This window comes from Idiotropiscis lumnitzeri, chromosome 13 (genome assembly GCF_059441095.1).
Source record: "Idiotropiscis lumnitzeri isolate Australia: NSW breed Sydney's pygmy pipehorse chromosome 13, RoL_Ilum_1.0, whole genome shotgun sequence".
In the NCBI taxonomy this organism is placed as follows: domain Eukaryota; kingdom Metazoa; phylum Chordata; class Actinopteri; order Syngnathiformes; family Syngnathidae; genus Idiotropiscis; species Idiotropiscis lumnitzeri.
Genome location: NC_142403.1, coordinates 6,091,958 through 6,380,315, shown reverse-complemented (window position 1 = coordinate 6,380,315; position 288,358 = coordinate 6,091,958). Strand labels below are relative to the sequence as shown.

Here is a 288,358-nt window from a genome sequence, read left to right as displayed (position 1 = left end):
TTGTGTCTCTTAGTCACGAGATATACTTTTAGTGGCGCCAGACATTAAAATGACCAAGAAATTGAAGAGAACACGACGGTCTCCATATTTTTTCCATGGCTATCAGACGCATAACAAAGGGGCCACACAGCTAGAGTGTCAGGGGAAATGGTAAACCACGACCAGATTATGAGAGTTAGCACTACCAATGGCACTTTGTGTTAAAACAATAGTCACTGTCTCAGAGGATGACACTAACATGCCACTCATACAGTATACGTTATACGTGTAAATTCTCAAAGCAGTGTGAAGGCGCACTGTGGACATGGGAATTCCCAGCTTTGGGGAGTTCTGTCTGAAAGACACGTGCAGACAAATGCTGGCTGTACTCTAATTCCTCTGGTGTACCAATATTGAGGAAAGGCATTGTGAGAGGTGTTGAGAGGGGCTGTTACCTGAGCAGTCTCCTCCTCCTGTCGTCTCTTCTCCTCTTCCGTCTCTACCAGACGCTGCTTTGTGCTAAGCAACTCTTTGTTCAAAACATCGGCCTTGTCTTCTGCCTGATTGCAAACAAACATACAGCCAAGGTGAGATGAGAAGCTTATTCAGCCACATTGCACAGACATCTTTTCAAAGCCAAAATTGAGGTATATTAAATCGTGCGGACCGTGATAGTTTGTTCATGCTCATGCACAGTTAGATAACGCTGTATGTTTTTCAGATTCAAATTGAATACAAGATAACCCCTCCATGAGCCGTTATCATGGTGGAGGGGTTTCAGTAATCCTAGGAGCTAAATTGACTTGGGCTTTATGCCCCTGGCAGTCTCACCCACGGTGAAACAGGGACCAGTTGAGGGGGTGTGAGCTGGGCGGTGGTGAAAGGCAGGGACCTCGGGGGTCTGATCCTTGGCTACAGTAGCTGGCTGTAGTGCTGTGGAATGTCACCTCGCTGGCAGGGAAGGAGCTGAGCTGGTGTGCGAGTTTGAGGAATTCCGACGAGATATTGCCGGGCTCGCTCCACACACGGCTTGGTCTCTCTTGCTAGACCTCTCAAGAAGGGTTAGACTCTCTTCCAATCTGGAACTGCCAATAGTGAGATGCACTGAGTAGGTGTGGACGTACTTATTTCCCGCGAATTGGCTGTGCCTCCAATGTTGAGGCGGCCGAGCAGAGCTGTGACCGTGAAGTGGTTGGTGGACACCAGCAGTAAGAGACGGCATCAAGTTGAACAAGGAGTCCTTGAGGGTGACGCAGTGGACCATCAACATTGTGTATAGTGGGGATGGGACCCTGCTAACCTTGACTCAAGAAGTCAGTTGGTGTGGAAAATACTTTCTCCGTAATTCCACTGACACACCTTCCCATGAGGAAGCACAGTCTGGGAACTCTGTGGCTGGCTCTCCTATATCTGGGCTTGAAATAACCAAGATGGTTAAAAGTTTCTTGTTTCCATCCCGGGGGTAGAAGAGATCTGCCCAGAGTTGCTAGAGGCACTGGATGTTGCAGGGCTTAGTTGGAATGCCTCTGATACGTTGCATAAACATGAGGAACAGTGCCTCTGGCTTGGCAGACCAGAGTGGTGGTGCCCTCTTTATTAGAAGGCGGACGGTGTGTTCCGACTACTCACCTCAGCCTACCTGCTAAAGTCTATTCAGGGGTGTCGGTGAGGAAATTTAGTCGGGAAGGAGGAGCAGTGTGTTTTTTTTTCCTGGCCATGGAAGAGCTCTACGACCTCGGCAGGATCCTCAGAGTGTGTTTTGTAGACAAAAAAGGCGTTGATACGGGCTGTTCGGTCTCTGCACGACCGGCGTCAAAATTTGTTCCGCATATGATTCCGGGTGTGAGTTGGACTCCGCCAAGGCTACCCTATGTGTCACAGATTCTGTCAATAACCTTAATGGACAGACTTTCTAGACACAAGCGAGGTGTTGAGGGCGTCCAGTTTGGCGAACAATATTAGATTTCTGTTTTTGCAGATAATGTGGTACTGTTGGCTTCATCAAGCCGCATCTACAACACTCAGTGAAGTGGTTTTGAAGTGGGTGGGAGGAAAATCAGCACCTCCAAATATGAGAGCATGGTCTTCAGTCAAAAAAGGGTGGAGCGCCCTCGCCAGGTCAGGGATGAGATTCTGCCCCAAGAGTTGTAGTTCAAGTATCTTGGGGTCTTGTTCACACGTGAGGGAAAAATGTAACGGGAGATTAACAGGCGGACTGTAGTGATGTGGACTTTCTATCGGTACATCATTGAAACACGAGAAAAAGGTGCTGAGTCAAAGAGGTTAATCTACGTTTCTACCCTCACTTGTGGTGATCACAAGCAGTTGGTCATGACTGACAGAACAAGATACAAGGGGCCGAAATGAGTTTTCTCCGCAGCCTGTCCGGGCTCTTCCTTTCAGAGGAAGAAGGAGAGAAGCTTGCTCATCTGGGAGGGCTCAGAGTAGAGGCTCTGCTCCTCCACGTTGAGGGGGGTTCCTCGGGCATGTGATTAGGATGCCTCCTTGATGAGGTGATTTGCGAACGTCCCACCAGAAGGAGGCCCTGGAAAAGGCCCAGGACACGTGGGAGAGACAACGTCTCCCGTCTTGGCATCCCCTGTAAGTGATGGATGAAGTGGCTGGGGAGAGGGAGGTCTGGGCCACACTGCTAAAGCTGCTGCCCCCACGACGTGACCCCGGATAAGCGGAGGTAAATGGATGGATGGATATATGATCAACTCAGAACAGTTCTTGTGAAAGAATACGTCTTAGAATTATAATTACCTGGTCCAGGTCATTCCTTAATGCAATCTTGCTGGTCACCAGTTCATGGGCCAAGTCGTCATTTTCCTGTTCTAGACGCATACTGGCCTCTTGAAGACGGCGGTTCTCCCTCTATAAAGACAAACATACTCAATGATACATGACAGATGATAAGAGATCCCTGGAGATATTGACAACAATCTCAAATTTCCCCATTGTGGGACTAATAAAGGACATCTTTATCTTTATACATGTCTTATAGTCCTCAATTTCTCTTTCATTGTGCCTTTTGCTTGTTGGCATTTTTTTCCACATCCCAACCAGTAAATTTCACATGACAAACAAAACCCAAAAACCAACAAATAAAACCAGTGGCAACAACATTGTGTGCCAGCGTGCCTATCACTGGAATCTCATAACTGCCTTAGAAAGTCATTCACATGACACTGTTGACTTAATAATGACAGCCATGTGACACAGAAAACTTTTATACAACAACCAATCTCTTTTGCCTCTAGTTTAGAATTTAGTTCCTGAAATACAAACTGCACATATGTACAAATAATGAGCTTGGATGAAGTGCATTCCTTGCTTACATTTATCTAACGAGAAAATCATTTTAAGGAAGTAACAGAAATAGTTTGAATGTCACTCTTGTGATCCAATTTGGTGCTTCCTGCCAGTAACAAGTCTCATTAGAATAATTACAGTGATGTCCTGTCCGAAGATTCGACTGCTGCAAATGCCCATACATTATGTTTTTATCTCTTGAAATACAGCCGGACGTTTACAATCCCTTTGACTTTTTACAATTCCACTGGAGAAATGAACACAATAACCTCATATCATGTTAGAATCCCAACAAACATAAGCAATAGTTTGCGATATCTAGCCTCTAAATCCTTCGAGGCAGCAGAAAGATCTTACCACGATCTGCAATCCAGAGTCTTGCTATCAAGGCTGCAGCACCACAAACTAAACTTTAACACATGATCCTTATAGGAGTTTCCCTTCTCGAGGCAGCAAGTTCCAGCCTCCCTCCCTCTCTCTCCCTACTCTGGCTTTTGTCACTCTTATGAACCAAGATAAGCAAATTAAAATCGCATGAGCCAACAACAAGACAGAAAATGAAGAGTTACTAAACCGCAGAACCACGGTGATAAGGTATGCCTCCTCAAAAACACCGACAGTCAACAAAAAGGAACTTGCTGCTTGGCCTTATACCGCCTCTCGTTTGGCGGAAGAGGAAACAACTGGAGTTCAACATCTTATCAAAAGTAAACGTTTCCTTCCTTCTTTTCAAATGCAGCAGCTTATAGTTTCTACTGCAACTCTTTTACGTCCTCCACTCATGTCTTCAACAATTCTCAATGGATTTGATATTTTATCCAAGCAAGCACGTTCTACTTGAACAGAAAATAATAGTGGCATGAGAAAATAACCTACTTTTATCAAGAGTCACAATGAATTGAATGGAATTGCCGCTTACAATTACTGATTTAAAACAACATTACAAAACAGTGCAATAAAACTGAACAACCAAGTGGCATACTTGCGCAGCAGTTTCAGTGTCTGAATCTTCAAAAAACATTTTTAACTCATTCAATCCATTAGACGTATATTTACATTTTCAAAATTGTAGTCCCTGCCTCCCAAAGACGTATTTATACGTCATAGCCTTTTTTTTTTTTTTTATTGTTTTTTTTTTTTTTTTTTTGGCATCACAGCTCCATGTTTTTATCTTTAGAACACAATATTGTGCAGGCGTTACAAAATCAGTCAAAAAAGAGAAAAAAAACCCTGCTGTGATTGAGATGTTTCCTTTCGTGAAAACGGCTGGGAATAAATTAGTTAAGTGCAGAGCTTTTGACAGTACCAAGAATAGATATGATAGATGTTTAACAGTGATAGAAGTCACATTTTAAGCCTGAATAATGCAAAATAGAAAGCGGGACTTCAGGAAGACACGCTCACAAAATTCTAATCTCAGCAACGATGCTAAATATAACTTGAAACGTAATGGTTGGGAAGGTTTTGATAATGAATAAAAAATATTTCTATACAACAAGCAGCAATGTAGGCAAGATATCCACCACATACCATGAATTTTATTTCTATAGCACATCTCGAACAGTTTTTCACGGAAAATGTCTGACTCAAGAAAAACAAGAAATACATGATATACTGAGCCTTAAGGGGTGTGTGTGTGTGTGTGTGTGTTTGTACCTGGTATCGGTCAATGGGGTCCTCTTGTTGTAGCTGGCTCTCTCTCACCGTCTGATATTCTTTCTCAAACTTCTTTAGCTTCTTGGTTGGAACCTAAAAACACCAAATGCACAATAATGCACTTTACACAATGTGAGTGTCAGCGCATTGTTAGACACAGCAGGCGTTATTTAAATTGGAAGTCAATGGCCAGAGTTTATTAGTCAAAAGGGAATTCCAGATTTATTTAGATTGAAAACACAATATTTGATCTTTGAAGAATGCGAGGCATATGCATTGTTTTGGTGTACAACTTCAGCACCCCGGTGTCTCTGTTGTCATATTTTGTGTTTCATTAAGTGCCACTCATTTCCATTGGCACACAGGTCTGAATTGCTGGCACGCCATTTTAATCCTTGCACTCTTTTAATAAGAAGCCACACAGTTGTAACGTGCAGAATGTGGCTTGGCGTTGTCTTGCTGAAATAAGCAGAGACATCCATGAAAAAGATGTTGCTTGGATTGCAGAAACGGAATCTCCAAAGCCAGTATGCACCTCTCAGGATTAATAGTGACTTTACAGATGTGCAAGTCATCTGTGCCATGGGCTTTGCGTGTATGACAATCCCGATTTTATTTCCTTCTCTTCAATTTTCGAAAACAGTTTGAAATGTGGACTCGTCAGACCACAGCACACTTTTGCACTTTGCGTCCATTTCAGACGAGCTTGGGCCGAGACAAGTTGGTGGTGTTTTTTTTTTTGTGTCAGTGATATATTACCTTTGTTTTGCATAGTAGAGTTTTAACTTGAATGAGTAGATGTAGAGAAAAATTCATGTCAATTGACAATGGCATTCTGAAGTCTTTCCGAGCCCATGTAACAATATCCTCTGCACAATGATGCTCATTTAAAATGCAGTGCCGCCTTGAGAATCAAAGGTCACGGACATTCAATGTTGGTTTTCGGCCTTGCTGTTTACATTCAGAGATTTCTCCAGATTCTCTGAATAGTTTAATGATATTATGGGACCTCAGATGCTGAAATCCCTCAATTTCTTGCAATTTTACCATGCTGTGAAACTGGCGGACTATTTGCTCATGCGGTTGTTTTCAAAGTGGTGAACTTCACTCCATTCTTGTTTATGAACAGCTGCACCAATCACGACACTCACCAACCAACCAGGTCATCTGTGTGACGCTCCAAACATTTTTTTTTTTTAGCTCAACGTTCAGACTTTTGTCGGCCTTGTCCCAGCTTTTTTGCAATGCATCACATTGGAAACAAGAAAATATTTGAAAAAAAAAACCCAATAACATTCATCAGTTAGAATATTCAACATTTTTTCTTTGTAGTGAGTGTGACTGTAGGCTAAAAAACATTTGCTAATCATTGTATTCTGTTTTTATTAATGTTTTACATAATGTGAAAATTTCAGAATTGTGATTTGAAAATTGACATCTCTCACATTGTCAATTAAAACATCATTATATATTTGATAATGTGAGTCGATTAGATGCTTTTTCAGTAACAGAATCTTCAGTCTGACCGTTACAAGACGTAATAAAGTGTCACAGCTTGTGATAATAATATTCTTAAACAAACTAACTGTCACTCCTAACATGGACTGTTTGTTGCTTGTGACAACATTGTGGTATTGTGGTTTGTGTTGCACAGCTTCGAGTTTTCACTTTTGCAAAATCAACGGAAACCATTCAAGATAATGTTTGAATAGAGCATGCACATAAAGTTAAATACAAAATGACCTGCATTTTTCTAGCTGTTTAATGTTACTATTGGAAACATTTTTATGAGCTGAAGTCGCTACAATCATTTGTCTAAAAATCAGGAACGGAAACCCTCAAAGTAAGAACTTTGTAGTTAGAAGAATACGTTGTAGTTTGTGTTTGGCTAAAATAACTTTGACCTAAAAAGCAAACGTTTCATTTTGCACATATAAAACCAAAATCATCTACATCAAATACACATCTAGTTTGCTGATGTTAAGATTTCATTCTTCACACTGTAGCACATTTCTGGAAATAAAAAAATAAAAATAAAACAAATACATGACTACATGACTTTCCTTCCAAGTAATCCAAAGAAAATAAAAAGAATACACGAATGGACCTATTTCAACTAAATCAGCTGGGAAAACAAAACAAATAAAAAGAAACAAAATGAGACAATACTAAAGACTCACACGTGTGTGTGTGTGTGTGTGTCTTATCGAAGCGACGGTAATTTGATCTCCCCTGCGTGGAAACAACATCGCCACAGTGCCAACTGTAACTTCTGGGGATTGTGCTCATGTGTCCTTCCTCCGTGATGCCGAATTGTATCTTGTTTGTGTTATCAAGTCAAGCACCTAACTCATTGAGAGCTGCAATTCAATATCCTTGCAAACGACAACGTCAATAATAATATAATGAGCTCTTTGCTATCAATCGTGAATCTTATTTGAATTTACAGGTGGACCGAATGTCGCGATCAGTCAAGATATAAACTGTGTTTTATCAAAGGTATTCAACCGGGTTGTGATGGTAAGAAAAGGGATTCTGCTCTCTTTATTATACTCCAGTATCATTTCCAAATAATTACAAGTCACACTTACCACATACCCAATTGTTCCTCACGCCCTGAACTGAGGATTGGATTGACTGTGACATCCATTTTTCTCACAGATAAGCGAATATGTTTACCCATTATGTTCTCAACTTTCTGAGAAGAAAAGGCAGCTTGATTTGAATGTACAACTTGGAGAAAAAAGTTGACCATATCAAAAGAATGAGGACTGATTAAACAATGTGTTCCCCTCTGTTGTTGACACTTAAACATGTCGCAAAGTAAACCACATCCATAAGTTCCTAAAAATTAGATTTACTGGTTCATGGTTTATTTAACACTTCTAGTTGGAACAAAATCCTCTATAATTTAAGCAGCTTTTACAGCCATCACGAGGCTTTTCAACGAATACCTTCAACACACACACACCAACCAACAATTACCGACAGATTTCCCAAGCCGCTTATATATAATGGAATAAGTTGCCAAAACCCAAACATAACACTTTCACCTGGAAATTACTATTGTATCATAAAAGTGCGTAAACCGTTTTCAACACTTCAGATTGGACAGTTATTAGTAAAAATGACAGACTCACATGGGGTCTGACCAATTGTATCCATTTGTGAAAATGTAATTTGTTGACAAATCAGTTTTGAAGACTGCATTGACTCATTGGAGAGTTGCTCGCCGCATATTGTGCAGATCAGGCTTCGTTCATTCGTGCGTGGGAATCACATGTCGCTATAAATTCATATTTCAAGTAGATCTTCTGGTATTGTCTGTGAAATACATCTTTCATTTTCTTCTTGTTCATAAGCTCTTGTGTTGAATTCTCACTGGTTCTTTTCCCCACTCCAAATTCGGTCGTTTAGTTTACTCATTTTGCACGCTTGCGCCACGTGACCGAGATAACTTCAAATGCTTTAAGAGTCAGTCCTAGACGGACGTAATGGAGAGAATTAGGTCCCTCCTTAAATTAAAGTTTTTTTCAGCCTCGAATAATAAATAAACCGAAAGTATGGACCAGGTGGTTGGGGACGACTGATATATAGGATGTAAACCCTTGCTCATCAATTGAACCGATTTGAAATTATGGTGAAGACAGACTGCAAGAAATTACACAAATAACACACACGCTAATGTCAGCCGACTGTAGTTAAGTTGCCGTCTAATCTCCATTGCGTGGCCAACAGCCACATGCAAAGAATTAAAGGGAGATTCTTGTTTGCCTTCATTCTTGTTGTTAGGGTGTCTTCTTCTGACTGGTTCAGTGTGGTGTGTTTTTCGTAGTTTCTCATGACTACTGAAGCGGTACCACTTTGAAGTGGGGAACGGGCCAACAAAAACAAAGCAAGTGGAGCCGAGTATAGCCGTGCTGTGGAAAAGGGGTACTGGTAATAATGATGAATCTTATGTCGAATAAATTGTAGTACTTATAACTGTGAACACAGAAATGATCTAAAAAATACTTTAATTATTCAAAATCAAGCATAATCACATATTGGATCTCTTAAAAGTGTACTTATGAATGTATAAAGTGTAGGAAGTCTTTGTTTGAATATTTTCCGTGTTAAAATTCCAGATGCGTCCATCTTTTTTTCATGCTTTAATTGCATGATAATTGTTACATGACTCCTCATTTAAATAATATTGATGTTACAATGTTTTGCTTACTTTAATTGCTGATTATGCGCAGGGTTCACAATTCTCGTTCAGAAAACAGCTGAGCCGTAATTGGTCGTTACCTGAGCCTATAAAAAACTGTGATGTCATTTTCAATCGACAGGAATTTGCAGCCTCTTGAGGTGGCAAAAAAAGAGGTGGATTATGTTTCTTAACCCATATTCCTCGAATGCAATATTAATCAGAATGTCCTGTTTAGACTACTGAAAGCACATGGAATGTATTATTGCAAAGATTTTTTTTGGGGGGGGGGTGACTTCCCCTTTAAGAAACACGTATGGCTACACTATTTGTATGAACAAACACATTGGAGTTTACTTGCTAGACACTTCTAAATTACCGTAGAATTGTTGCAACATTTAAAATAAACTATTTCAACAGAACACTCACATTTATATATATATATATATATATATATATATATATATATATATATATATATATATACACACACACATGTATATACACAGTGTGCTGAGTAATCGAATTTCGATTAATTGCACAGCCCGAGGCGACACATTGCTCAAATCAGCCTCTCACATCACTTTACAAAATAAATATTCAGTATGACTGCGACTTATGAAAAGTGTCTTAAGTTTTTGTGCTGCAGGAGATGGTACCAAGCTGAGTTGGAGATTTCAAGATCTGAATCCTAGCAACTGAAAGTGGAGTTGGTCCCCAGGTTGAGATCACATGCTGTAGCGCGAGTGCCGTACTGGGTATTATCTTGCTAAGCGCATGCGTGCTAGCATGTGTGTGTGTATGTGATGATGAGGCCTCGGCCCCAATGGCAGTCCAGAAGAGTTTGAATATTGAAATAAAGACAAAGGCAAGTGGCCATCCCAGGAAAAACTAGGCCATGGAATTCAATTAGCCACGTGAGGCAAACAAACCAGCACCCACATACACACCCATGCACACACAAGGTCTCTATTGATTCCAAATTCATATGTAATGAATTGTAATTGAAACAAACCTCACTTTGGAGCACAACTGACTGACAAAGCTTTGTCACCACAAATATCCAACACGCTACCAGTAGAAAAACAACATGTCCTTACACATAAACAGGAGCCGGTAACAGTGTTGTAGTTCTCACCTCTTATTAAATATGTAAGTCTTAACGAGTACAACAAGTGAACAGCGAGCCAGCAAGTTTCCATTCTATATCCATTTTAGTCTTCAATTCTTATTCATAGTGAAAATTAAATCCAAACACAATTAAAAATGCATGAAGCCAAATGTTCCCAGTACAGAACAGACATACCACAGGTCGAGGAGCTCTGAGAGGTCTGGAGTGGGCAACCAAACGGGCCAAAGTGTCTTCACCCGGCCGCTCAACAACATGAGCATCGTATGCCACCACGATAGACACCTCCTGCATCATCTTGACTGCAGCTCGCTTGCACCCAGCGGCGAGGAGGAAGCGGAAGAGAAGAAAGGAACCAAGAACACGTCGGAGACCCAACAGAGAAGAGTGCGGCTGACAGCTCTTGCTTCTCTCTGTAGCAGAGGAGGCGAGTGGCTGTTTTCAAGAGTCTCTCACTCAGGAGTTGAGCCCCTCCCACTGAGCGGAGGGTGCTGGGGGAAGTGAGCGATCAGTACAACACACCTGTTTGTTTCTCACTCCCCTCCCAATCCCCTACCTGACAACTAGCAGTGCATGACAAAGAAGGATGATGACTTTGCTTTTTCTTCTTTTCCGCTGACCAATTCCTCATTTCCTCTCCTTTTGTGACAGTCGGGGATATTTCATTAAAACAAACATCACTTGCATTATTTCTAAAGCTCTGTTCACACCTAACGTAGAGGCACAAAAAAGGGAAGTTGTCAAGCAGAATGACTTTTTCCTTACTACATATTATTGCTTTATGATGCCAAAACAAGCTTCCCCTTTAGAAGATGCACAAGATAGATTGAATTGCATTTTATTTTGAACTTCAAATTATTGAAGCTGTCAGATATACGTGTGATAAACGAAGTACTGTAGCTTTCAAAAAAAAAAAAATGAAAGTAATAAGTAAAATAAGTTATAGTTGTTTTACACTACCAACCAGGTGAAACCTGTATCCCATGTACTTTTGTCTGGGTGTTGTAGTGAATTAACTCATTGTTGCTGTAATTATGTAGTAATTATCAGTCATGATTACTTAAAATGTGAAGGAAGGCACACACACACACACACACACACCCCCTTACCCATGCACACACACATATATACGTGTATACATACATACATTTCAAGTTTTCATTGGCTAATGTGAATTTATTCATGTGCCAGGTTAAAAGAGGGTTTCACATCGCAACAGCATTTTTTATTGGGTGTACAGGTTATATTAAAGCGAGAGGAAGAGTTGAAATGATTTCGGTCTCCCTCATGTATCTCAAAAACATGTTTCTTAAAACACACACTCAGAGCTCACTGCTCCTTCGATTCAAACAGACTTGATATTTATTTTTTTAATCTGCACAAATCTGTCTGTATGTAGACATTGATGTTGAGGAAAGGAAATACCAACAGTATGAGCCAAAAATGGAGCATTTAAGACTTTTGAATAAATAAGTCATCGCACTAGCTTCAGTCGAAAGATCCAAAGATCCTGAGAAATTCAAATTCTTCCCGTAATCCTCCAAAAAACTAAGCCACTCTACTACTAGTGCTGATCAAGCCAAGGTGGCAGAGAATATGTTCGCTATTTTAAGCAGCTTACAGAGTTCAGCTGATCCGCTTTCTACGTCGACAGAGAAAAACATGTAAAAAGGAGGGGGAGTGAAGCAAGAATAAACCTGGTTGAGCATCAAACGGTTTTCAGGATTTTTTTGTTAAAAGCACAGTGGAAACTTTAAGGTTTGATAAAAAGAAAACAAAATCAAATTGATTAACTGCAGGCAACTGTGTCTATTTAAAAATGGATTGGTGAGAGATGTGTTGTGTGTGTGAAGTCATTGTTCTATTAGCCTTGTTCTTTCACAGCTTACTTTGGACTAGATGTTGAATTGGCTACATTCACTTGAAGATCTTCAGTCAGGGTGAATATTTTGATTGAAGGACAACAATATTTTGGGGTTGCTTTCTTTGGGAAAAAACACATTGTATGCTGAATATAACAAACTGTTATGTCTAATTTACTGGGTTACCAATTTTTGATTAAAGTTCCATTCTGATTTTAATTACGCTGTGATGTGCAGGAGAATCTTATAATCCATCCATTTCCTTCATTCAAGTTTGTAGTTGTGGCCTTTGACAGTGCAGCAAAGTGATTCTGATTGGCTGAATTGACCTTGTTAGGAATTACAGCAACACCGATTAGTTAAATGCGCTTGACAGCCAGCAAATTTAACTGGAATTTTGGTTTTTAAATTTAATCACTGATTTCATCTCACAGTAGTGCAAATGTTTAGCTTTAAAATACCGGGTTAATCAAAGTGGGCAATCGTTTTTGACTTTATGCTTGGCGAGCTGACATGCATTGTCGTAGTAGTAAAAATAATGTGGAAGAGGAAGGCTGTTTTTTTTTCTGTGATTTTTTTTTTTTTAATCCATCACCTCTCTTCCAGAGTCTCTCATTTTGAACAACTTTCTCATTATAGCATGGCCCACAGGGAACGTTCTATTTCACAAATTGATGAGTGACTTGTCTAAAAGTAGACAGTGGAAGATGTTTCAGTGGATGGAGGCTTGAGACAATGCACCTTGAAGAGTGCAAACAACAGCTTCACCTGCCAAGAACATGTGTTCTTACATAAGGTTCACGGAATATACGAATGTCTCCCACAACATACTCAATGGATGCTTCAATGTGTACAACATTAGCTTGATAAAAAATCAAAACATAAGTACGGATGTCACAAGAGTAGTCGAATGAGCTTGTGTGTGTAAGGACAATATACAGCATCAATTTTGCTTCTAAGGAAATTCATTAGCCTTTTTTTTAATCTGATGACCAATCATCATCATATCGTGTCACACCAGTGGTTTATCCATATTTTTGCCCTGTCTGTGACCTTTTGTAGGTCTGGAGGAGTGATATATACGGGGCTTATTGGACATTCAAGTTGGATATGTTTCATATTTTGGTTTAGGAAACCACAGTCACATACTGAGGATGTGGCAAGGCCCCATTTTGTTAGGTTGTCTTTGGTTTTCCCAACACCAGATCTTGCACGGTTTAGGGTACACCATTTTTTCCTTTCAAGGTTTGTGCCCTTGGGTAGTTTTTCTTTTGGTTTTGGGACACACGGTTGTTCTGGTCCCATGTTTTCTTTTTCTCTCCATTTATTCATTCTGTACCGTCTAGGGGTGATGTTTTCAGGCAGACTTTCAGTTGAAATGAAACTTTTCCTAGATTTCAGCCTGGGAGGGACTGGTACATGGGAGAAGAGTGGATGGCGATTATCATTTTCTTGCTTGCGTTTTCCACTTTGGTGTGTGTTTCTCTTCTCAAGGCAGGAGGTGGAATGCCCGAGAGCCTGTGGAGGATATTGACTGGTGTTGGTCTTAATGCTCCAGTTATCACACGGCAAGCTTCATTAAGGATAGGATCTATTTTGCTGGCATGGGCAGATCGAGACCATACGGGGGCACAATATTCTGCTGTTGAGAAACACAGAGCCAAAGCAGTTGTTCTCAATGTCTTTGGATCTGTGCCCCATTTTGTTCCAGCCAGCTTTTTCAATAAGTTGACTCGAGAGGACACTTTGCTCCTAAGTTTCTCTAGGTGTTGTTTGAAGGAGAGAGTCCTGTCTAGTGTTACACCCAGATAAGTTGGATGGTCATCTGATGACCAATAAATCAATTTAAAACTGTGTTAACTTTCTCTCATTTATTTTTTTCAGTTAACTTGATAAGATATTCTACTGACCCTGGGAACATCCTGCACCATTTATTTTTTTTTAAATCAAAACAGAAAATTGCAATTTTACCAATTGTGTTATTTTCAAATTTTGGAAAACTTTATTTTCTGTGTAAATCTAGTGGAAATTTCATTTAACTTTTTAAGACATGCTGATAACACTGGGAGCGCCTGGAACTTTGTTAGAATTTTACAACAAATATGCCAATTGTCAAAAATAAAATAATAATACTAATATAATTTAAAATAAAATCAACGAATGAGAAATCAACTAAAATGAAAAAAAGGTCAATAAATATATGTTTAAAGGTAGAGTATTAACTAATTTTTGTTTTTTTTTAGATTTTGATGCTAAGATTTCCTTTTTTATTTTTACTGAAAATGAATTTGGGCTCCAAATATTGGTTAACGGCCTCCTTGACTCCTAATAATCGGTATCGGTTTATCTCTAATTCTGATCTTAGGTTTTGGAAAGATGACATACGGGTTTTGCCACCATGTGAATGTCTGATGTTACTCATCGTGTTCCAAAGAAAGCTCAGTGAGTTTGTGTGAATTTTCAGATGCATGGAAAATTAGACGGATGATTGCTCAAGAACTGTACTGCATTAGAGAATAAAAATGCGACTGAAGCACCGGTGATAACCATGACACACTGCAGGATGTCCTGTACCAAGACACCCTAAAACAGCCATGGTGTCAATAACAAGCTTTCAAAGAGATCATTCCATCCAGCCACCTTAAGTCACTCGACTTTAGATAGTAGACCAGAAAAATGCCTGAAATGCAAAATATTAACTGTATGTAAATTCAAGGAGAGCTACATGGGAGTGCCTGGAGGAGGGAGGGGAAAAGGGTGGAGGGAAGGTTATCTATTCCATCTTTCTTTGCCAACTATTTCCTTCCTTTATCATGCTCTCTCTCACGCTCTGACTCGCTCTTTTTCACTCTCTCGCACAAAAACTCATGCGTGTGCATTTGCACAAAATCAAATGTATTACATTATGTACTAGTTTGGGTCGCTGGTGACCTCGCAAATTCCCCTGTTCGAAGTGTCATTGAAGTCAAGTGGAAGATGATAACGTTTGTGTGTGGGCACATAGTGGAATGTCAATGAAAGACACTAAGAAAATTACGATCAGATTCCATGGAATCCACATCGTATCTGATCAAACTGGGATGAAATAAATAACAATGAGCAATACTGCTAAACAAAAAAATATAATAAAAGTGACAAGAAAAAAGGTGATCATTTCACTTGATCATAATGAACAGCAGGATACAAACTCTAAATGCATATAAGATCAAATTGCAGAAGTAAAAAGCAGCTCGGATACTGTATATTGTTATGTGTTTCATTTTGAGTGAATCAGTTTGCACATGGAACATGCTTCTTATAAAGAGGCAAACCTTGATGTTGCAAGCTTGTTCCATCAGCCGTCTGGCGTTCTCTGCAGCTCTGTAGCGTTTGGGGAGCTGGACTCGGAAGAATTTGAGAGCCCCTTCGAAGTCAGCCTGTAAGAGATCCTCTTTGGATGTCTGCAGGTAAAAAGGTCGGGTGAGGTGGAGAAGGAGGGGCAAATATTAGGCATGCTTGCTTTTTCCCCCCTTTAATGTTCAACTTTTCGTTGTTTTTTGTTTCTGCTTCTTTGTTTATTTCACTTCAATGGAAACAAATAGTACACGAATTGATCGCTGCATTACACAAATAGAACAAATGGACATGACGCGGACATCATGGAAAAACGTTCCCACCATTTTAGGTTTTTCATTAAACACATACATAGAGTATAAGGGGGAGGGGGGACTTGGGATGTACAAGAATGAAAATTTGTCACTGAAATTAATGCTGAAAACTAAAACACCAAAAGAAATTTAAATATCGTGATTGTTGAACGAATTTTAAATAAATATATACAAGGTTTGTCAGGAAAGTTCCAGGAATGTGGGTCACAAGATCTCAAATTCAAATAACAAACTAAGAGTTTTCTCTTTCAATGTGGCCTAGAAGAATGCATGACTGCAACAAGATCCTTTGACAATTTCTTCACTCAGTTCGTGAGAAGAGGCGAGAGTTGTAACAAGACTACTTATGACTGCTTCACCATAACAATGTACCTGCTCACAATGCCCTGAACATCTTGAAGTTCCTGGCAGGGAACAACAAAGCCATATTGGAGCCACATTCACTCATTCACCTACTCACTCACCCAACCTGGCTCGGCGTGAATTATTTCTTTTTTTTTTTGTCTTTTTCAAACTCAAGGTAGGTCAACAAGGGGACTTGTTTTGAAGATGTGGATGACATCAAGATATCCGAGACAACAGAACAGCAGAGGATCTTGCAAGAATCATTCTGGGAGTGAATGAAGGCTTTGCAGAGAAAGCTGGGGAAGTGAGTTAGAGTACAAAGAGTTTACTTTGAATGGGAAAACTTGGAGTTTGGCTTTTGTGACACAGGTCCTGGAGACACATCTCATATATACTCACACACAAGTAATTTGACAAAAAAAAAAGAAACTTTTGACAGTGTGTGTTTTGTACAAATCTATTATAATTTACTATTTCATTGTAAATGACGTCACTACTCAATAACCAAAATAGGCTAAAATATGTGGGACTAACTCTCAAAGTTATCATTTTAAACTTAATGAAGGACACAAACACACAATCTGGCAGTGGACAATGTGCGATGCATGCAAAACATGACTAAGTGAACACTGAGATATTCCTGCTGATGACCACTTTACATAAATAATTATGAGAGCAACAACAATTTACTGCAACGATGACATTACCCTCAGAAAAATGATCATGGTATAGTTCATTTTTAAGTATTTACATCAATTTAATCTCATTTGAATGGTTATTTTTCAAATGTATTTGTTTAGCGCTCTTAAATTCAACATAAATCTCTAAATTTTAATGAAAGTGGAAGTATTAAAACTTCAGATTCATTTAGTTGAAATTGATGTTTCCAGAAGGTTGACAAAAATATTTATTATTTATTAAACATATTTATTATCCACATTTCCAAACGGTAGCAGTTATGCAACTCGTTTGTCAACACCATTTTAAAGCATGCCACATCAATACCACCATCTTGTGGGGTAACTCTATTAGTGGGCGTCAATTGTTCCTACCTTGGACGACTAACGAATTCGCAAACATTAAAGTGAAGCAATCGTAAAATCACCTAACCAGAGTTACAAGATGGAAGTAACTTTAGGGAACACACATGTCATCGGGTGGACAGAGAGACAGCTAATTACTTTCAAGCACAAGCCCTTTTCCTTCACTCCTCCAAACTGTGAACATGGAATATTCCCATTCCCCACTCTCACCGCGAGCAGCTTCGGGACAAAGAGTCGATGTCCCATCCCAAGAAGATCCATCACTTTACAGAAGGAATCCGCTGAGGCCTGACTACTTTGGGCCTTTTCTTCTGCTGTTTGCTCTCCATCCTCAACTGCCCTTTGCACCGCTGGAAGTTGCAGAGTAGGTGTCAGGGCCGAAAGAGGAGGCGGAGAGGGCAAAGGGGAGGGTAGAGGAGAGAGTGGCGGGGTTGGAGAGGGCAAGGGAGAAGGGCAGCCCCTCTTTGGGGTTAGGCTGGCGTATGACTCCAGCGTGTCGTCCGAAAAGTCCCACTTGGGCTGTGCAAGTTAGAGGACAGTTGAACTAGTAGCAAAGGTTCGGCTATCCACTGAGGAGGCCAATTGATGGAGTTCTGTTGACTGGCACAGCCGATGTTAAGAAAAATAAGAAGACTGAGTCTTCATCCCACCACCGTCAGAGCCCAGAAGTGACCATTTGTTGTGCCAATATTAGAGAAATAATATTAGGAAGAGATGCTGTTGGTTGCATAACGCTGTCTTCTACCTGCAAGCCCCTCTTAACTTGCTGCAATAACAATCGCAATCTGATGCCGTTGCTGAGCAACAAACCTGCTCAACACGTGGGTTGCTGCTCCAACAAACAACAACAACGGACACGTATTCCGCCTTTTTCTTACTTTGCCGCTGTTAAAAGACTTCAAGGAGGAAGAAAAAAAATCTGAAAATCTTAAACGCTCAAGTGAGATGTCACAAGACTCAATACTTTTTGGAACGTGCTTCCAATATGGAGGCTGCACCTGAAATGAACTTGACAAAATTCCAGAATTTCTTTGTAACGCAAAAAAAATCAATATAAATTATAAATCCGTTAACGAGAGAAGCAGGAGGGAGATCCTGTTGCTGAGGCAGTATGGCACTTGTAGGAGAGGAGGTAGAAAAATATCTAACTGAAATAAGTACAGTCGCTTTGCAGAAAACAGAACGGACTCCAGTGCTCCTAAAGCAGATCTCTATTAGCAGATGCTCTGTAGTGGTTTGCAGATCCTTTAGATGGAAGACAACTCCTTTAAATGGAAAGTCATTTGATTCTTAACAACACAGGCTAAATGGATGCATGTGTGAGTCAGTGAATAGGCTTGTGTCATCAGGAGCGATTGTTCTGGTCAGCAACTGGGGCGAGGCAAAGCAAAAGAAGAAAATAAAAAAGCATGAAGACACAAAGTGTTCCCAGACTACTGTTATCACTGTCTCTTTGTGATGCTAACAGCTAATGGCTAGCAACTAGCACGTCATCTCTGTGGCAATCCATTTGGTGGTCGGAGGTAGAGTGCTGCAAAAATATATATCCAGCAGTTGAATGGAGACGTAGAGGCAGAGGTTGTGGGTCAATGAAAAACGGAAGGCGACGAGAAGTGGCTCCACGCAAGCATTTGTGTTGGCAAGGAAGAACAGAATGTAAATAATAATAAAAAAAAAAGATTTATTCCTCCACGTCCAAATGGCTGATGGTACGCCTTACATTCTGGGAGTGAGGAGTGATGTGGATGATGACGGTAAAGCAGGAAAGGGAGGGAGCTGGACCCAGATAGAGCGAGGGGGGTGACAGTGGAGAGGAGAACGCGATGGAGGGAGGGAGGGAGAAGGGGAAAGAATGCCGTCATGGCTGGCCAATAGGAGGCTGGTAGTGGAATCCTCTTCCGCCCTCCTCATATCCTCATTTGTTCCCAATGCCATGTATTGCATCTCTATCTGTTAAAGAATATAATCTTGCTAAGATATTGAACAGGAATGCATAATTGTTTTATAATGATTACGTAAAATATCAACAGTATCAGAACATTGTAGGCATTGTTTAAATAATAATAATAATAATATTGCCTTTATTAGTCCCACAATGGGGAAATTCGAGATTCGAACCCAGGCCTCCTGGGGAGACTGGGTCCTGAACGCGGCGCCTTAGACCACTCGGCCATCCTGGCCAATCAGCAAAGGCTGATTGCTTTCATTTAGTTTGTTTGTTGTCAACTACACAGCTATTAAGGGAGACAATTTTAATTCAATAATAATAATAATAATAATAATAATAAAAATAATAAAAATAATAATAATAATTTGATATTTTCTGATTTTGTAGTGCAATATATTTCATGTTCATGATAATCAGCACATGCCAGAAATAGAGAATGACAATTTTAAATGCATTACTACTTACTACTACAAATTCAACTATTTAATCGAATCTAGGGACATATTTATTACTTTTATTTATTGAGGGAAAAAAATCCCTTCTACAAGTGTACTATGAATGTGGACAGCACAATTCTCTTAAAAAGTGAGCTTTTGACACCAGCAAAAAATACATTACTGCACAGGACTGATTGTAGGAGAGAACATTATTTTGGACACCATCACTGACAAATGACCAAAAACAAGCCAATGTGTAATACAGCGCACACTGGGCAATTAATTTTACTAGATCACTTATTAATTGTACTCAAAAATGAAAATAAAAAAAAAACTAAAATCAATAAATACTATGTCAAATTGATTAATAGGAACACATGTTGGCAGTACAAACTTATATTTGCAATGTAGGTAAATTAATTTGAGTAGATTGATAATTCTATTTTCGGTGGACGGTCTGGAATTACTTATTGATTGGACCAAATATAAGTTCCAATATTTGTATTTAAAAAAAATGTACATCTTGTTCTTAAATATTATTACTAACACATATTATACAAAAGCATCGTCTTACATTACACCTCACACGATGTATCTCAAGTTCCTCATTACAAGTTAATTTTGCATGCAATGGTTGCAAATTTAACATTTTCCTTTGAAAATGTTCAATCATTAATTAATCAGTTGATCACTGATTCAAAAAAAGTGACTTAAAAGTAATAAGTAACGTATTACTCGTATGAAGATGGCAATATTGTAAAGAAACATTACTTTCAAATGCACTAACTACAAATATGAAACAATACTAAATATATTACATTTTTCTTGTATGATGACTTTTAGATTCCGGAGACTGATGTGAACCTGGTGAGATGTGTTGCTGTGAACGATGGCTGGAACTGAGAGCGGTATGACTAGACTTTTAAGCACAATTCATATTGAGGTCATTATTTTGTTGCTGTTAAGAGTCTAATTTTATTTTCTTATATCCATTATGGAATCCAATGCATACCGGAAACAACAAGCCTACATGACAAGAAGATAGCTTGTTCTCTGTGCGCTTTTAAAAGTTCTGCAATAGATTAATAAAGATGATTGATGATTGGCCACAATGAATCATCCGTACACAACATGACTCTATTGAATGAATCGATACAACCAGCCACAAAAAGATCCGCTAACACAACAAACAGAAATTCCACACCACTCAGACAAAAACAACAAAGTGATAGAGATCACCCTTACAGTCCTTTTATACTGCGGGTTCTTTTGGTGTACTGACATATAAATGCTGACTACCTGCCAGCTGTACATTTAGCTTGTTTAGGATAGTCAAAGCACCAGAAGTAACCCAAAGTGTTGATAGTGACCATATACCACACACATTAAGTATGACACAAGGCAGAGCAGCTTAAGAGTGTGTCCCCATCCCTTGTATCAAATTGTGTAAAGAGCCACTGTACTGTTCAATTTTGCAAAACATCATTAAAGCACTGTACATGAGATAATGGATATCTCAATGATATCTGCTTGATGCTGCTTTGTGTTTTAGTTCAACCTGTATTTGGACAGGGAAGAAAAAATGTCGCTGGCTGTAACAATTCAGTTCTCTTAAATGGAAGGCGTGTCAATGACTGTGTTGGGGATCACTAACCTTGAGCAGAGCCAAGGCAACATTGAAGATGATGTTCAGACCCTGGAACACAACCGATTTGAATATATAAATACATGTGCATAATGATTAGAATATAAAACGAGGTAAAAATGAAACATTTTATTTGCTGGCACATTAAAATGAGGAACACATTAAAAGCGCATTCATATTTGATTTACAGGCTCGCACATTGATCACATGTGATTACGACGAATGAAGAGAATGTAGAGCTGCCAGCTCTGCGGGAACACCCACGTTGCCTTAGTCTCTGTGATGAGTTCACATGGCAACAAAGAGCTAAAAATATCCAGACGGCACTAAAAATAAGGAAAGCAAGGAGGAGCTCTGTCTTTACACACTGAGTTGTAGAGGCCTCAAGATGGCGCTAGAGTCTTCACGATCATGCTACGATGCTGAGTCAAGATCAGAGAGGTTTCTGTTAGAGGAACGTGTGGAAAAATGGAATGGATTGATTGGTACAGGGAGGTTAAATTCGCAGAAAGTGGGGTTGTGGTTACAGACTGGGAACATAACAGACAAATAGTAAAGGAGGAATGCAATTCACCGGAAGATACTCGTTGTGGAAAATGCTAAACGTTTGTGTTTTTAACACATTCACAAATAATAAGCAGTGTTACATCCACATTGAATAAGCTGTTAATTATAAAGTGTCAGTCTGCCATCGATTTTGTGATTTGGTGAAACTTGACAGGGCACTTGAATTGGTGTCATGTCCCTGAAATGGTGCCACAGGAGTTGCAGTGGGAACTGACTGAACTCCAATGTGACATAATGTTAAAGAAGAAGTTCAACTCCCTTAAACTGGAAGAGTTTTATGCTTCATTAAGCGCAGACAAATATCCAAACATTAGAAAGATGGCCCAGAGGATTCTGGTGTTGTTTGGCTCTACTTAAGTGTGCAAACAGACTTTTAGTGTGAGTACCTCACAGTTCCCAGTTTAGTGATGAACATCTCAAATCAGTTCTGAGAATCGCTCAACAGAATTACGACCAAAAGTCTCAAAGGGCTTCACATGTCCACAATTACAAATATTAACGACATCCCCTGATCTTAACATTCAAGAGGGCAAGAAAAGAATTTATATGAACAAAAAAACAAAATAAGAAAAAGACACGGGATCATTTGCCACCCGTGTGTATGTCCAAGCAATTAAGGGACAAAGAGTTGGTTTGCTCTCATGCATACGGGCTATGTGGTCAGACATTTAGAACATGAATATCTGCCCGGTCCAGTCAATAAAATATAGCCAAGTGTACTATAAGTAGGAAAATAATGCTGCAAAGTCATTTGTGTTTACTCTTTATACTAACTGTATAGTCAATAAATATCTCCTGTTCGCAACAATTCGGCCCTGCGCCAAACTATTTCTATTTCCAATGGTGGGTGTTTAACAAGGAAAAAGTGAACACAGACCGGTGATGGGATAGAGAAAATGATACATGAGGAGAACAGCTGTCAGAGTAGCGGGAGATGAGAATGGAGGTTTAACGAACAGATTCTTATCATGCGGTTCAATGGCTGAGAAAAACCTGGTAAGCTTCTTATTGTTCTGCTGGGGGCCAGTAGGAGAGCAGAAAGAGTGGGAGGAATGAATAAAAAAAAATAAAGAAAATAAATAAATAAAAAGGCATGAAAAAAATTACTACAGGTAACAGGATAGTTGTAAGGATTATGATCAAGAAATCAATACAACTACATTATATTTACAGCACTACAAACGTTTCTCTAATTGTATTATGCAATTGCTTATGTTTGTTATGTATCTTTTTGGTCTGTTCAAATTCACGTTTCTTATTCTCATTAGAGCAACGATACGACAACCATATAAAACTGAACCCTCACAAGCGCATATGCCTACGCCCAGGCAGAGCTGTGAGGAAAAAGTGCAAAATAACGTGTGGCATCCTATTTGTGTAGATTTGTCCATCTGTTGGTTGACAGATTGCTTCCTAGTGAATGAAGGATGAAATGTCATTATGAATATGATTCCTGTAGAGTAGAAAACTGCGTCGATGCTATGAAGACTATACATTTACTTTCCATACAGTTTACATAATGCTCACATGGGTCATGGCTGTGCTGTAGCCTATCCTTCGAACACTAGATGTCTCCTTGTTAATAAATTATAGACCCAACTCAAACCTTCCCTTCTTCACCAAGATTGTTGGTAAAGTGGTTTTTAATCAACCCAGTAAATTCCAATCAAGATTAAGACCTCATTACAAAACAGAAAACTCTCTTCTTAAAGTACTAAAGGACATAAGATTGAACACTGACGCAGGGACAGTGTTGGTGCTAGTCAGAATGGATCTCGGTGCACCATTTAAGACAATTGATCACAACATATTGTTGAACAGTTTGGAAACTTGGGTGGGAAACAATTGAACAGTCCTAAATTAGTTCAGGTCCGATTTAGAGAAAAGGAGTACCTTTGTGACCATTGGAAGTTTTGAATGTCAGCGAATGGCCGAGACTGGGGTGTCCCTCAAGGGTCAATCGTCGGACCCTTTCTATTCAGTCTGCATTTGGTACCTTTGGGTCAATTGCTTCAGAGCACCAATGTTAGCTAGAATGGTTATGCAGATGACACACTGCTATATTTATCAAAGTCCCCAAACGACATCAGATCAATTTAAGCATTGTGTCACTCTCTAGAACAAAATTATGAAAGAAAATTCCTTCTGCTAAACCAAAACAAAATGGAGGGAATTGTTTTCAGCAATACAGAAAATAGGATTAATGCCAGAAAACACCTGGAGTCATTGTATTTAGAAACCAAAGGCCAAGTCAGAAATCTTGGGGGGCAATAGACTGACCTAACTTTTAACAGTCATATCAAATCAATCACTAAAACAGCCCTTTAGCACTTGAAAAATGTATCCAGGCGGCTTGCTTTTTACGCATACCTTTTATTAAGGTACACTTAAACAATTTGAAATATTTTCTTTTCTTTAAGTTGATTTAGAATCTTACTTTTGTTTCTTTACTTATAAATACTCGTAATGTTTGTATGCAAACACAGGGAGAACATGCAAACTCCACAAAGGAAGACCGGAACCCGGATTCAAACCCTCAACCTCAGTACTGTGAGGATGTGCCAACACCTCGGCCATCTTCTAGACTAAAAAGCTTGAAATAAATGGATCAATCATTCATTCACATCCTCACCATATTTTTCTTGCTGTATGCTCCACCTCTGTGTAAAGATTGATCGGAATCAATATTCGTCCTTCTATTGACTGTTAAATTAAACAGTCAAAAACGACTGCTATGAAAAAGGTCTTGCTTAATGTGTGAGACGAAACCCTGGATCACAGGACTAGGTGGCATTCCAAATGTAATCAAGGAAGACACTTTGCGATGCTACCTTTAATAAATGGGATGAGGTGATTTGAAAGAAAGAGTAATTCAATCTCTTGTGATGACACTGAATAATTTTAGGCATGAGATGTGATATTAAGGAGCTGCTGAGGGAAGGCTTTGTTTTGATGCTCTCATCTACTTAACCAAGTGCATATGATTGGGTTATGGTGTTGTAAAGGCCTTTAAGTGCTCTGTCAAGACAAATGTTATTAATGCACGCACGCACTTACGTACTATTATACCCATTACTAATAAAGTATGTACTGTAAAAAAGGGGGGAAAAAAGAAAGAAAACAGCTCCAGCATTAAAGAACTTATTTTACAGACAGAATTGTTTCTAAATTTTGACTGTCAGAACCTGGTAAGGATTCCTACTAACTTTGTATTTACAATTGGATCAAACTAAAAGCTTGATAGACACTACTTTATTGATGAGTCCGTGTTGACAGATCAGATCAAAGGACAGGATGCGTACACTATGGATTGGTGCTGATGGTCATATAGCTGTAAGGCCTTCGACTTCGGACCTTGATACTTGCTGTGTATGATTCATATTCCCTTTCTGTTGTCCTTTTTTCCTTCTAGTTGACAACTGCCCCTACTAACTACTAATTAACCTTTGGCCATTCTACGTAATCCTTCCTTTCTTTTTACTTTTATTGAGAAACAAAATAGCCCAAGAAGAATTATAGTGGACTGCTTCCAACTGTACCTCACAAAGTAGAAGATCAGTGATGTGGAAAACCATGCAAAGAGGGAACTTGGCAGTGAAGAGGGTGAGGAACCACTGGGAGGCATACATGTGTGCCTCCAGGTTCAGTTCTTGGAAATGGGACCACAGTTCGGGTATCTGTTCCTAGAAAAGAACAAGGGTAGTGGGGGGAAAGATGAGGGACTTCATAAATAGGAAAACAAAATCAAGTGCAAACAATCAGTGTAAACCGAATTATACAATACAGTGGACCCCGGCTATTCGCAAAGAATAGTGACCAGACCAACCCGTGAATAACAAGAAATCCATATATAATTGACGCACATTATAAATGCGATTGAAGGGGTAAATTATTTATCTAAAAAAAAAAAAAATGGGATAAACCCCCAATAAGCGTTTTTCTGAATTTCGGCTTTGGAAACAAGTTTAGCAAATAACGAAGACAGGACCGGATACCGCCTCGCACGTATTGACTGGATATTAACGTCACACCTACATATTGTAGTCACAAAAAAAATGTGGGCGGACGATAAAGTAAGGTATGTTTTGGGGGACGAAGAAATTCATATTTTGCTAGAATCAATAAAAAAACGAAGCCAGGATCACTTATTGCTGACAGACAGCTGAGTATCTTGTGACAGAGAGATGGTTTGAGATGACATCTCATGGCAGTCTCCCCACCTCTTAATATTAGTAAATGTAAATGATTATAAGTCCCAGGTTTGTTTCACGCATTTTCACAAAATTTGTTTAAACATTTCAAAACATCAGAATTGAAACCCCATATGTGACAGTTTTTGGCTAAAATTCCTCTAGGTTAAAAAAAATTCAAGCACACGTAACCTGTTTTTCCAGAACTGTTGAAATCAGCCTGTTTTAAATTTGACAAACGAGCCAATCCCACGCCTTTCTATTAAGAGGGGGGCCAATTTGAGTACAGCTTTGCATTACCACAATGACCAGGAGTATAACTTCAACGTTAGTGGCTAGTTGTGCTTTTGGCCCCAAGTCTGAAAAAAAACAAAAAACATCTGTATGCAAATCGTATACAGTCATCCCACAATCCTCCATATGGCTAGTGACGCGCATGATTGGTAACAGTACATTCACAACTTCGCTTCAAGCCAGTGACGCATTGTTTGCATCTGCCGCCGGCGGCATGCTAGTGAGAGTTAGCACTTCTGTTACGATCCTATTCAATCCTATAATTAATCAAGACACAAATCCTCAAATCAAGTCTAAGTGCTTTGGTAACCTTTTAAAGAAATACGATTACACCATGTTTTCCTTCAAGTGTGAGAAAAAGAAGGATAATCCATCAAGGATGCTTTCTCTCGTGCAGGTCGGCCAGGGACGCGGAGGAAGGCTGCGAGTACGGAAGACCACACGACAGGTCTGTCTGTTTTCAAACCCATTCCGTTTTATTTTCATGCTTCTGCACATATAAACTCAGGTCACTTCATACCAAAATGCACGTGGGAGTGAGCATGTTGTGTGGTATACTACAGTTGAATGTAGTAACGTAGCAATCATGACATAACGACATTATTATTTTATATATTGTAATAAAACTGCATGAGGCAAATAGTAACTGCCTGTATACATACATTATTTGGTGTTCTATAATACATATTTCTTCAACCTCGCAGTGGTACCACAACTTTTTGCAGCAAGTACCACCTAAAAAAAGTAGTGGGCCCAAGTGTTCTTAAAATCAAGGCAGAGGTTTAATTTCTAAAAAAAAAACACGTATTGTAAGCCTCTGCAACAGTAAGCGCAGTTCAACGCTAACTATGGATGAAGGAAAATGAAAATGTACTAAGTAAATAACTATGTACTGAAAATGTTGAATGAAAATCAGATGCCAATAAATAAATAAAAAAGACCCAGTGAAGTAAGTTGTGTGTTTTTAAATAAGTTGAATATGTTGGAAGGTAAGAGTTGCGAACATCGACAAAGACAGAGGTCATGCATAGTGTAAGCAAAACAGGCGGCACTGCGAGATGTCGTGGCGAACTACAATTACATTTTGCTATGACATTTTTATACACAAGCCTGAGAATGAACATCTTCAGAGACTGGGCATTCCAGAATGTTTGCCAATGCTTGTAAGAGGTCATTTTAAAGTTGCCTGCAAGTCACACATATTAATTTAATATACTATGGTCCAAATTATTATTTACACACAAGACAAGTTTGACAACTAGTTTGATAGGTAAGCCTTATTAAATGAAAATGATTTCAAGAGGTTTTTCCACATAATTAAGCAATTTGGGTTTAGTACATAACAGGAGAAAGGGAGGCTCTTTTTTCTGATGAAAAGTGTTTAATAGTACAATGCTTGATGAAATGAAAGAATGCCGGCCATTTCAAGAAAATCATTGCACTGTTAAATAATTGGTGTGTGACTCAGAGAGCGAAAGAGTTCTTTCCAATATAGGCATAAAAAGGAATGTCTGTCATGCAAATGCATTGGATTAAGAGGGCAGCCGAAAAAAACAAATCCACTGAGGAGTTGCAAGCAGGTATTTGAAGCTAGCGTCTCTGCCGTCCGTAGAACCTTTGCAGACAGGCAGCAATTAACCATGGGCTTACAATTTAAATGCATGTGACGGTTGTCAAGGTCATATTAAAGAGTGACCCTTAAAACATCGGCATGGATGTTTTTGCTCAAATTAGCATTTTTTTTTAAAGAGAAATACAACAGATTTTGTATCGAACTCTTTGCAATCTATTTTCTAGTTCAATTGTTACATATGATAATTGTTTATAGTAAATAATTTTGCACAAACAACACTGCTGTCATTGTGATTATTCAATAAAATCCCACGATTATGAAAGATAATTTACAATAATTGTTGATGATTCCAACATTAACTGTAAATTTTTCATTTAGGAAAACGAAGGAAAACCTAATATAATAATCTGGAACAAATTGTAAATTAAAATGACAAGAAGCTATACTGTATGGTAGCTACAACTGTTCTTGTAGCTAACGACGGGTTATTGAAACATGAAATGTGAAGAAATGACTCACTAATAAACACTATTATTGCAATCGGTGTAGTGCATTGTTTTGCTTTCAGGCACATATTAAAATTCTCTTTTCGTCTCGCTTTTGCCAGGAGGCATTAAATCAACTTACCGTGCGATATGGAAAACTAAATCGTAGTCAACCCCTTTTTACATGCAAATGTATGTCACTCAATCAAGTCAGGCCATAACTATTACCGAGCATCAATTCAGGCGGTAGATTTCAATCATTTAGAAATGATTGTATCACTTTGTACCTGCATGAGCTTTTCAAGCTGATAGAACTTGCAGTGAAGATCTTCAAAGTTGTTTTTGTAGAGAGCTCTGAGGCCATACTCGAACATGATTTTCACCAACACACAAAAGGCCTGTTCCTCAGGCATCTGAAACAACAGTAATAATTCATGGATACTCTTTGAAATGGGGATTTGTATTCGAAATAAAAAATATACCATTTATCACACACGGTTGTCGGACATTGAGAATTTACTGCAAGGTGCAACCCCCTAGGGCACATATCTGGTTTTAAACATTTTGTAGTGTAACATACGGAGAAAAAAATACTTGCTATTAATTTTCTAAAAAGACTTCTAATTTGAAATAATTAAGAACAAATGTGTGAATTAGTGATAGACCGATTATCAGGGCCAATATTTGACATTTTGACGATAATCGGCATCGAACTTCTGTTAACTTTCAAGGCCGATAAATTAAAAGCTGGTTCATCTTGACTCACAGTAGCATCTCACTCTCTCTCTCTCTCTCTCACGCTCTCTCTCTCTCTCTCTCTCTCTCTCACTCACTCTCACTCTCTCACTCTCACTCACTCACTCACTCACTCACTCACTCACTCACTCTCTCTCTCTCTCATTCTCTCTCTCTCATTTCGCTCTCTCTCTCTCTCTCATTCTCTCTCTCTGCTGTGCTTGTGGCCCTGCCCGCAGAAGCAGATTGGCCAGCCCACAGCACCATCTGATTGGTTCCTTGTTAAGTGGCTAGCAGCCAATAGCTGTATCATCTGTTTGTTTTTTTTCACCTCGAGTCACACGCACTACGCGACAGGTCCCGCGAGGAGGGCCAGGTGAGGCAACAGACTTTGCAGAAATTGCAATAAATGTCAGTCTACTACAAAGCACAACTAATAGAAACACTATTTGCCGTAGTCAATTTTAAAGAGGTGTTTGTATTCATTGTACCATAAGACGTGCAGCTGAGCCTGGGAGTGCCGTGCACTTTTTGTTAGACTTTTAAAACTAAGGTGTCTATTTTCGAAGATCTATAAAAGCTTTAACATGTTGTAAATCACTAAAGTTGTTTATTAAACGTGCTTGAAGGCATTTAAACTAAGTCAAGTTTTTTTTTTTTTTTTTTTTTTTACAAAATGTTGACACCATTTTACCCCTTTTTTTAACAAATCAATACTAGCTTCAAATATCAGTTATTGGCCTCCACGACTACTAATAATCAGGATTGGCCCTGAAAAAACGTATCGGTCTATCACTAACATTTATTACCGCGCCTATGTTTTTGGATGAAAATGTGAGTTCTGGTGAGTCTCATGGGAGTGTGCAGTGTTACACAAAGGCATTCGCTCTCGCTCACACACACACACACGCACAGAAGCCATGAGGTGGCATTTTATCTGTGACAGTTTGTGTTTGGGCCTGAATGTGCTGCAGGTGAACCTGAGCGCCTATTAATATTCTTGACATCTTCTCTATAACCTCAGCTTCTTGCTTCTCTTTAACCCGCCTGCCTTCTTCCTCAACACATACTTACATTTTTAGCCACACTGCCTAACTTCTAGAGCTGCACGATACATTGAAAAAAATGGCCAGTGCAATATGCATATCACAAAGATGTGCAACATATATACATTGTAAGTTAATTAATTAGCGAATAATACACTGAGCCACTTATTTTGCTGCATGAAAAATTTCTTTAGGTACATGTTTAATATCGCAATAATATCAATATTGCAATCTCCAACATCACCAATATCGTGCAGCCCTACTAACTTCCCACTCTTGCCCCAATTTTCTAAGTGTATTTGCTGTCTTTCCTTTGAGAGCTAACTCCCATAACTTCATCTCCTCACTTTTTGTCCTAATGTCTCTCCGTATGGTTCCTCCTGCAGACCTCGCCGGTCTCCCACATGCTTTCTCCTCTTTAACCTTGGCTCATGTCATTTGGACTCCAACCAGACGTCCGCCACACGATTTTCATCAATCTACGGGCACTGTCATGTATGCTGGTACTCCTCCTTGATTCTTAAGCACGTTACCTCTGGCAGTCTTTCACCTCCCTGTGTTGGTATTTTGGCTCACACGACGTTGCAGAATTGTTTTAAATCGGATTCAAGTCTGGATTTCAACTTGACCATGTCATAAGCTTAGCGTTTATTTCTTTATTTTATATTTTTCTTTTGCATTTAACATAAAGTGTCTTAAAGGGTGGTTAACGTTGTCATTGGTCAGGATTTGAACACCGGTCACTTCAATGTGGCTGCTGGCATTTTGACAGCCTACCTGAACAGTTTTCTCATCCTTTCATCAATTTTGAAGGTGAAGTCCAGTTTTATTAATGTAAGTTTTATGCTATATTTTTGCCACATGACAATGACTGTCTTCTTTTTGTTCAAACTTATATTTAATAAATTACAAATTCCATGACACCCTTTTCATGATGGACACCTTTAAATGATAAGCTCCCACTAATATTGTGAGAGCACTGTGCTTGACTATGACTATGCTAAGATGTGACTACAAAAATGTCAGGAAAAGCATACTAAAACAGTGCTAGCCTTCTACCACTCGTCCATCGAGAGCCTGCTGACGTACTGTGTCTCCACCTGGTACAGCGGCTGCACTGAGGCGGACAGAGTGAGGCTCCAGAGGACGGTCAAAACAGCGCAAAGGATTATTGGCTGCCCTCTCCCCTCACTATCGGACATCTACACCGCCCGGTGCCTCAGAAGGGCTCTCAACATCGTCAAAGACAATACCCACCCAAACTCACACCTGTTCGACCTGATGCCCTCTGGCAGGCGCTACAGATGCATCAAATCGAGGACCAATAGACTGAGAAACAGTTTCTTCCCGAGAGCCATCTCCATTCTGAACTCTCACACACACACGAGAACACCCTTACCTTGCAGAACAGCATTGTGATGTGTTTTTATATACACTATTCAGTACTGAATTCCATTGCACTGTCTTATTTATTTATCTAATTTATATATTTGTCTGTATTATTGTTGTATTGCACTGGAGAGGGGAGCCCTCTAATCTCGTTGCACACTTGAGTACAATGACAATAAAGGGATTTCTAATCTAATTCTAATCTAGAACTCTAGCTGAGTAGACAATCACAGATAGGTACTGACTACCATTTAATGAGTTTGATTGGTTGATTCAGAATGCATTCATATCCCGAGTCAAAAGAGGGTTTCACATTGTAGTAGATTTTTTTTTTGGTGTACAGGTTATAGGTTATATTAATGGTGGAAAAATAATTTGAGTTGATTTCTCTCTCTCTCTCTCTCTCTCTCTCTCACACACACGCACACACACGCACCCCCACACCCACGCACGCGCACCCCCCCACATGCCCACACACACACCCACACACACACGCACACAAGGACAAACGTGGTTATTATTTGTCAAACATGTAGAAAGGTTTACTTACATGTAGAAGCAGGACAGCTGCAAGGAATGACTGACCCTGGCAGTAACCAATTTCCTCATCGTAGACAGCATAGGCCTTGGACCAAAGAAAATTAATTATTTGAAAAAGGTAAAAGGAATAATGTATCATAACATAAAATAGCTTCATGAGAAATCGGAATGATTTTAGTAACAAGAGCAGTAATATTGATAGAGATATTGTTCGCATTTTTAGTCACTAATGAGGCACACCTTTTATTTATTTTCTTTTTTTTTTACTTTAAAAGATTGTTGTCTTTTGAGTAAGCACTATTGTTGCATATTTCATCACTGTCACTCTTAATGTTTGACTTCAAAGCCAAACAGTTCAGGAAATCTTGAGCGACTATACATTCTAAGTCCTGGCAATGAAGGAGGCCAAATATTATCTAATTTCATTGCATCTGCACCAATGACAACAAAGTTCGGCTTAGTCAGGCTTTCTGTTCTATTGAAGCATATTTGTGTGCGCGTGGGTGCGCGCATGTGTGTGTGTGTGTCTTTTACTGGTGTTTGGTAAATCAGAGAGAAATGATTGAATTCTCATGTTTTTCTGAGGTGTAACATTTTTCAAATTTGTCTTATCAGGAACCAATACTGATGAGTATCACTGTAACTAGACTAAACAATAGGGGGGAAACAAAGGTGGTACACAAGTCAAAATAACTTTTTTTTTCAGAGCAATTTTACTAATCAACTACTTCATTTGAGGAGCAAATTACTAACTTTGTGTCAAATATTTTTTTAGCTTAATCATCGGCAACTGTAGCAAGAGCTTTATTAAAAAATAAAAATATGACAAGCTCATTCACTCCCATTGAAGGCTATAGAAGCCAAAAAGTACACTCATTTTACCTAGGCTGGCAGTGAATGAGTTAAAAGCGAGGTTGGGAAAACTGGTGAGCACAATGGCCTCCCAGTGCAAAGGTCGGGGGTTCGATTCCGGCTCCGGCTTTCCTGTGTGGAGTTTGCATGTTCTACCCGTGCCTGCGTGGGCTTCCTCCGGGTACTCCGGTTTCCTCCCACATTCCAAAAACATGCATCGCAGGTCGATTGAACACTCTAAATTGCCCCGAGGTATGAGTGTGAGCGCGGATGGTTGTTTGTCTCTGTGTGCCCTGTGATTGGCTGCCAACCAGTTCAGGGTGCACCCCGCCTACTGTCCAAAGACAGCTGGGATAGGCTCCAGCACCCCCCACGACCCTTGTGAGAGGAAGCGGTACAGATAATGGATGGATGAATGAATGTAGGACTGCAGTCATCAAATAATTCAGTATTTGAGTAACCTACCGAAAATTCTATAAAACACTGATAATCAATATTTCGACGGAATACATTTCGCTTTATATCGAACAACCAATTTCTTCCGCCATCATTTATGAGGTAGCCGCTCTCTCTCCTCTCTCTCCCTCTCAATCTCCCGAGTGAAGTCAGAGAGCTGATTCTCTCCCCCTTTCTTAAAAATAAGTATGAGTGTCAAACTCCAGCGCTTGACCAATTTGCCAAATTTAAGGTTTCATGTACAGGTAACTGTGATATCTTGTGGAACTGCCAGGACTCTAATCTCAATGCGGATATGCTTGATAGAGTGTGGTATTCACACCTTCCCAACTCAGCAAGGTGACATGTTGGTTGGCAGATGGATGGGGGAGGTCCTGGTGGGACATATACAACAACAATTACAGCAATAGTTTCCATTCCCTCATCTAACAAGTCAACCATTTGATCCAATAGGTAGTCGCTGTGAAAGAAACCGTTTATCAAACTTCAAACATTTTTTAAACTAAAATACCACATGCTGATAGTAACCTCGACTATAAGCTGTATTCTTCCGTTTTAATGGCTTTGTAGAGTATAAAATGTCTGTCATTCTCAAAGGACAAACCTCAGAATAAAATGTGATGCAAAAAATGCTTTTACTATATTTTAATAAAGCAAAAAAGAAGCAGAAGAGTTGCCTGGATATGAACTAGGACCCTGAAGGATTAATATATTCTCATTCATGATCACTTAAGCAGACAGCATCTGCTAAAGGCAAGAAAATATCCGTATTAATATCTTGAAGTCCTGGCGCCATGAAAATGTTATATATATATCAATATCAAAAACAGTCAAGTAGTAGTGACAGGTTTGGCCGTTTTTTCCCTTAAAAACTCACTGTCAAATTTCCCAGGAGAGAGACACTTAATCCTGATTGCTGAGCAACCACTCGTGCTTATACAGGTTAGATGGAAGCAGGACTGAATGGAACATTAACAAAATGAAGTAGACTGTCACCAGAAAAGTTCACACAGCTCAATTGACCTTTCTTGGAGAATAAAGGTTAAAAAAATTAAAGACTCCACACATATTACTGAGTAGATTCGTGTGTAGATGAATTTACAATGGGTCCTGGATCCTCTGTGCTGTAACCCACTCATGCCTCAAGATCCAGCCAACCTTATCAGCAGCAAATCTACATGAATTTGCATACAAATGAAGGCCAGCTCACCACTGACCTAGTTGGGTTCAGACCGGATGTAAAACCATCCTGACAGGTCCTCCCACAGTGCTGATCATACAAAATATAAAAGTGGGACCATTTAGTCATTCATTCATCCACTCATCTATTATCAAAAACTACATTTGACTTTTGGCCCAAACTCAATTGTGATATCCAGAATTGTGTATTTTGGCACCCGATATTCCATCCAGTAAAACTCTTTTGCTTGAGTAGTATGGATGATGAGTGAAAGTCAACGTTTCGATTAAATCAGCAATTATGTTGACGATTATTAAGAGTCAACCTTGCAAGGCATATGGATTTTACACATTTGTGATTCTCAAACAGATTATTACATTTGTATTGTTGCTGTACTTGATTTTTTTATGCAGCTACCCTTTTTGAATAAAGAATATGAAAAGCTTTTTGTTTAATGTGATGATGTACAGAGACAAAGCATTGGTAATTTAACAGGGTACATATTGTAATTTTCTAAAATGAAAACCCGCAATGCGAGAAGTAGATTTGGGCAAAGAGAATTTAAGGGCAATTCAAACGTTAAGATCTTCCTCTTCATATAACTGTGAGGAATAACTGCAAGAAAATGTTGTGGCTGTTGTGATTTCTCTTTAATTCCCCTTGCACACAATAGCAGAGCCCTTCAACTGTCTGTCCATCCTCATATATAATATAACATGGTCTAAACCAGTTTTTACAATTTTACAGATTATTCAAAGATATGTTAACGCATGCATCACGGTAAAGTGCAGAGAAATTTCACAGTTTGAGATCCCTAGCTAGGGTATTGCAGATTATTTTAAATTCATAATTTAAAAACAATAGTTAAAAGGGTGAACACAATCAGGTTTTGACAGTCTTGCTTCAAAATGAAGTTTCACATATTACCCTCACCTTGCATATCTTGTAGAGTGAATCTTGTCCATCTCCGTCAGAGTCCTTGAAGTAGTCATGTGCCGGGAAGGTACGGTGGATGTCTCGAGTGATCACTCCCTCCTGAGCTGAATCCTGAAACGTGTTTACAGAGCAGGATTACACAATGTGTCACTAAGACTGAAAGCAAACCGACAGTTGAATGTATCGAATATGTATTCAACACTAAAACGTTTTCTCTCTCACGCACATGTCTCGCTCCTCAACACAGTAATCTGAACACACCGTTTTCACTCGCTCTGTTTTTCTTGAGACCAATAATCTCTCTGTAGATGCTGATGAACCAACCCTCAGCACGACTAGCCTTGATGTGTGTATCAGAGAGAAAATGAAGATCAAGAATATCACGAGACAAGAGGTATACGACCCAAATGCCATCTGCATTCCTACGTCCAAGAGAAAAAAAAAGAGTGCTTGTATGATCTGACAGGAAGGCATTATCCTGCTTGTGCAGTCAACCAGCCTGATCCTTCTACCTTCAATCGACTTGGATTTTACACCCTTTTTCTTTTGAAACTGAAGCAACGCTCCTTGCTTAAAGTTCAAGGTTCTTGCCACACATTTGCTGGGGATTTTGTCTTCCGACATCTGCCTAATCAGAAAATCACAAACTGACTAGATGATGATGAAGTCGGCCCTCCGTTGCAGCCAGACCATCTGTTGCAGGACTCTGCTCTCCTTGTCACTGGAGATATTTATTTATCACTCTGGCTGTACTGTATGTCTGAGGTCATTGATATGCTGTATCATTAATGTTAAACGCCTCCCTTGTGTTGCGGACCGATGGAAAACAAGCTGCCTGCACTTCTCAGAAACAATCAACAGAATTATAGCTTGTAATTGGAAAGGATCTTTATTTTGAAATACATGGAAGGCAGAAAAGCAGAGAGTTAACGCGGCCACCTCACAGTTGAGAGGTTCCGAGTTCGAATCTCGACTGTCGAATCAGTGTTGTGTTTGCGTGGTTGCGTGAGTTTCCCCCCCAAGTGCGACAGCTTTCTCTTCGATTCACAAAACAATGCATTTTTGCTTCACTAAAAACTCTAAATACTACAGCACATACATGAATTTAACTAAGTTCTTAATTTTGTTTCACTCTACTACATATTGTGGGATTCTGTTCATCTTAACATGTTTGGTACTGTATTGCAGGAATAGTAAGGACTAGAAAAATGCAGAATTTCTAGACAGTCCACATCTTGAATGCCAGAATGTTCATACAAAATTGAAAACTGTTGGTTTCTATGCATACGGGAGACAAGCTTCCCAGCCATGATTTAATAAGATGTACAACAAGGAGGAGGTCCTTATGTGCATTATGTGTTAAAGATAACTATAACAGCTACAAAGTGCATTATGTTCATTAGGCCCAAAAAATTAACTAACAGCTTTGTATGTATGAAGTCAGTGTTGCGTACCACTGTAATGTTATTTTTAACCTCACAGAAAATGTAATTCCATGAATGAGATTCCTAAATAACATTGAAGAAGCAACACAGAAAAACATTATTGTCCAAAAATAATGAATATTTATCTGGTAACACACCAACATGGTGAAGATGGTGCAATTTACCGTAAAGCTAAAGGCAAGTTCTAGAAAGCATGACTCCAGCAAATTTGGAGTACGTCAATTTTCTTCATATGATACTCGTGGGGAGTAAGGGATTACATCTAACGGCATTATGTAATTATGAGTCAAAAATAAAATAATTATTGAGTTACAGAAAAAAAAGTATTCAGATTTCAGTATTATGTTAATGAGGGAAGAAGTTGGACGTAGCTCGGGAAGTGACGTTGGTAACTGGTCATGTCTGGCTTCTTGAAAGCAACCATTTTAAAAGCGACTCAGAGGAAATGGAGTACGCTAAGAGCAACTGTTTGCATCATATTCACGTGAGGACTTCTTCATTTTAAATCCGATTTACAAATAAAAGTGTGAGCGGTCAAAGTCATCCAGGCTGATGGTGGTTTATGGGGGCGAGCCCACATGCCAGCAGCAATAGCTATTCCCTTTGGGAAGTAAGTGTTTCGCTTCCTGTCACAAATCAACCACAATTTACATTATAATATTCCCAATATTAACCTGGTCATCGGGAATAAAAAAAGTTATTTTGTGGGTGATGTTATGTTCTTCTGGAATCTATTGTTTATGTGCTAATTTGTGTTCTAATTTCCCGCTAATTTATATTACACCATATAGAAAGCGCTTTGTTACAGCTCCAGCTGTTGTGAAAAGTGCTATATGAATAAAGTTGTATTGTATTGTATGTATCATCATTACTGTATCATAATTACAAGGGTGGGAGGAATTGCGTGTGATTGATTATGCGTGAGCGTGTGTGTGCACACGAGCGAAGTGCAAATTGCAAAGGTTGCCTTTGTAAGCTAAATCTGTCCTCTTTTTTATATTTAGCTTTTGGACTGGAATCCCAAATGTTCCGGCTTACTCCCGCATAGGGCACCAACCTATCGATTTTTTAATTATTTTATTTTATTTTTTTACTAGGAGAAATTAGGGGTTCATGTAGAAAATCTAGAGGTGTACAGTGTCAATTAATATAAATGGAATTTTATAATCACAATTGCACTAATTTCCACAAACTTCATGACTGATATAACATAAGTTTGCCAGCAACAAAAAAATATTCAAGAAACAGCAAATTTTAATGTGAGAGTAGATGAACAACTTACTTGCATTGTCACAAATTCTACGGGCAAAAATTTGGAGGCAGTCTGGATCCCCGGCCTATTTTAAAAACATGCATATTAAACATGGAAAAAATTATTATTATTAATGCAGATTTTGTTGCTATTGAATTTATTTTGTCGTTATGAACATATTAGAGTAAAAATAACCAAATTGCATTAATAGTATGGTACTCGGATTATGTTACTGATGACATTTTTTTAAAAGGTAACTAGTAGCGTTGTCGTTTGAATGCCGTGCATTTTCGGAACATTTGTGAACCGTTTTTGCCACTAAAAGCTTTATTGAATGTGTTAAACGGTTATTATTAATAAAAGCAGCCTTTCCAATCTCGTGACCTTTTAAATGTGCAGAAGAACAATTGTGCTTGACTGCTTATGTCACTGTCCAAAGATTTTGAAAAATCTATGGAGTTATACAGTTGAATCGCCTATAGAGATGTGCATGACTCAATAAATATGCATGATCCTTTAAATAAACCATTTTAACACAGCTGTGGACAGAGAGTACACTAACCTGAAAGTGTTCCTGCATATTAACTACAGTACTTGCTAACCTCCAACTGTGAGGGTCTAAATGTCACAGAAAATCAAGCTGAAATGGAATTGCAAAAGAAAGGCCGAATGTCATTAAGAGCTGTGAGTGGCAGAGAACGGAGCTTTTAAAACCGCAACTCAAACCTTTAACAAATGCAAATCAACCTATGCATAACACGGATAGAAAGACACACCAACAGCGTGTCTAGTCTGCCCTATTTTATAGAACACAATTGTAGAAATAAACACACATGGGGTTATCAGGTTTAAAACAAAAATGACACATTTTTAATGTCCTTTTTTAGTTAATACGAGAGGTCCCGGGTTCAAATCCCTGAAAAACATCCAACTAATATGATTTAATGTGCCTTTTTAAACATCGCGGCTTTGAAGGCAAGTCGTGATTTAATTAGGAAAGTCAGTCACTTGGTGGGTAGAGTAAAAAAAAAAAGTTGTCAAAACAAGTTGAATATTATAATCAACACAAGATGGTAAGAATTATAAAACAAGCTGTCAACAGGCCAAAAAAAAGAAGTAGCAGTCTGCCTTTTAGGCAAAATTTACACACTACAGAGAAAACGCTAAGCTGTTTCCTAAGCTGTTTGACTGAGGACAAAAAAACAGAACATTGTAGCCCCTTTCAATCATTAACAATAATCCCCACCCCTCCATCGCGGGTCCCGGGTTTGCGGTCCTGCTGTTATGCGTTGCTTGTACAGGTGTGACCACCGTATTTCTTGGACTATAAATCGCACTTTTTTAATAGATTGGCTGGACCTGCGACTAATACACTGGTGCGCCTTAAACATGGGAAAAATATATTATTTCACAGACAGCCACGAGAGGGCATTAGATTTATGCACTAATATCTCCGATTCCTCACAAAGACAACCGAGAAGGACTGAAAACAAATGCCCCTCAAGAGAATCATATTCTGCAGACTACAAAACTGCATGTAGTGAAATTTGCAGCTGAAAACTGTAATCGAGCAACAGAAAGTTAATTTTAAGTTGAAGAGAAACTTTTTAGGGACTGGCAAAAACCTATGGATCAGTATTGCTCCCATTGTACAGTGCAGTATATAAAATATATAAATAGATAAAAGAAATGACACAAAACACGCACACAAACATACACACAAGTCAGTCTGAGAGGGAAACAAATGACCAAGGTCCAGTCCTTGAGGATGTCATAGCTGGCTATAGCTATGATGTCTGACAAGGAGACTTGGGCAGGGAGGGAAAGGAGGAGCGAACTCTGAAATTATTTTTTGATTTTTTTGCCCCATTATGACTTCTATTATTTTAAATTCTATACATTTATTCTCATTTTGAAAAAGTTCAATCCCATGAATATTATGTCTAGGTGATGCCCCACACCCCATTCTCCACAACTATCATGTAGTTCAGTCTTCGGGAGCACATAGTGACCTACTAAGTATTAAGTCTAGAGTGGCTTCTGGGGAAGAGACGGTTTTCCGTGAGAGCATTGTTGACATGCGCTTGAACTAAGCACCCAAGCCTCAACTCACCTGCAATGTGTGCCTTTTTTGTAGAGAGTCGCCTCATAATCATAAAGTATCTCTTCATTAGTGCATGAGTTTATTTTGGACTTTATGCACATGCACAATTGGAAGCATGAAGATCCGCTTGAATTACTATAAATTAAAGTAAATTGAGTAAAGTGGAAATATTTTTTCCAACACTTCATAGAATAATAATTACAGTACTATAATCTCAATGTAGTACACACTAAAACATGTTAGGTTGTTTAGCAAAGTATTACCCAAGTGCAGGGTTATTACATGTTTTGCCCATTTTTGGGTTGGTTGTGAGCTGGGTCAAAATCACTCAATCCAAAATGGTTTATTTAATCGACTCAAGCCGAGGATAGGAAATGTGATACAACCATTGTGGGATATTTATTGGATCTCTAGAATTGACTCAACCGATAGGAGGCTTTGCTTCAAATCACATAGAAAAACTTCCATCCACCCAATCTCCTTGAATCTCCATACCTGGCCAGTCCGAAATTTGAGAGCACAAATTGCCACTGGTAGAACGTATTTTAAGATAAATTAATAATTTTGTGCACACTGCGTATAAAATTCACACTGACATGGTCACACCAGTTTGCTGTTATTATTGTTTAAAATTATCATTTTTTTTTCTTTTTCCAGACATTCCTGAATCATTTTAAGGAAACTGTGCCAGTGTTCATACTTGACCGTGCCAGCTTTCTAGCTAGTTTGGTTCAATAGCTTACTGCAGGGGTGCGCAAGAGAGCCACAATCCAGGCAGTTTTAGATGTCTCTCTCCTCCAACACACCTGATTCAAGCTTTGCAGAAGCCTGATAACAATCCTGATATGATATGTGGCTATGACGAAAACCTTCCTCTGCAAAAACGGAAAAATACCACTCAACGCCATGATGCCATCTGTGCCAAACATTGAAAAAAGAGGACACAGATAGTCAAAAAAAGCGGCATGCTGGTGACGACATTTTCATCCGTTGCCGGGATTGGTGTGCACAAGGAAGCAATGTCCCGCCTTTCCCAAGCAGATCACATTGGAGCATTCTAGACTGACACTGTCATGTTGGTACAGTATTGGAACAAAGTGCACTTAAATGTCCTTACCTTTAATATACAGGAAACAATTAAAATTGTTTACAATGAAAGCTCAACAGTTTGAATCTTTCCTATTACTATTACAATACGTATAAACGGAGCTTCGTTGGTGACAGTCGACATTTAGTCCGAGCCCACATGTATCTCACGACTGCCCTTGTCATGCTAACGCGAGCACACCTAACACATAACGTCCAACCATCCATTTTCAAAACCGCTTAACCTCAATAAAAACTGATTGTCGAGAAATACAACCCAGCAGACCAAACCCGAAAGTCCGGTACAGGCCCAGACAGCGACCGCCGCCCAATTTGAAACTGTTTGAGGTGATCAAAGCATGCAACATTCTCTCAAAGGCAATGCTTGTGTGTTGAAAAGAAGTCAGAACATTTTCATTTCTCAACCGATTTTCATGAGGCTCACTTTCTTGTCAATGCCAAAGCGTGTGCTATCAACACCGAAAAATAATAATTTTAATTGTAATATTTGTTTTTTGTCATGTCTATGAACATGTACACAGCAACACTATGCCTGTACGAGATTTATCAGCAGATCGTCATCTCTTAATGTTCATGACTATAATAATGAAAGCCAATCGGTTCCCAGAATGCATTGCATGGTGCCATATATTTAATTAATGAAGTTCTAAGGACATTAATCCTACTCATGTGTGTTTCTGTTATGAGCAATTGAATGTGTGTCATATTTAAGCGCCACATTTGCTTGATTGAACTGCATAGGTTCTACTGCTTTTATTTTTATTTATTAAACAAACCGTGACTTTAGGTTTTGTATAAAATAGTGACATTCAAGCCAATTATTACTAAGCATGAACATAAATGTCTGGATTTTTGCAGACATTTGATAGACATGTACCTTTAGTTCCTGACCATAAAATGGACAAAATAGGATCGCCCGCCATTGCGAGTAGTGATATTTTGAAGTAAGGCCGCTAATCGGTCTGCTTCCGACACCTGGTAACATTACTCCCCTATCCGTACGATTAACATTATATCTTACCAGTAATTATCTATGCTTTCAATACTGTATCCAAATATCTATACCTGACACCTATAGATTCAATGAATCTGAATAGAACTAAAAAAGAGGGGGGGAAAAGACAAGAATACTTGTTTTTTATTTATACCAACACAGAGGGATACATTTAAAAATGTGCTTTTCATCAATGTAGTGTGGAGTGCTGCGGTATATTACTGCATCATACTTAAAATTGTCACTCATTTTTGGTTGCTTTAATACTCTGAAGCTATGAAGCATACACTTATTCCCTCTAAGTACTGTCCAAACAAGAATTCTGTGCTGCTCATTAAGATGAGTGTCAACGTGAAACATGCAAATGCTGAAGGCAGCAGCTCTTTAATCTCTGCAGGGGGGCCGTGGTGTTCAGCAGGAACTGCAGCCTCATCAGCATCATCAATTTTATGTCACAATACCCCAGTTCCACCTACACAATGTGTACTGTTCTACGAACACAAAACAAATAGAATGACAAAGAGAAGTTTGATGAAAACAAGGCCTTGACAAGACTCTGTTTTATCCTCTCATTCTGGAGTGGAAAATATGAAATGTCTGGTCATAGATGGCCATATTGTATCTCCCCAGGCATGTGTCATCTTCAACACGGCTAATCCTGTACAGGGTTGCAGAAGGGTGCTGTAGCCTATCCCAGCTAACTTTGGGCAAAAGGCGGTACACCCTGAACAGATATTGTCAATGAACAGGAACCGATCCCTCGCTGCTAGTCAGATGAGAGTACCACTACACAATCAGTGCCGCTTTCTCCACAGGCATTATATATATATATATATATATAGAAATATTTATTTTTTTCCTCCTTCCTTGCTTAATTCACCTATTGATGAAATAGACTCAGGATCAAGTGAGTATTTAGTATCTTGCACAAACACACATCATTCGGGCTGGGAGACGTCTCCAGTTGGTCCAAAATGCTGCTGCTCTCCTTTACTGGCTCCTTTTTCATTTTAAAATTCATTTTAAGATTCCTTAATTTGTTTTTAAATCTTTAAGTGGTCTCACCCCACCTTACCTCTCTCTGCTCCTCCCCTCCACTTTCCTGCTCTGTGCCTCAGGTCAGCTGACTATATGTTTTTGGAGGTACCAAGGACTAAGCGGAGGCTCAGAGGGGATGGAACTTTTTCCGTTTCCGGTCCTTCCTTTCGGAATCACCTTACATTAAACGTAAGGCAAACCACCTCTCTGTGTCCATCTATAGGATATTTTGAAGACAGCTGGTGAAAAAGCTGAATGCTGTCACTGTGCAGACAGAAGCTGAAAGCTCAGCATCATTACTGCTATCACTATCATCCGAAGGACCTTCAATGTGACTGATCCATCCACCGCTGCCACAGGTGATTCAGTGGACGGGATGTTCAAGGGGATCTAGAGGGCAGTAGGCAGTGTATTTGTTCCATTTTTGGATTGGAGCAACAGAGTAACAGAGAATCTGGGGCTGTGATAAGGGTAACCAGTAGATGCAGACCCACAAATAAAGCTGATTCAGGCCAATTATCTTTGTTTCTGAATTGCTTAACAAGTAATGTTAAAGAAGTTCGACATGCAAGTTCGATATGTCATTATGATCGTCCCTAATATCGGAGAAAGAAGTTTAAGCTTGCATAGCAAAGAACCTGATTCATATTAATGAGGCCACCTATTTCAGAATACATACATGCAATGTGCACTAAAATATACATGAAACAAGAAAGGTCGGGGCTAAAAGGGCATCTTGCCTGAAAACAGCAACCTTTGGTGCTCAAATGCCAGCAAAGCTGAAAAATAACACAGGGTGCAAAAATGAGCAGGAATACAGTATTAAACACTCGCAGCGATCCTCACCAAAATCTTCGTATGACATAATAAATGATAATTAATAGAAAAATGAGCACTGCAAGGCACCCCAGCGTGGATGCATTATTTCTTCACACGCTATGCACCTTTCAGGCATTCCCTGGTGGCTTTTAAACTGATTGACAGAAGGCAGAAAACAAGACAGATGGAAATAAGGAGGGAATGAAAAGAGGAGAAGAGTGATGGCTTAGAAGAGACGCACAGAGAAAACTGGAGGAGATAACACGAAGACTGAAGTGGCAAAGGCAAGCGCTTCAGAAAAGAGAGAGAGAGAGATGTACATAGAGGGGAATCGGAGGCTTCCTCTAATTGTAGCCTGCAGGCATGTGGGGCAGTCATACTATTACTCAGGCTATTACGACAGTTAACTTATTTTTTCACAACCATTTAAAAAAAAAAAAAGAAAAAAAAAAAAAGAAGAATTGTTGATGTGTCCAAACTTGCAGCCCATCTCAACATCCTTTTACAACATCAATATGGAGTCCTACCAATATGTTTTGCAGAATTCTAGACTCTTCTGTTGCACTTCTTATGCTTCCGGTTCTTACTGGACTGCAAATGTTTTGTTTGTAAAGAAGAATGGTGCTAAATGCATCCCGATCGGTGAGCACGACTGAAATGAAATTACCGGAACTATTTCATTGAGGTTATTGCTTCCAAAGGATATTGAACTACTTATTAATTCCAGGGGTTCACATGTAAGTGTCATTCTGATATTGGGTTACATCAACCACACAACTGTAAAAAGTCACTTTCAGTGAGAGAGTCCCCTACTAGCAGGCTTGATGGATATATGTGTCTAGCACAAATAAAAGAAACAAACCGATAGCTCAGGGCATTCAAAAGAAGAACAAAAAAAAAGAGGATGAAGAAAAGAACAAAGAGATAGTGGTAGATGTATTTGTTGCATTGGAAAAGTAGTTCCGCTAGTTTCTACCGGTTCCAATAAGCATCACAAAGTTGACTGCATGCACGTTACTAGCTAACATTGAACAGCAGATGTGCCACAAAAATGAGACAAAACAATAATTTCAGTATCTGTTTGAATTAGTTTTTTTTTATTGCAAGAAATTAGTTCGGTTCTGCAAAAGGGACGAGTGTAGTCTTCACTGTAGCCTATGTGTCTGTAATATGAGTTGAATATGATGACAAAACGAGATATGTGGCAGCCATATTGGATGGGGCAAGTTCCAATCAAGGGTGGGAGCCCCTCAGATTGGCCTGAAAACGATGTCGGCTTTAAAGTTAACGCCGTTTAAACATTGTTGGCTGTAAGCGTTGGAATTCGCTCAATAATTTTGCATTGCTCGAGGACCGACTGTGCATGCTAAACTTTTAACGTGAGTCTATCAGCATTGTTCTCAGTGCCCAAGCCGTAAGTTACATCATTTTTTGAGATGCCAGAGAAAAGAAACTGATGTGTCTCATCAATAATCATCGGTCCTCTGAAATCAGATATTACATATTAATATTGAATGTTTATTTCATTTTCAAGATCTCCATCATGCTTATTTGACAATATTATATAACTCCCAGGAAGTGAAGCGGCGCCCGGGAGCTGTCTGGTGTGAGATGGCACGCTTTACTAAATCAACAAGATACAACTGATAGACACTGGCTCCATGCAGCTGAACACTCAGCTCTCACTAAGCCCTTCACTGGCAGAAGCACCAATAAGAAAGGATTCTACATGCACTAAAACCATGGCAACCACTATGCGAATTTGTTTCTCTTAGACAGAAAAGGAGACAAAACAAAAATGTTCTAAATCACCTTTACAAGGAAACAAAAGTAATCGCTACTTTACTCGGTATGCATAACTGAGCAATTGAAGCAAGCAAAGATAATAACACGACTCCCACTGGCTTTGGACGGTATGGTAGGTGTTACACATTATGCTACATCACTTGCTGAACTGTTCTAGTTTTTAAATGACACATTTCATTAATATATGAAATCTCTTTTTTTCCCCCCCAAAGACGATGGATAATGAGAAACCAATCGATGTACAAGTTAAAGAATAACTCATTGCTTGCCCGATTACATGAATCAGTTAAAAAATATCCCAAATGTGTTAGACTTTTGGGTGCACTGTAATAATCAAATGAATAAAGGAAAAATGGTTTGGCATTAACATGATTATATATATTCAATACTATATTTTTGGGTGGGAGGATCTTGAAAAAAACTCTAAAACAAAAAAACAAAACAACAAAAAATACAACCCAAAAAAAAAAAACCCTGTCAATAAAGAAAAATAAAATATAAATCTAAATGAAATCAAATCAATAACCCCTCTATGGTTGTGATGGCAAACACCAGAAGAAGGTTAAAGGTGTTTGTAGTCGGCAAGGTTTCCTTTTCTTGATCAGTGACATATTTAGGACATGAAGATGGCTGCTATTTGAATAAACGTGTGCTCAGCAAACCTTGGAAAGTTCAGGTCAACAGAAAGTGCTTCACTGGCAAGTCAAAAGCCATTTGTTTTATGGAGAGGCACCATTTTTCAATACAAGCGTTTGCAGTGTGGATGCTTGAGGACCAGGAGATATTATGAACAGTGTAGCGTGCGTGAGCAATAGGAGAGAAATTCTTTCCACTGATTTGGTTTTCATACAAACGACAACCTTTGAAAGCCTCGCACTGCACATACGATGGTTATAGAAACTATACATACCCCTGTTAAAATACCAAATATGTTTTGAAACGATTTATCTTGATCTTATTTTTATGTCACAAATACTTGGCATTTGAACAAGTGAGTGCCGGCTTTTTATAATCCACTGTATATGACAACAAATATCCCTTCAAATCACTGCTGACACATCTGCCTCTGTCAGCTCGTGACTTTTTACTTCAGGGGACTTTGTGAGATAATCTATTGCTATGATATTCAAAAGGACAGCAGCACTGTAATTAAAAAAGAGCACTCCTGAGACCTTTATCCTTGGTTGTTGGCCAGGAACTTTCGAGCAGCTCCCCTGGAGGCTTTAGGGAGGGTGGCAACATCTGGCCGACTGAGCAGCTTGCTAATTCATCAGCCTGTGTAACTATGGCGTGACATTTTATTGGTCAGGATGATTCTACATTTCATTAAGCTATGTTGGGAACTGAAATGTGAGTTATGATTTTGTTTGCATTTAATAGCTTGCAAGGATGCAATGCAAAAATCTCTTCTTTCCTTCACTTTTTGAAAATGAGTAATGTACAAGGCTGTTTCATGGCATATTTGAAGCTAACGATAATTCAACACAGATGTGAAAAAGCGCTCTACAGTTCTACTCAATTCACAATTTAGCGTAAAAGCCTATATGAATGTAGCTTTATGAATGCCGTGTAAAGCCTTTGTAAACGCGGAGCGAAATGTTACGGGAACGCGACCAATTGTCGACGCCTCTCAGCCAGCATCACAAACAGCAACAAACTTGAATGAATCAAGAGTGGCATCTGCCGTGCAAGATAGTGGGACTGAGACAGACCAAAAACGGTGTTGCTGGATTATTTATGCAAAAACTCAATCAGAAATCTTCTTGTGGTCAAAGAGTTAGTTATTGCGTATTACATGCGTATGTGCGTTTTGTACCCAAATTAGTGCATATTGTGTAAAATTATTCTGTTGAAAGAAGTCGTATATCGCATTCTGTTGAATCGTTAAACTTATCAATATGTGTCGTATCGGTTAAAAAAACATATCGTTACACCCCTGTTTGGTATACTTTAACGGTCAGTATTGTAGTGCATGACCAAACTATAGCATTAGTTGAGACAAGATTGTGGGTGCAACAATGACAACTTGGACAAGGAGCAAATACAACCCCCGAATAATTTGAGCAAATGTGTTCATTAATTTATTCATGAATAACATTAATTTAAGGGAACTCATTAATCATGATTTCTCACAATAACAATATTAATTAGCAACACTTCTTCTACAAATTTTTGGGAGTGTTTACATTTTCAAACGTTCAATATTCCTTGAAAATCACAATGTCCCATCACCAACGAGCTAATCTAAGCACAGGCCCATGGGCTACTCGTGTTTTTTGGGGGAGGGCGTGCACCACATTGGTGACCCCTGACCTAGAACACAGCCAATTCCATGTGCAGAAAACAGCCAACACAATTGCAAAGCAGCTGCATTAATTTTCAATCTGCCTCAGGCATGTCTCCATGTGGTATTATGAATACACTGCAAGTTGCATTTCATAATGGGTATGATAATTAAATTGGCAAAGTGCTGCTGTCTTTTACGAATGTGAACGTGTGTTCAATCCGGAAATATTGCTAATGAGTAGCGTGGGTGGGATCGGGCGTTTCCATCTCACAGAAAACAAATGGCTCATGGACGCAACACTAATATGAGTGACTCAGAAATAAACGGACCAATAAATGACTTTCATGGAACATTCGCTCCACCGAAGAGACATCAGTTCTGGGAGGAACAATTTGCATCTCACACCTGCCTCACCCTGCTTTTCCAGCACTAACTTGCGCTCTGAAATGGAGCCGTGCACACTACTGGGGGTGAAATACATTCCGTTTAATTGTTTCCAGTTTCCAGGCTATCACTACATGTTGAGCCAGGGTTTGATATTATACTCAGTCAGACAAATTTACGAAATTCAAACAATGGTAAATTATACTTTTTTTGTAGAATTAGGCTAAAATACATTTGCAACAATTGGTCAAGTAGTGTCAGATAAGAAATGTTTGAGCAAAACAGTAGAAAGAAAAGTTGCTTTTGCACCAGGCTCTACGGTTTGGGATGTCCAAATCAACAATGGAACTCCTGCTTTTGCTAAGCAGCAAATCTCTAGTCACAAAAACCTGACCTACAAATTCACAGTAACGGTTTGCATGAACAAAAAATTACTAGTGGTGTCCTTCTCTCCAATAAAAGACAATTTGACAAGTGTTGAAGCGGAACAATACAATTTGGTTCAATTCAGCCGGAATACAATTCGATTCAATATAATATTTTATATATTTATATCATCTTACAATTTGAATGAGCTTGACAATACTATAAATATGGCATTTGCTTCAAAGATACATATTTCGCTCGGCTAAAAGGTGATTGTCAAGTAAAATAAGCATTGATCATTTTAATCTATTCTAAAATAATTACAAACACTGAAAACAAATTATTTAAATTATTTAAAGTTGAATTGCTACTTTAAATGATTGGCCCACTTAATTACAAACTAGTCATGTCGTCAGAAGACCGTAGTAGGATGGTTGGAGGAAAGTACACTCAGGGATAACATAAGCTTTGTAACCATCGGAGTTATTGGACTGTTTTGCATTATTTAATGCATCTAAAATTGACTACGAAAAGAAAAGAGCAGCTGTTAGTATAGATAATTAAATTGAAGAGCTTCCTGGGATGACACATTATTATTAGTCTAACTACAACATTTGATGTGTTCGAATTAGTATAGGACAGCAAAGTTTTCAGGTCTGCTGCATTTTGTTGTATCATAACGGAGACCAGCCTATGTTACTTTCGACTCTGTAATAATTTCTAGACTTGCTGCAATGCACACAGCTAGTGCCAAGGACATAAATGAAAGAAGCGGCTTCCCCTCGAATTATGACTTTCCCACCTCAAAGAAGGTCAGGTGGTCTGGCTCCATCAAAAACGGAAAGAGGTGGAAAAGCGGCAGGAAGCAGCGCATGCTGCCAGTTGTGGAAATAAAAGGGAATTCCTTAAATAGTGGAGGTCATGAATACTGAGCATGCCTCATCTTGAAAGCTGCTTTTGGTTTGGCAGACGAGTGAGAGCAAGGAAATGTTTTTTGGAAGGAGCATAATATACAATCTTTCACAGATAAGAGAGAATAATTAAAACAACTTTCATAAATAAATTTGGTCTCTCAAATTGAAGTATTTTATATCTTTATCTATTTTTTTTCACTTTTTTCTAACTACCATTCTATGCGCAGCTGCTCAGTTAAACTGTAGGGCATTTTGTTCAAATGATATTGCTGTCAAAAATTGGCTCGACTAAGCAAGGCCGGAGGTGGATTTTAGGCCGCCCCACCACTAATCAACCCTCGTGCACGTGATGTGGTTCCGAGGGGGCAAAAAATGAATCTCAACCAACCGGCGAAATTGCCAAAAAATTGCGCCACGCACGGATGCTTTTTTTTTTTGTTTGTTTGTTTTTGTTTTGGGCGGTGGACGGAATGGGGTTGGGGGCCGACAATTTTTATGAATAAGGCCGGAGGGTCGAGGCCGTAAGGTTACCCAGGTTGCGGCCAGAGCGCGAAGGACTGATCGGCAAAAAAGGGTCAAGAGCCCAGCTCTGGCCACCGGTAATGTCGTAGTAATTTACATTCATACCTTTTGTGCAGCAACCATCATCTTCCGGTCATCGTGTGACTGATCCCCGTGTGCACTTGTTTACACCATTAGCGATATTGGGAGGTGAATGATTAACAATGGAGAGCAGCGATACACTTAACATTCATTAATTAACATTCATCCAAGTTATTTCACTTCTCACTTTGATGAAAAGGACATAATGAGATACATGAGCACATTGGACAGGATGTAAGACTCTGACTCACACTCCAAATCGGCATTTGCTATTCTTATTGACCGAATGACTGACTAAATTCAAAAGGAATCTTTGTACTTTTGCCAAAAACATGTCGTACTTCAACAAAAGAAAATCCAATTTGATCAAAATGGTAAACGGAGAGCACTTATAGAATGTAGCGATTTATTGTCAGAATACGTTTACAAAGCCATATTCACTCTCATTCAAACATATTGGAGTGTTGCCAAAACTGACACGTTGACGCAATGCATGAATCCACCGAAAAGGTTTCCTTTTTAGTTTAGAATAACGTCTCGGATCCCGTGGCATCCCCTGTTCAACAGCAGACCGGATGTTTGTTTTTTTTCTCTTTTGTTGCCATTTCAAATCCAACTACATTGTGTTGTACTAGCATCCTATCGCGAGCTCATCTCAGGTTCAGCGTAAGTTTGCAAACTCCCTGAGCCAGCCATTAAATTTGGTATGTGCCAAGATAAAACTGGTAACACTGTCAGCTAAAGCGGATAAATGTCAAAACTGCAGCTCTGCTTACCTTTTTGCTTTGACATGGCATTACACCCACATAGCCACACAAAAATATGACTAACTTGTTAATCAATACAATGCTTTTGTGGTGCACGACAAAGGTGATTTTAAAATCTGATTACAAACAAAACACATCATTCAGTGTTATCCTATTGGATGGCGATGCACATTTAAGGTTACGTCTAAGAGCCCAAATATTAGACAAAGATATACAATTCGCACATGTTTGAGGTGTGCATATTGCATGGGCAATTATCCCAATGATAAGATTTTTGCAAAATACTGTGCAACTCTAAGCTGTATTATTCTCGTTTTTAAGTACGTACCTACGTGGATAATAATCACATGTGAAGTCGCTGTTATTGTCACCTTTATTTGGTTGGCAGCAACAGCAAAACCAAGGCCTTTGGCAACATTTCCAAAATAAAAAAATAGATACTGTGCTAACATCACACTGCTTCCTAAAACATTAGAAGCCTATTCATTGAACACAATAGTTAAATATATTTTTTTTACTGTACAACAAGTTTGCAACACGCCCACACATTTTACATTACAGTCATTTACAGTGCAAAGGTTTATACATAGGCCTACAGTATTTGCATTAAATAAATATTTAACATCATCAAATTCAAAATCTTCTTGCACTTGGAATTGTTTTAATTTCCAAAGATTCTTGTTTTTCCTTTTTTTTTTTTTTTTTGAAAAATGGACGCTGACTTAGCTTTAGACTATGAGTTCAATGCCTCCAGTATGTTTCAAATTGTGAGCCGAACACACAAATTCATATAACCCCCAAAAACTCCCAATCAAACAAGAATCATTTGTGAAACTTCTGACTGTAAATCCACTCGGACAATCATGTTTCAAATTTGATCATGTTTGGTAACAACTAAGTCATAAAGGTCTAGCACTATTGTTGCTGTGTTGTTACCATATCTGTATACAAAAAGCTATTCCATAGCACTACCACTGGGGCAAGAGCACATTTTATCGAATAAACACCGGAGCATTTCACACAACTATTCTGTGTCTGGCGTTTCTCATATATGCCATGTAAGCACAAAATCTAGACATGGTTGAGCATTTTAAAAATACAATTCTCACATCCGACAGTTTCACAGCAACCCACTTGAAGGCAAAAGACCAACTGAATTAAAGGAACTACAGTACTTGAAATATCTGGTTTTAAAAACGTTTTTCACGATTGTTTAGCTTGCTATAATGCCGGTTAATTAACAGTTTGGAGCTAACTAGCCACATACTTTCATATTAGTTCATATTTTGAAACGATACTATGCTATTAATAGCAAACTATTCATTAAAAACAGACAGAAGGTGTATAAATCAGCCAGTATGAAGTTAACAGTATTGTCATGGCTTTGGACTAAATGAGTGCCGTGTTAAATTCAGTGGAGTAAACATAATTGGCATACCTCTTCGGTCTCTTGAACACAAAATAATGACGGCCAAGGAGGAGAATTGGGAAACGACAGGGCAGTGTACCTCTTCACTCGACAGCAGTTTTAGGGGCAAGCTGAGCAAAGCCATAATATTAGCAAACTGTTTTACCAAACAGGCAGAAATCTGGGACTTAGTTAAAAAAAAAGATTTCGAGAGGTGGGATTTATGTTTAATTCAATTAAAAGTTAAGATATGGAAAGGAAGGAATTTCAATGCTAATGTTAAATTAAAGGAGAGTAAATCTGGAGTTTCAAACAGGAAAATCTTGCGATACCGTATAGTGTATATGCCCACAACACAAAATGGTGCATATGTACAACTTCTGCACGATGGGAGAAATTGTCACTGTGTTCATATGTTGACAATGTTGTGCTATTGCTCAACAATGATCAAGTGACTGGACTCTACTTGCTACACCACATTTGAAAGTTTGTTTGTGCTTTTGAAAACAACAATGTTTAGGTGTGTATCAGAATCTGTCCACAGTATGCTTTCACCATTCTTTTTTTGCTACAGACATTTGAATGTTTTTCTAGGATGTACCTTACCTTTAACCTAAAGGGAACAGCACAAGTTCACCAGCGACCTTAATGACGAAAAGCGTCCAACCAAATGGATGGATTGAGGTATATATCTTATCGCATTGTTGGCGTACTTCAGGATATCTATTTGCATATACAGATGCATTTGCATGCTGCGAAATATCCTGCAGGTACTGTCCGCCAAATAAAAATGTGTTATATTTTTTTAGTGGTACATGTAAAAATAACGTGTTGGAGAGTCTGTGACTTGAGTGCTGTGGCAGGTGTCGTGACGAGAGTTGAAAGCAGCTCTGCATAATCTCATTGCAAGTCTCAATATTTAATTAGTTGTGTCAAAATAATTTAGCAATAGCCACTTATTGAAACAAAAACATTTTAAAATGTACTATTTCTGATTCCTTTCCCCATAAGACCAAAAAAAGCTCATTACAAATTTCAACTGTACTTGACAATAAATGTCAACATTTCTGTTGGAAGTGCAGACACATTTCAAAATGACTAATAGCCAGATTCACATTCCAGTTAGCACACAAGGGTTGCTCACTTTCTAAAACCGAAAATCAATAGCCATTGTAACAACATCCAAACAAGGCAGTGAGTAGAAGTTTTGGAAAAATGATCTTGCTCGCCCAATTTGCTCAACAAGATAGGATATTGTTGTAATTCTAAACATTTTGAAATTTGCAACAAACATGACAGTGACACATGTACTGTACAGGATCAATGTCAAACAACAATGTTGTGTGGTATAGCGTGAACTCATTCTCAATGTGATTCTCATTAAAATCATTTTATGCAAATAATCAATCCCACTTGATGATCTTAAAGTTCAAAACAGCATCATGGCCATAAAAGTAACATCATGAATTAGTTTTGTTTTGACTATTTCAATTCAATAAGGATGTATGTAGTTGTCAATGTCCATGGCATGTCCTCATACTTTACAAGTCCCGAAATCAGATGGAGCAGGAATTTGCTCTTTTTTGTGGTTTAGGCTTCCCAAAGTCCCTGTCATCTGCAGCACAGTGACTGAAGGAACAAATTGTCTGTGAGAGCCGACGCATGCCCAGGCGAAACACACTATTGGACAAGCTGTAGATGACACAGTTGCAAAAACTGTTGCTAATTGCCAGCCAAGTGGTAATGAAGGAAAGAGCTGGGCTGTCCAGGACATGAGAGCTTTCCAACACAAAGTATATGATGTAGGGTAGCCAGAGCATATAGAACACGCTCGTGATGCGGAAGAGCACCATCGCGTAGCGCCGATCCGGTCCATGTCCTCCTTGATGCCCATCCCTATCTCCATCGACAGTTTCCATCTCTTGGCTTGGAAAACGTGCCCGGCGTTCACTGATCTCCCTGTTGTGCTGCTGGCAAATGCGAAATATGTGATAGTAGGTAAAGCAGACCACAAATGCAGCAGGTGCGTACAGCAAGCACACCACGAAGCCTGTGAAGAGGGCTGAGGTAGGCCAAGACTGTGCACACCACTCAAAAATGTCCCCGTGATAGCCTGGCTTCCCCCACCCAAAGAAAGAGGGCAGGAAGACCAGACTAGAGTAAACCCAAATGAGGGTGATGCAGCCCCGGAGCCGGCACGGCGTCACCAGTTGGTTGTAAGATAGCGGTTTAGTTATAGCCAGATAGCGGTCCACACTGATACATGCCAAACAGGCCATTGAAACACTTTTGAGAACAGAGATGACATAGCTGAAGACCTGACAGGTGATGGGCTCCTGGACACTTGCAGGGTAGTGGAGCAGAGACAAGGTCGGCACGAGGCAGCTGAGACCAACCAGAAGGTCTGCGTAGGCCATGGTCTGGATAAAGTAGCTGGTGTTGTAGTGATGGAGCAGCGGCGCACAGTGGAATACGAAGATCACCGTCAAGTTGCCAACAATTATGAGCACTGTCAAGAGTACAACAACAGCAGTCTCCAGGATGCAAGCCTCTAAGCCTTCTTTTAAGCCCCAGCCTAAGGGACACGAATGGTTTGAAGCACTGCCAGTAATTACGTCTCCACGGCTGCTGTTTGGTGTAAGCATCGGGTCAGTCGCCGTGTCAGACAGATTCATTGTTCTGCGTTGTGTCCAACTGAGGCAGGTTTATGGTGCAACTTCCACAAGGCAACAGCATGAAACAGCCTCTCCCCACTGTTCCAAGTCCCTGTAGCCACCTTCACTTAATAGAGCTCAATACGCTACCCTTGCTCTCTTTCACCTGACTCTCACATTGATGAGTCTCAATCAAGGGAACATGGAGAGGAGAAAAATCATTAGGGCTTTGGGAGGAATAGGACGAGGCCCTTCTTTTCCACTGGCACAGCATGGTTTATGAAAGAGGAAGGTTGCATTTAAGAGTAGTGAGCGGGGAAAAAAGTGTCGAATTATAGCAGAAGTGAGCATCTGCCGTAAAGGTGAGGTTCATGCTGCTTTGCTTGCCAGCATGTGGCCTTTATCACCCATTTTAAAAGAGCTAACACCAAGAGGCTGAGGCCATATGCTGTTTTCACAAAGACGGGTGAAGGAGGTTGCAAGGTAAGACACCTTAAGGAGAGCTTAATGTAGTAAAGAAAATCATCAAGATCAAATTTGCTGAGTGGAATTGCCTTTGAAATGTACACAATATTTACTTTAAATGGAAAAATCCACTCTTGGGAGTCTTGGGGCTCGAAAACAATCGCACTGTCAATAAACTGACAAGTTTCACTGTATTATGGGGTAGCTGTGTTTGTAATTCAGTAGCAAGCTTCCCTTATTTTGGTGGTCCTCTTGTCACTGTCTGGAGCTCATGTATGCCTAGCCATTGTGAGAGTCAAAACACAGACACAGGCTAAAAAAAACAGGAGGATCACCACAGCAGATAATGTCACAATTCTCTCAACACACACGGGCTGTTGAGCGTATCAAGGCATCCATGTGCGGAAATTTAAAAAAAAAATAGCACATCCAAATCATTGTCTTTGCACAAGGGTGCTGCGAAAATGTTTTTCAGTGTATAAATCCAAGAGTGCAAAATTTCCGCTCAAAGTTCCGGATTTTGAGGACAAAAGGTGTATAAAATGGTGTAGGGTCTGATGAAGGCATGAAATGTCAGACTCCTATGCAGGCAGGTGAAGGGACTCTCTAGGAGCTATGAGAGGCCAGCTGAATTACTCAGGGCTCCACTCACTTTGACTCCTCAGCAATCCAGCGGCACACAGAGAGAGCGTCGGGACAATCCACCAAACACTTTTTTCATCTCAAACTCTTCACTTGCGTTCTTGTGTGGTATTCAGAAGTACGTAAAATGGGGGATTTAGCCCATTTTCCTCCAGTTCTTATTGTAACAACAGATTTCTTAACTTGCCTCCGCCTTTTAAAGCATGCATTCTGTTGTAGAGGGATGGGGTCCTGTAGAGCCTTGCCTTTAAATCTTCTCTCAGTATGACTGCCGCGCTAAAAAAAAAAATGCAGCGCAACAAAAGGGAAACTCACTCAAGGAGCATTAAAAAAAAATAAAAAATATTTCAAAGAAAAGGGTCCCAGTCACAGTCCTCGTTTTAAGCACTGTTCCCCTGCAAAATGTTCCATGTAATTCCAGAACAGTACAAGCCATTTTCTTAATATGTAAATCCTTTGTAGTCGGCACAAAGACAAAGACGGTCCTAAATGCAGTATGGAAAAAGCAGTTTCAAAATGATGACTACGCAGATGGTACTGTGCTAAATCTGCAGCAAGCGAAACAATGGGACGAAGAGTCCCTCAGCCCTGGTGCAGTAAGAAGGAGAGATGCTGTGGCAGGCTTACACTTTCCTCCCTCCCGCTCTCTCTCCCTCCCTCTCTCTCTTTCTCCACAGTCTCTCTAGCTCGCACATTCAATCTCTCTCTTTACATGCACACACACACTCACACACGCCCTCCCTCTTCCTTGCACTCTCAGCCTGCTCACTGTTCGACGACTCTACTCCCTGCTTCACCTGAGGCTCCAAGACATTATTCTGTCTGCCACAATAGCTATTCCCAGCGGTACGTTCACATTCTAAATATTAGCAATATCTCACATATTGTATATTATCTAAAAACCTTGGACACTATTTTTCACTTCTCTTGTGAGTTTCCCCACTTAATTTCATTTTTCTCGTCCTTTTCATCCCACATACAGTCTGTCACTCGTCTTGGGATGCAGCTGATTATAATAAACTGTTTTCACACCACTACGTGATATTCAAATGCGCATTCACCTTTTCAAGTACGGAAAAGAGACTGCGTTAAACCTTCATCTTTATGTAAACATTTATGGAATCCTTTTCTGAGAGTCTGATTCTAATGAATAATGTTCTCGTAGTGAGGCATCACTGTCAACAAACATTTACCAATTGTAGCATTATACCATTCAAATCAACTGCTATTATTCACATGGCCATTTTTTCAGTCCAAAGCATTACATGTGAATAAAGTATAGAATATATAGAAGGGAGGGATGAATAAAGGATTCTTAGATGCATTAAATGCATTTTAATAAATTAAGTACTGTAGGACTGAAGGGAAAAAAAGTGCGGAAGTATTTGATTTGGGATTTTTTTTCACATGATAAAAGATTATGTTTATGTTATTTTCAATTTTAGATTTCCCTTGCCACTATTGAGTGAATCTTGTATAGTCTCAGGTAAGTAATATTCTGAAGATGAGCAAGGAGGATCTACCGGCAACCAACTGCTACGGACTGCTTCGGGACATGCTGGTCCACCAGGTGTTGTGCTAGGTGAGTGTGAAGAGACGCTTGGCCCCGGGATGAAACTAGGGCCGCTAGGTATGTTCAAAGTGTCCATTATCAATATGAAGATGGCCTTCAAGTCACATTGTTTCGCGCATCGATGCACAAGTCCAGTGATCCATCGCTAAGAGTTGTCACACTTGGGTTGGGTTGGGCCGGCCGGCGCTGGCTGGGCCACTTATTTTAAATGGTCGGCTTCGGGTTTCTGGTGATTTTATTCATTCGAGGAAAAAAACATATTCATAGCTTTCTGGATGTGTGTTAAAAAGTAATACCTAACTGGTTTACAAGCCTCTGTTCATTTTCATTGACCACACCCAGGCCTTCCAGACCAGTTCAATCAAGATATCATTTCAATAGAATCTGTCTGACAAAATGAAGTAGACCAAAAGATCTCAAAGCTGCAACAAAATGCCACGATTCAAACGAAAGCACTTGACATCTATCAGTCTGGAAAGGGTAACAAAGTCATTTAGGACTCCGGGGAACTGAGTGCCATTATCCACCAATGGAGAAAACATGGAACGGTAATGACTCTTCCCACTACAAAAATTACCCTAGGAGCACAGGAGGTCAAAAAGGAGCCAAAGACAATATCTAAAAAATAAAATGGCAATAAAGGTAAATCAGTTCTCATGACTCCACAGTAAGTAAGTGACTAGGCAAAAATGGTGTCCAAGCTGAAAACCACAGCTGACATAAAAGAAAATAAAGGATCATCTTACTTTGACTGATGAGACAAAATTAAAAAATAACTCAATCTATTTTACCATGGAAATATTTCTTTCTAATTACACTTATAAAAGTAGTATATAGCCACATGGTCAGAAAATTAGAAACAACATATATAAGGAAAAGAAATCGGCATCAATTTAAACTAGCACATTGCTATTATAGACATTATGTTTGAAATCAGCCATCAGTTGTTTTTCTTTTTTAAATTGCACACTAATTAATCATAATGAATTATTCTTCATTTGTCCCTCAGTGATTAACTGGGATGCCATTTTCTACGATCAGTTCAAATGTTTAACTGATTTTGTATATAGTGGTCAGTCGGATAGAAATAAAACAGCTGTCACTCTGTCAGGAGCCAGTCAATGGAGAGCTCAGCACAGTGCTGTTCACCTTTGGAGCTGGACACTGATGAAAAACACGACCAGAAGGCAACTGTTAATTATTCATTCTTCTACCAAAGTGAGCCAGCGTGGCCACTTGGAAACAAAGGTGAAAATGTCCCACAATTCAACCCTTCTCCTACCCAAGATCGAATTTGTATTTAACTGTACTTCGATATAAAGACTGACAGATAAAAACATGACTATATTGTGTATTATGTGCATGGTGTGGATGTTTTCTAGCCTGTTTGTTTCAAGGAAAGATGGCAAAAAGTCACTAGTGTAGAGAAGCAATATATTTGATATAATAAAGTTATGATTATGTTTAGCGCTTGGGACGTGATATTATAGGCATGACTAACAGATAAAGTATGACTCAAATACAGTCACAAGGGAAGGATGTTACATATAAAAACATTCACAAGACATTTAAGCGATACACTTTCAGTATAAGATCAGTTACTGTGTCTTGTGTATATGTTAGGGCTATATCTAATGATAATGATTTTAATACTGCAATTAATAAATCAGATGAAATTTTTTTTGCTTAATCTATGAATTCAATTAATTTTCCCTTTTTTTTAAACACAAAAAACGCAACCAAATTCTGATTTGTTTATATTTATAATTAATTCCACAAAATAGTAATAGTAATAATAATGCAAACAAAGCTTCAGGTGATAAAATGTTACAAAAACATATAATCCTTTGGATTTACATAAAAATAAGTATGGACAGTGGTTGTACATTTTAAATTCATCTTTCAACAACATAAATAGGGCACAAAATAAAATCATATTTATGAGACATGATTTTAACGCGTGCAAACAATATCTATACTTTTATTTTTTTAATCCAACAGACACATCCTGGAATAGATGGCCATTCAAGAGTTGTCCCGAAATTCCCAATTGCCAACACTCGCCCCTGGTTTAAGAGTAAACTACAGCTGGGAGTGACATACAAACAACATGAAATGTTTTTCCTGTTATTTGCAGAATTGTTCGTTAAGTGTTTGAAAAGTGTACAGATCCACCCAAGACACACCATATTTGAAAGCAAGGTATCATTTTACCATGCAATGAATCAATAATGAAATTCATTGCCAACATTTGATTATCGATTTTTATACATATTATCAACTCCTTGTCGCAACCTTAATATACCGTAGATTGGGTGCTGGAATAAAAGTGTTCAAGAAAAGCTTCAGGTCAGGCTACCAGCTGAAATCACCATCGATCATTTTCCATCTCACACCACTCAGTGGTGAAGATCTGTCTGGCCACTCATGTTCAGATATTTATATTCATTATTCTCACTCCTCTTGCCCTTGCTGTATGTAGGTCATGATGCATCTCGTGTTCATATGTAAAGGTTAGATGTAAATATTTCATCCAAGACACGGATGAATAGACTGAATATTTGCTTTTAATACTATACTACTAAAACAATGTCATGTATTGGTCAAGATTTAACATCCTTACCTCCTAATGCATGTTTCAGTCTTTTGAACTCATGGGGAGCAAATTGCATACTTGTAGATGAACTGTATATGCGTTACTTTATGGTATTTAAAATGTGTGTCCTTAATAAAGCTACCAAAACCTTGTTTTGAGAATGTGACACTTATACTGTATACTGTTTGGCTACACCCAGCAGGAAATGTGGCACAGAAATGTGACCGGAGAAGATGCTTTAGGCTGGATCTCCTTAATCCGAGCTGTCATATCAGTGTCAGGATGGCTAGCAGGCTGTGCAAACACACATGCAAACCCACACATGCACTGTAACAGTGCTCGTACAGAACTGAGTAATATTTTACGAACATGGTGAACATTTTCAATGAAAGATATACAGATAAGTGACACAATCTAGTTATACCGAGGTCATAATTTTATTTAATTTCCACTTCCCAAGATACTCCAGTTTGTTTACAAAAATACATAGAGGAGAGATTCTTTCCCTGTAAGTGAAATTCTTAAGGTTGTGAAGGAAGACCAGTGAGTCCTTTTCTGGTGCCTACTGGTCCATGTAATGGACATATGAATAGGAGCTGGAGGGCTACATTATAGAGACATACAGAGATCTGGGCGAGGAGGGGGCTGTGAATAGACCTACGCTGTAAAGAAGGGAGGATGGAGTCCAGTTGGTCCCTACATATGGGGAGGAGTGGAGGGCATGTTCCTTTCATTGAGGCACTGTGATTGATGCGGATTTAGACCTTTAAAGGGTGCATATACCATAGCTATATTTTAGATTTTAACTGTGTCCCAATTGGTTAAAGGAATGTTTCTTTAATGTTACATGTGTGGCTTGATTTTCAACACAGGAGTACGTCCATGATGTGTCCAAGAAGACAATTTGTATAATTTTCCTGGTGGACAATAGGCACACATTGGACAAAGATGAGGACACAAAGAAAAACAATGCCATAATGCATAGCAAATGTTTGCATAGGCTCCACCAGAAACAGCAAACAAGGTGGATACTGGAATGTTAGTCCAAAATTTTGAAAAAAAGTGGACTTAAGCAAGTTCTGTGAACATTTCCGGGACAAGGACTGATTTACAGTTGGATAAGAGACATGCCATCCAGGTGACATTAAAAACAAATACAGTTCTGAGTATGTATTTAATGCACAAAGAGTGGGAGTTGATATATAAATTAAGCTGCAGAGACACAGGACCAAAGAAACACTGAAATTCATAAAGGTTAAGATATTAATTACAGTGATGTCTATGCATGTGTAGCGTGTGAACAAATGGCAGACTTGATGCGGTCTGCCGCACTTCCTGGTCTAATCGTTCTCCAAAGTGTGTTTTGTATCATCAAAAAAAACATCCGGCACTGCATCTTTCACACAAAAAGTGTAATAAAAGGAATGAGTTGTCTCGAGAAATTGGAAATAAAATTATAAACAAGTACATTTAAGTTAAAGACTATCAGACCATCTCCAAGCAACTTAAAGTTCTTGTGATTACAGTTTCACATATTCAGAAATTTAGAAATTTAAGATCTACAGGACTATAACCAACTTCCCTGGAAGTGGCCGCAGGGGGGGAAATTGATGACAAATTGAAGAGACTGATAATACAAATGCTAACAAAAGAGCACAGTGTAACCTATAATAAATTAAAGATGAACTCCAAGGTCAAGATCGATTGTAGCATCCGCAGTCGTTTGAGACATACAGAGATCTTCTTCATGGGAGACTATCAAGGAGGACACCGCTGTTGAAAATAAATTTAAAAAAAAAATAAAGACTGGCACTGCATGTTGACAAGCCTCAAAGCTTCAGGAAGAATGTCCTCTGGCCAGATGACACAAAACTGGAACTTATTGAAAACCTTTACCTTTATTTAACCAGGTTAAAAAACTCATTGAGATTTATGTTTCCTATTGCAAGAGTCACCTGGCCATCAGCTGTAATTTCAGCATCGGCTCTGTGTTAACAGAGAAAAAAATGAAGCATAAAAGGAAAGAAAACTGTCCCTACGGTGAAACATGAAGGAGGCTTTGGGCATGATTTGCTTCATCGGGCACAAGGTGTCTTCAATCTATGCTGGGCATAATGAAATGTTATGAATATCAAGGCATTCTAAAAAGAAATGTGGAACAAAATACCTGCTGAGAGGTTCAGAAGTCTCACGAAAGTCACAAAAATATTGGATAGCAGTAATTGCCTCACAAAGTTGTGCAATAAAATGTCAAGTTAAGGCAAATGCCCAGGCCTGTTTCATGATTTGGTTTTGAAAATAGTTCTGTTAGGCCACAATTCAAATGCAATGTATGGTTTAATTTATTCATTTAAAAAAATATTTATTACTCTTGTGGGTTTCAAGTTATTTCTGTGACAAAAAAATCTTCACAATATGTCGAATGCACATTCACATGTCTATGCACAGCATTTTGAAACTATGTTTGCGAAATATGAGTAAAGAGGCAAAATCCAACCGCTTTATCCATCTCAGGGGCGGCCATTTTCTTACTTGCTGTCGACTGACAACCAATCACAGCTCACTTGTTTTCTGAAGCTGAGTCATGATTGGTTGTTCCCTGAGCCCTGAGCAATTGCGATGTCATTTTTCAGTCGAAAAAAAAAATGGCCGCCATTGAGATGGACGACAACAAGTGGGTTTTGCTGCTTAAAACGTATTTCACAAACAATATTCATCAGAACATCAAGTTTAGACTAATGTGACTGCATAGAACATATTTGAAATGTTTTTTGGGGGCTTACTTCCCCTTTAACAGAGTGGTACCAACCATATCATCCACTTGTATAGTATAGTGTTTTGAAAAAGAATTGTTATGAAAGCCATGGGTTGTTGGTCGATGATGTTGGTCATTGTTGTCACGAAGAGGTGCTGACCTCTTAATAGACTGGCTGCTGTGTTTGTCACTGAGCTTTGGAAAAGCAGACCTCGAAATAGCTGGCCATGCTTTTTAAGATGTAGGTTCAAGCGTAGGAGCACACCTTAGGCTTCAGGGAAACGCAAAGGTTGTTAAAATGTCACCAGCAAACACCAAACCCAACCACAAATATAGTGCTGATCCAGCTGAGAAAGAGTTATTTGTAAATGTCTCAGATGCCCTGAGGCCATACACGGGTTTGTGTGTAAATGTGTGTGCGCATGTAACAAATTGTGCATTTTTGACTGTAAGTTGAACGGAATTGCGAGCAATGCGATACTGAACACGATACTTGCAATCTTATTGGATCACGCTCGCTAGTCACAGGCCACCAGTGTTGTTTTTGGCAGGCATTTTAGATTTAGTCTTAGTCTTTTGGACAAAAATGATTGCCATTCAATTAGCCTAGTTTTATTTGACGAAAACTCAAAAAGGTTTCAGTCCAGTTTTTGTCGACGAAAACTCCCCAAAATTTTAGTCTAGTTTTAGTCGACGGAAACTCCCCCAAAAGGTTTTAGCCTAGGTTTTGTAAATTTATTAAACCAAAACTCAAAAAGGTTTTAGTCCATTTTAGTTAAAAATAGGCATACAAGGTTTCCACCCAATAGCAAAGACTTTCTGATGGACTACTACGGATTATGCTTTACAAACCACAACATTTTATTTGGCGACTGTTGTGGCTTTATTTCACATAAAGCAACATAAATAAACAAAATAAAAACATTTTAACATCATGGACTGTTGATTGTAGTAGATTTGTTCTAATACAGTAGCACAAATACAAACTCTATCAAACATGTCTTCTTTAGTTGCAACTCACTTGTGTCTTAGGAAGAACATATTTGTACGACCCGCAGATACATCCATAAAAAAGGAGACATTTCGAACATGACTTGAAGTCAAAGGCCTATTTTTTAGGGCTAAGCCTCTTTGACATTTTCAACAAAACATGCGGCATGAAAACTGCTTAAAGATTGAGGTTTTTTTGACGTATGCTCATGCCCATCGCCTCAATAGAAATTAATGAGGTGGAGTCTGTGGTGTATCGATGGGTACGCAGCAAAAAAAAGGCTTGTATTGATCTATTGTTCATGTAGCAATAGCTATGGTGGCAGTGAGTTCAGTTGTAAGGGAATGCAAGCCATCCTTGTGAATCTGGGAGGTGATGTGCCCCCCATCCGCCCATCTAACCAGATTCCAAACCCCGTCCCCAGTGCCATCTGCTCCTGTGCCTGGAAGCAAGCTTGATAGCGCTGCCGCCGCGCCTCAATAAACCTACAATGATCTAAAAATACTACAGCTAACTACCATTTCACATAAGTTGTCACACTTGACTGACATATTTGAACATATTAAACAGACTAGAGCAACAACAAATATAATAAGGTTTACCAAACTGTCTGCTGTCCGCCTAGGACGGTCGAGTTAAATGCACTCCACTTTTGCTGGTGCTGGTAGGACACAACCATTTCTTATTGAAACGAAGGGAAGTTCGTAATGCGAGTAAGTAGTGAACACACTTTTCATCCACAATAATGAGACAATATTAGGAACATTCATAATAAAATTTTGAATTTAGTATTGATGGGTTCATTGCCAACACCCAGGGGTGGCAACTGGGGGGGCAAAGTATTTTGTTAGCGTGGCAGCAGCCACACCTTGCCACCCTGTATAACTACTTATACAAATCTGCCTCAAATTGTTAGCGTACATAAATTAAATACAATCAGCAAACATCGGCCATTTGGCCAATTATTTTGGCCGATTTTTGAAGAGGTATAATGGACCGATATAATCAGCCAGCCGATTAAATGGTTGGGCACTAGTTTTTATCCGTGATTGGTTGATATCAAAGCAACTGTAATGACATTATTAGTCAAGGAAGTGGCAAAATGGCCGCCGCCTGAGACCGATAGAAATTAATTCATATTCCACAAACGGAATATTAATCATAAGACCGTGTTCGGCTCCCTTGGTGGGTACTTTTACAAATGGTAGGTCTTGTCACTCAAGCTGACTTTAATGTTCATGCCATTAGAGAGTACCTCTTAAAGTCGTTGCAGAACAGCAGAGGGCTCTGCGTCATTTTGCATGAATAAAATAGGAGACAGCAAAATACATGGTGTTATTACTGAGATACTGTATGTATGAATTTGTGAAAGTGTCGGAACTAGTGCATGTCCAACGTTATTACGATTGTCTCCAGACAAGCGTGTAAATGGCATTAATGAGTAGTTAGGCTCATTTATGCACTTGTATCCGCAGAGTTTGAAAGACAACACTTAAATTGTGCAACTCATAGGATTTATATGAAGCAGCTTTTGTCCTTACCGTTGTGCACTTTTGTCTTTACCGTTATGCAAGATGTGTTTTTCAATGGGCACCAATATTTGCTCTGTCAAATTTTGACTGCATTTTGAATATATTTTAAATCAATAACCTTTTGAAAACAGGCCCATGGTGTCTCTGTTTTAGCATAGGCGACATTTACACATAAAAGGTGACATAAAATTAAAATTAAAAACAAAAAGCAAAATCACTTTGTTTTTGAACAAATTAGGTGAAAATTACCCATAAATATAGATTTATTTCCAACAACATTTTGGTGAAACAAGTTTAGAGACTACACTCAAATCATATCTTAGATGTGTTATTTAAAAAACTACTGGAAATGTGTAGAGGCAAAATCAAACCAAGTCTAACACTGTCATTACTTTTTTCACTCAACATCAGTGTCCCTCAAAAATTAACATTACACTATTGAACGTAATAAATTACATAACTCAAGATTAAATGATTTCTAGAGTAATTGTTGAATCAACAATCGTCTGGTGGCCTAACAATTTAGAAACCAAATGTGATTTAATATTCATCAGGTGTTAAATAACTACAAACAAAACCTCTGTCCACATATCCTACTGATACGAACTGCCATTATTTACACTTAAACCTTTCCAATAAGGGCAACAGTCCAATTACTTGGAACTCAATTAGCATTAATGTTGTCACTGAGCCCAGAGAATAGACATTAATATGCTCCACATCGCGCTCCCCATCACTGTCATTGTTCCCTCTTTGCCGCTCTCCTTTATATTCCCGCAGTTCCATCCATTCATTTTGTGCTGCTATTAATAGCCCTACCACCCGCCTATCAATACCATACCCCAGCAAGACAGGAGGTGGGTGTGCACCAGTCAGTGAATTGAGAATAAATCATCTGAAATAAAAAGGTTTGGCCTTACGTAAGATGGGAGGGACAGAAAACTGTCTCTTGAAACAAAACAAAAATGGTTCTGTCTCTGGAAAAGAATTTGATAGGGGGGGGGGTTAAATAATACTAAGATAATAAACTAAGGTAGAGGTATAGAATGAGAAATATTAAGAAACAGGTAAGACTGACATATCGGCGCAATTATATAGCCTTGCAAAGAGAAACAGGCAGGAGAAAACATATAAAATTTACACAGGTGACTAGCAACTAAAAGGTCTGCCAGGTTGTCCGTTGTTTACACGGATTCCCTCCCTCAAATCCTTTCCTCAGTGATGGGTCCATATTTACCCGCACGTGCCATCTTTCTAACCACACTATCCTGACTTCATCCTTTGTGCCTTTTGATGCTGGTCGGAAGATTTACCCATCGGGCTGCAGTAGAGAGAACGAGTATTGTATTTCCCATAAAAGCAAAGATCTTTGTCTTCTTTGTGTGTTCATATCACCTCCTCACCCAGTTGCTGCTGCCTCTTGTAGTAGGCTTTGTCATTCTGCCCACTGATTAACAAATCTCTCACTCCAAAACCAAAGATAGAAATCAACCTCATACACAGATTCAGAGATTTGAGATGCAATACTAATAAAAGCACAATAATAAGGATATCATGTATAGAGAGACAAAATAGAGTGGAACTTCAATTCAATGGACCCGGAACTAACTGCAGAAAATAGTATCCAGTTCACGCAAAACACCCTCTGTACATTACTTTTCAAAGTCAGCTCATTCCAGTGTTGGCCACAATTTATCACACCAGTAAATGCTGCTGTGCCGCCATCAACAGACACTGGTCACCAGTTTCTGGCTTGCGTGGCTCTCTTGTCATATATAAACACACTAAAATAGAGCAGGCTAAAAAGTGCGTCAATATGGCGGTCATGTTGGCAGTTGCGACTTTCCATTCAAAACAATAGACAGACACGAAGGCCATTTTTAGCAGGTGAATAATCCTTGAACTGCAACGGATCATAGACATTATCTTAGCATGCCGCATAGGCACATATTGGTTGTAAAAACGGAGCATTTTGTATGCAGCGAGTAGTGGGCAAGACTCCTGACCATGCTAGAGTATTTTTGGAACAGTACTGGAACTACGCAATAATTCTATATCAATATGTATCACAATAGACGAGATCAATAAGAACAGAAAATGCCTTAGATGTTCAATAGAAAAAAATCCAGACCGCGGTATAGTGTGTGTTGTAAACAGCGCGCAGCAGCCTCCGAAAGATAAAAAAAGAAAAAAAACAAAGTTAATGCATGCACTTCAAGGAAATATTAGTTCACTACACTTCATTGTATGAACTTTGAACTTTGAATGAAGGCTAACGTAAGTGTATCGACAATACTGCTTTCGGGAAGAATCTATTGCAAATAAGCATTTACAATGCACAGGTGGACGAACAACTTTGGACATTACACGACATTACAATATACATTCTTAATTGGCTGGCAACCAATTTGACGGTGTATCCCTCTTACTGCCCAAAGACGGCTTGGATAGGCTTCAACACGCCCGCAACCCTCGTGAGGAGAAGCGAATTGGATAATGAATAGTGAATACAAATACAATTTTTTTTTTCAGTTTTGTTTTTTGTTTGTTCCTTTTATAATTTTTACATTGACTTAAATGAAATACTTATATTGTAAAACATTTCTACGCCATATCGCTTGCCCCTACTAAGAACATTATGATTACATTTATTTCATTTTTATATTGACCAATTCATTTGACTATTTCATCATTGCATTGACCTCTTATTAAAGATTAAACTATGTGTTTATATAAAATGACCTCAATTTAGCCTTTTTGCTCTGGGTCCTTGTTTGTCAATAGCAAAAACACAACCCAAAAAAATTAAACACGCAGCATATCGATATGATATATTTTCAGTCATATCGCCCCAGTCCTATACAGTACACTTTTTTTGCCCTTATCTATGGCATGTAATCGTAACGGAGGTGAAAAAAGAAAGTGCTAGCATAACACATGCCTCATGAACGCAACCAGAGGCACACCATTTTCCGCCCCCAAGCACCAATGGAGCCTATCCCATGAACTTTGGATGAAAAGCAAAGTACACCGTCGCTAGCCAATTGCAGAAAAATATATTCAGATGTACCCGTCTCCCCCATCCCCACCCATCTTCTGTACCGCTTCTCCTCACTAGGGTCGCGGGGGGTGCTGGAGCCTATCCCAGCTATCTTCGGGCATACGCATAGTGAAATTGTGTTTTGTATGTATTTGACAAAACTGGGGGATACATTTCCGGACTCAATTTGTTTGGCTACAGACCAACAAGACAAATTGAACTTTGTAAAAGGAAATATCCTACACTGGTCTGTCATTCATTTACCTTGGTGATGAGGATGCGATAGTGTTCAAGCAGGTCATGGTTGTCATGGCAACCGGCCAGCAGCTGCCATACTTCAGCTCTCAGTGGCTCAGGAATGCCACTACGGACCAATGGGTGCAAACCTTTTGGACGACTGGACAGGTTCCCATGCCTTAAATGTATGCACCCACACACACACACGTACACAGTATTACTTTAAAAGCACAATGGAAAAGCATTCTTAATTTTTAACCAATTGCAACTATAGTGCAACTGTATATTAGCAGTGATTGGTAACCAATCGTCTTTAGTATATATATTGGTAAAACGTGTACATAAGCGGTAATAATATTGTAACAACAAACTACCGTAATTGTATTAGTGCAATGAGTTTTTGTGCGCATATGATCTTTTTTTTTTTTTGGCATGCATGCATGCATGAAGGTGGACTGGCAAAGACTAGCGTCAATTGTGTCATGAAGATGAAAAACAACCCTTGAAAAAAAATGGCACCCACCTTAATTCATGACTCTTATAAAGTACACGGAGACCAGAAAAAAATACTCCTGTGCAGTTTTAACAGCAAGTAAATGTGTCATGCTATTCTATAACGGTGATGTTTAAAAATAAGATTGCATAACATAGTATTTTCAATAAATTGATGCAGTTTAATTAATATCATACACTATCATGTGACAATGAAAATGGGTGCGAGAACTTTATAACATAAAACATGCACATTTTTAAAAGAAACATGCAAAGCATTATGCCCTTACCATCTATTGAGGATCGCACCCCACAATTCCAGAATTTTCTCAGGACAATCTTTGGAAACATCTCCCGTCCCGCTGGAGATTTCACTGTCACTATCTACATACAACACAAATGGACCACAGAACATTTATTAGACATGTGTCTCCAATAGTGACCTTGATGTCTGTGACGTTTGGCCAAATGAGAATACAAAATTCAATCCAAGTTCTCGTGCTAAGCATTTAAATTGTGCCTTTGTGTTCCAACCACACAATCTAATCGGGGTTGGAGAGTTTCTACAGGGCCTACACATTCCATTATTGTAATGTTCTTCCATCTGGCAGTTTGCAAGGCAAACAAGAGGCAATCAGCGCAGAAAAACACTTGTGCGTAGATGTAGCAGCATCGACTGCCTGTCTAGCCTTCTGTTCTGCTGGTGAAGAGACTCATTCCCACACATAAGCCACCCACTAGTACATAAACACAGTCTCGTCTAGTGTATGTGCAGCATTTACTCGTAGACTTCCACATGCAACCCTGGATATAGATTTAATGCCACATTGGTTTAATGTGTCGAATTTTTAATTCACTCTTACATTCACATACACGCAAGACAAAAAAAGGGCACAATACTGTAAATTGAACTTAGTAATACATTATCATGCATACTTGCATCCAAATAGTTCCTCTAAAGTACTCGTCCAAGGGTGGAATTGAACAACCAAGTATTTTGTTAGCTGCCTGTTTCCAAAATATTTACTAGAGTGTAATGTAAACGTGCAGATAACTTACACAATACTTCCCCCACAACTACTTTCTCCACCATGACTTGGCTGAACGAAGATCCAACATTTTTAAGCGAGGGGGGGGGCGAATTTCAGACACCGGACTACATAGAAGCGCTATCAAGTCAATGGCAACGTTAAGCTGCAGTGATAGCACATAATAACGCTTTTAAAACAATGATCATTTTTCCCTACTGATTAACTCAATCATAATCAATTTACTGTGTGTGTATGTTCTGCAATGTCAATTTGAAATAACGACGTGTATTTGATTAAGGAGATGGCAATTAAAAAAAAATCATTGACAGAAGAATCAATTATTAAAATAAACATGAGATATAGCCCTAGCCAATGACTGCATCGAGACAGTGATTTTTTTTTTTTTTTTTTTATAAATGTGACTGGCATAATAGCTGGATGGATGATTTATACAAAGCATTTAGCTAAAAGCTTGGTAATGAGGAATGGTAATAAAGGCAGCAAATTCATCAAAGCATCGATTGCTTTCCCTGTAGGTAATTACAGCATAATAATAGTCACATACTGTAGGCAGGTTTTTATAATGTATCTTGCATATCTTACTGAAGCAATGGAAATTCTGTGTGTGTCTGCCCCCAGCTAATCAATAAAAAAACACAATAAATAATCTGAAAAAGGCTCTACCATCCCAGTTACCCTCCAGTTAGCAGTGTACAATAGACGATGATGATGATGAATTGACTGGGTGAGTGAATAGAAGGATGAAAGCAAATATGTCTCGATATGTACTCCAATGAATATTTACAGCTAAATGATTGAATTATCCAGCACTTCAGGGAAATTGGGAAGGTGAACAATGGGAACAGATACAGTTTTTTTCTGCGAGTTGACCTGAATATCTTTGGCATGTGCTGGAGAAGACACGGAGAACGGATCAATATAACATTAAATTCTGCGGTGATGATGGTTTTGAAAAAAATGCCAAAGAGAGTTCATCTAAATAATAGAGGAGAATGTCTGTGACTTCAAATGTCTAAAAGGCATTCTGCACTTTGAACAAGAACATTTCCTCTGAATTTGTGACACAATATTCACACACATGGACTTAATTGTTGGTGCACCGCTGTTAATTAAAGAAAAATCCACAATGGTCACAGGAATAACTTGAATCTGACAAAAGCAATAATGAAAAATTCATGATTTTTATCCAATGAAAACCAGATTCTCTTTAGATTGTGGTTCACCAGAACTATTTAAAAAAAATCATGAAACAGGGCTGGGCAAAAATTATGGTACCCTAGGAAAATTCAAGGTGTGTCCTCAAATCAGTATCACAAGTGACAAACTTAAACTTGTAATTAGTTATCCTAACTTGGCAAGTAGTCACTAAGCTGCTTGTTGACGTGGTGTGTACCACACTAAACATGGACCAGGGGAAGCGAATGAGTGAGAGACAACGCCACTAATGAAAATAAATCATGAAAAAAAGCAAGACTGCAATTTGAAAAAACTGGAACTTTTTCGCAAATCACATTTGCTCTTTCAAAGACGTAAAAATGAAGCACACCAAGAGAAGAACACTGTCCCTACAGTGAAACACGGAGGAGACTACTATGTACTGGGGCTGTTTTGTTACATTTGGCACAGGTGGTCTTGAATCTGGGGAGGGTACAAGGACTAGCGAGGTATTTTCTAGAGCGATTTGCTCTCCAATGTCAGAAACCTTCATCTCATTCACATGTCATGGGTCTTGAAACAGGTGAACCAAAAAAAAAAAAAAAAACGCGGCCAAAAACACCTAAGAACGGCTGGGGAAAGGACCTTTCAAACTAAAGTCAACTGGAGCTGTTACAATCGAAATACCTGCTGAGAGTTGGAGAAATCTTATTGAAAGTTACAAACAATTACAGCAATTAATTCAAAATAGTAAGTTAAAGTGTGTTTTATAATAATTTTAATTTAATTTAGTTTTTTTAATTATTATTTTCGTCAGATTCAAGTTGATTCTGTGAGACCACTGTGAGTTTTTCTTTAACAACAATTTTGACAGCAAGTGTCCCCATTTCTTGTAGCCATGATCCGGTGCACACTGTTTCCTCTATACATCCCAACATGAGCTTTACAGGGCTTTGTATGTGCTCAAGGAGGCTTTTCAAATTGTTCAGAGCCAGCACAAAGGTGGTGCTTCTATCTCTCGGCCACGTGGGCTGGAAGCACGCGTCTGCTGTTACTGCAAACATACAAGGACTAAGATGTACATTATTGTGATCTTTGAATCGAAAGAAGGCCATTCGCGACTGGGTTACTTTCATACAAAGTCTCGAAATGAAATTGTGGGTTGAAAATCAGAATATAGAGACCAAAATGATCACAGTCGTCAGTATTCTCATGCTGTAGCTAAAATGAACACATACAAATAGACACACTGAAAGAATTGAAAAACAATTTATTTTGAATACAAAATATACCAAATCGTCAATCCTCGGACCTTTTGCATATTAGAAATTGTTAGCAGCAAACAATATAAATTTGCATGCATGCATGCGTGCAAGACCTCGCAAAATGTAGTTAAAAAGACGCTAGCGATATATTTAAATAACTGTGTTGGTGTACAATTTTGGATGTTGATCACGCCGATAACTCAAAACATTAGACATGTTGAGTCTTCTTTTCTTCTTGTATGGTTTGCATCATCTTCTTTCTTTCTTTCTCGTTGTGGCGCACACTAGATGGGAGAAGCCAAAAAAAATGAATAACTACAGTGGATCCTCGACGTACGAGCGCCCCTTTTTACGCAAAATTAATTTGCCTGAAAAATTACCTCTAGTTTCGATATAGAAACGGTCTTTGCACAGACGAGCAGATGGATCTAGGTTGTAATTCTTCTCGCGCTGCGTGACCATCATTGGCAACGAGCATATCACATTGCTATGATCTGAAAACTAGTGATATGTGGCTTAAGGCGGAAGCTGTTGCATATGTCGGCAGTTCCACCGCCGCATCCTTGATCATCACGATATAAGGTTGTGAAAGCCTTAGTAGAAGATATCCGAAAATCATTGAATTTTCATAAAAATATTAATAAATATATTGTGTACGTTATTTATTTAAATGCAGCGTCTCGTTAATTATGAGTAAGAATGGTTAATGTCGGTGTTATCACGTCAGATGTCGCAAGGTGCAAGCTCCACCTACGTACAATACATTCATCCAATCACTGAAGCCAGAAGCATCAGCGTTGAATGAATGCCCAAACAGGTTCCGTGTTGATAGACACGTTGAGTTTTTGCCAAATACATAAATAAAGCGCTGAACAGTCAGAATGGCTCCACACAAATGGTATATTGTTAAAGAGTTTGATTGGAAACACTTGTCATAAATCTGTGCTCTTCCTCTTGCGTTTTGTAACCAAGCTACGTATGTGTTGTTATTTTGATTTCGATTAGACAAACAAATCACTGAAAGCACTCGCTGGTGAGACCATGTGCAAGGCAATCAAAAAAATAATAATAATAATAATAAAAAAAAGGTTAAATAAAATTAGTAGTGAATTAATGTCTTAAATGACAATGTGACATCCCACTTTTTGATGATTTCTTTTTAAACAGACAAAGACAAGTTTTTCTAAATTGGTACGCCAAAATCCAATGAATGAGAAAAAAACCAAACATAAGAATCACTTGAATCATATTGTTTCCATGAAATTAAGGAAGAAGAAGAACGGATTAATTGCATTGCCATTCATTTCAATGGGAAATATGAGTTTGATTTATTCAAGTGACAAACAGACTCACGGAAACAATTAAGTTCACAACTTGAAGGTCAACTGTACTACTCTCAGAAATGCTGAATAGGGTAGCAAAAATAATTAAAATTAAAAAATGGTAACTGTAATGCAATGTTACCGCAGTTTATCTAACATCCTTAATATCTTTCAAAAATGTATGTTACCAGTATGCATTCAATGTGCAGGGCAGCGCGGGGGACCCCCTGCTAATGTTGCTAGAGCAATTCAATTAATTCAACCTCTTTTTTAAAGTCTCAAAACAAAAGTGATTTATTTTATTTTATTTATTTATTTTTTTTAGATCAAAGCCAACCTCATTGTGTTGCATCACACAGATACCGCAGGGTTCCTTCTTAGCAGAGCAGAGAATGCATTAAACAGTACCATTTTATATATTTCTACAAGTAGAAAAGAGTGACAAAAACATGCTTCAGAATAATGACAATGCTGTAGAGGGAAGCGCAAAGAGGAAAAATATGTCATCTTTGGGCACATTGAAGCCCCTGGGAAGAAAAAAAAAATAATTAAACGTGTGCGCTTCTCTGGAGGCTACTGCACTGTGGGGGTATTCATTTTTGTACACAATAAGCCTGACCTCCAACTCCATGTCCCTGACTGTCTCGATTTTCTCATCTCGAGAGGAGGAGGGGGGAAAAAAGCCCTCTGAATGGCTCCCACAGTGACAGTTGAAAACCATCAGCTATAGCTTGGGAAGCCAAAGAGTGGCTTTGGGTGGGTCAATAATTGCATATGGAGACAATTTTGCTGCCTTCTATTAATACAAGGTGAAATGCATGACACTCCGGGTAATGAAAACAACAAGCTGTACTCTCAACAAAAAAATGCAAATGCCCCTGTAAAAAACAATGCTGTATCATTCATATCTGTGGGAAAAAATGTTTGGTAATGCCAATGCCATTCATTTCAATTTGTATATGTGACAATTTATAATGATCCAACAAATGGGTCAAGCACTGCACAGCACGTACTCCCATTGGAATCAAGTGACACAATCAATGAGGACTGCTCAGCCACACAGTTACTTAAATGACCTCATAAAATGTATCTGACACTCAAAATAAATCTAAATCCAAATGAAGACGTGGGCACAATGTGGGCACGCTACCTAACTTTGACTGTGAATTTTGAAACAATAATAATAATGGATGTAAAGGAATCAAACAGTGCAAATAAAGAGTAAGTAGGAGTAAGTGGCTACTCTTACCGTCATCCACCTCCTCCTCTTCAGTGGGTGAGGCCAGTTGTCCTTTGCCTTCTTTGCTTCTCTCTGACTCCCTCTCAAGACTCACCACCTCATACATAGCATCACTCTGACCTGTCCTCTCTGGTGCATGCTGTATGGACACACATAGTATCATTAGCGCAAATTTAAAATAGAACATTTTAAACGACTGGATATACAACGGTACTTTAAATTGAAAGTTTTATTTGTTTTGTGAAGATTTTCACATTTAGATGATGGAAATATCAATAATCTAACACAGCCATCCCACCCCCATATGCAGCAACACAATTTTGGGGAATGTGTTAATAGAAAACTAGCACTCTACAGTTTAAAAACAGTAATAACAAAAATTAAACAATTTCAGCCCACATTCCAAATGCATTTCATGAATGCACATTGTGCCTCTCCTTCTGTTGTTCCCACATTTGACACCAGGGGGTAGTAGAATACCGACAGACAATCAATTAGATGAAGCAACATGAAGAAAAGCGTCACAAAGTTGCAGCTATATCACTTTTAAATGAGTCTCTTCCTCTCAACTCAACAAAATCAATATTTTTCATTTTAGACAGGGCATTCAAATTTCAAATTGTCTGTTGATATTTGTGCATCTATAAAATAATTTGGTGTGATTTGGTGATGTTTTTTGTATTATTTATATCTACACTCCGCTACAAAAGTACGAGCAAGGCAAGTTCAATAACTTTGTTCTCGTCGTATACTTTTGACATTTGGGTTTCAGCTCAAAAGAAGAATTTGAGACAAAAGTTCAGAACCCCAGCTTTTATTTCATGGCATTTACATCTAGCTGTGTTAAACAACTCAGGAAAGAGAACCTTTAGTTTGAAGCCACCGACTTTTCAATTTCAGCTTTCTAGTTCCCCAGGTGTTGCCTTTTGGATTGATTGCCTAAACATGAGATATTGTTTGCTTTTCAGCTTTGAGTTTGACCTGTGAAAACTGCATTTGCTGTTAAGCAAACATGAGAGAAGAGGGGAAAATCAATCAGAGCTATTGCACAAACATTGCACATAGCCAATACAACAATTTGTAATGTGCTGAAAAAGAAAGAAATCACTGCTGTACTGAGCGAGAAACATTGAACAGGTCAGCCAAGTGAATCAAAAGCAGTTGATGACCAAAACATTGTCAGAGATGTGAAGAAACCCCAAAAAAATAATTGTCAGTGACATCACAGGGGGTGAGGGTGTCATTTTTCTCTCTTTGAAGAAGACTTTGAGAAAAGAAATATACAGGCCATACCACAAGATGAAAACCACTCATCAGCAAGAATAATAAAAACCCAGATCGGATCGTGCAAGTTACATTTATGCCACCAAATATTCAATGTCTCTCATTTTTTAATTTAATAATGTCTGTTCCAATACTTTTGCTCCGTTGAAAACTGTGTGGATTCAAACAAAAAGCGCTCTGTACTGTTGTTGAACACATCTTGAAAATAATACTATGAAATAAACCAAACTTTTGTCTAATATTCATCTATTGATCTGAAACCAAAATGTCTTCAGTATACAATACAAATCAAATTGACCTTGTCGTTCCAATGCGTGCAACATTTTTAGCTCAAGCAGAGAATTCAACACTAACATGGAAGACAGTTGCCGCCTTTGACGGAATGTGCAAATTAAGATCAAAATAATTACCACAAGATCGGGTCAAATAGTAAAAACCATTTGCTGAATTAAAATTTCAGCATACTGTACAGCACAGTGTTTGTCCGCAACAATAAATTGAATAAAGTCCAAGATCAAAGCTGAACAAATGCACCACAAAACAGCAGCCCAAAGGTGTCAAAAGCAGGTGATGTTTATTTCTAGTCTATTCACTAACTGTAGTGCTTTAGCCTCTCGCCTGCAGCTGGTAAAGTGGATCAATGAGCTTTGATGCAGTATTGATCCACCTACCCCCCTGTAACTTCTAATGCCTTTTTCAAGTCATGAATGAGAAGAAAAAGAAACACAATGTAACATATAGCTAGTTTTCCAAGAAATTCAAAGATAAATAGAAATAAAATACATTTGCTTTACAATAACTTCAATAAGTTTAAATGTGAAAAAAGCGTGTTATCAAGGAAAGGCTGGTCGGATGTTAGACTCTTCAACTAATATACGGTAACTCATTTGAGACTTGAGCTGTCCTGTCACTTTGCAAGGAATAAAACAATGGTTCAAAAAATTGACTTGTAATTTCTGTATTTTATGGACAACAATTAAACTAAGAAAAATTCTAAATGTATGCAAGATTAAAATAAAAAAAAAATTCTAGCTCGGTAAAATAAGCTTTATCCATCTATTAATTTTCAGTTGACCTGTATGTCTTATCCCAGCTTCGGACATGCAAGTTCTTGAAATGCGGGACAAAGTCGTAGTAGCCTGAGCAAACGCCCACACAATCGCAGGGACATCAAGGGGATTCCATATACCTCGACCACATCACACACTGTGCTTCCTAATTGATTATTACTTAATCAATACTTGATCAATCAAGTCAATCGCATATCCAAACAAATGAGATAAAAAGCCCTTAATGAAATGGAAAGTCTGTGAGGTGACCTGAAAAAGGTTAGAAGATGCAAAGTCAAATTTAACAAATGTTATCAAGATGTGGCATGAGTGAGTGTTGAAATGAACATAAATATTTGAATATTAGTCGCATGTATTTACAACTATTTTTCGTTGAAATTTCACATTGTTCGCCGTAGAATCCATATACGAGCACCAAAACTGACTGCACTGCGTTACCCAAAAGTAATGTTTGCCCATCAGATTCATGACTCATATAAGTACATTTCAAAAAGGTATTACTCTCTCCCGTAATAGGACAATAAAATTACACATTTTACATGCCAGTGTGTAGTTCCTGATAGACATCTTTCCCCACCCAAAAAAAATTGTAAAACACACACACACACACACACACACGTACACGCACACACACTATTATCTTTTAATTAGCTCTTAACCAGTGCACCAGTCTTCCATTTACTGTGGAGATAACTCCGTAGGCAATCAGGCGTACAAGTCAGACTGCCGCCGTTAATTACCAACACACCAATAATGAGAAAGAGCCACTTATTAGCTTGCTACAAAGGAAAGCCTCCACACACTCCACTGCTTTGCCACCTCTGAATGGCTTACTAAAGAAGCTCTGCATTTTGTTTTTCCTTCTACATAACAAGGCAGATGAAGCACGCTGGTCATCTCTTGTCTCGGAGCACCATTTGATCAAAGAAGTTGTGAGGAAAGCCATGCAACTTGAACATAATATGGTGAGGAAGGAGACATTTCATTTGTGATGTTCCCATCAATTACATTTGATGACCTTGTTGAAATATAGCAGCGCCGCCACTTTAGATTTGCAATTTAACATGTTTGACCTCAATTTAACCTAATAAAAAATAGATACACGGTAAGTCTATAAGCAAGCAAAACATTACGAGGGTATATCCTCCTGCAGACAGACTTGTTCAGATCACCTCACAGACGTTCGATCGGATTCTGGCTGGGCCATTCCAAACCTTAATTTTCCTCCCGTGAAGCCATTCCTTTGTTCAATTGGATGTGTTCTTTGAGTAATTGTCAAACTGAAAGATGAGGTTCCTCTTCACCTTCATATAGAATATATGAACCTAATTTGGGGATAATCAGAGGCATTTGGGCCACTTGGTACTCAGTCGCAGAGAACATTTTTCCTTGAAGTGGAAATCTGGGAAAAAGTGAATCCGTAGCTGCCAAACTATGCTATATGCAGGAGTTGACTGTATTTTTAAGTTGTAATATCGCCGATCACCACTAGAGGGCAGACATGTCTCAGTTCCGCTTATATTGGGTCCTGTTTTTTTTTTCTGCCAAGCATCAGCCTGCCTCAATCCTCCACCCAGACGTTTACCTTCCTAAGGGCGATAAAAGTAGGGCTGGAAATTATGTGATTGAGAATTGTGACCATATTTAATCAACCAGACGCGACAAATGTGCGCGACGGTAGAAATCAGCATTTCCTACTAACTTTGGTTTGCAAGTTGAAGTAAACAGAATCCGCCAACATATAAAAAAATTCATCAGTAAACAGAAATGAAAAGTAGCAATGACCAAACTGAACGCGCAGCATATAGGTAGCCATGATTTAGCGTAATCGTCCAAAGCTGAAGCTATTTTGACAAGAGAGGATCCTTCGCATCGCTTTTGTGGCGGTATCGCCAGAGCTTTGTGGAGGAGGAAGCCATTGTGTTGTATATCATCAAAAACAAGGCAATACAACAAACCAGAGGAATCACTTGAACATGTAGAAGCCAAGTGATGAAGTGCAAAGCATGAAAATCAAAGCAGAGTTTGCACAGCATGTCGACATAAATATTAGCAGTTTAGTCACTAATAACTAGTCGGCAACCACCGGGTAAAAGAAGCAATCAATGATGTCAGCTTTTGATCATGCACATTTGCAAAAAGCTAACGCTGTATATATAGGATCATAATTTAAAAACTATGCCTACATTTTAGATCGTATTCACTATTACTCAGGGGTCCATTTTTAGTAGTTCCCCGTGTTATTTTCTATTGTGCTGAATTTGTTGTACAGTTTAATAACATTTAGGGAATAAATTAAAACAATGTTGCATGTTGATAAAATCTTGAGTTATTCTATATTTACCTCTTGTTGTCAGTGCCAACGCTTTAAAACTGGCAATTGTAACGTAATGTAAAGTCGATTTCGATAACATGACACCCCCCCAACAAAAAACACTTCAATAAAAACAGTTTTATAGGTTGCGTCTCTAATCTGCTAGAATACATGTTCTTTCTGAAAATAACAATAGTTAGACTTTAGAAGTGCGTTTTTAATGTTACTGTATATTGACTAGTTTAATGAGCAAATGTATTGCGTGTGTGAACATACCTGTCCAAGTTTGAGGTAGAAGGTCTCGCTGAAGGTCTTACGGCTGAAGTACCAGAAACGTTCATTTGACGGATAAACCCTGACCAAAGTTTCCAGCAGGAAGCGAACCGGCTCCACCACCTCGGTTACGACCAGGTCCACTGCCACTGTCAAGTACACTTGCTTATCTGCACCAGACAATAGGGGCAAAGCGTTGCTAGGCATTACAGGACAATCAAAAGAAACATTATTAAAAAGCTTACACGACAATATGATTTAAAACTTCAATGTCTTTTTAGATCACACAATAAATTTATGCTTTCATTTGTGTCTTGCCTCCTGTGTTCTCAAATGAGTGTGGATGTGTGTTTGTGTCTATATGTACAAATAGACAGCTGTGACAAATCTGTTTCAAATTCTCAGAGCCTTGCAGTCAGCAAGTTTCCACCTTCTTTAATTTGCTAGCTTTGATGGATTCAGTGAGGCAAGCTTTCAGCCTGGCAGTCTCGCTGTGCCAACCAGCAGATCAAACTGTGTAAATATTTCCCCATTAACTAGAAAATCCAATCACTATAAAATCCAATGCAAAAATTTTATGGTTTTGGCTAAATTTAAATGACTGATTTTAACACAGCAGTACAGCGACTAATCTCAGAGCAAGAAGGTTTTGGATCTGACTTTGTTGCCTAGCTGGTGTCTGGAGACTTCCTGTGTTCTCATGTTGTCCCCGAGCCTGTCTGTGTTGTCTCGACACACCAGCCATGCAAATAAAATTGGTTGGAGACAGCATTGCCTGTGAATAGCTGTCCTGTGTGTGTGCGCCTCCCTAATGTGTGCTTTATTTATTAGGCCTTTGAGGCTGGGGAAGTGTTTTCCTTCATTTAGAAGTAAGCAGCTCATTTGGCCACTGTAAGTTTGATTATTTGGTGTAACTTAGCAGGTGTATGGAATGATGACAATATTTACATTATTATCTATTATCTAATAGGCTCTTGTTGGCTAAATTTAGTATTGCAAATTTTAGTTTTCTCAACTCGTTAAAGAAAGCCCAAAGTATTCTAATATTTTCACATATTTTTGTTCTCATTTTGATTTCATTGAAATACATGTACTACATGTACATAATCCACTCGAGCTATAACGTTTATGTTTTGAATATAAAAAATGCCAGTTTTGTCACATTATGAAGTGAATCTGATTTTTCTTTTTAATCTTCAACTGTTGAGAAATGCGTATTTCTTTTCTTATTGGTCATAGGTTATTTTTCTGTCCCATCTCTCGGCCTTTTCTCGGTTGCAAACAAACGCGTCAGTTTTTTCTTCATTTTTGTAACTTGTGGGTTTAATATTAGCGTTACGTGACAGGGAGTTGACATGCATCAAGAGTCCGCGTATAACACTACACCAGGGGTCCTCAATCCTGTCTCTCAAGGGCCCTGCCTGTTTTCCATGACTCTCTGCTGTAACACACCTGATTCCAAAGATCAGATAATCAGCAAGGTCTGCAGAAGCGGGATAAGGATTCTGATCATTTGAATCAGCTGTGATGTAGCAGGGAGAGATGGAAAAGAGTCACGACACCACCCATCAAGGAACAGGATTGAAGACCCCTGCACTCTCCTATCAGCGCCGGTCACTTTTCAAAATAAAATGTTTTTCAGCCTCAGACAATAAATACACTGAAAGTATTGTAAGTTTTGTATTCTTTCAACTGTGCGGCTCGCTGGTTGGAGACCACAAATCTTATCTACAACAACGTCAAATAATAAGTTCAGCAATGGCGCACCTAATCTTTAAAATTCACCAAGTCCTACAATTTTTGCTTTATATTCATATTCCAAGAACTGTTACAGACCTACACAGCAACATTGTCCAAATAAAACAGTGATGTGTTCTGCGCAGAAAATGTGAGACAATGGGCATGGCAGACAAACGTGGAATATATTAGATTAGATACTACATAAGTAATGAAAGTCAAAATTCAGATAGCATTTAGTGTGAAAAATCTTAAATTAGTGACAGAAATAAAAAGCATCAAAAAGCTAATTAAATTCAAAGTCATTCACACTCTTATGTATCATGAAATTTTGGCTTTAAAAGGGAAAAAAAACAGCATTAAACCTTTTGGCGCGTCTTCATTGAGGGGTTGAAAGGCTGCAATATTGGGGTTCCATATGCCCGCGATCACATAGGCCTTTCCATCAGAAGTCTTCCCCATCGACTCCTGGGCAGGTAACGAAATATGTTTATTTAATATCAACTGTATGTTTACTGAACAGACTGCAAATACACGGTCTAACAAATAAAGAACAGATGTAGGCAGAGTGCAATATTCTATGCAGTTGTACATATAAAAAAACAAATATAATCATTTAATAGTCATTGCATACGGAAATTCACAAACGCAATACATGATTTTCCTGTCCTCACCATGTCGAGTAAATGCATGTCGCTATTGCAAACCTTCTGTCCTGGACTTAGTAGCATTCCAAAGCACCTAGAAAGAAGACACAGGAGCAGACATTTGCTATTAATCTTTTGTTATGCATTCCTAAAGGGGAAGCCAACTCCAACATTTTCTTTTCAAGAATATGTTCTGTGCAGTCCCACAAGTCTAAACATGGCATTCTGGTTAGTGTTGCGTTTGTGGAATATGAGTTAAGCAGTAAAATCCACCTGTTTATGTGCATTTCAAGGAGCGGCCATTTTGTCACTTTTTATCGACTTCACTCTTGCTCAGGGCACAGCTAACGACCAATCATGGCTCAGCTTCGGAGAACAAGTGAGTCGTGATTGATCGTTATTTGAACCCTGAGCAATTGCGATGTCATTTTCATTCAACAGAAAGTGATAAAATGGCCGCGCACTAAGATGGCTAAAATGGTTTGGATTTTGCAACTTAACTCGTATTCCATAAATGCAATATTAATCAGATTGCCGTGATTAGGCTTGTGAAGGCACATAGAACATATTATCACAAATAATTTTTAGGTGTTAACGTCCCCTCTTTTCAACTATTTTAACATTGCTATCTTCACATTATATCAGTTCAAAGAAAGGAAGTGTCGCAAACTTGTCACATTGGCCTTTTTTCGCCATTAATAAAATACAATATATCAATTCCCTCGTCCCTAAACATATTCTAATGACAGCAATGCATTAAATCAATCTGAAAAAGCATTTCATCCTTGTGAGCTGCAATTTCCACAGGGTACGGTATTGGTCTTCAAGTTTGGAGTGCCATCTGGTGGTTAGCATGGGAATATGTCAAACCTATTTGGCAACATCCATTGAATAACATTTAAGAATAGAAAGCATTTGGAACAATGGCTTGCAAGTTGGATTCACAGATAGTGAGTAATATCCATAGATAAGTGTACAGATATTTTTAGGCAAGGCCAAGTAATAACCATAGTGTATACATGACATAAAAAAAAAATAAAAAAAACAAAACAAAAACAAAGGCAAACAAAAATGTCGACTGGGTTAGGAAAAAAAGGGCAGGTGTATGCTGGTGAGGGAAATTGGAGGCAAGTGACTGGGAAGGCAAAGAAGGAGGGTGGGATGACCTAGTTCTTTGGTGCAGGCATGCAGGCTCAGTGTCTGAGTGCAATAAAAGGGGCTGCGGGAAGTTGTGGGAATTGGTTAAAGCACACAGAACAGTATTATGCCGTGGAATTATTTTCGATGATAAGCTTTAAAAAGACTAGCGTTTACATAGTTGTTCACACACAGCTATCCGTGGACAAAGACATGATCAAAAAATAACGAACATGTCACAAACCCAGTTTGCCATCCAATTGAATATTCCTTTCAGTCATTTATGTCGTTCAGTGGGAGGTTTAGGGTTTGTAAAAAAGTGATATACTGTTTGTTTCTATGGCTAAATTTAGCTGTTGCGGCTTTTCTTCAGGTGCGATTTGGAGTCCGGAAATGACAGTACATGAGTAGAAGCAAAATAAAGAAAATTTGTCAAATTGTATACTTCCGCACCTTTGAAGACATCGGACTAAGAGGAGCAAGTTACCAGCTGACTGAGGTGAATCCAGCACTCAGTTCATGCCGCACTCCAGTCGACAGTTGAAGGTACTGCCACAAGGTGACAACCAGCACATCAGAGAAATGTCATATGCGCACGTATATAGAAAACAGTTTTTCAAGAGAATTTTTGAAGGGGAGTAAAACACACGGGAGCGTGTTATGGCCTTCTCAGACAACACAACCTTGTTTGTGGTTCACGACGGTTGCGCCGTCAGACTAGAAGATATATCGTTCTGTTTCTTAGACTGGGCGAGACGTCGCACTTGCAAGTACAGCACCGAGCAAACCCCGCGGAAATAGTCTTGTGCTTCTATCAAAATTCTGCCCATCGGCGTAGATACGTCAGAGGGGCGGGAATAAGCAGCTGTGTAGTCATGTTGACGGAGGCATTATGAGCATGCATGTTTTTTCTTTGCTATGAAAAGGCTGCAAATACTTTCCAATATTTCCCCCCTCCTGTCCGTTCTTTTTTTTCCTGCATTGTCATTGTTTGTATGTGCGTACCACGTCCAGTCTCCCATCATAAAGTGGGAGGATACTGTCTTCCTTTTGGGCAATGCAGAAGAAACTAGCAAAGGACGACGTAGGACATATGACATTATGCGGCAAGACGTACAAAGTTTCTGACATGCCAGACTTTCAGCGTGGTGGTCGTGAAGCTTCCAGATGCCAAACGACCAATCGTTAAGTATGTCACACTACACGGGCGATGAAGCGTCAAGACAACTCCAAATCAGCTACAAGAAACAAAATTGGGCAACATTTGTGCAGTCTGATGTTTATCCTCCAAAAATGATGCTCATTGTCACACCTATTGCCTTTCAGGTGAAGCTGACACATTGGATCATAAGACTGCCTCTCACCTCTCAATGCCGAGCTCTTTGTTGCTAATTTGCTGGACTGTAATCAGGACTTTCTTCTGAACAGTCTGTCGCAGTTTGAAGTACAATTTATCTCTATCCTTGGGGACTGGACTGTGAAAATGAAGAGAGAGACTAAATTAGTTAACATAAACCGACCAGCTCCTGTCATAAAGTATAGTATCTTGAAGTCAGGCTTGGGGAGTAACGGAATACATCTACCAGTGTTACATATTCAAGATAAAACAGTTTTTAACTGCAAAATTGGCAATATTTCACCAGATTACAATTTGAATGCAGACAGAAAACTCATCGGCACATTCGTTTAAGTGCAACAAGTGCATAAATTCTAAGAATACGTCTAGCTCATGAGCTGCCCCGATCTGCTCGCACGGTCGTCCTGAGACGGTGTACAGTCGGGAGACGGCGTAAACTGCTTTGTCGTGTGCTCCGCTTTGAAGACAACCCGAGGAAAGGAGGAAGTGGAAACCGCTATTCACTCTTATGAACGTAGACACTGAACTTGGACCGATTTATCTTTAATAGCATTTACTCAGAAATGTGTGAACTCTCAGAGTCACGTGGCGTCACAAATCATCCACAGATTTACTATTTTAAACCATATTAAAGATAAAAGTGTCAAAATTAGGGCAATTATAGATAATGATTGAATCAAAATTATTTATCAAAGCAACTTTGGTCTCATTAGGTTGTGGGGTGGAAACAAGTACAAGTTTTAATCTGTATTCATTATTCCTGTATGTGTTGCCAAAATACCTGAAATTTCCCTTGCCATCGTCTTCCTTAATCTCCAGAGAGACAGTAAAGATGAAGAGGTCACCGTCAAGAGGACTCAACAGCGGCGTGTCTCTGATATCAGTCGGTCGCGAAGAGCGGCGAAAGGCTGTTGAGAAACTGTACAAGATTCGACTGACCTAAAAAGGTAAGAAAAGATCACAACGAAATTAATAGTATTTGGACAAAAATATAAAAACAATAATTTAACGAGAGTCAGAGTAACAGGTGAGGTAGAAAAAGGGCTTGAGAACAATATGGCCCAAGAAGTGGAGAGCAAAAAGCTTTATCAAGAAGTTGGAGATGACTGGCTTGAGACTCAGTGGGTTTGTCACCAAAAAAAATAAATACAGCTGTTGCTCAAAGCGAACCTCTCCGTGAAGGATGCATGTTTCGTGAAGTGAGAAGAACAGTGCTTGGCTGCAGTGTGCACTTAAAGCTTACCGCCTCTTTGATGTGGCAGGAGAAGACGTGAATTTGGAAGTCTTCAGAGCTCCGATAACTCTCAGTGAAGCAAAAGCAGTCACTTTCTACAGAGCCATCCTGTCCACGAGCACAAAACAAGACCTTGTAAATGGGGAAGGAACAAATCTCCGTACCCGATGCCTGGTCCACAACCCTGCAGAAAGAGAAGAAGAGACATTTTTAGACATTTTTCATTTAAAACGGTTCATTTCTGCTCGTGTTACCATTTTTGAAATGCCAGAAATAAATATTAGCATGTCTATTCAGCAATGTCAGTTTGGAGCTCCTAAAAGCTCGAAAGGATGACGTGGAGTCAGTCACAAGAAGGAGTCATGCCATATAAAAGTCTTTACAGCTTTGTATTTCCTTTTTTCAGCGCGCTGTGACAATTGGTGCCGGCCTCTCTCCAGAAGCAATTTTTCACTTGCACAGCCCTAATTTTGAAATGCAATGCAGAGATGCCAACCCCTATCATCATCTTTCAAAAACATCCAGAATATTTTGTCATCTTAATTAGGAACACTTGCCGATCAGCCGAAACAAACATACACTACCATAAAGACTCCAAGCAGCACGAATATTTTTAATGGTAAGTATTCCATTCGCTTCACACTTCACATTCGTAGCACCCCCTAATTAGGATCTTTGTAGGGTACAATCTTCGTTGGTCACACAGAACACGTTCACTAACAGCATGCGCAATCTTTTAGCATGACCACCAACACTATTTGGGAATAAAGTAAATCAAGCCTTGAGTGTGAAAATTATTTTCTCACGCAGATCCTACGTTTGGAATAAGTAACAGTAACCGACCAACGAAAAAGCAAAACACATGAAAACACAAGACTTCCATGACTCGGGCAATAAGCTAATATCCCTCGTCATCTTTCATTTGAACTTAAAATTGTGGAGGACAGGCCTATTTTCTTGAAAATGGTCAAATTCTCAACTGTATGAACAGAGGGAACGTCAGGCGCACTGGAATTTGGTGAACGGGTAGTTATATAATTAAATAAGTGAAAGCATATAATTACTGGACACGACCACATTCATGACTCCAAAACAGGCTTCGTAATTTGAATCACTATCTAGAATCCTCGTACCTCATCGCTTTTCAGGAGACCTCAAAGACACCATTAATAATGCATCATCAAAGAAAGCAAGCCATTTTCAACACTTTAGATCGGTCAATAATTTTTTACAAAAGGAGCTCCAGCGATATGCTTTTGTAATGAAGATGAATTTATCGGAATATTATTTAATATGTCAAATGTTTCTTAGTGTCAGACTCCTCTCAAAGTGCTGTGGAAATTCATTACCTATTTTTATTTTCATTTGTCTCTGACCAGAAGTCTTACCTCACAGAGCCTTCTGGTCCACAGGGGACATGAAGGGTGATGGGGATCGGGATGGCACTCTCAGCCCGCAAGGTCGCCATTGCCCTCTGTGCTTCGGCTTCATTACGAGGAGCTTTGACCCAAGTGCAGCCCAAGTAGGACAGCTTGTTGAATTGCACACTGTCTTCCTCTTGAGTGGTGGGGCTGGCCGGTGCTGGATCGGGTGATGATACTTCTGACGGCGGACATATAAGCTGTGTTTGATTACCGTTTTGACTGAGATGTCTGCTGTCAGTTTAATCAGTGCACACTCATACCAACTACAAAATGTGGTGCCATCAAATTATGATGGGAACAAGGAGCTACTCTGCAGGTTTTCTCTCTCGACAAAACACTTTCCCATTTATGAAGAAAAAGAGGACAACAGATGAGCCCAAATGATAACAGAATGGCACAGGATGCGAGACGAGCTCTTTAAAACTTTGCAAACAGGAAGCAGAACAATGAGCACAGCGGACGAACTTCCACTGCTGACTGGCGTTTATATGACACGACTCTTACCCTTTCCTCTCAGTTCACTCAGCACTATTGAAGCAGCAGCACTCATGGTGCTGTTGTTTATGTATCAGAAACCACAAAGCTCGTGCAGAAACTGACCACTAGACTGCCGCGAAAGACTACCTGGTGATTGGAGCTCCCGCACTTGAACTTCTGGGTTGCTGTGTTTCTCCATCTTTTCCACACTACTCTTCTCCACCTTCACATCGTCGTCGTCGTCGTCGTCATCATCATCATCCAGTACCTCCTCCATTGCTTTCTCCAGCTGCTCACTACCATTCCAAGACATCTGCGAAGGAAGGGCCATGAACGTTGAATTAGGGGGTAAAGAGAAAAGGACGAGAACCATAAAGGAGAGCAGGGAGCTTCCTGGAACGAGTGAATAATTTATATCGTGTTTACTATGGTCGCGTCAACATAAACGCAAGTGTATTTGTGTTTGCAATGGCTTGTTGATCCCCACAACCTCAATGAGGACAAGCAGTATAGATACTCAGATGGAACCACCGTACATTTATTTAGGTCACTCGAAACGGACAAATATTTGGGAAAATTACACACTTTTATGTATCGCTTCACATTGACGTGTGTTTTGGGGGAATAAAAAATGATTTACTAAAGTGTAATTTCCTCACGCAGCCAATGCAGGATTAATACAGGTTATCTCAAATTTTAACTGCATTCAGTATCATGACTCTTCTTTTTCTCAGTGTTATTGTTATCTGGCATTTTCTAGAAGCTACTTTATGAAGGGTTCTGGTTAGTAGCCCAGAGAGGAAAATAATGTATGTGTGGTGGATGTCAAAATAGAAATTACACTGATAAAAAAATTATCATAGTAAATAAATAAATCAAACACCTTGTTGACTACTTTGCTTGAATACAAAATAAAATTGAAAAGCAAGACAGAATTTTACCTGTTCCATTATTTAACATTTTTGCCAAAGTGAATGTAGTCAGCAGCATCCTGTATGCTTGCCAAACGATTATTTTGAAAAAGCTAATTAATGTGGCCAAGAGAATCATGTATGGATTAGATATTATTTTTTTAATATGTCAGCTGAGATGTGTTGTCTGACCTTGAGCTTGGGTTTTCCCTCGGAGCTTTGAGGTGACCCAGTAGCGCTAGGCTGTACCAGAACAAACTCCTCGCTGGTGACGGTGGCCACAGACTCTGTGGAACTGCTGACTTTGCGCAGAGAGGAGCTGTCATCCATGGCTGACTCTTCTCAGGAAGTGCAGGGGAGACTACAGTTGAATCTCACCCCTTTCCTCCCCAGTTCAGCCAGTTCTGGATACAAAAGAAGCAGGTATTACAACTTCAGAGTTATACACTTTGATGAGTAAAATAGCCTTTTTAACTAGGATAGGCTCCAGCAGTGTAGATGTGAAGTGTAAACAAACAGCTAAACATCCAAACTCAAACAGCCAGAGGAAATATGAAATATCGAACGTCAAACCAACTTTTTCTTGCACCTGAGATATGGAGTAAAGAATGTATTGCTGTATAAGAAATTTACAGCAATCTGCATGAATAGATAGAAATTAGATAGGAGGCAACACATAAAAGGATGCTTTCATTCATTCTACACACGTGATTTCATTTATGCACACCAGGACGATTGCGAATCAGACATTCACACAAACACAAGGACAGCAACCAGATCATGTGCTCCAATCATACTTATTGAATTAAAGCAAGTAGCATGAACAACCCAGGCAAATAATGGGTCACTTACTGGCATGGAGAATCAAACCAGATGAGAAACACAGCAACAGTGAATGGTGGGAAAATGTGCAATATTGTCTTCCTGTCTATCCTGGTCAAGCCACCTGGAGTAGCTTACATTACATATACAGGCTAAAATACATAAGCATGTCACACTTGATATACTTTATGGCACGAATATAGTCCATGTCGACATGTTACACCACTGGTGTAATTGCTATAATGTTTTTTTTTTTCTCGATAAATATATACACACTTGCGCAAATGGTCACACATGTGTCTAAGTGTAATGATCTACTGAGCAGTACAAATCGATTCAGTTTAACACAATTGTTTGCGTTTTCACTGTCATTAATTAAAATTTGTATTCAAAATAATTGCACCACACCTGATCAATCTTTAACACATTCCAGGAAATGAAATCTACTCCACAGTTTCCGTCCGTTCGCCTTTTTGTCTTCCTCTGTTCAAATCATTCATATTTTATCTGTGATGCAATGTGATGATGATGAGGGCGCTCTATTTACAGACCTAATGCAGTCATCATCCTCCCTACACACTGCATTGGAAACAAGCTCGACCGAACTAAACTGAACTCAATTTCCCAGACGAAAAGTGTCTAAATCTCGTTGCACACTTGAGTACAATGACAATAAAGGGATTTCTGATTTCTGATTCTGATTCTGATAAATTAGCAGCCCGTTATTACAAGTCTTGGTCTGCTCTGCCAGCACAGTTGGCAACATTGCAACCAAACCGCCTCTTACTGTAAGTGGAAACACTGTGTAGTAGTCGGTGAATTAGAAGCAAGGTAGCTACGCAACAGCAAAATACACAGATTTAACAAGCCACATTGCATCAGAGAGGCTGTGTGCGTGTGTGTGTGTGTGTGTGTGTGTTTCTGCGGGCAGTATTATCCTGATTTTTTGCAATAGACGGTACGAAAAAGTGACATCCCAACACAGAAGTTCTTAGATGTGGACACCTGATGGAGAAACCTGACATTTATCCATGCATTTTCTATAGGACTTGCCCTCATTAGGTTTGCAGGAGCATATCACAGCTGACTTTGGGCAAGAGGGTGTGGCCTTCTTGCCCAAATTCCAGCTGGTATAGGCGCATGCATACCTGTGACACGAATGAGGACAAGCGTAATAGAAATTGGATGGAGGGAAGAATTTGTGTTTTTTTTGTCATCACCAATCACCACTGATCCATTTTTTCTGTGTAACCCTGTTCAGGGTGATGCAGTCATGAATGGAAAAAAGGGAACATTAAGAAAAAAATGCTATACGTGCTACATGAATAATATTTAAAAACACCGCTCACGCCTGACAGATGACAGTTAAGAATTGTTTGTGAAAATGAATGCGACTTCCGCAGTCGATTCAACAAACATTCTTCACTATAAACATGCAACAATCAAACATTTCTCAGAGTCATCAACTATTGAAGTCAGAAAAAATGTAAAACATGTTTTCAACATTTTTAAGTATGACCAATTATTGTCAGCAGTATGATTTCACACTTCTAAGAAGATGTGCCGGTGAACAAAACATGGAAATATAGACTCCATCCATCCACTGTGTGCTGCTCCTCATCTGAAACTAATTTCAGAACAAGGACACGTAAGAAATGTTCTTTTTAAATGTGTAAGTTAGAACAAAGGTCTCTACCAAGTTAATTAGTATTAGGTTATTGCAACATTCTTTTTGTCGCGACACCTTAACCAAACTTCTCTTAGCATCATCATCATCATCATCATCATCATCGTCGTCGTCGTCGTCGTGGTCGTCATCACCATCATCAACATCAACAGCTTCAGCATCCGCAACACAAGAAGATGCAATCGAAATGGGAAATAAAGCACACTCTGTGCAGACCAATCTGGAGCAGACTTGTGGAGTTAACGATACCGTCAATGCAAAATTTGCGAGCCTGAAGCTACCTTCGCTAAAAGCTTTCCTCGTCGCGAGAGTGTCAGATCTAGATCCGTGTCAGAGGTGCAGATGTGCAGCGGTATGTGAGGACAGGTGAGTGCACGCCAATCAGGAAGTTACTACCAATGCCAGGCTGACTAAAATGCTAGCTTAAGTCGAAGCTAACGTTTCGCTAACGCCAACCAGCTCGAAGTCCAAAACATTGGCTCCTTTTTTGGAGGGGACGCACACAACACAGCAACACCCAAACCGTCCTCCAGAAGATAATAAACAAGGAATTCTAATGTGTCAAAAATACCATGCAGTCAGAGAAATAAGAACTTTTGTTGATAAACAATCTGTCAACTTACTTGCTTGAAGCGATGAGGAGTTGCCTGCTAGCTGTCAAGAGTTCGCCGAAGATCGTATGTGTGAATAGGATGCATCACTCGATGCGCCAACTGCACGCTTTCCGGTTGCGTGGAGAGCAAGTGCTGCCGCGCATGCGCACTCACTTAGGTTCAGCTACTGACGTTAAATTTAAAACTTTGTCTCAAAAACATTAACACATTTTATTGAATTAATTCACATTATTTTTACTTAATGTCACGATGATTTTATTAGACTCATTGTGACCTTTGTCTTACACACACAAATTCTCCATCCCTTATCTGTACCGCTTCTACTCACAAGGGTGGCGGGGGATGCTGGAGCCTATCCCAGCTATCTTCGGGCAGGAGGCAGGGTACACCCTGAACTGGTTGGCAGCCAATCGCAGGGCACACATAAAAGAACAACCATCCGCGCTCACACCCAAGAGCAATTTAGAGTGTCCAATAAACCTGCCAAGCATGTTTTTGGAATGTGGGAGGAAACCGGAGTGTGTATATTATATATATATATATATATATATTATTATTATTTTTTTTTTTCATGGACCTGCAAGAGAAACTTCAATGCAAAAAATAATGGTGGAAAGTGTTCTTGTATCTCTGACTTTTGTAAAAATGTAACATTTTGTTGACCAGGTCATTCTCCTAAAAAATATGACAATTTTTTTGTCAGAATTTTATAATTTAAAATCAATTCTCTGATTAATTAATAAGATACATGATTTAAAAAAACAGACTGTACTCATCAAACAAGTTGATTTATGCAGTTTTGTCCTTTCCAAGCAATTACAAATCTTTATTTGTCAAAATGTATAACTGTCAAATATTACTGATCATGTCAATTTATGTATCAACATTTCAAAATATGTTTTCATTGTTTAACTAGTAGCTACTGAAATAACTTAGTAGGTAATACAAGTTATGAAATGATAGTGACAGATTCTTTGTAACAAATGTTTTCCTCACATATTGTATTGACTTTTATAAACATGACAAGTTTCACATTGATTTGATGAATATATCAGTGTCCTGTACACTTATTTGCCCTTGCTCATACAAAGTAATCAAAACAGTTTTTTAAGCATATAGGGATGAAAAGGTATTCAAAAATAAAGTTGCTGTTATCAATCAATGTCATTTTACGATGAAAACAATGGAAAAGGTTGTGGACTCTGACAAAATTGTGGTAACAACTATTTACTCAGGACACAGAAACATTGTCGTTCACAAAACAAGATGCCTCATGACATCTAAAAAGTGGATGTTATCACAATGTGAAAAGAAGCAACATTATTTATTTCAGTGATTCAACATGAGAGTAATAGCATAAGAGAAAAAAAATAATTCCAATCTCCCCATTAAAATACACACGCCCGTTACAAGCATGCCCATCTAAAACACAAATGATGAGTCATATCTTTGTTGTCAATCTTTTTTGCATCAATGTCAGTTAAGTTTAATGGCAAGCGGGTCAGTGCTGTCCTGCAACAACAGCAGAAAAAGACACCAGACAGTACGGGAAATGTAGCTCACGTGTACTGTATGCTGTCATATAAAAAAAATGATGGATAGATACTTCAATCCTGTTTAAAATACACACATAAGAACATAAAACGGAAGCTCAATATAAGTGACCAAGCAAACCAGAACGCTTTAAACGACCAAGTGATTTACACTTAACTCATTTAATCCATTAGACGTATATTTACGTTTTCAAAATTGTAGTCCCTGCCTCCCAAAGACGTATTTATACGTCATAGTCATAGCCTTTTTTTTTTTTTTGGCGTCATAGCTCCATGTTTTTATCTTTAGAACACAATATTCTGCAGGCCTTACAAAATCAGTCAAAAAACAGGAAAAAAAACGCTGTGATTGAGGTGTTTCCTCTTGTGAAAACGGCTGGGAATAAATGAGTTAACTACTGTACCTCACATACTCATGATGATGTGCCAACAAGATTAAATCTGATAAAGTGAGACTTAAATGGATTTCTAAAACATCTTGCATAGACACAGAACCTCCTTCAAAATTGAGCATGCACTGATAAGATCCAGAACTTCATAGCTAGAATGACATAAGTGCCTCACACTTCATTCACATTTTTAAAATATACATTTTTGAGGGGGGTGGGGGGCAGGTATGTAAACACTGATTTAAGTTAGATAGCCCTCAAAGTCATTTAACAGTCAAATTACAACATTATTTACAAACATACACTGCACATACTGCCACCTCCCGAAACAAAAAGGTTAACTAAGTTAATACAGTAAATGAATCCCCTATGATAAAGCGTCCTTAAAACAAAACCCTAAAACTGCTTCGCCTTCAGCGCTTCTAGCTACAGTGTCACACTTCTGTGCTGATGGCTCCAGTGTTGGTGTAGAAATCGGGTGCTCTGCTCCGTGGAGCCTCCCTCAGCAGGGATTCGTGCACGGCGGGCAGCGGCATGGCCAGCGCCTGGTTCTCGTAGTGCGTGGGCATGTAAGTGATGCGCTCGCCGCCGTTGCGCATCTCATCAGCGGTACGGATGAAGAACGGGGAGTCATACGGGGAGCAGGTGGGGCAGTAACGGCGACGCCCCATTGTGGCTTTCCTGGTTTTGGACGATGCTGGTGGCTCTGGGGGTGAAAGTGACAGCGGAGTGCCAAAGGTCCCGTCCAGGCCGGAGACACTGCAGGTGTTGCATTCAAAGTGTTGTAGAGAGTTGGAGCCACTATCGGAGCCATTCTTCTTACAGCAGTAGTACTAAACAGAAATCAGATATCAAAGCAAAACAAGAAAAGGGTCATTGTGAGTTCTGAAACTTCACAACCATCAGGCGCACTTAAAAGTCTTGAATTTCCGCCAAAATAGACGCGGCACCTTATAATACGGGGTGTCTTATGTGTAAACTCGTGCTTCTCAAATGGTGGGGCGATGCTGAGGGGCGCGCGTGGGACCCTGGGGAACATGCTTCTTTTTTTTCCCGCCGTACTACAATAAGTTCAATTGCACATCCACTCCACTAGTTGGCAGTGACGCTCTCATTGCCCATTGTGAGATGCGACTATTAACTCTATGGTATAGGTTTCTTTTGCAACGAAAATGGTATTATTCATACTTGCGACGGAGAGTGGGGGCGTACGTTTTGTTTTCTTCTTGCTAGGGCGGGCGAAACAAAATAATTGAGAAGCACCGGTGTAAACCAAATTCCAAAATCTGTAAATGTTGTGTGACTTTGATGAGCGCTCCGCTTGACTGATTGGGAGCATTTCTTACCGACACTTAGGTGCAACTGCCTATGTGTACCGAATGGTACTTAGTTATGACACTCCCAACGTCGTGTGTGCTGTTGTACTTAATGTTTGGCCCATGTGTTGTCTTGGCATCCAATATCGCACGTAAACAACGAGGTGTTACCTGGAGTCGACAGTAACAGAGCACAGCTATGATACACAGAAGGATCACTGTGGCCAGTATTCCTCCAGTTATGACAACAGTTCCAGCTGTCATCCGACCAGCTCTCCATCAAACTCTGACAAAGATACAAGAAACGACAACATGAAGTTCACAAGAGATTGTGCAATCATACTTTTTGTATGAAGTAAGTCTCAATATCTTGTTTCAGTCCCTAGTGTGAGTTATGGCGACTCACAGTTCTCAGGCTAAGGTAAAATCTTGGCAGGGACTTCCTTTTTTCTACCCACATTCTCAAAACATGCATGTTTGGATCTAAAATTAACCAAAGATTGTGAAAGTGAATATTAATGTTTGTTTGTCAATATGTGCCCTGTAATTGGCTCGCCTCTCGCCCAATGTCAGCTGGGATAGGCTTCGGTTCACACATGGCTCTAATGAGGACGAGCAATATAGAAAACGGATGCATGGTTCGTTCTATGCATCGTATGGTATCGCGTTTATATATTATTTAATCATGCACCTTTTGCAATTCGCAGCCGCACTTATACTATCCATTATTCAGGTACAGTGGAAGCATACATTCTCTCAGATATAGAGTCCCTTTCAAAAGTATTGGAACAGCAAGGTCAATCCGTTTTTTTTTTTGTATTTGAGGTTTAGATCAAAAGATGAATATGAGACAAAAGAATTCCAGCTTTTATTTCATGGGATTTAAATCCAGCTGTGTTAAACAACACAGGACAGAGCACTTTTTGTTTGAAATCAACCAATTCTCAAGTGAGCAAAAGTATTGGAACAGACGTCATTTAATGAAGTACTGAATAATATTGAATATTTGGTGGCATATCCCTTACTTGCAATAAGTGCTTCAAGCTTGCGAGCCATTGACTTTTCCATACATGTTGCATTCTTCATTCTAAATGCTTTTCCTTTTTCAACCTTTTTCAGTTCTCATTTTTTTCTAGGAGTTTCTCTCTTTATTCTCATTTTCAGAGTGTAAAATGCACGCTCTATAGAGTGAAGGTCCAGTGATTGACTTGGCTAGTCTAATACATTTCACTTTTTCCCTCAGATGAAATCCTTTGTGTGTTTTGTTGATGAAGTTTCTCCCGAATAGTTTGGATGCATTTTTCTGTAAATTGCCAGACAAAATGGTTTTGCATTATCAATAAAGACTATTGAGCCCGTTCTAGAAGCAATCATGCAACTTCAAGCATTGACATTACCGTCACAATGCTTCACAGATGTGTTTTGCAATCTTATACTTTGACCTGCCCATCACTTTGATTAATTTGGGTCTAATCAGTCCATAAAACTTTGTTCCCAAACCTTTGTGGCTCATCTCAGTACTTCTTTGCGAAATCCAAACTGACCTTCAGATTCTTTCTGCTGATGAGTGGTTTACATCTTGTGGCGTAGCATGTGTATTTCTTTGTTTGAAGTCTTTAATGATGATGCAACTCGAGATCGTCGCGGCAGAATGAATTAGACGTCTAAAAAAAACACGATATCTGGCAAATTCTCAAATCATCAAGCATCCAAACTAATCAGGAGACTTTTCATCATGCAACAGGATAATAACCCAAAACACACTGCCAATAGAACAAAAATTTAATCAGGAGGAAAAAGTGAAAGGTTTTAAGACTGGCCAATTCAATCACCGGACCTTAACCCAATAGAGCATGCAATTTACATCCTGAAGAGGAAAATTAAGGGTGAAACCCCCAGAAACAAATGGGAACTGAAAGAGGTTGCAGTTAAGGCCTGAAAAAGCATTTCAAAAGAAAAATGCAACAATCCGATGGAGTATATGTCTGGCAGGCTTGATGCAGTTGTTACAAGTAAGGTTTATGCCACCAATGTTATTCACTTTAAGTTTATTTAATGTCTGTTATATTACTTTTTCTCACTTGAAAAGTGTGTGGCTTGAAACAAAAGGCTTTCGGTCCTGAGTCGTTTAACACATCTAGATATTAATGTGAACTAAAAGCTGGAATTCAAAATTTTTGTCTCTTATTCATGTTTGGATCTGAAACTGAAATGTCTTCAGCATACAACAAAAACAAATGAACTGACTTTGCATTGATAGAGAACACTTTTTACAATCTCTGTATTATTCTTGTGCGCAATTAAATGTATTACTTTTTAATAACATTTTCTAGCAGTATTTTGCATATATATATTTTTATATATATATTTTGCATCTCAATGAAAATGTTTATTAAAAGTAGTCACAGACATTATACTCACTTTTAGGTAAAGCTCTGCTTAACACCTGGAAAACATTCCAAAGAAGTGTTTTTAAAATGACAGCTAGACCGAATATATATAATGTTAAATTCGATGCACTTACATCAGAAGAGTGTCCCTGGATTATTGGAAGGTTAATGGTTAACTGAAGTCACCTCAGAGGTTAGTGTTGTGGTCCCACCCCTGGATGAACACGTTTTATGCACATCTCTGTGAAAAGAACAACGGTTTGAGAGTCGCTTGCGCCGTGATCTGAAACTCATTTCAATAGCCATATCGCCACAAGGTGGCAGTAGGGGACAGAAACTGGCCATTTACACCCATGACAGACTGTATAATGCCTCTGGTAAAGGAGGAGGAGGGGGAGCATAAAGCACCAGAAGGAACAAAAGAACAGGGAAGACAGGCAAAACAAGAAGTAATAATGATGCAAGATTAAGAAGAAAGATGAAAGTTCTCTGCGTGACAAAGTAGATTCACAGCAAAGTTACTACGGTATATATGCAAAGTTAAAATTGCTGAGTGAAAAGTCTGCATACAATGTTATAGTTTCCTCTAAAACAAGAATGACAAAATAACAGACACAATTCTCCTAATTCCAAGTCAGTGTAACTACTTTGGACAGTTGACCCGATGATCAACTTGGATCAAAAGACGAAAGATGGAAAGAGAACAGAATGGAGCAAGAGGAATCACTCATCATCCAAAGCTTACCACATCATTTGAAAATTGATTCTCCTTATTACGAACATGCAATCTGTTCAAATGTCAAACAAGACTTGCATTACTATTCAGCCAACACACACAGCAAGTCTTGAGAAATCTCCGAATGATGATTATTAAAGTGGTTTTTCATCTTAAAACACAAACAGGAAGTGATTCAAATTCCCTGCTGAGGCAAAAAAAAGCATCCACCACTGGCCTTGATCTGCACCACTACACCACAGGCGCTGGGCTAATGTTTCTGTCAGATGGCACTTTTGCCTTCAATTATTTGTGGAGAACAAATAGCAGACTCCCCTCGACATCATCCACCGTCAGAACTTTCTGCAGAGGCTGCAATCACAGAGCCAAGACACCATGCAACCTGTCAGAATTAATGGATGCACTTTGAATTCGGGTTCATAATTTACTTGGAGACCTAAATTTGTTTTTGTGTTTGCATCAGGTTGTGTGTGGTGTGTGTGTAGGGGTGTGTTTGGAAAGGAACCAGCAAGCACATTCACATTTGCACACATAAACTGAGCAAAAGCAGAAAGCGGCTGGATCAGTCACCGCTGGGACCGGATTACAGTGGCCCTTAGTCCCACGTATTGCCTGGATGCTGATAAGACTCTTGACACAAACACATTGTAAAGATTGAGTATTCACAGACATGCATTCGTGTTATATGAGGGAATCACAAAACATACATTTGAACACGGAACAAATGGAAGTTTAAAGATGTCATTGCATTTCATTCCTCTGATTATTAATTGAAGAAAGTCGCTCTCGTAAAGAAGCAGTACCCATGAATTTGTAACATTTTAATCGGGTCAATTTTAATCTCTATTTTGTGAAACAACAGGGATAAGAGAACAAAAATATCTTAAGTGCAAAGTAGTTGGTCTGTTAATGAAAGAAACACGCAATGGTCCAACCAAACAATAACCAAAAAAATAACTAGAAATAAATATAATTTGACATTCCTTTTGATCTTCTGTTGCAATATAATCATTTTTAAAAAGTGACAGTAGCCTCAATTGAATATTTTGTTGTTTTCAGGAAAATATTGCGAGCAAATAATTTCTCAAACTCTCAGTAAGACTTAAGTTGGCCCACTCCATGAAGTCGTCCAATTCGCTCCGGTTTGAAGGTTGCCCTCTTTAGATTGCGTGTTTCAGCTCCTTCCACATAGTGTATGTTCATTAGGATTCATACGTTCGTTTTTGCGGGTGTGACGGGCCAGGAAGCTTCAGCCTGGTCTCCTTTGTCCAAATAATATCTTTGTTCAAATTTCCAAGTCTATTTAAGACCTATATTACATTTCCTTTTCTTCAACAAAAGTGGGCCAACAATTTTCCTCTATGTACAACTACATTCTAGCCGACATGAACACAACTAAAATTTCCCAGCAAACCTTTTGAAAATTATTTGATTACTGGTACGGGTCATTGTGTTCCAAAATAAAAGCAGATGTCTGCAACTGTATTGCTTTGATAAATCACAAAAGTTAATTAGTTTGCTTTGATGAAGGACTACATAAATCTGAAAAATACTGTTGAGAGGTTGAAATCAGAGGATTTGGACACTAAAGGTAAATAACTGCTCTAAATGATTACTTGATTATTAAATAGTTGTCGATTGACTTGATAATCGATTAGTCATGGATTAATCTTGACACCGCCACAATCTATGGGGATAGAAAGACCAGAGCACATCTGCCTCACAGTCAAAGTCTCAAATTAGACTCTGCATGGTCTATTTCTACCTCTGTTGATTTTCTACAGGTACTTGCACATTTCAAAAAGGGAATGCATGGAGAAATTATAATCTATTACTAGGATGGAGGCCGCTGGTTGGCTGGGTACCGAGAATGTCATTTCACAATTGCATCCACTTGTTGTCATGTGCACACTCTAATTATTTTCTGTTGTCCTGAACCATTGTCTGACTTCATGTTACATGCCTAAATTTTGCCCTTTTGTGGCCAATCAAAGTAATGGCGACCAACATGAAAAAAAAAAAAAAATCCCCTCCCTTGGCCATTTGTCTCTCTTATGGAATGTTCCCCACTGAGTCATGGCCATCAGTCTTCAGGAGCACCTGAAAGGCCTGGACTTGTTGGAGACCCTATAAAATGGCCTTATTTTTTTTTTTTATCCTCAGATCAGCATTCAGCTTGTGTGCCACTTTCGCATGTTATGATAAGGTTCCTTTATGCTGGATGTTGATAGAAATACATGAGGTCATTCTTACCTTGAATCACTTAGATAAGTAATCAAGAAATGTGTACAACTTTCCTCCAGTTTTCTGCCTATAGTTGCAAAAGTCTATTTAGTTTTTAAGCCACAGTGGTGAAACTTGGTGACCAAAACAATGACGTTGGAAGCATAAGCAAGTCAAATCAAGTTATTAAGAACCATCCATCCATCTATCATCCACTATTGTTCTCATTAGTGTTGTCGCGGACATGCTGTATCCTATTCTAGCTGTCCTTGGGCAGTAGGCGGGTATATCCTGGAGCGGTTACCAGCCAGGGCACACAATATGTACGTATATATATATATATATATATATATATATATGTATTCTTTTTTTTTTTAATCAAAGCAGACAGAGAAATTTGTTCCAGCAGTATGGCTAGTTAATGGGAATTTCATCCGCATCTTGCAGATTAGGCAAAGATCTAATCTAGCATGCGCCATTAAAATGAACATAATGAGTTGACGCTGTGGTAGGAAACTCAATACAACAGCAACCCAAATTAAATAATAGGATAAATGTTGGAGGTAATCGGATTTTCGGTAATGTGAGCTGACAATAACTGACTGTTATCTTGGTATTGGTTGCAGCGCATGTGTAGCTTTGGTATGGAAAGACTGTAGGAGATGAAACCAAAATGGCTTAAAAGAAATTCATTTGCATTGACGGAATCATTTATAGACATTTTCATCATTGTTGATGTACTTGTCGGTTGGAGCATTTTTAGCATTTGCACAATAATAAGAAATAATGATGTGCAGTTTTCTTTACATGATATTGTCGACTTTATATTGGCAGTCAGAAAGGTAGTGATTTAACATGTTTATTATTGTATAGGCTGAAGTTTAGATCATACGGAATTATTAGTTCCAATTTTTCACACTTATGTAGAGTAGGCAGGGGAGCCAATCATTGGGGGAAGATGGGGGATTTTCTGGAAACCGCCTCCCCGATGCGTTAGTTTCTATGTTTAGTTTTACAGTTAAAAATAAAGCCACAAAAATGTCTTTCCCCTCTTAGACAGAATTGATTATGTGAGCTCATGAGCTCCACAAATATGATCAAATTGTTAGATTTCAAAACATTTCTAATGACAAGTCAAAGCGTAAAATCAAACTCACTGACAAAAATGCAAGCATCCTTCTCTTTATGCGCAATCAAATCAAGATCAATAGGAAGACACTGACTAAACTAAAAATCAATCAAGTTCAATTACCTGATTCTTCTGCAGGTATTTGCGACCAAGTACAAGAACCACTCCCCAGAATCATACTCTTGAACACAAATAAAAGTACATGATCAACAGCGGTGCTTAAACAACTCTATCTTGAGAAGCTAAAGAAAAAGAAGACTTTTCTTTATTGTTTTTTCCATCCACGCGAATGCATGCACTGATGCCATGAATTCAAAATCTATAATTGGAGTGCATTATATTATGCAGCTATTCAGGCTCCCACCAACTAACCGTCCAGCTTCTGATTCAGCTCTTCTATGAAATTGTTGTTACTTTGGATCTTTGTATTTACACGCTGTCCATCACAAACACAAATGTGAATCCCGCCACAACACGTTCAACACATATGGCAGAGAAAAACAGCAGCTTGATTCATGAATAAAAGCACTCAGGAAATTCAGCACACACAACCCACCCACCAGCTCAACCGCCAAGCGCACACACACATGCACACAAATGCACACTGCGTGACAAACACACTTATAAAAACAAAGAAAGAAAGAGGGTCTCCTATATTTACATTTACTTCTTCTTCATGTGGCTGTTGTTCACAGTTACAAGACAAATTACAGGAAAGTGGCAACTATGGAGTAGAATAAAAAAAAAAAGTAGTGTCCTGAGTGCACTTAAGGTGTCATTTCTAACCATGTATCCTCAGATTATGAGTTCCCCAGACATTCATTTTCTTTACAGCAAGGCCAGAACCAATATTTGAAATCAGAACTTCAGACTTTCATTTTACCTTTACAAATGTTGATCCCTTAAGGGAAATTCAATTTACCATCTGCTGCGTTTTTTATGACCGCTACCCACACTACTGCAACGATGAGCAGGGGTTTACACTACCGCTCTTGACTCACGGCGCTTGGCATCATCAAGAAGAACTACAACCAGAAATAGCGACAAATCAAAAGTAGAGCTGTGTCAAGCGAAGTTGGGAAAAAAACAAAAACAAAAGGGGAAAAGTTATATAAATGAGATATAAAAAAAACCATCGGCTGCGCTGTGAGGGGTATGCATATGTGAAGGGCACCTCAAGCAATTGGTCGGCTCATGGCACACTAGCACGAATATTCTTATCTCAAATCTGCACAAGCTAGTTCATCTTATTTAAGATAAAATCATAATAATCATCTTTCTCAAACTGGAGGATTTATACAGGCGATGGCTTTTGTCGCGTCTGTTCCATGGTCATCTCCAATAAAACTCTCTGTGAAGGCGTACATTAATCAAAAACATGCATGAAAGCAGCCCAAGACCAGCGTTTGAGAGCCCTGCTTTACTTTAAGGCTTCAAAGAATCAATCACAAAATAAAATATTTAGCAGGCCCCTGACATTCCAACAATTCACTCTATTGATGCCGCTGTTCCTCGCTATAGATATCCCTAGGCTAGTAGTGATCTGGGTTAGCCTCAATTCATTAGCTTTCGGCTAACATAGGACGTCTGCTAGCTTACACTGCGCCTTACCTGTGCGATTAGCGTATAGTCAAACATATTACAATTATCAACAACACATTTTTGCTTCTTTTCAACCTGATTGAACTATGTGACCCGTGTTTTTTTTTTTTTTTTTTTTAGCTCCTGATGTTGCATCATCATTATGTGATTGTGAAATCAGTCTGAAGCGTTTTGAGTGCCTCAACAACTGGAAAAGCGCGATAAAAGTGAAATACCATATTGTTGTCTCATTTTTAGTTGTCATTGTTTATCCCTTACCCTCTAAAGCGTCCTTGAGTGTCCAAAAAAAAACTAACAAAATAAAAAGCATGATATAAAGCCAATAAATGTATTATTATCGTTGTATTGTCAAAAGTACTCAACCATCTGCCTTGACTCACAACCGAATTTAAATGACACCTCAATCCTAATCGGGAAAATCCAATATGACGTCAGTCCAGCCATAACCGCTTCAACTCTTCAGGGAATCCTGTCCAAAAAGTTTAGGAGTTAGTTTCTGGGAATCTTCGACCATTTTCCCGGATGCATATTTGTAAGATCACATGCCGATGTTGGGCGAATAGGCCTGGCTCTCAGTCTGTGCTCTAATTCACCCAAAGGCTGTTCTATCGAGTTGTGGTTCGGACTCTGTGCAGGCCAGTCAAGTTAATCCACACCAGACTCGTCCTTCTGGATCGTGTCTTGTTGGAAAAGGAAGGGACCAGCTCCAAAGCGTTCCCACAAAGTTGAGAGCAAGAAACTGTCCAAAATCCCTTCAAGCATACATGCTTGAAGTATTGAGCATGTCAAGAGACTTTGGACAATTCCATGCTGCAAAGGTTCCCATCAACACACTCCTAAAACTTGTGGACAGCCTTCACAGAAGATTTGAAGCTCTAATAGTTGAAAAGGGGGGAACAACATCATTTTGCACTCTATGGGACGTCACTTCAATCCATATGTGAGTCAAGGAAGGTGAGTGAATATTTCTGGTAACATAATGAAATAAGCAGAAGGAAGTGATATTCCGCAAAGAGCAGTGAGTCATTCTGCTTTACGAGGTTGTTTCATCAGAGTCTCTTCAACACTTAGCAGCAGTGCTGCATCACTTCACGCACACCCAGAATGGTGACGCTGGCAGCAGGGAAGCGGCGTAATTATTGTTCCCCCTTTCTGCTGGTCAGCACCATAGCCACATAAAAGCAAATGAAATGGTCCAGCGTCTATCTTTGAGGGAGTAATGTACCACTACCTCTATTTCATTAGCATACATTTCTGTGGACATTTGACTAAATGGCAGTGAAGAAGCAGGGTAACAAAGAAATCAGTCGAGAGGACTCAGTTTAAGGAAGATGGTCACGTTTACAAAGGCATTTCAAAGGTCTTTCTCAAAACTTTCCCACACATTTTTGTCTAACAGTAAACATAAACAGTGCAGGTTCGAATGCAAATTCGACAGTTGCGACTCCAAAATTCAATAGCACTAAATAAAATAAGTAATCAAAATAATAATAAGAAGAAGAAGAATATAGGCAGCATGGTGCACTAGTGGTTAGCACATCTGCCTCACAGTCGGGAGGTTTATGGTTTCATGAACGTATTTGTCTTGAGACATGATGCAGATAGCAAAGGAGCCATTATTCAAGGCTATTCTTGTAAGTGGAGCTCTCTGTGTGCTCTCTCAAACAGTCGCTCGGCTATTCCGATGCAACCTCATCTCTTCCAAGCACATGTAAAATGTTTTACAGTAATTAAGTAAATATTAGTCGTATAAGTATTAGATCCAACACAATTGGCTGAAATTAATTAATAATTTTTTTTAGTATACTAATTCATTTTATAAATTCATGGTTCATTTGCCTTTATTTTAGCATAAAACCTAAACATTTGTGTATCATAAATCTGATATTGGATCGTATTAGATATTCATTTGTTTGTTCGTTTGTTTCTTAAAAAAAAAGGTACACTGGAAGAGGACCTTAAAAAAGCAATTGCATATTAAATTGGATTGATGGAGAAGAAATGCAAAAGTATTATTTTTCAAAATACATTCTCCTGTATGTTTCTTCTTCCCACATGTGATTGGTCGCACCGCATGTTGCCGATCAGGGCGCCGACTCACTTTGGTAATTAGCGTCAGAAAAAAAAAAAGTGCTCCCTTGTTTAAGCTTCAAACGAAGCTTGCATAAGACAGCTATTACACAAACTGTGCTGATGAAGTCAAATAAAGTTAAAGAGTTTCTATATACCAACTTGAGTGGCTCTCAGGGGATAAAGAGATTCAATTCCATCTCCAAGTATCAAGTTGTTTCCCTTTCTATTCTCATGAGGTTGAGTTAAGAGTGAGTGGATTTCGTGACTGGGGATCCAAGCGGAAATGTCTCACGTTGTATCCAACGGCAACAAGTAAATATTTGATGCATTTGTTTTATCTATGATATTGCAGGTCTCCGATTCAATTAAGTGAATTCTTTATTTACATTTACATTTAAACAGGAAGTAACTAATATATATGTCATTTGTCTTTATTTTTTAACTCTCACTTCTGTCAAAATGTGAACGAGCAGCTCGAGTGTTGGTTCACTGCCCGAAACTTCGGGAGCGCAAGAATGCCTCATATTTATGTATAAATCTTTAGCAAGGTTAAAGGAGGTTATCTTATGGCCACGTGTCTTTAATGTGTGTAGGTGTCATTCAGGGGCATGCTGGACTTGTGTTACTTTATACTTGCACTCCAATGACCTTGAACAATACCAACAGGCCATGCTTTCACCTCACATCTAACACCTTCACGTTTCTTCAACACACTGACATCTACTGAATCCTCTTAACTACTAAATGCTTTCATCATTGCTCATGCAATCTTTGTCTTAACGGAACCTAGTATACAAGAAATGGCAGGCGTGACTGAAAATGTGATGACAAACATGAGACTGAGTTCAATGTCCTCCAGTTTCATTTATTGTGTGACCAGAGCACAGTTAAATTACAGATGCATAGCAAGAAAGCATCAATCCAGCCATTTTGAAGGCTCCTCAATAATTTACACAGCGCTTCTAAAACTCCTTCTTCTTCTCTAGCGCATTTCCAATGCACTACACAACAACCCGAAACAACCCTGTGCAAACAAATACGCAACACAAGACACTTTGGGTCTGATTTTCTCTCTACGAAGAGAAGTTCAGAGCAGTTTGTCTATGTGGAAAGCATGACTTTTATGTTGTGTTGCTCTAAATATGGAATACTATCATATTATATATTAATATAATTAAATAATACAACGGTAAATAAAATGCTTGTCTTCCACTTTGCATTCCATCAGTTCAAACTTTATTTTGGGCTTGCCGTGCTCTCTCTGCATAAAGCGGAAAACATTCTTATGAGATGTTGTCATTTTTTCCAACAGTGCATGGAATCTAGTGGGTGAACATGCAATGTTGCACCCGCAATTTGGGATTAGAGGTATAAGGATTAATTGACAACTAAATCAATTATCAAATGGTAATAGATTATTATTTTTGAGAATTCATGACTCGTTTAGATACCTTTTTAAAATATTGTCCAAAGCTTCAGATTCTCTGCAATAAAATTTGTCTGATTTATCTAGTCCTTTGCACATTTTCTGACATGTTACAGACCAAACAAGTAATTGAATCATAATTAACTTATGTTAGTGCATTGTCAGCACAATCAATTGGAAATTATATGATTTTGAATAAAGGGATGCAAATCAGAATATTTTTGTGATCTAATTCATTGATTTAGATAATTGACAGATTGATCTATCATTAAAATAATAGTTAGTTACACCCCTATTTGTGATCTATTTTTTTTATTTTATATTTATTCATCATTTAATCTTTAATTAATTTAATTGATACATATAACTAAATTCTTTATTATATTTGCACTAGAGAGGGGAGCTCTCCAATCTCATTGTACAGTGAGTACAATGACAAATAAAATAAATGTATAAATACACAATATAATAGTAATAATAAAAAATTGTAAAAAAAAAAAATAGTAAATAAAAAGTAAATTAAAAAAAGTAAATAAAAAAATCATAATGGTCAACCAAGCAACATGCCCACCAACAGCATGCACAACATGATAACCACAACATTTTGCACCCACTAGTTAGGGTAAATAAGACTCTTTATTACCCAGCAGAGGGTTTTAGTTTTTAACTAATATCTTGTGTTATTTTGTCATTGTGTGCCTTGTTCTTAATGTGTTCCTGCTGCAACATTAATTTCCCTTGAAGGGACAATAAAGAGTTTCTGATTCTGATTCAAGTTAAGCCACACTTTTTGATCGGTGCCGTGGCACGCATATGTACTTGCTTTATCTTCAGTTCCAATTGATTCAACACTCAGTCCAACCCTATCCACAACAGAGGTTTGAACTATCACTTCACTAAATATCCCACAGCCATCAAATAGTTTGGAATAAAAAGTGTATGCATCCTTTTTTGATAAATGTAAGGACTCAAGCTGCCAACAATGTACATTATGTCCAGAAAAGAAAGGACTTTACTGATGTTAGTAGCGACTGAATTATACGTGCACATTTGTAATATAAAAGGGTTGTTGACTTTGTCAAGACACGAATAAATATTTCCCAAAGATTTGTTACAAGAAACATTTTCTGTGGCTGCAGCGTCACATGGAATAGGCTTGACGGCAGACACCTCTGGGAAATCATCCCATTTCCTGTTGCATCACATCCATACAAAAAGCGGAGAATTTAAGATGTAGTGTGTGTGTGGGGGTGCGTGTGCGTGTGTGTGTGTGTGTACATGTGTGGTGAGCGAGTGAGATAGGCTGTTCTATAGTTATTTAGTCTAGCTATGTTTTGCAGCCTCCCTCCGCCAGAAGTGGGTCAAAGCACACAAGACCAAGACCAAGACCTGCTTTTGTCAGGTTGCTGCCATGCGCTCATTCAAAGTAACACAAAGAAAACCCGGTTAGCAGAGGGAAACTACCTGGTGCGCAGCATTTTAATGCTCAACACATTTCTTTATCTTGCAAATATACATTAATAAAGTAATATGAATGAAATAGAAATTACTTTCAGTTTTCACATCCTGATAATCATGCCAAAAATAAGCAATCCCCTGGGGGCTCACCTTTCTGTCAAACACAGCAAAGATTCAATTTTTGAAGGAAAAGATTATCCTGTGGCGGGCTGTGAAAAGAGTTTTTTTTTCTTTTTCCTCCACAATCTACTAGGAAAACTGTTGGAAATGACACTCATAATATTCAATATTTCTGGTAACGTATTCATGTTTCTGGATATTGCAGAGTTTGGCTGATCCAGACTCAGTGATTGTGACATGAAATGCAATGATAGCCAATTAAGAAATGCCCTTAAGCTTGCGCAGTTGCCAGACACAAATCGAGAAGGTATACTGTGTTGCATACAGCGTCACCAAAGTCATTCACTGCTCCTACCCGCTCAAGAAAAAAAAAAAAAAAAAAAAAGCTCAAGGGTGTGGAAACGCAATGTGTTACCAGATAAAATAAATGTTAAAAACGGTATATGTGTAACGTGCTTAACATGTTTGATGCATGAAACCATCAATGTTTGGATGTTTTTGGGCAGTTGTCGCCAATTATTACTTAATATATTATTTTTATACTCTCACTGGTTAGATGTATTTAATCTGTAATTATTTGGCACCGTGAGCGCCCCCAACTCACCCACCCCATTTTATGATACACATTCACTTAGTGTGCGTATAGTGGTGACCTCATTTAAATCAGCATTTCACCCAAAACACAACGACTACTTCCTAAAACTAGACAGAACTACTGAACAATTAGATGCAAAATAAGAAAAAAAAATCCAAAAGTCCCAAGCCACGATGGATATCCACACCACATTTACATACCTGAGATAGTTACATGGCGCGCTGGGTTCTGCTCGCGCTGGTCTCGGTTCGGCTGCTCAGGTCAAGACAGCATCCTCCTTAGCAAACAAGCACTCACCGGCACCCAACTATCGTGTCCAAATGGGCCGTCGACGAAAAGGTCAGATGGGCTGCACACGGCGAACACGGACAGCTGACGCGGAAATATTGAGCATGGTCACGACGGTGAAGGATGAACACGAGGAAGAGCTTTTACGCGCTCTCAAATGAACAACAACAACATCTGACTTGTGAGCACTCCGAGAGGAGGAACAGCTGCCGGTGTCGTGCCAAAGTACTTACCCCCTGAAAAAAATCTGTATCCCCTGTCGCGGGAGCGCGCACGCATTAACTGAAGGCGGCGCGATGTTACTACGTTTGTTTTCATTGAAAGGCACGAAGAATGTATGATTTTGTGTTTTTGATTTGCTGTAATTTAAACTAGGGTTTCCATAAAAGTGGTAGCCTTCGTCGGTGTGGTTTTCAGCACACCATTCGCTACAATTTAACACGTAAAGTAAGCGTTTGACTGCTCCGAAATCGGGCTGGGGGGGATTAGCTGCATTTGCATTAGTTAGACCAAAGAAATTTCGCAATCAATGAAGCTACCATAAGGGAATATCAGTGATCAGAACACGATGAAAAGGGGAGAGGATTAGTGAAGTGGGCTATATCGTTTCCAGCGTGATCAAATTAAGTGGCAAAATACAGATAGGTGGTATCCTGTTAGAGAACACGTAATTGTATTCCAATTGACTGATTTGTTTATTTTTTTTTTATAACCACCGATAGCCGCGTCAAGAGTAGCAAAAGAATAAAAAAAGTAAAATAAAGTCACTCGCGTTCTGCGTCGGACTCGAGGTGCATTCACTGACCACTTACGCAGTAGGAAAGTTACCAGGGGATACTGATTCTGGCAGCACCTGCCATAATAGGTACCCCAACCATCAAGTGACTTATTCTGTGTATTTCTGAGATCATTTTGAGTATGTGTGGCAAATTTGGGCAGGATCCCTTCTTCCTAGGCAAAGTTACCAGAAGCGACTGATTCTGGCAGCCCCTGCCACAATAAGTACCCCCCCCCCCTCTAAGCACCTGCTTTGATAAATGCAGTAATCAAATTAATGCATTTGCAAACAATCACAAACACACATTTACATATTTAAGTGCTAATACTATAACAAATAAATTTCACAAAGTAATACTACTGTATCATAGAACTTTACATACTGTAATAGTGCAGTCCTTATGTAATATTTATGCTGTCCTCAGTAAATTGTGTCAGTTGTTTTATAATTGGAATTCTATTTCTATGTGTAATTTTGTTTATTGTTTGATCCTCAGTCGGTTACTTTGTGGCTTTTTGACTTTCTTTGCATGTAAGCTTAATATCATTACTGCGACACCTGGACCGAATTGAGTGTGTGGACACACTTGGACTGAAGAACTTCAGCCAGTTAAGTGTTGTAAACTGGCCAGATTTGCCAGTTGCAAATGAAGAAAGCACTCCTCGATTTCCTTCAAAAGTACAACAGGCAGACTGGATGGGAGGGTTGCTGAGGCTGTGACGTGTCGGAAGCTGTTGGATGACCATCTGATATGCCTCTCCTCACTAGGGTCGCAGGCATCCTGGAGGCTATTCAAACTGTCTTTGGCAGTAGGCGGGGGGGGGGACCCTGAACTGGTTGCCAGACAATCGCAGGGCACACCGAGACGAACAACCATTCACGCTCACATTCATACCTCGGGGCAATTTCGAGTGTCCAATCAACCCACTATGCATGTTTTTGGAATGAGGGAGGAAACTGGAGTACAAGTAGGAAACACACACAGTCATGGGGAGAACATGCATACTTACGTTGTCTTAATTTTTTTCATGGTTTATCATATTTACTTGAGGAACCTATGAATAAATCTTGTTAATCTTTGTGCGATTCATGTATCATGTACTGCCCTCCTGGTAAAATAAACTAGAGGGTGATTGTAAATTTCATTTGGTGTAATCATCACATTATTTGTCAGGTTTACACAAAAAAAAACTAAAATGTTGTATTCAGCACATGAAGGAAGGGCATATACGGTGCTCATAGTAATGAGTTTTTATTAACATGTACATGCCGCACATAAAAATGTCTCCTCTGTCGGAGAAGCCCCAATACACGTGTGGTGGAACCACCTGTCACACTTGATCCGGTAAACGAAGAGATATTATTATTATTATAATATTTCATATTTGTCACATGCATTAGTTAACAAGAACTGATATTATTACCCAAATCTGGTCTGTGTCATGGTCAACTTCCCCGCAAAAATAACATATATTGGATAGGTCGTCTGTGAATACAGATTAAGATAGAGCCAATGCTCTAGTTGTCTATGTAAACCAGAAAGGAAAAGCATGTTTGTAGAACTAGCACTAATGGCACAGTAAAGAAAATTCATTGGAGTTGCATAAACATTGGTTGCATATTACTTGCCAGTCTCTTGTAGGAGAGTGGTTGCAATTTCGAACCTATATCCATTTATGTCTCTCAGCCCTGCTGGGAAAGCCATAGTCTCGTTTCCCAAGAGGCGCTCAGCGAACTGGAGAAGACAACATGAGATGTTTACAGTGCAAAAAGGATGTTTTAAATGTTTACCGTTTTAAGCCTGCATTTTACCTTACAGACAATTCTGATGTCAAACGATGAAAGTCACTGTAGACCCTTGGACTGTGTAAACTGTAATTTTATATTCTTGTTTGGCTTATGTTTTAACATCAAAATCTTTGCATAATGGAGTCATGCAACAGTGATGACATCTATGTTTAGCAAGCACATACTTTTAAGGCAAAGATTCCACAAGACGTTGCGTCTTGCTGCCTGGGACGGGGGACAGTGCCACATGTCCAGCGAGAAACATTCGACCCCTTCTTACGCATGAATGCCCTGAAAAGGAGAGATAGTAAGATGTTTTAGTTATAAATGTAATTTTCACATTTTAGGGGCCCATGCACGCAATACATTTCCATTTTCATTTATAAGAACAAAAATCTAGTCAATTTTCAAATTCACATGAACACCTTCAGTCACATTTTGAAATGTCAATACTGTACTGTATTTTAAAAGCTGTGATTACCTAGTTGTTTCCAGGCATTTTTTTTATGTCCCTTGTAGACTCCCCTAGAGGATCAAGGATCAAGGACCTTTTTTCATTGGGGAGGATTGCCTGTTTTTTTTTGTTGTTGTTTTTTTTTTTAAATGTTAAACATGTTTCATTAAACAAATGCTCTGCATTTCAAATTTACTGATGTTATATGCTAATGCTTTGTATAGTAGTTAAAATTGCTTTTACTGTTTATTTCCAATGATGATGCTCATTAACGATGCCCAGAATGATTTTGTATTCCTCCGGGTGCATCTAAAAATAAACAGAAATTAGCGAGAAAATTCGTCTATAAAACATGAAATAAGATGTGTAAAGCAATTTGAGATTTTTCTAAGTCACATTCAATATACTAAACAAAGACCTTGAGTCTTGGGCTTTTCCCATTCCACATGTTCGTCATTGGGTATGTGTCGATGAACGCAACCTTCTTTCCATTGAGTTTGTTGTGTTTATGAACCAACAGTGAGAGATAAGCATTTATAACCTGGAATAAATTGAAAGACAAAATAATTTTTTTCCCCCAAAAAATACAGTGTTAGCTCTTAAGACTTGGAACACTGCAATAAAACCTAAAAACAAAAATCTCTGCAAATAAGGAATTATTTTACCTCTGATTCCAACTCAGAGTCAGGTCCAACCTGGGAAATGTCCCAGAAGAATAATTTGTACGCCCCTATTTTTGAGAGAAGGACGTGGACATCTTTTCCTGCCCAGGCATCTTGAATGTCTGTCAAAAACAAGTTTGGACAATTATTAAACTAATCGCAGTTGATAGAAGATTAGCAAGGGGGTATTAAAAGCACATCGCCAACTCTATTTAATGAACATACTGACATTATTGCCATCAACATGTCAAATATATATACAAGTACAATAAATATGTAACATATAAGGACCTAATCTACTGTTTATTTAACATGTTTTATGTTACTTTACAAAGTATTCTTACATTTCTCAATATTTTGCAAACCAGAACACTGAGAGCAGAGTTGTTGAACTTACATGTCCGTAGTTGAGGAACCCTTGTTGAATGGCAATTTGTTCTGCTTCCTCCCGACCTTCTGGTATGTGGACAACCCATGTGTTGGTGTAGACCCTCTGATCCGTTGTTGGTTGCAGCCCAGAAACCAGCAAGATCAACAGGTTGTATAAAATCAACTCCACCAGTGTGAGCCTTCGTATGCTCGCAGAGGGAGATGGTGGGCCAGCAACCATGGGGTCTCCAGAAGCAGCACTGCCCCTTTCCGCCAGGCTAGGACTGCCCACGGTACTTGCCAGTGCATGGAGAGACTAAGACAGGAAAGGTCACAGCTTACATGTTGGAAAACACGGGGGAAAGGAGGAAGAATAAATACAAGTGTGCATCGCTGCAAGTTTGAAAAGTAGCACGCAATAAAACGGTCGTTATCAGGCAAGAAAAGGTGCAACAATTAAATGATTAGGTTATAATTAATCTGGAATCAAATATTAAGTATTTTGATAACGGGTTAATCGTTGAGTGACACTACTTTTATTAACCTAACTACATAATATTTCTTAGGCGTATGCTGTTTCTTAGCTGCATGCTATTTATTTTATATATAATATATACTAATATATAATATTATATATATATATTCTAATAATATATAATATAATATTATAATATTATAATATCTAATATTTCTTTGCTTAGCTGTATGAACTACAAACATGGGGGTTGCCTAGCTGCATGCTATTTTCTTCACCTAACCGTATGCTATTTTCTTCGCTGTATGGACTACAAACATGGACTACAAACATGGGGGCTGCTGGAAGTAGGAAGGATGTGACGTACAGGGAAATAGGAGGGTGCTAGGGGCAGGAGGCGGGAGGGGTGGAGACATCAGACTTCATTTATGACCGAAGCGTGATTCTGTAGGGTGGGGAAATATTGGAGGGGTGTGGAAATATTTGATAAAAGCGGGATTCTGTAGGGCGGGGCTAATTTAAAAAAAGCGTGATTCTATTATCTCTCTCTGATCCCCAAAGCTCAAGAAGTGCAGCACTGACGGTATTCTAGTGTGATACGCACACAAAATATTCATTTAAGCAGAGCTGGGCACTTTTTTGCCAGTCAGTCCTGCGCCCTGCGGCCGCTATCTCTGTCCTTTTTTTTTTTTGTCAACCCCTGACCCCGTTCCGCCACCCAAAAAAAGAAACGCCCGTCATGGCGCCGCTGAGGGAGAGATGCAAACGGCAGAGGTTTATTTCAACGTCATGAGCTGGCAAATTTACGATTACATTCCGCTTATCTTATTGTGGTCTTATTCGTCTTCTTATTTTTCATGAACGTGACCAATGCAAGTAAGTACGCACAGTTGGTGTTATAGGAATTGTGGTATATAATTTGAAGACCTTTGACAGGTACAAGCGTATCATTGACACAATGGTAAAGGCAATATGATGCTCATCAATAGCAGAAGACGGGTCAGTGCATGTACGGACCAATCAGCTTCATGGGATTGTCTGGGGAACACACAAGGACACTATTAGGTCTTCGGGGTGATGATTTTGTTCAGGGAGTATCATTTAAAGCAAAGAAGGCGATGTGATTTTAGTGTTACGTGCTACAGTAGGCCAGCCTCAACCCACTGAGCTACAGTAATTGATTTGCCCTCAATCACTGCTCTCTTAATCTACTTACTGTTCCGTGCAGATATCGACATAGTGGACCTGGCTGACCAAAATAAGACCGAGTTGGGTTGATTAGAATAGAACTTGGATTTTATCAATCCATCCATCCATGTTCTGCTCAGCCTTCAAAAAAAAAAAAGAAAAGTCCCAAAGGCGTAAACCCCCCCCCCAAAAAACAATACTCAATCACTGATTCGTCCCCCCCAGAAAATGGAGCAATAAATCTATTTAAACAACTTCTACATTTATTACAGCCAACCCCACCATTGCAAAAATGCATTGGACAAAATAATTGACCCCCCAAATTCTTAAAAAAAAACGCTGATAAAACATTCAGTGTATCTGATGAAGTAGCACATTCTCGAAGCCGTTAGGCTCCGGTGTAGCTGTACATATTCGCTCCTATCTACGCACAATGTATTTTTGTAAATTGAAATTGCTTGAGAGGAATAGCTCAACTCAAGTTCTGTATTACCACACTATCCTCGTTTAGAAAACATCTGTATGTCCGTGTTATTTCAACCAACACGCACCTGTTATTGGTTGAATGTGCATGGCCAGCAGTTCACATCCCTTGTGCTGAGTTATTAAAGTTATTTTGCATTAAAGATATGTTCAAATTGAATAAATAACACAGATACTCTAGCTATATATTTTTTTTTAGATAAAATGTTTTTGGGACTTTTTACCAGTGGGAAAAAAAAAACACTACACAAACTATTAGTTTGTAATTGGATGGTCAGGGATTTCTGTTCACAGGATATCCGACAAGGCTCAAAATAGATTAGCTTTCAAGCTCACATTTACACTATAGGAGCACAGAACGACCACAGAGTGAACAAGGTTGCGTAAGTTGTAATGTTATATTTCGTGGATTAATCAATAACATCATTGTTGGCTGGCGCAAATTATTACACGACAGTTGATCAGAGATTTTGCATAAAAATATGAACTGATAATTCACTCAATCAAATTGGTGTAAAGTCTAATATTATTTAAAACGACACAATTTAACTAACAGTTGCATTCTAGAAAATAGCAGCTAACAAAATATTCACTTGATTGGTTGGCAGGCATTTTCAAGACTGGAGACACTATTGAGTGCTTTTTCTCAAATTAGTTCACAGTTTTATGACATCAACTAAAAGTTATTTCTGTATCAAATGGAAAATCAAATGTTCAAATGCAATCAAAATAGAATAAATAAGAATTTCAGTGCAACACACGTCATTCAGCACAGTAAACCAGCATGTTGAAAGATTGCCGCACAGGATGCGTCCAAGCATCAATTTCAGCACAGCATGCATGCAATACATAGTGGAGAGAGCAACATCACTGGAACCAAATCTCAAAGGCGATAAAGCTGGATGAGTGCTGCCTGCATGCGGCCTCCTTTACACGCGCAATAGTACATTCTGCAAACTGTATATATACAGTATTCAGTGTCTGATATACATTTACATAATTCTTGCTGCAAGGTCGCCATGACAAGTAGTCCGCTGCGGCCCTGTGGACATTGACAACACTGACCAGTGTTTCTGCCGCTTTCCATAAGCATAGCTGCAAGTCTGTTCAAGGCTGATATGATGTATAGCTTCCTTTCGTTGTGCTAATCCTACAGTGTCATGCACCAAAAGCACAAGAGCGGCATGACTACAGTAAAGACTCACAACATGGCCAACTGCATCATTAATACATTCGGGAGCATCTAAAAAGGTCCAAGACAACCGCGATCGTGTCAAATGTGCCTTTGTGAAGATGATTGGGCAATAGTTCAGGCTGTATATTTTTCTAAATATACGATATTATTTAGAGTAATTGTGTAACTGTTTGATTACCCTCAACAGCAAATTTTAATCAGCAATGGCTTCATGTGTCACTGATGGAATTTTTGTCGCGAATTTCAAAAAAAGTCCTATTTATTTTTCGATATTATTTTTATCAATTCATGAATTTTACCATGGGTTGAAATATAGCTGTGAATGTTCAGAAAAAAAATCCTCCAGCTGCTGAACTGAACCCTTAATTCCTAAATCTATTACTATTCTACAAATATCCTTATATTTGGAAAAGCTGATGTGCAGAGGGGAAAAAAATGAGAGCAGAATCAGAATCAGTGCAAGAAAAGTTTACTTGTATCTACGGCTGGGCGACATGGCTATATCAAGCAAGTATTTCATTTCGGTCGATATTGATATATATCAAATTATTTTTTTTTACTATTGAAAATAAGAAAGGGAAAAAGGCTGAATTACGATTTGTTTTATTTTAAAAAATTAACCTTCAAAATGAACTAGAAAAAAAGTCAAAAGCACAATGGCCTCCCTTGTGATACGTGTCCGGGGAGGGTGCTTGTTGGCGGCTTAACTGCTACGTACGCCGGCCTCGCTTCTCCGGAGCTCTTGTGTGATGGAGCTACGGGCCATTTTCTCAAGTCGGCCGGTAAGTCGACGCTTCACCACCCATGTTTTTTTTGTTTGTTTGTTTTGAGTCACGCTAGCTCAGCGGCGCATGTGTAAGCCTCAGGTTGTATTTCCTAAATGGGAGGGAGTTTGTGACGAGTTGGGCCATGACAGGTCGATTCTGCTCCGTTGTTTTGTTTTGTTTTTTATCGATAATTTATCGATACCATTTTCTATTGATATCAATCACCCAACTATCACGATACACAGAATTATTGTAACAGCCCTACTTGAAATATTCTTTGACCAGAGTTATAGACCCCTGCAAATTGTTTGAAAATTTGATCACAACTTGGAAACATATTTTAATACAGAAGAAATATCCAGCCCTATTAGCGGAAGCATGCACACAGTTGTGACGGCACTGTCAGGCATTTGATGTCGGTCGGAGGTAGAATATAATTAAGGCGATACTGCATTTGCAGCAGTAGAGTTAACATTTTGTCAATAATTCCAAAACCTATTATGAAATCAGTATACCGAGTGCGATTCCACTTTATATGCAAAAGATGCCGTGCCGAATGGCTTTTTGATGGCACAAAATACACTTTGGATAACGAACAGACCAGGAAGTGTGAAAGACAGCACCATGTCTGCCATGTTTTGTCTCACGACCCACGCATACTCGATGCTGTAATTAATATGTGCTCCTGTCTTACCTGCATGATGGTCAGAGTGCCACTTTGGTCCGGTGTTTCAGCAGCTTCTTTTATTAGTGCGGACTCCGCTGGCATTATGGACATAATACCGCCTGCGCCTAAGGGAAATCGCTAAGGGTTGAGACAGAACAGATAGAAGTCGTTAAGATACACTTTTGTAAAAATTGGGGGCTAACATAGCAGTGTGCACTTTGTTTGCTATTGCTATGTACATGTGTCGAAAATGTCACGAAAGTGAAATATATTGAGATAGAAGTGTATTTTTCAGCACCTATGTGTTTCTCCAAGCTAAATGTATTCTCTATTTTGAATCACATGTAAAATGATTTAAGAGGGAATGAGTGACAGTGTACACTGTACTTGGTCTCCATTGTGACTGCCCCATTACGCAATGTGGAAAGGCTGTCATATCTGCATATCGATTTTTTTTTTTGCAGCTGCAATAACCACGCTTTAATGGAAGTGTCATGGTGCGCGATTGCATATCAACTGGGGTGGGGGATTCAGCTGCATGTGGAAAGCAACACAGGCCACATAGAATAGAATAGAATAGAATAGAATAGAAATCCCTTTATTGTCATTGTACTCAAGTGTGCAACGAGATTAGAGGGCTCCCCTCTCCAGTGCAATACAACAATAATACAGACAAATATATAAATTAGATAAATAAAGAAGACAGTGCAATGGAATTCAGTACTGAAGTGAGGGGGAGCTGTTAGCCGCCATCTTGGATCACAAACAAAAATCATGCAGAGGAGAGAATATACCCCTACTGCATACTTGATGAAGATGGACAACTATTGTCACCTTTGATACGTCATTCCTCCCTTTCAAACTGTTTAGCTAGGCGGCATCTACTGAATATTTGGTCGATGAATAAAGTGATCTGAGTCATACATAAGCAGACCACCACTCTCTCGCCTATTAAAGGGGTATTATGGAAAGCTGACCTTTTATTATTTCTGCACAAATCGTTGGGTCTCTGGAGTGTGCAACCAACCATCAAGTGTGAAATTAAATAACCAATGTTTTAAATTAGCACCTTTCATTGGCAGTCTGGGTGTGCTGGTTTTAAACGCTACAATCATCAAAGTGATTCATGCTCTTCCGAGGAACTTATTTAGTATGCACTCTCTGCGATTGATGCGCGTCCAAGGTACCTGCTAGTCGTTGGGCATCTTACAGCATGTTGTAATACAATACAATGCAACTTTATTTATAGAGTGCGTTTCACAACAGCTGGAGCTGTAACAAAGAACTTGGAACTATGGAATAATGAACATTTCATTTATCCACTACCATTAGTACATCTTAAAAAAACACAAGAAAGGAACAAACTTTGTACAGTAAAACTACTCACCCTTTGACAATGCAGAGCTACTTTGAGTTCTGTTGGATGCATGGACAGGTGTGTTAATAAGCGACCGACGTTGAAAAATGAATCAATGAAAAGAATCGACATTCCGTTTTATCTTCCAGCTGTGTGCTGCTTTGTGTCAGTAGTTTAGTTATTTACCCCCGGGCATCAGAAAGCGACTTATTTCACAGTAATAAACTGTCACATTTAAAATCCAATGGTGGATTTTGGAGCAGATGGTCAAAAACAATAACAATAAAAGTAGTAAACAATACGGGACAAGGATGGGCTTACAAGAGCAAAATTGAACTGACATTCATTAGATAAATATAGTGGTGCTTTTGGTAGAAAAATGAATAAATAAATCCGGGAGGAAAATAGTTATTTCATCCACGTACATAGAAAAAAATTATAATTTAACTACCACACACTGTTGTTTAAGTAACATAAGTTGATTAAAAATAAGTACATGCTGAATTCCTGGCGTTCGTGTATTTAAGATCCCTCCTTCACATTGCCACCATCTCGTGGCATCTATACACATTAAAAAAAAAATAATACTTTTAGGAATTGTGTCAATATACGCAGATTTTCACCAAAATTTAGCATCATTTCATTTATATAGTACTGTCTGGACTATGATAGAAACTCGCATGAGAGAGCAGGTTTGATTATCTGTTGATTTGTTGTTGGCAAACACCTAGAATAACATAAAAAACATGAGGGAGATTTACCAATGCTCCAAAAACCTTGAGAGGGCTTTCTTCGTGGGTTTATGTTCCTATAAATCAAAGCAATCACATCTCCCTGTTTCATTCAGCACACACGCTAATTGGCCTTCAACTACATTACTCTCCTCCCTGTAATAAGGTTAAGTGTGTGTCTGCCTGACCAGGCCCATCCTCCACATACCACCCACAATGCACAGAATGTTGCACATTGGTGTTCAAATAGCGGCCTGTCACGTTTTAGTACATGCACTACTTTTCATGGCATGGGAAAGCGTGAACAACAAGTGTGTTAGTGTGCATGTGTATTTAGAAGTCATTTAAAAATAATTGATTCCTGGCGCGTTTTGCGCTTTATACAATAGTTCATTTTAGGTTTATATTTCTTTAAACTCATTTGTTTTCTCTTATTTGAGATGAGTGACTGATGCTCCTGACGAGTATCAAGAACCGTTATAATTTTTAATTTCCTATCCTTGATCTAAGACTAAAATTAAATTGAAAAAAAATAAAATAAAAATCACATTTTTTTTGGGGTGTGATAGAATAACCATAACAAATAACCAGTCTTATTTATTTATTTATTTAATGGCAAACTGAACATGGAAAGCATGACTGATACATTTCTCTTGGATAGCCTGTGATTTGGTTACATATAGAGTACGGATTGACAGGATCGAGGGCACTATTGTGGATAGAAAAAGTGAACAACTTTTATACATATGATGGTCACAGCAGAATTAATTTTTACGGCTACAAACAAGTTTTGTCTGGCAATTTACAAAAAAAACAAAAAAACATCCAAACTACGGCAATTGGGAGACGCTTTCATCATGCAACAAGATAATAACCCAAAACACACTGCGAACACAACAAAGGACTTCATCTGGAGGAAAAAGGGAAAGGACTTGGACTGGCCAAATCCATCACCAGACCTTAACGCAATTGAGCATGCATTGTACCTCCTAAAAAGGAGAACGAAGGGTGAAACCCCTAGAAACAAATGAGAACTCCAAGAGGACTCAAAAACCATCTCAAACAGTCTGGTCGAGTCAATGGCTCACAGGCTCGACGCAGTTATTGCAAGTAAGAGTTACGCCACCAATGTTATTCATTAAGTTAATTTAATAATGTCCGTTCCGATACTTTTACTCACTTGAAAAGTGTGTGGCTTTCAACAAAGGATGCTTTGTCCCGAATTGTTTAACACATCTGAATGTAAACAGCTTGAAATAAAAGCTGGAATACCGACTGTGGATGTAGATGGCTCAATCGACAGACTGGCAAAGATATACAAGGGTTGCAACCATCGATTATTTAAATATATTTTTTGATAAATATGTTGATTGTATCAATGAGTCTATGAATGGGGAAAAATTTGATGTTTTAATAGCCATCTATTTTATTCGAAAACATGACTATTTTAAATGTCAGTGCAGGAAAAAAAATAAATTTGGTTACTGATTTGGTCCATAACAGAAAATTGGCAAGAGTGTTGATAATTGGTTTCCAAAGTAAAAGAAAATGCTTTATTTTGATTCAACGCAAAGATAATAGCTTGGCACAATGAAGGCCAACAGAAATTGGATAATATTGACCGTTGAGAAGCTGAATTTTTTTTCACACACACACACACACACACATATATATATACACACATATACACATATCTGATTATCTATCTATCTATACGTGGGTGTGCGTGTGCGTGCGTGTGTCCCTCACTTTTCACATTCTGTAAATTTCCACAAAGTAGAGGTTGAATGCTTTTTTAAAAAATATATTTTATGGGGGGATTTATACCTCTATTAAGCCATTGCAATTACCAATGACTCCACCACCCCACACACACATGGTTCCCACCCTTCTAAACACTTGTTTCAATTAATAAATCTAACTTTTAAAATGCAAAATGTAGAATAAATAATGAGCTGCTGATTGTCGGCAGTAGGTGAGTGATTTAATTTCCTAATAATAATAAAAGGGAGAAAATTTGCCAAGAAAATGTGCCAAAATAATGAAGTAAAACTACTGTTGTCACAAATTAAAATCCGCGATCGAATGAATCCGCAAGAAATGAAATGGCGAAGTAGTGAGGGAACACACACGCACGGATTCACGCAGTACATATAAATAATGCCTCCAATGGTATACTGTAAAAATTTTCAATCAAGTATTAATATCAGGCCATGCACATGCAAATAAATTAGTTCCATTTTCCCCCAAAATGAATATAACTTTGATTTAAGAAGAAATACACAGGTGATGTTTCACACAGCAGGTGTCAAAGTTTAACTATTTACCTTGGCTTCTTTAAGATAAGTTTTGACTTTTTATCCACTGTATAAAGACAATTTAAAGAAGATTCAACGTAAGAGCTGCATAAATGCAAAATCCAAACAGAACAAGGAATGCAGTATTGGACCTCATTGGACAGAAAGTCAGAATTATGTTGTCATATTGCAACAAGCTTCTTGCCGCTCTTCATCTGTTCACAACCTGTTGATGTACATTAATAATGTTTACAGTGTTCAGCCCACGTTATCACAAATTATGCATGTAAGTTTCTTACCTTCCACCCCTACGTTCCACCTTTCCCTTTATTCATTGTCAGCGCAATGGATCGAGATGGAAGGACGCATTCTGGAGTTTCTCATATGTCCTCAGGATTGGGCTACCTGTTAATGATTGTGTGCCATCAAACTCCTGTTGCTCTTCTTGAACTGCAGGTGAATGATTCTAAAGAGAGTAAATACAACTGCTTAGAAAAATGGTTATTTTCGGCCTAAAAACATCCATCCATCCATTTATCTGCCAGGATGGCCGAGTGGTCTAAGGCGCCGCGTTCAGGACCCAGTCTCCCCAGGAGGCCTGGGTTCGAATCTCGAATTTCCCCATTGTGGGACTAATAAAAGGAATATTATTATTATTATTATTATGTAGGCGACAGGCCGGGACATAAGTATGCCCACACCTGATCGGCGCCTCTCACCGTGAGCAACAAATTGAAGGGTTTGCACCACCTCTTGTGCCGGAGCCCAGACTGTGTGTGGAGGTGCGCCAGACTATATCTAGTTGGAACTTTTCTCCTTCGCACACCAGCTAGGGCTCCTTCCCTGCTAGACCAGTGACATCCCATGTACCAAGAGCTATATTCTGTAGCTGGGGATCGAACCGCCAAGCGCCCTGCCTTTTGTCACCACCCAGCTCACAGGGCACCCGACCACTTTGGGACTTCCCACAGGTGATGAGGCCATGAGAGGATGGACCCATGTTGCCTATTTGGGCTGATCCTGACCGGGCCCCATGGTCAACAAGCCCCATCTCCTGGCCTGGCTTCAGAGGGGTGCCTCAGTGACCCAAGCAATCATCATAAGGAGTCACATGAACCATGGTTTGTCTGGTTCGTCATCGAGGACCTGTTTGCCACGAGTGACCCTGCAAGGGTCATAAAGCCCCAAACAACTTAGCTCGTAGGATCATTGGGACAAGTAAAGCCCTCCACAACGGTAAGGAGGGGGAAATTGAAGTTTTACTTTTGCCTAGAGATAAATAAATAAATAAAGCAGTTAAGTAGTACCTGAATATGGGTGCTGAGCTCACTGTCCCCAACAAACTCCAACGCAGGCATCTCTTCAGTTTTAAACTGAAAAAAAAAAAACAACAATATTGAAGTGTCAATGTAATAAACCAAACTAAAGATTACCTTCAGTGTGGCTAACACTGGCGGTGCAAGTGCTTCTGCTGACTGAGTAGTCTCCTCTTCAACATTTGGCAGGTGAAACGTGCCCTTCCCCAGGTACAGGCTTACAGGGCTGACCTGGACACACAACTGAGAAAGACCAAAGATCTGAGTATATGGACAGGAAGATTATTAACATGCATTTCATTTTTAACTCATTCACTCCCAGTTGTGTAAAAAAAACAAATAATAAAATGGATTGACGTTTTTAGCCGTCAATGGCAGTTAATGAGATAAGGACCTCATATAACTTTGGCTGAGGCCAACGCTATTCTTCCTGGAGTTCTCTTCCACTGTTATCTTTACAGTGTAACACACTTTAATAAAAAGACAAGAAAAATCACAACGCTGTATATACTAAGTGCATATGAAAACAGTTCATAAATTGTCAGATCCAAAAAATCCACATAATTGAATCTAACATCCATCCATCCATCCATCTTCTGTACCGCTTGTCCTCACTAGGGTCGCGGGGGGTGCTGGAGCCTATCCCAGCTATCTTCGGGCAGTAGGCGGGGGACACCCTGAACTGGTTGCCTGCCAATTGCAGGGCACACAGAGACAAACAACCATCCACGCTCACACTCATACCTAGGGGCAATTTAGAGTGTCCAATAGACCTCCCAAGCATGTTTTTAGAATGTGGGAGGAAACCGGAGTACCCGGAGGAAACCCACGCAAGCACGGGGAGAACATGCAAACTCCACACAGGATGGCCGGAGCCGGGATCGAACCCACGCCCGATGCTGTCTCTCACTGTGAGGCCATCGTGCTAACCAGTCGGCCACCGTGTCGCCTGGTTAGCATGTCTAACATTTGTGTAAAAAAATAAATAAATAAATCACTACAACTATATTAAACACACACACTATTTATAAATGCCAATAGCGCAAATGCATATGATCCAAAGTTATTTAAAGGACTCACTGCTGTACTGGCTGAAGGGCTGCAGGTCTCCCCATGGCCCTCGCTGAGGAGGACACAGTGGATGTAGATATCCTCGTCAGTGTGCGTATCACAAAGGTAGAGCTGGAGCACATCTCCAGTGTGGCAAAGGAGAGCAGCCACTAGGGAACGATTACAGCAAAGATTGACAAATGAAGTAATGGCCTGGGAGGTCCAGGTACCCTGCAATGACAAATCCAAATAAAAGGTGAGCCACCTGCAGTTTGACACCCTCTATTTATTCTCACATGCAATGTGGTTTGTGTATTTTTCAATTTATCTAACAACAAAATAGCACCGAAGATGGATTCAGTCCAATTCAATCAACTGAATCGTCAAGAAAGTGAATCATAATTTTTATGAAAGGTTTGAATTAAAATGTTTTCCTAAGAAAGTATGTGAGAGTGCATGAGGAAACAATTTGAGTCAAACATCTCAATATTCATTACAGACATATGAATCACAATACAATGTGACTCGGGGTTTATCGAAAAAAAACGACTTTTTTTTTTGAAGAAACATCAAAATATCAATCCAAAAGGATGTGGAAAGTGCAGATGCTTGATTCTAACTCACTGATAGTAATAACAGTCAGCAATATAGAATTAAATTAACACTGACCTGCAAGAGTGGTTTTGTTTTTAACCACAAAAAGATAATGTCAGCCGAGGAACACACAGTTTGCAACAGAATTAGAATGTGGGCAATAATTATGAGGAAAGTGATTTTGAGATTTTGAGAGCTGAGGCTCGCTCCCATTCTTTGGCCAATGAGAGCCGCACTGCTCCTTCATTCTTACAACAAACTTCGCTAACTATAACTATAGTTAAGTATTGTGGGAATTCTAGGGCCTGGCGGCACACGACTGTATCGCTTGCTTGTGAAAGAAATGGATTTCTAACCCGTGTACAGTGGGCCGAGCATCTTCATTCCTGAGTGTCTCTCTTGCTCTCTACCTCTCATTTCCAGATGATTGCCTTGTTTTAACTATCAATCAATTCCAAACATGAAATGAAGTATGTGGTTGGTTGGTCTGAGCTGCAGCATGAGCATGGAATGTCCACACCACTGATATCGCCTTCATTTTCGACATGTTAAATGTTCATATCGAGATATCAATGGAATAACAATATTGCCCAGCGCTAATAATCACAATGCAGAACTTTATTTCAAGGTAGAGTTTTACAGATAGAACGCTTACAGTGATTGGTTTAATTCCAGCAAGTGATGATGGGACAGCTTGTGCTGGAAGAATGGAGAAGCATGACCTAGGACAATAAAGGCAAAACATTCAGCTCAGGACAATTGGAGTTGTTATTGTCGGCGGCAGTAGTAGCAGTTGAAATAGTAGAAGTAAAAGTAACATTGCCTACTTGAGGAACATCAGATCATCAGTGTGCACAGTGGTCATCATGCCAAAGTCAACATGGTACACTTCAACGCTGGTGGGGTTGATGACTTTGTGAATCACCCCCCGGGTGAACCACATGTCCTTGGATGATGCACAGCAGACTTGCCCTCTTCGGAAAAATCGCTTGGGGAGGCGGTAACGCTCTGACACATCAGGGGAGGAGTAACATTGGCTGGAAGGAGACAAAACTGTTGGACATATCTTACATGATGTTAATAAGACCATGTAATTTGTCGCTAATGTGTCCTCACATCATCTCTATTTGCATGTACTCAAACATTTGGGCCTCCTCACTACTGGTAAAGCAGATGTAGAAGAGTCCTGGAGACACCACTTGTTTTACCCTAACTTCAACCAAATCAAAAGCAGAATGCAGCGTCGGCCGTTCAAGATGTTGATTCTGCAGGGCGTCGAGGGGCACAACGGTGCTGCAAAACACCTCAATGGGAGGACACAGCTCAATCATCTGAAGATGACAGACATGTATTTGTAGCAAATTGGACAAAGTAGAGAAGTAATATTTTTCTCTATAATGATGTATTACCGATATTCTCTACTCACTCAACTTGTATTACAGTCTACAGTTTAACATCACCTTTGGTTACCAGTTCATGATATAAAGCAACTCAACTAAACTTAATTTATAGAGCACTTTGAAATAATAATTGTTACCCTTCCTTGTTTCACAAAATGGTCCCTTGTCAATAATTCTTCAACAACATCCGCTGAGATCACATTGCCTTCCCAAAGAGACTCTCTGGGGAAACAGCTTGTCTGTGGCAGCTTTACACCAGAATCATCTTCAAAAAACAAATGTAAAAGTCACGTATTCTTCCCCCACATGATACATAAAATACTTCAGAACAGGGGTCACCAACACGGTGCCCGTGGCCACCAGGACCGTATCAGTAGCCCACAGGACTCTTCTAAAACTGTGATGGAACATTGTGGATTTCTAGGAATGTTGTAGAAGTCATCATTTAAAGATGTAAACATTGAAGATGTATATAAGAATAAAGTACTGCATATTGATTGACCCATTTCCCAGTTACAGTATGAAATCTTTAACATGATCACTGGTGTTAAATGAATTAATACAATTAATTATTCATAACATTATTACAGGCCATTTGGGCAAATTTTACTTGTTATTGTGCTTTTTAAGAGATGTGTATCAAAGTGATAGCCCTTGAGGTTAATCGGTGCCCAAGTAGTTCTCAAAGATTGGTGACCCCTGCTGTAGAATATTTAAATCTGTATATCCCGGACTACAAGGCGCACATGTATAATAAGCCACAGCAACCCCCTATGTTGAAAAAAAAAAGTTGTTTACTGCTTGTACACAACGATTTTGAACTGTGAATGAACATGAAGGTACATAAACAGATTGTTAAAACAGTGCCTTTTAACATGGCAACAACTTTGCTAATTAAAACAGAACAGACCTAAGAGAATAACAATAAAATTCGAGATCTATTTAGCGTATTTTCTGAACTATAGAGCGGCCGTACCGGTGAAAGAAAAATCCACAGAAAAGCCGCACCCTTGTATTAGCCGTATGGTTCAAAATCTATGAAAAAAGTAGCGGCTTATAGTCCGGACAATACAGTAATCAGCAAGCCATATAAGTAAAGCTGTCATCGTCCAATAGTGATTTATGTACCTACCGGAGTGTATGTTCTTAATGATCCAGTCGTGTCGACCGCCCCTCTCAGCATGTTGTAGGTAGAAGATGTCACTCATGGCGTCAACCAGCTCAGTGACACTGACAAAGCCATTCTCTTTCAGTGGCAAGTCCTCACCCAAAATCCTCTGCAAATATATTTGAATCACATTCCCAAACAGGACAACTAAGCAGAACCTGTCTTATTGGCCACGTTCTACGCCACAGTAGGGCTTTATTTTAGCAGTTCTGGCCCAAATCCCAGTCTCTCAACAACTTTTTGTTGAGAGGCATAGTCTTATACACTGCCAATCTATACTTACCTTGTACTCTTGAGGGAGATTGTGGACTGATATTCCAAAGCTACTTTGACTGACAACCTGAAAAAATGAAATATTGCTGATAAGACAACATAATGGAGACGTATACAGTGAAGGTAAATTAATTATTTCCACTTCATGCGTTTGCAAACCGTTCTGTACTGCAGATGTGAATGCGGATCTAGTTATACTACATTTCAAGGTTCCCATTGGGATGCTTTCCACACATGCATCCCTGTTACACACATGCCCATTTAATGACAATGGCGAGCCCACGAAAGCAAAACGAAACAGAGCTCTTGTATATGGCTGAAAAGGAGGAATAAGTAAAAGAAAATAATGTGTGACCACTGACCAAGAATATGAGACATGAGCTCATTGCTCCAACCCAAGAGGTAACTTAGGTGCCAGACAATTTCTAACTAAAAGTTACTATTGCTATATTAGCTATGCCGACAACATAGACTGGTGAAAAAGGTTATAGCAGACCAAATTATTTGTATAATAACAACTTTTGGATCTTTTAACAGAGTAGAAATGTGATAATACTCTGTGCATAGTATCTGACCTTTTGCAGTTTCTCTTTTAGCTTGTGGCTAATGGTGCCAGCCACTCCATTCTCAGCAATCTGCTGGCGAAGCTCCTCTTGCAGCTAAAATTAGACAGTACAACAAAATATGATAAAAAAATAAATTAATCAATCACAATCTTCATGTACAATCTAACTCCACTTTATTACAGCAACAAACCTTTAAAAAACGCTCCTGAAAAATTTGACTTTTCTGGTCACGCTGAGATTCTTGTTCTTGTTTCTCCTCAGTCACTGGCAGATTACAATTGACATATGTGGGCTCCTTGTGGACAGAACTCCCAGTGGATTCTGGCGGGACATCCATATAGGGAAAATAGATAGTATTTTCCAAGCCTAATATATTACTATTACTATACAATTTTGTAGAATTATCACGCAAACTAAACAATTTTTCCAAGGATACACATTTATACCTTGGGATTTTGCTGGGGTGTGCACTCGGGCTTTGGTTGTGGTCTTTGGTGCTCCAAGGTTCAGTTGTGTGTTAAACGTTCGGGGCAGCATTTGCTCTCTTAGAGTCAATATGGAGCCAAACCTGCTCTGTTGGATCAAAACAAGGTCTTCAGCGGCTTCCAGCATCTCTCCAGTAGAATAGAATCCCATATCATGAACGCGCAGAGTCTGGCCAAAGCATCGCAGAAAGCTGGTCTCCAGTTCAGACAATCTGATAGGACCCTACAAAAAAAATGCAGTAAATGGCTGGACATAGTCTTTATGGCATAAAACAGGCAAAGTTACAAATATATCTAGATCTATATACATTTTAGTGTGTTGTGATTAGACCTGTGAAAGGAGGAGGCGCAGCTGTGCTCGCAGCTGAGGAGGAAGGGCCAGAGGAGCGCCACCTCGTCTGGGAAGAATCAACGGGATTGAATGCTGACAGTTGCGATAGGAAGAGAACTGACGATCTTTTCTTTTTTTGTCTGTACTGGACGTACGCTGTTTAGCTACCAGCTCTTCAATCTTTCGTGTGGACTCATGGCTAACAGCTGTGATGACAGGGAGGAAACTCTTGCATATTCAGATGTATAAGTATGAAATTAAAAGCAAATGCTCTTACCCTTCAAGAATGTTCTACCATCCTCTCCGACGTTAACTGACACCACATCAGGCATCTCCCTTAACATATCCATGATATTTCGGAAGCCCAGGAGTTTCAGAGGCAGAGGATGGCCCACCATAGTTTTGTAGTCCCGTCTGAGTAGCTCAGGGTCCAAATCAACTTTAGAGGAAATGAGTAAAGAGCGCACATCCTTCTTCAGCTTATCTAAAATGGTGTCCGGGTTCATCTTGTCTGGCGACAATTCAGAGAGAACACAAAAAAATGAACAGGATGTTCAAAACAGCAACACCAAGAAGTGCCGCCTTTGGTCCTGGCACACTTTGCCATAGACACCCAAGAAGCCTCATTATGGTCAATGAATAGCTCCGAATCATGCGATCTGTATTTGATTATCCGCTGATTCAAACTATCACGATCATTATCAGGCTTCATAGATCTGTCGAGCTGATCATTTGAATCTGGTGTGTTGGAAGAGGGAGACATCTGCCGTATAATGTTTTTTCACAAGTGCAGACACTTTTAGCCAACTAAAACAGTTTGTAAAAGTGATCTTGAGGACCGGACTTTGGCACCACTGCCATAGGGTCTTGGTGTGCAACCAAATCCAGAGTGTAATGCCCAATGAGCTCAAATCAAATGAAGCATTCCGATTCTCCTAAGGACGCATGTTGTGTCATCATGTGACCTTGACCCGACTTTTCAAGGTCAGTGAGGGCAAACCTTTGCAGCACTTATGGCATTGTATTCTGATAATTTGTAGAAAATGTATTCAGCCGTTCCGTTCCATTGCGTGATCACAAAACTTTCTCTTTTGATTGTAATTGCATTTAAAAAAAAAACTCAACTGACTAGATTACATTTGACAAAGGAGTTATCATTGTTTTGTGTTAAATTGTGGTGCATTTGATAAAACCATTTTAAATGTAATTTAATCAATTATTGGGGGGAAAAAAGTCCAAATCATTTCAATAAAAAACCTCCCAACAAAACGTTGGCATTTTCCTTTCAAGGGCAATACAATACAACTTTATTTATGGAGCGCATTTCATGGCAAAAAGAAGTACTTGAACGTAAACGCCATCATGTTAACAAACCGACATCCTTCTTTCACATTCAATTCGAATGATATCCAGTCTAGTATCTATGAAAACAATAAATGCGCTCGACAGTTGTTAAAATATAAAACCAACACAAACATAGTAGCCTAATGTCCCCTATAGGTACTTTTACCGAACCTTGCGACGACGTTGTGTTGACACCAGAAAACGTGTAAGTAGGAGCAGTGAAGACACAAAGAGTGAATTACCCTCTTTATGTTCAAAGAGTTGTCATTTTAAGCAAAACGTTTTGCTCACCTGTCGGTCCGTGATGGTGTAAGATATAAATGAAGAGCTCAGGGGGGTGGTGGTGGGGGGAATAGCAACTTAGCAGCTGGGTCAGGTGGAAACTGGCAGTTCACGTCGATAATTTAGCTTAGCTGGCCTCATCAAGTGCCTGACTAAAATTATACACTCCATCACCAAAGTATGTATGTATGTACTTATATATATGTATATATATATATATATATATATATATATATATATATATATATATATATATATATATATATATAATAGGACTGTATATAGTTGTATCTTGTAAAATATGCTGAACATATTTCAACCACACTGAGGGCAGCTTCAAATGTGTTGCCTTTCAAATGTAGATCAAGTATTTGGAATAGGTCAGTCTAATGCAGTGCATCTCTTACGCAATGTGAACAATCCCAATGATACATTATTTGAAGAGAATTGCTCAAATCTGCATACGATTGGGTATGATGAGTTGATGATAATATACATAATATAGAGTACTGAAGCTGGAACTGAGTGTGCTACTTACAAATAGGAACCTTTGTGCACAGCTTGGTAATAAAAGCTCTGACAACAGTGCTGCAGATTCTGGTCAAGGCTGTCAGCACACTCATACATACTGTATCTTGCAGCACAGAGGCAGGATAGTCAGCAGATACAAGAAACTGTTGACTCTCTGGCATGCCGCTGTTCGGAGAGAGCTGAACGTGTGTGACTTTTATTTATTTATTCATTTTTTTAGAACCTTCGCTCGAGTCAAACACAGAGAAAGTGACTAAAATGAAAAAGCTCAACCTTAAAGGCCTCTACAAATTCAAAGTTCTCCTCAAAATAGAGCTTGATCCCATTTGATCTGTCAGCAGATGCATGCAGAGATTTGCGGTGCACTTTGAGGGTTCTGCTGACCATTGCTGTGTTGTGCTTGGGTTTGATTTTCTGTCAGAGACCAGCTCAGCTTTCGGGTGGAGTTACAGCAGCGTCTGGCAGCCGGGGCGGAGACACACGACAGCAGTCCAGAGTAACCACATAAACTGGAGAGAATCTTAAGTTGAAGATGTAGTCTTCTTAGACTATAGAATATGTTTAACTTTTATTTAGGTTGATCTGCTTTGGCCGCTTACACTATGAATTCAGCCTTGCACATATTTGGCAAGAAAACGTTTTTGTCCACACATTTTTTTGTACATCTTACCTCAGCCTCAGCATTTACACTGTATGCGGTATAGTTCGTACAAAATAAAACAGTAAGTGAAAAACATACATTAATCGCATGCTTTTTTTCTTCTATATTACTTTTATCTTTGCCAGTTGGTGAACATTTGCACTGATGAGCGAAACAAATAATTTTCCCCTCTTCTTCGCATATGGCGGGAGAGCTACCTTTATAGTCATCACTACGTGTCCTTCACCCAGATTCCGTCTAACTCAGCCTCAGCCTAGAAACAGATTAATCTATGATGTAACAGGCCTTATTTCAAAGTGTTAAATTATATTTTAATAATTACAATAGCTGCTAATTATTCCGGTATACAGTACTGTATTACATTTGCTGCAACATCCATGAAAAAAAAATCATTGTTTATGATATTCACCAGTGACACACAAATGTGGATTTTAAATAGATGCAAATACATTTAAAACAAACACAGAGACAAGAATTTAAAGAAGACTGCAGGAAACAAGTCAAGCAGAAACCACATAACTTAAACCAAACTGGTACAATACGAGTGAAATCTTGATGGGTTCAATCTGTGTTTCTTGCTTACTATATGCTGGTCTGGATTCCATGTTGGCTTGCTTTGGAGAAGCAATTTCAAGCAATGGCAATGGCGTTTGCTTTTCGTCTGCAAGAGAAACAGCAGTCCTTGCGTCTCCTCGTTATTTAGAAACTGACTGAATAAGATGCTTCAATACCTTGACAACATTCGGGCACCCAGCCGAAAGCATCATGTAGTTGCCTTTCCAGGTCTTTAATGTTCTCTAGCGCTGCCTGGAGGGCCTCCTCAGCCTTGAGAGCTCGTCGCTCAGTTGTCTGGATCGACACCTCTGAATCGCTACCAAACACAGTGTAAAGTCAAATATGATTGAGTGTTACAGTAAGTGCAGAGGCAAAGTCGTGAAAACTTTGGGGAAAAGTACAAGAAACAGTGTCCTTCACAAACGTGATGATCCTAAAAGAGTAATATTCACAAAATATTGGTTATGTTACTTGGCAAAAAGTGAGTGACTTAACTGTCGTTCTTGCTGCAGTAGTTCAACTGTGGTCAAATCACTAAAAGTGTTTTCTGTTGTTGGAAACACAACCAGGACGTCAGTCTGACAGGGACATGTGAGAAAGGCAGCTATAAAAAGATTTCAGTTCATTTAAACAAATTAAAACATTTGCATAGTAATAATACTAGTTTAAGGACGTAAAAGACAAAAGGAACAAAATTTAAATTGAGATTAGAGAGGTCCAAAGTATAAATATATTTTCTAACATTCTAATCACTGTCTTTGGCAGGCCAACCGTATCTTTTGACCGAAGAAAAAAAAAAAAACTATAAAGTTGACAAGTACTCGGCATGGGTTGGATCATTGGATGTCGTATAAAATTTTGTTTTATGACTTTTTGATTTCATTTGTTGTGTAGGACATTAACGGTGACAGTGTGAAGGTGAGAATGAATAGTTGTCTGTCTTTGTGTGCCCAGCAAACAGTCCAGGAGGGTGGAGTTTGCATTTCGCCAAGGTCAGCTGGGATCGGCTCCAGCTCTGCGAGACCCTGAACAGAATAAGTGGTATAGAAAAAGGATGGATGGACTTCTATTGTATTCAAAATGCTTTATGTTGGCTCGGTGTTGTTGACGAATCCATTAAGTGATTGTCTCTCTCCCAACTTTCTCTGCACAATGTATCCATCAAAGCAAATCAGCATCATTTTTGTTTTTCCATGAATCGTTAGCTCCCCCTGTTGGACAGCAGCAGAAATAGCTTTGGTACGGAGAAATAGGAGAGCAAAACACTTGAAAGTTAAAAAAACTATTGAATAATTAAATGGGTTTGTCTTGCTCCATCTTTTTTTTTTCGGCACTGCACTTGTACTCAAATAAATCTCATTATAAATGTGCAACCACCACACAAAAGGTGACTATCAGGCATTTTGTTACCAATGAAAATAAAAATCCACCCATTATCTGAGCCGCTTCTCCTCACGAGGGTCACGGGCGTGCTGGAGCCTATCCCAGCCGTCTTTGGACAGTAGGCGGGGTACACCCTGAACTGGTTGGCAGCCAATCGCATGGCACACAAAGATGAACATCCACTCGCACTCACAAGCACACCTATAGGGCCAATTTAGTGTTTAATAAACCTACCATGCATGTTTTTGGAATGTGGGAGGAAACTGCAGTACCCAGAGAAAACCCACGCAGGGGCAAATGGGGAGAACGTGCAAACACAAACAGGACGGCCGGAGCTCAGAATCGAACACTGCATTCTCTGAACTGTGAGGCCAATATTCTAACCAGTCAACCACTATGCCACCCGAATAATAAACATTATTATTATATTCATCAAAAATAATTTAGTTTTTGAGACCTAATAATGAAACAAATATAAAACCATCTGGTTGGTTGGTTGCAGTGCATGCTGATTCCGTTACATTGCATAGTAAATATTACATACTGTCATTATTTGACTTTAAACTAGTTCTTGCATAAAAAATTGTAAACAAGTTAGAAAACGGATGATAGAAATTTCTTCTGAATATTCTAATAATCGTAGGTTTATCCACAGAATGTAGGCAACAATGAAAGTGAAACAGTTTGTTATTTTTCTTGCTGCCCAGATGATTGTGTTAACTGACCTCATCATCGTTGACCTCTACATTGTCCTCTTCAGACTTAGCTGACTCGACTTCACTCAACTTAAACGCATTCATAATACACAGAAACAGACACATCATTAAAAATGGAAACTCTTCCTTGATTTTTACTCAGTTATACTGAAAAATATTTAATATAGCAAGTCCTCACCAAAGACTCAGCATCCTCTGCTGGAGACTCGGCAACATTGCTGTTGGTGAGCGAACGTGTCTGTGTGACTGACAACCCCACAGTGGAGGACGCGCTTAGTCCAGAGATCAGACAAGCACTTATGTAGCATTTTAACTGCACATATTTTGGTCATTTATTGCTGCTCACCTCACCATGTAGTTGTGGCCCACACACTCCGTGATGTTGGACAGGCGCCTTATGAATTTGTGCACCTTCTCAAGCACATTTTCTGTTTCTGTGCTGGAGAGGAAAAATGGTGATCAACCTACAGGTAAAACAAAATCACTCAAAGGCAAAAAAATACATATACATTTGCATTTTGCTAATTACATGCAACGTAACAAAACAGTTACCATTTTCTTACACCACACGCATACATTTTATGAACACAAAATGAAGGAAAATTGTCCTTTAATAATTAATGGGCATTACTCATAACTTAGTTTAGTAGAATAAGAATATGCTTACAATAGCTTGCCAATGCTTTTGTCCTTTTGCTGCTCTGTCTGATCACTTGAGGTGTTTCCAAAAATGTCTCGAACCAAAGTGAGCCAAACAGCCAGTGCCTTTTCTAGTTTCATAAGCAGGCATCATTTTTGGCTGGCTGATAGCTGAGCAGAGCTTGGTGACCCAAAGCTTCAACATCCCTAGCAGTGATATAGTCTGCTCATGAACCCCTAAAAAATTGGAGTTCTGGCATGGGTAGAATTTTTTAATTCTATGCTGGCAAAATATCTATATTGTGTTGGACCTCACCACTCTCTCCATTAATTTGCATGTCCATCTGTTTAGTGTGGTCAGAAAAGAGCCTGCTTAACTTTCTTAGAACGCGATGACCTGGAGGGCGTTCCCGTCAAGTTTTGAGTGTCCTCTGAACAGTTGAAGACTTAAATTGAGCCACTTTTCCTGGACCTCAGCAAGACCAGACAAGATCTGTTGGCAACAAGACAGCTCCTCACACTGCAGTTCCAACATCTGCAAGAGAAAAACTCAACTCAAATCAACTGAATTTATAAAGCACTTTAAGACAACCACGCTGTATATGCAAAGGGCATAACAACAACAGATAAGAAAACAATAAATAACAAAATGCATAATGTGCTATTTATGAGAAATATTTTATTGTCGCAATTTCAGATTACATAATGTAGGTACAATATTTTTCATTCACTATTAAGTCTGTCATTTGACCACTGTGTCATATCAGAATGGATCTCCTCCAGTGAACTTTTCTCATATTTCAGTTCCGTCCACCTTTGAAATAGAGAGCACACACTGAACAACTGATTTAATGTTACAAAGAGCATCCCAAACCCTCCTTAAGATTTATGTCTAGTACTGTATGAAGATCATTTTGAAATATGAGTCTCTAAACCTTACTTATTGAGTCGGATGCAGAATGTGAGCCACTTGGCGATGCCTCGCTTCATGCCACTGAAGTCCTCACATAGACAATACTAGTCTTCCTCCGATGAGACAGCAGACCAGTCAGCAGTTCTTTCCACGAATCTGTAAGCTCCACAATGATGCCCGGGTTAGGGCTGGGCGATTAACCGAAAATTTACCGTTACCGAAATTTATTAGAATGACCGACAACATTTTGCCCTTGTCGGTAAATTCGGTGTCTAAAAAAAAAATGAAAAAGGAAAGTCTTTTCTGTCTGCGGCAATGTTCATGCCTCTTTAAGTCTGCTCCAGCGCATGTAGTCACGTGACTCAGGCGCTGTAGAAGAATGTAAACACAAGACGCGTTCGTAGCTGGCGATTCAAATTCAGAAGCGGCTGACACGGCTAAAGACGAAGTAACGTTAGTTGAAATTGGTCTTGTCGCGCTTGTCCCAAAAATAAATTCGACATCTGTCGTTTGGAAATGTTTTGGGTTCCATAAAGACGATGTTTGCGCAAAAGAACATGAACTACAAAGTGCGTCGTAAGCACCTGAAACAGCGCGTCCAACCTTTTCTTTTTCACCACCCACAACACAACCATGCTGTTGACTTGGAGCTTGTGCTAAAAGTTCAAAGTGAGAAGCAAGGTTGGACAAGTGACAACAGCCCACTAACGGAGGCGAAACCATACGAGAGAACGTCTCAGTGGTGGACGGGATAGCCTAGCACATAGCTAAAGATAGAGCTCCTGAAGTTACAGTGGAGCGCACAGGATTTAAACGCCTCAGGAAAGCAGCCGACAAGAGGTACGAAAATATTTGCCGCAAACCGCACTTCCCGATATGGACAACATCGGGACGGGAGCGGAGACATGTCGAGCATTTTGCATCCACATCCGACTTGTGGTCGAGTCGCAACATGCATCCCTGTTTGAGCCTGAAATGTGCAGTACATAGACGACAAGTGGCGACTGCGCACCGGAGTACTCGAGACGGCACATTTTACTGATGAAGCACACGCGTTTGTTTGGCACTGGCATTCCATTGATTATTTTTTTTTTCATTTTATTTAGCATTTTGTTTACAGGCGACTAGTGCCTTTGCACATGGCATTATTTAGATTGTTTACAAGATACCTTTACACAAATCTAAGCATTTGCAAATGGCATTACACCATCTCGGCACAATCTATTTGCAGGAAAAGATTTTGTGAGAGGTACCCTTTTTTTCCTGTTCTTTGTGACATTGTTCAAGTCATGCAAAGCAAGCTATTTTGAATGTTTATTCAAATGATTTTTGTACTTCTATTTTTCATTGAAAGTAATGTGTACCAGTTGGTCAATAAAAAAAAGCAGTTAATATGCATTTTCTGCATTTATTTTGATTTTGGTCCTCAGGGGGAATTTATCGTGCATTTATCGTTATCGAGGTAAAATTGCCCAATTTATCGCGATATTGATTTTAGGTCATATCGCCCAGCCCTAGCCCGGGTCCTCGATGTCCTGCAGCGGCATGGAAACTCTTAGTGTGTGGGTTCATTTCGCCAAAGGCAATTTTGAATATGTGAATAAAACATTGGATTCACCTTGGAAGTGATAAATATGCTGTAGTGCTCTGCTGTCTTAAACCAGCACTGCTCATTTATATGCAGTTGACTGACTAATTGCAGTTTCTTCACACTGATCACCTATCAGTCATAAAAGCGTTTTATGTTACCAGGTGAAAATATAAATTCTAGAATTTGTAAAATACAATATAAATGTAAAAAATATTATTAATAATATTTCATTTCATTCATTTTGATTACAGCAAGCATTCCTCACGTTGACACGTTTATGCATTTGTAAGTAAGGTTAACATTTGCATTCTGAACCATATGTTGCTTGGTACTTGAGTGAAAATGATGATTAATATTCAGTGAACCAGAAAATAAGAGCGCCAGAAATCCTGGCATTTGTATATTGGTATTTACCTGCATCATTGGGAAATAAAAAAAAAAAAGTCAGCTGACCCCTTTAAATGGACAGATAATAGAACATAGACCTGATGAAAAAAAAAAGGAAGTCCGGATGTTAACATTGGCCCCAAAAGGGTTGCAGGCAAGTCACTTTGCATGAAGGGTAATTCACTTCATCTGCTTCTATTCTTAACTTCAAATAATCAATATTCTACGACTGCCTCCATCAGACCACATGGCCTTTTACAGGGCCAAGATTTACACTCCCGAGTAACTTTAAAGCCTTCTTATATTATTTAGCTGGGAGTCGAAAGTTTAGACAGCGTGCATTTCACTGTAAACCAGACTGTCTGGAGTCTGAGCAGTAGATTGGTGCGTGCAAAGTAACTTTATAACGTACTGCAACTCAATCTTAACGTGCGGATGATTTCAAGTTGACCACTTTGAGACTGCCTTCCACCCCCCCATCGAGTGTCTGTTTGTGACTTCTCACTAAACTCATTAAATGTCACCACTTGGAGTGGGAGATAAGGGTTAATAATATTATTATATCATGATATTTTAAAGAAATTAGCAGCATTATCTTATCAATACTCAACAAAAGGAAACATTGGTTTAAAATATTATATCTTTGGTGTTGGGGGAAACAGACTTATTAAGGATGTGCTGCGATGCTGTTAACCTAATGCAGGCCAATAGTAAGACTTTTCTGGAGGATGTCAAAATGACAAGGTACAAATGTAGTAAGAGTTGAATGCTTTTTGCTAGCAGACATTAGACATCACTGTATATGTTCTTAGATTATATATTCATCATATATTTGGAAAACAACAAAGCATTATTGGTGGATCCCAGGCTGTCAAGGAGCCGAAAAGTACCCGTTCATGACTTTCATGCCATATACATATTGTACATCCTATAATTTATGTACAATTGTATCAAAGCATGGAAGCACAAACAGTATTACTGCAGTTGAGACACCTTCAGGGCAAGTGAGAGTGAGAGTTGACTCCGGAGGTCATTTGGACGAGCTCAGCCTGAAGGCGACCCCTCTGTAGCTCATACAGCTCATGGTAAACTTGAAGCACTCTGACATTCGTGGATTTCATTGTACATTTCATTTGAGTACAAAATTAAATTCAGTTAATACGACGAGCTACACAAAATGCGCACTCACCCAGAGTCAGTGGGAGTGCGATCAAGAGCCTCAGCCAGCTGCTGATGAGCACGTTCCGTCTGCTCTGAAACATGATCATTGTGGTCTCTGATTGTGGATTAAGGCCTGTTGATTGTGTTATTGAGCTGTGCAGTTTTATTTTTCTCGTTAGTAAAAATTACTAATTTAAGGGATTGAAGAAGAACAGTTTGAACATGATCCAAACCTACGTGCTGATCCGCTGGATGGACGTCTTGAGGTGGTGGATTTCCTCAGCCAGTCGGCGTTGGGCCATTGTCTCCGTGTGCAGAGCCTTCAACTGCCTTGGGATGCATTCAAGCAGGGACTGGTTGCGCTGCATGGTGTTTCTGAACATCACTTCTGTAAAATAAACATTTATCTCCATCCTTTCTGTTCAGAATGAATGCTTGCTTTGACTCTGCTTTGGACAACATGACTTTTAAAGATAGAGCTGTTCTAATTCCTTTGCTGTTCTAATCTGAGTTTGGCCTCTTTTAGGTCATCCCACGCCGACCTGCCGTATCAGATCAAGGAAAACAGCGTTGTAGATTTTCTGCTCATTCTGCACCATCTCCAGCAGACCTTCCATCTGAAACACATTTTGACAAATATGAATTCCAAAATGGCACTTTAAAAAAAATTACGAATGAAAATCATTGTTTCTGGCCAAGTAGAGAAAATGGCACTCTGAACTTTCGAGTCCAGTGCTAAAAAGTTAATAAGAGAATACGAAAAGTGAACAAGAAAAGAACATTTCATGAAAAGAAATGTAGTTGACATTTCCATTCATATGCTGGGGGTGACAACTGGAAGCCACGTAGGCGCACCTGGGATGGCTCAGTTTGCTCCTCTCTGGGTTTATCCACTCCAGCCCTTTCCAACATGTCGTCCATGGTCCTCATCAACTGGACAGCTTCTAATCTGTTGCTAGGTCTTCTGAGAAAAATAAAACAGACTGTATTCAAAATATTGTATCCACTAAACAATTTGTGTGTACATTGCTACAGTTGTATTGTTGGCTAAATTGGCCTGTCAGCCCCAGCCAGTGATGTTGGCTGCTCCAGGAAGAATTTATATTTGTTGCGCCCATGCAGCATCTGGCCGTCTCAATCCGAACCCCTTTGAAGTAAATAATGAAAAATAACACATTTTAGGAATCAAGCTTTTTTTATAACAACAATTGGGACTCAAAGGTACCTTGCATTGTCGGCGGTGTGCACTGGGTCCCGGTGTCGTGCTGCAGACTGTCGACGTCAGGCTGATCAGCATCTCATCTGGGATGGTTTGGGTGTGAACAGTCACTTGGCTCTTACACGGGACTGGATGCCACAGATATAAAAATGCGGTTTGAGTTCAGAATCATGATAAATGAAGCGATCTATCACAATACAACAAAGGTAAGGTTCTAGGGTTACCCCTCTTTATTAACCACATGACAAACACAATGTGGTTAATAAAGAGGGGCACATTTGAGGAGGATAGTGACAGGAAGTTTTTGTTGTGACACTTCGAAAAATTTTCTCTGGCATCTTCAATTGAACACAGGATTTACAGTCTCAAATCTCCATCAAAAACTTGTGATGGTCAAAATGCAATGCAAAAATTAAATAAAACTAAATAAAAAATACAGTATTAACATAAACGTACGTATTACAGATGCAGGTGATATATAGGGTTGTTCCATTCGCTTCCCTTGCTAAACTAGCTGCTATACAAGAATACACATCACCTGGGTAAACCAGCGCTGACTTCGACGAATTTGGCCTTGAACTCACATTTTTTGACGCTGACATGATGGACGCTCGGCAGAACCCGTTTACAAAAAGGCGACACTCTATGGCATGAAACAAATCGCATTTACTGCTGCCTTTAGTGGTCAAACTTCCTGGTTACGTCGGGATGGGAACGTCTCGAGCCAATCCACTTTCGCCTGCTCGCGAAGTTCACTATTAATATTAATTACCAATATTAATTATTGATAAGGGCGATTGTACCTCATTTGTCTCATCTGATTAAAAAAACATTTATTTTAAAATATTTTGATAGTTATAGTTGTGACTGCATTGTCATCCGAATCTTAAACTCCAACTATTTTGAATTATTTATAATTAGTATTTTAATTCAAGAGTAATTCACTGAGTGATGCATTACTTACCTGCACTTGTCAAGCATCTTTTATGATTTTAAAAGCGCTGTATTAATAAGATGCTATTAGTAGAAGTAATCATCATGACAGTGGGAGTTTTCATCGTCCTTGATGCTTAGAACCATTGCCTAGTATAAGCCCTCCTCTCCCTGGATGCGGTTGGCCGTCAAGCTCTTTATTTCACGTGTGATGGAGGCTCCTGATGGTGCTCCAATGGGGAGCAGAAGTGCGTGTTGAAGTGGTTCTGGAGTTGGCAACACATGAGACCCTGCAGGCAAATCAGTGACAACACTTTGAGGCTCAAGGCAAGCAGGATGGTTCCCTGTCACGATTATGGATGTAATTTGTTATTCTAGATTGAAATCACTTGCCTGGAAAATTCTTATCGCTTCACTGTTTGTGAACTATGGTAAGTGACTTCTCCTCTATCGTCTAACTGCATACTGTTTGTTGTCCTATTGGATAAGTGTTAACAAATGCTGCATATCAACATAAATTTGCCTAAAGACGGAGTATAAAATGGAGGTAAAGATTCAATTGGATAATGTAGTATGTGTTACTTTCCTGAAAAACTGGACTCTCATATTTGCTGGGTACAACACGACTAACTCTAAACATCTTAGCTTTATGTTTATTATTTTTTTCTTTGTCATTCAATTCATTATCTGGATGCATCTGTCCCAAGTGCATCATTAGAATTTCAATTGCAAGACTGTGAAGTGACCTCACTGCCAACAGTGATGTCTCTAAGAACAGAATTGCTTATGTTGTGACTAAAAAGACTGACAGTGGGGGACCAGCACAGTGACGCAAGAGAGGGCTTGACATGCAAGGACAACACGATGCAGGGACAGAAGGCAGACACACTATACATCTTTGAGACACCGCAATCCCCCTCAAATTGTTATCACGACTGGAGCACACAGACGGGCAAGCAGATATATCAGTGTAATATGCAACAGGCTGAAAGAGATGTCGGGTGTCCTACATGTGCCATCTGAGGCTCTCCAGATAGGGCGAAACAAAGACCGTTAGATACAATTTACATTTGAAAAGACTACATGCTTCGGGAGGGGAACGGGGATGTATGGTTGGTTGGATCTGTCTCTGAATCTCTGAATTCACAGGGGAGTACTGAAAGACCAATAGCATCTCTGGGCCTAGTGCAGTACCACCTGTTTCAAATTTCACTGAAATATATTACGGAATGTTTTAATGTTAGCTTTTTGGGTTACAGACAGTGACTCATTTCCACAGTGTTTATTAGGAGGAACACTATTTATCCAAAGGCACTGTAAGTGGATGATTCAAAATCGTCTCCTTATAAAGTACCTCAGTCATGCGAAGTCAAATTTTGAGTCGAAGTAGTTGCTCCAGAGATGATTGCAAATTGCCTGCGAGTCTAACTGCCCTTCACCAATCATGAAGCGCAAGAGCCCTCTGTAGATTTTGCACTCAGCCTGATTGGACACTTGAAAGGCGATTGCTGTGGCAATACATTTGTACACTGGCGCTTTATTACAATGTTGCAATTTCATCCATGCATATCCATGCAATAACCACTTTGTCATGCTCAAGATTTGAGTGAAGTGGGCAGGAGTGTTTCACATATGTGCATGCAGCTCTTGCTCATCTGATTGTGAGCCTCTATATCCACGCTCTCTGTTTTAATCCCACCCATTCAGTGTTTCTTTCTTTGTGGCCATCTACTTCCTCTTTCACCATGCAATGTTTTTGTGGTTCAGTGCAAACAATACAGTATGTTGAACCCACGTTTTTTCGTTGAAGCACATCAGTAGATGTGTGGTGCTCAGTCACTTGGTGTGCGACAGAGCGTTGTAATTTTTTCCACAATGGTCCGCTTTTTAAGCGAGTTTCAACCACGTGACCCAGTGTTTGGTGGGCCAGACCAAACTTCCTCCATGTCACAGTTGGTACAGTGTGATTTATTTGTATGCTTAATTTTTCTGTCTGTAAACATAGAGCTGAAGTGACTTGCCATAAAGTTTCACTTTTTGTCACAACTTTGTCAAGGGCATAGTCACAGAAGTATTGTAGCTTGTCGTCTATACGCATTTTTGACAATTTCCAGTTCCAAATGATGAAGCCGCTCTTGATCACTTTACATGTGATGAGCACAAACGTGTCAAATCAAGGTCCAGAAAGTAAAAATCCTTCCACAGGCACTTCTACTCAACTGACAGATAGTGAGCTCATCTGAGGAGCAGCACGTGTGGCTAAAGCCAAACTGTGGTAGTTTTTTTTAACTTTCTGGACCAAAGTTAATTCATAAATTCTTGCTCTGACCGATGGGAAAAATTTATAATTCACATGAAGGATATTCTCAAATTATAGAAAAAAAGTGATTCTATCAAACACAAACATCCCTTTTCAATACTTCCTCAGTGTGGATCAAATGCTGATCCTCTGATTTGTATTTCAGGGGTGGGGTGACTTAATTGAAGCGCTCCAAACTCAACACAAGTCTCTAATCACCAGATTACAACAGAAAATTGTGTTGTTTACTATGGAAGCATGAACCTATAGACCTGCTAAGAAACACCAGTGTTTACTGTAAATATTTTGTTTGCTTTTGTAAGATAAAGCACTCATTTTGCCAGATGAGATGAAAGTGAAGGAGCAGCAGAACGCATGACTAGTTATGAGCACGATGTATGGCGAGGGCACGGTTATGAAAATTTACCGTTACCGAGATTTATTACAATAACCGACATCATTTTGCCCCATGTCGGTAAATTCGACGTTTAAAAAAAAGAAAAGAAGTCTTGACTGTCTGCGGCTATGTGCATGCCCCTTTAAGAAGGCTACAACACGTCTAGTCACGTGACTCCACCCACCTGAAGATGAAAGAAAACTGACGACGCTGTAGTGGCTGGCGATTCTAATCAAGAAGCGCCTGACACGGCTGAAGACTAAGTAACGTTAGTTGAACTTGTTCCAGTTCCGCTTGTCCCGAAAAGAAATTTGACAATATTGATTTGAGGTCATATCGCCCAGCCGTATTACCACCACATTCGCGTGATGCCATTTCATTAGGTATACACACGTCATATATAATCCACATGCTAAGCACTACAACACCAATATAAAAATGTATTGTGATGAAAGTGGGTTAGTTTAAAATATTTTGGTTACCTTCTTGAGCATGTCACTGATGGTGTAGTGGTACACTCGCCTGAGTTGTGTGCAGGCAGCGTGGGTTCAGTTCCCACTAAGTGACGGTGTCTGCCCTGTGACTGGCTGGCGACCAGTTCAGGGTGTAGTGCGCCTTTCGCCCGTAGTCAGCTGGGATAGGCTCCAGTACCCTCCCGCGACCCTGTACAGGATAAGCGGTGTGGATCATGACATGACATGACCTTCTTGAGCAACAAAAATAGCATTACTGTATTACCTTTTGGATAATATTAGTAATGACGGTGCAAAAATGTTTCAGAAAACTCATTATCATTATATCTATATCATCATCATCATCATCATGGCAACCTCGTAGAACGAGGATCAGTCCTCCTCATCTGTTCGTTCACTTTCCTTTTTGATATCTCCGTCTGTGTGCCTGTTGGTGACTATAGAGTTCAAGGTGTGAGTGGAAACGTCGAGGACAGTCTGGACACGGAATTGTCGGAGGTGGACGGGGTAACAAGAGGCGTTGGTGTTTCTGTCGTCTTTTCCCTTCAGCTGCTCGTGCCCGGCCTTCTTCAAACTTTATGACACCATTGGCTATTGTGTCTCTCCACTCTGCGCGGTCTGCGGCCAGAGCCTCCCAGTTGTCCACGGGAATCTTGCTCTTTAGGAGCAGCTGTTTGAACTGGTCTTTCAGCCGTCTCTTTGGGCCCCCTACCAGTCTAGAGCCATGAGCCAGGGTACAAAATAACATCTGTTTGGGTAGGGAGGAGTCTTTCCTGCGACATAAATGCCCAAAGAAGCGCAGCTGGTTCTTTGAGATGATCGCTTCTACGCTTGGGAGGCCGGCACGGGTTAGTACGTCGTTGTTGGTGATGCATGCTTTCCAGTCAATTCCCAGGATTGCCCGCAGCTTTTGCTGATGAAATCTCTCCAAGGTCCTGATGTTTTTCCGATAGAGAGTCCAGCTCTCCGACCCGTAGGTGAGGGTTGGAATCACAACAGCTCTGTCGACATTAATCTTGGTCTGTGCAGACAAACCATGTTGTGAGAACACACGGTTATAGAGCTTACCAAAGGCTTGATGGGCAAGGCGAATCCTGTTGTTTATGTCTTGCGCCAGGACTTTTGTTTTTCCAACATTGACTTCCAGGCCTGCACTCTCATATGCTTCCACAAAGGCGTTAGTAGACTCCTGTAGGTCAGCAGGGGAGGAGGCTGGGACACAACAGTCGTCAGCATACTGGAGTTCTGAGACACACACTTCCGATGTCTTCGACCGTGCTTTCAGACGTCGCAGGTTAAAAAGACCACCATCCATCCGGTATCTAATACGCACTCCAAGGTGAGGGTTAGACGTTTTGACACGTAGCAAAACAGCTGTCAGGTAGAGAGAGAAAAGGGTCGGTGCGAGCACACATCCCTGCTTGACCCCGGTGGCAATGGGAAATGATGATGAAAGAGAACCACCATGTCTGACAGAGCCCATCATTCCATCATGTAAGCCCCGCACTAGTTGGACAAAGTTATGGGGGCAGCCAAACTTCTCAAGCAGTCTCCAAAGGGTAGTACGAGGGACGGAGTCAAAGGCCTTATGCAGGTCAAAGAAAATCATTGACATGGTTTGCTGTTGTTCCCTGGCTTTTTCGAGCAGCTGGCGAGCGCAGAAAGTCATCTCAGTGGTTCCACGGCCTGGTCGAAAACCGTACTGGGACTCTGGGAGAACAGACTCACTCAGGACAAGAAGGCGTTTGTGGAGGAGCCTGGCGAAAATCTTCCCAGTGGTGGAGAGCAGGGAGATGCCACGGTAATTTCCACAGGTAGAGCGGTCGCCTTTCTTGAAGATGGTCACGATGGTTGCATCCCGTAGGTCTTGGGGATATACCCAGATTCCCAAATCGACAGGAACAGGAGATGGATTCGTCTCAGAAGACACCCCCCACCATGCTGTATGAGCTTAGCTGGGATGCTATCAGGACCAGAAGCTTTATTGGGCTTCATCTGTTTGATCGCTTCCCGTGTCTCCTCGAGAGTGGGTGGGACACTCATGCATGATTTGATTGGATACTGAGGAATATCGCGGAGGAAGTCTTCAGAAGCTTGGGCGGGCCGGTTCAGTAGGTCTTCAAAGTGCTCTTTCCACCGCGCAAGAATAGCAACTTCCTCCTTTAGGAGTACCCCATCATCAGCTTATAGGATGAGTGGGGGTGTGTATTGGTCCGTAGATAGTACGGACAGCTTGGAAAAAATTCCTTGTATCGTGGCGGTCGGCATAGCCTTGGATTTCTTTGGCTTTCTCGGTCCACCATTTATTCTGCAGCTTCCTGATGGACTGTTGGTTGGCTTTCCCATGCCAGCTGAGCTCTCCGTTTCTGGTCAATGAGGTCACAAATTTCAGCGTTGTTTTCATCGAACCAGTCCTGATGGCGTCGTTTCACAAAGCCTATGGTTTCATGAGCAGTTGAAAATATCTATATATATCATTATCATCACTCATTATCTCATTATCATGTGTTTGCAGGTGCAACTCCTTTGGGCCGCCCTGCGGGTGTGGATCTGTGCTCACCAAATCCCTGCCAAAATCAAGCCTTGTGTCAAAGCCGCGAGGATGGCTACGCATGCTTCTGTGTGCCTGGCTTCCAGGGTGCTCACTGTCAGATTGATGTCAATGAATGTGTCTCCCAACCCTGCATGAACCGGGGCACCTGTGTGGACAGGGTGGGCCGCTACTCCTGTCTGTGTGCCACCGGGTTCACTGGTGAGTGAACAGAAAACAGGACGAGATCACACGTGATCTTCTTGAGGACAGCATTAAATGAAGTGATTAGAAAAATATTGGATTATATGTGAGACACACATTTTTGTTTCGTAAAATGTCTGCTCAATTGTCAGGTCTTTGTATATTTAAAAAAATGAGGCCAAGATAATTAATTTTGAAATTTGTTTATGTATCAGACAGAAGAAGGGTACAAAACAATTTCCAAGGCATTAAATATATGGATGGAAGAATAAATCAAGTGGAGAAAATATGACACAACACAATAGATGTTCCCACTGGCGGAGCTTGGATTTTTTTTCTTTCTGGGCTGGTGCATGGGGGAGGGCAAGGATATCTCAGGCGGTCCATAATAGAAAAAAAATACAAATGCCCCAAAACATTCTGAAAACACTGGAAACATTAGCTATATGTTCCCTGTGGGTGATGATGGGGAAATGTGAAAAAAAAATCCCAGAAAATTAAAAAAGAAATACCCACCACCCCTGGTAGCTCTGTTAGTGGATGTCCCTCCAAAATTAATGAAAATATGAGAAGAAAAGTGGTCAGGGAGTCTTCGAAGAGGCAAACAGAAACTTTGAAGGACTTTTATACCTGTTTTCTTCATTATGTTTCTTCTCTGGGGTAGGGTGGTAATACAGAAATAAAAAAAAAAATGCATGTGAAAAAATGTTTTAAAGTCAGATGAGTGCAACCTCAACAATGATTATCACCACAAGTACATCATACCTGTGGTGAAGCATGGTGATGGCAGTATCACAAATTGAAGTTTTGTCAAGGTGGTGGGAATTATAAACAGTTCCAAATCAGGCTTCTACTTGAAAGCAAAAACAAAAAAGAAGCAGGAAAAGCTTAATACAACATTTGAACTTTATTTGGGAATAATCAGAGACACTTTAAATGATGGCAATTGTGTGCTTATTCCCATTTAACAATTTGAATTACACCTATTTATGTAATTGTCATGTAATGTGTTTTTTTTATTATTATTATTTTTCTGTATTTTGAGCTAAGATCTGATTGCTCTTGGCATCATTTTCTAGATCGCAAAAATCTGGCATTGAAACAGGGGTGTGTAGACTTCTTATAACAACAGTGCATTAGTGAAGTGACACTGTAACACGCAATAGAGTGTGTTTTTGTCGCAGACTGCAAAAGCTTCCGTGGCATAAAAGCAGTTATGATCACAGCCAGTCCACATAATAGCCTCTGTCATTTTGCACTCTGACATCTGTGTTGCTTTCATTGTCTCAGGGGTCACTTGTGAGGTCTCGATTGATGAGTGTCAATTACAGCCGTGTCTCAATGGCGGCAGTTGCCACGACAACACTAGTGGCTTCATTTGCACCTGCCTGCCGGGTTTCCAAGGACACCGGTGTGAAATCAACATCGATGAATGCCAAGACAAGCCATGCCAAAATGGGGATCTGTGTCTAGATGGAGAGAATGGGTGAGCTATCCGAGGAATTGACGTCTATTGCCCAGTAGAAAAATCAGGTTTTTTTGTTTTTGTTTTTTTTTCGCACACTTGGTTATACAAAGGTTGGTTTAATGCGTTCAGTGTGACTGTGTCCTAGATACAGCTGTGACTGCTCACAACCAACCTTTACTGGTAGACACTGTGAGGGCCTGAGACGACAATGCTACTCTCAACCCTGTTTCAACAGTGCCACCTGTATGGAGAGTCAGGATCATTACACCTGTCAATGCTTGCCAGGTAAATGACACTATTAACCTTATATGGAGGTTGTCATAATTGCATGGATAAATATAGCACATGAAATTATACTTAGCAACTCATAACTTTCATCACCATTGGCTCCTCATTGAGTTTTTACTCTATTTCAGTGCATGTATGTATGTATGTATATGTATATTTTTTACATTTTGATTTGATATTTATGTTGTTAATTACATCTTTGTTTTGTATCTTTATTTCAGGGTTTGAGGGTACACTATGTGAAATAGACATCAATGAGTGTGGCAGTAACCCATGTTTAAATGGCGGCCGCTGCATTGAAAGGTCATGGCAGGTCCTTTTTGGTATTGAACCACTGTTACCTGAACGCTACGACCCTCAGCACGCTGCAGGCTACATTTGCAGCTGTCCTCCAGGAACAACAGGTAGTCAGTCTATTCTAGTGTAGCCACTGCAGTTATTTCAGCATGTTTGGTTTTGCTGATGCTGTGGTATATGTATAGTTATCTGAGCTTTTTGCAGCCTATGCTGACACATACAGTACCTAAGAGCTGTGTTGTAACAATAAACAGTACGTACATTGGATAAGGAATGAGATCAACATTGGCTTATGGAACACTAGATTGGATGCATAGTGCTTTAGAAAGGTAGAAAAAGAATTTAAAAAATTAAATATTGTGTATCACAATTTTACTCGGCGGTCGATAATAGTACATGCAATGGTTTGATAAATACCAACAGGATATTGTTGGTGTGCTGTTTACAGAATTGCTTTGCGCCTTGTGCGTTGGGTATTATTTTTGGGTTGCAAAAGCAGATTATTTTTTTTATTCCGCTTTATTCAAGACTTGATTTTGCAATGACAGTAAGGTAGTCTGAACTGCCATGGATAGTGTTACTGTATGTTCTAAAATGGACTCCATGCCACTGGCACTGACTCAGGAAGGTGGCCAAATAGCATTAGTGTAATCCCCAGGATCTGGCTTTGCTGCTCCCCATCTATTCAGCCCTGCATAGACGCAGACAAGGAGCAGTTCTCCTTTGCGACGGCCTGTGCCTACTCACACTAATATGGTGCACTTAGACAATTTTGGGGCATCTCTGGGGAAAAGCGTGACGGCATGATGCGGATACACACACCATGGATATGGGCAATTCTGTTGCTTGGCTCAGGTAACAATAAAAGTTGGGTGAAGTGTATTGTAGCATCTGTTCACCATTTTTTGTCTTTTCTATAGTAAGATTGATGGCTGCAAAGAAATGACTATTTTTTTAAAAATATAATTGTAAGTCTATAAACACGTGTAAGAGAAACAATGTTTAGATGATAATTGTGGTCATAAGAGCATTAAGTAACATCATGGGTTGGTTAAGTGGCTATTCTTGGTCATGTGAAAAAATCGACATCAACATGGGGAACTGGCTGATACACGAGGGCATTGTTTTTGGTACTTTTATATTGTTTGGACCCATAAAATTACTTCCAGAGGATTCTGCGTGAAGTCAAACAAAGAGTGTGAGTAAACAAAAGCCCAAATTAATGTTTCTACTTATTTACTGTAACCTTTACTAGATATATGACTTACTGTTTATCATGAGGGGAATATTTAAATTTCATTTAGATTGCAGTATTTTGCGTCTCAAAATGACCCTTTTAAAAATTTACCATTCCAAAATATGTGTGTGTTTGAAAAAGTGACATTGAACTGTCTGTTGGTGTGTTTCCAGTCAACAGACAATCTTTCCTGCGTTTCAACTGGTCTGACCTATTTAGTAGAATTTTGTACAAAATGTGCTAAATTAAGTAGAAAGGTAATTTTTTAAAATGTATTTTCACAAAAGCTATATTGTCGCACTCTAACAAGAATAGCTTAAGTTATATCTGGAAAAATGTATTTTTCACCGTTAACTTCTCAGTTAAAGATCTGCTAAGAATCAGCTACATCTTTTGGTAAACGGATCATTCATTACTATCCCTGAAATGAAGTTATTACGAACTATAATATAGTCCGTGTTCGGAAAAAAAAAATTGATTAGGCCATTATTTACGAACGTGACTAGTTTTCCATTGACACTTTGCGCTTCACACGTTGCGACTTTAGTGCTTTGCGAATCATATCAGCATCTATATTGCAGAAAAACACGTTTCAAAGATAGCAGATGACTGGGAGGCTTTGGTTGGCGGCGCAAGATCGACCAATGAGCGCACGAGTGGATTTATCCCGTGAGCTGATTGGCTGTGATGACAAAGCATCTTCTCTTGTTCTATCTCGCCCGTCACGTCCACATGAATAAACAAATTGCACTTTCGAACGATGTTCTGTTCGGAAACTCATAATGTTATTCAAATGTTCCGTTCAGTTAGTCAGAGTCGAGCCGTATAAGGAGATAGTAGACAGCTGTGCTCAGAAGCTGTGAGCGGACCACGCTCAGCCATCCGACAAGCAGCAAGACAAGGATGATGAAACATCTCCAAATTAAATTAAAAATAATTAAAGTGTTTGATAAAAACAGCTTACCTTAACTAGAATCTCGTGTTGAATTTTATCCAAACCTTTTTTGATAGGTGCCGCGGGATTCTAGTAAAGGAAAGACAATTTTAGGGTAAAAATGAAAACGTTAATGTGGTTATTAGCCAATGTTCCGTCGTAATCGTCTGGCCATAGATAATTATGATGAAATGCAGTCTTGTTTTTATTTATTTTTTTTTAAAAGGTTGGGAACCATGTCGCGGGGTTGCAACGGCATAAAAGAGGCGTAAATTCCATCCATCCATCCATCATCTGATCCGCTTATCCTCACGGGGGCAGCCAATCCGAGCTGTCTACAGGCAGTAGGCGGGGTACACCCTGAACTGGTTGCCAGCCAATTGCTGGGCACGAAAAGACAAAGAACCACTCGCGCTCACAATCGCACCTAGGGACAATTTAGAGCATCCGATAAACCTACTATGTATGTTTTTGGAATGTGAGAGGAAACCGGAATACCTGGAGGAAACCCACTCAGGTATGGAGAGAAGATGCAAACTCCACAAAGGAAGGCCGGAGCCGGAATCGAACTGTGCACCGCTGTACTGTGAGGCGGTCGTGCTAACCAGTCACTCACCGTGCCTCCCCGGCATAAATTCCCCCTAAATAAAAATTTCAAGTAATAATAATAATAAAAAAGTCAAGCTCTACTTTGCGCTTATTCATTTTTTGCATTGAGTTCCAGTTCCTATTAACTGCAAAAAACGAGCTATTACTGTATATTGGACATAACACCCTGGCTCTAAATTCTTTACCCCTTTGAAATGATCAAAAAATACCATGTTGTGGGAAAATAGTGTTACTTGCTTACTTTTGGCAACACTGTAGAGATGCACATTTTTCCTGCTAAATTGCTGTGATTTAATTCATTCCACAGGTTCCCTCTGCCAGGAGCTAATAGACCACTGCGATCCCAGCCCGTGCCAGAATGGGGGGAGGTGTGAGAACCATGAAGGGGGCTTCATGTGTCACTGCAGCAAACAGCGGAGCAAAGGCTACCTTTATGGAGGTGCAAACTGCAATACGAGGTTGGTGGGCTGTGACGGTCACGGGTGCCAGAACCAAGGGTCCTGCAATCCCTTCCTGCTGGATGGAACTCACGGCTACACATGTTCCTGCTCGCCTGGATTCACCGGCCCTCTCTGCAAGACCCCCACCACCTTCTCATTTGAACGTAGTGGTTACCTTCTGCTACAAAGCCCCTTTGTGGATGCTGAGATCTCTTGCAATGTCACCCTCAGCTTCAAGACCGTTCTGCCCCGAGCTATATTGTTCCAGCGCAGCATCGGGGGTCTGCTGCTTTGCCTGGAGCTGCAAGAGGGGCAGCTTCACCTCACACTGAGAAGGCAAGCTGCCGCCGGGCTCCAAGTACACAGTCGAATCGGGGCTTTGGAGCTGTCCCAAACAGTCACTGACGGAGAGTGGCATACTGTCGAGGCGGTGCTCACAAACCGGGTGCTCAGTCTGAGACTCTTGAATGATGCGGCCAAATGTGAGTGGCAGCTATGCTACAAGGTGGCTCCGGTCCAAAATAACATGGATGGCCTGGTGTCGCCCCCTCAGAACACCTTCATTGGTGGGGTGCGAAAGGACTTGAGCCAGGACTCCTCAATTCCGCCATTCATTGGCTGCATGCGAGATGTCTTGGTGGACTGGCAACTGATTGTCCCCGAAGAGTGGCTGAGTGACTCTGCTCTGAATGTGTCCCCCGGCTGCAGCCACCACGACCGCTGCTTGGATGTGCCTTGCCAAAATAATGGCCTGTGTGTCAACTTGTGGCAGAGCTACCAGTGCCAGTGTCCAAGGCCTTACGAGGGCCAAGACTGTGAAGAGGGTATGATTTTTTTATTTTTGAGGCGTTCCCCTCACACACATTACTGAAAGGCACCACTAAACCACTTACACTATTAAATCTCACCAATGCTACTTGAATCACTCGTAGATGCTGATTTTCAAGTGTACATGAGAACAATTCAGTAGTCGCTGTGTGTATGAGAGGTAATCTTGAATTATGTCCCTGTGGGTACCTCATATGTTTCGAAGCAACAACGCTTTCCCCGCCCATCACAACTCAGTTTTGAACAATACGGTCAGAGAGGTGCAGTATTCATATATCAGGATGTTTATTATTCTAATTCTGTGTAGAAAAGGCTCTCATTTGGTTTTATAAGCAAGATGCTATATAGTTCTACACCACTAAACACTATTCTACATGCTTCTACAATAAGCAAAATTGTCTTCGTCAACACACAAGTTTTGGTCTACCACTGAATTTGCTGAAGTTTAAAGCTTGTTTGTGCAAAGTTTGCTAACCTAATTAGCTTTTAGTTTGGGGTTGCATTGTTTCGTGGATAAGAGGAGAGTAACAATCAGGCCAATCAAAAGCCACAGTGAAAGCTCATGGAAGAAATATTCTATTAAGACTCTCGTGTTAAAATAGTTTGTACTTTGCACATCATACAAGCCAGCGACACATTAGTCAGCTGACAATGAAGAGCTGCAATCCAAACATCAAGGGGTTAATGAGGTGAAACATGTGGTTTAATAGTTTGATGCCTTAAATGTTAATCTTTTGTAGTACTTAGGTCTATTGAATGGTCAAGTTGTTCCTAAAAAGGATATCTAAAGTCCCTTGAGTCTAGAAAAGCAGATTAGTGATCACGCTGTCTGATGGAAACACCAATTCACATGCTCACCTCAACATCTAGGAAGTGTTTTATGCAAGTTGCATGTGTTATGATTGTCCCAGAGTTCATTATACATATATATATATATATATATATACATATACATATATATATATATATATATATATATATATATTACACATATATATATTACACATATATATATATATATATATATATATATATATATATTACATATATATATATATATATATATATATATATATATATATATTACACTGATATATATATATATATATATATATATATATATATATACATATATACACATATATATATATATATATATGTATAGGTATATGTATATATATATATATATATATTTGTATATATATATATGTATATGTGTATATATATATATGTATATATATGTGTGTATATATATATAAGTGTAGAAATATATATATATATATATGTGTGTGTATATATATATATATATATATATATATATATATATATTTATATACACATACATATACATATATATACATATATACACGCACGTGTAAGAGGAGCGGCCCGTATGGGGAAAGCGCTGACATTGTGCAGACATGCATTATGGAGGCTGCTGGTTGCAAGGTTCTCTTTTCCTGTTACTTTTCAGTATGGCTTCTTTTGTGAGAAAAGTAAGTAAATTTAATAGATCGACACTGTCCTCCATCCATCTATCCACTTCCACAGCATTTGTCTCATTAGGGGCGTAGTTGAGATGGACACTTGCCCAGCTGAGGCGAGAGGCAGGGTACAACTTGAACTGGTTGCCAGCCAATCACAGGGCACATGTAGACAAACATTTATCCACATTCAGATATCCACCCATTCAAGTTTGTGGAATGTGGGAAGACACCTCCAGAAATTCCACATGTGGAGAGCATGCAAACCCCACAATTCATCCTGAGATTTGTGAGAGAGACGTGCCAACCACTGGCCTTACTGACTGTTACAAATGTAGCTCCTTTAACTACCTAATTTGGCAACCAAAATATTAGAAATAAGTGTAGCTCTCATCTGCACAATGATAAACAATATTGCATTTTTATGTCTCGTCGTTGTTTTGTTTTTTTCACGTTCTTTCAGTCCGAAAACCAATATTACTCAACTGCATTACGAGGTATCACCGGTGCAGGCGGCACTATGCAAGTGTCCATTACATTACATTCTGTTACAAGCAAATTGCTCTATTGTAGTATCATTGCATGTAGAAAAACAGGTTTGTGAATTGTGACTCTCCATCATCACCACCTCATTGGAAAAAAAAAAATAAACATAAACGCACAGGTAGCAATGCACCCAAGAGAACATAACAAAATCAAGAGAATACACTGTTGGAAATGTATTCATTTAATCTACTGTAATTTAAAAAATATTAGAATTTAGGTTACAAATGTGTTACAATTTTGGTTCGCCACTACTAAGGTATAATTTGTCTCGTGTTTTTCCTCCCCTTCAGAACACGTGACCGCACGCTTTGGGAGCGAGGACTCATTCAGTTACGCTGCCTTCAACGTCACAGATGACCTGGGTCAAGGCCTCTCAATCTCTCTCTTCCTGCGTACACGGAATCCCGGCGGCCTCCTGCTTGCTGTGGGCAACAGCAGCACGCAGTACCTGCACGTGTGGCTGGAGGACGGCCTGGTCACGACTCAGCTCGGTGACGTGGAGAGCCTGAGGGGAGAGAGCGCGGTCAATGATGGTGAAGTTCACTTTGTGAATGTGGATGTGGCAAAGGGGAAAATGTCGCTGCAGGTGGAAAGTCACAAACAAGTTGAGGTGGAGGTCAGGACTGATGGCGTTCAAGCAGGAGACACGATCTATGTTGGAGGTCTGCTGGCGAGCGATGCTCCTGCAGTTTGGGGGGGACATTTTAAAGGATGCATCCAAGACTTGCGGATAAATGAGAAGAGGTTGCAGTTTTTTGATTTGGATACTTCAGTAACAACGTTCCCCTTGCAACTCATGGAGAATGTGACTGCCGGCTGCTCCGGAGACAACATTTGTAGTGTAAGTGGACCACCTGAACTTATTTATTTCCTTTCAGTACCTTTTTTTTTACCTTTAGACTTGTTGCAAAACAGATGTACAGTGCTGTTGGATTTTGACTTACTTGTCATTTTTTTTAGTTACGAGCAGAGTTTGAGTTAATTTCAGATATGGTACAGATAACCATATAAATACAAAATGAGAACAGAGGCTAACCGGCAATGTAAGTGATATCACACACACTAGGCCACGCCCCTGAAAGGCACATAACACACGCGCACCGTAGTTGTGACTTGCATGAATAGAAAGGTTTCCAAATGAGCTGACTTTCATCATTGTCTCTTCTCTAGAGGAACCCTTGTCTAAATGGCGGGATGTGTTACAACATGTGGGACGATTTCACCTGCACGTGCCCACCCAGCACAGCGGGGCGGCACTGTGAAGAGGTCAGATGGTGCGAATTGTCTCCATGTCCTGCAGACGCTGAGTGCAAGATACTCAACCAAGGATATGAATGTAAGTGAAGCCATCAATTGGATGCTAGGATTTTTTTCAATTCCATGCAAAAAAAAAACAAAAAACAGTTGAGTGCCACAAGAGACTCAAAAGCCAGAGCTGGGGAAACAGTTTTCAGTGTAATGTGCAGTTGTTAGAACTGTTAAGTTCAATTTCAATAAACATATTGCTAATACCATTATTACACTAATATTATTATGGTCAGAGTTTGCAATACATTAGGATGTTCAGGTGTAACTAATTAATAATCTGATGAGTCACTAATTTCGCAGTTCGGATCTGATTTTCTATTTTTGGCTGTATTTGCTGCATATGTTATGAAAATTAAGTTAGAATGATCCTGTGTTTTACTCCTTGTGGGAAAAGCCACATTCAGCATCTGCAGATTTGCATATGCATTTTTTTTTTACATTTTCAATGTTTTTTTGGGGGGTTTTGGTGGTGTTTTGAGGTTTTGGCCCCGCCCACTCCCATTTCACCCTGTCGTGGAAAATGCATATTAAATGTTTATCAGCATTTTTGGCAGAATGTTTTTATTTTCCAATGCATATCAATAAATGTCACTTGTACGAGGATTTCCACTATTCTGGCCTGGTCTCTTTCCCCAATGACTAGTGGGGGGCCACTGTATTAGGGGCAAATGTGTAGTTAATATCTTCAAACAGTCATTTTATTATTGTGAGATGGTCCTGCCACCTCTCAGCACAGGATCATTTCCTCGAAAAATTAAATGAGAATTCCAACACTCTATAATACGCTACATCTTACGACAAAGTATAAAGCCTTTGACTTGTCTCCGGGGTCCGACCATATAACATGTTTTGTTTCAATCCATCTACACATTACTCAAAGAAGTACAAAAGAAGGATTGGCTTGAAGCCATATTATTAATCCTTTGGCCTATAAGCAAACCCCATGATACTATAAGTGATTAATTCACTTCAGTAACTAATTACGACTAACACAACTAATTACTACCACTTCACAGGGGAATGACACGTACTTTGCTTGAAATGAATCATTTGAATTGCAAATATTGCTCCAATCTATTGTCAAGGAGCCTGACACGCAACAAACATGAAAAAACAACTGTGTTGTGACAGTCTGGGATTTTTTTTTTCTTCTCAATTTTGTTGACAGCTCAACCTTTACAGAAGTTGTTGCTCTACTGAGTAGTAGGCAAATACATTTGCATGTTAATGTATATCTTATGTTGTAAAATGTATTGTATTTTGTTACTGTATATCTCATTATACCAAATCTTCATCACTGATTGCCTGGGGGAAATAATGTAGTTCTACTGCCTGTCACGGTTCATGCGGGAAAGTCATAAGTACAGTGAACCCAAATGCAAGGAAACAAGGCTGGAACACAACCACAAATGCCGTAGTATTATTTATCGTCTCAAACAAAGGAAGGAAATGAATGACAGTAAGGAACTCAGGAGCTCACAGAAGAACACATGCAGATGAAGACTTCTCAGAAAGCTAAAAATGTCTTAAAGTAAAGCGAGGTAAACCCAGACCAAATTTATCCGATTTTTAAATACGAGATACCTCATGCATGACAATGCTGTAACACTGCAAATTTCCCTATTGAAGGGTCATGGGCCTGTTGTAAGATGAATTTGCAACCTGGTGCGTCAAACATTATCGCAAATTTATTCTGTCAGCATCCCAGGACATGGTTATTGATTCGAGAAAGTCAACCCATATTTCACCCACCACTTTTATTAAAGGTCAGAGGGTAGAGAAATACAAATATCTGGACGTGGTCCTTGATAATAAACTGCATTTTCAACTTCACGTTGATGTCACCTCCAAAAAAGGGAAATCAACGGTCAGACTTTTTAAGGATAATGACAAGCTTTCATGTTTCACTTGAGATGATGACTCTCTTTAAACTGAATCAGTTTTATCCTTCTGTATTGTTGCTTGGTTTGGAAACAATAATGCTTCCAAAAATAGTTTTCCTCTTGTAGTCATGTCCAAATTGCTGGAACGATATAAGCAAGTTCAGCAAGCCAGGTTCTTATTGATCGAGAATATAATAGACACGTCCTGAGGAAGGCTAAAGCTATTTTGAAGAGTTCTTAACCTCCAATCCAAAATGAAAAAACATGCTGGCCTATTTATTTATTTTTTTAAAGCAGGAATTGTGCCATTTTCTGTCACAATCTTGTGGTCGATAGATCGGCGAAATTTGGTGTTGACCACACACATTGAAAATACGGAGTTGTATATTTATAAGTTTAATATTCGCGATTGTTGGCCCAGAGCATTTTCCAAGCAGATCTGAAAGGAAAATCACTCCAAACATGCGGGTTAACCACACAGGATAGTCTTTCAGAATCACATCTGATAATCAGGGCTTTGCTAACTTTGATTTGAAGAGAGGAAAACGCTCCATTTTGACCCAATCATTGCTATTTGTCTTTAAACTAAATGCAAATAGACTGGATAAGACTTGAACGGAACAAAAGAGCTGATTGGTGGGGATGAGAGTGGGCGGGACAGATGTGCTTATAACAAAACACGTGAGTATGAAAACAAAAGTTATCCAACTAATGATGAACTCAAATAAGATTTGTTTGATTTTAAATGATGTGTTTTTTGCAGCGCATGTCACAGCTCACATGTATTTTTCATGCCTCCCTAGGTTACTCCGATGCCACTTTCCTGAACGACAGCACAGTGCTGGTCTACAGAGGAAATGGACACGTATTGCGCAACCTAACCAACCTCTCTGTGACCTTGCGCACTCGGAAACGTAGCGCAGCCATCCTCCATGCGGAGAAGGACTCTGCCTTTGTCACCCTCTCGGTCCAGGATGGCTTCCTCTTTATGGAGCTTCAGAGCTCCTCCAGAGACGCAGGAGGCATGGAGGAAGACAAGCGAGAAGAGTCCGCAGTCAGCTTGAACAGCATGAGATCTGTCAGTGATGGCGAGTGGCACAATATCCACTTGTTCATGACTGCACCGTGGGCAAATATGTCTCAGTGGACTTTGGTTCTGGATGACGAAGTCGATGAAGCCATCACCTCCAGTGGTCAAGGGGGCAACCTGGACTTCCTCAGGAACGGAGTTGACATCTTCGTGGGAGGTTTGGCCCCTGACGTTGGGTGGTCACTGGCAGGGTGCCTGGGCACGGTGGAGCTGGGCGGGATTGCGCTGCCGTACTTCAGCTCGTCTCAGGTGAACCTTCCACGTTTGCAGGAGGAGAAATTCATCCAGACGTCACTCAATCCTCCGCTGGTCGGTTGCAGCGGGGCGTCCGTGTGTACGCCCGATCCGTGCTTGAATGGAGGGGAATGCCGGGACTTGTTTAACTATTACAACTGCAGCTGCGCCGAGGGCTGGGCAGGGAGGCACTGTGGCTTCTTCACCGACACCTGTGCCTCCAGTCCTTGTATCCATGGCAACTGCAGCATCAACGGGCTGACCTACGAGTGCTCTTGCGAACTCGGATACACAGGAGTGGACTGTGAGGAAGAGGTCGACATCTGCGAAAACCACCTGTGTGCACATGGAGGGACCTGCCTGCATGGACCTGACACGTATGCCTGTCTTTGCCCTGAGAACTACACTGGACCTCTCTGCAAGTAAGTTCAGCCTGGACGGCACATCAATACAGTTTTTTTATTCTATTATATTATACACAATTGTGTAAGATGCAAAACAAGAGCAATTTTATTAGATGAAGATGACAAGCACAGTAGCATCCATCCATCCATTATCTGTACCGCTTGTCCTCACGAGGGGGGTTGCTGGAACCTATCCCAGCTATCTTCGGGCAGTAGGCGGGGTACACCCTGAACTGGTTGCCATCCTCGCTCACACTCATACCGAGGGGCCATTTTGTGTGTCCAATCAACCTACCGTGCATGTTTTTGGAATGTGGGAGAAAACCGGCGTAAACCCACGCAGGCACGGGGAGAACATGCAAACTCCACACAGGATGGTCGGAGAAGGAATCGAACCCACGACACTGGGAGGCCGTTTTGCTAACAGGTCGCCTGCCCTGCCGCCCAGCACAGCAGCAGATAACTCAAAATTGTTTTCTGCTAGCTTAAATTGAAACCAAAGTAGAAACCGCAGCGTGCATGTTAGACATCCATTTAGTTTGTAAACTTGCTCTGGAGGTAAAAATAAATAAATAAATAAAATAAGTCTCAATATCAAAACAGATGCTGTTGCACTGTGACAGCAAAGAACATTACCGAGCGTGAAAAGGAAACAAGGAGAAAAGACATTGCCGATGTTTTTTGTACGCCACCGCTCGCTCAATGTGAGCTGCGATAGGCTGCAGCTCACCTGCGATCTCAATCAGGAAAATGGAAAAAAGATTTCATGGACCATGTTTAGCCGTGATGCACAACAGTTTCTTCAAAATTGTTATTTGTTTCTGAGTTGCTAAGTCAGAGTTAGTGGAACTTAACTAATCATACTGAGAGCTGCCCCTACTTTTTTTGCTCACCTTATTTAGTTACATGACAATTCGAAACATTTTTAACGCAGGCCTCCTCTAAGGCCGTCCAATGCTAATTTTGGACGGGATCATTATGCTGTACTTCCTGAATACACCTAAAAAATGTACCAAATATTCTATTCTTCATGAATGAAGTAACACTTTGACTATTTTTTTCTTTTTGAACAAGTTAACATAAGAAACACACACTCCACCCTTCCAAAGAATGCAACCTTTTTCTACAATAAACCTTAAAAGAAGACAGTAAACATATTGTCAAATGAACACATTGGTGACTATGTCAATCAAAATAAACATTTTTAAAGCAGATTTGTACATTTTTAAATAACAGCTCTTATACTGGATTTCATTCAATTGTGTCCCCCTAGTACGGCATCATTGTTGATGTGACGCAAAGCACCAAAGTGGAAACCTTTCATCCTGGAAAGACGACTTTTGTCACTTTCAGAACAGTTTCAGGAGCGTGGTTAGTTAGCAAACACAAATAAATGATGCTAAATTGCTGAGACGAGGGACGGCACCAGAAGACAGACAAGATGCCAACACTTGCTAATGTTCCTCCATCGCTGTCTACGCCTGCAGCAAACTCATCTGAAGATGAATTTCTATTCTAGTGTCAGCCAGAAAAGGCCTCCGTCTGCTGCGGTGTCTCACTGGTGCAGCGGCACTTTCTTTCCCTCTCATCTCCTGTTTGCCTCGGAGAACAGGCAGGGGAACGCCGCCAACCATTTATCCCATAAACACGCAGCTCCTTGCATTTTTTTTTTCCTGTGCGCTAGAACCTTTGCAAGCAAGCCACCCGACAAGTGAAGCCGCACGTCTCCCTTCACTGGGAACATCGGCGCTGTAAAGTTTTCATCAAAATGACTTTGTTTTGTTTGTGTCGCTTTCCACCTCCTTCCCCCATCTCTCCTTGTGTTCCTCTCCAGTGAACGGGTTGAAGAAATTCCTTGGTACATTGTTGTCAGAAATATGTAAGTATTTTTTTTTCCTTTTTACCTTTTTCTCAGGTGCTCCCTGTTTGTTTCCTCCTTTGTTTCACAAATGTCATGCACATCTCTTTTTTTTTTTAGGGCAACAAAATGCCAAGCAAAGCTAATATTAACACTGCCTCCACCGGTGTTTGTTTAAAAACACATACCCGCAGTCTCGAATGAGTGACAGCTGTGGTTGGAAAATGATTGTTGTTGTCCCAAAGTTGTATGTTTGTCAAAAGAAGGCAGAAAAAAAGCTTGCATTCTGTTATTTAGGGATGTATTCCACATTACCAAAAGATATTTTGTCTGCTCCATGAAGAAAATGTTTGGCCTATTCTTTCCCACGCCTGAGATTTCCTGTCATTACTCGAGGTAGATAATCTGATTACACTGGTCGGGTTGTAAGCTTCTTTGGCCTCTTCGGTGTGTTACAACACGGAATCAAATAATACAAGTAGTCCCACATGACTGTTTTGTTGGCTGATCCGTTTGACAACCGAGTGTTTGATATGAGTTTGTGTTTTTAATCCGCGTGTCCTTTCCTAGGCGGCCCAAGCTTCCTGTGTCTGTGTGTGGAGATGACATCAAAAACTACACGTGCTTCAACGGTGGCAACTGCACTGAGCGCGAGTTGTCATGTGACTGCCCGCCTGGCTTCGCTGGACACCGGTATGACGGACACCAACTTGGAATTTGTCGTCAGTTACAATAAGGTTGCAACAATACAGGGTGCATAGGAAGTTCAGAAGTTTAAGATGTCATTATAAAACGATCTGTCAACCATCAACACACAGTTGTTACTCACAACAGGTTAACAGTCTGTGTTTTTAATGCCGACCCTTTCCATTACATTGAGCCACAAAAGTAGGATTTTTTTTTTTCCTAGCCAAAGGCCTGTCTTGCAAATATCATTCAAGAAAACAAAACTGCTGAACAGCAAACCAACTCCTTTAGTCACTCCGAATTGTAATATAATTGGTTTTCCTGCATATCATTCACTCACAACTAAGCCTGCCATTTAGTGGTGACTGGTGATATTACAACTCAAAACTCGCATTTTAGCACCCGCTGATTTGCATACTTGCAGATTTGTTATCAATATATATTTTCTTTTTATATTTGGGGTATTTTCCAGGTTTTCTGGGATTTTACTCCCTATTTCCTTCTTGCGTTTGTGGAAAAATGTGTGGCAACAGTGAACAATTACAGCACATGTGTGAATGCAAACGACAGCACTGTATGTAGAAATAGAAACTATAAAAGTGTAATGGAACCAAAATTTAACGGACCCGGAACCAACGGACCTTGGAATCAATAGACAGAAAATAATGTCCAGTCTAAACAAAATATTCCTTTCTGAAGGAGCTGTTTTCGTCACAGTGCCAGTAAACGGCCATCACCAGTGCTGCTCTCTTTTCATTGATAAATAAAGAGTAGACGAGACGAGCGTAAAAAAACAAAAACACGCCAACATGGAGTCCATGCTGGCAGGAGCGACTTTCCCATCAAAAGTTATGCATGGACATATGCGACGGCCAAGTTAGCGGGGTCAAATGTAATCATGCACGTTAGCTTAACATCGTCATTGACTCACTGCTCAAAATGAGCTGTTGTATCAATCTATTCATATCTAAGGCTGTTATTTTTATCCGTTGTTTTTTAACCATGCAGTAGATTACATAACAATCGTGGTAGTGGAGTGCTTTCATGATATTATTCATTATGTCTGAATGGTTTCTCCATCGCTATGTGTGGCTGCAGGTGTGAGCAGGAGGTGGACGAGTGTAAGTCCAACCCGTGTTTGAACGGGGGCTACTGCCGCAACCTGATCAACAAGTTCCTGTGCGTATGCGACATGAGCTACGCCGGCGACATATGCCAGACGGACGTAAGCGACATTTACTTTTACGTGGCCGTGCTGCTGTGGCAGAACCTCTTTCAGCTGCTCTCCTACCTCATCCTCAGGCTGGACGATGAGCCTGAGGTGGAATGGGGGGACAACAACTGAGGGGGCACCCGTTTATCTATGACAAAGTGTCATTTGTTGATGTTTCTGTGCCTTCATATCAAGCACCTTATTTAATATAATAATCAGAGCTGGGCAGTCCGTCCCAAGGATGGAACGGTCCGGTGGTGACAACTTTTGAAAAAGGGTTCAATTAACAGGGTCATTTTTTTATGAATAAGGCCAGAGGGTCAAAGCTGCAACCGTACAGAGATAGCGGCTGGAGGGCGAGGGACTGACTGGCAAAAAAGGGTCGAGTGTCCAGCTCTGATAATAATCATTACTATCACTTGCACACGGTAGACAAAAGTGCTTAGCAAATTTGGTAGACCACCGCGTAATGCAGTTACGTATTCTCACAACCCCATCTTGGGTGGTTCACGGGAGCTTGTGTGAAGTTGTTGTTTTTGTATTCTGTCTATTAAGGGGTACAATATGGAACTTATTAGATAAGTAACGGAGAACAAGAAATGTGATTCACCTGCGCTCTAGTCACTATACAATGCAGCTCGGTGTTTGACTAGCAATATGCTTTTGGTGGAGTAGTCAAATTCATTCAAAAATAGAACATAGTGAATCATTCCTGTTCAACATGATGAGAGCACTGAAAATGAAACGGTGCCCGTATTAAGTATATTGGATGATCTCTTCTCATTTCTATGGCAAGCGGTCTAATAAATTTGTTAAGCACTATTCATAACCAAAATAATGCTCCACACTTCTGGAGCTTTTAATGCAACATTTACTTTTTTCTTCTATCACATGTTGCCAGCGCCCAGAGAGACTTGCGTTCTCATACTTTATATCAAAACTCCTTCGAGCCTAAGTGGTCGACACAATATTTGTCGCAGTGAATGTAAGTGAGTGTGATCTTGTTGAAGGGAGAGCCAAAATGTCATGATGCAGTTTCAGACAATTCTACATAATCGACTAAACTATTAACATCCTGCTTGAGATTGACAAACGACACCCTTGCCTGAGCTTTTGGGGTTACAACATTCCAGGAAGATTAAAAGTTGGTAAATGTCCCATCTAAACTTTCCATTTAGAGTTTCTGGAATTTTGGCTTATTTAAAAGAAAAAAATTAAACAACAACCCAAAAGAAAACGTTGACTAAGGTATCAAAAAAAAAAAATGTCGACATGTCACCCAACAAAATGATCCAAACCAAACCTCACCTCCTTTCTGGAGGTTAGAGTGTATTGTTGGAATGTGTCTCCATTTAGGATTTCCTGTCAGGCTTTTGTATCGGAATTTTGGGGAGCTCCGAGCAGCGTAGGTGTAAAGACATGTTTTAGTTCTAAAGCACTGACAAGTGTGAGGAGACAACATGACGTCTCACTTTGTTGTTGATTTTTTTGAATTCGCATCAGTGAATGATTGACTGACATCCGCGCAATGTGTTGTTTTGCTCCTCTTTTTTTTTTTTTTTTTGTCTGCAAACGTTTCTGTTTGAGGTATTTTAAACCCAAATTCTCTGCAGCTCTGCTTAGACAGAACTTTGGTATGTTGGCTGGGCCACAGTGGTCAACATTTCATAGTCTCATTCATCACTCTTCTCACTCACATTTGTGTTTTTGTCCATTTGATAACTTTACTACAATGCTCAGCTGTGTTTTCTTTTGTCTGTCTTCTCTGCCATAATCTGTCCTTACATCACTCTACTATCTGTGTTGACTACGAATAAAAAAAATAATCTTTCTTATTAGTTTGCTTTGTTGTCTGTCCTCTTTTAATCATTCTTTTTCCATCTTCACCTTATGATCAGCTGTGCCTGTGTGTGTGTGTTAGTGCCGGTGGGGTGCGTGTGTGTGTGTGTGTGTGTTCTGTAATCAGACAAGTCTATCGCACCATAAACAGACATATAATCTTCTTTAACAAGATGTAGTGATTGTATCCCAAAATAATTACAGTAAAGCTGCTACTCCAACATGCTGAGCGCGAATATAGCGACACGTTTTTTTTTCCATGTTCTAAATGTCATAATGTGTTTATTATGGTAGTTTTATTAGTAGCAGTACTAGTAGTAGTTGTTGTTGTCACCTGAGTGCATGAGTAAGGTAATATCATACAGTGGTGCCTTGAGATATGATTGCCCAGATTCATGAGTTTTTTGAAATACGAGTTGTCGTTCAGACGATTATTTGCAAGTCAAATTTTTAGATATGAGCACTGTATGGTGGCAGTAAACGTAACATAAAACAAAGTAAATTATATATTTTAAATTTTAAAAAAGCAATTAGAAAGGTTTGCTCAGCTTAACGCTAACAAACAATGCAAAATGCCATAGACGGACAAACGAATATCAACTTTGTGCCGATATAATAACACATCAAGCAACTGATATTTGAACACAAACATGTCCTTCGACATGTACATTAACATGTGTCGACAGACAATATAACACTACTCATGGGCATATATTCTTTGTCTGTGCAAAAAATGATTAATATTATTGTTGATCAGGGGTTCTCAAACTTTTTTCAGTGATGTACCCCCTGTAAAATATTTTTCAGCCAAGTACCCCTGAACCCCTTCTTGGCTGCTTTCATTAGTAAGTCAGACACCATCCACATATCATTTAAAGAAGAAATCAAGACAAAAGAAATCTTTACAATGTTATGTTCTGTGCACCCCCCGCTAGTTGGAGCACGGCATTTAGATTTCTATTGCATTTCTAAAATGAATTAAGCGCAAAGAACATATTAGTGTCAAGAAAAGTTTTGACTTGACTTCCCCTTTACAGACCAGGAGGGCAAACAATTGCGTTCAGTTCAAGGACCACATCAATAGGTCTCGTTAATTTAAATTTAAAATGAAGTTGATTACTATTAACTGAAAAGTTATTAAATACATATTCTTTACTTTGGGTAAATCAAGCTGCCAATTATTTCATGAAATAAATCAGTGAAAATAAAATAAATTGTGCGGTTGCTGTGTAGACACGGTTAGGAAGGATTCGGGGGGGTTGCACAAATGGGGCCACCTTTTGAGAGAAGGCAGAAATGTGCTTTGCCTGCGAAAAAGCAGCATCTGGTACTGAAGTGCAGCTTCAGCAGCGAGCTGGTGGCTTTCACAGAAGTTTGGTCGACTTCACGGAAACATATGAGGGCACCTTATCTGGCGTGCACGCGCACACGCACGCACACACACAAAGCCGGTTGATAGTGCTGACAGCAGGGAGGCATTGCCGCTGCCTCTGCTTCCAGGCTTCAGGGTGGCCTTGCCACGTACCTCTGAGACTGGTTAGTTAGACATCTCTGTGGCGTGTGTGTGTGGCAGCGGGTGACTGATGGCGGGTACTGGCTGCCGGCTGTTGCGGCGGCTTGCTTGTTTCACACTCGCTCTGACAGCAAACTGTGCCGCAGTAACAGGTAAGCACTTTCCCAAAGAACCTGTATCGAGAGGAGAGAAAGTGTCATAGCTTGCCGGAGCTAACTGTTGTGTTTTCTAATTGTGTTTCCTTGGTGATTGCTGAGTGTAAAGTGACCGGTTGATAAAAGCTTTTATGATCGTTGCTGCTGCCACTCCGAGTGTTACGAGCATAAGACCAACAGCAACTTCTCATGTAAGCAAATGCGCCGCTTTCTGTCACACAGCGAGTGTTGACAATCAGCCTCTTACTGCATGGCGGGCTTTGATTTCTCCTGATTGATAAGTGGAGCTGAAATCTGGTGTTTTGGGTGGTGGCAAAGTTGGCAAAAGTGCTCAGTACAAGTATAGCAGATTCTACGTACAGAAGAAGTACTATTTAAACTCCTGCAGTCAAACAAAAAAGTACGGGCTTTGAAATAGTATAATCCATCCATCCATCTTCTGTACCGCTTCTCCTCACGAGGGTCGCAGTGGTGCTGGAGTCTATCCCAGCTGTCATCGGGCAGCAGGCAGGGCACATCCTGATCTGGTTGCCAGCCAATCGCAGGGCACACAAAGACAAACAACCATCCACACTCACACTCACACCAAGGGGCAATTTTAGTGTCTCTACTCAACCTACCATGCATGTTTTGAAATGTGGGAGGAAACCCACTCAGGCATGGGGAGAACATGCAAAATCCACAAAGGAAGGCCGCAGTCAGAAACATTGCAAAATGCCATAGACTGGCTAACAAATAGCATTGGTGTTGCGAACCGAACTTTGAACACTAACGGTGGAACACCAAGTAGATAATCTGCAATATCAATACTCACAGCAGGCACATTTTCTTCACCTTCAATTGCTGTGACCTCCTCCATGTACATCTGTATGTCTGGTGTGTACTGAACCCAAGTGGCCAAAGCATGCACATCAGAAGGAGCAGCACAATGAATTAAAGCAAAAGAAATGTGGCAAAAAGTGTTTAATTTTCTACATTCAATTTAGTTATGTAATTAATTGTCTTGATCAAGAACAACATTAAAGAGTGCCATAGACTGCTTATTTATTTATTTTTTTTAGTGAGAAGCTGGATTGGATTGGACTACTTTGTGTGAGCTAAGTCACTGGATGGATTCCGCTTTTTTCTTAAGGCACCACTGTATACATTTATCTATTTGGATAACTTGGCTCCAGAAAACTATTTTACACTTTAAATACCTTCCTGTATTTTGTGCTCTTTGAAGAAAAATCTCGTTACACGTTGCCACTGGCGGAGCTAGAGGGGGCCCAAAATATGCTTGGACCCCCTCCCCAGGTGCCAGGCCAGATAATTGACTTTTAGGTATTTTGCATTTTTTTTTCCGCAGGACTTCAGAATCTTGCGAAGAAAAAAAATCGTATATCCATCAGTGCATGTTGCATGTGTTAAAAAAAAACAAACAATTTCCCTTAAATGCAGTAACATATTTGTACTTCTTTACTGTACTTTATTACTGTTACTAAAGTAGTTAAGTATGAGAGTATTTGTACTTTGTTACTTCTCACCACCGGCCAATGGTGAAGCTGTTTATGTGTTGTGTTCTGTAAGGAGCAATTTTGCAAGCTGTTGAAAAGTGACACAGCTTTTCCGTCCAAGCAAGGCCCGTGTGAGCTATTTTGTGCCGTACCCTGCCGAGCGACCGCTGATGGGTTTATCAGGCATCCTCTTGTGTGTGATCCTCCACAGACGGCTCGCGCTCCTTACGGCTCTCGGGTGGCCGCCGTACTGGCGCCGTGTCTGGTCGGCCTGGCGATAGCCTTGGCGTTGGCGCTGGCTCTGGCCGTTGCCAAACTGCGAGAGAGGCGGCAGACTCGGGGAGGTTTGAGTCTGAGGCGACTGGAAGCTTCCGTGGGTTGCTGCCCTCCCGCCGAGGCGGGGAACGTATCCATCAGCACTTTGGCTGCACGCGTGGAACGCCTGGTGTAGCCAAGAGGGGGGAAGTCGGCGTCAGATTTTGTTTGTGTGTGTGTGTGAGTGGGGAAAAACACAAACAATTATTTGAACAGCGAACCCTTGTTTATCATCTCACTCTCTCACTGTCAAGAAATGGGAGACTGTCGTAGAAGAACAAAAAGACTTTCACTAGCACAGTTCTCTCAGTTGGTGTTCTCTAAAACCGTTGCTTTCTTTGAGATGTTTGTCACTCCCGGTTGACACTTACTGTAAATTTGTCACAAAAAAACAAAAGACTAAACGTATATTTAAAGAACAAAATGTTCAACCAAATGCTAAATAAATAACACGTAACACCAGAGCTGGGCAGTCTGTCCGGGGTGGAATGGGGCTGACAAATTCTTATAAAGGGTTTGATTAACAAAGGCCGCAGGTTGATTTTAGTCCAGTCCAACCTTGTGCGTGGGATGAACCTACTCGTGAAATGTGCAAACGGCAAAAATTGCTTCAGAACGCGTCAAAAGCGCCGCAACCAACTGTTTCTGTATGAAGAGTCGTGAGAGAGCAGTGTGTGTTCACGCGTGCCTGTATTTCCTTATTCTGACATCACGTAACCCGCGCCTCCCGCCTGCTACAGGGGCATACCATCACAAGAAGGGGGGGGGGCAATACCATAATTCCTATAACACCAACAGTGCATACTTACTTGCATTGGGCACGTTCATGGAGAAGAAGAACGAAGAAGATGGAGACGAATTATAAGAAAGAGACAAGAACGGGTCAACAATTTATATAAATAAGGCCGGTGGGTTGAGGCCGGAATGTTACCGAGATCTTGGCCAGAGGCCGGGGGACTGACTGGCAAAAAAGGGTCAAGTGCCCAGCTCTGCTAAACACCAAAGACAGGCTAACTTTAATAATGCTGCTTTGCTGGAACGCGACAAAATGTTTTCCTATCTAAGACCAGAAAACATCGCAAAGTCCGGGAAAAAATATCTACCCTGAGTTCCTTCAATCTGATGTCATTCGACAATGACGACCTCGATGGAGACAGACCGTGAATAGCGAAGCATAATTCATCAGATCCTAAAAACATATTTTGACATCGTTATTTATTACAATAATTTAGTTATTTGGCATAACTTCATAAAACATGATTTGTACTGACCGCGTGAATCTATGCTGCTATCTCACTGCATGAAGTTATTTGATGAAATGTATGAAATGCTTATAAGAGACCATATGAATAAAGAAAATGAAATAAATCCAACTTCCCACTTTTCTGGAATGTAGATATATTTAGAAATATTGCTACTTTATACACAAAGCAGCAACACATACAATCATAGTACACTATACTCACGAGGATATATTGTCTATTTTGTGGGGAATAATACACAAACGATGAACCGCAATATAGCGCGGAACCCTGTCCTGCAAAGACACTAACTAGCTGACATCTCATTCCTAGTTGACTTCTGAGGGCGTAACCTCTGACCTGCTACTGGCCATCAGTCTGGTGTCTGTCGTCCTGCTGTTGGTTCTCATTCTGACTTCCGCCGGACTGGTGGTCGCGCTGAACCGCCGCGCCAGCCACGGCACATACAGCCCGAGCCGGCAGGAGAAGGACGGGTCTCGGCTGGAGATGTGGAGCATCACCCAGCCTCCACCCATGGAGAGGCTCATCTGAACAGTGGAAAAAAATTGAAGATGACCTGGGAACCTCCTACGTGCTGGAATGTGGCCTTCACATTTGTATATGCACATGCTGCAAAACCATAAGCTATTTGGTGACAGCCTTCATCCATCTTGCTTGGATGCGCTGCACCTGCCACGCTAGGCGGCCTTCATCCTAGATAGATTTCAGCTCACAATGGATGGAGTTGGTGTGCCTAATCTATATTTGCAGGACAGATGGAGAAATGTGTGCCCAATTTGTTGTACATATTGAATAGAACTGTGGCTAGACTCAAACACTGTGGAAGTGCTCTACTGACAATGTTTTATTTTATCTGAAAGTTATGTGTTAAATTAAAAAAATGTTTTTTTGGGGGGGGGGGGCAAGTGGTTTCTGCATCATTTAGAGTAACATTTGGATTCAGTTTATCCACATGCACTATCCATCCGTCCATCACTAATCTTATCTTGTTAAGGGTCATTAGGCTGTTGTCATCAGGTGACACAGGGCAACACGCGCGTCTATATGTTGAACTGGAATTTGTCACTCTTGAAAGGCATAACACATAATAGGAATGAATGACAGTAATAGTCGTTAGGGTAACTTACATATTTCAATTTGTCTGAACCGTTTCCACATTACGTACGGATTGTCATTTTGTGCATGTAAATGGAATTTGCTGTTGATTAAATTAAATAAGGTGCCAATATTTTTGATGATTTTCTGTGCTTGCCTTTTGTGTCTCTCTTAATAAAACAAAACTGATATTGAAAAAACAAAGCAATTGGCTACATTTTATACAACATAAGGAATTTGGTAAAAAAAAAAAAAAAAGTTCTTAACCATGGTATCAGAGACTTCTGTAAAAAGGTGAGACTCCATCCAGAGCATATGGTCAACCCTCTGCTGCATCTAGACTGCAAATGAATCGCTCTTGCAAACACATCACAGCGATTGTGTTTAAAAATAAGTCCAGACATGCATGTTGCATTAAAGAGCATTTATTTTCAGTTCACAGTGCATACAAGATGCGCAGTTGTACCAGGTTTGTCATCAACACCTCATCAAACTGACCTCAGTTTTCTCCACGACGAGAACATGCAAGTGTGCACGGAATCATAACGTACCAGAAAACTTAATTGTTACAATACCCAAACAAGGCTTGATTCATGTCTATACTGCTACTACACCGATGTTGCATTTTAGAATATTTTTTGCCGTATGGAAAGTGATGTTAAAATACAGTATGAAATGTGTCTGTCTGCAATCATCAATGCTACATTAGCACAATCGGCCACTGGCAGAATCGCGACAAGCACCAAGAGGTTGCCTTCTGCCACATATTGAAATGTGAACTCCCCCACACTACTGTCGTCATCGTTGTACAGCATTAGTGTAAACAGTCACCATCATTTTTCATGTTACTTACAGCAGTTATTCGCTCATGTATTTCTTATCTATGGTTTATTTACAGCAGCCAATAAATGTAAAAAATAGACTCTCCTACAAGGCAGATGATGTTAAATACTACAATGCAATCCAATGCAAGGCAGAACCAACATAGTTCATTCTTTTTTCTTTTGGATGAAAGCTAAATATTGAGATAAATACCGTGATCATGAATGAAGCACATCTGTCAAACGATTAAGTGCCAAGTCCAAATGGACATTACATCCAAATACTGAACATGCGGGCGGAAACAAGAGGGAGTACCGGATTGTGGGTGATCATTTAATATTATTGCCTCTGCTTTTTAATTTTAAAAATAAGATCTAAAACATTCATATTGGGTGTCATTTACAACATACAACACCAATTATATATTATTTATGTAAAATATACTCAAGAAAAATACATGTCAGCTGAAAATATTTGATATTTTTCAGTTTTTTGTTATGAAATGAAGACCTCTGAGAAAACGTTTTAAATGCCTTTTTTTGTTGTTTTGACCTAAGTTTGAAACAAAAAAGAAATAATTAATTTAAACAAGTCATAAACTAATGGAATAATAAAAAAAGTGTCTATCTAGCAAAAGAAAAAAAAAAAAACAGCACACAAAAGCAACTAAAATGCCAGGAGGTTCCTCCTGTCTGAAAAACATCACCTGAGTTCACTTCAGGTCATTTGGTCACAACCACTCTTAAGTTATTTTCACTCATGAAACAATCAGAGGATCATTATGACAATCTCCACATTGCATACTCCTACCGTTGTCGTTAATACTGGACCAGGTATACTCTCATCTTATAAGGCACACCACACATTACCGTTGAGCACACAAATACACAAACGCTCGACATGTGGCTTATTCCCATTAGAAACTAACTTGATTGTTATTTTTTTTTTAGTAGTCAAAGTATTAAATTTTTAGTTGGAAACGTTTGCATAGTCTCTAAGTGTGTCAATGAGAAGGGCCGCTGCAGAGTTGCTTCTGGACTTTTTTGGAGTTACGACGACCGATGTCTGCTCGTTTAGATGCTTGCCATCCACTTTACAAGCAAAGCACGAATGGGGCGGCGGTGGCAATCTAAGAGATGGCCGCTGTTTAAGTGCCCGGCTGACTGGCGTCAGGGCGAAATCACAACAACGGGAATAGCATCAAACCGAGCACACGGAAACGCTTTTCTTTCCTCTTTTTTTGTAGTTTGGGCCTCAACCCTGCACATGCAGCGTTTCTCTCCACGGGAGAGTCAAACTGCACACATCACATGTATGTAGCGCAGTCTGAGCTGCAGTACAATCAAACACGCTATCATCAGTGTGGGACTGGAAACTGGGAGAAGAAGAAGCCGTTGGAGACTCATCCGTATCTCTCATGCACTCGTACGCTCTTTGTCCTCACATGAAGACAATTCATCACACTAGTGGTACAAATGTCTTGCTAGTAATGTTATTTTTTTCACCTGTAATGCAATTAAACATCACTAGTAAACTACTGTGCTACACTAGGAACACAACTAGGCTAAATGTGTTGTGCAATAGTAGCCTCCTGGACCCTACTGATGACTAACATGCAGTTGTTCTACAAATATGCCAAAGTTGTTCTACTAGTGTGCAGAAAAGTCACTCAAAATTGGAAGTGATGTTGCAAGTAAGACATTTATAGTTTGCACTTGTTGTTCTACTAGCGCACTGAATTGTCTTGCACACTGTCAGGACAACTATTTTATACTAAAGAGGGAAAACTGGGCACTAGTTGACAACCGTGCAGCTAGTAGTATGAGTGAAATCTACCAGTTAACATCTAGCGCTTCACAAGTAGAATTAGAAGCATGCAGATATCAACTAGTGCACACTAGTAACATGTAGTTGCCCAACAAGATTAAAAACAATTGTCCTACTAGTTTGCAGACGGCAGGAGAGGGGTAAAAACTGTCAGTACTAAGACTCAGTCATTCTACTAGTGCACTAAATTGTCTTTGGCATAAGAGTGGGACAGTTGCCTATTACCAGTGAGGCAAAATTGCACAAGTAGACCAATGTGTACTATAATTGATATTAGAGTTTCTATTAGTAAATATAACAACTAGTTCTTCACTAGTTCAATTGGTGCACTTTTGCCTCACGAGTAACATGCAGTTGTCGTACTAGTATACCACATTTCTTCTACTAGTGTGCACAAATGTCACAAAAACATTTACTAGTGAGTCCAAGTCATTCTACTAGTGCGGTGACTTGTCTTGCTAGTGAAATCAAAGAGCGTACTTGCACATGTATAGCAAATAAATTCTCAAACGCCTTTGAGTGGGGAGAGAAGAAAAGGAGACAACACAAGATAGAAGAAACGATAATAAGCAGAGCGCAAGCGACATCATTTGGGGAGAGGAGAAAATGCGCATCTGGACTTCCACGGTGAGTGTCTACATGTACAGTTGATTATCTGGAATGCAACTTTGACGAGCAGCTTAAAGCACGATATCCAGGATACACAAAGTATTGGGTCCATCCACAGAAAGACGCCTGAAGTACCGTTCACGCCTCCAATGTGAGAAATGTCACGCTTGACTGCCTACGGGGCTCTCCAAAGAACAAATCACATGTCCACTTAAGGCATGGTGATCAAAATGGTTGCACACAGTGTTGAAATGTTTCCAAAGGCTCATGAGGACTGGAGATTTTCATTTTGTCGATATGACTTGAAATATTTGACAGCGACACTCGATTGGCTCTTCTGAAAGTGCAAACGTCCTTTGCTCCAGTGAAATGTGACGACCTTTGACATGACGATGGGATGTGACGACGATGATACAGACAAAAGTCTTGGGACACGCCTCCTTATCGTGAATCAATCAGCGATTTCTAGGACAATCGAGTGCTTCCTAATTTGCATAAACAGTCTGGGAAGGTCCTTTTCTGGTCCAGCATGACTGGGTGGAGTTTGATGTGACACAACTTGACTGAAAGCACGTTTGGGATGTTCGAATGGGATGGATGAACGAACAGCAATTCGCACGGACCCCTTCAACATCTTGTAGGAAGTTTTCCCAGAAGTTAGATGGTGTCCCAATACTTTTGTCCAAATACAGGTGCATCTGAATGAATTAGAATATGGTAGAATTTTTTTTTTTTTTCAGTAGGTCAATTCATGAAGTGATACAGGTATTATAATGATTACTTAAACACGCCACCGAATTTCAATATTTTCAAAATCATTTGGAGTGTTAATTTGGACTAGATCACACGTCAATCAGCACGTGAGTAAGGGTGCTTCAAAAAAAGGTGTGAAATTGCTCATGAATGCCACAAGATGGTGGTTAAGCAACAGTTCAGTCAAAACGGAACTCCTCACCTCACTTCAACGTAGTTCCTTAGCGCCAAGACGTCGCTAGGTGGTGCCAAACAAATGATTTGATTGCTTTGGCGAAAGCATAATTGCGGTGTTCAGGTGAGCTTTGTGGAAGCTAAATAGGGGAATTGTTGATAAATAAATCAAATAAAAAATTCTGCCACTCGGCAAATTCGTGAAATGTCAAACAAAAAATCAGCAGGTGTTCACAGCATTTAAATTTCTTTAAATTTGGTTCTTGGTTAACTGTAATCTCTAACTATTAACATGATTAAAAAAAAAACAACTCATGAAATACTTTTCTGTGTGTTGTTAATCAAAATATGTCAAACTAGTGTTTTCTACCATCTCATATTTGATTGCGATGCACCTGTAAAATGTATTGCTAATACTTTTATACGTCTTGCATCAGTTGTAGAAATCAGTCCCTGGATAAGATCGTGTTACTGTCCACCAGTTTTTCCTGTTTTGTTCCCACAGGCTTCGTCTGCACATTTCTCAGCAAGTCTTCCCGCTGTTGTCATGGATGGCCTCCGAGGCGAGTTGTCCGCTCCAAAGTTACGGGTGCTCTGCGGCTTTGCTGTGGTGACTGTTGTTGCAGTGAACCTGCGAGCGCGGCAAGCTGCTGTGGAGGACGGGTCCGGCGCAGCACATCGACTCGATCTCCTCCAGGAGGCCTCGATCCTGCATCGTGGCCCCCAGGCCTTTCGCGTGATCCAGACCCGGCAGTGCCTCCATGTAGTCCTTCTCCCAGGGGACCAGCACTGAATGGCTGTTCCTGGCCCTGCTCTCCTTGCTTCCTTGCCTCTGTAGAGACTTCTCCTTGTAGTGCCTCACCGTCTCCTTGGAGAGCACTTTCCTCCTCAAGATGCCGGTGGAGCCCGTCGGGTTCTGGGCGGGAGGGGGGTCGGTGCTCGCTTGGGGCTCTGAAATGGTCCGCGGGCGGGCCGCCGGCAATGGAGAATAGCTGGGAAGTGAAGCTGCGTGAGACAAAGTTGGCGATGGAGTTGTGGTTGTAATTCGGTGAGATGTTGACGGAGAATAGGAGACGCGCTCTCCTGCTTGTCTCCCTGGAGGTAGAGGACGTGGACCGGACTGCTCATGTGTTACAGGCACAGGAGGCACCGGGGGTTTCTTCAGGCTGCTCTTGGTGGGCTGTCTGCGTGGGGACGGTGGGAGGTGCTTCCCGTGGACTACGCTATCATCCTGGCCCATGTTCCAGCCCCCCTGATCGCCCCCTCCATCACAAGCCCTTTCCTCTGACGGTTGACAGTTGTCGGCGGTGTTAAACTTAGACTGAAAATTAACGGACAAAGAGGAATTAGGAAAGATTAAGACAACAATGCATTAAAACAAGTCCTTTGCTGTGATGAGTGAAATAGTTCTGAAATTTATCTGCAGTAGATATAAAATCTACACACCCCTGTTCAAAAACTTTTTGGGGTTGTAACAAATAAAATGAAAAACTACCTAACACACCTGATCAGCATGTGTACAATGTATCTCGCGTACCGGAACGGAGTAGTCCAGATCCTCCATGGACCTGAAGAAGTCCAGGCTCTTGGCTGCACTGAGCTTGCCTTGCTCCATCGTGGTGGTGTTCAGAGAGTCCAGAATCTCCTCCAGCAGGTTCATCTTGCCTGACTGCGAGGAGTCCATGTCCAGCTCCAAAGAGTCATCGCTGTCCTCCGTGTAAGACGGCACGTCGCCACTGTCCTCTGAGGAGATCCTATGTTGGCAACATGTGACATTCTTGAGAAAAACCGCAGACGTATGATGCAACCAAAGTGCATAGAACGTTGGAGAAACCTCCATTTATTTCAGTAATTTTAGTCAAAAAGTGAAATTGATGTTTAAATTCCTTACTCAAACACATAGCATATTTTTTTTTCTTCCAGGATGTTTTTTTTCATTTATCAATGGATGTTTTTGTCTAACACGGATTACATACAAAATACAAAAAAAATATTTTTTAATGTGGAAATTATGTAGAATGAAATTTTTGTCCTAGGAGTTCAATAAATCGGTCAAATATGAGAACTTCTGAGATAAATGAACTTGTGTAAGGATATTAAAATTCACTGAGATGAAATTTTAACAGATGTATACACAAATACACATCCAGGCTGTAAATATAGTTCATAAGAGTCTGGTCAAACGACAGTTTTTTCCACTAACGTCCACTTGGGGGCAGTACAAGCATGACTTTAAAAATAACTCCTTGAGCATCTTTTTCCCTTTTCACATTTTGTTCTTTTAAACGTCGTCGATACGTTACTCAACAATATGATACAGCTGGTGTAAAACAAGCACTTACTTGCTAGCATTGTCCAGCTCGTCATCATCGAGTCCGTAGCCAAGCTCTCGAGGGCCCATGCTCATGGGAGACTTGTTGAAGTTTTGCTGTGAATGAGAAAAGTACACAAAAATATGCAAAAAGGGGAAAATAATAATAAAAAAAAAAAACCTAAATAGAAGATGATTAGAGGAAGAGCGAGTCCTCGAGGGATAACGCTTGTTTTATTGGACCAGAACCTAAAGAGTTGAGCCTATGTTAGTCAAATAGGGGCCTGGGGATGCGAATGTTTAGAAGCGTTTTATCAAATTAAGCATTAAGTCGGTTGTGAGAGCAGGCCTGTGTAAGAGCATTAACGATTGGCGTCGGAACATCTCTGCACATGGTGTTTGTCAGCGCAATGTGCTGAATGATCAGTATGCGGTGCCGTTTAGTGACACAGCGGGTTTAATAAGCCACCTGTGTAACATGTTTAATGTGCAGGTTGAAGAAGAGACGGCAGCTTTACACAGCAAGGCGGGACGCTCCCCATCTGCCGCAGGCCACTTATTAACATGGCCTCCACCGCCACGCACATGTTCCTCCATCACCTCCAGTGCATGCGCCCGTCTTCCGACACCATCGCTCGCCTTCTAATTGACAATCCCCCCCCCCGAACAGAGCGGTCATTTGTTTATATTGTGGGCAACAAACCTAAATGAGGAGTTGTATGGATATTCTTCCTATTCAGCTTATGAATGACAGTGACTTGCGAGTAATGCTTTTATTCTCCCACTGCTTTGACATTTCTGCAGACCAGTATAACATATTTGACATACCGGTGGCACAAATATGTGTTAGTAGTGTGGCAAATCAGTTGACAACTGTATGCTACTAGTGCAGTGTGTCTCAAAGTGCGCGAGGATACGAAGGATCCTTCTTGTAATCTTTAAGAAAACCTAAAAAAAAAAAAATTTATAAAGGTGCAATTATTATTTTTTTTTATCTCATTAATTGAGTATTTCTTTTTATTTAATATTGTTGCTATGTTGAAGTATAATGGTAATGTTCAAACTGTGCATTTTGTTGCAGTGGCTTATGATATTAAAATTACTTTTTGGGAATAAAATCCTTGATGACCACTCGGCCGTATTAAGCTACTGTATTTAATTCATGATCAAGGATGATGATTTTTTTTAAAGGTGGTATTTCCGAGCAAAGATTTGACAATGATTGTACTAGTGGATTGCTAGATGCTAACTGGTAGAATGTTGATGTCACCAGTATTACAAGTAAAACGGTCCATTGTGCAGAAATGTCATACAATAGAGGAAAGAAATCCTGATTAAACTAGCATGGCAAATTGTCTTAATAGAGATGACAAAGCGTGTACAAGTACATAGACCTTAAACTGGAAATCAAATAAATGCGCTAACAGTTTACCATATTTTGTCAACTATCAACCACACAATCAAAGGCCAGAACAGGAATAAACGCTTTCTGAGAAGCGAGAAGCACAGGGGGTGCTTTAGAGTGTTTGTGTGTTTGCTACACAGAAACCGAAGACGCAGCGATAAAAGGTAAACACTAAAAGGAACGATGCAAAGAAATAAGATGCAAAATCATAGGAAGTGAGTGAATGTGCCCTGAAGGGAAAGGGGAAAGGGGGCGGAGCCAATAGGTGTGGCGGTGCAAAGAGGTGAAGGACGGCAATGCATCCGTGTACCGAGACGGTCTTCATTAGTGGACACGGTGCCAGCCAGATGGGCGGAATGTAGCGTGTGGCTGGCATGGCCTCATTTGGGACACACACACACACACACACGCGCGCACACACACATGCGCGAGTTAAGATGTGTGCAGTAGTCACTTAAGCCTCTCAAGTCGTGGACCTAAGCAGGAACACATGTGGTGGCAGCGCTGATTGGCCAACTCGCTGCCCTTCCATGGTAGCTTGGAGCTATAATGAAAGAGATTTGAGAGGGGCTCTGGTCCGGGATCCCTAAACAGCTTTTAATGGATTCCTGTGTCAGGGCAGTAAATCTGGGGCCAAGCTGACGTGGCAGCCAACCAGAGAACCGGCAGCGCGGCGATGCACCTGTGATACACACGCACACATCCATGTGTGTACGAGGCTGTTCATTTGAGCATGCTTGGCAAAGCAGGGCCTCTCTGTGCAGCGAGGTGTTTATTAAAACAAGGTGAAGCCAAACGCAAGCAGAACACAGGTCACGAGGCCCGCGGGCCGCTGTGATCTCGGTTACAGCTTCGGTCCCGTCTGCCGGAGAAGCAAGTTCCACAGGGAGCCGTAAACGGACGGTCGCCTCACGACACGGCCTCATCAACTTGTCATTGCTTCTCTTCGCGGTGAACCCCGAGCGCGGCGGTTACATTGACGCAGTTTCTAACAACTTTGGTTTTCACACTTTTCTGCAAAGGGTTCCTCAACAGCAGCTATTTGTCTGACTCGTGAACTCTGATGCACAGTGCACCAATGTAAAGAACAAAAGCATGTTTAAGAGTGGAGGCACCCGCAGTCAAATATAGTCAAGCCCCGGGCCTGACAGCACAGAGGAGAACTTGACAAAGAAGAACAACAGACTATCATACCGCTGCTCCATTAGCTTCTCGCTGTGGGCTAATAGGAAGCTGAAAAGTGCAAATGAAAATGTGAGCCGCCCTCCATCGGCTCCTTGTCTCACATTTTCTGCCTCTCCCTGTCACTCTGCCGTCACTTTCGCCTTTGACTGCGCAGCGCCGCCAGTCAGCAGCTTGTGGGGGTGAACATGAACGCAAACGTGAAATCATTTACGCAAAATGACCTCCAGCCTGCGACTCGAGAGGGAGTCGATTCTCCATCAAGGAGCATGTTTAATAGCTCAGCTTTTGGTTTTTTTTTTTTATCTCGGACGGGAACATTTATTTCTTTCGTTATCATTTTTATCATTTCAGCGCTTTGATCTGAGCTCCAGAGTGCTTGGCAAAAGAGCAAAAGGATTGGGAACACCTTGAGTACTGCTTTTGGACATAAATCCCAACATGTTCGCCGCTACTACCTTCACAGGCCAGCCTGTGAGTAAATTATGAACTAAACGCTCTGACCTCATCCTTACCACCTTAACAGTCCCAATGCAAGATGTCTCCAAACATTTCCCACTTCTGATGCAACACATTATGCTTCATTTCTGGTTATAAGAGGAGAAATCAAATCATCAGCATCCATTTAGGCAAATGCTTTCGCCTGCATGACCACTTATGCAGAACAACTCTCTCTCTCTGTGGCGGGGCCAAACTCTCGCGGTTCTTAAAAGGCTGCCTTACATTATGCATTTCATAGGGTATTTTCTGAGTGGCCACTGATCTCACAGCTTGGCAGTATATGTAAAGAGATGCCGGTAAAATGCAAACAAACCTTGGGGAAAGGCAGCGACTCTGCAGAAGTACGGCCAAGTCTGCCTGTTTAAGAGCAACGCACTCCAAAGAGATGGAGGAAAATACCGTTTGAGAAAAGATCCAGTGCTCGTCCATCCAACTGGCCTTCACTGAAAGCACACTTTTAAAGCACGAGCCATGTATAAAAGAAGGAAAAAGTGCTGCATGCTTATTTTCTTCAACGTTAAGTGTCATCCAGGTGTCTGAATGAAAAGCGCGGCGGTGCAGTACACACTCACTGCCTGTAGATGGCACTTTGGTTTCAGAAAGGAAGCCCAACCAGCAACAGAGCTGTACTCTGGGCCACCCGTTTCATGACAGACCTTTGCTTCAAACTAAAAAGTAGATGCTTGATTTTGGTCTGGGCAATCTGAGAACTCGGCAGCAACATAACACCTGATATCCTATGAATTTGTTATGATTTATCAGAAGCCAGTTCATGGTGCATATTGATGTATATGTGGACAATTTTCAGTTAAAAAAGAAAAAGGAGAGACGCCATAGTCCCATGCAGGTCACTCAGATTTGGGGTGTGGAAAATAAATGAGCAAGTCCAACATTGTAATATTTTTCTAGTGAGATCATCATTGATTAAAATGTATACCTTTGAGCTAAAACAAACTACTTTTGGCCCTTTTTTTCCTTTTCAGGAGCTGGTAGAGGTTGTTGGTCATACATTTGAAAGAATGATTTGAGAAGATTTATCAATGTCTTTATTTATTCTATTTTTAAGTAAAACTATGTTTTCTTCACACGGCAATGAACATTTCAGAATTTCTTTGCCTCTTTTCCAAAAAACATGACTTATAAAACTTATTGGCACATATACAAAAACAAAACAAAACAAAAAAAGCAATAAGGATCAATGGCAACAAAAACTGCACATTAATAGTGTATGAAGGAACAGTCATTTAAATTTCAACAACCAATTATACTACTTCAATCTATTTTGGTGATTACCTTTATGTATATAAATGAAAGCATTAACTCAGGATATTAATTGACGTTATTTTTAACCCAGTTATATCGGTTTGATTTACTTAAAAAAAATGCGCATACTTTGCAAATATTGTACCATATTCGCTGAACATCTTTAGCACATCATCTCAGAACAAGACACCATGCTCAAGTTACCACTGGGCCTTGCAAACCAACACTGCAGGAGTGTGGTGCTTGTGGGATGTTTTGAGAAATGTTTCTACAGATGTCTCCATTTAGATCATAGTCAACAACCACAGACAGCTATTAGAATATTATTTCAATTAAATGTACTTCATATTTGATGATTTTGCATCAGTTCCATGATATTATTCAATTAAATAAATGTTAAGCTTCCCAAAAAATATTAGTTAAAAAATGTGGTTAATCGCAATTAATCCCCCAAAAATGTATGTATCCACACACATTTTTTGAGGAGGAGGAATTTGTTTGGCAAAAACTGAGACATTAGGGTCGCGTTCGGAAATTCATTTCTGACACCCGTGCATTACTCTGAGAGTGTGTGTTTGGCGAGACAGAGCGTGCTCCTCTCTCATTAATTTCCAAACGTAGACTTTGTTCTAAACCAATCAGCAGCTTGCACTTGAACTATTTCCATCTCGACCGCCTAACACACTGGTGCACCGTGTCCCCGGTTGGCGCGCCAAGAGCACGCACCGGCACTCACTTTTTGGTGCACTCTGAATAACCGAACGGCACATTTCAACAATGCTCTGAGTTGGAGTAAAGCGTGCGCACTCGGAGTATATTTTCAAACCCTCCCTTTGAGTCCACCCCCCCTCCCCTAAAAAAAAATAAAAATAAAAAAAATACCAGAGGTAAGTCACTTATGTGCAAGTCACAAGCAAGTCTTGGGTCGTCATCTTCAAGTCTCAAGTTACTGTGGGAAAAAAAATCAAATCAAGTCGAGTCCACCGCCAAATTTCAAGCCAGTTGAGTCAAGTCAAGAAATTGCTCCGTCACAACAAATATTGGAGTGTTTTCGTTTGAATTCACTAATCATAACACTAACTAGTATATTTACAACATAAAAGGTAAAATAAACAACAAAGATTCTGACTGAATTTATTTCACTGAATTGTTGTTGATAACGCTTCATTTTAAACTCAATTCAACTTAAATTAAAGCAAACTGCGCCATTTGAAATGTTCCCCTCCACACCAAGAATGTGACATAACTGATCCAACGCAATTGGAAAACAAATTGAAACCTTTTCGAGAAGGAAAGCAAAGATATCAACTGAATCAATGTGGTTGAGCGATCGTGAAATACCCTTTCATAACTAGTGAGGTGGCTGTGCGAAGAATTAAACTCATGCAAAATGGGAGTCAGCACACACCTGCCACCATTTAACATGCCACTGTTTAAACCCAAATTTAAATGATCTGACTTCTTTCTCTCCAAAATTGACTTGTTAGCAACATGCCATTTCTTTGGCATTCAGTAGTTGGTGTCTATGTTTTTGGCGCATAGCAGCTATTTTAAAGCGCACTTCGCTTCACATCGTGGGGGTGGGGATCCGCGTGGGGTGTGATTCGTATTACGACGCAAACTGAACCGCAGCAGTGGAAACAAACCGCTCGGACAGATTACATGTTCACAATTCAAAATCCGTCTGTGTTGCTAGCAAAATTGTGTTACTCTTTCTGTTTTGTAGTGACAAATGAGGTATGATGTGGTTTATGTGTCTTCATGTTTGAGCCACAAACTAAGCATTTTGCCAAACCTTTTTTGCAAACTGCATCGACAAAATAATCCATGAATCCAAATGTAATCATCCTCGGTGCTCCTTCAAACACTGTGGGAGTTGGGAGTAGCCGCTTCAGACGAGCAAGGGCGGTGCGACGCTGACTGGGTTACCCCATTTTGATTTGTTTTGTTCTTCCCTCCCTAAGAAGGAAAATTGTGTTAAAATGAAGATGCCCAACTACAAAACAAGATGACTTCAAATCATGTAGTTCAAGTCTAAGTCAAGTCGAGTAAGGTACAAAGTCCCAAGTCAAGTCAGGTCAAGTCAAGTCATTCCCAAAGTCTTGGCAAGCAAGTCGCAAGTCCTAAAAATAGCAACTTGAGTGAGACTGGCGTCAAGTCACATGACTCAAGTCCCCCTTCTGTGGCAAATATGCTTTAAGCACGCTGCTTCACTCAGAAAGTTCAAATGTGCTGTTTGGATATTCAGAGTGCCCCAAACAACGGAGCCCAATCTAGCCAGTACAAGCTGGATAGTCAACAGCTCTGCTCAAAAATAGTGGGAGGAGCGCACTTTGCCTCTGACAGCTGATGAAGACAAAGAAAAGTGGGCAAATAATGTTCACTTTGTCTTAAAACAACTAGCCTCAACTAGGATCCCGCATTGAATTATAGCCATAGCCATTAGTTCTGGTGTTGTCGGGCAAAGTTGCCATGACCATTTCCGACGGACATGGTTGTTCTGCCATCTCTTTAAAAGAAGAGAGAATTGGGAAGACGACAATGAAGAAGAAGAAGCAACTGAGTCACAGCAACTAACTTTCACTTTACATAAGAATTTAAAAGAAACATTCATCCACAAAGATTGTACCTTTGGCGACACGGTTGAGATAAGCTATTATAAGATAAAAAGAAAAGCTTTTATGTCGTTATTAGTTAATGTTCCATCGTCCTCGCCCGCTGCCGGGGTGCAGGGCAAGCTCCACTCATGTTAATTCATGAAGGCAGCCTGCAGCTAGGCATTTATTCTTCATTTTGCATTTTAAAAGTTATATCTATTAAATGTAACAAGTGTTTGTGAGGATGGGAACCATGTGTGCGGTTTTGTAATGATATAGCGGAAAAATATCAATATTGCGATATTGGCCTTTGTGATATGCATATCTCAAAATCATGACATTGTTTTATGGAATTGTATGCATTTGTGGGGATTTGAAAAAATGTAATCTCTTTATGTACATGTCAAACATTGCAATAATATCGATAGCGCTGTAGTCAACATCCACACTGCATATCATATGTTGTTCAAGTATCGTGCTGCCCTAGGAGATACACACACACACACCCCCACACGCACCCCCACACCCACACACACACACACACCCCCACACGCACCCCCACACCCACACACACACACACACCCCCACACGCACCCCCACACCCACACACACACACACACCCCCACACACACCCCCACACCATTTTCCACATTAAAACACATGTCAAGAAATGTGTCCACTTATGTGTCCACATTATATCACCCGGCATGAATATATGAGCTGTCTCCCATTGATGGACGCCACAAACATCTGCAACGATGCATTTATTCAATTCACGCGCATACACACGAACACACAGACACATTCTGAGGTACCTCTCTGGCTGGGCAAATTTTGTAACACTGAACGTCCTGTGTGAGGAGACCTGAGCTCAGTCAGAATGTTGTTGGTTGATTGTCCATTAGTTGTTCACAACCACCTCTGCCTTTTTTTACAGCTGTTACTTTGTTCCCGATGACAGGCCTGAGAGTGTACAACATATGCACACACTGCTAGATAGCCTGACGCAACATCCACCAAGGCAGAATTATTTCAAGAACAATATCAACATTCAACACTCTCAATGGACCTTCAAAAAGAGATGCTCACAAACAGAAGAGCCAAAACAGTGGCCGTTGTTTGAAGCCTTGTTTTTTTTTTCCTAACCAAAGGCTTCCTCCTACATCCCTAATCAACATGCTCTCCCAAAAAAAAAAGAAAAGAAACATCACCCACACCCTGCACATGGCTTGAATGTGCACATACAAGACAGCAAGTGAGTGTTGGTGGTTCTAAAAATCAATCTTTGAGGAGACTGGAATGTTTTTCATCACATCGTACTGTTGAAGGTTGTGTTGCTAACGGATGCTTCTCGGGTCACACAACAGGTGAATGCAGCAGAGCAACGTTAATAATTTGGGCCGTGTACTAGAGCTGGGTGATACGGATGTAAAATGTATCACAATATAAGTATTTCATATCAGTTAGCATCAATAATTGACTGTTTTGGTAACTATTCAAGACATGAAAAAGTATTAAATGGATTAAGGATAAAATAAAGTCAAACAACTATACAGAGGAAAAAAAATACCATATCAAAAATACCAAAATATCTGGTAGCAAAAGTAGTTTTCTACACACTTGTCGATGACAAAGTCATGTATTGTAATTGGCTACATAAATGATCCTCAAGTAAATGTTGTATTTTTTTTTCAGAGAGTGTCAAGATGCACAGTTTCAGTAATCTTCATTTCTTGTTCATACAATGTAAATATAGCGAAGCACATCTATTTCAGTTGAACCACCGTCCTAGGTCCAATTAAACACGTTAGCAGGCTCATTACCGGCACATTTTATTGTTTGAGCTGATTTTGACTTCAGTTCAGGCTAATGTCGGAGTTAACACGTCATAGACAGGGAAGTCCTTTATTTCTACACTCGCAACACTCGTGAGGATAAGCGGCTCAGATAATGGATGGATATTGATACTGATCACCGAGTCCTACCGTGTACCTGGAATGCAATTTTTGTTGCATCAAATATATCAGATAGCTCTTCCATTCTATAATAAGTAGATTAATGAACTTGACAACTAATTGTTCCTACTGTAGTATACCGATTTAGGGAAATTCCAAGCAGAGTTATTTTCTTATTTATTTTTTTTCCCCTGGAAAACTATTTGTATTTGCACCAAAAATGATGATGAGCAAGCAGTATATGCTTAGGCAAGGCGACAAGGGGTCAGGTGTATGAAAAGGTATGTCTATATTTTTAACCTCTCTATTTAAATTCATTCCCAATGAGGTCAATTTCTGGTGCAATGGACACCTGGTTCAGACCAAACAATGCTATCACAATTTCACAGGGAGGAATGTGGAGGGAAAGAACACAGTAAGGGGAGAGAGACACACAGATAAGATGGATGAGCTACAAAGGCTCAGCCCCCCCACTAAACTATAACACTTAGGTTTAGGCAATGGGAACAGCATACAGACTTAACTTATAGTACCTTATATTAACTTTATATATATATATATATATATATATATATATATATATATATATATATATATATATATATATATATATATATATATATGTGTGGCTGAAGACTGCTGGACAATGATAAATACATACAGCTGTGGGACATGCAACATAGAGTCCTATGTGACCCTCCTACCGTGGTCTCCAGGGGCCCGTTACCGTGGCAAGCTCTTAATGGCACGGACACGACTGTGAGCAAGTGTGTATACTTAAATCCTTCATGTGTGTATTGACAAGTGCGTGCACACATACATTGCATGTTAACTGTTAATCTGTGAGCATCCTTTGTATGCACCCGGAGAAGGTCTTTGGGAAAAAAGCCCTAATTGCCCTTCCTCTGCTTCCCCCCCCTCAGGCCTTCGCACCTTCTTGTGTGCTAAGAATTTCCAGCTTGGTTACACACACTGGACACACAATGCTAATTAGAGACCCCACAATCGGTACTAATCACAGTCTTGCATGAGCAGAACCAAAATGTCACCTTTATGTGCATACAGGCATTAAGTTGAAAATTAAAATTGGCATGTTTTAACATCGCAATGAGGAAGTAAACGTATGGATCCCTGAGGATGCGTAAACGTGTTAAGTACTGTCTAGACATTTTAACACAAAATTCCCTTCAAGCTGACAGGCGAATATTTACATTAAATGCAATATAATCCAAGTTTATCTCATCAGATGTGTGTTGACAAAGACAAAAACACGATACTCAGTCTCAGTGGACAAGCAAGTTTTTTTTAGAGGAAATGCTGACCAACATATTTGTTTTTCTTGTCCGCACTTTTCTAGTAGAGATACTACCTGTACAACTGCAGCATGTCGAAATAAAATTACATTTGGCACGCTGACAAAATGATGTACTTCCAAGAGCGGTGACACAGCAAGATGAGGGAAGAGGAATGTTGGGATGGAGGAAAGGTAGCAAGAGGAAAACGAAGGTGAAAGGTGGCATCCATATCAGTCAAGCTCTGGTATGATCATTGCAGAGGTAGTTAACTCATTTACTGCCATCTGTGTGCGCATGTGCCGGTGTGTGTGTGTGTATGTGTCATACCTGTCTCATCCTTTGCAGTCGCCTTGGAGACAGGCTCTTGGTACTAGTGGGGGACCCTGCACAGACTGTCATCCCTTCCTCCTCTTCCTCCTGTGAGGCAAAGATAGCAAACATAAATCTCTGGTCCAAAACCTCACATATATGCAAACTGTTTTATATGTATGTAGTAGTCCATTTTTCAAATGCATAATTTCTGAAATTGTTTCGATTCAAATGTTAAATATAAATGAAAGCAATGTTGAGGGCTTCGCCACACCAGAATGGTAATGTGGTAGTTAAAAAGACATGTAGAAAAAGAAAAGACAGCGAGATCAAGTTTGTAGCCAGCATAATTCAAGTTAATTTTATTTATTAATTTTTAGATCACATTTTATGTGAGAAATGGGTGCAGTCAGCTGCTGGACAGAGTCACTAGACTGCTTTGAGGTATCACCATTCAACAAGTTAACATAATGCTCAACAGGAATTGATGGGCTGAGGTTTTTTACTTCAATTTGTGACAGGTGGCTTGTGCATTTGAATGTAAATTGGCTTTGAGCTCTGAGCACCAGGCTGTCAGCGCTGCTTGGATTTTTAAAACCCGTTCAGAGGTTAAAAAAATATTTCACTGTGGAACTACACTGCATTCTTTTTATAGTTTTAATATATTGTCTGATATGGTCAATTAATATGGGGGTTAACACAGAAATAGTATAAATACAAATACAAAAATAAAATAAAATAATAATTAATACATCAATAATTGTAAAAGTATTTTAAAAAATGACAGCAATCATTTTCCCATTAGCTAAATGTCATAAATGATATTCTTCATCATGTTAGTTGCTTTCAGTCCATTTTAGTGCAGTTTATTATGTTAATGCCTAGTAGGGGATAAATCGCTACTAAATACGACTAAATTTAATTACATTCAAGCCGCCGGCCTGTTCTGCGCTCACATTATTCAGAATGTGGCTACACAGTTTAAACTTCAGTAAGTCTATGTCCTTTATTGTCCATTAGCAGCCCAAAGAAATGTAAAAAAAATAAATAAATAAATAAAAAAAATTAAACTGAATTCATGTTTATGACTTCTAAAAACACAGGAAAAATACTCTTTGCAAATCTTTGAAGAGATTTTCAGAGTTTTTATTAGCCGCTCGGACAGCGCGAGCGTGTTTGTGTGTACGCGTGTTTCGCAGAGGGCTGCATCTTGCTCATGTTGCGCATAATCAGTGCCCCACTGACAGATGAAACTGCATTTGCCTCATCAAATCCAGCAGGCTTATGGAAACATACACCTCGTTACATTAGCTTTGAGGGAATCACAGGCTCGCTGATGAAATATGCAGACAATAAAGGGGAAAGAGGGGTTGGGGTGACATGACAGACCATAGCCAGAGGGGCGTTGGTTAAAAATGTACAGGCATGAACAAAGCGCTGAAAGGGCTTCGGCAGTCATTAAAGAGTCCTGCATGGGAATCGCACGCTCCATGTAAAGCAGCCTTTCCCGCCTCTTGCTATGAGGGGCGTGCGTGTCCGGCTGTCTCACAGCAGCCTTGTGTGTATGAGTGTGTGTGCATGGGAGGTGTGAAGGTCCTGTGCTGCTGCTCACCCGTGCTTTAAGTCGTCCCTTAATGTCCCGGATGCCCTTCTTGGCATGACTTTTGGCCTGTGAGGAAACGTACATGTGTTAAGGTAACGCAACGTACCGTACCGTAGCATACCGTAATGCAACATATCATACATTTTATTTATATATATATATATATATATATATATATATATATATATATATATATATATATATATATATATATATATATATATATATATATATATATATATATATACATATATATATATATATATATATATATATATATATATACATATATATATATATATATATATATATATATATATTATGAGAGATTGTAAGTTTTGGTTTAACCTAAAATATCTCACATGAAGGGCACCTTGACCATCATAAACCGCCTTAACTATCACTTATCACTTATGGTTTTTGCTTATTAAATATGTACAGACTTTTTGATCCCTCACGTCAAATACCTTGTGCGTTCTTTTTCTGTCCAAAATGTAGTCCTTTGACCTTCATGTTAATTCACTATTGAAGATATAAATTTGTATGTGCGCCGACTAAACAAGGATATGCATCAAGCTGCGATTGTGCAAAAGCTTTACCTTCGTCACTGCTGTATTGATGAGTGCCCCTCCTCTCTGTGAACAACAAGTTAAATTCATCAGAATTCATGTACATAAACAACCAAATATAATGAAATTGCGATGCACACATAGCATTGTACTCTAAAAATAAAAGCTGCAAAATCATACTGCAGGCACACCGGCTTGCAATAAGCACAAAAACATTCTCTGGTGTTGCCATGGGGATAGCAGATCACCTGATTTAATGTTCTATAACAATGGCTGACCAGACAGGACACCTGCCCTCATGTGTATCGACAGATGTATTTCTTATGTGTTACAACTCAATGGTACATTAGATTTCAGTATAGTTCTCGTCTAAATGGCGCTACATACATTTATTCCCTTATTGACCCTCAGCAATCTTGTCATTTAAAACAGTACTGTGATTTTCAATATCACAGTCGTCAGCGAGTAGCCGTAAATAGCAACGCAATACAACTTCAGAGTAGCATTGCAGAAACCTGGCAAAGTATCAATCACTGCATAAAGCTCACGTTTCAAGGCATTATGGTGGTTTTTATTTAGAAGCGGAGGATGGAAGGGACACCATTCGATTGATATCCACTTTGAGGCCAGCTGACCGACATTCTGGAAGGCAATGTCTTTCTTAGAGCGTCTTCTACTGCATCTTTCCTAATTCCTTTGCCGTCTCACTCGTGCTCCCTTTAGGTCTCCAGTAAAAGCACAAAGCGTTGGCTAAACAGCTAAATAGAGAAAATGGCAGGCAGCGTTTCTGAAGTTGGCAGAAGAGAGAGAGGGAGAGGAGTGGGGGGCCCGAGGTGAAGGCCCCTCTTATAGATCCCTGTCAGTCAGGAAATGTGAACTTTAACAAACCTTTGAAGAGCACTCTAGAGAACTAATTCAGCCGCAGCTGACAGCGGGGGGAGAGTTAGAGACAGTCAGTGTAGTGAGTGAGAGGAAGAGACAGAGATTGGATTGGGAGATGGGTCGGCGGAGAGGGGGGGGGGTGTTCGGTGACAGAGATGAAACGAGGGAGGGAGATAAAGAGAGACAGACAGTGAGAAAAAGCGATGAAGGAGGAAGGAGATCTATGTTCCCGGCTTGGTTTAACGCCGTAACATCAATGTTTGCGGCCAGATCAACACGTCATGTCCGTAGACGTCTTGTCATGTCAAATCACTTCTGTCTCCACTGTCCGGCTGGCTACACGCGCCACTTCACACACCCTAAATGCTCTGCAGCTGTACCCGGACATCCGGGCTGCCCGTTCTCTCAGTCCAGAGTTGTGTCAGTCACGCTTTTAATTAACTTTAAAGGAAATGGTGTGAAAGGTGAAATGGAGTTAGTATATAAGCAGTTATGGGATGCAGGGCCTCGTCATTACCTTTACAGTGTGCATCCACTGCTGATAAGACTTTGCGTTACCTGAGGAGAAAATAAAAACAAATATGAATGACTCATTGTGGTCTTCACAGCACTGTTAAATATGGACTGCATGGTGTCACATTCAGTCACAGTTGCAATGACTCAATTCATTCAATTATTGTTTTTTTAGTTTAAGTGTAAAATATGGAGGAACTAAAGTAAAGGATGGAACAAATGAATACATCACAATTTCAATATTGACTATCAATGTCATTTGTTGTGTTGTTTGCCCTTCTACATAGCCACGAGTTAAAAGGAAAATGAAAAGGAGATTTGTGACTTTGTAACTTAAATGTTGATCAACATTGATTAGACACGTCCTGCATATTCTGCACAGGATTGCTTAAATACTTAATGAACATTAGTAAACGCAGTCTAATAAAAGTCGTTTATAGTGTGTGTGTGTGTTTCAAAGACACATTTTACTGTATATTTATGTTTATTGCTCAGGAAGAAAAACAATAACATTGCTCACATAGATGTTATCAGATGATATGGGTGTTCATTTGTGTTAACAAATAATAACAGAATCATACACATCATTGTTTTAAAGCAGCAATTTTCACAGCACCAATACAGAAAACGGGTGGGCAAAATTTGACTGCTTTTTTTGCTTTTTGATGGCGCCAAAAGTCAAAATAAGTGATGAAGTGAATAATGACAAATGTTTATTGCAGTTTATGCTTCTATGTAAATACAAATAAAACCTGAGGTGTTTGCATCTGAATTTCATTTCCTCTCAGGTGTCTGTTGTGTCTGCATTGTCATTGCTGAGAAACCAAATTTAATATTTTCCATCAATTGTCTTTTGCCATATTCAAGCAAAAGTAAGATAAGCTTTTTAGCGTGTAAGTGCATATCCAACACGAATAGAACTAATTCAGCTTGAAAAGGTGCTGCTTTGCTTCTAACTTGTGAGTGTCACTTCAAAGCTGGATGTTGCCTTTTATGTCAATAATAATTAGAATCCAATAGTCTAAGTCAGCTCATCAATGCAACTCATGTAATCACGATGGGATATCAGAGGAAAACCAGCAGCGTTTAAAGTTTTCATGTCAGAACACACCCCTGAATCATTTTTAAGACGCATTGTTTCATTCATCACCTTTTCACTTGAGCACAATAACTTTCATGTCGAACCTGAAATATGGCAAGTTAATCTAAAGTGACTAATTGATGGACAGCTCTGCCACAACTCACTTCCGCAAAAGCCCCCTTCTGTGATCTCTTCTTCAAACACGTCGGTGAAGCCGCGGCCTGCGTTCAATTTGGCCAGCCGCCCGTCGATGAACTGCAAACATAAATTACAACTGCTTTATTAAGGTGAGGAGGAGGGGCAAGCAAACACTTAAAGTGATATACAGACACATGCGCACAGAGTCAATCATTGGGGCGACACTTGGGTGTTATTAATCCTGGCGGACGGAACCACAAGACAAAGATTAGGTGGTTTGCAGGTAATAGGGACTTGCTAATGTGCAGCAGGTGAGGGAGTAGTGCGACAGCGGCCAAGACATGAGGAAGTTTCATTTCCTTTCTTTGGAACACATAAATCACCATCTCATAAACACGAAAGTAACAGCCAAGACTGTACACATTTCAGGAAACCCCACAAGTGCATGTAACATGCAAGTCAAAGAGATATAGGGTGCACACATCAAAGTGGGATAAATGTCTAACATAAACGCAAATAAAGCCAGATGGAACCATCATTTCTATTACATGAACTGAGCTTGTGCACTGAATCAATGGATGAATGATGAGAAAATGGCAAAAAATAAATAATACATTTCTGGGGAGTATTTAAATGGCTTTTAAAACCGTAATAACTAAGTCAGAGGATGACCTGTGAAGTTTATTTCAGCAAGGCGAGGGCCTATGTGGCAAAATACAGACGATATAAAGCAGTTGGGATGGGATGTAGGCCTGTACAAGACAAGTAATACACGTTTGTTTATTTTACATCAAATTAGATGCAACATGCCTTATTATTTCGCTAAGTAAAAGAATGCGTGGCCAAAAAAGGGTTGGGGGGTGTTAAAATATATTTTTTTTGTATCTGTGTTTAATTAAAAGAATAAATGTCCATGTGTCTTGCCCCTTAAAATAACTTGTCATGCTCGTGCTCTTCGGTTGCACAGTTCAAATAAATAAAAAATATTCGGAAATGCATGCTTTTCAATGGGGTTACATATTTATATTCTTAAAAACACACAAAAGTAAAAATGTTTCACTTCAGAACATTTTCTTGCTAGTTGTGCAGCCTACAGCTGTGCACTTTACAATTTAATTGCTAAATAGTTTTTAGGTGGCAAGAGGTCACAGTGATTTAAAAAACAAAAAATGGAATAAAATCCATCTATCCCTCTTAGCAGCTTCGGTAGCCTGTTTACAGTGACGACATGGCGGTGAACAGAGGAAAGCTAGTTGATGAAAGGGGCACAATTTTGTTGGTCATTTGGAATTGGTCCATGTTTGCAGCGTCAGACAATGAGCAACAAAGAGGCCGGCTTACTTTCCTTGCCAAAACATTTTTATTATAACGAGGGAACCCGCATGGAACGTACTGTATTTGAAATGCTTCAAAGTCATCAGCAAAAACACTGGCACCCCTGTGCTTCTCTCGGTTAAATCGTCACTTACACCAGAAAATTCGGGCAATTACAAATTCTTCGGTATGCATGTTTATTTCTTGTCTTTGCATCTGCACAACAAAAAGAAATGATCCTTTCATTTGTAATCAAACCCACCTGTGCTGGCAATCTAGAAATCATACTTGCAGGTAGTTAAAAAGGGTAAATGGTGACGTGTGTGTGCTCCACACTAAACATATTGTAAAGAGAGAGCCAAGAATTGTTCGAGGATTTGAAAACCAAAATGGCGGAAAAGCCACGACAATCTCAAGGCTACAAATCCATCTCCAGGGATGAACATAACGTTGTAGCCATTCTCCCTGGTTGTGGATGGAAGAGAAACATTCTTAAAAGAGTGCAATGAAGGATTGTTTGAATCATCACTTCCAATTCAAGTTCACCTGCAGACACGGCGTACAACATTGTCGCCATTTGAATGAAAAGGAACACCGCGGTTGAAGATCCAGAAGAACCCCATTGCTGACACAGACACATAAAGCCAGGTAGGAGTTTGCCCAGATTTACCTGGAGAAGCAAAAATCCTTCTGGCTTACACAAGCACAGCTTGGGGTGAAGCACATCAATGAACTGTTTATCAAAAGGAAAATCAGGCCTTGAAAGAAAAAAACACAGTCCCTACAGTCAAACACGGTGGAGGACGTTCACTGATATTTTTTTTTTAGGTTGCTTTGTTGCTTCTGATACTAGATGTCTGGACTGTTTGCATGGCATTATGAAATCTGAAGACTACCGAATAATTTTGAGAAGCAACGTAGGGCCCAGTAGGGTGTTCGTCAGAAGTCTTACAGGACAATGGCAAAGCGCACTTATAAGAGTACCCAAAATGACTTAAGACAAAACACTGGAGAGTTCTGAAGTGGCCAGCAATGCGTCCGGACCTAAATTCCAGAAAGGCGAGATCTGAAAACAGCAGCTGGGAAGAAGCTCTCTTCAAATCTGAGGGACCTGGAGCAGTTGGCAAAAATTCCATTCAACCATGTTTTATTAAACATTAAGGTTGGTATATAAAGGGAACCATTCTCCAGGTATTGAATAATGTCATTTGCTTTCTCTTTTTTTCTGAAAGGGGAACAAAACAAATTGATTGCTTTAAATAGGAAATTGTTTAATTTCCGCTTTTCAGGGGATTTGCAGGGGAGGGGAGTCCAATATTATATTTCCGGGCCATTTCACCCAGCCCTGGTACAGCTCTAACGTGTTCCTCTTTGCAAATGTGCCCAACATGCAACAAGACCTGAGGTTGTTTTGGACCACGTTGTCCTCAGGGACTGCCTGCTAACTAACAAGCCACACAGCCACCTTCTCCTCTGGTCAGGAGACTGGAAGCTCATCATTAGATTATTTTAATGAGAGGTGAGAAACTACTCGGCAACGTGGCTGCTCCAATTAGCGCACATAATCAACCCAAATCAACACCGTGCCAAAGTTGATACTTATCTCACTCAGGCTGATTACCTGACTCGTTGTAGGCATTAATTAGACAAACTGGTCAGCACAAACCAATAATTTCCTACTTAGCTAACAAGAAAGTGAGAAAAATGACCAGTATGTTAAAATATTTTCAATCTTGATGTTCATCAACAAGCTGCACAAGTTAAAAATCAGATCAGAACTACCGGCAGATTAAATCCTCCTCTTCATTTCACCGTTTTAGATGCAAATCGTGCAGGAGACAAATTAATTACATACCACCACCAGGGAAGTGGTACTTTTACTGTCATTGAGTCAAATAAATTGTTAAATGAATAAAACAAACTGCAGTCTTGATCTGGCTTCATAGCATTCATTCATTTTCCCAGGTGGTAAAAATGATATTTGGTTATGAGAGGTGACAAAACTAACCTATGGTGCTATTATCACAATTTAAAGAACAGCCAATAAACTTCCAACAATATCTTGAAAAGAATCTGCACAAAATTAACACTTTTAATGGAAAAAAAAGAATTGTAACTATTTTTTTCCTTAGTATTTGAGAGCTAGCATGCGAATATATGTTGCACATATGCCACACGCATTTTGCAGGCATCATCCCTCCAAAATCATCACTTTTCAGGAAACACCAAATATGGCATGTTTTCTCAGCCAGTAACATTATATCATCCAAAAGAGAAGGCTACTTGCATCATTTTAGATTGGTCAATAATTTTAACAATGCCACCTACACACGTGGACTGACCAATATTACGGTATAGTTGTGAATACAAATTGGACAAAGGAAGTTTTGTCCTGATGTCAGCGATTTGATTTTACGTCAGTTGGCATTTTAATTTCATTGGTTGATTTATTCAAGTGCATTCAAAATGTTCACAACTAGTGAAGTGACTCTGGATGATAGATTATTAATGGGTCATAAGTTGTGTGAATAGGAGCTCTTGGCAATTGTCCCCCTATACACAAGTGTGTGCAGCTTAGAGTTATCATGCTCAGGAAGAGTTCATTGACTCAGACTCTGCTAGCAGAATCTCAGTGTGTGTGCACGCGTGTGTGTGTAGGAGCTGTGAATGGCTGATAGGAAGCAGGTTGATGGCATCAACCTTTCCCCCCGCATTTTTTGACTGCCTTGAAAATTGATGACCTGTTGGAGTGAGAAGAGTGCCAACATTTGGGTAATAGAAAAAAGAAAAGTTGCGACTTAAGCCAAAAGACAAATGCAATTTAATTTGTTCTTTGTCGGGTATATGGAGGACCATTTGACAGCATTTTCTTGCTCGAAAATGGTCACAATTAACAACCATTCTGTCCTGGAACTACAATTTGATTTGTTTCAGGACACTGTAAATCAGGTCTACAGTAGCAGCATGGCTCTTCAAACTTTTCAACATTCATCATCAGTTACAATTAGATTTGGATGTGTGGTTTGTATGCACTTGGACACATACCGCACATAATCCAACTAAAGATATATCGTTATCGCATTTCCCTTGCATCCATTAAACTCTAAATCATTTGGTTATTTGTACTCATGACTAACATATATGAAACCGATTCCAAGTTTCCTTATTACTGGACATAATGACTTTATTTTTAGAACTCAACACCAAGTCGTTCCCTCTCATGAAATTACAATTAATGGAAAAGACATCTCATTTGTGTGGATAAGCTTTAAAATCACACAAAAAATAAAAACAGGTAGGGGGTTAAAGGATACGGGCTTAAACGTTAATCAATTTGTGTGTTTCAGGTGGAATATGACGTAAAGGAAATTTCCTACAGAAATCAAGCACAATATATCGCAATATTGAATTAACCTGAAGCTATTATTTCAAAACTACAGAGCAGCCAAGCCACACAAAGTGTGAGTTCCATTCTTACACGCATTGGATGTTTGTGTGTTGCTGGAGCGGATATGGGTCAAGGCCAGTGCAGAGCTTGCGCACGCCACTGGCATCTCGGTCGAAAGAGGAGTGGGGGAGATAAGACCATCCCATCCCCCGTGCTAGAGTGCAGATAAGGGCCTGTTTCCCAACGTTAGAGCGGAGGCAGGAGCCGGTCGGGAGGAGGCTTTGAACTGTTGCTCACTATCTGCTCTGCTCTGGGAAAATTATAGATGGAGCGGAGTGTCCAAAGAAACAAAAGGCTGATTGTACTCTCGGGGGTAAATCACACAACTATCACGGGTCAGAGATCACAAAGAAAAGTTCAAGGGGTGAAGAAAAATGTTCTTCATAGCAGGGGTGTCTTTCCACTTGGCTCAGACACGGTTACGTTTTGTATGGCAGAAGGCATTTGGAGGGACAAACCATAAAGTATACATGAGTGATTGGAAGGAAAGCTCCTGCAGCCTCACGTGAATAAAGGATAACACACAAGGTGTATGCTCATGAACGCAGTCAAAGCCACAGTGGAATACAATGTGTCAGTGGTCAATGTTCTTAATTAAAATTCTTGCAACATGCTTGCGCTGGCCGGAGTGTATGCTGAGATAAGCACTGTAAACATTTTCATGAGGTCAGTAACCATCTATGAATCCGGTCCGGGCTTCTGTCTTGACTGCTTCTCATCGCTCGGGGAAAAAAAATGTAAAAATTCTACAAGCCAACTGGAATTACACCAACTCAGCACATCGTTTGCTGAGCACACAGCATAAAATTTGATCTTCTATAAAATGATGACTTGACTTGATTTTGCGAGGCAGTGTGAGTCTCATGAATGTTGCAAACTGCTTGAAAGGGAGCCCTTTAGTTTTTTTTAAGCTTCCTTCCAACTTTTACACTTGTTGGTGGCTTTGACGGACAGAACTTTCAGCCCATCACCTTCCATGTGGCTCCCCTTACCAAACCATTTCTAGCAGGTCTCTTTGCCAGTGATCTCAACACCATTAGGCAGCAAACAAGACAGACCGCAGTTTTATCCGGGAAAGCCAATGACTGTAGGACAGACACACTTGAACACAAAATCTAGTAGCGTGGTGGCAATCAGCTGGATGGACCCATTAAATTTTGGAGAGGCTCGCGATCAAGGGTTCTCAACCTTTTTTCAGTGATGAACCCCAGTGATATATTTTTTTCCAGCCAAGTACCCCTTAACCAGAGCAAAGCATTTTTGGGTAAAAATAAATAAGTACATAATAATAATGATAATAATGAGAAAAATAAGAAGAAGACTTAAAAGATGCCACACTGTCTGAGTTATTAAACTTCAGAACCTTTTAAACTTCATTTGTATTTGTCCACAAAAATAATCAACATAAAGTGTCCGCTTTTGGATCATAGAAGAGATCTGCAACTTGTGGGCAGAAATCCAAATAAAATAATCTTCAACATGCGACCAGAATTTTGCTGACTCTGGCTTGGCTTTCTTTGCACTTGCATCTGATAGCATGTGACAAGTTGGGTCGAACAATTATAATATGGGGAGAATTTGGGTTTTTGAAACAATTAAATTGAATAACCTGCTTAATGAAAAATGTGTTTCATGAACTTCTATTATCCTGAAACATTTAATTAACAAAATAATTACTTTTAAAACTCTCACCTACCCCCTGGAGTTACTTAAAGTACTCCCATTTGAGAAGCACTGATCTAGATTAATTACTCATTTCAATTCTAGTCCATCTGCCTAAAATCATAATGCGACACCCTGCATGTTCAGAATCCTTCACTTTTGGGAACCCAAAAAGTTCTCACTTGAAATGAGCACATTTTACAAAATAAATGATCGTTAGTGAACGGAAATGAAGGCATAGTAGAAAGCACACAAAGACACCCACGCACACAAAGAGAAGTTGTTTGTACCTGTTTGAAGAGCTGCAGGTTGACAGCCATGGACAAAAAGTTTCTCATCGTGCTGGAACGATGGCTCACAAAGCTCTCCTCGCAGAACGTTATTGGCTCCCCCTTGAAGAGTCCACACAGACAATATTCAATGTTGTTTTGATAAACAGAAATTAATAATTTTAACAAACTACTCTTTCATATTAATCTAACCGATTGAGTTAAAAAAAAAATATGAGCAAACGGAGGGTGTGTCAGGCCACTTTAGTAGCTGGAGGTTATAAACAATTGGTTATATCAGTGGTTCTCCAACTTTTTTACACCAAGAACTACCTTAAAAAAATCACCATCATGTTATTTAATTGTAAGTCACTGTCACAATATGCGCAGTTTGAACATCAACACCACGCTTAAATAGAATAAATTGTTAACCAGGATGAGTAAAAAGTTGAAAGGAAAACGTACCACTTTCTTTGCAAACAGTTCTAAAATATTCCATTCAAATGTATTGTATGTGAAAGTTAAATACAACTGACTGAATAAAATTATTTTCAACAAATGTATTTTATTGGTATAAAAAAAAAGCAATTTGAACATTTTTTTTGCGTACCACTAGAGGAAGCCTGCGTACCACACTTTGAGAATCAGCGGTTGATATGATAAATAGCACAAGGTCATTCACACGGTGTCTGCTCTAAGCTTTAAAACTCTTCCAAAATAAGTAAGTATTTCAACAAATTTCTTCATTAGTGGGTCAAAAAATGTCTGAGAGGGGACATGACGGCTAGAGGAAGGAAGAAAAAAAAAACTAAAAAAGAGGTCCCTTGGCAGGCTGTACGCAGTCTCAGTAAATTCCACAGTGCTCCACATGAAGACGTTATTACTGTTCCTTACATCATGTCTGTTGGCCTGTGAGCTGTAGACACAGAGGATGACAACAAATCCACTGCAGGCCAATCATGCGGAGCCCCAAGTCATTTTCAAAACATGCTTTCTGATAATTAACATAATTCTCACATAGTGCAATGATGCTCTAAATTCTTTGGCTGTAAAACAATGCGTGTTGTCTGGTGGTCTGGCTGCGAGCGCAGTGTGACATAAAAAAAAACAAAAAACAAAAAAAAACACAACAACACTTGGAGACTAACCCCATTTTCAGGGATGGGCGGATGATCGCAGTGGCCCAAATTACATCACAGGAATAATGCTCCACTTACATCAGAAAAAAAAAAAGTTTTCAAGGCTCATTCTCTCATAAAGGAGAGTTGAATCATTTTTCCAGGCCCCATTTGGCTGCTGCTGCCTACGGCCTAACTAGCAAAACAAAACTGAACAGCATGCTGGGAAATTCTTATTAGTTCTGTGTACACTTAACCAGTGAAGCTAAGTCTCTATTTAGAAAAGTCATTTTAAGAAGGTTCAGTGATGATATAGCCTTGGCAAGATCACGCCTCACCTGGGAAAAATTCCTGCCATTTCAGTTGTTTACGTTAACGATATAAGCTCCTTAATGGTAACTCGTGCCCATACCTTGCCAGGCAACCTTCGTCAAAGTTGAAAGTGAAATACCATTTCAGGTGGCTCTTTAGCTCGTGTGACGGTCCAAAGGGGTGAAGGACACCAGTAGAAATATGATTGACCTATGAAATGCTTATCAAATCATCGGATGGCTTTTGGACTCATTAGCATTTCCCAGTGCTGTTTCATTTACAACTCAGCAAGACTTCCACCAAGTTTCCACACCCTTCCTTCTGTCAAGACATATGGGCCCGTGAATCATAGCCATGGGCTCACTCATGTCTGGAAAAAAGTTATTCCACAAATATCACAAGTCGGTGCAAGACAAGGTTGAACCGTGTGTACGCGTGTGTGTGCGGGCATACAGTATGTTCACACAGAGGCATTTGCAAAAATGCCGTCTGTAAGAAACCAGTGAGAAATGATTGCATGTATACAAACACACAACATTGAGTGTGAGTGCTTGTGTCAGAGAGGAGGCAGTTTGTTCGTGTACCGTCTGTATTCGCAGAAAAGCAAGACAGCATCAATAATGTAGCATCTTGGCGAGTGGGAGTCCACAAAGTCCAATTAGTTTCAAAGCTAAAGGAACAAAGGCTTCGCTATTTGTCAAACAGGACATGCTGTAGTATACCCAGCTCCAACTCAGACCTGATCTGCAGAAAAGATCCAGTAAAGTGATGTTAGCGGGGCTTAGCACAGGAAAGTCCAACACCAAAGGCGGCTAAAAGTGATCTTCAAAAGAAACGTCCTGAGTCTCCTCAGATCTGTTGACATTTCATCGCCGCAGACAGGCCCACCTTAAACTTGCATTCCAACTGCAAACTCACCTTTTACACACAATCTAAACGGCCTCAGTCCAACAACTGACATTCTACTCAATTCACCATAACTGGGATTGGTAGAGCGTGAGATACATTCCTACAAGACAAGAGGAGCTCGGGTGCATTAACACACGTAATTCAACTTCTGTTCTCCAAATATGTTTATAGGTTTCTAAATTTAGTCACTTTATTCAATAGTTCGCTTCCTTTTCAGATACTAAATTAACATGACACCACCATCTTAAATACATGAAGAAGGCTAGTCGGTGTATGGTGTAGTGAGTCAAACAGGCCTCGTTGATAGCGTTAATCATATGGGCCATGTGCAACCGATACATTACATTAGCAAACAGCAGAGTGCAATTTGAAGTCACAGTAATGTGAAACCATTCATTTAATTATAAATTAGGGATGTTCGAGACCACGTTCTTTCAGACTGATACTAGTACAACAACTCAAGCATAGACACTTAAATCATATATCAAGCAGTACCGATAACAAGTACCTATATCACCAGTACTTCAGATAGTGAAAATTCACAGAAAAAAAACAATGACAGATCATTTAAAAAAAAAAAAGAGCCAAATAGCATTTTCCTAAGAATTACACGAGACTATTGGCAAATTTCTATGATCTCTTTGTTTATAATATATATATTGTGTAAATAAATAAATAAATACATAAATACCATTTGAAAAATAATGCATTAGCCAGAAAAAGTTTGTACAACTTCTTTCCAAGAAAAACAGCCAAGTGCAAAGAATTAAACTGAATATAACAGTCCTTCATGTCACATTTCGGTATACCTCCTACTTCACCAGAGTTATGACAATACAAGTTTGTCACCATTTAATTAAGCTCAGTCTGAGCAGTGGTGACAGCCACGTATTGACTTAGAAGACGAAGAAGAAATCTGATGTCATGTCATAGCACTCTCGTAAGCGGGAAATAACATCAATAAAAAAAGAAATACGAGACTGATGGTTGAGAATTACAATACAGACCAAACGTGAATGTCCGGTACAAGCCAAGAACGCAACCCCAGCGATCCAAGGCTTACGACTGCACTGTTCAAAACTTAGAGGCTAATACCATCCAATGTCTACCACATCAATGATCGGCAAACTTTTAACTTGTTACAAATAAACATGAAAAGTAAAACAGAAAAAAAGTGTCACGCCACACTATCACATCTCAGAAATTCAGTTCACCATTTTTGTATTCATAATTCAGTCTTCAGTTCACTTGCACACTTATTGAGGATTTACCATAAGTTCCACACTACAAAACACACTTGATTAAACAGAAATAAACACATTTTACATAGATTGGCTGCTTCTTCGTATGAGTGGTCGCTGGTCTCCACATCATGAGGAATTTGCAAAGAAAGACCTCACAGACAAGTATTTACCTTAAGCACGAGTAGACATTTTTTCCTCCCCAAACTACTTTTTTCCAAATGAAGCCAGATACACAGAAACATCCCGGAAGCTTTCGCAGACTCATGTTGTCAAAACGAGGCAATTTCGCTGACAAGCTTATACCGGGGTCACGCTGAAGAGACGGCTGCATTTATGGCACTTGCTCCCTATGCTCAACAAACTCAACTCAAAATATTTGCATATTACATTCGAATTGGCAAGCCAATATGCAGCTGGGGTGATCCTCTTTTGAGAACAATCAGCTGACGAGACTTGCTAATCATCGTGTGGCATGTTCTGCAGAACATCTCAACTTTGAAGCTAATGAAGCCATTTGCATGTTTAGGACGCTTTCAGAAGAACACAAGTACATGTACAGCTGGTTGTGTATCCATGGTGATCGACACTTACAGGTTTATATCGGAGGGCATCTCGGTAGGAGCCAAACAGAGCGGCCTGCGCTCTCAGGAAGGCCCGCGCCACGCCACTTCCTGTTGCTGTTGACTGCTTCTTGAGCTTGCTCTTCAGAGAGGACACCTGGTGGAAAACATGACGAGAGAAATGCAGTCAGAGAGGTACGGATACGGGGGGTAAAAGTTAAATTATCACCTCTGAAATTGGCGGGAGGGAAGCAGCTAGCCCATTCTGAGTGTGAAATATCACATTTGCAGGTCATCACAAAAAAAGAAAAATAGACATGAGAAAAGGAAAAAGGAACCCCCGTGCGTATGCGTTGCGCTGCTGCGAGCACCTGCTGTTTTGCTAATTGAGCATAGGATGTGGGGTGGCAAGAGGGGAAATGGAAACTCACAATCTTGCTTTTACTCACACAGCCACTCTCCTCCCCATCACCTTTTTGCTTTTGACTTATCCTTCCATTTTTTATTCCCCGACTTCTTCCCACCTCCACTGTGTTCCCCTCCCCCTCATGGTTCTTCCAGCTCCCTCTAGAAAGGGCCTCTTGACATAAAATGTCTTTAATTATTTTCCCCTCTCCTCGCCGCGGCTCCAAGACTTCAGGCGAGAGGAGAGGAGCAGCAGGCCTGAGCTTGTTTTAGGATGACAAAAGATTCACCCTGGCCATGGTCCCCGGGGAGTCTGGGAAAGAAGTTGTCAAGAGTCTCTCCTCACCTGCTCGGCAGCAGTCTGACTGAGCGAGGAGGAGAAGGAGGAGTGGGGGAGGATGAGGAGGAGGCAGAGAGGGACTGCTGTTCTCTGTGTGGGATGTGCCAGCTTTGCTGATTGCGCATCCTTTCAGTGGCCTCGACATTTGATCAGGTTCTAATTCCGCTGACAGAAATACAAGGAATCATGATGTCCTGGTTTATACATTAAACAATAAAAATTATTTTAAATAATTCTCCGACTACATTTCGTTGCCATGTAATATCTTGGAGATAATATGACAAATATGGATCTTGTCATATAGTCCAATAAATAATGTTGTACAGTGCAAATAATATTTTTTTATGAGAAATACACACGTACAATTAAGTTTTGCTGTGCTGAAAATAACGTTTTTATTTTATCCAAATATTTCACTTAGCATCAAATATGCCAATTTGATACTAATTAAAATGCATTAGCTTTTTAAGAAAAAAACGATACATTTTTATGGAACAAGTTTGACATGTATGTGAGATGTTCCTCTTATTACACTATATTAGTAGTTGATTAAAACAAAACAACTACATCTGTAAATTATATATTCAATGTCTGAATGTGGACGTCATTTCATATTTAAAGACTTGGACTTCTTGCGGGTACTTCAACAGGGTATTCCTCTAAATGTGGAGAGAGAAAACAGATTGTACAATGCGAAAAGAAAATATTGCACGGTAAGGAGTGAGATAATATTTATCTGATTTAATGAGAAATTCAGCAACGAATACAGCGTTGCAATAACGTAAATGATGCTGTTGTGTTACAATGTAACCCAGAAACTCAGACTCTCTGGATTTGGATTGCTACATATAAAATTGGTTATTGGTTGCAATGTCATTTACCATCATCTATCGACATTACACCAAACACAATCTCAGTCACTCTGTGCAGCCATTGTAATTATACACGGTTTCTCAAGCATATACAGTCTCAAATTTTTCCCTAATATTATTTATGTATTTATGTATTTATTTATTTTTAGTTGGGGGGGAACCCATCGTCTGTGTACGGAATGTTTATCAGCGTTTTTTAGGAGACGTTTTAGGGTTTAATTGAGGTTGTTATTATTTTTTTCCCCCCAATACATTTCAACAGCCGTCAATTATCGGATGGTCCCGTGAATAGGGAGAGTCAACTGTACAGTAAATAATCAAGTTGTTAAGATAGACTGGATGAATTGGTCATCTTCTGATCGAATCAGTGATCAGTTATCTTTTTTTTTTTTTATCTCCAAAATCCTGATCGCTTAAAGCCTAGTACATATGCCACTCAGAGTATGCATATAATTAATATTAATATCTTATATCCATGGCTTATCGAACCAGAAACATCCCTCACTATGCCAAAAATTGCAATTTAATATAAGTGATGCTGACTGTGTGTGAATCCATCACCAAATGACACCATGTTGCTTGGCATTACAGGACAATTGTGATTACAAACGGCCAAATAATCACGCTGTGAAGCGGCAGCGATCCTGAGACATTTCTGTCTGAGTATCCGCAATTAGCCGATCGGGAAAACTTCAGGGAGGAGAAGCAAAGTGTTCAGAGAGCTCAGGCGGAGGACAGGCGGAAAGGAACAGAGAGTGCGAGCAGAAGAAAGAAGGCAACAGAGAGATGGAGAGAGTGTCAGTCTTAAACTGGGACAGAGACAAAATGAGCAGCGTCTTTTCATTTCTCCTGGGCTTTCTCACTCTCCACAGCGTCCCCGTGCTGCCATCGCAAATGCTCCCAGGCATCAAACGGAAAGTTTATCACGGTTAAATTAACAAGTGTCATCTCCATATTCACTCATTGTGCTAAATGCTTTTATGTTTGTGTAAAGCTCTTTCTAGAATTAATATTTCATGTTTATGTGCATTTTCATTTTTTCCCAATCCTTGCAATTCATTAAAATGTCTTTTTATTTCTCCCGTATTTGGTGGTGGGGGTGTGCGAATCAAAGTGAACACAATGTCAGTCTAAGTGGGGGAGGCATACCCCAAAGACTGTCAGACAAGACGGGCTAGCGGAGTTTACTCTGCACACAGAGTTAGTTGTGTGCAGCAGCTTTGAACGGCTGAGAGCATTGCGCTGGCAAACACTTTTTAATGAGGTGGGGACACAATCAGTTGGGTTCTCTTCCTCAGTGTTAGGGGTGAAAAAGTTGTGTTCAAAAGTCGAAGGGTGATTAAAATTCCTCCTATGTCACATGTGGGCGATCAATCAGCAGTCACAAATCAGCGCGTGAAACATACTTGAATATTGGTTTTGTCAAGAGAGACAAAAGCATAGCCCCACTATCGGTATGTACCTTTTGCATATCACATGAAAATAAGTGTGTTTTGGTAATTGGAGTTTGACTGCGCAGCCTACGCCGCAATCATCAGGTACGTCTCTACGGTAATGGCTCTGTCAAACTAATTAACTTCTCCAGTTTGAGTGAAACTAACGAGACACGTACAGGCATCAGAGGAAGGCCAGGCTCTACAGGTGATAACCCTATTTGGCAGTGACATTTTTTAGTGTAAAGTCACAGTGGCGGTGATGAGATCAAAGCCAGAGAGTCCCCCATTGGGTCCAATTAGAACTATTGCATTGTGCGGGGAAAGGATGGCGGCCGGGGAGGGGGAGTGGGTGGCTGGGGGGTGCGGCGGCAGAGGGAAAGAAAACTGTTGAGTTATGATATTCATAATCTATGCAGAGAGGCCTTTCCAGCCCAGGTCTTCTCCCCATAGCTGTGATCTTTTCAATTTACATCAAGGGAGGACGGTCGCGGATGAAAGCGGGGCATCCGAGGCGCGCAGCCCACAGAGGGCAGACACGGGGCCTCATTAAGGCCCGGCCCAGCCAGCCCCAAACAGGGTTTGAAGTGCGTCACATAAAGAGCACGGGGTCAAAGGTCAGACAACGAACAGATCTCCATTTAACTCTCCAGCTGGAGACGGTAATTAGCAGGTGCAATGATGATCACTGCTTGACTATAAGGGATGATACCACACTATCAAGACATCTGTGCGCGCGTGTGCTGCGATGCATTAATATGTATACAAAACAAGGAGAAATAAAGTACGCCTATTCCGGTGAGATGCTGACATTCAGCCAAATCTTTTCAACAAATCCTTAGAAAAGCCTTGCTGAAATATTGATCTTTACTTGTTGAAATAAAAGCACCACTGCGCTGGGAATGTTACACATTTGATGCATGATGAAAATGTACTTCATACACTCTATAACACTGTGTATATGCGGGTAATATGTATGCGCATTTTAAATAAATCAAGCATCTGAATGCTCTAATAACACATTTAAAAAGAAAACAAAAAAAAAACAGTTCACCATTTCCACTCTTAATGTATGTTGTATTGAAACATGATTTAAATTTGACCAGTTTGATTATTAACAAATGTTCATAAATTTAAGATCAACACACCATCACCCGTTTACCTTATTTGGACGTCACTGGCCTGAATTAACGGTTTTGGTAATTAGCAAACCTGTTCTATTTCTGTCCTAATACATTATTAGCCTTCATTCAGATCAGAAATTCACTTTTGATTTCTTATTACTGGTCAAATTGGTAAAATGTGGAAAGCTTACTGAAACTGAGTGTCTGAATTGAATTGAAGTCGTTCATGAAGCTGGGTTGTGTATGAGAAACGGAACACGTTTTCTCATACATTTGATACGGTCAGAGACCCTGTTAATATCATAGTAGATATTGAAAATTATAGTACAATCAATTAAAGCAAAGATAAGTTGCACACAAAACCACACTAAAATTCAGCTCAAGCATCAGCCTTCAACCCTGACACTTGCCTGTTGTGCAAAAAAAAAAAAAGAATAAAGTTAGGATTTCTTCTTCCCCCCAAAAAATCTCGACCAAAAAAAAACCTCTGAATGTTTTGTTTAAGATTCTGTCCATGGAAAGAAAGCCATGGGGACGCAATTAAAGAACTACAAAGAAAAAAAATCGCTATGAAAATCTCCCACTTTCTTTTGATGTGCTGCAGTTTGAACTGTATGCGCACACACAAAATGAACAAAGACACACTGAACAGGCATGTCCTTTCACATATGAGCACAAATAAAATATGCTCTTTTCAACTCTCATATTCATGCATTTACTGTATTTAAAGTCGGAGAAATTGAAGGATTTAACGATTTAAAATAATGAGGAAAATAGTCTTCTGTTTTTAATCGGGCCTTTGGTCGTATTTGATCGAGGGATGAGTTAAAATACAGACGCGATTAGTTGCAATTAAGGTGTGGTGAGACATGTAATTCTTAGTTTCACAGCGTGTTTTACAGGCGACATGATGCACGAGTCAGGTGAAATAAATCAGGGAGGAAAAGACTGTTTAATAGGCATTGCCATGAGATTTTCCCTCGTGTGGGGCTATTTTGTCAAGCTGACCTCTTAAAGCAGCTGAGCAGCTGAGTTTTGCATACATAATTAACTACAGTTAAATGTCATCTCGAGCATCGCCGAACCAACGCAGTGGGTGATGGCGCTCTCCCCTTTTTTTTTTTCTTCTAAACTTCTGATCCACGGAACCGCAATTTGAAAATGAAGGCCACGTGAGTAAACGAGTGTGTCACAGCATGAGTGTGCGTGCGTGAGTGTATATGCTCCATGCCCATTTAAAATCTCAAACGGCAAATTTATAATGTAAAAATGAAAAGCATTTAAAATACAAAAGCCAAAAAATAATAATAATAATAATAATTTAGCAGCATGACTTTACCGTATATCTGTTTGGACATTTGCAGGCCTCATATTTGCGAGCGAATGCAAATGTTTGAGTTTGCCCGCTGCCGCCGACTGCATGATGATGTAGATGTTGTTTTCGGGGAGCGAATACCAAATTAAAGGCGCAATGTTTGATTAAGTGTGCCAGGTGATCTCAGGAGAGGTGTGCAGACACAACCTCAGCCCCCTCATTCATTTGTAAACCTCCAAAGAGAGGCTTGAAATACAGGAAGTGGGAGTGTACGCTGTATATTTACCCCTTGATTGGGAATACAAATGATCAAATGCGCGACGGCTCTGAGTGTATGAGTACACGGTGTCAGCAAAGTAGCGAGAGGCAGAGAGGAGGAGAAAAGAAGGAATTAGGCTGTGATGTGAGAGAGCATCAGAAAAATAAGGATGTAAAGCTGCATTGTAGCACCTCACCTTGAATACGTGGCACAGAAAGAATAATACATGAAAAATTGGTTGCAGATCAGTTGCGGGGATCAAATAAAAATATTATTCAGTCACACACTGTTTGTTTTCAGAATTAACAGAATCCTAATTTGCTATTCTTGGATACTTTTAATGACTAGCGAGGTAAACAGCCCAACCAACCAAAAGCCAATTATAAAAGTTATCAGCACAATGTCTATGCAGAGGAGAAGCGGTGTGTCTCAAAAGAAAAAGAAACCAAAATACCTTGATCTTCCAGCTGAAATTTACTATTTTTCTCTTCAGGATGCTTGTCAACACATTGATTTTACTGACACGAGCAGTGTCTCTGTGCAATTAATATTGTTTATTCACGCATATAAACTACTCAAAGAATTCAATTCTTTGCAAACTCTAACAATATGATTTTTCCAGAGATAATCAAAACAAAAGAAAATGTAAATAAGCAAAAGCAAAGCCATAAAAAGCAACGCCAAAAAATTGCCCGGTTTAGTTAAAAATGGAAACGTAGATCCTTTTGAGTCCCATTACGCGATCATTCTTTCAGGTTTTTTTTTTTTTTTTAAGCAACCGGAACTGCTACTGGCGTGGTAGCATTTGTGGAAGTCAATAAATCTAAAATATTATGTGTGAAATTGTGGGGAAAGACCATTAAGGGGGCGGGCAGTTGTGGAGCCAGTGTAGGGGTCCCGTCTGAGGAAGGACGGCTAATTCGGGACAACTGTGAACTCTGAACCCGCTAAAAGCACGACCACTGGTCAGTCGGCCGGCGTAATAGGGTCCACATGTGCTCACAGCCTGCGTCGCCTTAATTAGCAGGATCTCATAAGGTTTGCTTAAATCAACATCAGAGCGCTTCGCTTTTGCTCTTACACTTGAAATAGACATAAAAATCCTGCCTGTGGCCTGAAGCTTTGAATCTATTTCACTTTATTTATACATTCACACAAAGTGACACTGGGCTTTTAAAGTGAGAATAATACAGCAGGCTTTGGAGAGAAATGAAGGGCGGCTTCAGTGGCTCGCAAACAATGTGTGGCTGCTAAGCTCAGGCAGAGAATCACTCAGTATTAATCAAGACTGTAGGCCTGTGTTTGACTACACAATGCCTCAAACATCCCCCCGTGTGTAAACACAAACATCAAATGCCACGTGGCATGTCCTCATCGCTAACAAGCTGACTAACAAGAGACCTGGAATTCCACTTAATTAGTACCTGCTCGCTTGCTTATTAATCCAGCAGCCCGGGTGAAAAGATGAGAGCAGGCAGCAAAAAGCAAAGAATAGGACTGAAAACAACAAGTCATTTGCCGTGTTAAATATATTAATGCTGGTGTACTTTCCGTTTCAGGTGGTGTAATTTGACATGACGTGTGGGCTATGTTCTGTCATTAGTCAGGAAAACCGGGGAGGACCTGATCAAAGCTAAAAAGGCTCAGTCTGCCACTTAATTTATCACAAGGCAAAGACAAAAGCTTCCCTCTTGGCTTCTGTCGCTGAAAAAAAATCCTGACTTGGTTATATGACAAAGTCACTTCGCGAATAATTTGGGCTCGACTCCCTGGGTGCAGAACACCGATGAGCCGAAAGAAAGGATTAAGTTTAAATTTTCCTTATCATTTTGGACAAATCTATGCTTCGAATTAGTGTTGCACCAAGTAACTTGTCACCAGTGGCATACCGTGAATTTTGCCTCACAAAAATAACGTGACAGCATCAATTCCAAGACGCAGTAGTTTGCGGTATGGAGCGAAAGCGCTCCAACCGCTCATATCAGAGGCGGCGTGCATACAAGGTGGATGACGGGCATCAGGTTACATCCTACCCGTAAGGAACGGCTTGAACACAATATTTAAAAATCAGAGCCTGGATGTGTACTTTGTCATGTTCAGAGTCTAACTTTCAACACGATTTGCTTTTCAAGCAGACATTTTGAGCTGGCGTCCTGGGATAGACTCCATTCACCGAGCGAATGGTTATTAATGTTTAATCATTTTAAATGCTGTTCCATCAATTTTTCCAAAGTATTTAAAATTTTATTTTTTATTTCATCAAAAGTATTAGAATAAAAATTCTCATAGTAGTTGTTTGAATTAATACAACCCAAACAAACAATGGCAAGTTGTTCAGTTAGCTATTATTCCACCGTTTTAAGTTTTTGCTGAGGTATCGTTTCAGTATTACGGCACTTCATGCCGTAAAAACACAACTTCAAATCCTGTGTGAATAGTTTGGGGAAGGCCCTCTTCACTTCCACAGTGCACAAAGCAATGTCCTTTATGGCATCAGCGAATAAACAGAACAGAGATTGTGTTCAAGGTCTCCCTTCTCAGGTCTGAAAAGCAACCTCAAATTATTCTTCATAATCAATAATAAAAAAAAAAGAAAGAAGGTTTCATAGGTTTAAGGTTTCAAGATGATGACTGCATTACAAAAGCAGGTAGTAGGGGAAAGTTCTGGGGGAGTTGCATGGTTTGTTATCTGCTGGATAGTCGATTGAAATATATACAGTCGTTCTGACCAGAGGTCGGCATGCAGAGGAATCAGAGTCTATAGTGTTAGCACTGTGGGTAATAACGTGTATGTGTGTGCAACCTCGGCGGGGGGGCTCCCACGCCTGGCAGAGGCGCTTTAATACACACCGTCTGAAAACTGATAAACAAACAATCCCGCTTCGACAGAGACAAGGGAAGACAAGTTGTGCATTGTTTGAGCGTGTCTGTCTGCGCGTGTGCGTGTGTGTGTGTGTGTCTGTTGGTGTGCGTGCGTGTGGGGGTGTGTTTGTGCGCGTGTATATACCTGTGTGCGAGTGCAAATGCCGGAGTGACCCTGAAGCTGGTCACCGTTACAGGAAGCATCTCCACAGTATCATTGCGCCATTAATTAAAGAGACGACGCGCTGGCAGGTGGCTTCACAGCCCACACTGGTAATTGGCCCCCTTCTTCCCACTCTCTCCCCCTTGAAAATCAGCCATTGCCTCTTCCCACTGCCTCATTCCCACCTCCTACCCCTCGCTCTCAGAAACGTGCCAGTGGGCAGGCAGCAAGGCAAGACTTGGTAAAATAATGATAAGAAAGGATGGAGATGAAGGGAAGGGAGTTGCAAGTTTTCCCACATGCCTCTGATGGTCAGGGAACGATGTTTGCCTTCAAGCGCTGTACAGAGCAACGGGAGTTTACTTAAGACAGCCGCAATCTGAGGGCCCAGTGCTGCAGACATTAATGATGTGGGGAGGGGGACAGAACAATACAATGACAAGTTTTGGTGCAATGAATAAGTCAGTATACGGGAGGGGTGAAGACTAAGAAAATGTGCATCACGTTTATTCTTGTCCTAAGACAAAAAAGAAATAAAGGCTGCTGATTGTGCAATGGCGTGCGAGTGTCTCACCACATCACTGGGAAGGTTATGCAGATCATCAAACGGACTCTCCAGTGTGTTCGTGTCCACGTTCAGGATGACCACATCCTCCAGCGACCGACTGCGCACTCTCTACAAGAAGACAACATGCCAATTTTCAGCTTTCAATTAATACAGGTGGGAGCACAATTCTTGAGTGATACAAAATAAAAGTAAACAGTATGATGTAGATGCAAACAAGTCATTTTAGTTAAGCATTGGTAGAACAGGAAGTGTTTTGACATGGGATACTTCAACTTTGTGTAACTGTAGCAATGTCTGTCCTTGTGGTAAAACAATGAAAACTTCTACAATTATGGCCTCTCCACAACAGAAAAAAAGGCCATTGTCTATAAAGTAATACTTTTTAGCGCAACATTGAAAAAAAGGGAGTTTTAGTTTCTAGTTGAAAAGTTGTGCATTCACAGTATAACTGTGTTGAGGATGCGGGTTATGGGAATAATTCATCTCCAGTGGACATCATCAACGTACACTTTTGTGAACTGAATAAAAAAATAAAAAAAATAAAGAAGAGGTCAGCATTTTAGAGTTTCAATGAAGGTTTTAGAAGCAGTGGCAGGCTCCTGCCTCAAACAACTACATATTGTATACTCTACTTGCTTGCAACCTTCTCACCTACCAGTGTAAGAGTCAGTAGCAACTCGCACGAGGTCCAGAAAAAAAAAAATACAAATCCCTCAGAAAGTCATGTTTCGTGTATGTGCATAATAATTAAAGTCACCAAGAAATGAGAGACACATTATACGATTTTTGAAAACACAAACTCACAGTAGAACTCTGACATTTTCAATATGGCATTAAGCTGAATACTATGCCTGCTTGACATGGTTTTGGCGTCCAAAAATTTTTGGACTCACTCAAACTTATTCATACATGCACGTCTGTTTAGAGAATAAAGATAATAGTGACGTTTGCAACATTCACTGACTCTCCTGTCCTGTAAATGAACAGCCAGAATAAAGGGTATCAAAGTAACTAATAGAGCAGAATTTATTTCAGGATCACCACTGAGGTGTCATTGATAAAGGCGCTGAACCTTCAACTGTGCACGTTGGTGCCCACGTTGCATGAACCACCAAGGAAATTTCACTTTCACAATAAATTCAATTTAAGTGATACAATAAAAAATGAATATTAATGTAGAAAAAATATTTATGGCCTGAATATTTTAAATCGACAGCTACACATACTGAAAATTACAAAAATTGCATTTCTGTAACTGTCTGAATTGACATTTTATAACTTGCCATTTATTAACTGGTCGGATGTGAACGGAAAAAGTCTGCACTCTACAAACCTCAATGAGATTTTTTGTTTTGGGATTGATATGGCATACACAATATGAATTCTCTGTATTTGATTGTTTTTTTCCCCTCCATTTTACTGTGCACAACTTTTCATGGAACACCGTTTCTCAGGCTTAGTGAGAATATATAAGACCTACAATAAAACAGTGTCTTTACGCGGCTTTACAATTGACAATGAATATGTGCAATCAGAACATCTTCATTGTAACACACAACTCGTCGCATGAAAAATGGCACTGAAAGAGGATATTTGAATGGTACATTTTCCTCAGCACAAGAATCTCATGCATCAATAACACAGTGATTCGGTGCTGCACGCACTGCATGCATCCTGATGGCAACAAACTCAACAATTATTTCATTTTGTTGTGATGCAGGAAGCAGGCAGGTGTGTGTGTGTGTTGGGGGAGCATAGTGTGTGAATTTTCTAGTTTGTCACTTTTGTGACAGCCTGTGCAGTGGAGGCTCACTTGCTGATCTGGACTAATTATGGAGTGGCAAGAAAGGGGGTCTGTCATGGATGCAGAGTGTGATAAATACTGCCACTGCCACAACTGTCAGACAACTATCACACACACACACACACACACACACAGACACCCCCGCACGCATGAGCTTGCAACATGCGCGCACAGACAATGGCAGTGGTGATGGCTTGCCCCACCAAATAATACAAAGGTTTATAACAATGGAGTTTGTTTGTGTTTCCTGCCTTTTTTTCCTCTCCTTCTCTTGTGTACCTAAGATTAAGAAAGAAAGTGGAGACGCTAGAGAGACAAAGAGGAAAACCATTGTGTGCAGTATTCCTTAAGTCAGGCTGCTGCTGTTTTTTTGTTGTTATATTACTTTTTAAAAACAAAAAATAGCAGGGCCCAAAATGGGAAAGGTAGTTACATCCTGACTTCATTAACAGTAAATTAATGCAGCAAAGTAACTAAATCATGGAACTTATTGCATATATTTGCTTGCTTTGCAAACTTTATCCAGCTGTACACAATTGGACATATACATAATGATGCATACATATTTGCATGCACTTTTATGTGCATATGCATAATAAAGAATAAAAAAAAAAAACATACCTCCAGCAGACTAAGATGAACTCCTACAAAGTACGGCATGGGGGCACTGCAGATGGAGAGAGGAAAACAATTCATCAGCACTCAAAATCACAGGGTAAAGTTGGTGCAACAAATTTCGCACATCCATCCCAAACTGTTTTAAATCACTGAATTTATTTTATGTACATAAGTGGCGGGGGAAGCTCATTTGAATTCCATGTTTTCAGAGGTCAATTTAATGCAGGGGTTTAAAATTCATCTTACACTACCCTCCATAATTATTGAGGTCTGGGGACTGAGATGACCATGGGAGGAACTTGATTCTGTGACGAGTGAACCATGACTACAATTTTCAATATGAGCGTATACTGTTTCAAATAAAATGGAATTCATTTTGAGGCTTTAAAAAACATTGTAACAAGCGCTGCCAAGAATTATGGAGGCCACTGGAGACAGACTGAGTGTGTCTAGGCCGCATGAATTATTTCACAAAAAGGGGGTTCAAGTATTCCCAAAAAAAAAAAAAAAAAAAAGTACAACTAATCCAGTCTTCTCCATCTTTATTAGCAACATTTCAGAACATAAACAGTTCTTCAGAACGTGAACAAGATTATTGACCCAGTCCTCTCTCTCAACTTCCTGGTACTCTGCATTCTCCTATGCATTCTCCTCAGCATGTCTAATTGAGTAATGACATCATGAGTACTGCAACTTTCTCCGTGCATCCAAAACATGGCGGGGTGCCCTTGTCCTCAACAAAACATACCATCCCCTGTTTTTTCTTGAAATTGGCTGTTGTCATCACCACCTTTCGCTTCATGGCAGCTTTTGAAAAAGACATGACTGGGACTGGATGACACAATATCAGAATATATTTCCTTCCACTTGGTGACACTTCAGAATTACATTTCGCTGAGAGCTGTCATGTGCCTGAGCTATGGTACCCCTAAGTTATGGGGAAAAAAAAAAAACCCCCACACACACACACACACACAGACACACAAAATGCCCAAGGCAACAACACGGCAAAAAATGTGGAGGCCGCTTTAACTTTGATGTTAAGTAGGGGACCGGCAAATTTCATCCTGTGGGCCACAAATAATCCCCGGGATGTGATTTTGAAACCCCAGTTTTAATGCATAATCTGCATTAAAAAGGCATTTGTCATTAAGTTTATGTCTGAAATTGACTTGCAATATTAGAGACCAAAGAGAATTTACAAAGGCAAAATTCTAAATTTATCAAACGTTAAAAATGCAAAGTTCTCGCTTTTTAACCAACAAAACAACAACATTTTTTTCAAATGCAAAAAGTTGATCAAATACACCTTAGCTTAGTTAGGTTACATGTAATCAACCAGAAAAGACAAAGACCGATATGAAAGGATGAAAAAAAAATATAATCGGTTACTATTTAGCACAATGAAATAAGAGCAATTTTATTAATTTTAACAACCCAAAATCGTATTTTTAAAAAAAAAAAAAACAACTGAAAAAATGCCTGTTGGCCTATGAAAATATAATCGCATATATATTTTTTTTTCACAATTTGGTCCTGTGCTATTTGGCCATTGACTTAAAATATATACGTCGCTATGATGACAATATATGTGGACGTACTGTAGATTTTTTAGATTTGTCAACAATGACTAAGTAGTCACAGTACCTCCATTCCACTCCAGTCTGGTGTCCATAAACTTGACTTCCGGCATAACCACAGCATATGTGACAGTTTGACTTGAGACGAACATGTCGAATCACTGAGTAATGTTTGCAATCCAATCCAGCAGTCAAACAGAGACACATTTTAAGACTCATACAGCCTATCTCTTATTAAATAGTGTTGTGTCAGATCATCTGTGCCCACGAGGATTCGGGGGCTGCAGGCCCATAATCAGCCTAATACAACCCAGCAACACACAGCAGGCTTGTAGCTCCGCAGCGTAATAGACTAAGATATGACACTATCGTCCATCAACAAATATGCACATGCACGCAGCGGTATATACCGTACATGCTCTTCATCTAATAACATTTTATTTTCGTAATCAGAGCTCGGAGGACACCCCTGTGATAGAATTAACTGCTGCTGAGTCTTCCCAGAGTGTTGAAAATCACATTTTGTAGTCAGTGATGAAGAGTTCCGAAAGACAGATGTGTTCACAGTGCACGTGATGACATATCACATATGATTCTATAAAAAGCAGTCATTTTTAAAGAGAAGTGAACTCCACGTGGCGTATATGCAGAGGACGTCTCAGTCCATTCAGATGGATGGCGCATGATGAACATGATATCACAGCCGGGAGTAATAAGCATAGTGACCCACACTACGTGGGGTTTGGTGTGTGTGCGTGTGCGTGTGCATGTGTGTGTGTGTGTGGAGGTGACAGGCCTTACCAGCAGTAGTCCAGAAGATGCGGGGGCAGCACAGGGATGAAGATATGCTGCCAGTACATTGGAAAGAGCAAAGCGGCTGCACCGTGCACACATGCAGTTAACTGGAGAGAAAAGGAGAAACTCACGTTAATTGAAGAGGGCAACGTTACACAAGAACAGTAAATATTATGATAGTGCACAGCTTTATGATTCACCAAACAAGGAAAACCAAAACAATAATTGAACAGATCTGCCATTGCAAAGGCAGCACCACTGTTTTAATTGTGATGTCAGAGAGATAATCATTACATTCATTATTGTCATTGTTGGAATCGCTCCACATGATCTCTGAATGCATGTCGATATATTGTGCATGTTGCTACAGGTGAGTGTATGTCAGACTTTTGTGCTGAACGTGTAACCTCAAGCTATTATTAGAGGAAAGAAGAGACGATCAACCGGCTGACAGCAGCCCGTCTCTAACCTTTGTAGCAGAGCCACACAGTGACAAATGATGGGAACAAGATGTAAAGGAAAGGATCACAAACGCTGAAGAAAAAAAGACAATTGATTTACACTAACAATACAGTCTTCTTATGTCCGTATATAGTCCATTGTTGTTACAATGCACATTTGCCACTTTGAACTAAAAACTTCGCTAAATGTAGAATATCATGAGAAAAAAAATTGTATTTTAGTCGTAATGTCAATAGTGAATTTTAACATTTCCACACAAATGTAAACACTCAAGGACTGTGACAGACTTCTTCTCTTAAATTCTAACTTTTATCTGATAATATTATTACATAGTTTAGGACTCTGTGACTTCATGTTGAAAGGATTATTTTTCTTTTTCAGGGAGGCCATAATACTGATTCTTTGTCAGGCAATGATCAGGCAAGTGGTTCACAATTAACTGCTTTTCAACTAAATGCCACAACAACACACATCTGCCATTAGTCATAAAAATCTAAATAAGAAACAAAGATCCTAACATAACAAAAAGAAACCTCTTTTTTTAAGCAAATAATGAGCTGCAATCAAATGAAGATGACATTGCTTTTCAAAGGAGCTCAGCTCACCGCACAGTCAAACCAACACCACACAAAAAAAATTGAATTCATTGTCTGCCATTGTCTTAGAGCCAGGACCCCCGACCCCCCATCCCCTTGCCTCCTCTTGACACTGCGTCTCTTAAAAACCAAGCTAAAAGTAATGACCTGCAACACACACACACACGCGGGCACGGCAGGGGAACGAGGCGTTAGCTCATCCCCCAGATTAAAATAACATGATTAAATATGGAAAGAGAACAGAGGTCTGAGGGGCTCCTGCGGGACTTCATTAGGGCAAATTGCCAAAGAATGAAACATGAGTTAGCCAAGAGAGACTGCGGGCTAGGCCAATACCACCGGGACCCCGGAGCAGCAGCCGCTGTTACACTGCTACAGCTTCACAGTCAATGTGTGAAGCGGACACACGCTGTCACACGCACGCACACGCACGCACAGCCAACTATCAGGAGACCCTCTGCTCACTGACACACAAAGTGTCACAATTGACCGGCCAAGAGCCAAAACCACCACTGCCAGAAAAAACAGCCACCCCCCTAGCACCTCCTCCTCCACCACCTCTTGCAGTGGAACCTCACATCAAGCTGGACATCTGAGGGGCGCTGCGTGCGTGCGGGCGTGCGGGCGGGCCTGCGTGTGTTTGTCTGGAAATGTGCCGCCCTCCTTGCATGTTTGTTTTAACTGCATTCATTTTTTTCCTATTGACTGGGGGAAAAAAAACACTTTATTTGTTGTCTCGGTGCAATCTCTCACCCAGCCAGTCCCACAATAGTTAAGACTTAATCAACATTTAATTGGTGTCTTGCTCTGTGTATCTGAATATGCATATTTCCTCTATGCGCCGTCTTCAGACGCAACACAACGATGCCACGCGCCTGTCAAAATGAATTCCCTCACAAACAGTTTGGCTTCTTTTGTTAATTCTCAGCATAAATCAATCCTATGAATATTTATGTGGGAAAGTGAAACACTTGGTGGAGGAGTTGCTATCAAAATCATCAGATTATTTTTTTTCCCCAGCAAAGTGATGATAAAGGGCCATTAATTTGTGATAAAGAGAGGTCAGCAGTCTGACTGCGGGCTTACACACGCACACACAAAGTGAAGATCCAACAGGCGAGTATATTCCTCCTCAGGGAGTGCGAGACAAGCCCCGGCCATTCACTGGTACCAGGAGGTAATGGCACAGAACACCTCGCTAACCAACTCCAATTATCTCCCCCAAGCCTCAAGGTGAGCCCCCCCAACTGCCGTGATTTACTTGCAGGTTGAAAGGGAAAAGAGGAGTCTCTCACTCCTCTTCTCTTAACACCCTCTGGATGTTTGGGGGGCCTTACTGGAGAATGGAGGAGGTTACTGCCGATGAGATACTCATATTTACTTCATTTGCTATCTCCAAATAGATAGAGATTTTGTCCAAGTTAAGTTAGCTCAAAAGCAACCTCAGGGAAATAAATTAAATTACTAAAAGATGTACTTGTTTGGGCTTAATTGCTTGAGGCACACAACAGTCAATAAACTTGAAAAAATAAAAATAGAACACTTTTCTTCTTCCGTCAAGGAGTTTTTTTTTTTTTTTTTTATTTTAATCGGCGGGGTGGGGTCAAAGGATTGGGACGGGGGTTCACGTGACAGTAGGCCATAAGAGGCTATGGCTGATAAAATATTTGCCAGGCTGATAAATAATAGATGAGTGGAGCCAAATGGCTTACACGCTCCACAAAAGACCTGGGTGCTTAATATTCCATTCAATGGAGAATCACAGATACAGTCCCCAAGAACAAATACAGGATTAGGTGCTGGGTCCAGTCCTCAGGGACCGGGGCTCAGCCCGGTAATGAGGGGCTGCCTGCCTCTCACACTGTGCGCGCGCGCGGGTGTGTGTACGTGTGTGTTGCCCCATCCGCTGTGAGAAGCTAAGCGATTATACAGCGACAGCCTGCTTCAAAAAGCAGTCAAGGTCTTTGGTTGCACCCTGAGAGCTTTTTAGTGCACTTGTAGCCGAAACATAAAGAAGACTGGTACTTGCAGACTCATTCACAATTGGACCACGGAAAGAAAAAGATGGAGACAGACGAGCAGTGAATAGTAGAGGAAAGTGCAACAAAAAAAGATGGGGGAAAAATAAAAACTTTAGAACTGTATTGCAGCTGGGCAAAACGTTATAATCAAAAGACTCCACACGAAAGGCACGGCTCAGCTCTATGTTTTTACAAAAAAGTCTTTACCGAAGGCTAATACCATAGTGAAACAAAAACTAAAGACTTTATGGAGCAAGCATGTGTATTTTTCCTTTAATGGTGAAATAAGATGGGATGTACAGAGGAATTAAAAGAATATTTGTGACAAAGTAAAATATTTAAAACCAATTTCACCGACCACAATAACAGATTTTTTTTTCATAAATCATTTCATAAAATGTATACGGAATTTTCTGAAAAGTTTTGGTATAAAACAGCCCACGCAGTTTATTTTCCAGATTTTATATTTTTATAGAAGAGGAGTTAGGGGTTGTCATGCATTTACTAAGCCGGAATTTCAACATTATTCGATTTCTGGATTTCAGGCCAAATGCTGAGAGACTGAGCTACTCACTGCATCCAAAAATTCAGATTATTTCTTAATTTGACGATAATACGCATATTTAAAGTCTCCCATGTACTCATAATCACTCGGTGTATGATGACGCTAACGTTAACGTGCTTCTGAATGAGACAAGGATTCAGATGTAAGACATTTGTTCAAATAATGTTTAGTTTGGTAATATTGAGACAAATATCTGTGGCCAAAGTTAAAAGTGTTGGTGTTAAACAGGCAAGTTGAATAAACTGACTAACAAGAAAGCGTTTGGTCAGAATAATGCAAGAGTGCAATGACAAATACCTCCTTCCGTTTAAAGTATGACACTGTCATCACGCTCTCATTTTTAGACAAACTCACTTTTGTTATTTTTCCAGCTATTTTTCTGTCCTTGCCCGCCTCCTTTGACGGTTACTTTTTTTTTTGCAATATTTGCCTTTCTTTCTGTGCTGCTCAGCACCAACTAAGTTTCCAATTAGCCAGTCTGCCTTTACGTCTGTCGACATACACGGATGTCAGGCCCATCGCGACACAAGTGTGCCTCACAACAAGGATGTGGCACAGGAAGAGAGAGCGAGGCCAGACGCGTTGCTGTGGGCAACAGCTAACGCCAGGCCACCTACACGTGACTGAGAATCTGTCACCAAGGCATAAGGTGCGTGTTATAAGTACTTGCACATCTAAACAGATGCACACATGCAAAGAAAAGAAGACAAACACCCACTACATGTAAATAGGCACATTTGTGACTGGAGCGGCTGAACATGCAAGGCAACTCGTGGCACATGGCTTGAGAAATCTATTGAGGGAAAACACACACGGGGAGCAGGAGTAAGAGAGGTGTAGCCAGAGAGAACACGAGACAGATGGGTAAAAAATGATATGTCAGAGAGGACCAAGACAGCGTAAGTCGGTAGACGCAGTCAAGTCAGGCAACGAGAGGAGAGGAACAACAGAGGAAAAGGCAGGAAACAGAGAGACAGCTGGCACTCTAGGGCATGCTGGATGGATAGCGCCTTGTTAGCATAGGCCTGACAGGCTGATGAGAGGGCTGCTGTCAGACCATGCTGGGGCTGGGCTCTGCGAGTTTGGGCGAGAGGCAGGGCAGAGAATGGGCTCGCGAGCTGGGGGGGCCTCAGCAGATGAAAGACGAGGAAGGTGGCGGGGCAGCGGTGGGGGGCAGGCGAGGGGGGTCCTCCCAGCTGACTAGTTAGAGGAAGGGCTGATGCAGCCCCATTATACGGCACTATGACAAGGCCGCACGCTCCGCTGGCTCCCGCCCCTTGCGCCAATGCCGACCAGCTTTTACAAAGAGCGGTAGTGTTCACCTCTGGTCACAGAACAGCAAAAAGTCAACTGATGCATTGTTGTACAATAATGATTTATTCCTTTGCTGTTGGCCGCTCGCAAGCCGCACTGGTCATGTACGGACGGGCTGACACGCGGGCTTCACCGGAGGCCTTAACACAGGCATCACCCGGGGCAGCAAGAATAAATGCAGTCCATTTGTTTAAGCGTGTGTGTGTCCAGCTTCTACCCTCGGTTTCGCAATGCAGTGCTGGCCCAATTGGATTGGAATTCACTATAAAGACAAACCTTTGAGCCACTGTATGGTCACTGCACCTACAGTACAGAAAGTGAAAATGAAAGAAAACATAACTGATCAATCCTTAGCCACGAAAAAGATTCCAGTCTTCCGTGAAGATAAGTAACAAGATGTTGGTGCGTGCCTGTGGGAATTCTTTCATTCAACCAAAACATGTGGGAGGAGCAGAGGTCACTGATACAGGACCAAAGAAAGTCAGAATTGCTCGCCATCTCTGTTGGAGTTCATCTTAAAAGTTGTTTGATGGGTTGAAGTCAGGGTTTGTGTTCAAGTGTTTGCTAACTAAACTCATCCAAAGTTGAAAGAATACAATTTTACAAAAAGTCTCAATAAGATGACAAATTAAGATTCAGGAAAAATAAAGGCACTAGTCCAACACATGACTGATTAATTCATTGAAATGTGCCTTTATACTCGTATGCATAATTGCATGTTGTGAAAACCAACTGGATACATTTAATGGATCCATACACTATCTGGAAAAGCCTACTAGAACATCTTAACTTTATTTGGGGTTAATCAGAGGCACTTGAAAGGTCCACTCTAATGGTCAAGACAACTGTCACTTATCGGGATGTTTTTTTGTTATACAATAACGAGTGAAAATAGTGAGGTCAGAAACATTTGAGTAAGTTTTAGTCAAATTGCTCGAATGCTTTGTTGCATTTTAACGTGCTAATTTCGCATTAACTCACTAGTTTATTAACGGCGACAATCATTTTACAGCGCACACTGGAACAGCTGAAAAAAAAAATTTTCATCCCAGTTCGCGGGAGAGCGAACATTTTTTACATCAATAAAGTTTTACAATTAAATCGTTTTCAATGATGTGACCATAGTGAATGTCAAGTAATCAAACATGATATGAAAGGAAGAGAATCGAAGAAGTGAGATGTTTCCAGCGGGATCAAATTAAAGTGGCAAGATACAGATGGTGGTCTCCTTAGAGAACATGTACTGATTGCGCAAAAGAAAAACTAAATAAAATCACTTCCGTTCTGCATTGAACTTAAGATGTGCTCAACGACCACCTGAATAACTCGTATGGATTCAATGTATCAAACAGCAATAAACCACACAACGCTACACAATGTGGGCTTCTCAACACAGTGCGCCATTACTAATAGTAACTGTTCCATCCAAAGAAACAAAGAACACGCACGTTTGTGTTTCATTTACATTTTTATGAACAAAGTTGGGCAAAAAAAAAATATTTATATGCTTGCACTTGGCAGTACTGCATTTCACTCAGCGAATTATTCACCACAATTTAAAACGCTAGTTAGGCAAAATTGCACTTGATGTATGAAAAAAGTTTTGTTAATAAAAAAAGTTTTTTTTAATAACATAGTAGTGAATGCAAAGTGCCGTGAATTTCAGCAGGTATGCTCTTTTCCAGGCAAACGGACAGGATACATGCTCTGGTAGGCAGTAATTAATCTCATGGATGACCCTAACCATCAAGTGACTCTGTATTCCTGAGATCATTTTTAGGAACTGTAGAAAATATGAGCAAGATCCCTTTTTCCTAGGTAAAGTTGCAAGGTGATACAAAAGAGTTACAAAACAAACAAATATTATGGGACTTTCATTTATATGTTAATGCATTTAAAAAAGTGTCCAGAACACTACTACTTCTTTAATCGCTATTAAAAAATTAAATGGTCGCCCAGGTCTCATACGGTATAGATGGATAGATATAAATATGATGAGTTGGGGGAAAAAAACAACAGCTAACCCATCCCTAATGAGCAACACAGTTCATACTTTGAGTTTGAAGTGATGTGCATTGGTGCTGCTATTAAGCAGAAAATATTTTTTTAACGCCAGGTAGCCTTTGTGTGAGTGTGTGCGTGCCTCTCAGCGTTGACAACAACAATCCCTCCACTATGAGTAGAAAATGAGCTTTGAAAATATTACTGTCCATCTAGTGACTGCCAACAGTCACTTTATCAAACATCATGACAAACTGACATCAATTATATATTTTTCACCTATTCAAGTATTTGATCACCAGACAACGGGCTGGATAATGAGCCGGGTTCTTTACAGTTAAGTATGCATTATTGTGGCAAGCTTTTCCTCTTGAACTTGGAGGTCAGTCCTCCCAACAGTGAGAAAAAAAATAATGCATCACAGGAGCAGCAATAATGCAAGGGCCTGCAAGTAATCCCAGCGGGGATGTGAAAATACCTTTGTACTACAGTGCCTGACATATACCGCTACCAAACCAAAACAGCCCTCCCAGAGGAAGATAGATGGATCGACAGATGAGGGGATGATGGATTGCAGAGGATAAAAGGCTGAGTGAGTAAAAGGTCTGGCGAACAATCTCTTAAAATATCGCGCTGATGTATTTTATTAAGAAAAATAAGACGAACATTTGTCTCGGGGCTGCAGAAAATTCAACAACACGTTTAAGCAACCTGCATCCACCTAATCTTTCCACTTGAGAGTATTGTGGTGTGAGAAGAGGTGCTGCTGTTCTTTAGAGGCTGATGGGAGACAGGTGAAAGTCGAGGAGGGCTGGCTGACTGTTACAGTTTTGCCTACGCGGCTCCGACGTGAGACCTTGGGTGCTGCCAGCAACCATCAACAGTGCGGGGCCCTTCGGCTGTTCAGTGTTGGTACCCGAGCGGGATCGGCTACATTAGAGATACAGATAGGACTGGGATGACATCACTTCCCTCTTCCATCTCATCTGTCATAAACATTTTGCTCTGCCTCAGCAAACACAAAGATAAGGCTTGTAGGGTGGAATGGGGAACAGAGGAAGGAAGAAAAGGGGGGGTTGGATTTTGAAAGCTTCCCTCCCTCATAGAGACAGACACAAGTAGCTTTCAATTATGTGAGTTAAGACATCCAATAAGTGATAATTCAAGGCTTTTGGTCCAATATTTTGGAGTTACAAAATAGTCGAGCATAATCCAGCTTTGGAGTGACTATCAGAGCTTGCTACTTGCCGAACTGTTTGACTGCAGGGTGGTGTTCAACTCTGCACAAGCAGCGTTGCATGTCAGAGAAACAGTCTCTTCCTACTTTTTAGGGTTTTCATATCCTACTGGAATATTGATGAGGCGCTTCATATCCAATCAAACAGACATTCTGGCTAAATTAGAATGTGAAATCCATATGAAGAAGACATTGAGTCTTGGAGTCGGTAAATGAATGAATACAGTGTTACCTTGAGTTATGAGTTTAAACCGTTTATGTATTTACTCGTAGAGAGTCACCCATATTTTCCCCATTGAAATTAATTGAAAGGTCATTAATTCATTCATTCCACTACACCCCCACAAAGTTTTTATTTGATTAAAAAAGCTATCACCGTATTGTATAAAAATATAATAAATAGGCGACGAGTCGATACGTAACTCGATACTTTTGGTGCGATACGATTCAAGAATAGGTGGAATGATTCATGGTTTGATTCAGTGGGATGACTACACCATATATTATGGTATAGATCTAGCTTTTGTCTTGTGTATTAGTAGATAACATTTAAAAGTATTACAAAGACCAAAGAAGTCAAGTGAATTAACGGCAAATACGCAACAAATCATTCAGCAACATCAAACTGATTTACTATATACTTTTATGCCTGGTGTATATCTCTAATATTAGAGGAATCAACATGTAAAATAGGCTGGATGGTACATTTCAAAATGTACCGATTCAATTTGGCTTGGATAAATCTAATCCGATTTTCCGATTCAAATCTGCTTTCGTTACACCCGAAAAAGCAAAATAAAGGACAACGAAAGCAATAAATTGATTTTTACTGTTTTTACTGTTGGATGAGTGCCTTTAAGGGGCGTCGGCTAGTGAGTGACATCAGAAGGTCAGATTGAGTGAATTATGGCTACCTTGGCACTTGACAAGTTTTCTAATGTAGAGTTTGTGTGTTAGACTGTATGTTTTGCTCAAACTTGTTCAGCGACTATGGCTCGGGGGCATTACAGTAATTAACTGTTCTCTTATTTTAATTTCATTGCACGGGAGGAGTATTTGACGCAGATTATTAACTCCAATTTCGCTTCAACACAATGCTTTAAAAATGGACCAAGCAAGGGGAAAAAAAATAATCGCATTGGACCAAACGCAAGGAATTTGACCTCAACATTTAACTCATCATCCATAGCATTTATGACAAACTGGGGCATCTGGCAGATTTCCAGAAATGGGGTGCAGTGGGAAGTTGGTTGCTCAAATGCATTTACACCATGACTAGAGTGCGATTCACCGGAGGGGAGTCATCTCTTACTTGCCCAAACAAATCAGGAGTCAGGAGAATAAAAACCGACGCCTACCGGTTAACAACTCCCATTCTCTACTGATGTCGTAGTTCAGTAACGCAGTCGATATGGATCTGACCTTGAACCAGAGAGTCATAATTTCAAAACCCAAATGAATTATGATGTGGAAAAAGCTAAAACTGAGAAGAGAGGTTCGTCCAAAAGCAATGCTTAGGTGACTTTTAGCAAGGCCAACTGTTCATGGCGCAGCTGAACAAGCCGGTCACACTAGTGTCTCTCCTGCCAAACAATATTCCTAATTGGGATTCTCCATCCATACATTCCATACAGTTAATTCTGTTTGGGGAATCCTGGGACCGATTAAAACTGGAATAGTCACTCACAGGACAAATGCAGAGAGAAACAGACAACCATTCACAGTCACCTTCACAGGTAACAAACCTAATGTTTTAGAGAAAGCTCGTGGACCAAGTACAGGAAAGCAAGACATGATCCTCAACCCAAACTGAATTTTCTCTTTACTACTGTGCACCCTGGGGAAGAATTAAATGTCATCTAAAATTAAGTCAAGCCGCATGATGTGATGTTAAGAGACCAACTGATTGTGCCGCGTGATGAGTAACTGACACTATGTGGTACATTGTTTTTCAAAGCTTCCTTCCTGTGGCTGATCCCCGCCAATGGACTCACAGTGCTCAGCTTGCTTGAGGTAATGATGATGCGCCGCTCGTGAAGCATACTGCCGTAGAGTTGCAGCATGTTGTTGACATCCACAGCCACAAAGTATTCTGTCAGGTTTCTCTGGAAAGAGGCAGAAAGGGAGGGGATATATGCAGGCACAAAACAAACTGTCCTTGTAAGACATGTTACAGAAAAGTGTCAAGGCTTCACACGGTTAGAGCGTGTACGCTCATTGCACAGACATACTGTACCTGGCGTACAATTTTGCACCAACTACTTTGTTGTAAAAGCTAACAGCAAAGATTTGTATGCAGAGCTGCCTGACTGAATTTGACTTAAAACACAAAAATCAACAGGGAAAAGGGCGAGTTAAATCTAAAGTATCTAATACCCAAGGAAGTCACTGAACTTCAACATGGAAATGTATGAGCACCGGGAGACAAAACTGAAACAAGAGGATGATGCAATAATTTCAAAAGATGACAAGTGTATCTGGTTAAATACGATTAGAGGCAGAGATGTTTCCAGAAGAGAGGGCTCACTTTATCTCTCTCTCCGTCTGGTTTTTCCACAAATACTTACACTCTCTGGGATAGTTGGCAGTCCATTGATATCCGGGGCGATGAAGTAGGAGTGCTGCGGAAAACACAAACATGCAGGAGAAAGAAGAGAGAAGGTCACAAGTGAAGCACACCACTTACATAGAAGAATATGAGGGAAGGGGGGGCGTGAAGACTTTGTTCTATGATTTATGGCTCATCTTCAGCTCTGTCTATATGAATTGCTGAGCTGGTGTCTGAACTGTGGCGCTGCTTTTATCGGGCTCGCAGAACAGAGAAAGCTCAATGGAAACTCATCTCCCCATAGACACAGACTGGGGTGATGTCTCTGGTGGAAAACTGAGTCTTTATTTGAGCATTAGAAAGGCTTGTGGAGCAGCAACACTTGTGTGTGCCAGTGCGCGCACGCACACAAACACAGGTTGTTTCGAGGATCACAGAGCTGCCTGTCTCACTTTGGGAGAGCAGGGCACTTTCAGTGTTCCGATCAAAGAGGCCGGAGAGGGGTTCTGTCTGGAGACAGGTAGGCAAAACACCAAGTGGAAGCGCGCTCTCCCTCACTCAACCATCTGTTGCTGGCTTGTCCCCTAAACCCATGACAGAGTGGCTCGTGGGACCTTCGCGCTTGTATTTTAAAATAGTGAAACATTTCTCATTTGCCTCCAGAATGTTCATTTGACTGCTGCATGCATGAATTTGCTACCATAAAAACAAAATAGATTTATCACAATACAAAGACAATTAAGAAAATTCTCTGATCGAAGAGAAGAATTCATAGGATGAAACGCAGAGAACCAGAAACCCGATGGAAAGGGGGTGAAATTGGCATGATGTTAGTTTGGAGTGATCTGATTGATTCTAGAAAAATCCATCACCAAATTTGAAGGGATTTAAGACAATGCTGTGGGAATGTCACACCTCAACCAAATAATTTTCATCTGGGGACTGTACGGTGCTTACATACAGCACATGCACTGTATAAAATATTTTATTGCTCATTACCTTCAGTAGAATTGATACCAATGTGGTAATAAATAATCAATTGAGACTGCAACAGGTTATGCAAATCTGCGTAATTACGCAAGAAAATGCTAGGGTAAAAAGTGCAAAACATTCCTCTCATAGTTTCCATATTACGGAGAAAAACTGAGAAAACATCATCATGTTGTTGTTCGAATGACTATTTTTCCCAGGGGGAAGGTCATTGTTGTCGAATGAGGCAATCATGCAACACAACAGTTAAAATGTAGCGAAAATCCAAAACTCATTCTGATTATTTAATTTCTCTTCCGCAATGACAGATATCACTATATTATTAAAAACTGGAATATATATCTATGAGTAATGACTAAATGACATTTTGTTTAATTCTAGTTTAAAAAAGAAAGCAGATAAATATAGCTTGCACCAATACCAGTCAAATTTGTTAAGTCAATTTGTCAATTCCGAGGTGAACATGAAGCGTCGTCGTGGTCACAGAGGTCACTTGCAGGTTGTGCATATTGTGACAGTCTTGGATGAAACTTGAGATATCTGAAAGCTGAGATACATGACAGCCTAGATTTCAAATTCATATTGCAACAAAATTACCTCTCATCATCTCTCCTCTACTTGACAAGTGTTATTTCCTCTTGATAATAAAGGAAATCAACTGAGCCAAACCAAGCAATAACCTCTGCCAGAAAAAAAGAGACACCTACACTAACTGTACTACAAACAAGATTTATAGAGAATAAACGTTTTATTATGCATCCCTGCGTTCTGCCGGTGTGTTCTGTGTGCTAGATTATGATTTCCCATTGGTCTACAAATCCATGGCATTATGGAAATAACAAACCAGGCTGCGTAATTCAATCCAGGCTTTCAAACGGCTGCTTGCTCGCTTGTCTGCTTTCTTCTTCTTTCGAAGTTATGTTTATACAAAAACACCGAAAGTGGGTTAACTGGAAAGGCATCAAGGAGATTTTTTTAGCACAATTGCCTTTGCTTTAAACATAAAATATAAGTTAAAAAAAAAAAACTCTTGATATTCATGGTGAGAGTATGGCAATGTGGAAAGGCATTAATCATTTATAAAGTTTGATTGTTTTCCAGAGAAGAAGCAGCACACACCAAAGCCCAGGATAGTTTGTTTTTGTTATGTTTAAAAAGATAGTGCAGCTTATTTGGCCAGATTGGAAAGCTGTAGCTCCCATGTGGTTAGTACAGCAGCGGTTTCACATTTCACAGCAGCCTCCTTTCCACCTCCTCCCTTTCTGCCATTCACTCACCGGTTCCTTGCTTCGCTGATCTCTCAGTACTTGCCCAGTGGCAATATACAACTGCTCATTCTTGCACAATGAGAGAGGGAGAGAAAAGAGCAAAACAGGGTTCACACATGAAAGGGGACAAGGGTTCCTATTCTTGGCTGGCATGATTAAAAAAAAAAAAAAAAAGAAACACACTTTTAGGGAATAACTCGCGTCGTCAATTAATTATCAAACAAGTGGCTTCTCGTGAAAAAAGATGAAGCTATCACCTCTGGTCCTGCGGCGTCTTTCTCAATGACACCCTGAGATTTCTGACAAAGAAAGACTAAATCATAAAGAATCTTAACTGAACTTGTTAAACTGTATTTTGATATATTGACTGTAACATTATGTAGTAAAGTTATCTTTATAATTAGATGCGTATCCTTTTGGGGACCGGGACTTATTTAATTGGCTGAAAAAAGGAGGCGTGTCCCTAAGAATAAAGCCAAAAAACAATGAAAGTGTTTGAAAAGAGTGGGGGATAAGCAAACCAAACACGGAGATAATAGTGCCTAAAATGCTCACTAAAGATCATCAGACGGCAGGTTAATGCCACCTGTTTAAGAAAGCGTGTTTTATGTATGAGGTGGAAACACAACAGGGGGGAGTTTGCGTCAAAAGTGGACACAAACATTCTTTGACTTTGAGGGGCTCGTTAAGCCATTCCACTTTTTGATAAGCAGGAGACATGACGAGTTGTGAAAGGACCGGTCCATTTTGAAACAGCTCAGGCTTATCTCGCCAAAACCTGTTAGCGGTACTTGTTTCCAAACAGAGTGTCAGTCCAGGGCCTTCCGTGTCTTTTTGCTGCAATAGAGCACATCTTAATCCAGACGGCCATTACAACCTTGTTTTTTTTGCCTGCTCTACCGTTTTTCTCCTCTACCGCCAAAGTTTGCCATTCTCTCCATTTCTTCCTATTTGTCTTGAAGCTATCTTTCCTCCAGACTCTTTTTTCTTTCAATTTCCATTTAGTTCTCATCATCCACTACATTTTTCCTATGATGCATTTTGTTGTTGTTCATCTTTGCTGCTCTTCTTTTTAAGACATAATCGAACCGATATCAGTTTCCTGCCAGCTCCTTTACTCAATATATTTACGCTGCAGATTTAAGTGAACAGTTTAGATTTTGTGCCTATTTATGCAACCCAAAATGCAGCAAAAACTTGTACTAATAACACTAACAACAATATTAATAATAAATTCATATCTGAGATTTGCCCACATTTGAAAGACGTCCGATTTGTGTTGATTCTTTACACTGCCATAACGCACGTTATGCCCTGGAACTGTGACAACAAAAATTTCTTTACGCTTGAGAGGGTAGAATGAGCATATTTGATCAACTTTTTCTTACCACACTCAGGTTGACTGGAGTGAAGGGCTTTGGCACAGGAAGATCGTATAGAGAGTTCAGCATGTCATTCAAGTCATTGTCCTGTGTAGGAAAAAAAAAAGAATACATGGATATCATTTAGTCGTTAGGTTTGCTGTCGCTGGTAATATAACAGGATGAAGACACGATTGTAAATGTCTTATTATGATGATCATTGTTATGTTCAGGGGGGCTGAGGACTCTTGTGCTATCACGGGTTGATGACGAGCGAGCTGCAAAGACAAAACCGACTCTGTATTTTCCGCTATTTTTGTGTTTAGTGTATTAGTGCAGTTTCCCCAATATTTTTTAAAAGAGGCTGACTTTCTGGCTGCAGACGGCCATTATCCAGCAATGTTGATTTTACAGGCGAGCGAGTGCTGTCAATAATTAAGCGAGTCCCCCCCACCCCCAACTCCAAAGACAAGGGCTTTAAGAAACCTTGAGAGAGCTCACTTGACCACAGAACAGGCTCAGAAATGATTCGAGCAGCATTTATGAGCTCCACGACAAGACTGCTATTTACGCTGCTGGGCCTCTTGCTGGAGATCAAAAGGGGACAACACTTTGCCACTTGCAGTTCAACCCACTACTGTGAACACTGGGATTGTTCTTTGTTTGATATGTTTTTCTGTCTCAGTGAACTTTGCTTACATTTTTGGCTGTGAGCCACTGCTTCTTTGGGGATACGTGTAAATGTATGTACTGTACGTGACTACGCGAGCGAGCGAGCGAGGACGGGGCGGCAATATACAGCGAGTGCGGAGGTGGGGTGGGGGCACGGGAAGAGGGGGGTTGGGTGTCGGGGTGTGTGGAATCGAACAGCCTCCTGTCATGAGAAGCTCAATGCTCACACGCATGGTCAACAACACGGCCCGAGGAAACAGTTCATTTAGCCCTCGCCTTAAACCCTCATCGCTCTTCTGTCTTCCCTTGTCTGTCAACATCTCCCTCTCGCCTGGAATGGGCAGCGGGGGGAAATAGAAATCAAATCATGCACACGAACAGATAAGGCATCCAGGATTTCCAGTATCTTCTCTGTTCCCTGCACAAAAGTGCCCTCCGTGGCTTGCCTCACTCCCTATTTATTACATTATGCGGGTGAGTCAGTTTCAATCAGACGGTTTATTTTAAATGCTTATGTAAGGCGCGTGCGTTCCTGATTGTTCTCTCTTAGCAAGACTCTCTCTGAGGGTTTGCCCGAGAAGCACCAACTACATGACAAGCGAAAGCGGTCCCACAGCGTGATATGTCTCTCCCTCCTTCCTCCTTTCACCTCAGCCCTCTCTGCGCTACATGTTGCGCATCTCCCCAGTTTGTTGCATATTTTACATTTCCCCTCCCTTTGCTGCGATATCGCAGCGAATAGTCAGGGGAAAAGACTTTTGCAAGTGGTAAGCATTTGTGTGCGCACGTGTGTTAAAGATTTGTTTTGCAGTAAATCACCAGGAAGAACTTCAATTTTTACAACAGGGTTTCGGTCTGTGAAATGTCAACATAACAGCAGCGCAGCTGAGCTCGAGATGGCAAGCAACACGCCAGTGTGCAGAAGTACTGTGTCGTTTTGATTTTTTTTTTTTTCATTCAAGAGGGCTGTGCTTTCATTACCACCTCTTTGTTTTCCTTGTTTGCACTTGTCAATCACTACGTCGACATCATCCGATAACGGCGAGTGGCTAAATGTGCAAACGAGATGATTACCTGTTGTCTTGTTAGGTAGTCTGCAAGCGTGTTTAACAGCTTGTAGTAGATCTCAAACCATGGAAGATAACTGCAAATACGAAAAAGAAAGGTACATTTTAAAAAAGCAATTTCCGCAGGAATTTGGAAGTTGAAAGGAGAAATTTACAAAAAATGTGTCCCCAAACTTTAACATTTTTTTTTCAGTAAGGTAAGGAAATAAAAATTAGGGTCGGTTATTCTGAAGAAATAAAAAATAATAACTCAGCTAAAAGTAATATTAGATAGTATTAATGACCTTTGATATAAACCAAATTTAAACAGAATTATGAACACACAATAGTGCAGGTAGGAAAACAAAAAAACAACACCATCATCTCCTCATTATGACATTCTTTATACCCATGGGCCTCAACATTCTATGAATTCCTGTCATATCGGCTCTTTCATCCAAAACAAGGAGGCAGTTGAAGGACAAGCTGAATACACAACAGATTGTAATATAAAGAAGAAACAGCAAGCAACCCAAAATGTCATGCGAAGCGGGACGCTATAGTTTACAAGCATGCTGCTCGCAGACGCACAGGCGTAACAAAAATGCAGCCCAAGACGCTTCCTGCCCCCTCGTCTCCTCCAACACGCTCCCTTTTTGCCCTCTTTCCTTTCATGCCCTTCACTTATTACAAAGATGGTACCTTATGCAATTAATAGACAAAAATGAATTCATTAACGAGCATAATACAGCTTTTTGGGTGTTAACGCTTATCACTAAGCGCAGCAAGCATAAGCCAAAAGCATCTGCAGCATGGCTCTCTTTACGAGGCTGACATATTCTTGGCCAAGTTGTTTTCTTGGTGGAAGAAGGCCAACGCTTTCTTTTGGCTGTGAGGGTTGCGCTGATTTAATGTTATGCAAGCAAATTGTAAAAACATGCCGTTCCGTCAAGATATTGAATTTATATTCACTTTTGCTTTTTAACACGGATTTTAGAACACAGCATGAATAATGATCCCAGATAAGGACATCTTAGAATTAAATAAACACAAATTTCCATTCATGCCTTATTAATGTGCCTTGATGCATGAGGTTTTAAAATTAATTTGACAATACAGCAATTGGTGAATTAGGCCAATCAATCAAACGTGCACACTGCAGTGCTTAAGTCCCCTTTAAGTTCATAGATATATGTGAAAATAATTTATACAAGCAAATAATTCATTTGAATCTTTGTGGGTTTTGAGTGTGTGAGTCCTAGTCCTGCTCCGGCAGTTGGCTGGAGACTGAAGAGTTTCCAGGCCATGGGTCACTGGCTGCTCTGTAGACTGGAATTAACAGACAACAAGAAAACAATAAAGTGAACCGAATGCAAATTTTCATATCGCCAAATCCGCGAGGGGCCAATGACAGGCCGGGTTCCCGGGGAAGTGCAGCCAAGCGCACCAATCAGAGGGGCTGAGTGACCATTAGTCTGAAACAATCAGCCTCTTAACATGCCTATATTTTGACATCTGCATGAAGACTTACTGCAATCGGGTCACACTTGCAAGGGGAGACCGAATCAAACACGCTTTAGTTAATTCACATGCTGACTGCATGTCAGCCTATTTCTGCCATGTCAAAAAACATACAGCACAAATGCTTGCAGATGAGGTCAGTTTACGTTTAAGCCATACAGAAGAAAAAAAAAACTTCAGCCTGATGAGACTAAGAACAAAGCATTTTGCATTTTCTGAGAAATCCAGGCTCGCGGACATTAATCCTTCATTTTTCACTGCTGAATGGAGTTTAAAAAAAATAAAAAATACTCTGGCTGCCTGAGCAGCCGTCAAGCCTCACAGAACTCATTATGCTGCACCACACATCCTTTGTTTTAGAAGGAAACATGATTGCTGGTGAAAGAAGCCAGCCACAAATAATCAATACTCCTGTTCTTACAGCTAAAAAAAAAAAAAAAAAGATTTTGATTTGTTCAAAATGATGTTAAATTAATATAAACTCTTAATGCAGTAGTTTGTCCTGTTTATCGTCCAGCTCGGTTCTCTTGTAACTGTTAAATTTACGTTAGGAGTGCTCAGTGATATACTCCTACTCGTCACAGTTCATTGCTCAGAAGTGTTTGTGCAAGGCAAATCCTCTGATAAAATGAGAGACATCCATCACTAAAATGCCCCCTCCGTGTCCCTCCATTCCAGGCTGAAAAAAAGTTGAGAGCAGGCAGCCACTTTAAAAACACAATTAAGCTATTGGGCACTTACAAATACCAGTATGTCAAAAATAAAAACTTTGCATTCTAATTCTATGGAGAATATATTTCTTCCGCATACGCCACCCCCTGATTAATCCTACGTAATCTTTTTAATAGCTTTGGATCACCTGTGGGGTGCTGACTTTTACTGCTGTTCTTTCAGCTGAGTCTTAAATCTCCCTAAGTACCAAATATTATAACTTATCCTACACTTTGGAGACAGCTCAGTGGAAGATTTCATTTCACCTTCACATTTGCAGGTCGAGGGTTACGCGCAGGGGAGGAAGCGGTACTCGCCCCCCTCCCAGGAACCCGTTAAAACATCCACTAACCAGCGCAGTGCCGTCGCTTGAGTGTATCCTACAGGCTGCGCCGTCAAATAAAATGCAGGAAATACTCTTCACACCCCAGCCCCCCATCAATGAACACCCCTTATCTACGACAGAAATTCTTGCAGTTAGGCGCGTCAGGCAATGACAGCGCGTGACGGAATAACATAAAAATAACGAACAATTATTGTTTTGTTTTTCACCTTCCTGAAAGGCTGCTCTGGCCTTTTTTTTTTTATGCCAAAGCTTTCTCAGGCTTAAAGTCCCGTCCACAGAAAACTGTCCCCCTCATTAAGGCATTTCCATGTGTGAGCAGAGGTGACAATTTTATTGTCTCAGCACTTCAACAATCAAAGCAGCAAAAAGACTCGTCAACACTTTCATCTCAAATCTACGGGAGATTATACATTTAAGTAAGTATTCAATTGGGGCCTCAGACTCTGCGTTAGGTTTTAAGAAGTCTTAAAATTCTTAGATTAGACACTGATGGTTAAAATATCAGCATAACTAATTTGGCGAAATCAAACTATTTAAAGACAAATCAAAGATAAAAGACTTGGTGCTCGGCATTTGACAGGAAATTCAGACCCCCATTTTGCTTTAAACGTTCTTTCACATATTTTTTCAGTTTAAAAATAACTGCACAAATAAAAATAAAATGACGATTACATACACACTATTTTGGTAAAAACGAAGCAAGCCATGAAGTTCTCAGAATGCATAATGAATTTTATACATCATATGTCAAATGAATTAGCATGTCTAACTCAGCGAGAGGGACAGGGGAGCCTCTGCTAATTGGCAGCAAAGCTTCATGCATAATTATGGACCGAGAGCGTCGTCGCTGTCGCGCAGTGGCAGTAGCCGAATAACGAGGAGCGAGAGAGGGAGGGAGAGAGAGAGAAAAAGAGAGACAAAAGACATGTAGGGTGTGTGTGTGTGTTGGGAGGTGGGGGCGATTTGGCTGGACATTGTTCTTCAGAGCAGCGACAAACCCACGACTGTCCACCAAACACACACACGCACGCACACCCCCACACACACACACTAACACACGCATGCAAACGCACACATGCAAACGCAAGCACACATGCGCGCGCGCACACAGGCTTTGTGCCATTTAACTGTTTATCTGCTTCATGTTGGAGTTAAAAATGGGCTCATTTTGCATGTTTTCCAGTTTATTCTAAAGTGCACATGCATCTCCACTGAGATTTCCACAAAAGTGCTTTTTCTTTGTAATGGTGGAGTAATTACATCTGCAAAAAAAAAAGAAAACACTGTGTCAACATGCAATTATGCGGGAATTAAATGATAATAACCTTTGTTGGAGCGTAATTATGCAAAGAAACTGCAGTTTTACTGGGTTTGATGTTCTCCTTTAAGGCTTCTGTGATGGGATAAATCCACCTTTACAATATCAAAAACTGCTCAACTTTTGGATAATTATGGGTAAATCACAAACACATTTGTGTGGGCAGGTAAGAATTTAGACTGCTTAATCTGGCAAAGTTCAACTCAGTGTGAAGACTGAGGATGAGAAAGAAACTGTCTCAAAAATACATGCTTACTTCTAAGATTTTTTATAAATTTTTTTTGCAACTTGTGAGGATTTAATAGCGAGAAAAAAAAAACAGGACAACGATGGACCATGGCTTACCAGACTGAAGATGAGGTTTCTTTTTGTATAGTAAAAAGAAACTTGGATATGAATGTCTGCTTTTCAGCTTTATACTAAAGGTATGTTCAACAAGGAATCAAACATACATATGTGCATTAATGATGAATCAAATTATAATCCTGCGCATAAGATTTATGGGGAAACAGTGAAGAGCATGTGAGACAGGTTAGTGAAAGAACAACTTCTTGTGGTCACAACATTAGGTACACCGGTACAATGTTAATGACATTGAATGCAGGAGTTGATTTAAAAAGTCAGCCAAACAAAGATAAAAATGCTACATTTCACTTGACACTGTTAAGGAGAGATATTTACGCAAATCTAGATTTGTCATTGTAGTGGTATCATGTGCGCGTCATACTACAGGTGCTTCTAATATTTGGTTTTCCTTTAGCTAGAGGTCTCAAAATTAATTGATTAATAAACAATTAATTGAGAATTATTTAATTAATTAATCAACAGCTATTTTGACAACTGATTAATCATTTAGGGCGATTAGATTTTAAAATTGTCCAAATCCTTTGACTTAAAAAAAAAGGACATTTGCAAACATCTTTGGAGAATAATGATCAACATATTTTCCTATTTTCTGACATATTACCAAAACAGTAACTGAATAATAATTTCTAGGAAAAAAAAATGTCACTTGAATCTATTACATAAAGAATCGTTATTTGAAATTATTGTAAGAATAACCTGTAATTGACATGTAGGTGACCCTGAAGCCCTTCGTATTAATCAGAAGCCAGAAAGCAGCTGCCAGTTTCAAAAAGGTTAGTGAGTCAACATCACTCCTTCTCATGTGATATTGCTACATTGTTGCACATTTGGTTCAGTTTAAAAATTAAATAATACCAAGTCAGCAACAGAAATTGGTTTAATAAATGGTAGTCTGAAAAATTATTTTGAAATACATTTTAACACTAAAAAACTTTGTATCAGATTATTTTAAATCGTTGATAGAAATAATCAATAGGATAATCAATTCCGGAGTAAGTGTGCGCGTGTGTGCGTGTGCATGCGGGGGTGTGGGTGTGTGTGTGTGTGTGTGTGTGTGAGAATGTCCGCATGTGTGTTACCTGAGAAGACAAATGCAGACTCTGCAACCTTGAGTAAGACGACAGAACCCGAACCTCTGCTTGCCGTTGATATCCGTCAGCACGAAGGTGAAGTTCTGTCCAACATGACTCTGGGACACTCTAAAAGATGACATGGGCAACAGCCGCACATACAAGAGGAATTACCTTAAATGGTTACACTACATCTGTAGAATTTTGCAAACAATAAAACTAAAGTCATCATTTTCTCCAAATCTAACGTCACGAAACATATCTTCAGTTTGGCATCTTGAGAAACTCTATAAAGCATGAGAGAAGACAAAACAAGCTCCACAAGAAGCAAGTACCACTAGATGGCAGCAGCTCAGCTTCAGTGGAAAATAAAGATTCCACACTGTAACACGCAATCTCTTTCTCTCTCTTTGTAATGGGAATGTTCCCAAGCCAAAAATTAAAACCCCACTGGCTTGAGGAGAGATGTTGGCCTGAGTGGTTTCATGTGTCAGAAAAAATAACCCGCCTTTAAATGGTCAACATATTATAACACCAATTGCGTGTTTTCAAGAAAATGTCAACTAAGCTTTTTTTTAATACAAGCTACATATACATACACATTGTGACACTGAGAGAAATGATCACCTGTCAAAATAAAAAGTTTTTTTTGCTTAATTTTAATTTTTTTCATATATAATCCGAGAATAAAAATTTTAAACACAGCTAGAGTCTGTATGAAGCACACACTACTGCAAACTAAACAAATAGTATAAATAGTATCAGTAAAATTAAAATTACTTACATAACGGCTAATAAAATCAAAAATGTGCTCATACAAGCACTGGAGCAACAATTCTGCAACTAATTAATATTAATACTATTAATACTAATTAAACTATTGGTTTAGTTTGAAGTGGTGTGTGCATCAAACAGAAAGCTGGCTAATATTTTGATTTTAAAACTGCAAATGGCAACTACAAAAATGAACCTATTGCTCAGCTAATAATAACAAGTTAGAATGTTATTATCTTTGTGAAGTCCAACTTTTAATACAATTGGATAAAATACATCTATTACTGGACCTCAGTAGTTTGTGTAAGGGATCATAAGATAAATTATGTTTTGTGTGCATTTGTGTGAGTAAAGCAGGTTGAAACTGAGATGTGATGGTGGGGGGAAAGGAAGCGGGGCGTGAGAGAGAGAGGAATCATACCTTTCCATGTCAAAGGGAAAGCAGAACTTTGGTATCGTCTGAAGCACCTCCTGAGAGAGCGAAACCGACACACAGTTTAGAGAAACACATATCAAACAGGAAAATACAAATAATCGCCATGTATTTTATGATAAAACTCTCTTGGGTACTATCAAGTGGCTGAGCAAAATGAGGATTAACGTTAATCACTTCTGATAACAATCTGACAAGTACTAAACAGTGTCTCTTCAATGCACATTAATCCAAATGAATGGGCTGTATCAACGACTTCACGTGGCTGAACAAAGTGGTAATGGTCCCTTTTCTCCACAGACAGGCAGGGATCCTCAGTCCACAGCTTGAATAATTAGCAGTTAATAAGTTCATCGATTATGGGGTGCCAAAGGAGGATGAAAGGATGAAGGGAGAGGAAGAGAGAGAGAGAGAGGGAACACTGTGCTGAAGCTACGGTGGTGGCAGATTGTAGCGACAATGGGCTAAGCAGCTCAGAGGGGTTAAGAGGTAAGGGGGGGGGGGGGGGGAGTACAAGCCTTCGGGGCTTTACCTCCCAACACCTCCCTTGTGGGCTGGAGGGGGAGAAAGGGAGGGTTGCTATGCTCTTCAAGGAAGGTGGGAGGGGATGCAAAGGCTGTGGGGGGTGGGGGGCACCGTTTCTAGCGGCGGCATATGGATTTAGACAGGGAGCAGGAACAGAGCAGAGCACCATATGGGTGAGCCACACCACAACAGCCACGCGGTAGCCCGGCACCGGGTCCACATGCTTGTGTGTCTGACTGCCCCTCGCTCTTGACTCTCCTGGCTCAAAAAAAAGGTGCAGGGTGGTGGGGGGGGGATCCTTCCTACAGTCTGCGTCAGCGCTCGTCTACTTCTCTTTCAGCTGCCGCCAAGCCCCGCACACTAATCCTGGTGGCCGTCTATGCTCTGGCCTCACTCGTCTCGCTTTATCTTGCCACGTCTGCCAAGCTTGGCCACTAAGTCCAAGGCCGAGCCCCTTTTTTTGTTACTGACGGGAGACGTCCGCGCTGAGAGTTGGTCTGCTCCTCTGCCATCTCTCACTCCGTCCGTCTCCCTGAGCCAGCCCACATCAACCGATTTGACTTGATGATGACAAGTTGGGTGTCTGCTGCTTCTGTTGCATACTGTTGCTAAGACCTCACCATGGGGTGCAGCCACTGATCCTCCAACCAAGACCCCACGCAACTCCTCCACCCCCCTTTAACAAACCATAAAGCTGCCACTGCAGCACAACACAAGCATTGTCACAGACAAACAAGCAAAAGCAACAATGAGCTATGACAGAAGGGGGGTGAGAGTGCGTGTGCATTTGAGTGTATGATGTATGTGAATTCCTGCCTGCTTCAAGGTCTTTGCGTTCATGAATGGGGGAAGGGGGCGGGGGGGTTAAGCATGTACATTTGTATCAGTGTACGTGATCTGGTGTGTGGGTGGCTGAGTTTGACTCGCCTATATAGTTTGTGTGCATGTGCCCAAAAATGAAGCACGGGGGGAGGAGAGGTGAGGTGAGGTCGGTGGGAAGTAGCTGTTTTTCAGAATTTGTGATAAAATTGAGAAGTCAACAAAGACAGAGAGCTGGGTGGCACAGGAGGTCTGTATGTGTGTGTTTGAGTGTATGTGTGTGAGTCTTGGCGTGTGCGGCTGTAAAACTGTCACGCACATCAGAGCTGCCATCGCTGTGTGCGTTTGCTACTATTATTAACCACTATGTACAAGCACCAATATGTTCCAGAGAGCCCTCCTTGGCGCACTGCATATGGTACACAAACCCAAACACACACACTGGGACTCGCTTTGCCTGCAAATAAAAACATTTGACTTGCCAGATTTGAGAGTTGTCACAGCCCCGCCCACATCAGGTATCTGTGCTTGAGTGACAGTCGAGGGACTGCCGAGACTCTGATCTCATATAGGACCATCGGGAACGTGTGCGTTTGTACGTGTGAATAATGTGACATAGAAACAGCAGATGTGTGCTATATATATATATCTAAGGGCTACACAACATATAAGATTGCCATCCTCAGGTACATTGGCATCATATATTGTGAAGACATTTGCAGTCTATCGCTATTAAACAAACTGGCATCTTAGATCTTAGAATGAAGCCTTCTTTTCTATCTGGCAATACTTCCTGATCTATTCAAGGATTCAATGTATTTCTATTTTCATTTATTATCTGAACAAGGAATGAACATTTTCAAAAATTAGTCAATCATCAGGATGACTAAAATCCTTCATGTTCCCCGTGAGTGGTTGTTTTGTTTTTGAGTGTAAGCGTTTTGGAGGGAATACCGAAGCAACCATGCGAGTTAGTGAGGACGGTAAAAGTGCGGTGCGACAATCACGGAAGGCTGTCACTACACTAATGAATCTTTTCCGAACCATTATATCATATTGGTAATTCCATCAATGCCTTGAGTAAAAGTCATCAAGTAATTAAGTTACTTTACACTCACACTCCATCACTGCAGAACAATCTGTTGGAAAGTGACGGTGCGTGAAAGCTATAAGATACGCTAAGGTAGGTTAGATTGAAACGCTTCAATTTACACCAAGACAAGTTTAACCAGGCACGGCGATTGAGTGGAAGAAGCTTTAAGCAGCCAGCCGAGTAGTGATGGGCCGAACCGTAACAAGGCTTTAACTTGTCCACGAACATGAAAAGATTATGTGAACTAAAACTTCATTACGTTTTATGTGCCTTCACTAATCTAAACATGGCTTTCTGATTGCTATTTTATTTGCAGAATATGAGTTAAGCAGCAAAATCTGCCTGTTTTTAGCCATTCCAGGCGGTGGCCATTTTGTCACTTCTGTGAAAAGAAAATTACATCACAGTTATCACAGGTAATCACCAATCACAGCGCAGTCGTTTGTGAAGCTGAGCAATGATTGATTGTTAGCTGAGCCCTGAGGAACTCTGATGTCATTTTCAGTCGACAGTAAGTGACCAAATGGCTGCCCCGTGATATTGCTAAAAAAAACAGGTGGCTTTGGCAAAAAACACAACATTAATCAAGAATGCCATGTTTAAACTAATGGACATGCATAGAACACATTCTTGCAAGACCTTTTTTTGGGTTGACTTCCCCTTTAACGTCTGATAACTTTAGGATGTTGTATCACAAGTGTAAAAAAACTCACTGTCTATGCTCATTTGTTTGGAAAGCAATTGTAGCTGCCACGCTGATGTCGCCACCCATTTTATTTTACTAACCTGGCAACCTGCCATCCATAACGTACGTTGGGCACATCAATGTCAGATGTGCCTTTCCTACATCGCACCGACATTCTCGGGAACTATACGGCTTCTGCCGCTCCTTTTTTGCATCATCTCTATCATCCCACCTGACCCCAGTGTGATGCCGATACAATAAATGCACAAAGGAAGGTGTTCCTCAACCGTTTTGTGCAGCACCCTAAGCTCCCCACCACTAACAGCACTCACATATAGTACCTCCCTGTTTGCCATTTTCCCAAGATAATAGAAAAGGAGCCAGATAATATATTTGTAGATTTGCAGGGAGGGTGGCGGGGGCAGCACGGGAGGAATGCGCAGCTAGGTTGGCAGACGTGTGCTGTTTATCGTGAGTGGAGACAGGGGTATCACTCAGTGAGACAGAATGCTCTGGGTTCCCCCAGTGGACCATCCTGCTACCACTGCATCGCAACGCTGCAACAACAGCCCTGTGCAGCTTTGCATCAGACCCCAGCAGAATATAACAGAAAACAATGGGGAGGCGCGACAACATTTCAGCAAATGGAGGCAACCTTATTTCTCTTTAAAAAAAAAAAAAATAAATAAAAAATCACACTCAACCCAATATTATTTCTGGAGTGACTGTGGTTGGTTAAATTAATTGGTATACAGAAAATATTCTGGGGGATTTGATGGATAACACAATTTAAGTTTGGCTGTTTGCAACACACAACGACCCCTGCTTTTGGCCACTCCAAAAAAAAAAAAAATGGAAAAAAAACAGGATTAAAAAGGGGAATACAAAAGTGAGCAAATTTAAAGTTATTATAAATACAAGGCTCAAAATAAGTGCTTTTGCATTGCGGCTTGTGAGTCAAAATTTTTACTTTTGCGGCTCAGCAAAACACACTAAATAGAAAAACGGGGGGAAAAAAATCAGAGGCTTAAGAGATTCACTATAATTATTAATAAAGTTGTTTTCACCCCCACTAGTGTTTTATATACATTTCACATTAATGCTTCAAAGAATAAATCACTCACGAAATTAATTACTTAGCAGTGACATTTCAACAAAGCACATTGCGCACACGCCCCAACACACATTTTAAATAAAGGCGAGACCCCAAACAATTAAATGCTACTGGCCATTTCCTTGTGAAGACAGAGGAACAAAATAAAAACAAATTAAAAATATCACTGACCATAGCTGTGCTTCAACCAGCCATGACCATTTGGTTCCCAACAAATACAGGAGGACACAGTGCAGTGTCAAAGTGTTTGCTGTGTCCAATTTTCTGAACCACTTATCCTCAATATTAGCAATCAGCGTAATCATAGCTCAGCTGAGATGCCCCACTTTTGTTTACAATGCCTCCGCCGCCCGCCAGACCCAAAAACAATTCATGGGGATCCCGCTAGGAAGCTCTCTCGTATAATAAATATTGTTATTAGACTCAAGTTGACTTAGGCCGGTTGTGCATGTACAACCTCATTTTTTTTTTTCGGTTGCCGCATTCGGAAATTTGTGCCCAAATTGGGTGCAGTCAAAAGTCCTTGTTCGAACAAAAATCACGGGGAAGACTAAAGCTGCGTTAACAAATGTCTCACTTTTGCATTTGAAATTGCGTACCACCACATCATGCCAGCAGAGGCCCGCGCTCTTAAAGTGACAGTGAACAGACCGAATATTAGAGTATTTGAGGCGGCTTTCAATAGCGAATCAATACAAGTGAGTCATTTTTTTCTCCAATATCGTTCCGATACTTATCATGTATCCCGAACAAGTTATATATTTTTTTGTTCTTTCACTAATTGAAACCCTAAGATGGTCCTATGTAACCTGGTGCAATGTGCTCCTTCGCGCCGGTCGGGTCGTCTGACATCAGGGCAAGCTCAGCGCTACTTACGCCGCACCAGCTAGCTAATAACAATCTTCAGTTGGCTATCTGAAGTGCTGTTCTCAAAAAGGGTTGACAAGGAAAGATAGAGAAGGCATTCTAATTGCGAAGCGAAATAAAAACTGACATAATTGTTTTTAACAGTGATTGGGTAATCAGAGGACTGGTTGAAAACGCATTCAAGAGGAGTGTATCCAATTTTGAACAGCAAAATAGCAGGCAAAGTCGCTGGAGAGAAAATTACACATAAAAATAAAAATAATAATAATAATAATAATCATCATCATCATCATAACCCGACACTGGACCAAAATGAATTACGCTATGTTACCGCGTGCATCAGCCGTGAGGGGTGGCCTAGAATATTAAAAGCACAAGATATTAATATAGTATAAAATATTTATGATAGAACCAATGATTTTTGTTTGTTTTCACAATAAAGCCCTGAGTTTTGATCTTGATGTTTGAGGTCTGCTCAAAATTAAATTACAGTGGATTGCATCGTTTGTTTTATTTAATCAATGTAGCTTTGCTAAAACAACATTACACCCCATTCTGAAAGTTTTACTGAAATTTCTATAGATAAAAGAAAACACAGTTTGCTGCTATGCATAATGTGAATTTCACAAAAAAATGTTGATTATATTATATATATATTCATTATTTTGCCGTATTTTTATTGTTACTATACTTTGAGTCCCTGGGATTAACCTGCAAAAAGTTGCTCTTTAAAAATGAGTTTCTCTTCTGTATTTTCTAGTTAACCAAACATTAGCCTTGGTGTTTCATTTTGGGTGTGAACTTTATGAGCAATATTCACTTGTGCTTTCAAATACCCTATAGACGAGGGAAGCAGAGGAGTATGGTAAAGAACTGAATGTGTGAAAAAGAAAAGTGAAATGGAACATGCTTAAAATAATCAAGCAAGAGGTGAAAAGAAAGACTGTGAAGAAGGCTGAAAAAGAGAGAAAGAGATGAAGTGAATGTCAGAAGAAAGCATGGAAGTGATGGAAAGTTATTCCGTGTGCGGATACTGCGGCCAAGGGAGGGAGGTGGGAGGAACTCAGTTCATGCCCCTCTCCCCATGCAGCAAGGACTCCTCCCTTGGGGGACTCAGACTTTAAGCCTCTGCCCTGCTTTATATTCCCCTGGCTACTGCAGCCAGATCAATCTAGGCGGCTGCCCGACGTAGCTCAACCTAGTTCAGGGCAGCTCGGCCTCCAGAGTCCTCTACAAAGAAGTTGATTTTTAGCAGGAAGGCGGGAGTAGGGCGACAGGCAAATTTGTAAACATAATTATTATCCCAATATTAGACGCAACAAGCATACATGTGTCAGCGCTCTACTAAAATTGTGTGTCACTTGGTTTGTTGACGAATTCTGAATGTGTCGGAGTGAAGCCGACCTCTGCTTTTATTTTTGCCTTTTATTTTACTGCGTTTCTCCGGCAGTACAACTTTTGGTGGTGTAACTCCTCATCCCTTTTCTATTCTTTTTTTATTGGCTGTTTTACTTTACTTAATAACTTCGAGTGTGTTTTTTTTTAAATATCAGTCTTCTTTGTTATAGGAACTAAATCACCACAACTGATGTTCCTAAAGTCACATTACATAATTAGAACAATGCCTAGAATATTTAATTGTAGTGTATTGACCACAATATACCCTCATTCCAAATAGTAGTTGCATGCTCTACTTGACTCGCCATATGAGTCCTATTCATAAGGTATTAACTGATAATAATATATTGTTGGTGTCAGGCCAAAACCTAAGTGAAATTAAGATTCTTTTAATTTTTTTCAGAAATCAGTCCACCCGCATGGGCGTAATTTGTACACATCTGAAGCGTTGAAAACCGGATGCTGTCTTTCACAATGCAAATTATCGCATAAACGTGCCATTTTTCCTGAAAAGTGACTATTTTGGAGGTACATGGTTTTGGTCCGATGCCAGCAATATGTTCCGTATATATGTAGAAGGTTAAGCTTGATCATTATCTTTTTGAGCTTGGAAACAAGAAAATCTATTTGAAGCAAATGGCTTGATTTTCAGTCTAAACGTCAGCTCAATTAATGAATGAGGCAACATTTGCCAAATCCTGCAATCAACTATAAAATACGGCTCTTCCGTAAACATCAAGCCCACAGTCTTAAGTCACCCTACCTTCACCTCTTCTCTCCCTATCCCCCCCACTCACTGTCCTCTCTCACCTCCCACCTATCTCGGGGTAGTCGTCTTAAGTTCCCCCCTGCCTACATTTTCCTCACCCTTACCAACACTCGTTGTCCCCCCTTTGACCCCCCCTTTCCCAATTAGTCTGTCTGCGCGCAGCTACCCATCCGATGCCTGCCCATCCTGCCGGTGCGGGTCCGCTCATACAGCCCCTCTGGCTAACATGACAAAGAGAGAGCCTCAGTATTCAAAAAGACACTCTGCTTTCAAATGCCGAATGGTAGGGTCGACCTGGGTGCAGCTTTAAGCAAAATATTCAAATTCTCAGCCTTCCTTTTTTAAGAATTTGCATGGATATGCATTCATTTGCAATGTGTAAAGGCACAAGGACAGCTGAGCTTTGGTTTCAGAAAGACTGCAAAAATAAATAATGCAGAGTTAAAATGTATGATGGCATGAAATCTTGATGGGAAAGGCTGGTACAGTAAAACCGCGTTGAGAAAAGAAAGATGAAAACGCAAAAGTCACAAAAAGATGACACATTCACACTAGCGATGTGCAACATAGACAAAACTTTATATTCGGATAACAATATGTCACATTATAGTACATTTCCTTAGAATTACACAAAATGAATGCCAAATTTCTCTTTTATTTGCACCACATTTAATTTGAAAACACACAAAACCGTTGATGTTTCCCAACGATTTAACAAGTAAAAGTTCTTCATAGATTAACTTTTTCAGTGATTGCGTGTAAGTAAGACAAGTTTTATAAATGGTGGTGAAGGCCCTGGTTTATGATAATACAAGTATGAAGTCCATCTTTCATACAGTGGAAGCCATTCATTAAAAGAAATAATACAATTCCAAACAGCAACAGTTTACTGTGAATGAAACTCATAGAATCGTTACACTTAGTATATTTAATTGGTATTTGAATGTTCTTGACATTATTTATTTGGAAATGTCTAGGGCACAAATCCACAATGCAAAACAGCAAAAACAATTCATTTTGGACGTGGCAGCTGAGCAAATTAAAGCCAAATTTGGATTAGGTCTTGAGTTTAGTTAGTTAGGTCTTTATTTGCTGTAACTGATGTGCATTTATTTGTGCTTGTTTGTATTTATTCAGTTATTTTTGTTGTAAATTAAAGTACATGAATTGCTGAGGCCCAACGGGTGGGTTGTAAAAGGTCGAGGTTAACAATAACATAAAGAGGGTGAGGAAGGGAATATGGAATGAACTCAGAACCTTTGATACAAGTGCAATCCCATTACTAAATATATATATAGTAAATGTGCTCATTTCTTTACATGACATTCAGATGAGAGGGAAAGAAAAACAGTACTGAACTCGAGTGGATTTGCAACCAAACCATTAAGATGATGTTTTTCTCTTTTTCATAAAGAATATTTAAGATACTTTTACACATACAAATTTCAGAGGTAAAGTCTGCAAGCATTTAAGACTTTTTTTAAAAAAATAAGACAAGCATTGATGGAAAAAAAGGAGCTGGGAGAATATAAAAGACAAAATAATTCTACCAATTAAAGATAATGGAATGGTAAAGGAAAAAAAACTCATGAGCCAGACTAGTCAAACTGACCACACCGTGCAGACCACTGGCAACACTCGATTTGCATAAAAGTAATAAAATACACAGTTTGCTTTGCGGCCTTATGCTAAATGACGCCACTGCCGTCTGAACCATCCACAACACACTGCTATCCCCTCCACTTCACCTCAGAACTTTCCCCTGCCGAGTGTCGAGTGTGCAGTCCCAAGTCACCTACTAGAAAATATTAAAAGGACTGTTAATTGTTAAAAACATTGTGTATGTTCAGTGACAAATAAATGTTGATTTCGTTTGACAGCGCAGGTGCACCTGGGAACTATTCACAAGGGCTCGTCAGTTTACGAGACAGCCACCATCACGCCTGGCACCAGAAGACACAATTAGTGATAGTCGTGCAGTACTCTCTGTTTTTAATTGTACTGTTTTAAATTCAAAGCCCACACATGTTTAAATGTAATTCTATCTTCACTAATGCATTAACATACTTAAATGCTAAGCTACCACACATTCCGACTTGTGTACAAATTTGAGTTATGTCAACTCTGTAAGAATGGAACACAGAGGAGCCCCGGTTTCTGTATTTGCACTCCTGCATTCACCTGACGCTTTAATGATGCTGAAATAAACGAGATTGAAGTTTAAATGTGCAAGACGGAACAAGACAAAGCCTAACAGTGGCAGCTATAGACAGTGGATATAGCAGAGAATACAGAATAAAAGGAAAGGAGGAGAAGAACAATGGGCAAAGAGGCACAGCCTCCACTGGCCGCTGCAGACCACAGACCCTGTAGAGATTCCTTTCATTAGGCTTTAATATTATGCTGCCGGCTTGCCATTCCGACCTGCACTATGTGCCGGTAATAAGAACGGCCTTCAGAGCTGGACCAAAGCAACAGAGCTGCTTGAGCTGGGGGGAGGAAGGTGTAGGGGGAGATGGAAGATAGATGGAGGGGTGCGTGAGCATGAGCCGATGTGGTGCACTTTCAAATTGACACGAGGCGGGGGTGTTACATTTTCACATTCTCGCTCATTCCAACCAGGCTGCTCTGGGAGGGAAATGGAGGAAGAGGGCATTTTGTCTTCCTAGAATTGATGAAATCCCTCCATCAGTGACCCCCACGGTGCAACGGGTCTGCAGTGACTCAAGTTGTTTTGGTTAACAGCATCCCATGTTGCCACCTCCTTATTCGGAAGGCGTTGAAGGTGGCAGATTGATCTTCTGGCCTCTTCAAACACTTTGCCAACACTTGTCAGGTGTGCATGCACGTCCTCTAGAAAGACCTATGGCTGCACAATCAATTTCAAATCCGTACTTCTGAACCTTTAACAATAGCAGAATTATTTCACCACCCTGAATAACCTTCCTAAGCCAAGCGGTTATTTGTTTAACAAAGCATGAAATGATGAAAATAATATTAGCGTCTAACGCTATTTTCTCTATAAAATGTCGTTTTCAAAACTATTATTAAAGCAGTACTTATTACACAGTTATATAGTAATTTCCACAATCAACCACGACAGACACTGTACTTCCATTATCTTAATTTTAAACTCATTGAAAGCGATGGCTACATTACAATGTAGCAATTGCAAAACAAATGTTTCTCATCATTACGAAAAGCCAGTGGCCATTCTGTTGTTTGTTTTCAAATTACAACAAAACAACAAAAATGAAATTGTTAGTAACTGAAATATGCTCCTCTTATCACAAACAAAATCAATTCAGTTCAATCAATTCAATCACTCACATCAACAACAAAGTGACTGCACACTACAATCTCATGTAGGAATGGGTATCGTTAAGATTTTAAGAATACTAGTACTCTTAACAATACTGTTTATCGATCTGATGCTTTAACGATATTCTTATCTGTACTTTTCTGTTTCGGAAAAAAACAGAACAAAAATATTAGAATTCACTCTGCTTTTTCCCAAAAATAAATGTACTTATTTTGCAACTACAAAGACAATAAATAACCAAAAAAATAATAATTAACAGAAAATGAAATGGTTTGAACAAATAACTTGTTAAATATTCTACAAACAATGATTTAGTGTAAAAGGAATTTGATGGGGAGCAACAAGGCCAGAAAATGCAGTTGGGCTCCAAAAAGCACTTGGAGAATGTGAGGTGAGATGCCCATTTTCTGTTTGTTTAGCTAGCTTGCATTTCCCCCAAACGCAATAAATTGTTAATATTTATTGCACTTTTGTCAACATACACACTAAACAGTAATACTGCAAGGTAATCCCTCCTTTGCTTTCCAGGCATGACCACTCAAACCAAGAATAACCAAACTTTTACGTCAGTTTAATCGATTAGTCATCAACCCAAATGCTACATTCGTAGCAACAGAGCTAACTCAATGTAAGGGACGCACGCCAGCTAGCGCCTCGTCGAAACCAATTGAAAAATTATTTGAGTCATTTCTCGAATACCACTAAGAGAACATCGCAAGAATGAATTATTCCCCCCATTTTGAGTAAACGTCCTGCCATTACATAAGCTCTTAGTAAATTACTCATTTAACACATTTCCACTGGAGTAATAGACATGGCAGCCAATGCATTGCATTCTTTTCATCTCAAATACCTACCCAATGTATGTATTTATATTGTGGGGCGAGGGTGCAAAGCAGCTTAGAGAATAAATACACAGCATCAACAACAACAGTGTGCATTATTCCATCGCTAATACCCTGTCCTGCTGATGTCCTTTATACGCATCACAGATGGGCTCAGACAGAGGAGAGCAGCAATATTATGCCTCTGCTGAGATCGTCTTCTGAATATATTACCAAATGATACGGGGAGATGTCTCACTCTCTAACACACTTGCGTGCACACACATTCGCATACACTTGGGCCAAGAGCATTGCATATGGCCAAACATACAAGCATGAGCTTCATTAATGAAGTGCGAGGAGAAGGGATAGAGAGCAGTCGCGCGAGTGTGTGCGGCTTTGTGTCTGTGTGTGTGCGTGCACGCGCGAAGACACGCACCAAGCGGCCGGGGGAGAATTTCCTTCTTTAAGCTTTTAGCTCCCACTGGGCTTAGCTCGACTGTATCAAGCCTGATGTGGGCCTCCCCCTAACACATGGCGTCAAGACACACATATGCCCCATAACTCCATAACCCAAACTAAACCCTCTACCAAGTGTTGAGGAAATAGTTTTGCAAGTTGGATGTAATTACGCGGACAAACTTCCCGGTTAACTACCTTATCAAACTTACAGGCATGTTTATTAAATCTTTTTTTCTTTGTCCATGATGAACATAGTGGTCAATAACAGTGTCTAAATTGACATAAAAACAGTAATGTGCCACTGCATCACAAGCAGGAATAACTTTTTGACTTTTTTAATAAAATCCTTCTTGGCATAAGAAGGGCAGTAGCGCCAGTATCCCGTTTGCGAGTCAGCTTCAATAGCTTCATCTGGAACTGTAATCACTACTGTTCACTAAAGCAGTTCGACTGCTTCTGACTGCACAGACAAATGTCACCACTTTTTCGCCTTTCCAGTCATTGCACACTGCATATGATATGGAAAGGACAGTTTACTTAAAAACATATTCCGGCTTTCTATACTCTCTACCATGGTTCGTCTCCCAAGAAGCAAGCCCGGAGGTCAGTACGATCAGGACCCATGAGCAACAAAAGGTCCTAGTTAGGCATCCGGCTCAGTGCTGGAGTCAAAGGCCAACTTAGTGGGGCAAGACTGTCCATTAGTCAAGACCCTGGAACACCCCTGGGATCTGGGGGTGATAAGGGTTAGAAAGAAGAATAAAAACCTTATCAGCCCAGACACATACACACATACTCTCAAAGGCATACACAGATCATATGAGGCCTTGTTTGACACCGCTGTCAGGGTGCAGTGAAGAGGAAAGACGAAAACCTCTGACACACTGACATCATACACCTACAAGTACGCAAATGCATGCAGATACACAGTTCGGTTTATGCTAGACAAAGAGGTTGGAAATTCTCTTTTTCATTTCATATTTCATCGTAGATTAGTAAACTATTATAGCTTTGGAAAACCAGTTATGGAAATAATAAGAAATCTGACATAAAACTATTTTGCAATATGCCTGCATGTCATTGAAGCTTGACAAAAACACTCATCGTCTCCCATACCACAACCTTTTTTTTTTTTTTTAGAAGACAGGTGTGAAAGTTGGCTTTGTCCTTGTGAGAAAAAAAAACATTGGTCTGACAGAGGTAACGTACATTGTGAAGTGTCATCTTTTTCCCTGTTGTCAAACATCCCTTGACTGTCAACCAAAATGAGTCCACACAAGCTCCCCGTGGAGCATTGTGGTGACAATCACACAGGCAGCCATATTCCATGACACCTCTGTCCCGAGACGCTCAGTGGAATGTTTAAATGCAGTCGCAGTCTTACGCCATGCAAACAGAGGGTATTTACGTTCAGATAGCTCACACTTTTCAGGAACCAAAAAAAAAAACCTCTTTGGTTTCTTCCACGGATTGCATTGTGTCCATCTGCACTATGAAGTGCCGTCCGATGGTTTCCTTTCTGTTTTTGAGGCTGGTGAAGCTCCTCTTGATTGTGGTCTTTGACAAACATTTGGCCAACTGTTGTTACGCTTTTGGGGGTTTTGTTCTTAACCAGGGAAAGAATTCTTTGCTTACCCACCACAGTTGTTTTCCATGGTTTTCAGGGTCTTTTGGTGTTTCTGAGCTCTCCCGGTAGAGCTTTCTTTTCAAAGCACATCGCTGGCAACGGGACTAATTTTCCGATGGCACAATTTGGTCAATTTAATATTTTTTTCACAAATTTTGACCACTGTTCAGTCCATGCACGTGAATAACATTTTTTACTAATTATTGGCGTGGCTTACTCTCTTTGGTGATGCAATGGTAATGGTTGAACAAAAATGCACTCTGAAAACTGATGAATTTGGAGGATGACAAAACCGCCCAACGCCAGCGATATATTGTTTGTTTAATTTCAAATTCACTGTGGTGGTGTTTAGGGGCAGGCTGTTTCTTATCATCTATGATTGCCTTTGCTCTTTTGAGGCATGGAGACGAAAAGATATCCATAAGGAGGGAGGAGGCAAACAGTGCTTCTATAGATTCTAATGACCACTCTCTCAGGCTTTTTTCGTTCAAACTCAGCACAGTGGGAGAACCACACAGTGATGTCTGTCAGAATGCTCCCGATGATCAGGCAGAAGAAAGCCATAAGCAGCTTCAAGCAGATGTTTTTTTTTCCTGAGCACCATCAGGAAGTGCAGATAATTCTGCACCTCCTTGACGAGAATCGAGGTGTCTCCAAACCAGAAGCGGTCAGAGATCAGAGATTACGGTACAGAGAAAGGTGACGGTGTGGACTAGCTTCAAGTGCTCCCTATTGATAATAAAGGGGGAGAGACTAGCTCTGTTGTTTATCGAGCACAATTTAAACGAGTACAGGATCTCGTCCCTGTAGGTTAGTGCCTCTCAATTATTTTAAATTACACCCCCCTAGGGAGAAGAAAATATTTTGCAACTACAAAGTCTCCGTTGTGACTATCAGAGATGAGAATTTTCAGCCTATTTTTGGATTTCCTTTTTTAGACCAACACGACCACTCGAAATAAGTGCAAATCCTTCGGTAGATTTTCGGGGTTGGCGGCTCTTAAGAGAGAAAGAGGGTAGAGAGCGAGTGACCCACAGAGGAGCAGTTTGATGAGCAATTAAAGAGTGGGGCACTGTTAAGAGATTTATGATCCGTCAAGGTGTTGGTGTTTGAAGAGCGTTTTTTTTGTGCCCTTTCCAGTGTGCATCCATGATAGGTAAGCGAAATTGTCATTTAATGTGTAGTGTTCGGTTATTGGTTAGTCCTACAACTACTGATGGATGTGCGCTAACATTAGTATTTGCTTGCGCTAAATTGGCCTAGTGCATAATTTCATATTATGCGTGTTTACCTCATATAATGTGCCTTATATCTGACTAGTAGATTTGATAAACACAATAATAATAATAATAATAATAATATTAATAATAATAATAAATAAGAGCGGGTGAAAACAGTAACATTAATAACACAAATTAATGAATAATTTTTATCAAATAATTATAAACCAATTAATCAATCAATTGAAAGTACAGCAAAGACCAGAAAAAAAAACTGAACAAGGCCAAGTCTCAAGCTGAGAAAGAATAAAAATGTCTAAACATGAGTTGCTATTACTTAAGTATTGTTTGATTGCATATCAAACAGGGTTCCTCCATTTTTGTTTTGTATTGAAGATGAGCTAACAGAAAACCCCGCAATGCAGACGATCTGAAAGCCAGTATCACAGCAACTTGGTTCTACAATAACACCTGAACTGTGCCAAAGGCTGATTGCCTCCACGCCATGCAACCTTGATGATGGCAAAGGAGGCCCAACAAAGTGCTCACGGCATATTTACTTTAATAAACCTTTCAGGAGTCCAACTTGTTTGTGTCTGAGATCCTTAATATTTAATTTTGTGAAACACTAGATTTTTTTTTTTTTTTTGTGTCTGACATATTCATCAAAATTGAAACTAAAATTTTAAATATTTCACTTTGTGTGTGATGAACTAATTTAACATTTCTCTTAAATAAATTATTCATATCAATGGACTTTCCCTCGAGCTTTAAATTTTTGGCATCCACCTGTATTTCTGATTTCTTCAGTTAGCTGTTGGGCATCCTGAAATTTCTAAGCCCAAATAGGTTGTTTCCAATTGTTGGGAATATTATGAGTTCCCTCCACATGCTACGGTATCCTAAATATTACAAGTTAAGATAACCAGACCATTTGTTTACTGTGTACATGTTGACTGTTTCAACCTAGTGAACAACTGTCCAAGGTGTTCAAGTACATATGACATCTTTGGTCACGCTAGCTACTACATTGCTCTCCATTCCGTACATCAAGCCATCCTTTGGTTATCAGCATGTAAACATAACACCTACCTTGACTCACCCACCAACATTATCCTCTCCTAGGGGTCAGTATTGCCTGTAACGTACACCTTCTGTTTTTCACCCAAGAGCGGCCGACCACTGCACTTTCACCCACTCAAGGTTGTTACACAGATGTGAGCACCAATCACAAGACGGAATGCAGTCAGTACTGACAGAGCACCTTGTCAGAGCAATACGTCCTGCCAAGGTCTAAGACACAGGAAAACTTCTGTCGCTTTCTAGTTTACTGTAAAACCAAACCCACAACTAAAAGGATAGTCAGTGCTGGACAGTACTCTAGGCCGCAATATCTCGAGGGTATCGGAAGTGAAAAACGTATCGGGACACCCTTAATCTTCTTATTTCCCTTCTCACTAATTAATTTTCTCTTTCTGTCCTTTCAAGTCTTGTCAGAGGCTGGAGCCGCTCCACTGCAATATGATTGGCTGCCGCATTGATGGAACGATACAATTCAGATGGGATGATACGCTGCCATAACCATACACGCCGGGGAATAATCGATAGAATAATCGAGTCTAAAAAGACTTGTTTGAGACAGCCCAACATACATACATACACACAATTCCTGGAGAAATCGATGCAAGTTAATGCCCGTGGAAAAGCCTTGGTTTGGTTGATAACAAATTAAGACAGATTAAGCAATTAAAGAATGGAGAAAAATTAAAGTAAAACTTGTTTTGAATAATGTCATTGTCAAGTGCTTTTTGGATGAACATTTTATTTTATCTTACTTTATTTCGATGTTTCTAGGTAAAAAGGGCAAAAAAATTGATTAGAATCTGCAAATCAGACCACTGCGGCAGGAAAAGGTCTTACATTTCGAAGCCATATCGCCTAACTATAGCTCAGCTCTTAAAATAACTTTTGAATCATCTCCATGCTGAACTGATAAGCGTGCCTTCTAAAAGTCACACCACACTGCTAAGTTACAATTAACTTTTTTGTGTCAACGTTTCTTTGACTGCAACTGTATGTTCAGACTGTAGATTTTTTTTCCCCTCCACAACTTTGGGATAACATCAGAGAGGGAATGGACTGATTTCCATCTGTCTGCTTCATTTGGAAAAAATAACTCTTGCAAAACTGATTCAAATATATTTTCAAATATGACACATTTCCTTCTTTTTCCTTTTCGCATTCCCACTGTTTTCTCTCTATAACCACCTAGCATCTGCAGATGACCAAGACATCAAGGGACTTTGAAGCTCAGGGAGGAATAGGAGAGCAGGAGGGGAAAAGAAAAAGGGCAGCTAGCAAGAGAAAGAGGGAGCAAGTGCCTCTCACGTCAGGTTTCCCCAGCACACCCCAGAGTGCCAGCCAGCCTGCAGTCTGTTCTCCTTTGAGCTTTCTATTCTACTACAGAGCAGGAAAAAAAAATCAATCCATATTTCCATAATCCACACTCCTGTCTGTCTGCATGTCTTTGCCTCGCCCCCTCCTACCATCGCTCTCCATCTCTTTCTCCATCTCTTCCCTCTCCCCTGGGGTAGACTAACCCCACCACCCCGATCCTACGGCCTACAAATGTCATTGCGCTGAGCAACAATAACAGCCGAAACAAAAGGAGGCCTTGCTCTGAGCTCTGAGCCCCTCTGCAGAGACTGTTGGCTGCTGCTGCCATATGCTGGCCAGCACGGGCCACAGAAAGAGACCGAGTCTGGCTACAGAGGACTCCAGCCTCCAGCCCCACAAAGGAGGAAAAGAGCCTTAATCCTGGTAATGAGGCCTGTGAATACAGCTTTTATGTATACAGGGGAAAGGGCCAATCTCTCTGTACACAGCACGCTAACTAGCCATCTTAAGGACCATCTTATCCACACAAACGATCTGGTCAACAACAGAATGAAAGAAAAGTAAGGTTGTGGAGGGTGGGGGCTAAGTAAAAGAGACATGTTGAAAGAGGGGATGAGGTCTGGACACATGTCAAGACTCAAACTATCACACTGCGTTGTTTTCTCTCTTTCGTGGTTTCAAATGCTTTTCTATTGGTAATAACCTTGAATACCCAAGCAGTACGACAGACGTCCTGGACAAGTCTTCCGTAAATGTTGGTCAAATCTTTTTTTGCATACAATCTCATGAAAATGCTTAACTATACCTTTGAGTGGCGTTTTATTAAGAGCCAAATCAAGAGGAGCAAACCTTTAAAATCAAGGAATATCTTACAACCCAAGTTTTGCTCTCACTAAGGCACAGGCTTCATGTTTCAAACTTGCATTAAAACTTTTGCACAAAGTTACACTTCAAATTTCATTTGGAAAGGTACAGATGAATCAAAAATGCTGCCTAAAGTTCTGTAAAACAAAAACCTATGAATACATATAAGCGGCAGTGTTACATAAGTGAGTCATGCGTTGCAGGCTATTTTTCTTCCGTTATGGGGTAAAATATTTGTTTGCAATTTTGACTAAGATGTCTTGATTAAGCAAAATGTAAAACGGTCAGCGTGAGGTTTGTGAGTTGTCAGTTGTCAGTGTTTATGATGATCCAAGGCAAATGAGTGTGCTTGATAACGGCAGTCAGAATCGCCAATTCTGGTCCAGTTAGTCCAGCTCAACAATGCTGCTGGCAGCGGCATTGTGATTGGACAGTGCATTTGTATTGCACTGTGTGATTTATATATTACTGTTTTTACAAGAGAAATGACTAAACATTGTTGACTACAAAATAAAGAGAGCCAACAGAACAAGAATAAAGACAATAACAAAAACAACATTATAGAATTAAAGAATAACTAGCTAGAGCTGGTGGGTTTCGAGGGGAGATTTCAAGTCTTCAAGCTACATAAATGATACACGCTCATTTCTCAACTGATTTTCACATACTTTTTGTCATCACCAAAACGTTCGCTATACATACAGAGCATGCATAATTGACTTTTTGAGGGGTATTTTGGTTTTGTGATGTCCACAAACATGGAATGCAGGGTAACACTTTGCCGTATGAGCGTTAAAGTCGTGCCATATCGACTTATTCTGTATATCTGTGGGTACAATGCATTAAATTGAAAAAGTTCGAAATATGTTAAACCTTGTCATTACTGCATTTGTTTCTAGTACTTGAACACATGTCATATTTAACACATTTAGGTCTAATTTATGTTGCACAGTTTTTTCTTAAACCTTGAATGTAGGTTGTGTGTAAAATTATGATAACCAAGTCAATTCCTTGCACAACTCTCAATGCTTGCCTCAGCAATGCTTGTAAAAAAGAAATATGTTGAAAAGCAGCCCTAAAGAATGAACTTATCGATTAAATCATTTATATATAATAAAGGAAACAAGATTATAGTATAGTTTTAAGTGTAGTAAAAAAAAAAATAGGCCCATGTTACTTGTGTTCATCTGCCGTAAATGATTCGAATACCTAAAATTAAATATAATCAGCAAACAACAGCCTTTTGGCCAATTATTTTTATTTGATTTTATTTTGGCCGATGTTTGAATCCATAATCGGCTAAATTAATCGGCCGGTGATTAATCACTCAGGCCCAAGAATTTACCTAATAAAGCTGTAGTCATGAAAAATGTAGCAGACATTGCAAAACAATGAAAGCGAGAAACTGAAAACTTAAGTGCGGATTCCTGTCACGGTTGCATGATAATTAGTGATTCCTCGGTTGTTGAAGAGCCGCTCACTGCTTTTCATTACCAGCAACAGACATGCAATGAGACAGAGTAGGAAAGAGAGAGTGAGATGAGGAGAGAAAGCAAAAGCAGTGATGATGATGAGGAAGAGGAGAGAAGTAGTGATGTGGGGGGTTCCACGGGAGAGCGGGATGAGCAAGGGCAATAGAAAAGGAAGAGAGATGGGAAAGAGGGGAGAGAGACACTTTGAGCGAGAGGTAGGGAGAGAGCAAGAGGGCAAGTGAGTGTGTTTGTGTGTGCGTGTGTGTAAGAGAGAGAGAGAGAGAGAGACAGAGCATGTGTGTGAGAGAGTGCGAGTAAAAGAGAGTGTGTGTGAGAGAGAGAGAGAGAGAGAGAGAGCGAGAGAGACAGAGCGAGAGAGAGTGAGAATGAAAAAGCGGAGTGTGTTCCAACCTGGTCGGTGTAGTCCTGGGGGAAGCTCCACAGCACGGTTGGATCTAGAGGTAATTGACAGACAGCATTAATCAGCGGGTGAGAAACACACCGTCTTCGCTCGCTGCCTCAGAATACATACATATTAATGAGATGGGTGGGGGCAAGGGGTGGCTGCTGCGTATGTGCACGCACACACACACACCTTTTACTCACACACAGCAGCAGAACATTGTGAAAGACAGAATGTGTTGAGGCTGTATGAGCTGTAAATATGCAAATATAGATTCTAAGCGTAGCTATGATAACGTTTAAAAACAACCCAAGCATCACAGGCCCACTCTACTTTAATTAATGCTAAAACGGCGCACTTCTGATAAGCTGCAATATTATTGTATAATCACAAATGTTTTTTGTTTGTATTTTTTTTTGCTGTTTTATTTATTTTTGGAAAACTGCTTAGCAATGATAAACATTTACAGATTAATTGGATTTTGGTGGCAGTCATTTTGAGCTACTAGCTGGAAAAGTGAGGGGATGTCTGGCCACTGATCAAACAGAATCGGCTATTTGTGTGTCATTTGACATTCTTTTTAACAAGCTGTAGAAATGCTGATGTTTGATTGATCAAACTATATTAACTGGATAACCAACAAGTATTAATTAGTTAGAATTAATCAAATGAAATTATGAAATGTGTTTTGAAGAAAACCACACTTAAAATGTAATACTACAGCAAACAACACCAGCGCATGTGAGAAAAACGAATGCCTGAAATTAAGTTAAGTCATTTTCAACAGCTTTCTGTCCTCATATCTGAATGCATGAAGCTTGCGTCTGTCCTGATGTAGCTAATTCTGCATCTAAACCGAAGCTCAAAGCCGTGTCGAACTAAAGCCAAAGCGACTGAAAGGAAGCAGTCATCCCTGAACACAGGGGTCTCTGCTAAACACGGCTTCCACAGCGTCTGGGTCACCATGTGACTTGAGCACCAGCAGCTCAGGTTTGAAGAGACAAACTCACACATGGCAATCGCCAAACTGTGGGCCGTAAATATAGTCTCACTTGCTACACACCACATTGTTTTTTCCAAGTTAAAAGTTCTAGACCTTAAAACATGTCTAACAGTTTTAAGATATGAACTTTACATATTCAACACCTGAGGAGCAGGATGTTTCTTCACATTTCGGCTTCGGGAACAAGGTCATAAAACAATACCCAGTCCAAAGAGGCTTCTCGGCTTCAATACAATGGACAGTGAGGGGCGGCAATACAACAGACAAGTGGGTGACAGGCCAGGGCAAAATCCATAATTCCTTACATAATCCTATTGGACGATTTCATGCACGCCATCTTGAAAAGAGCAGCAGAGGAAAATAGAGAACCCAGTGATGATTCCTTGGATGAGAGGAGAGTATAGGCCCTGCTACCAAAGGGCTGAAACCTAATTGAAAATACAGTGGATTGCCACCGTTTGCGGGAGATAGGGATCGGCGATTCTCCGTGAATAATTGACACCTCCCCCATTCAAAGTTGATATAATTTGTCATAAGGGATTAAGCTATAATTGTCAATATGAATAGTTTAGACCACAAATAAACCACAAAGTATGATCCTTTAGCAATTCACAGTAATCCCCATTTGAAAATAAATATGACTCATCTAAGTAAATGTCAATGGGCAGAAAAAGTTATTATTTTCCACATCTTTATTGCATTCATACAGATCCTACATTTCTGCCTAATTTCTGATCCTCCTTATTGTGTCCCGTTTCCTTACCTTCCTTTCTGGTGTCGCCCCCACCTCTCATTCTCCCCGCATTATTCTCTCACTCTCTTGCTGGGCGTGTAGAGGGCGCAAGAGGGGGCCTGAAGGGGGTTAAGGCTGGAAGTTGAAGGTTACAGAGGTGAAAAGGACCCCTGCTGCTCCGCCCGGGGACACAAATGTCACCATGACAGATCCTGGAACTGTTAATTCATCCTCCCCTCCTCACAAACCACACACTCAAATCTGAATTGATTGCACCGCTCACTACGTGACACAATTCATGGTGTCTCATATTCAGAATTTTCGACTGAATAAATAAAAGGAGGGCCTCGATAATTAAGGAGGTGCAATACTTTATCGTACGCACATAAATATGGAACACATTTTAGTTGAAGGGTGTTGTAGAATAATTGCAAGAAATCTAATAACTGCGTAATTTACTGTTTAGAATCAGTTCATATACTGCCGTAGGTTGACTAAGGTTGCAATTAACTTTAGCAAGATTGCACCTGACAATAAACAGTTGAAAAGAATGTTATGTCTCTAACAGTGAAGTGAAACGTTTTGCTATTACAGCCAAGAAACTACAGTTGTCCCAATCTGATTACATGATCATAAATTAGAACCGTCATTTTCAGTTGATCGATTCAGATGTTCAAAATTTTGTTGTGACGACAAAAACTGTTTACGACCTATAAAACTGTTGACCAACGTCTTTGCAATGATTTCGGACTTAGAACAAACTTTGATGGAAAAACAATAATCGCTACGAGCACATACACTCGCAAACCCCTTAAATGGCTCTTGTGTCCCACGCTCACAGAACAGGTCAAACTAACCAGCAGTGTACTGATTAAATAAATTTTAAAAAAAAGAAAATCGTAAAGTAATTTCTTTCGAGGCTGCTTGAATGCTAGGTGCTAAGCTAGCTGGCGCTGCGTTAGCACGGACTTTATTTGTACTTTCTATATGTAAGTCCTTGCACATAAGAGCAGCAGCAACAACAAGCTGCGTGATGCAGATCATCTCCTCCGTGCTGACAAATGAACCACCCCGCTAACAAGTAGACTTTTAACCGAGGAGGCGAACGAGGAGTTGCTAAGTGTGCTAATCGCGAAAGTGAAATACAGAGTCGGGAAAGACCCAAAATAGGCGCTTGGGTGTACAGTGGCCCTTTTAACAGAAGTCTGGTTAGAACCGCGTTAGGGCGGAGAGACTGCAAGCTATGAATGGAAATTTTGTATTTCAATTAATACGTATCCAGACATAAAATTAGACAACGGCTATATTAGCAATTCAGCAGGCAGACCTCAAACCGGTACACAAAAATGGCTGACGTGATCGTAACCAAGAGGTTTGAAGTCACATGTATGTCAAATATTTAGCATCTCATGGCAATGATGGCAAGTAGCTTTTAAAAACCCGCCCCCCCCTCACAAAACCTCTTTAGTGTCTTCATTATTACAGGAATAGCTTTTATTGTTTTTGATGGTATAATGGCATTTTCAGGTCAGGTTTGTAAACGTCAATGTACTTTCTGAAGAAAATCGCAAATCAAATATAAATCGCAATATCTGTCAGAAAAATCGCAATACAATTTTTTCCTAAAATCGTTCAGCCCTATTATGCAGCCCTAGATAGCACCTAACCAGAAGTGAAGTCCTGAATTCACACCCAATAATTCAGTGGCGGCCAAATGTGGCGACAAGCAAGGCGTGCCCAATGGACCCTGCCAGGTGCACGTGTGGCCATGTAAACAGCCACATGCATGTTTACAGTAAGACAGCAAGCTCATGGCAGATTATTTACTGTAAGGTAACATGTCCATTGTCCCTGGGGCCTTCAAGCATGGCTGACCTCCAACAGTCAGCATGTGGGCAACGTGTAAGCAGCCCCTGAGCAATGGCACATTTACTTGGAGGAGGGGGAAGCAAGGATGCCGAAGAAAAAAGAAAAAGAAAAAAATAAATCAATGCTTTGGCTATTCCTGAGACACATGTCTTTAAAAGTCAGAGGTGGAAAGCGAGTGAGGCGAGAGGAGGGTTAATAGGTGAAGGGCGTTGGGAACGGAGTGCAGGGCATCAGCAAAGACGTAGGAGGCCAAAGAAAATGTGAGAGGAAAGATGAACTGCGTACGTATCGTGGGTGATCCTCGGCCAGGCTCTGATGACAGTTACACTGCCTCATTCCTGCTCACTCAGGTTGATCGTTAGAAAAAATAACAACTGAATAAATTAGCTTAAATTTGATGTGTTATATGTGCATGGAGAAGTGAAAAATATGTTTCATCCCGTTATGACAATTGTCTTCGTAATTCTATGCGTATTGGCACGTCCAAGTAGGCTAAAAATGAAAAGTGCTGGCATCTCCATCTTGGCATACATTTTCGCTTCTTGGGATTTCCAAGCAAGGCAAAAAAAAAAGAAAAAAAAGGCGCTATTGGCAGAGAATGGCATTCCTAATGCTGCTGGCTGGAAGAAAAATTTGGCACAAGATGCCATGTGTCAGAAAGCTCACACTGCCCACTAGGACTGCGTGTGAAGTATTTAACTTTAAGCCATTTTGTCCAAAAATAAATAAATAAATAAATAAATAAATAAATAGAAAATAAAAGTAAGGCTGAAGTTGATTTAAGGTTACATCAAAATGTCCTGTACGTGCTGGGAATAACTGAGAAATGTGCAATGCACCCGCAGTGTGTCCGCAGGATCATCTCATCTGCTCAATGGCCTGAATTTAGGGTTCCGTTGAAAACAAGCAAAAGACCTAACCCCAAATCCGGCGTGAATACGCGTAAAGATGAAAGCCTCTAGTTTAAAATTCCCCATACTGTGGGAATCAAACAGACTTGAAGCCCTTATGGCCATCCATTGCTCTGAAGAGGAAAAAAAAAAAACTTTTTTCACCCCATTCCACAAACGACTGAATATGTGCCATGCGTGAATAGGGGGCCTATTTGTTAAGGGAGGCCAAATCCCATATGGTGAACACCAGCTCCTCTGAATGTGGGACTGCGAAAGCCATCGGCAGCCTCTCTCCTCCATCCGTGCTCCACAGATGAAGGGATGTAGCGCCTGCCTCTTCTTGCTCCTCCTTTCTCTCGCTCCCTTTGCCTGCTCTCCTCCCTTTTTCTTGGCCAGGGGTTAAACTGCTGCACTCTAACCTCCTCGGCGGTGATTTCATTCACTCCGTTTGTCTTGCTTGCTCTCTCATCTGTGAGAGAGACTTATTTCACAGTATGGAGTGGATTAAGCCTCATTCGCATGCCCCCCGTACAAAAGCATTGTTTTAGCAGCAACCAGGACGCTGTAACAGGAGGAAGCTGCCGCTGGTAAGCATCCACAATACGCCCATTGTGGACATAGGACTAGAGGGACCCTGCGCTAGAGGCTGTCTAGACTTTGAGCCTGGGCCGATTGGGGAAACAGAGGGAGAAAATCCCATCAGGCAGTGGAGTGAAAGTTAACTAAGGTACCCTGCTGTGAACCTGATGAAGATGTCAAGCCAACATATGGCAAAAAATGTCCATTGTCAGAAGAAGGAGCTTTCTTGCCTCAGAGGGTGTCTAAAGAAGATCAGGGGGTGGTGCAACCGAAGGAAGGAATAACTGTGGTGGTCATCGCTTTACTTCTGGATCAGCAGACGTATTCTGGCTGGGAGGAGGCCCACCTCCTCCACTTGTAGTTAAAGGAGTAAGCAGATTAACTGGCATCTTTCAAAAGGCCAGCCGAAAGAAAACACACTCGGACATTTACAACATTTTTTTTTTTGGAGGGGGGGGGGCTTTTGCCAATCAACCAGGCCTGCACGCAGTAAATGGCATTACATTTCATGCTGATTTAGTCCGCAGAGGTTTCGAGTAAAGATGACATGGTCCTTAAGTTTATTAAAAACTGATTGGTCACACTAGGTAAATTACAAATGAGGAGCTCAAGGAAGTACAATGTCACCTACCCTCATTCATTTTGTCTTAAAACTAGGTCTGTCAAAATTAAAGCGTTAACTCAAGATTAATTAAATAAATTCATGCGATTCAATATTTTAACTCGGTTAAGTCCGTTTTATTTACTTCAAGAAAAATTTGCATATTCTGCAAAGTCAAATTCAAACACTGTACCATGTTAGCTGTACATGGTTAGCACATCATCTCAGAACAAAACACCGTGCTCCAGTTACCACTGGGCCATGCTAACCAACACTGCTGGAGTGGAATGCTTACAATTGAATGTATTGTATAAGTTTGGACAATTGTATTGAATTGAAAAATTCCTGTAAAGATGATTCCATTTAGATCGTTTTCAGGGATCAAATAAAGCTATTAGAACCATCTTTGATTTAAAGAAAATACCTGTGAACAGTTCCACAAAAATTAGTAGTAGAAAAAAGGTGATTAATTGCAATTAATTATGGATTTTTTTGCGAGTTACAAAATTTAATCGCTTGACAACACTACTTAAAATGAATTAGATCAACTTTTCAGACTGGTAAAATTGGAATCAACTTGCCACAGAAAAAGCAATTAAATACAAATTTTAACCAAAAAAAAAACAATTCAAAAACATTTTCAAACTGATCTTTTTCAAGCTTAAAAATGGACACGAAGGTGTACATTTTTTGAACAATTTAAAACTTAAACTAACAAAAAAAGTGTGGGGGGGCAAACAACTTCGAAGGGTTGCAGTGCTCTTCTTAACTGGAGAAAGAAAAAAAAAATCAACTGGCAAGCTTCACTTGCACAAGATCGTGGCCAGGGGGATTTTTTTTAATCCACTTCTTCACGTACATCTGAAAAGATAAACAACCGCCTCAGCCTCAGCCTCTCTGGCAGAAGACGAAAGACAGCGCTGTATTGAGATGATGTGACCCTAATAATGCCACATTAGTTGTTTCATTTTCCCAGCGATGTGAGAAAAATGCTTCAGTGGGACGAGCTGAGAAAAGGAGAGAGGGAGGGTGGGGGGTGAAGTGGAGCGATGCACATACAGAGATGGAAAGAGAGAAGTGAAAGCGATACTGTCTCCAGGCTAGTTGGGATGCAACCCAATTTCACAGCTTCACGAATGAGTGGCACAGCATATGGACGCAACCTTTGTGACAGCCTCTGTGTATCACAACGTATCAGCGCTGATATTCCCAGTCAGGTTCCATACTGGTCTAACATTACGTCCAACGGAGGCTCTGCATGACTGCGTCTCCAACACAACGCACTCAGCTTTGATTTGGCAAGCTAAGGAGGATGTAACCAGTATATCTCATTGCAACATTTTTACCACTAAATAAAATCTATGAAGCTTGACCAAAATCTGGTATTTAACTCAAACTATGAAAAAGAGCATTAGGGTATAGATGGCATAACAAGTATGGCGCATCTGAAAGTCCGTAAATGATGAAAGATAAAAATACAAGTACACATCTTAATGTTTCCACAAATAATAAGGATGAGGACCTGTAATGACTTTTAAAAAAATGAACAAAGAGGCACGAGGCTGGTTTTTGCCAGTGTTATGTTCAGTTATCAGGTGTGGATCTTCCAAATACACACACACACACACACACAAGGATAGCTTGGATTTTGCATGGACACAAGACGGTAATCTGCAAGCCTTGTAGGAAAAAGGTGAGAATAAAGACAGCCTGAGGACTAAGTTGTTTCACCATCTCAAGAGCTAACATCACAGACATAAAAGCTACACGAGTCAGCTATCCATGGCAAGCCTTACGCAGCCAAAGTAACAGCAGAAAAACACATTCAGCAAAATTGTAAGACACAAGGCAGTCGCTGACTACATCAGAACAACCACAGAATAGAAGAACGGCGGCAAAAAGTAAAGTACTGAAAATCATATTTGAACAATTTAGACCTAAGACATCAACTGTCCGGCTGGAATTATCTAGAAGAATCTGAGTACGGCCTTGTCTGTGGTACACAATCAAAACTGAGGATGCGAATAATTAACCAGATCATTCATTTAAAATAATTGGATGTCAATCGTGCCTTGAATCCTTTCGTTTATCGCTTTTGAAGCATCTACGTTCAAATGGCGTGCGTGACTTGCCGACAACCTGCAGAGGTGCTGTTGGCCATTGGCTACGTTTACGTGGACAAAATTTCTTTAATTGAATCAGAATTCGGATTAAAATTATGATCAGATGACTGTTGGACTCATGACAGTAAAAATATTGATCCGATTAGGACTTGTGTGTTCATGCATCACACATTTGATCTGAACAAATTAATATAATAAAAATAATAAAAATGCGTATACTGACGTCACAGACATGCGTGGTCAAGAAATAGTTTGTTCCGAAAATTTCAAAATACATGTCCCGTATTTTCCGGACTATAAGATGCTACATTTTCCCGAGATTTTGAAGCTTATATACTTATATACAAGTGCGCCTTATAGTCCGGAAAATACAGTAGCTGTTTTCATTCAAGGCAATCTGAATACCAATCGACATAAACCACCCCTCTTGTTCAGAATAAAATCTTGATCAGAATGGGCTTGATCGGGTCAGAATATTCCAATCAGGTTTTTAATCCAAATAAATGTGTCCATATAAACGTAGCCAATAACTTCGGTCCTTCAGTCTGAATTGGACCTAATTTTTTTCTGTAGTGCATCAGGTTTTCGGCATTTTGGAATATTTATGAATTAAAGACTAGGTTGAGCAATGGGTGTTTTTCTTTTCTGAAATGTCATCGCTATATATTACATCACATCTGTGTTGTAAAATCCGTGATATGCAAGCTTTTATACGTCAGACTAAAAAACTAATAATGATATTTCTTTTAAAAAATTGACAATACTCAATTGACAATAATTCTACACAACAATAATGGAAATCTGCACTTGCTCCACAGAACAATTAGGATTTCTGAACAACTGCTCTTGTTTATATTTTAAATTGTTCCATAAATCTTTTACAAAACAATATTTCAAGAAAATTTAATTATGTCCGCGCTTTATAGGATGTTTTTATTGATTTTTGGGGCATGTATATTTCACTTAACTGTCTCCTCTCACTCCAGATTTTAACCATATAGAAATCAAGTTTTTGGATGCAAATAAACTTAAGAAAAGCCAGTGATGGGGTGATTGTCAGTGAGCAGCAGATGCTTAGGGGAGAGTTTCTTTTTACTCTTTGAGATAGTGGGTTGCGGCATCACAGAAAACACTGTGTCGCACGGCAGCTCCTTGAGGTGTGGAGAGGATCGATCTCTGTTAATGTCATATGGCACAGCACCCAGAGGCAGCAGCATGGTGCTGATGACAGTGAAAAGCCTTGCCTTTGGCGGCTACATGCGCGCTGTTGCTGAGCTGTGATTTGAAGTTCACATGCAAAGGCTGACAGAAAGACAGCTCTCAGTCAGGCATTCCAACTTTAAGTCAGTCAGCCAGTCTTTCCACAGGGAACACAAAATATCTGTACACGTTAAAAGCACAGAGTGGAAAATCTCTCTCTCAAAGTTGTGCAGGACTGGTGGGCAGAATGGTGAGACATAATACAAACATGTAATACAAAAATTAACGTGCAGTAAATTAAAGTACTCCCAGTGAATAAAAGTTCAACTGAACAACTATCAAATACTGCTGAGGTTGTACGATGACATCTTATGGCACTTCAGCATATCTCACAGAAGGCTTCTCTCATTGCCACCGTCTGACAAATGTGTCAATAAGTCAAATATAATGATGATAATGGAAAGAACCAGAAAATTATCTGCATTCAATCCTCCTATGAAGTAACTCAGCTCCCAAACACAGCAGCAATCTGTCACTGCACATCCCTTTTGACATCCCTCACTCAACAAGTCTTAATGAGCCTTACATGATCAGAATTTTAGAGCCAATCACCGATCAGCATGTTTAGAAAAAAAAAAAACATTAACGAATCACCAATCCGATCAGAAGACGGAGCAATCTATTTAATCTATTTAAGCAACTTTTTTTAAATTTACTGTACAGTTGACCGCCGCTATTCACAGATTAGAACTGGACTACGAATAGCCAAAATTCTGACCAAATGACAGCCAGTGAAATGCATTGCGAAGAAAACAATTAACCCTAATAATTCTCCCCAAAACACTGATAAACATTCAAAACATGAAAAAAATGACAATTATTATTTAAAAACATTAATCTGATTAATAATGTCATTGATTCATCTACAAATGATGACACTATTATGACAACCATCATTGATTTTGGCAAAAAATGCAAAATATCTGCCGAGCCGATGCAGCTGAGTAAAGTCTAGTTTACAAGTTTGTTCAAATCTTGATCAATTCTATAAACAATGGATTATCCATAGAGACAGATATTTGAATGAATTATAGAAAGCTTTACGAAAAGATGGTTGTATTATTTCTTTTTTTTTTTTTTTTTTTTATTTATGTATTTTTTTTTATTTGAATTTTTTTTGTAAAACAGCCTGTAGACTTTTAATTCTGACTAGAGCTTTGCATGGTTATTCTAATACACATGTTTCATCATTATTTATTTTAGAGCTTGGAGGTCACGAATGCAGAAAAAAACCCTAAAAAAACAAAACTAGAGACATTTTACTCATCAATAGAACAGTTTTGACCTCATGGACGCTTTGGATAACCCTGCTCTTCTCCTGTTAACTTTTTATCCTGTACCATCCCAATCCTGCAATCAAAGGTGAAGTTGACTCCCATCTGGTGGGAATATTTACTGTTGAGACGCTGAAATTCCGAGCATTTGGACAATTTTTAAAATAAAAAAAGACACTTAAAACAATCAATTGATGATCAAAAACAATTATCAATTTGTTTTATAAATGAGTAGTTGTGGATTAATCATTGCATCTCTACCGCGATACGAATTTTGGGCCATATTTACCAGCCGTAAGTGATATATCGAACTGTTAGAGATTTATGGCTTCAAATCCTCTGGTGAGAAAACACTGCAACTCTGTGGCGCCGTTACGCCGGCATTAAAATGTTACCATGGTCAATCGCAATGTCTTGCCACCGTTAATAGAGAACAGTCAGGGAATGCATGAGCATACATCCTAAACTTCAGGTCATCTACGCACATCTGTACCGATAATTTAAAAAAAATCACACCTGCCTCAGTAATATCCCGAGAATGGCAGCGCATAATTCGTAGACATAAACAGTGATTGCCATTTCTTGGTCATAAAACTGTCAATTAATAACCTCGTTACGTTTGAAACAGTAAACTGAAATCATCCAATGACTGACATGTTTGTAAATGTGAGTATCACATGGTCACACAGACTTGTCTGTCTGTAAACAAATTGCAGGATTTCCAGTGATAAATGGTCTAAGACATTCGCAAAAGCATCAAGGTTGACCTATATTTTCTGTCCTGAAAAATAGGCCAAAGCCCAAATTAGGGGCCAATAGGGCTACAACATGCATGTAAACGCCATCATCTTCACAGTAATTGTGGGGTGTAAGGCAACATCGGAGTAGCCTTGAACAGAGAGACATACCCTGGAGGCATAGCTGTTGACATGTAAATAGTGAGGACGGAAGCTGAAATGACAGCACAGACAGCAGGCTTGTACCACTAGTTCTGCTTGACTTGGGTTTGGTCTTGGTGCCTAAATTAAGAGTCTGGATGTCAGAAGACCAGTACTCATATCATGTCAATAAGTAGGTTGATTTTCTTAATTACCAATGGAAGATACATATCTGTCTTTTACATCATGTTGCTAGGAGATCATTTTACATCATTTTACAAGGCAATCAGGGAGGGTGCAAATACAAAGTGATAAATTATCATTCTCAGTCTAACATCTATCCATCTTTTTCCATTGGTCCAAATTTGCTCTGAGTTTTTGTATTTGAATTGTCAAAAGGTACCAAAATAATGGATCTCTACAATCCAATGTTCAGTGTCTTTCCATTGGGACCGAGCTGTGGCCGTGGAGGAGTTTACTTATTCCATTACAATGTGAAAAAAACAAAAAAACTAAACAAGTTCATTGCAGAGGTATTGGATAAGGAATCGGTATCAGCATATACTCAATCAAGTAACTTGGACTCGGAGGCAAAAAAATTTCAATGGGAAATTCGTAGTAAGCTGAAACAGGTCACCCATTTCCTCAAACTTGCCCAGTTATTAAATACAAAATAAAGCCAAAATACAATATGTAAGACAGGAATTAATTCAACATGCTGAATGAACTCATATCTATATTCAATATGAATCCTGGTGCTAATACGCACTGTGCAGTAAGCAATCATATTTTGCAACGTTTCTCACTAGGCTTACAGGACAACACTAAAAGATGTGCGGCAGGTGACATCAACATGTAAACTGAGTCATCATATGTTTAAGAATAATGTACTAAATATTTTATATCTGCTTAAGACGCTGACAAAAGTCAAAAGATATTGTTATATATTTTGAGTACGGCTTGTCATTGAACACACTTTGCAAGGCACGGCAAGATTAGCATCAGGAGCGCAAAATGAAAGCTGGAGTGAACTAATCCAGTTCATTTATGGGTGAAACTAGGCCGACATGAGCTTACATGCAAGAGAACCAGCCAATCAATGTTCTTAAGACTCCAGATAATTGCTTGTGTGTATTTGTAGCCGTTTATGATTGTTTGTATCACTGCCATCTGCTGTGCCGCACATATCTTTTTTTCATTTCCATGTGAAGAAGAGCTTGTTCTTGCAGATGGTTTTGCTTCACCGATTTCATGGTTTAACACTGATAATCTAAGCGCTACCCAGAGAATCGGAGGTTTGGTCACAGGCAAAGATATTCACTCATTTACAAAAAAACACAGTCAGCAAAAACAACTGGAAAGTCTGCAAAGCTGTGAGTGAATGTGACGCAATGAACCACTTCTGCATTCATCAAAATCATCGCATTTTGAATTATTGATCAAGCCCTACATTTCCACAGTTTTCACACCGAAGATGAGATGTCTATAAATAGCCTGTAGTGGGTGCTCCATGCCTAGAAGTATTTCCATGTTTATCCCCGTCCAGATGCTATTGTAAACACAAATGAAAAATGGAAAAATAAACACTGTTGGGTAGGGATAAAACTATTAGATTGGACATCATTTATTGATGCCCAATCCCCAAATAGCTCACTTCTTGCTTTATCGACTACAGCAACAACCTTATCACCATCAAAACCCAACCGCTCTCATTCAGGCCCAGTGCTTCATGTTTTGGCCAATACACACTATTCTGATGAAACAACAAAGCTGTCCAGAGGGTGTTGGATGTTTCAAAGTGAGTGCGCCAAGTACTGCGTGTCACAAGGTCATATGGCACCAATAGAGAAGCCCCCGCTCCCACGTTCCCCATAAGGCTGGTGTAGCCATGCCATACAGTAGAAAAAAACTGTGCCTTGTGTGTGTCGGCAAACTACCCGTGAAAAAGTTGATTTAAATGTAAAACACAAGATCAAACAATGACCCAACACTATAGCAGACATGGGCATTCTGTTGGGGGACAGAACGGTCCCGGGTAGACGGACATTTTTTGGACAGCGCCCGGAGGACGACACATTTTTGAAAAAGGGCGGACTAAGCTTCCGTCTTTGCTTAGTCCGTCCCTATAATCATCCCTAACTGGGTTAAGTACCCACGGACGACCGTCTCACTGACAGAAGCACGGCCACCCTGTCTTTGCGTGTGTAACCCGCTAATATACTACTTCAAACCAAATGTGGTATATCACAATGCGCGGGTCCAAATGAGGGAGAACCCAAGTGGCATGACTTCTGTGTCAGGACTGTTGAAAGGTAAGGAATCAAGTGCTTTAAAAGGCCAAAGGGAATTTGTTTTTTTCATAAGGCTGAAAGTCTAAGGACAGAAGTGTGTCAGGTCGCAGACGAAGGACCCAGGACGGACCGGCAAATTTGGGTAACGTGCCCATCTCTGCACTTTAGCTTACCAAGGGAAGTTAAATGAGCAGAAAAGGGAAAGGCAGTGACAAAAATAAAGCATAAACGCGAAATAAAAACGTGAATTCCATATGGTCCACGTGATTCGAAACAAATCAAGGCACTCCAATCTTTTTAAATAAGACAAGTTGGAAGTGGACCCAGAAGCAGCAGGTTCCGACACAGTGGTGAATGGATGAGTGACTCTGAGTGGGGAGATACAAATGACTCCAGACAAGAACAAAAAAGTGATGCTGGTGAGCATGGGGAGAAGCTGGAACACTGGCTTGCCAAAATCAAGTCTTCCTTTTTGGGCATAACACACACACACAAACGGATCGACATTGAGGACTTCGTACAATGTAAAAATTCATTCCCATCCTTTTGGGACAGGTTAGATTGTGATTAACGGTGAGATGTACATATGAGTCCAGCATTTCCTCAAATGACCCCATTAAGAACATCTACACTATAAAAGAATGTAATAAAGAGAACATTAAATGTTCAGATTCATGAAGCGCTTTATCAAAAGGGCTCGTTTACAATGATGTTTTAATGCATAAAAAGAACAATTTTAGAATTATTATAAGGTGAATTTGTGTATAAAAAGGAAACTAGCTTGTTTTGATAACAAATGGTGAAAATAAGATTCGCACATCTCAAATAAAAAGATCTTTTAAAATAAAAATGAATCATTATTTTTTTTTGTTAATTTGTCAATCGCGGTTGTTTAGTGAAATGCCCATCTAGTCATTACCATATACAACCTAACTTAGACTAATGTCATAGTGGGGAACGCAATCATACCTGCTTAATTTGACTAAGAGGAAACCGAACAAAGACTTGGATGACATCTTGATCTTCTGTAAATGAGCTAATTTAGTAAAGTCACATGGGTGAGCCAAACTAGGAAGGCGTAAGTAAGGGTTTTAAGATAAACAATGTGTGAGACCCAGGGGTCTTCTCAAGAGTGCAAGTGAAGGAGTGTGGCCTCTCTAATGACCAATCAACACCCTCCTTGCTGCCATGGCATCTGTTAGTACTCCAACGGCCTCTGATTTGAGTGTGATTCTGTACTGAACTCAACATGCCGCCGGGATCCAATCACAGCGGAAGAAGTGAGCTTCGGGTTGAGGACCAATTCTGACATTTCACAGAATGCCAACATTCAACCTTTTCTAAAAGTTCTACTACATATGAGTTTTGCAAAATGAATACAAAAGGTGAAAAAAGAAAGGAGAGAAAAAAAATCACATTTCTACTTGAGGGGGCGAGAGCAAAGAAGCAAACGGCGGATATCAAACTAGCGAACAGTAGGTGACCCTTTTGGGACCTCCAGATCTCAGAGGACGTTGTACAAAAGAGACATTTCATAATTGGACAAAGTCAAATTAAAACATCATGTGGATAAAAGGCCTAATAGTGTCTGCTCGATACTTTTTATTTCTAGATTTCCTTGGGCGTGCTACTAGAAGAGTAAAAGTTTGAATAGTTGTTTCGACAAACACAAATGTATTATTTTCAAAACTGAGCTCTAGTATAAGATTTAAAAACTAGAGCAACATTATAATCATCATCAAACAGGAATTAATTCAATGAAAAAAATTGAGATACACACGTTAACTTCATTTAAAGGCCAAATCAACCGATGATTTTCTTAACAAGAAAATGTTGAATGCCGGCCCACTTCTGATTGATATTTGTTTGCGGAGTATGACTTAAACAGCCTGTTTTTAAGTGGAGAATCGTTCGGCAAGGTATTTTTGATTTTGTGGAGGTGATCATGAGCTTGTTTGATGTAAAAAAAAAAATCAAAACTAGTGTGCAGAACGCTTTTATACATATATAAGAGTAGTAATGTGCATTTGCATTTTGGTGGTGATCAGTCGCCATTTTAGACAACAGAAGTGAAAAAGCAAGCAATGTTACCCCGCTTGCCTCCCTGCTGTGACGTAGACCACCGAAATTGGCAAAACACAACAAGCCGAGCTCCAAAGGGGGGTGTGCCACTTGGTCATGAATCTCATCACCTATAAACCTTAAAATCACCACACAGTCTTTTAGGGAAATGCATTTTAGTCCTGATGTTATTTTTACATGCAAACCTATTATAGAAGTGCCAATGTTAACGTCAATCAAGAGTCCCATTAGAAAGTAAAATCCACTCAATTTTAGCAATCTCAGGGGCCGGCCATTTTGTCACTTCTGCCGACTGAAAATAACATTACAATTGCTCAGGGCTCAACTAACGACCAACCATGGCCCAGCTTCAGAAAACATGCGCATCATGATTGGTCATTTCCTGAGTCTTGAGCAACGGTGATGTCATTTTGAGTCGACAGAAGTGACAAAATGGCCACCCCCCACAGATGGCTAAAAATGGGTGAATTTTGCAGCGTAACTCATATTATTCAAATGAAATATTAATCAGAATGTCATGTTAAGACGAGTGAAGCTGCGTAGAACATTTTATTGCAAAACATTTTTGGGAGGTTGACTTCCCCTTTAAGCGAGCTGATGTTATTGTACAATTTGTGCAATATACATGAACGGATGTAAAAGTTATTCAATATTAGCAATGCCTCCTAATGCAAAATGAATTATATGAGTAATAACTTGTCACGTGAGCTCTCTGCGCTCCCTGATCTACACTCTTCAGTTTTTAGAAGGAATAAACCGTCTCCGTAATTGCAGCATGAATGTAGTTGTAAACTGATATGCTGATCTCTTAAGTTTATTGCTTTGTTACTGGAAACAATCTGGCTAGCGGGACAGGGTGAGGACAGGTAGCATCTGTCCCCACCTACTGCCTTGGCAGCTTTTGCATCATCTGCTAGCTTTGGCAGCATCTTGGAAGCACATCAATATGGCTTTATGTAGCCAGGACCGCTAGTCGCTAGCATGCCAGTCACGCTCTCAGGCAACACTCACCCACAGCCTGAGCATCCAAAGAGTTCGGAGCCAACAGAGCTAAGCACAACTGAGCTTGCATTGAACAGGGAGGCCAAGTCTCCCTGGACTTGCATGGGGGGAAAAGGGCCAGTGTCTGTCATCTATTCACACATGCGTGGTTAGAAGTGGAGAGCAAGGTCCACACATGTACACTCCTACCATTGCTTTGAGCTTTATTTTCATGTTTTTCCCCTAACATGATTAATATGGGGGTACATACCATCCAAGGTTCCTTATTCTGGAGAAATATTTTTGAGAATTTCTATGAAATTCTTTCTATTTTTTGAATTACACAAACGAAGACATACTCGTTACAAAAGAAACAGTTGAGGCAAGATTGGAAGAATCAAATATACTCGCAGCAAGAATACAATATCCTAAATATCATGCATGAAGTGTTGAACAGGAAAATGAAAAAAAAAAAAAAAGGTTGGATTGTAAAGGTCATGCATCATTAGGTACAAAAGCCGATAGCATTCAGAGTGGTTCAATAGCCTTGTTGGCAAAACATCAGAGACCCTCAGAAGTCTCATGAGATCCTCCTACACGTTCGTTTGGTCCACTGTAAACAGCAAACAACATATCATTACGGTGGTTTCACATATGGCGTCTGTCTACAGGACAGTGGTTGGAAATCCAACAGAAAATTGCTCATTCACGCTTATCCCTGTCAAAATCTTTTTCAGCAAAGTGTACATAACTGCACTACGCGACCAGTGGCCACTCTTTATTTTGATAGAATATGTTTCGAACCAGTATAAACAATAAAGAAGGGAAAACCCGGAATAGTTAATCAAATAACTTGAAGGATGCCTTATCCAGACTGCATTTTTTTGCTTTTCCTGCAGATGCTCAATTGGCTAGTCGAGATCACACCTTAACAAAGGAGACTTTGGAATATTGCAGTGTATTTTTTCCTTCGTCATTCGCTGGGTGTTTTCAGACACTGCTTGTTGACTTCTGGTTACATTTTCTTGCCTCGTACTTGGAACGTGAAATGACAATAAAGTTGATTGTAATATAATAGTCTTTTAGGAGGGCATCAGATAATATCGGAGGTGTTTTAATTTTGGTTTAAGCATCATGTTTATATACGAATGAAACCCTGCATGTCTCTGGTTTTCATCTCATCGATTTATTTTCATCAATCATCTACATGTGTGTGTGTGTGTGTGTGAGATGCAGGTTTCTACACGTAGACGCACAAACAGGGCAAATATAGATATCTCAAAAAGAATCGTTCAATCACATTAAATTAAATAATAGAGCAATGGAAAGATATGTAGTGAAGACAGTAAACAAATAGAATTGTTCAACAGCAAATATTTCATCAAACTGGCTTTATGTGTCCCTAATATTTTTTTAACGTATAGTAATTGTAATTTAAAGCTGACGTTTCTCAAGAAAGCCTTAATTCGGAAATATTAGTAAATATATATGACAATATTATGTATTATAACTATTATGATTTATCACCATTATTAAAATTTGAACCTGATGTACTGCAGGAAAGAAATTAGGGCAGATTCAGAATCAGCGCAATAAAAAAAAAAGAAAGAAAGGTTACTCATATCGCTGAAATTTTACTAAATGTCTAGGTCAGTGATATCAACAAGTTCCTATAAGAGGGGGGCAATGTCTTGCAGACAGGCCTTCTTGCCTAATGCCTTAGTAACAAAAGGGATTGCAAATGTAAATAAATTGATAAGTCTGAACTTTGAAGTGAGTAATTGGATAACCAGGGAACAAAATATTATCTCAAAAATAAGAGAAATTGAATGCATTCAAAAAGGAACTGAAAATAGGCAACCTGCCAAAAGATAGTCACCCATAATTATGATGTTCAGTATACAATGAATGGTGAGTTAAAACAAAAAAGAACAACCTAAAATAAAAGTAATGTTATAATAATTTATAATATACCATGTTGTGGGGCCGCAGAACAGTTTTCGATGCAATCTGATGACAAGATCAGCATAATTAGTAATAGGCAGAATAAATTCCATCATAATTTTCTTCCTGACATTAAATGAAACAGAGCTACTACACAAAAATTCATCGTTAAAACATATTGACTATGCGGTTTAATGTCAGCGTTGAATCAATCCAAACCAAACATTTCCATTTATCAACATTCTACCATCATTAAATGTTGAAAGCAAGGAAATTAAGGGTGCATTCAGTGTTTGTCTTTGACCAAAGAGCACTGTTTGTTGTAGAAATAAGCAGCTCACAAAACAACACGTGGTTTTTTAATTCCATACTTGATCGCTGGGCAGGCACGCCAAAGACCCATGTAACTATTTGTAGACATTGCAGGCAATTAAAATGACATTTTCCCTTAATATGTACTCTTTAAAGACATTCCTGGATGCATCACTGCATGTATTCTGTAACTTTTAAAGACAAAATAAGGCCATAAAATATCAGATGCTCTTTTCAACCATTTAAGAATTACTCACTCTGTAACATATATTAATTCTGCACACAAAACCATTGTGTGTGTGTTTGTGAACATCAGACTGGTTGTGTGATGGTGGCATACATGAACCTAGTTTCAGGGCCAGCAAGACCAGGATGTGGTGATGAAGGCAAAACAGTGTTTGCAACATCAGCAAAACCACACACGCTTTCCATTGACTCAGGCGTACCTCCTCCCGGTCACTGTTAAACATGTTCGCGTAAACTGGACTTGTAGAGTGCATTTAAAGGGGAAGTTAACACAAAGTTGTTCGTGACAAGAATATGTTCTATGTGATATTACTAGTGGAAACACGGCATGCTAATTAATATTGCGTTTGCGGAGTATAACTTAAGCAGTAAAATCCACTCAATTTCAGCTTTCTCAGGGGGCGGCCATTTTGTCACTGACTGTTGCTCAGGGCTCAGATAACGACCAATCATGGCTCAGATTTAGAAAACAGGTGAGCTGGGAATGGACATAAGCTGAGCCCTGAGCAACTGTGATGTCATTTTCATATTTTTTCATTTTTTTGTCACCCGAAGTGACAAAATGACCACCCCCTGACATGGCTAAGAAGGGGTGGATTTTGCAGCTTACCTTATATTCCACAAAAGCAACATTAATCAGAATGCCATATTTAGACTAGTGAAGGCGCACAGATCATTATATTGCAAAGAATTTTGGGGGGTTGACTTCCCCTTTAAGAAGTAAATTGCTGTCTAAAGCCGAGTGAGATTTCACTTCTGTTTCAGACAAAAAGTCACAGAAGAATACCGCCAATGAAGCCTTCCACCATTATCACCTAAACATCATGTTGTTAAGGTAATATTTGTAGTTCTAGTCATGTCCGAGGTCATGAGGAAATAACAAGTAAAACCAAAAAGCAGCAGTAGAAAGTAGCAGATTGCAGTGAGTGACGAGGTTTCACATCATGTCCAAAGCCTTTCTAGTTATGACTCACAGCTTTAACCCTTTTTGGCCATGACAAAAATGAGTCAAACTGTATCGCTTCGTGTGTATATACGCGACGATCAGCCAGTTAGTCATCTTCCATAAACAGTTAATTACAAATGAAATATTAGTAGACTTTGCCAATTTGAAACCACTTTAAAAAATTTATTATGACAGCCATTGGCACCTGCTTGTTGATAGCAACTAGATTCTAAAATCAGGTTTGAATCCACAGCCTTGAGCCAAATGACTGAACTGAATGCATATGTCTGACCCGCAAAGTGTGAAACATTGCTGTGTAGCTTGTGCTCAAGGGAGCACAAGTCCGGATATGAGCCTGACCCTGAATCATATGTGGAGGAAGTGGGCTATTACAGCTCAGGCTGGTGGTTTATACGAGTTTGCTTTAAAATCCAATATCACAACTAGATCCAAGGACAACTATGAGTTGACTCTCTACTTCAGCAAAGCAGCTGCATAAGTCTCCAGAACACCTCCTTAATGTCAAAACTGAGCGCACTGAATATGATAGCAGGTGTAAGACGCAGTGAAAATGTTTGTGTGTGATATTTGGCTTACGGGTGACAAAGTTCTATTGTATATTATGGCCAATTTTGTTTCCAATATTCACAAATGCTAGGAAATAATTTCGCCAGAAGTCACTTTCCAGGCGTGCCTTGCCACCTTTTGTCTCAGCGGTAACTGCCGGAATGTTTGACCACTCCAAATAGCACAACAGTTAATACAACTTGCTGACTCAAGCGTGCTCTTTCCAAAACAATCTTTGAGGGGTCAGGGTGCAACGAGTAAGGTGGTTATCTCACAAACTTGAACGGCAGCAGCAAAGTGCAGACTGGAAGGTCAGTCGCACACACGGAGAATGCATAGCACTAATATGCTTTCAGCTGACCTTGCTTTCGGAAAAAAAGTCAACCAAGAAGCATATAGAACATAATAATAAGGATAATGTTTGCTTGTGCAAATGGAAATGTTTGCTCACATTCTGACTTGCTGCACACTGCTGCCAACATTACAACAACAATTATGACAACAACCTGTCTGCACAGTAATACAATCCCTATAATTAGACAGTAAACCCTTATCTTTCCCAATCAAAGGCATTCCGGAGACAAACACACCAGTTCAGATTTTCATCAAAAACATAACATTTATTTGCCTGTTTCCAAGAGATTTATTTTCTTACAAAGGAGTAGTAAAATAGCCAGGAATCGTTTTGTTTTAATTTAATTTAAATTTTTCTGGGGTGGAGGGGACCTTAATACAAATATAAAATAGAATTATAGGCAGAACATTTGATTTTTCTTTTCGGCTGGCTTATTCATCAGTCAGGCCTTATTATTCATTAGTACAGTAAATCTCACAGCACATCACCAAACAAAAATGTCACAAAATATATGATTTATAAAATAATGATTTTTCTCAATTGACTCAAAAATTTATTTAGTTATTTATATATGAATTAGTGCTGTTTTAATCACAAAAAAATCTGTAATTAATTGCGATTAATCACATTTTTTCTACTACAATTTTTTGTGAAGCTTTTAACAGCTATTTACTTGAATAATATCTTGTAATTAATGTAAAATCACCAAATATGAAGTGTATTTTAAATCAAAGACTGTTAACTTTCTTTGATCCTTGTATCCGATCTAAATGGAGTCATCATTTAGTTCTTGCCACAAGTAGCACACTCCAGCAGTGTTGGTTTGCAAGGCCAAGAGGTAACTTGAGCTCGGTGTTTCATTCTGAGATGATGTGCTAAAGATGTACAACTAATATGGGGCAGTGTTTGAATTGGGCTTTGCAAGATATGCAAATTATTTTTGAAGTAAATAAAACTGAGTTAACGGAATTTAAATATTTAATAGCGTGAATTTCTTTTTTAATTAATCTCGAGTTAACGCTTTAATTTTGACATCCCCAATAGGAATATAATATATGACCATAATAATTTTATGACAAACGGACAGAAATTTCCGGCACGCTTGATGCCCACTCATGGCATGCTAGTGCTGTCTCAGCACCCTCGTAGAGAATCACTGCTTTAGTTGCCAACAGTTTATTACAAATATTTGTTCCTCCAAAAAGTTAATTCATTAATATACCCTTGTTTGCGTTACAGGAGTGTTATCTTCATGGTCCAAAAGCATTAAATGGACCAGAATTCTAAAAGTATGATTACATTAATACTGTATTAATCTTAATACTTAGCTATCATGTTTGCACACAATATTTCAGTTGGAGCTGCACAGAATGAACAGCTTGTTAAAGTCAAAGGGTCAGGCAAGTTTTAAACACATAAAATGAGGTCAGAGATGACGAAAGGAGATTAGAAGTGATAAAAAAATGACATCTCTTACCACCATTTCTATTTGCTGGAGATTCCACATGCACTACCAGATCAAATGTTCTCTCTGGGTTCTCCCTAAAAACCAGAGAAGGAGTCATACATTTTTAAACATAATGGATACAATCAGTTGACAAAACATTTCAGGTAATCGATTAATTATGCCTTGTAGTAACAAAGTGCAGTGTTACTTATCTTACTAGAGCCACGAACAGAATGTTATTCTTATGCCATAAAGACACACAGTTATGCATGACAGCATATGTGAGCGGACATAGGACACATGTTGTCTTGTCTTGTCTTGTCTTGTCTTTTAAGGAGGTTAGCAGAGCTGCTACAAGCAGTATGACCCAAAAAGCTGTCGAGCCAGCTGGTGTGTCACTTAAATCCACAACCGGAGGAGGCTCATATAACGGCTAGCATTCCCTCTTTTACTTCTTCTTCTTCTTCTTGTTCGACATGCATGGAAACGCAAAAGTCTAATTCATTTGGTAAAATTGTAAAGGCTCACTTGACTCTGCTGTCCATGTTTTAGCTACCGCATCGCGACAGCTCCGTGCTGTCTGTCGGCGGTTCTGCTGCTCGGCTATCCGACAAACGTTCCCCCCTTCGTCCTGGTCCCGGTCCGTCTCTGTGGCTTATCTGGCCCCCGCAGACAGCTGCCACATCTCCACGTGTAAGAGAACGGGGTCTCTTTCGTCCTTGTTCCGCTAACGTGGGCCCAGACCCAGTCGAGCTGCACAGTGCTTATTTCCCACAACAAACATCACTTCAGGAAGTGCTGTCAGACGGACTGTGACGTCATTACGCCGCTTAAGCATTTTCCGCCGTTACTGACAAAAATTCATAATTTGGGATATTTTTTAAATCTGAAATTATATGGCGATTGCACTAAAAGTGATGTTCGTTTTTAATACAAACAAACATATATATATATATATATATATATATATATATATATATATATATATATATATATATAATTTTTTTTTTTTTTTTTTTAATCCAATGACCATTTATTCAATACTACTACTAGTGAATTGCTATTTGTTAAGTAGTCGAATTTTACAACGTCACTAATACTAGCATCACACTTCTCAACTAACTAGTACACAGTTTTGCCTCACTCGTAAATGTAGTTATCCTTTGGGATGTTTTCCTGCCAGTGTCCACAAATGTCATACATGCTACAGAAATGTTAAATTTAGTCGTACATTAATAGTGTATAAGTCGTTAGTGTGTTATGGAAAGCCTTTTGACCATTTTTGTTTTGCTGTAGATATCCTGAAGGTCTATGTACAAGTGGGTACCTCACTGCTCCCACATCATTCTTCTAGTGTGTTGCAACCAACTTATATAATAATAATAAAAGATAAACAGGACTCGTTAAATGGTGGAACCCTATTGCCGCTAGGGACAAGGACAAAGCACCCAGGAACTTGTGTAAATGTCTACAATGTATTTTTTTTTATTTTATTTTTTTTTTACACAAGACGTCTTCAATAGCTACTAAAGATGACAATGTCCCATGTTTAGGCACATTACTGAGATCTGATGACATTCCTCATGAAACAGCCCATTTATTTTTTTTGGTCCATGCTTGGACCAGCCGTGGCCAAAGAACCAAAATGCATTCTTTTTAATTGACAAAACAATAAGGAGAGATTTCAGAGTGATGGGACTGCACTATGGTATATTGCCTGACCAATTGGAAAATTTGGCTTCATGTGCTGGTGCTTCAGAAGCAAACTGAAATATCTCTGGCGACTACTGGTTGTCCCAATTTATGTAATTATACGTCAGGTTCATGAGAGGTCTCAAACTTTTCACCCTTCTTTCCCAACAATCCTAGACTTATCATTCCTTATCATACTGAGCTGCTGCAGGACACAAGGCAATTTGAGGGAAACAATATCTTATCATTTTGGTATCTGGAATATATTGTTCACATACAATGATGGTTCAAATGATTGCCAGTAATACAAAAAAGCAAATCTGTCTCTCAAATGTTTTTTTTTCCTGTGGGGTTGTCCAAGAATGTATTCCCACTTGTCATCCATCCATCCATCCAGCCAGCCACCCATTCATCTTCTGCTTGTTCTCATTAGGGTCGAAGGTTCTCCGGGGCTCTAGCTTCACATTTGTGCGAGAGGCAGGTTACACCCTGGTGACAATCACAGACATATCCACCTTATTCCTGACGGCTCAAATGGAGAACAATTATTTGCACAACTTCCTGAAAGACACGAGATTTACCATCTTGTCAATCGTTAAAGCGGGTTTTGTTTAATGCAGCAGTTTATTTTAATGCACCGCCCCCTTTTTCTAAATTATCATAAACCCGCATTGCATTGATAAATGTCTTGAACAACCTGGGAACTTGTTATTGTTGCCAGTTGTACTAGAAACAGAAGAAGTTGAATCTCTGACTACAACAACAATGTGTTGAACTTTTTCCAGCGCCTACCAAGGGATGAGGAACACAGAAGAATTAGTTTAAGTGTTTTTTTGTCTGAAAAGACCAGCTCTCCTGAACATTATACCTGTACTCCTTTTCAATTTGTGGACAAACAGCACAGCGCAACTTGCACATTGAACTTGTCGCTAATGTGCTTGCATTGCGACAAGCCACCAGAGAAGATTCGCCGAGTGCCATGGCAGCGGATGGTTTTTCATCATTGTGTGCCCTGCGATTGGCTGGCAACCAGTCCAGCAAGTACCCTGCCTACTGCCTGTTGACTGCTGGGATAGGCTCCAGCACCCCCGCGACCCTACTGAGGAGAAGCGGTACAGATAATGGATGGATGGATATAATGTATAGTATTGTATTGTTTGTTTAAAAAAGCAGCATGGTGGCTGACTGGTGAGCATGGCTGCCAGTTGTTGCATATTCAAATCAAAGCTCTGACCTTCCTGTGTAGGTTTATCAGGTGATCTGATTTCCTCCCACATTCCATAAACATGCATGGTAAGTTAATTGAGACAAATTTTAAATTCTCACCAGGTGTGCATGGCTGTTCATCTATGTGTATCCTGTGATTGTTAAGTTTTGGTTACATGAGTAGGAAACGCCATTGAAATGTTTTCTCCTCTAAGATGCAACAACTGCCGTTCTTACATTGTTTACGTCTGTAACTGTGATATGCAGTGGACTTCCACAAACAGTTATAATGTAAACAAAACGTGGAAGTCGCGTACGTAATTCACACAAAGGCTCATGGGGCTTCGGTGTAAGGTGGATAGACAAACAATCATTCTCACACATGTATGCCTCCAGGCAAATTACGGTCTTCAATCAACTTTAGAAGTATGTTTAGGGATTATGGTGGGAGAAAACCTACACCAGCACAGGGTGAACATGCAAATTCCGCACAAGATGCTCTAACAGAGATTCAATCCACGATATTCTGTCTTTGACAGACATTAACCGCTAAGTCCTGACTGAACTGAACCAAAGAAGAAAATACTGTACAGTACGTATATACATGGTACGCACATTTGGCCTTGTGCTTAGGTGAGTAATTGTAGGCAAAAGGTGGATCCTCAGCAAATCAGTCAAGTCGAATCTCTGTTTCTGTTCAACTAAAAG

General features: G+C 40.0%; 6 protein-coding genes and 3 long non-coding RNA genes across 19 annotated transcripts in view; 1 reads left to right on the top strand and 8 right to left on the bottom strand.

Annotated features, from left to right (window-relative positions):
• The window catches only part of rabgap1l (RAB GTPase activating protein 1-like), a 97,172-nt gene extending 4,310 nt beyond the window's left edge, over positions 1-92,862 (bottom strand). Inside the window, exons 1-22 of one of the 3 annotated variants that reach the window (XM_088313025.1) lie at positions 92,741-92,862; positions 89,801-90,012; positions 88,845-89,010; positions 88,185-88,398; positions 86,806-86,980; positions 86,344-86,501; positions 85,570-85,680; positions 83,096-83,162; positions 82,787-82,889; positions 80,688-80,854; positions 75,753-75,882; positions 70,000-70,093; positions 69,245-69,395; positions 35,436-35,549; positions 32,025-32,099; positions 28,592-28,717; positions 25,302-25,445; positions 21,205-21,246; positions 15,442-15,570; positions 4,951-5,043; positions 2,746-2,856; positions 435-539 (exon numbers count right to left, since the gene is read on the bottom strand). In XM_088313025.1, coding sequence (XP_088169151.1) covers positions 435-539; positions 2,746-2,856; positions 4,951-5,043; positions 15,442-15,570; positions 21,205-21,246; positions 25,302-25,445; positions 28,592-28,717; positions 32,025-32,099; positions 35,436-35,549; positions 69,245-69,395; positions 70,000-70,093; positions 75,753-75,882; positions 80,688-80,854; positions 82,787-82,889; positions 83,096-83,162; positions 85,570-85,680; positions 86,344-86,501; positions 86,806-86,980; positions 88,185-88,398; positions 88,845-89,010; positions 89,801-89,938 — 2,613 coding nt within the window. In that variant the 5' untranslated portion in view covers positions 89,939-90,012; positions 92,741-92,862. Of the gene's footprint in view, positions 1-434; positions 540-2,745; positions 2,857-4,950; positions 5,044-10,445; positions 10,675-15,441; positions 15,571-21,204; positions 21,247-25,301; positions 25,446-28,591; positions 28,718-32,024; positions 32,100-35,435; positions 35,550-69,244; positions 69,396-69,999; positions 70,094-75,752; positions 75,883-80,687; positions 80,855-82,786; positions 82,890-83,095; positions 83,163-85,569; positions 85,681-86,343; positions 86,502-86,805; positions 86,981-88,184; positions 88,399-88,844; positions 89,011-89,800; positions 90,013-92,740 lie in introns of those variants that run through there. The other 2 variants (XM_088313026.1, XM_088313027.1) reach the window with 2 other exon arrangements.
• LOC148324148 (G protein-coupled receptor 52-like) lies at positions 52,021-57,252 on the bottom strand. The gene has a single exon (XM_088314071.1). The coding sequence runs from the start codon at positions 55,405-55,407 to the stop codon at positions 54,289-54,291; it is 1,119 nt and encodes a 372-aa protein (XP_088170197.1). The 5' UTR covers positions 55,408-57,252; the 3' UTR covers positions 52,021-54,288.
• A 923-nt stretch (positions 92,863-93,785) lies between the features above and the next one.
• Positions 93,786-110,259, bottom strand: LOC148324146 (protein FAM163A-like). The gene is made up of 5 exons (XM_088312234.1): positions 109,942-110,259; positions 98,514-98,620; positions 98,411-98,435; positions 96,161-96,275; positions 93,786-95,506 (listed from the first exon to the last, which is right to left on the bottom strand). The coding sequence occupies exons 4-5, from the start codon at positions 96,251-96,253 to the stop codon at positions 95,108-95,110; spliced, it is 492 nt and encodes a 163-aa protein (XP_088168360.1). The 5' UTR covers positions 96,254-96,275; positions 98,411-98,435; positions 98,514-98,620; positions 109,942-110,259; the 3' UTR covers positions 93,786-95,107.
• Positions 110,260-122,667: 12,408 nt separating this feature from the next.
• Positions 122,668-132,187, bottom strand: LOC148324145 (tudor domain-containing protein 5-like). 3 transcript variants are annotated; one of them, XM_088314162.1, is made up of 17 exons: positions 132,059-132,187; positions 130,701-130,934; positions 130,424-130,629; positions 130,054-130,315; positions 129,798-129,928; positions 129,617-129,700; positions 129,052-129,108; positions 128,733-128,877; positions 127,738-127,865; positions 127,317-127,531; positions 127,028-127,237; positions 126,856-126,922; positions 125,637-125,837; positions 124,674-124,799; positions 124,548-124,613; positions 123,540-123,706; positions 122,668-123,466 (listed from the first exon to the last, which is right to left on the bottom strand). In XM_088314162.1, the coding sequence occupies exons 2-16, from the start codon at positions 130,927-130,929 to the stop codon at positions 123,578-123,580; spliced, it is 2,256 nt and encodes a 751-aa protein (XP_088170288.1). In that variant the 5' UTR covers positions 130,930-130,934; positions 132,059-132,187; the 3' UTR covers positions 122,668-123,466; positions 123,540-123,577. The 3 variants fall into 3 exon arrangements, 2 of the variants coding, with proteins under 2 accessions (XP_088170288.1, XP_088170291.1); XM_088314165.1 differs by lacking the exon at positions 132,059-132,187 and adding an exon at positions 131,939-132,041; XR_015846397.1 differs by lacking the exons at positions 122,668-123,466; positions 123,540-123,706 and having other exon boundaries at positions 125,637-125,776.
• Positions 132,188-135,904: 3,717 nt separating this feature from the next.
• LOC148324144 (uncharacterized) lies at positions 135,905-137,624 on the bottom strand. The gene is made up of 5 exons (XR_015846361.1): positions 137,475-137,624; positions 136,563-137,027; positions 136,247-136,334; positions 136,074-136,141; positions 135,905-135,964 (listed from the first exon to the last, which is right to left on the bottom strand). It is a non-coding gene; the product is annotated as an uncharacterized LOC148324144 (long non-coding RNA).
• A 1,340-nt stretch (positions 137,625-138,964) lies between these two features.
• On the bottom strand, positions 138,965-141,030 carry LOC148324143 (uncharacterized). Its single transcript, XR_015846360.1, has 4 exons — positions 140,824-141,030; positions 140,615-140,673; positions 139,066-139,167; positions 138,965-138,982 (listed from the first exon to the last, which is right to left on the bottom strand). It is a non-coding gene; the product is annotated as an uncharacterized LOC148324143 (long non-coding RNA).
• A 442-nt stretch (positions 141,031-141,472) lies between these two features.
• Positions 141,473-142,469, bottom strand: LOC148324142 (uncharacterized). The gene is made up of 3 exons (XR_015846263.1): positions 142,344-142,469; positions 141,812-141,933; positions 141,473-141,733 (listed from the first exon to the last, which is right to left on the bottom strand). It is a non-coding gene; the product is annotated as an uncharacterized LOC148324142 (long non-coding RNA).
• Positions 142,470-143,036: 567 nt separating this feature from the next.
• On the top strand, positions 143,037-173,257 carry crb1 (crumbs cell polarity complex component 1). Of its 5 annotated transcripts, none has more exons than XM_088313285.1 (13): positions 143,037-143,169; positions 148,423-148,659; positions 149,932-150,127; positions 150,255-150,394; positions 150,619-150,801; positions 153,782-154,738; positions 157,063-157,613; positions 157,943-158,108; positions 160,767-161,709; positions 163,526-163,570; positions 164,120-164,242; positions 165,335-165,461; positions 170,664-171,523. In XM_088313285.1, the coding sequence occupies exons 1-13, from the start codon at positions 143,094-143,096 to the stop codon at positions 170,901-170,903; spliced, it is 3,984 nt and encodes a 1,327-aa protein (XP_088169411.1). In that variant the 5' UTR covers positions 143,037-143,093; the 3' UTR covers positions 170,904-171,523. The 5 variants fall into 5 exon arrangements, with proteins under 5 accessions (XP_088169411.1, XP_088169409.1, XP_088169407.1 ...); XM_088313283.1 differs by lacking the exon at positions 170,664-171,523 and adding an exon at positions 172,342-173,257 and having other exon boundaries at positions 143,079-143,169; XM_088313281.1 differs by lacking the exons at positions 143,037-143,169; positions 148,423-148,659; positions 149,932-150,127; positions 150,255-150,394; positions 150,619-150,801 and adding exons at positions 151,399-151,549; positions 172,342-172,412 and having other exon boundaries at positions 170,664-170,947.
• Positions 173,258-173,533: 276 nt separating this feature from the next.
• dennd1b (DENN/MADD domain containing 1B) lies at positions 173,534-285,542 on the bottom strand. 3 transcript variants are annotated; one of them, XM_088313661.1, is made up of 23 exons: positions 285,281-285,542; positions 284,783-284,847; positions 262,377-262,420; positions 242,496-242,545; positions 241,310-241,429; positions 235,997-236,066; positions 234,278-234,358; positions 232,899-232,958; positions 230,651-230,704; positions 230,078-230,188; positions 219,894-219,994; positions 217,516-217,561; positions 215,097-215,198; positions 205,781-205,906; positions 201,628-201,729; positions 194,940-195,030; positions 193,699-193,739; positions 192,330-192,365; positions 191,740-191,796; positions 190,146-190,235; positions 179,652-179,737; positions 178,847-179,063; positions 173,534-178,630 (listed from the first exon to the last, which is right to left on the bottom strand). In XM_088313661.1, exons 1-23 carry the CDS (start codon positions 285,295-285,297, stop codon positions 177,893-177,895), a joined length of 2,505 nt encoding a protein of 834 aa, XP_088169787.1. In that variant the 5' UTR covers positions 285,298-285,542; the 3' UTR covers positions 173,534-177,892. The 3 variants fall into 3 exon arrangements, with proteins under 3 accessions (XP_088169787.1, XP_088169789.1, XP_088169790.1); XM_088313663.1 differs by having other exon boundaries at positions 284,786-284,847; XM_088313664.1 differs by lacking the exon at positions 232,899-232,958.
• Positions 285,543-288,358: the final 2,816 nt, after the last annotated feature.

What these genes read in the sequence shown, in the direction of transcription:
- LOC148324146 (XM_088312234.1), bottom strand. Translation starts at nt 96,253, where the DNA reads ATGACAGCTGGAACTGTTGTCATAACTGGAGGAATACTGGCCACAGTG. An exon ending in TCTGTTACTGTCGACTCCAG is followed by an intron (nt 95,507 to 96,160) that starts GTAACACCTCGT and finishes ATTTCTGTTTAG; the next exon opens with TACTACTGCTGTAAGAAGAA.
- LOC148324145 (XM_088314162.1), bottom strand. Translation starts at nt 130,929, where the DNA reads ATGAACCCGGACACCATTTTAGATAAGCTGAAGAAGGATGTGCGCTCT. An exon ending in TGCGCCTCCTCCTTTCACAG is followed by an intron (nt 130,316 to 130,423) that starts GTCTAATCACAA and finishes TTTTTTTTGTAG; the next exon opens with GGTCCTATCAGATTGTCTGA. An exon ending in AGCTCAGCACCCATATTCAG is followed by an intron (nt 123,707 to 124,547) that starts GTACTACTTAAC and finishes TACTCTCTTTAG; the next exon opens with AATCATTCACCTGCAGTTCA.
- crb1 (XM_088313285.1), top strand. Translation starts at nt 143,094, where the DNA reads ATGGATGTAATTTGTTATTCTAGATTGAAATCACTTGCCTGGAAAATT. An exon ending in CTGTCCTCCAGGAACAACAG is followed by an intron (nt 150,802 to 153,781) that starts GTAGTCAGTCTA and finishes TTCATTCCACAG; the next exon opens with GTTCCCTCTGCCAGGAGCTA. An exon ending in CCTGGCTTCGCTGGACACCG is followed by an intron (nt 164,243 to 165,334) that starts GTATGACGGACA and finishes GTGTGGCTGCAG; the next exon opens with GTGTGAGCAGGAGGTGGACG.
- LOC148324148 (XM_088314071.1), bottom strand. Translation starts at nt 55,407, where the DNA reads ATGAATCTGTCTGACACGGCGACTGACCCGATGCTTACACCAAACAGC.
- dennd1b (XM_088313661.1), bottom strand. An exon ending in CCTCAAGCAAGCTGAGCACT is followed by an intron (nt 219,995 to 230,077) that starts GTGAGTCCATTG and finishes TTTTCTCTCCAG; the next exon opens with TTAACTGCATGTGTGCACGG. An exon ending in ATAACCTTCCCAGTGATGTG is followed by an intron (nt 205,907 to 215,096) that starts GTGAGACACTCG and finishes GTTTTCCACCAG; the next exon opens with GTGTCCTCTCTGAAGAGCAA.